This window comes from Lepidochelys olivacea (assembly GCF_965140295.1).
Source record: "Lepidochelys olivacea isolate rLepOli2 genome assembly, chromosome: 16".
Lineage (NCBI taxonomy): Eukaryota > Metazoa > Chordata > Testudines > Cheloniidae > Lepidochelys > Lepidochelys olivacea.
The window spans coordinates 8109527-8393433 of NC_140426.1; the positions used below are offsets into that span (position 1 = coordinate 8109527).

General features: G+C 47.8%; 8 protein-coding genes and 1 long non-coding RNA gene across 25 annotated transcripts; 6 read left to right on the forward strand and 3 right to left on the reverse strand.

The window, feature by feature from the left end:
* Positions 1-309: 309 nt before the first annotated feature.
* On the forward strand, positions 310-35274 carry UAP1L1 (UDP-N-acetylglucosamine pyrophosphorylase 1 like 1). The gene is made up of 9 exons (XM_084650266.1): positions 310-714; positions 18250-18454; positions 22186-22361; positions 23655-23827; positions 24724-24917; positions 27071-27211; positions 29255-29440; positions 30839-30905; positions 32153-35274. Exons 1-9 carry the CDS (start codon positions 426-428, stop codon positions 32237-32239), a joined length of 1518 nt encoding a protein of 505 aa, XP_084506392.1. The 5' UTR covers positions 310-425; the 3' UTR covers positions 32240-35274.
* An 11046-nt stretch (positions 35275-46320) lies between these two features.
* Positions 46321-75931, forward strand: MAN1B1 (mannosidase alpha class 1B member 1). The gene is made up of 13 exons (XM_084649784.1): positions 46321-46554; positions 49189-49297; positions 50386-50513; positions 51952-52112; positions 54783-54892; positions 57116-57301; positions 60863-61011; positions 62040-62228; positions 64767-64957; positions 66545-66665; positions 69318-69515; positions 70419-70550; positions 72924-75931. Exons 1-13 carry the CDS (start codon positions 46432-46434, stop codon positions 73125-73127), a joined length of 2001 nt encoding a protein of 666 aa, XP_084505910.1. The 5' UTR covers positions 46321-46431; the 3' UTR covers positions 73128-75931.
* Positions 75932-79138: 3207 nt separating this feature from the next.
* On the reverse strand, positions 79139-109946 carry DPP7 (dipeptidyl peptidase 7). 2 transcript variants are annotated; one of them, XM_084649787.1, is made up of 13 exons: positions 109754-109945; positions 109270-109383; positions 105877-106016; positions 104964-105127; positions 103413-103548; positions 98339-98420; positions 96732-96898; positions 93758-93818; positions 82401-82519; positions 82164-82320; positions 81374-81438; positions 80443-80513; positions 79139-79589 (listed from the first exon to the last, which is right to left on the reverse strand). In XM_084649787.1, the coding sequence occupies exons 1-13, from the start codon at positions 109866-109868 to the stop codon at positions 79457-79459; spliced, it is 1524 nt and encodes a 507-aa protein (XP_084505913.1). In that variant the 5' UTR covers positions 109869-109945; the 3' UTR covers positions 79139-79456. The 2 variants fall into 2 exon arrangements, with proteins under 2 accessions (XP_084505913.1, XP_084505914.1); XM_084649788.1 differs by lacking the exon at positions 80443-80513 and having other exon boundaries at positions 109754-109946.
* Positions 81445-92651, forward strand: LOC311531924 (kelch-like protein 13). 3 transcript variants are annotated; one of them, XM_084649786.1, is made up of 4 exons: positions 81445-81845; positions 86628-86880; positions 89628-89788; positions 92016-92651. In XM_084649786.1, the coding sequence occupies exons 1-4, from the start codon at positions 81657-81659 to the stop codon at positions 92406-92408; spliced, it is 996 nt and encodes a 331-aa protein (XP_084505912.1). In that variant the 5' UTR covers positions 81445-81656; the 3' UTR covers positions 92409-92651. The 3 variants fall into 3 exon arrangements, 2 of the variants coding, with proteins under 2 accessions (XP_084505912.1, XP_084505911.1); XM_084649785.1 differs by lacking the exon at positions 81445-81845 and adding an exon at positions 82526-84539; XR_014714309.1 differs by lacking the exons at positions 81445-81845; positions 92016-92651 and adding an exon at positions 82526-84539 and having other exon boundaries at positions 86628-89427; positions 89628-89702.
* LOC311531926 lies at positions 109390-119910 on the forward strand. The gene is made up of 2 exons (XR_014714310.1): positions 109390-109522; positions 119546-119910. It is a non-coding gene; the product is annotated as an uncharacterized lncRNA (long non-coding RNA).
* A 12988-nt stretch (positions 119911-132898) lies between these two features.
* On the forward strand, positions 132899-198935 carry LOC311532186 (dual specificity testis-specific protein kinase 1-like). Of its 5 annotated transcripts, none has more exons than XM_084650442.1 (9): positions 132899-132980; positions 171232-171428; positions 180282-180403; positions 180549-180597; positions 182123-182272; positions 187639-187812; positions 188985-189068; positions 190871-190957; positions 193320-198935. In XM_084650442.1, exons 2-9 carry the CDS (start codon positions 171240-171242, stop codon positions 193419-193421), a joined length of 957 nt encoding a protein of 318 aa, XP_084506568.1. In that variant the 5' UTR covers positions 132899-132980; positions 171232-171239; the 3' UTR covers positions 193422-198935. The 5 variants fall into 5 exon arrangements, with proteins under 5 accessions (XP_084506568.1, XP_084506566.1, XP_084506567.1 ...); XM_084650440.1 differs by lacking the exon at positions 132899-132980 and adding an exon at positions 133285-133598 and having other exon boundaries at positions 171229-171428; XM_084650441.1 differs by lacking the exon at positions 132899-132980 and adding an exon at positions 133286-133598.
* Positions 198936-237083: 38148 nt separating this feature from the next.
* Positions 237084-250524, reverse strand: LOC311532188 (ficolin-2-like). Of its 3 annotated transcripts, XM_084650445.1 has the most exons (10): positions 250100-250524; positions 248579-248692; positions 247426-247479; positions 245306-245341; positions 244313-244443; positions 243010-243139; positions 240582-240716; positions 239756-239940; positions 238547-238635; positions 237362-237454 (listed from the first exon to the last, which is right to left on the reverse strand). In XM_084650445.1, the coding sequence occupies exons 1-10, from the start codon at positions 250230-250232 to the stop codon at positions 237448-237450; spliced, it is 1014 nt and encodes a 337-aa protein (XP_084506571.1). In that variant the 5' UTR covers positions 250233-250524; the 3' UTR covers positions 237362-237447. The 3 variants fall into 3 exon arrangements, with proteins under 3 accessions (XP_084506570.1, XP_084506571.1, XP_084506572.1); XM_084650444.1 differs by lacking the exon at positions 238547-238635 and having other exon boundaries at positions 237084-237454; positions 250100-250519; XM_084650446.1 differs by lacking the exon at positions 237362-237454 and having other exon boundaries at positions 237464-239940; positions 250100-250519.
* Positions 250525-254743: 4219 nt separating this feature from the next.
* Positions 254744-259638, reverse strand: LOC311531987 (uncharacterized protein). 4 transcript variants are annotated; one of them, XM_084649930.1, is made up of 3 exons: positions 259433-259638; positions 257866-257971; positions 254744-257497 (listed from the first exon to the last, which is right to left on the reverse strand). In XM_084649930.1, the coding sequence occupies exons 2-3, from the start codon at positions 257903-257905 to the stop codon at positions 256530-256532; spliced, it is 1008 nt and encodes a 335-aa protein (XP_084506056.1). In that variant the 5' UTR covers positions 257906-257971; positions 259433-259638; the 3' UTR covers positions 254744-256529. The 4 variants fall into 4 exon arrangements, with proteins under 4 accessions (XP_084506056.1, XP_084506055.1, XP_084506057.1 ...); XM_084649929.1 differs by having other exon boundaries at positions 254744-257500; XM_084649931.1 differs by lacking the exon at positions 259433-259638 and having other exon boundaries at positions 254744-257500; positions 257891-257974.
* Positions 259639-263545: 3907 nt separating this feature from the next.
* LOC311532028 (uncharacterized protein) lies at positions 263546-272406 on the forward strand. 5 transcript variants are annotated; one of them, XM_084650049.1, is made up of 5 exons: positions 263546-263677; positions 264316-264356; positions 265023-265149; positions 267630-267746; positions 269034-272406. In XM_084650049.1, the coding sequence occupies exons 2-5, from the start codon at positions 264333-264335 to the stop codon at positions 269840-269842; spliced, it is 1077 nt and encodes a 358-aa protein (XP_084506175.1). In that variant the 5' UTR covers positions 263546-263677; positions 264316-264332; the 3' UTR covers positions 269843-272406. The 5 variants fall into 5 exon arrangements, with proteins under 5 accessions (XP_084506175.1, XP_084506174.1, XP_084506176.1 ...); XM_084650048.1 differs by having other exon boundaries at positions 263552-263732; XM_084650050.1 differs by having other exon boundaries at positions 263552-263732; positions 269037-272406.
* Positions 272407-283907: the final 11501 nt, after the last annotated feature.

Below are 283907 nucleotides of genomic sequence, written 5' to 3' on the forward strand. Positions count from 1 at the left end.
CTTGGGGGTCCGCAAGCCAGATCAGACTCCTGACAGGGGCACAGCAGTCTGGTAAGGCGGAGAACCTCTGGGCTACCCCCTGCCTTTAACAGCACAGCCCGGGGAGGGAGCGCTGAGATGGACCAGGCAGCCAGACGGAAGACACCTCTCCCCCCACATTTTTGGTAACTTTCACCCCCTCTGCCCCTCCTTCTCCTGCGGTCCCCCCACTCCTCTGGCCGTCCGTCTTCCCCTGTCCCAGCCCCATCTCCTGCAACCGGCCCCAGCTTTGCTTATCCCCCGTTCTCCCCCCTGCCCGCCCCCGTCCCCGCCCCGCCCGGATCAGGAAGCGGAGGCCGACGGCAAGGCCGGGCTGAGGCTGAGCCCGGGGCCGAGCGAAGGAGCAAGGGCTGGAGCCGGCTGCCGGGGCGCGTCCCGAGCCGGGCATGGCGCCGCCGGAGGAGACCCGAGCGCGGCTGGAGCGGGCCGGCCAGTCCCATCTGCTGCGCTTCTGGGCCGAGCTGGGGCCGGGCGAGCGCGCCGCGCTGCTGGCGGCCCTGGCGCTGCCGGGGGCGGCGGAGCTGGGCGAGCACTGCCGGCGGGCGGCGGAGGCTGGCGCTCGGGAGCCGGGGCCCCTGGAGCGCTCGGGCCGCAGGATGGAGCCCGTCCCGGCCGAGCTCCTGGGCAGCGTCCGCCGCAGCGAGCCGGCCACGCTGGCACGATGGGAAGCGGAAGGTGGGTGAGCCAGCCACCCCGGGGCGAGGGTCCTGCCTGCCGACGGTCTCCCCCGAGCTTTGCACGGGCCGGTTCGCCTGGGACCCTCATGCCTCCTCCCCGGGGCCCTGTTGCTCCCCATGGTGCTCCCCCGTGTCTCACCCTATTACCGTCCCCGAGGCTCAGCCGCGTGCCCAGCGCTCGGCTACTTCGTACCCTGCTGGGGCCGCTGCGGCTGCTGGACCTGGGTCCGTCCTTCCCCTCCGCTCCCCTCCCTCTGGCTCTGGTTACTCCCAGCCGCAGCTCCCCGGAATCCCGCTGGGTGTTAGGCAGGGGGGCCCAGCCACTGACCCCCCTTTTGCAGAGGGGCAGGTGAAATCTCTCCCTAACGGAAGGTTGGGCCCCATTGGGAAAGGGATAAAAAAATACGTCGCCTCTATATAAATCCAGGGTATGCCCGCACCTTGAGTACTGCCTGCAGATGTGATCGCCCCATCATTTGTAAAAAAAAGCTTCAGAAAAGGGCAACAAAAATGATGAGGGGGATGGGACGGCTTTTGTATGAGGGGAGATTAATAAGACTGGGACTTTTCAGCTTGGAAAAGGGGGAATATGTTTGAGGACTATAAAATCATGAGGGGTTCGGAGAAAGTATATAAAGAAGTGTGATTTACTCCTTCTCATAACACAAGAACTAGGGGTCCCCAGCAAAGGAAATTAATAAGCAACAGGTTTAAAATGAACAAAAGGAGCCCCAACCCCTCCTGCACCCCGCACCCCAACTCCCTGCCCTGAGCACCCTGCTGCACCCCTCCTGCACCCTAATCCCCTGCCCTGAGCCCCTGCTGCACCCTAATCCCCTGCCCTGAGCTCCCTGCTGCACCCCGCACCCCTCCTGCACCCCAATCCCCTGCCCTGAGCACCCTGCTGCACCCCTCCTGCACCCTAATCCACTGCCCTGAGCCCCTGCTGCACCCTAATCCCCTGAGTGCCCTGCTGCACCCTAATCCCCTGCCCTGAGCCCCCTGCTGCACCCTGTACCCCTCCTGCACCCCCACTCCCTGCCCTGAGCACCCTGCTGCACCCCTCCTGCACCCTAATCCACTGCCCTGAGCCCCTGCTGCACCCTAATCCCCTGAGTGCCCTGCTGCACCCCAATTCCCTGCCCTGAGCCCCCTGCTGCACCCTGTACCCCTCCTGCACCCCCACTCCCTGCCCTGAGCACCCTGCTGCACCCCTCCTACACCCCAGCCCCCTGCCCTGAGCCCCTGCTGCACCCTAATCCCCTGCCCTGAGCTCCCTGCTGCACCCTGCACCCCTCCTGCACCCCAATCCCCTGCCCTGAGCCCCCTGCTGCACCCCATACCCTTCCTGCACCCCCACTCCCTGCCCTGAGCACCCTGCCGCACCCCTCCTGCACCCTAATCGCCTGCCCTGAGTCCCTGCCGCACCCTAATCCCCTGAGCCCCCTGCTGCACCCCGTACCCCTCCTGCACCCCAATCCCCTGCCCTGAGCCCCCTGCTGCACCCCTTCACCCCTCCTGCACCCCAACCCCCTGCCCTGAGCCCCTCCTGCACCCCAAACCCCTGCCCTGAGTCCCCTGCTGCACCCCGCACCCCTCCTGCACCCCAACCCCCTGCCCTGAGCCCCTGCTGCACCCTAATCCCCTGCCCTGAGCTCCCTGCTGCACCCCGCACCCCTCCTGCACCCCAATCCCCTGCCCTGAGCCCCCTGCTGCACCCCATACCCCTCCTGCACCCCCACTCCCTGCCCTGAGCACCCTGCCACACCCCTCCTGCACCCTAATCCCCTGCCCTGAGTCCCTGCCGCACCCTAATCCCCTGAGCCCCCTGCCGCACCCCGTACCCCTCCTGCACCCCAATCCCCTGCCCTGAGCCCCCTGCTGCACCCCTTCATCCCTCCTGCACCCCAACCCCCTGCCCTGAGCCCCTCCTGCACCCCAACCCCCTGCCCTGAGCCCCCTGCTGCACCCCGCACCCCTCCTGCACCCCAACCCCCTGCCCTGAGCCCCTGCTGCACCCTAATCCCCTGCCCTGAGCTCCCTGCCGCACCCCTCCTGCACCCCAACCCCCTGCCCTGAGCCCCTTCCTGCACGCAATTTCCCCACTCAGGTATGGCCCTTGGGCCAAAAAGTTTGCCTCCCCCTGCCCTAGAGTAATTGTTTCAGGCTAAGTTTCCTCTAAGCGGCGCAGCTGCCTTTTAAGCCCCGCTCAGGGCTGCCTCGGGGAGAGATGTCTCTGCCCCAGGGCGGACCTGCCTCACTGGGGGAGAGGCACCCCTCCCTCAGCCCAGCCCAGCCCAGCCGGAGCTGCCGCAGCCTCTCCCCCAGCCCCGAGCTGCTGCGGCAAGAGAGGGCTGGCGGGAGTCCTCTCTCCCACCACAGTTCTGGGGCAGCCTGCACCCCAAGCCCTTCATCTTTGGCCTCACCCCAGAGCCTGAACCCCCCTGCACTCCAACCCTCTGCCCCAGCCCTGAGCCCCCTCCTGCACCCAAGAACAAGACCTCTCGTCCCCAGCTCCACCCCAGAGCCTTCACCCGTAGCCGGAGCCCTCACCTCCTGCACCCAACCCTCTGGCCCAATCCTGAGCCCCCTCCTGCACCCTGAACCCCTCATCCCCAGCTCCACCCCAGAGCCCACACCCCCAGCCAGAGCCCTCTGCCCCAACCCTGAGCCCGCTCCCACACTCCGAGCCCCTCGGCCCCGCCCCCACCACATGGCTTCTGTTATGTGCACCGATATGAAGATGGTGTGTCACACATCACCTCCATATTGGTGCACGTAATGAAATTCATTCCACACATGGACGTAAACATTTAGAGCAGTGCAGGCTATGTGCAGACTTGGGCAGACGCCAGTTACGCTTGGGTCACTCTGAGCAGGGCCGGATTCACCTTTTGTGGGCCTGACGCCAAACCTATTTGTGGGGCCCCACGGGGGCGTTGGGGCATGACGTGGCGCAGGCAGCCTCGCTCCACACAGCCCAGTGCGAGGGCATTGTTTATAAACCAGCCAGAGCAAGGCCTGGGCACTGGACTGCCCCGGGAAAGGAGCCAGACCCAGCTGTGTGGATGGGTTAGACAGGTCCACCATTGTAAACCTGGTACTGACAATGAGAAGGTTTGCTTTGAAACCAGAGGCTAAAAACTTAGTTAAAAAAACAGCCTAGAGTCTAACTGTGACCTGCTGCTTGCATAAATACGTGAAATGGACTGGCTTTGGCCATGGGCCTGGTATTTGACACCCCTGGTCTAGATCTAGCTCCTGTGATGGTCTGTCTCCTCTATTCATGAGCCTGCCCTTTTGGTTCACAGTTGTGTTGTTCTTGTGGGTTGCAGCTGGTGTGGAAGGTTGTGTTTGTGGAGAAAGAGACTCTCTCATGTAGCTAGGGAGAGCTCTGAGGATCGGCATAGAGCTCTGGACTCTGCTTTCAGTGGGGAGCTGTCAGGGTTCCCTCCCCACTCTGAACTCTAGGGTACAGACGTGGAGACCCGCATGAAAGACGCCCTAAGCTTATTTCTACCAGCTTAGGTTAAAAACTCCCCAGGCACAAATTCTCCCTTGTACCTTGGGTTTAAGTAATGCTGCCACCACCAAGTGATTTAACAAAGAACCAGGGAAAAGGACCACTTGGAGTTCCTCTTCCCCCAGCAATCCTCCCAAGCCCTTACACCCTCTTTTCTGGGGAGGCTTGAGAATAATATCCTAACCAATTGGTTACAAAATAATCAAAGACCCAAACCCCTGGGTCTTGGAACAATGGAAAAATCAGTCAGGTTCTTAAAAGAAGGATTTTATTTAAAGAAAAGGTAAAAGAATCCCCTCTGTACAATCAGGATGGTAAATACTTTACAGGGTGATCAGATTCAAAACACAGAGGATTCCCCTCTAGGCAAAACTTTTACCAAAAAAACAGGATAAACCTCCCTCTAGCAAAGGGAAAATTCACAAGATGAAAACAAAAGGTAATCTAACGCACCTTGCCTGATTTACTTACTCTTTTTGTAATATCGGAGACTTGTACAGGATGGTTTATAGGAGAAGGAGTTTTTTTTTTTTGACCTGATGCTTCTCTGCTTTCCCCAGAGAACACACCAACAAAGCCTTCCCCCCACCCCCATTTGAAAGTATCTTCTTTCCCCATTGGTCCCTTTGGTCAGGTGCCAACCAGGTTATTTGAGCTTCAGGTAAGGAGGAATTCTAGGCTACGCTTAGCTGTATGGTTATGACAGGAGCCGATGCAAAGAACAGGACCATGTCATGTGTTCAGGGTGGCTTATGTTGCCACCTAGGTGGGCTGCAATATTTTGTACCAGTGGGAGCTTTTTCAGGGCATTCAATGTCATGTCTAGCTATGAGACACAAAACTGAGCTTGGAGGTCACACGTGTGTGGAGCATTGTGGCAAGCCCTGTGTCTTGGAGGGTGGAGTGAAGTCTTCTGGTCATATGGAGGTGGGAGTGCGCCGTTTCTGCTGCTGTGACTCTCTGAGGGCTCAGTAGCATTGAGGAATCCCCAAATCCACCTCTCAAGGTTGCAGGGTAGCTCAATAATTTGAGGTCAGGTAGCTTTGGTAGCAGAGGATCTTATAGAACAGTTTTCCAAAGTGTGGGGTGTGCCACCCTGGGGGTGGTGATGAAGGACTAGCTACAGGGGGGCAGCACAGAGCAGCGGCTGTGCAATTTCCCCCATGGTGGGCGAGGAGGGGATTGTGATTGGTTTCATTCTCTTGAAAGTGCGGGGTGGAGGGATGGTTCAGCTTTCAAAACTTTGGGAAATGTTTCTCTAGAGGGAGGTGAGCTCTTCAGAGGGCTTTCTTCTTCCAGCCAGTATCCGAGCAGTCTTGCCTGGCCAGCTGCTCTTCATCTGGGAGCTGTTTTGCCAGATAACTGTGACAATCTCTGTGGGTGGTGAGATGGGAGAGGGCATGCTGGGTACATCTACACTGCAAAAAAAAACAACAAAAAACATGGCGTCAAGTCTCAGAGCCTCAGTCTAGAGACCTGGGCTCTTGGGGCTCTCACTACAACACTAAAAATAGTCATGTAGATGTTTCTGCTTGGGCTGGAGCTCGGGCTTTGAGAACCGGCGAGGGGGTGCATCTCAGAGCTTGAGCGGGAAGTTCTACACGACTACTTTTGTGCCCCCATAATGCATGACCCAAGAGTCCAGGTCTGTAGACTCCGGCTTTGAGAGTTGCTGCTGTGGTGGTTTGGTTTTTTTGCAGTGTAGATGTATCCTTTGGACCTAGCATATTGTCAGGGAGTCACTGCAGGGGTTGGCAAGTGCTTCCAGTCATTGTCTTCTGGATTGGGTAGAATCCTTTGTAAGTTAACTTGGGAATCTGGGGGGAGAGGGGGTATGAATTCTTGGGGGAAGATCATGGTGATAGTTTCCTTTAGCCTAGAGAGATAGGGATAGTCTTGATTTCCACCTGAAGTCAGGAGTGATCTGACCAGGGGAAGGTGGTGTGTTTCAAAGAATGACACGCCTCCTTCCCCCTCTTGTAAATTCTGGAAGATTTCTATTTGTCTCAGGCTTTTTAAACTCCTCTTCTGTCTTATTTTTACAAAATCTAAATGTTGGGCCTAAATTTATGGACGGGTTCTCTTTTGTTAAGGGGTCCAATCTGCTGCTCTGTAGGGCTTGTGTGAGTGTTGTGCCCCGCTGCTCAGCTCTGTTGTGCAGCATCTGGGGGTTTTGCTTTCTCCTTCCCGCACTGAGCACTGTTGTAATTGTGTCGGTGCAGATTGTTTGGCAGAAAGGATCAGTCCATCCTTCCTGCAGGATCTATTTCTGTGTTCACTTTATATGCAAAAAGAGGCTCACAGCAATATTTGGAGGGTAATTATGGACCAACACTGCCTCTTTGCTGGGCTTTTTGTATACTACAGAAAACAGATCAGACTGTTTTTCGGAGAACATTGCATATTTTTCAATTGCCTGCAGGAATCAGCATTCAAATTAATCATTTGTCATGAGCATTATTTACGTCGGGGATCAGTAACCTTTGGCACGCAGCCTAGCAGGGAAAGCCCCTGGCTGCTGGGGCCAGTTTCTTTACCTGCTGCATCGGCAGGTTCGGCTGATCGCAGCTTCCACTGGCTGCGGTTTGCTGTCCCAGGCCAATGGGGGTGGGAAGGGCGGCCAGCACATCCCTCGGCCCACGCCGCTTCCTGCAGCCCTGATCTATGTATTTGTAATCAAGAAGTGGGACCGGATCCATGATTTTGATCATTTTGCTTAAAACCCTAAAAGCACAAAGCTTAATTATTGCTAATTTGTATTCCAGTAGTTCCAGCTACTGTATATCCACTCACAGAGGACACCATAGTCCTTATTTTTACAAGCTTTCAATCCAAGAAGATTGCTGTTACACCCCAGTAATAAAGGCCACGTGTTGGTAGAGCACCTCTTACGCTGAAGGATCCAGAATGCTTTGCACACTGTTGGCCCAATCCTGCGCCTATTGAAGTCAATGGCAAAACTTCCAATGACTTCAAGGGGAGCAGGAAAACACCCTGTGCTGTTTCAATACACCTTGGAATGCAGCCACCTGGTTCATAGAACCATAGACTATCAGGGTTGGAAGAGACCTCAGGAGGTCGTCTCGTCCGACCCCCTGCTCAAAGCAGGACCAACCCCAACTAAATTATCCCAGCCAGGGCTTTGTCAAGCCGGGCCTTAAAAACCTCTAAGCAGTGATGAGCTGCCAAAATCTTAACCACTGGTTCCCTATAAAAAGTTCTGATTTAAGGGATGTGCCAAGAGGCAAAAGGGGCTCATTGCAGGGGGTGCGGTGGCAGGGAGGGAGTGGCACAAGGGAGAAGTGGGCAGGAGGGGGTTGTTGCAAGGGACTGGCAGGCAGGGGTGTGTATGTGCCCGGGGTTGTTGCAGGGGGGTGAAGGTGGCAGGGAGGGCTTTGCACAAGGGAGGAGTGGGCAGGAGGAGGAGATGGCAGGCGGGGGATGGGGGTGACCGTGGCTGGCTGGGGGAGGGTTGCCGGGTGGAGGTTGCCTAGAGGCAAAAGTGGCAGGACAGGGTGAGTTGTTGGGGCGGGGGGGTGTACAGGGGAGAAGGTAGCTGGTCGGTGGGTGTTGGAGGAGGTGGCACTGGCTGGGGGAGGGGTGCCCGGGTTGTCCCACATACACCATTCCCCAGGCCAGGGACTGGACCTGCCCACCCACCGGCAGTCCGCAGGCCCGTGCGGCTCCCTGCGGCCTGGCTAGGTACCTTGCTGGCAGAGTAGACACCCCAGCTTCTCCGCCCGAAGAGCAGAGCGCAGCTGCGCCTTCTTCCCCGTGCCGAGCTGGGCTCCCCGCCGCCCCCGGGGCTCTCAGCGGCGGTGCAGGCAGCCAGGCCCCCCCTGCCCGAGCCGGGCTCCCCGCCGCCCCCGGGGCTCTCAGCGGCGGTGCAGGCAGCCAGGCCCCCCCTGCCCGAGCCGGGCTCCCCGCCGCCCCCGGGGCTCTCAGCGGCGGTGCAGGCAGCCAGGCCCCCCGCGCCCGAGCCGGGCTCCCCGCCGCCTCCGGGGCTCTCAGCGGCGGTGCAGGCAGCCAGGCCCCCCGCCGCCCCCGGGGCTCTCAGCGGCGGTGCAGGCAGCCAGGCCCCCCCTGCCCGAGCCGGGCTCCCCGCCGCCCCCGGGGCTCTCAGCGGCGGTGCAGGCAGCCAGGCCCCCCGCCGCCCCCGGGGCTCTCAGCGGCGGTGCAGACAGCCAGGCCCCCCGTGCCCGAGCCGGCTCCCCGCCACCCCCGGGGCTCTCAGCGGCGGTGCAGGCAGCCAGGCCCCCCGCCGCCCGAGCCGGGCTCCCCGCCGCCCCCGGGGCTCTCAGCGGCGGTGCAGACAGCCAGGCCCCCCGTGCCCGAGCCGGGCTCCCCGCCGCCCCCGGGGCTCTCAGCGGCGGTGCAGGCAGCCAGGCCCCCCGCGCCCGAGCCGGACTCCCCGCCGTCCTTGGGTTCTCGGCGGCAGCAGCTGCCGCTGAGAGCCCCGGGGCGGCGGGGAGCTCGGCTCGGGCGCAGCTTCTCATGCTAGACCCTCCCCTTCCCCACTCCGCTGCTGGCTTCTCGCCGGGGGAGGGACTGGCCGCGCCGCAGCCGGCCGCTCTGGAGCCAGGAGGCCGGGAGCAGCGGCAGCCTTGTGTTCCGCTGTTCAAAAAAACTTTGTGGGGCACGGCTTTTGGGCGCCGCCAACCACTTGGCGCCCTAGGCGGCCGCCTAGTGGTTGCACCAGCCCTGCCCGACAGACCCCCCCCTGAACTCCCACACCTACCCAACCTCCCCCTCATCCCCCATCCCCTGACTGCCCCCCAGAACCTCTGCCCCCTGCAACCGCTCCCTGCCCCTTATCCATCCCCTCCTCCCAGCCCTGGCCAGGCCCCTTTACCATGCTGCTCAGGGCAGCGTGTGTGGATGCCGCGCGGCCCGCTGGAGCTCGCAGCCCCACCCCAAAGCGGCAGGAGCTGCCAAGCTGCCCAGGAGCGGTCTAGAGCGCCGGCAGCCCGGCACGCCGAGGCTCTGGGAGAGTGGGAAAGGCTGGGGAGGGGCCGGAGGAGCCTCCCTGGCCCGGAGCTCAGGGAGCCCTAACAATTTTTAACAACCGGTTCTAAAACTGGTTCAAAATTTAACAACTGGTTCGTGCGAACCGGCTCCAGCTTCCCACTGCCTCTAAGGAAGGAGATTCCATCACCTCCCTAGGTAACCCGTTCCAGTGCTTCACCACCCTCCTAGTGAAATAGTGTTTCCTAATATCCAACATAAACCTCCCCCACTGCAACTTGAGACCATTGCTCCTTGTTCTGTTATCTGCTACCACTGAGAACAGCCTAGATCCATCCTCTTTGGAACCCCCTTTCAGGTAGTTGAAGGCTGCTATCAAATCCCCCGTCACTCTTCTCTTCTGCAGACTAAATAAGCCCAGTTCCCTCAGCCTCTCCTCATAAGTTATGTGTCTCAAACCTAATAATTTTCATTGCCCTTCGCTGGACTCTCTCCAATTTGTCCACATCCTTTGTGTAGTGGGGGCCCCAAAACTGGACGCAGTACTCCAGATGTGGCCTTACCAGTGCCGAATAATCACTTCCCTCCATCTGCTGGCAATGCTCCTACTAATGCAGCCCAATATGCCATGAGCCTTCTTGGCAACAAGGGCTCACTGCTGACTCATATCCAGCTTCTCATCCACTGTCCATTATGTGTCAGCAACACCATTTTGCAGCGTTTCTAGGAGAGAAGCGAAGAATACCTTGGTTGTTATTTTTGGGTATTACTGTAGTGCCTGGAAGCCCTGGTCATGGAGCAGGACCCCACTGTGCTAGGTGCTGTACAGACCCAGAACAAGATGGTCCCTGCCCCAGTGAGCTGACAGTCTGAGTATAAGTCAAGAGATGGATAAGATGGGGGCGCACAAGGAAACAAAGAGACAATATTGATCGATGATGGAAGGAATTTGTGAAGGCAAAATGTAAATACCTGAGCTGGAATTGAACCTGCCGCTGGAGCTAAATGTGCTGCATCTCCGATGAAGTGAGCTGTAGCTCACGAAAGCTCATGCTCAAATAAACTGGTTAGTCTCTAAGGTGCCACAAGTCCTCCTTTTCTTTTTGCGAATACAGACTAACACGGCTGCTACTCTGAAACTTGGAGGTGCTATCTTAGGAACCTTCTTGCATAGAATAATCCCGCCTAGGTGTGCGAATGTACAGATCAGTTTTGCTAAAGGTTTAGATTAGCCGACGTTCAGTCCAAGGCACTATGGGAGCAGGAGCGGAACACTCCAGATACAGCCCTTTGCTACCTCCAATGCTCATTGAACTGGCCTAGTTTGATGCCAGCTCCCGAGTGAAAGGAGATATGCTTCTTTATGCGCTGCTGTTCCCTTAGTTCCTCTTCTCCCTCTGGGGTCGTTAAGATAGACCCATGCAGCAAGCTGTGCCAGCATATGTGCCAGACGCTCGCTCGCATCAAAAAGAGAGTAATCGCGTGTCGAGAGCCAATTAGATGTGCACAGGGAGTTTTCTACCTATATTTGATAAATATACGTCCATTTTATTTAACATCCCTGTTAGGCTATACCTGAGAGAGTTTCTTACACTCTTGTTTTATGGCATTTGTTCAGTCATTGCACGGACATCCCTTTAGCGTCTTGGCACTGACATTTGCAGCCCACCTTCGCCTTGCGCTGAGGCTCCAAGCCTGAGTCCATCTGCTATTGTTTTTTAAGTTGTCTGCAGATAATTAAGCTGACAAATCCAGCCAACTTCTTAAACACAAGAGTGCTAACAGACGGTGTGACAAATGTTAATCGCTACGGGTGCTCCCTGCTTGGGGACGTTACCATGCACCATTTATTTGTCTGCTGTAATCAAGCCTTATGCTTTATCTTGTTCCCTCTGGAAGAGTGATAGGCAAAACTCAATGAACTGGCCATTCTAGGGCCTTTGCCTTTCTGATCATCACTGCACCAGCTTTGCAAGGCCTTGTCCATGCACACACAAATTGTGGTGCTTTAACTATACTGGTACAGTTAAGTGGTACATACATACCCATCCCCCAGTGTGGATACAGCTATTCTGGTATAAAGATACTTATACCAGTATAGTTTATTCCTGTAAAGGAAGGAAGAAAAATTATACTGTTGTAAGGCATCTTTCCATGGGTATAACTGCATCCACACAAGGGCTTGTAGCAATTAATTATTTTGGCTAACTACCAAAATAGTTAAATTGGTATAAAATCTGAGTGTAGACCAGGCCTAAGAGTCTACCTCCAATTTCTGGGAATGATCTCCCTTCCCCCACAGACTCTGTTTTTGATGCTGACCTCTTTGTCCATTTTTAAGCCATCACAACACCCCACGTGGCCACACAGTATTTCATGATTTTTGCCTGCAACTGAACCTGATCCGCTTGCTTCTAGAACTGTGCTTAGCAGAGTCCAGTGTTGATTGTCATGCTGTCTGAAGTGGCTCATGACCATGAGTGCCTGCCTCAGGACAGACTATCAAAAGCAGGGCGGACACCCCACACTAGTGGTGTGTTTTATAATTAGATTTCACCACGCCAATACCAAATGTGAACTCCTGGATCACTAAACCAGTGTTACCATGCAGTCCCAGGCAGTCTCCGTAGACTCTCCAGTCTGTCTTGCCACCGTGACAAGTTGGACTCAGTGATACATGGTCACTTATACCAAAAATCACAAATATTCCAGGTTACTCCCAGTCCCAAGAGACCAATCACTCATCCAGGTAGAGCCGTATTCTAGATCTCCCACCAAAGATGATGCTGGCAGCCAATTTTATAGTAAACTAACTATAGGTTTATTAGCTAAGAAAAAGAAATGAGAGTTATTGAGAGGCTAAAGCAGGTAAAATATATGTACGGGTGAGTCACAGTCTATAATTCCAGTTCCCCAAAGGTCTTTTCAGGGTACCCAGATTGTCTCTGCTTTGCATCTGGTACCCACCTCTAAGAGTCCAAACAGTCCAGAGATACAGGATCTTTCCCTGAATCCATGCTTATAGCTCCTTCTCACAGAAAACAAGCTGGCAGGGTCACCAGCCAGATGGGCTCTTTCTTTGATTGGTGGAGAGAGAAGATTTCCGGTCATCACACAATGATCATTTGCCCTCAAATGTGCACGAATTAGCACTTCTCTGCTAAAGTTCTTCATCTGCATTACACAAGTCTTCTTTCTCATTTCATGGGTTATTTAGTTACAGAGGTATATAAAATGTAAATGTTTGCCATTACATTATAACAGGATACAGATAAGTGAGATCAATTCATGTAACAGCCCATTAGTTTTCATGAAGTTTAAACACCAAATACATTCTTATGCAATTAATAACCACTTTAATCGATACTAATACACAAGTGAATTGGCTTTGGGCTTTGGCATGAGCTGGCACCTGGTCTGCCAGCATCACAGTGGCTGCACAGTATTTCATGAGTTTTGCCCGCAATTAAAGCTGATCAGCTTGTGTCTAGAGTTTTGCACTAGTCAGTATCACATCCCTTCCTTTCTGAGAGGAACATAAGTTTAAGTAAAAAAGCCTCCAGTTCTAGAGGCGATTAGTGGAGAATGAACACATGCACGCTACTCCTGCACTCAGAGCTAAAAATCCCCAAAGTGGGAACCTTGTTGGCATAGCTCATCTGTTCTTTCACCTGGTTCCAGCCTTCGTTTTGCTGAGCTTAGCCTCGCGTGCCGTCGCACCGAGCACGCAGTCCGAAAGAGCATAGCTAGTAACACCTCAGCATGCAAGGGGCGGATGGGAGGCGTGCGTGTGAAAGAGAGAGGGCAGGCCCGCTGAGAGCAGAATAAGGACTTTTAATTTTAAGACCTGAGTGTTTCTTTGCATTTATGTCGGGCTCTAACAGCATCAATGAATTCTTATACACCCACCTCCACTCAGGTTGGAAACTCCTTTTTACACATGGGCAAACTGAGGCACTTGCCTAGTGAAAGTCAAGTGAGGATAAATAACCATTGGAATAACTTACCAAGGGTTGTGGTGGATTCTCCACCACTGGCAATTTTTAAACCAAGATGGGCTCTTTTCCTAAAAGATAAGCTGTAGTTCAAATAGGAGTTAATTCAGCAAAATCCTGTGGCCTGTGTTTCACAGACTGTATGAGCACAATGTCCCTTCCAGCTTTGAAATCTGGGAAAGTGGTTCACTGTGGCTCAGAGGAGTCCTTGTAGCACCTTAGAGACTAACAAATTTATTTGGGCATAAACTTTTGCAGGCTAGAACCCACTTCATCAGATGCATCATCAGGTTCTAGCCCATGAAAGCTTATGCCCAAATAAATTTGTTAGTCCCTAAGGCCTGGTCTACAGTACGTGGTTATTTCAGAATTAGCTGAGTTACCTTGAAATAAAACCGGTTCCGTCCACACGACCAAACCATTTTTTTTTATTTGAAGGGCTCTTTACTCCAATTTCTGTACTCCACCTCGGCAAGTGGAGTAACACTAAAATTGAGATCGCAGTTCAGGGTTTCAGGTACTGTGGACTCAATTCGAAGATATTGGCCTCCCGGAGCTATCCCAGAATGCTCCCTTGTGACCGCTCTGGACAACACTCTGAACTCTGATGCACTAGCCAGGTAGACAGTAAAAGCCCTGGGAACTTTTGAATTTCCTGTTTGCTCACCATCAGCACAGTCCACCATCACAGGCGACCATGCGAGTCCACCATCTCAAGAGACCATGCAGTCCCGGATTCGCAGAGGAGCTCCAGCATGGTCCAAACAGGAGGTACTGGATCTCACTGCATGTTGAGGAGACAAATCTATTATGGCAGAACTACATTCCAAAAAAGGAACGCAAATAAGTATGCTAAAGTCTCCAGGGCCATGACGGAAAGAGGCCACTCCAGGGACACAGAACAGTGTCGTACAAAAATCAAGGAGCTCAGGCAAGCATACGAAAAAGCCAGGGAGGCGAACGGGCTCTCTGGATCACAGCCCCATACATGCCACTTCTACCGTGAGCTGCATGCAATTATGGGGGGTGACGACACCACTACCCCACCACTGTCCATGGACACCTGCAAGGGGGGAGTAGCACGGAGCAAGGAGGATGAGTTTTTGGAGGACGAGGAGGAGAAGGAGGACAGTGCACAGGCGGTAAGTGGGGAATCTGTTTTCCCCCCTAGCCAGGAACTATTCTTAACGCTGGAGCCAATAGCCTCCCCCTACTCCCAAAGCATGCTCCCGGACCATGACCCTGGAGAAGGCACTTCTGGTGAGTGAGAGCTTGATCGGAGCCACACGGTGGGGGGTAGGGGGAAACCCAGCCGCGCTGGGCTGTTCGCGTTTAGTTTAAAAGGCTCATCCCTTCTTAGAGCCTCATCGGAGCCACGCTGGGCTGTTCGCGTTTAGTTTAAAGGGCTCATCCTGGCTCAGAGCCTCATCGGAGCCCCACAGTGTGTGTGTGTGTGGGGGGCAGGGAGGGTGTTGTGTGAAGCGATCATCCCAGAGAGCCTGCAGGCTGCCTGCAAGCTGAATTCTGTTGCCCGGCTGCGTGTGATGGCTTACTCACACCAAAAGTGGCAGGCACTTCAGTATAGGAGGCAAAATGTGACCTTGTACAGAAAGAATATGTGCTGTGTACTATGAATTGCCTGTTTCACTGAGAAATAGTGTCCCCTTTGTTCTCTCTTTAATATATATATAGGGGGTGGGTAACTTTAAGAGAAACAAACACAACTCTCACACCGTACCCTGGCCAGTCATGAAATTGGCTTTCAAAGCTTCTCTGATGTACAGCGCACCCTGCTTCACTCTTCAATCGCCCTGTTGTCTGGCTGTGCGAAACTGGCTGCCAGGCAAGTTTCCTCAACCTCCCACCCCGCCATAAACGTCTCCCCCTTACTCTCACAGATATTGTGGAGCACACAACAAGCAGCAATAACAATGGGAATATTGGTTGTGCTGAGATCTAACCGAGTCAGTAAACTGCGCCAGCGCACTTTCAAACGTCCAAACGCACATGCTACCACCATTCTGCACTTGCTCAGTCTATAGTTGAACTGCTTGCTCCTTACTACTGTCCAGGGTGCCTGTGCCTGGCTTCATGAGCCATGGCATTAAGGGGTAGGCTGGGTCCCCGAGGATAACTATAGGCATTTCAACATCCCCAACAGTAATTTTCTGGTCTGGGAAGTAAGTCCCTTCCTGCAACTGTTCAAACAGACCAGAGTTCCTGAAGATGCGAGCGTCATGCACCTTTCCCAGCCATCCCACACTGATGTCTGTGAAACGTCCTTTGTGATCCACCAGTGCTTGCAGCACCATGGAAAAGTACCCCTTGCGGTTTATGTACTGGCTGCCCCGGTTTTCCAGGGCCAAGATAGGGATATGCGTTCCGACTATTGCCCCGCCGCAATTAGGGAACCCCAGCACATTAAAGCCATCCACAATGGTCTGCACATTTCCCAAAGTCACTACCCTTGATAGCAGCTGGTCAATGATTGCATTGGCTACTTGCAGCACAGTAGCCCCCACAGTAGATTTCCCCACTCCAAACTGATTCCCGACTGACCAGTAGCTGTCAGGCATTGCAAGCTTCCACAGGGCTATTGCCACTCGCTTCTCAACTGTGAGGGCTGCTCTCATTTTGGTGTCTTTGTGCTTCAGGGCAGGGGACAGCAAGTCACAAAGTTCCATGAAAGTGGCCCTATTCATACGAAAGTTTCTCAGCCACTGGGAATCATCCCATACCTGCAACACTATGTGGTACCACCAGTCTGTGCTTGTTTCCCGGGCCCAGAATTGGCGTTCCACAGCATGAACCTGACCCAACACCACCAAGATCTCCCAATCGCCACATGCCATGCTTCTAGGAATGTCTGTGTCCATGTCCTCATCAGTATAGTAATCGCGCGGTCGTCGCTTCCTCGCCCAGTTTTGCAGATACTGCACATACTGCTGGATAATGCGCGAGGTATTTACAATGGTCAAAACTGCAGCGGAGATCTGATCAGGCTCCATGGCTATGGCGCCTGCACGGGTAATCCTGGAAAAAGGGCACGAAATGTAGGAGAGCAGAGTTGGCGGCGGAAGCTGTGCTGTTCGGTTCGCGGTAGCCGAACAACGGCTGAAAATGGTTGTCTTCTGTGGCTTTCACGGAGGTGGGAGCCCAGCACAGACAACATGGAGAAGCTTGGAAGCATGGCAATAGCGGGAGAGCAGAGTTGGCGGTGGAAGATGGGCTGCTCAGTTCACGATGGCCGGGCAGAGCTGAGTTGGAGAGGTGGATTCATAGTAGCAGGAGAGCAGCGGTGCACCATCTGCTGAAAGCAGTATGGCGTCTGCATGCCAAAAAGGCGCAAAACGATTGTCTGCCGTAGCTTTCTGACAACACACACCCAGAAACACCCACGAGAATGTTTTTGCTCCATCATGCACTGGGAGCTTAACCCAGAATTCCAGTGGGTGGCGGGAACTGCGAGAACTGTGGGATAGCTACCCACAGTGCACCACTCCGACAATCGATGCTAGCCTTGGTACTGTGGACGCAATCTGCCGAATTCACGCGCTTTAGTGGAGACACAGAGGATCGAATGTATAAAATAGCTTCCGAAAATTGGAATAGAATAATTTTGAAATAATTTTGTACTGTAGATGTACCCTTAGGTGCCACAAGGACTCCTCGTTGTGTTTGCTGATACAGACTAACACGGTTACCACTCTGAAACCTGTGGCTCAGAGTGGAAGTGGGGGAGAGAACTGCTCAGAGAGTGGCCTTGAAGGAAGAAGCTGCGAGAAGATGAAAGTGGGTAGCAGCAAGGAGGGATCCATAAGAGGGGGAGCAAATGCATTTGGAGGCCTGCTGAGCATTGTAAAAAGGCCCCATCATTCCCATTTTCCGCTCCAGTAGGGATATGGGTTTTCTTAACTTCAGTACTATCCCATTTGGAGTTTAACTTCTCGTAAATGCTCAAAGTGATTGGACCTTATTATGGGTTGTTGTAAAGTTTTTGCCTAATTGCGGGATGGAAAAGTGATCTGTGTGCCGAGATGTTTTCTCTCTTCCTTTAACTGCAGTGTGCTGAGCAGTGACACCATGGTATGCAATTACAGTGTTGTGTAATTAGCTTTCTTAAGTGCTATTGTTTTGCCATTAGTAGCTATTTTGGAAGTGATAATATCCCCCCTCTGCCTGAATATATCACCAGGGTGGATCTGAGCCTTCTAACATGGACAAACACAGAGCTGGCAGCAAACAAAGAACGGATGCTGACATCAAGCTCTTAGCCAATGGGCCCAGTGCATCTTTCATGTACAGTAATGCCACTGACACCAGTGAGGGGTTTGGTCCATTGCTTTTACTGTTGGAAGCCGAATCTTTGCTTTGTGTTGTGATGCTGGCCGAGGTGAGATCACGTCACGACAGCCACAGGCCTCTTCCTTCTGATCGCGAATTTGGAGAGCTGGTTGCTTTTCTTCAGGTTTAAAGTGGTCAGGAAAAAAATGGCTCCTTATTCAGTTTGTCTGTTCGCTGTGTGTTGGAGTCAAAAGCAAGATGTTACTCTTTGTAACCTTGCAGAGCTGATAGACCACAGCAATACACGGGGCTTTACCCCTTTCTCCTGCAGATTTCAGCGTTTGCCACAAGGGGGTACCTCACAATTGGTTCATAGTGGGTGTTGCCCATTTGTGGTAACTTGCAAACCGTACCCAGAGAAGAAAAGCGCTTTACCATCAACGTACCAATGTCAGCACTAATTAGAGGTTCATGCTTTAGGATCAGGAGGTCAAAGGTTCAATCCAGGCTGTTGGCGACCCACCAAGGGGTGTGGTGTTACACGTAACCTTTGAGAACTTGCTTAATTTCTCGGTGCCTCAATTTCCTGACCTAAAAAATGGGGAGAATGGTCCATCTCTATCACATGGAGAAGCTTCATTCTTGTCTATACAGCACTGAGCTCCTGTGCCCCTTCAGAGGTGCACAGAGCCCTCGTTCTTTTTGTTTGCTGATCTGTCCGTTTCCTTCCCCTTGTTTTCTCTCGTGGGGCCTCTGTCCCAAGCAGGTTTCCGTCAGATCTCACAGAACAAAGTAGCACTGCTGCTCCTGGCTGGAGGGCAAGGAACCCGCCTGGGTGTGGCCTATCCCAAGGGGATGTACAGCGTGGGGCTGCCCAGTGGTAAGACCCTGTATCAGATCCAGGCAGAAAGAATCCGCAAACTGGAGCAGCTTGCCAGCAAGAAATACAGCACAACGTGTACCATCCCATGGTAGGTAACATGATGTTGAGTCTACATGGTACAGGTGCTGTTAGAATACAGTAACTCCTAGAGCAGGGGTGGGCAAACTATGGCCTGCAGATCGCATGCTGCCTTCCAGACATTTTAATCCGGTCCTCGAGCTCCCTCTGGGGAGCAGGGTCCGGGGCTTGCCCTTCTCCGGTGCTCCTGGAAGCAGTGGCTTTTTCCTCCTCCGGCTCCTACATGTAGGAGCAGCCAGGGGACTCCGCATGCTGCTCCTGCCCCAAGCACCACCCCTGCAGTTCCCATTGGCCAGGAAGCGTGGCCAATGGGAGCTGCAGGGGCAGCTCCTGCGGACGGGCCAGCATGCAGAGCAGCCTGGTTGCACCTCCACGTAGGAGCTGGAGGGGGGACATGCTACTGCTTCTGGGAGCTGCTTGAGGTAAGTGCTGCCAGGAGCCTGCACCCCTGACCCCCTCCCATGCCCCAACCCCCTGCCCCAGCAATGATACCCCTCCTGCCCTCGAACCCCTCGGTGCCAGTCCAGAGAACCCTCCTGCACCCCCAACCCCTCACCCCCAGCCTCACCCCAGAGCCCGCACCCCCAGCTGGAGCCCTCACCCCCTCCCTCACCCCAACCCCCAATTTTGTGAGCGTTGATGGCCTTCCATACAATTTCCATACCCAGATGTGGCCCTCGGGCCAAAAAGTTTAGGGACAGTGCTTCCAATGTCTATAAACAAGACAGACAAAGGATGGGAGGGGGAATGGTGACACAGAGAAGGGAAGTGATTTTCCCAAGCTCACCTAGCAGGTCACTGCAGGGCTGGTGCCGTATCCACTGGACCATGCTGCCTTTTCAACCACAACCTGACTGTCTAGCTTCTTATATATTCCCCTTCACTGTAGTACCGAAGTGTCTATCTCAGACCCTTCATAGCCATACCCCAGGCATACTGAGAGCTGGTAGGACATGAATGCCTCTTGCCTTCCTTTGATGCCTGCTTATGGATGGGCAAATCCTATTGCACAGTTTTTGAGACATAGCACTCATCCTATTACTGTGTTGGTAAATGACACCTCCGCCTGTCCCAGGTTAAGTGCCCGTTGACCTCCGTTTCCACTTAGCTTCTTGCTGTCACTCCAACAAGGAAATCCTGAACAGCAATTCTTAAAATTGCTCTTCCATTTTTAGCTCCTCCTGGGGCTGTCCAGGTGCCAGGAGGAATCCAGCTGTGCCCCTGGGAGCAGAGGGCACATTGTACCATAATTCACCTCAGGCCTGACACATTTAATGCCCCAACTCACTGTTGTCATAATCATTATCTAAAAGGTGTCCTGTAAGGTATCCTACACAAATTTGGGACACGCTGGTCACTAATATTATTGTGTGATGTATGTACGGGTGGTCTATAAAGAATTATTACAGATGTGTGCTGGAAGTATGTTCTTAAAATATGTTTGGCAAACAGTATATAAACCCAGCCTGTCCTTGACAAAGGAATGCCGTTTCACCAGCTTGACTGTCTCTTCAATGTAAATTGATCAAGGCAAAGACAGAAACAATGGAAGTACATTTACATATAAGGTAAACCAAGCCATCAAACTCGCAAATGCGGGTAGATAACCACTTAACAATCACGAGGTGGGATGGAGGCCGCACCCCCACGAAGCCTGCCTGGCTCTTGAAACAGAGACAATGGCTTTTGGGAAATTTAAGCAGAAACAGAAAGCCATTTGAGCTTCCATCACCTGAGAGACACGAGGCCAGAGCACTTGAAATCTGAGAAAGGTGGCTCCTTCAGCCAATGAGATTGAGGTCTCTGGGAACTAACTATAGGTGAGACTGCTGCTTAACAAAGCTTGTAACTTGCTGAAGTTAAGTTTTAGTCTGTAGAAAGTGTGTTTGGCTTGTCACCTTTCATATCTCTTTCACTCGTACTTGAAATCACTGGCACCTATGGCCCTTGTTAGTAAACTTTATTCTTGTTTTATCACAAAACCATCTCAGTCCTGTTTTAGTGAAGTGCGGGTCTTCAGCTAACCTGCTCATGTGTGCCCTCTCCTTTCGGAGGTAGCAAACTTCTGTGAGTGTCTGGTGAGAGGGATTGACCGCTGCAGATGGACATATCGGGGGAGCTCGGGAATTGGGGTTCACTGATTGTTACTGCAAAGCCAGTTTGGTCTGGCAGAGTCCTGAAGGGTTTGCTGGCAAGACAGACACACTGGATGTGCTGGACAGGAGACATGGAGCTTAGCAGCAGCAAAGCTCACTCTTGCTGGAGCTGAGTGGCAATACGGCGGCTCCCAGTTTGGGGGGACCTGAGCAAATCGTCGCACAAACGTGAAAAGAGCAGCCCTAAATAGGACATTGCCAAAGATGGGAGCCCTGAAATGCCACCTACTTTAAAGGGGGTTTATTTACAACTGGACTTGTGATCCCATGGCTGCCACTGGCTTATTTCCTTTTCCAAAACCTCGAGGTTTCAAAACAGTCTAAATGTGCAACTCTCAAAAAGATAATTGTGTTGGTGGGAGCGTGTGGGAGAGAAAGAGAGAGAGCATGGACTGTGCAATTCTTGGAACAAGTTGTTGCTAGCAATTTGTCCTTAAAATAAAAGCAGGGTTCTTGTAAATGTCACCTCTCTGCCTGGTCACAGGCAAAGCAGAGGCACAAAAACATCCTTGAGCTGCAATCCAGGTGCTGCTTGTAAGTAGTTGCCTAAACACAGTGTTGTGGTCAGTTGCTCTGGTGTAGAGCTAATGCCCTGTTAGTGGAAGTATCTCTTACACGGCGTGTGTGTGACCGGATTTGTGAGCGCTTGCGGCTCCAGCACCTCTGGAAATCAGGCCCATTATTTTTAGACTGTAAAATCTAAGTTGATCGCATTTGGCGTTTGCCTGGTGCTCTGTCATTACGAAGGAGATCGTTGGAAAATGCAGCAGACCAAACCCGGAAGCCAGTTTATGCTGCGGTCAGGGAGAAGTAAGCCCCATGTACATATGGACATTGGGCTGACCAGTGCTGGGATGGCTCATCTGCTATGCAGGAAAGAGACCCCCTGTAGGCCTATAGTAATGGGAGTTGCAGAGCTGCTTAGGGGGGAACTCATGAAAATGAGCACTCAGCATCCTTGTATTAAGGAAGAAAAGAAAATTAAAGGGAGGGAGAGATAATGGAGCGGGAGGAGAAAGAAGGCGAGAGAGGAATAAAGAAACTGCGGGGGAAACCCACACACAGCTGTGAGGTTGGAAAATATTGCTGTATTTCTCTGGCAGAGAAGAGGCACTGGAAAACTTTGATTCAAGCTACTGAAAATTCATACAGGACCATAAGACCTGGCACAGATCAAAACTCACTTTGAACCCTTCTTCCTCTCTTTCATGATATCTGTTTGATAAGGCAAAGAGATTTTTTTGGTCCCTTACCTTGGTTGCTAACTGACCTCTAACGCACGGGTGTCCAGCTCATTTTTGGACAGGGGCATGTTTAACTGTAGTCAAAGTATAAATTCAGGCCTATACTATTCCTTGTAGATATCCTCTAGGATTGACCAGAAATGGAACCTCTCTGTAGAATTTGAAGATCAGTAGCAGAGAGATGATTCTTTATGAAATGCTGTAGGTTATTTAAAGTCTCTCTAGATTACATCTTTATTAAGTTTGGTCTATAGGGTTTTTCTGTAAGGGTATATTTTGCTCTCTGTGTGTGTGTATTAACTACATTTCATCCTGACTGTTCAGCTTCTGTTCTCCTGTAGGTACATCATGACAAGCGAGTTCACGCTGGGGCCAACAGAGAAGTTCTTCACAGAACACGATTACTTTAACCTGGATAAGACCAATGTGATCATGTTTGAACAGAGGATGCTGCCAGCTGTAACGTTTGATGGGAAAGCCATCTTGGAACAGAAGGGGAAAGTTGCCATGGCACCAGGTACCCTGCAGTTTGCCTGTGAGAGTCACAGGAGGGGAGTGTGTGTTGAAATTCAGCCCCTCTCTTAGGCACACAGGGGACTCCCTGCTGCCACATATATTAATGCTCCTGGTGAAAGCTCCTGATTAGCTTGGCCCTGGGGGTTCAGATAAATGCATGTGGCAAACGTTCCTGGAATGGCAAAGAGCGTGATGATCTCACCTCGCAGAACCTTTAGCACAGACTGGGAATATTGACCAGACTGGAAGAGCAGGGGCTTCTGCAAGTCAGGGATGAGGCAGAGCTGTGTGTGTGCAGGATGAGAATGGAAGTGGGGGCAGGATTATAGTAACAGAAATGCTGCATGTCAGGCCTGAAGTCCATGAGCAGAGCTACGTATGGGCTGCTGGGCCACCCCCGTCTATGCTGTGCCGCGCTCCAGTCAGTGCTGTCGATGCCGCTGCAAACCCCAGAGAAAAATGCTTTCAGGCTGGGGTGTGATCACATGGCTGGGATTGCCTGCAGAGGAAGTATAGAAACATGTGTGTTTTCTAGCAAAGGAAAATTCCGGCAAAGTCTAACTATCACCTTAAAAATCATTGGTCTCCTGCACCCAGCTTGGGTGTGATGAAAAGAAGGGGAAGTGATGCACTAAGCCTGTATTGCTGCAGGGGTATCTCCTCCAGTGCCGACTGTCGCGCTGGCTTCCCTGGGAGGTTGTTGGGGTGTTGTAAAGGCTGTAGCCACGTGAGGATGATCCACTCTATGTGCGTGTTGAATAAGTGTTCAAGGTGCCTCGTACAAAAAACAACACAGCTAAAGGGAAAATCCGACTGTTCTTTAACATTATGGTAAAAAGACAGCAGGCCGAAACCACACAGAATTTTTTTAAAGCTGTATTTTAAAGCTGAGTCTGAAGCTTTGGAAGACAAGGAGTGTGTCTGTCATTTCCCGCCTCTGTTTAATTCTTCTGTGGCACTTGCCCTCCAAAAATCTCAAAGCACTTTACAAATGACAATGAACAAAGCTCCAAAACCCCTCTTGTAGCATAGGTCCACGTCACTATCCCCATTTTACAGATGGGGAAACTGAGGCACTGTGGTGAACTGACTTGCCCAAGGTCATGCAGTTTGTCTGTGGCAAAGCCAGAAGTAAAATGCATCTGAGCTGACTCCCAGTTCTGTGCTTTAACCACTAGAAAAACCCTCCTTGTTATAGATTGTTCAGGGCATGTGGAGTCTGCATTCAGTCAACGCATGGTTTGAGTGGCTGGACATTAAGGAAATGGGGCCCCCTCTTTCTTTTGCATTCCAGATGGCAACGGAGGCTTATATCGTGCTCTAGTGGACAACAAGATCTTGGATGACATGAAGCGGCGTGATATCCAATATATCCATGTGTACTGTGTGGACAATATCCTCGTCAAAATGGCCGATCCCGTCTTCATCGGCTTCTGTGTGTCTAAAGGGGCAGACTGCGGTGCTAAGGTGAGCTGATGCTGACGTTGGACCGCTCGCCCAGCCTGTTCATGCGTACCGAGGCTCTGGTGCATGTACCACGGCTCAGGTGACACAGTGAGCCGGTCCATGCAGCTTTCATCTTGATCCTGCCGGGAGAGCTGCACCAGGGGTAAATCTTGCATCCTGTTTGTACCATTGTAGGTGCAAATATAAAGCAAATATAAATCTTTCCACATGGTACCATGGCAATCAGGTTCAGATTATTTTATGGGCTTCATCAAATTGCACAGGAAATTACAAACTGAAATTGTTTTTTTTCTAACTCCATGCTCTTTCTTCAGAGACCTAGAGACCGGGGGCTTGTCTACACTGGGGTGTCTTTTACAAATACATCAGACTAACTGCTCCCTTAGTGGGAAGTTATGGAGCAAAACTAGCATGTTTTTGTGACAATACAGCAGCAGGCCCTTGACGCTTATTGAAAGAGATTTGTGTAGCATCAATTAAAGGTGTTAACATAGATAAGGGTCTTAAAGGAAGTGACTAGAAACATTTTGCATTTCATGTTGGGTCAAATGAAAGGCCCTTGGTAGGAAAAATGTGTTTCAGAATACTTTGTTCTCGCTGAGCATTGCATTTTCTTCCAAATGGTTTGGCCTGTAAACTGGTTGAATTCTGTCTAATAAGCCAGATCCATGGGGGCAAAATGCACCATCAATGCTGCCTGGTGCACATGGCCCTATTCCCTTGGTTGTGCTGCTGTGGCATTTGAAGACCAGCGCTTAGCAGAACCTCACTGCGTGCAAGTTTTCCCACAGGGTTTGCGCCAGACCAGCAACACCAAAGGCTTTAAACCCCCCCACCCCCACAACAGAATCCCTGCCTCCTGGCTGCTCCCCATATCCACTGTCTTGTGGCTGCAGGTGGTGGAGAAGGCCTATCCCACAGAGCCTGTCGGGGTAGTGTGCCGTGTGGACGGGGTCTATCAGGTGGTGGAATACAGCGAGATCAGCCTAGAGACAGCACAGATGCGGAGGCCTGATGGGCAGCTGGTGTACAGTGCCGGCAATATCTGCAATCACTTCTTCACGCTTGGCTTCCTCGAGACAGTGGCACAGTAAGTTCCACTGCACCTGGCAGGTGGCTTTTCGGACTGAAAATATACATGGCAGAAACTATCCTGCCTGCTGTGGTTTCGAGGCTTCCCCCCGCCCCCTTCTGTGAAAACCAGGTGCATCCTCTGAAGTCCCCAGCACCTTCTTTATGCGGGCTGGTCTACTCACAGGTTGCTCACAGATCACCTTAGTTACAACCGTGCAAACCCCTAATATCGATGTGTTTAGCTCAATCTGGTAATTACTGAATTATGCTAAACGGGGGTAATTGCACCTTAAACCTGTTCAAGTGCACTTACCTTAGGGATTTGCTCAGGCGTGACTGAATCAAGATCAAGTCAGTTACACCGGTGCAGGTTTTCTAATATAGACAAGCCCTGAGTCTGTCTCTGACTCTATTCTCTTTGAGGTTTCCGCCCATTGTTAGGCTGTGGGGCTGCTCTACCCTACTGCTCTTCAGCTTGATTTGCGATCTCATTTGCCATCGCAGCTCTGGCAGGGATGCGCTGCAGAGTCAGCTCATACAGTCCCCAGGGAGGGAAGCCAGAGCTCTGCTGTGCTCAGCAGCAGTGCAGGCTGATTAAAGAGCAGCTCCGAAGGAGTCCGGTCATGTCAGTCATCTTCGACGGGAAGGGTTTTAATCCTGGTGTGGGATTTCAAGAGCAAGTGCTGGGGGAAACGGGTGAGGTCTGTGGGGCTCATACATGGATGAAGAGGCTCTCTTAGTAAGATGGGTGGGGGGAGCAAAGCTTCATCATTAGAGCATGGGAAACTTGGCTTCCAGAGGCATTGGTATAGGGGGTTGGAGTTGTGCTTTGTGATGCCCAGGAGAGAGGTAATTCAGAGAAAGCAGCTGTGAGTCGGCTTTGAACCATTTCCTACCCACTGAGTACGATCCAGCAATGGGAGTTAATCCTAATGATCTTGTGTTTCATTGGCTGAGTGTATTCACCCTGCTTCCAGAGAACTCCACCTCACAACTCTCCAGCAGGACAAGTTCTTCACACCATGTACAGTTCAGTCCAGCTCTTATTTAAACTTGGTGGTTGGTTGGTTTTATTTCCCGCTCCCCTTTTTGTCCCCGCCCCCTCTCTCTCTCTCTCTCTCTCTCTTTCCTGGTTATTGTTGTGAATTTGTGCTCTCTGATTCCATGTCAGATCTGGGCATTCCTGTTGCCTGGAGTTCCTGAACCTAAGCAGAATAACTGCCTGATTAGTTTCATACCAGACCCTGAGCAGAAAGCAGCCTTCACTTGATGATGGAATCACTGTGGTTACTTCATCTTCTTAAGAAAGTGAACCCACCTGGGTCGACAGGGATTAGGCATGTTTGGGGCTAGACAGGGAGAGAGAGATCTGCACAGGCCAGCAGTGACCTCTGGCAGATTAAGGAGTTGCACCCACAGATTCCAATGGTTGCGTCATAGAGTTAAGGGACTGGGCAAAATTACTGGGCTCTGGCAAGAGTGAGTGTTGCCCCTAGAGTTGGGGAGCGAGGTGTCCAAGGAACACCTGGGTGCCCCAAAGAGTGATGTTGGAGAGTCACTAAGGTGCACTCCTCCCTTGAAGTCAGAGCTGAACCAATGGCCCAGCACAGTGCTGGGGACACTACGCTGCCAGAGGGCCCCTCTCCTTGGGTGAGATGCAACACTCAGGTTGTTTAGTAGATGGAGCTTTATTTAGTTTCGGTTCAGTCTGGAGTCGGGCAGACCTTTAATGGAGCTCAGCGGTAGGTTTGTCTGAGTAAGGATCTTTGGCTTTGGCCTGGGATCCCAAAAGAGCCAGTGGAATTAAGGGTCCTGGTCAAATTCCAGCTCTGGTGGTTACTTTTTTTTTAAAACTCTTCCTGCCGTTTCAACTGGGCACAGGATTCTTCTTCACTTCCTGCCCTGTGCAGTTGCGTGGTGTTGGTGGCACAGAATGACTGCCACGTTTCCCCACAGAGGTGGCTGCATTTCTGTGGTCAGCGAAGTGATCCTTAGGCATAATTTATTGATCTGTTGGTAAAGAGCTTTGGAATGAATGGCACTCAGTAATCCCGAGATACGGCTAATAGTAGTAATAAGCTGTCTGCTTCTGAGACCTGAGATTTCCCCTGCCTGTGCTTTGGATATGAAGTAAATGAACCTGGTTTTCCTCCTTTTTCACCCTGGCAGGAAATTTGAGCCTCAGCTGAAGCAGCATGTAGCCATAAAGAAGGTGCCCTACGTCGACGAGGAGGGAAATCTGGTAAAGCCGTTAAAGCCAAACGGGATAAAGCTGGAGAAGTTTGTGTTTGATGTGTTCCAGTTCTCTAAGTTAGTGGCAGACGTCAATCTTTTCCTTCTCAGTATTCTCTTTGCAGCATGCCTTACGGGTAGCATGGACTTTGAAATTGACATTGGGGAGGCTGGCGAAAAGACTGCTGCCTCCCCTGGGGTCCCGTGATACTGTGATGGCCCCAGGCACGTGACCAGCTTCATTTTTCACATGCCCTGTTGGGTGCGCTGTGGTCTGGAGCGCATAGCCCCAGCACCTGTGAACCTTGCTTTGAAGGTCTGCAAATGAATGACTGCAAGCTCCACTGGTTGTTATCTGGTGGCGTGGGCCTTTGTCTTATACGTGAAACAAGGAAATTCCACGCAAAGCCTACATTTGCTAAATTCTCAACCCTAAGGTTGTAAGCCCACAGAAGTCAGGCCATCCAGAATTGCGCTCCCTATGGCAACTGTGATTCCGTTAGATTTTACATACATATTAAGCCCAGGTGTTCAATTAGCACCATATACAGCCGTAACCCACATTATTTAAGGATTGAATGGCCAAGTTACAATTGCTGATGGAACAATAAATGTGGCCTGACTTTTAATGCATGTACAAGATCAGTCTTAGTGTAGCATTAATCTGGGGGAAAAGGGAGTTGCACTTGATAGCTCAAGGATCTACCATCATTCTTATCCTAAACTCTGTTTTCCTGGGTCTAGAATTCAGCACTAAAGAGTCACTCCAGGCTAAGATATAAATATAAAGGAACCTCGGCCTGAGTGTGGTGGCTTCTTGTTTTTAGATTTTTAAATCCATTTAGAGTAAAGGGATTTAATTTTGGATTGAGCTCTCCAAAGTTTGATCCAGCAGTTTGGGCCTCACAGCTGCTTGCACAGTCCATGGAAATCCTGTGTTTTTTGGGAGCATTATTTTTTAATAAACAAGTATCCCTGAAGGGCTGCTGACACAAACAAGTCAGAGTGCATTGCCTAGCCCTACTGAGCAACTCTACAAAAATAAACCAGTGTACCATGATAGCAAAGTGATTCTGCTCCAAAAACAGATCTGAGTTTCAAGCTTTGAAAGGGCTAATTATAAGTAATTATTTTTAACTGTGGCAGAATGCATTGACAGATGCCTTCCACATTTGAAATGCAAAAGTATGCAGGTGTTGCTTTGGGGAGACTCTATTCGCCTTCCCCTGTATTGAAAAACAGCTCTTTGTAGGCTATGTCCACACAGCCCACCGCAGCGAGCCTCCCAGCCTGGCTCAACAGACTCAGGCTAGCAGGGCGTGGGCTAGCCAGCGATTTGATGGAGCTGGACTCTGAACCGTAGGGCAGGGGTGGGTTTTGGTGCCCGCCCTCCAGCCTGAGACGCAACATCAAAGCTCTGTCTACACAGCTGCTCTTAGAGCACTAGCGTGAGCCCCGACCCAGGCTGGGAGGTTCCTTCCACAGCTATGTAGACACACACTTAATATTCTGCTTGACTGCATTGTGCAGGTGGCTTGTTCATAACCGGGTTGCTGACCCCAGCCCCCTCCTAAGGAAAGAAACCTAATTTACTCTGTTTTAGAAAAACAGGGCTCTGAGATCAGCTGGACCTGTTTCTTCGTAACAGATTTTCATGTGCAGTGTAGCAGGGCTACCCAGCCTAGCTTCCGGCCTTACTGCTGCCTCTCAGTTCACCCCACTTGTTACCCACCCTCTGGGCTCACGCTCCCTTGCTTACCACTCTTCTAGCCGGGGCTTCCCAGCCAGCAGGCTGCTGTACCCTGAAGGTGTCTCTCTCCCCTAGCCTTCTGCCTGGGAGCTCTGTAGAATTGTCACCTGCCCTCTTCACAACAAACTTCCTATCCAAACTGCCCTTACTTTCCCCCTTACTCCTGTGTTCCCATCCCAGGACCTTTGTATTCATTCACTCTCCACCTGGGGAGGGGGGCTAAGCCTGGCTTAATTCTGCTAGGGCTACGCTATATCAGTGCTATCTTGGATAAGTCACCACCCTGTGAAAACTGTAAGTGTCTGTACCATCAAGAGAGGACCAATATTAAACTTCTTCTCTCTTTCCTCACCCCTCCTCTTCACTGATAGGAATTTTGTTGCATTTGAAGTTTTGAGGGAAGAGGAGTTCTCCCCGTTAAAAAATGCAGACACGGCTGACACAGACACTCCGACCACAGCTCGGCGGTCCCTCCTTTCTCAGCATTACCGCTGGGCTCTGAAGGCTGGAGCCAGATTCCTGGATGAAAATGGCAGCAGGATACCAGAGAAACTCAAGTGAGCCACTGGAGATCAATACTAATAACTGCTCAGAGATCATGTGTAAGGCTAAGATTTAGTCACAGGTATTTTTAGTAAAAGTCATGGACAAGTCACGGGCAATAAACCAAAATTCACTGCCCATGACCTGTCTATGACTTTTACTATAAACACCCCTGACTAAATCTTAGCTGCACCAGCCCTGCTGCACTGGGCGGGGGCCCGCAGCGCCGCTGCACTGGGGGTGTCTGGGTCCCGTCCCACCAGCTGCTGCTCTGGGGGACCCTGGGCAAGCTGCCCAGGGCGGCCAAGCAGTGGCTGGTGCAGCTGCCCCTGGGGCCACTCCAGCAGTGGCTGGTGTGGCTGACTGTGGGGCTGCGGGGTGGCTCCAGCTGTGGCCGGTGTGGCTGGCCCCAGGGCCAGTTGCTCTGACAGCCCTGGGGCCAGCCACACCGGCCGCTGCAGCGGCGGAATTTCACGGAATCCTTGACTTGCGCGACCTCCGTAACAAACACGCAGCCTTAATCGTGGGAGGTGGAATGTGTTCTGGGTGCAGGTCACAGGGCAGCCAGTGTGCAGATCCCCTTAATGGGGTCGAGACACCCATAGGCATAAACCTCTGGCAGAGGCTTCTGCTGACAGAAGATCCATCAAGGGCTGAGGTTGCCGCAGTGTAGAGTGGTCACAACCAGAGTTATGCCAAGGTTGTGTAGGGGCCCGTGCATCCGCAAATGTGAGTGATGCTGTATGGAGCGGGGGCATGGCCAAGGTGGTCAAGGAGACTACTGAGTCAGTATTTCACCTCCGCACACCCACGGAGCACTGGCAGGATTTAAAGCTGACCCCCAGGATAGAAATCCTGACACAGAGAACATTGGCAGAAATACTGCCTTTGTTGCAGTCAATCTTTCTTTCGGCATTAAGGGCTTAACCAGCACCACAGAGATGTGTTACCCCACGTGCACCAGCTGTTCTGAATACTTCTCATTGTATAGCAGTGTTTTTGTTCTGTTGGGTACTAACATCTTGTTGTCAGCTACTATATAACAATCCCCATTTCAGATGCTTCCTTTCTCACACTTAATTCACACAAACTTTACAATGGAGGGGTGGTGGGGCTGTTGTTTCATCATCTTCTAGTCCAGTAAACTCAGAAGCTGTTAATATTAGTTGAAAAGCACATCATCAAAATTTGCGTGCATTTGTTTCTTTTGATTTGAAGTAGCTAGGAAATGTTAACTCCTCCTATTTACCCATAATCCAGGTTTAAACTGTCACGGGACCCAGGCTTAATCTCTGAATGTAAACTGTGTTTTGACCCTTTGGTAGCCTGTTCTGTTCTGTGAGCTCTCTCAAGGATGCTATCATTGTACAGACATATAAAAAGAAAGATTAATCCTGTGTTTTATTCTTTAGTTTATCAGGAACTGAAGATCCTCCTGCTGTGTGTGAGATTTCTCCATTAGTGTCTTATTTTGGAGAGGTGAGTATAATTGTCTCTGCAGATATTTTTAATGGTGTGTGTATATGTGTGTGTGTGTGTGTATATATATATATATATATATATATATCCTGTTGAAAAAGCAGGTTTCTTCACCTTGCGGTTGCTTGGAAATAGGGTAATGGTTAGCCCAAGGGGCCGGAGATTCAGGACCTTCTGCCTTAGATTTCTGGCTGTGCCACTGACTAACTGTATGGCATTGGTTGAATCCCTTAATCTCCATGTGTCTCAATTTTACCCATCTATAAAATGAGATTTGTAATACCTACCTCCCTTGGGGCTGTGAAACTTTAAGATTTATAAATGCTTCGAGAGATCCTCTGACTAAAAGCTTTCTGGATGTGCAAAATATAACGATTAACAAATTCATCGGGCCAGATCCTTAGATGGGGTGGTTCTGCACACCAGTTTACATCAGATAAGGATCTCTCCCTTAGTGAGCAAATGATACTTAGCAACAAACCTGCTTGGTATATGCTCTGCCTCTCTGCGAGACTGGATTTCAGAAGAAATCTGTGGAGTCTTGCTCCTGAAACTGATTGTCTTTGTAGAACAACTTTTTTTTTTTTGGTTGTGGGGAGAGCTCCTCTTCCCCCCACTACTTACCGGATCGTGTGGGAGAGGCTTTCTTTCCGTGTTTCTAGCCAGGGGCAGGGTGTGGAAGAAAGGGGAAGCAGCCTAGAATAATATAGCAGCATGAAGGAGGCAGGCCATGCAGCACACAGCTTTATCTAGGATAGATAGGACAGGAAATAACAGCCCCACAAGAGCGACTGGGAATTACTTGTCTCAGCTGCTGTGTAGCCATAGCTAAAGACTATGAAGGAGCCTAGGGTTAAACTCTTCCTTCTAACACATGTTAACTACAAACTGCCTTGTGTTCACTAGGATTTTGCCTGGAGTTAGTTACCATGTGTTAACTAGCCTGGGTTAATAACACACCTTTCTTCCTCTTCGAGATCTGTTGCAAGGTGGTTCAGCTATGTCATTCCCACTGACTTTAATGGACACTTGGTGGCTAAGCCCCTTTGCATCTCTGTGGAAACACCGGGTGCAGCTTTGTAGCAGACTGCAGGGGAAGCTGGGCCTGTGCTTCTTTCTTTAGAAAATCTTTAGCCTCCCGAGCTGTGAGTCGCCCTTCCCCAGTACGACATGCACTGAAAATAACAAAGTTAACCAAGTCTGACTTGTTTACAACCTAATTGCATGTTGTTGTCGTATAATTTCAGGGTCTGGATACACACATGAAGAGCAAAGACTTCTATTCGCCCTTTATACTTGATGAAAGCAAAACAGAAATGGTAGAAGATGTTTGAATGAAGAAAAAAAATAAAAATCTGGCCATCAGCTCTATGCTGGGAACAGACACTGCTAAACTGTTGGCTTTGTTATTAATGATAGAGATAATTGATTGGGTAGCAATTATGCTGACAAATATATAGACACATACTCCAATTCTGTTTGCTAACTTTGAAGGCAGCATCTTTACCTCAGCATACTTGTAGGTTCAGGTATGAATGAAGTTATATTTGTGCTCCCAGTTACTAACCAGATTTTATTTTAGAAGAGCCATTGGGACCAAATCCATCTGCTTTGCAGTTTAACGGGTCTAATTCTCCTCTCACTAAGTCTTATTCCCACCGACATTATTGGAAGTTGTGTGTGAATATGAAGAAGCTTATTCTGATACCCAATTCTGTAAAGTGCTGACCACTCAAGTCCCATTCCACCTTGCAGGATTTGGGCTCTTTCTCCTGAATATCTGGTGGTTGTTTTTTTTTACCTAATCCTACAAAGATCCCAGTTCTGCAATCGTTGCTGATGAATGGTGCTCACTCAGGGAGCCCAAATGCATAGAATTGGGGCTTGCTTCATTGGGGCTCTTGGTGTGAAGAAGTGTTTCTTAACAGAAGGGTTGCAGAATTGGGAATACAAGGCTTGCATGTCCAGGTGTCACCTCACCAACAAAATATGAAGGAGATATCCAGGTTAGAGGTATTCTACTTGGCAAAGTGTGACATTTATAGGTTGTGACCTAGTCTTTAAAAATCAGTATAAAAATGTTTTTACAAGATCCTTCCACTTCTTCTGTGAACTTTTTTTCATTTTGCTTTATAGCATATCTCTAATGTTTGGACTTTATCTAAGTGCCTTAAAACAATAATTGGAAGAAATCCAGGTGGTAGAGAGAACTGTTAAATCCAAACGGCAAGAACTATTTACTCCCAGTATAAACTATGTAAGCAATAAAACAGCAATAATATGCCTTCACAACCTAGTGGAAGGATACATGTCCAGTACTCCTGCCTCCCTTGAAGTGTTGTATTACTCTTGTTGTGATTTCCTTCTTAAAGTTATCTTTAAATAATGTTTAGTGAGAAGTGCAAGATTGAGAATCTGGGTTATTAATTAACAGAGCATGTGTAGCAAACTGCACCTCAATCCTGACCTCGGAGAAGCACCTGTAAGGATGAGGTGGAAGCGCCATCTCCTTGGAGTCTTTGGCACTGTTGTGCTTTGTGATGTGGAATACGAATCCATTGAAATCTGCACCGCCATTGCCAAAGTCATTTCATAGTTATAAAAATATACTGAGTATATAGACCAAATCTGCATTTGCAGATGCAGTTCTACAGGTATCTTCACAGGCGGAAACGTTGTTACCCAGAGTCCTTCCCCCCCAGCCCCAATAACAGCCATTTTATAAAGCTAAAGAAGGCAATTGGGGACTATATTTCATTTGGATTCTGATATTTCAGCTGCCCCAACCAGGCAATTGCTGAATTTGTTATTTGTTATCTTTTTTATAAACTAAGAGTTAGTGATTTTTTTTAAACTCCTGCCTCTGAACTGTACCCAGAATTTTGGTGAAATATAAAAATAGCCTGTAGCATGATTGTAATTTATGCACTGGGTCCATAATTTCTTAAGAAAGAACTCATACATGCAAATCTGGCAGTCTAAATTTAGATTCTGTCTGCACATATGAGTTGCAAATGGCCATTTGCACATGCAGATCACTAACTGCATCCCTAATTACTTCATTAGCGTGTGTAATTGGTACCTTAAAGATTGATTGTAAATTAAGCACTTGCCTTTGACAGTTTGACAGTCGATAATCTAAATTGCAGGATTTTCCTGAGGTAATTCGATTTCAGTCAGTCAAGTTACTGAATGATGCTGAAGCCAAATCACATAGTATCTCTGTGACTGATGCTTGTTAAATCAGGCACAGGTTTATTTTAAACTACACTGTGCTCGAAGGATACCGTTTTCCTGCAGAGTGCCTCTGCCAAATGAATACATTTTCTTCAGAGCCTGAAGCATAGTTCAGCCCAACACACTTTCATCCCATGCACATGTAGCTGCTGGTACGGGTTTGTATACTGTGTTTTCAAAGAGGAGCTGAATGAGAATGCTGAATGTTCTTTTCCTGGCTCCTTGTGTCTTAAACTGGAACATTAAAACGGATTTGAAGGGAACTTCTTAAATACTAACTATGTGTATCTGTCATGTATTGGGTTAAAATAATTCTAGCATTTATGATGAATGACACTTTTTACAAAACAAAGGGAGATCACTCTTTTATGTCTCCCAAAGTTTTCTTGACTACAGCTATATAATGAAGATATCGCTATGACTTCTAGTAGGTTTTCATCTGTATTTCTTGCATGTGGGTCATACTCTGGTATTTTGTCCCTGGATATCATGGATGTTGCCACTGCTGCTGTGGAATACAAGCATAGTATTATTGAGGATCTGTTTTAAAGATACCGGCATCGCGCACTTTCTTCCAAGATTATGACAATAACCCAGAAATGGAGCACAATAGGCAAAGTCTGACATTATGGGGGATGTATTTTTCAGCAGAACGCTTTTTCATAGGTTCAATTTTTCAGACTTATCAGCTCTAATTTAAAGCAGGATAACAGGCTAAGTGGGATGGAGTTAAATTTGGGTCTAAAATAGGTGGTGTGCCTCTTGATAACATACAGTTGAGCTCTAAATTCAGCTTCACAGCTGTTCTTTATATAGAAATTTACACCAAGGTGATAAATGGAATAATACTTCTACTCTAACATCATACATTAGCAATCACTTTTAAAAGGGGTCCTATTTATGGAACAATCTACAGGAAAATCCTAGTGATTCTTCACAAATGGCAGATTGGTGATGTCTCTGCTGGTTTGCTGGGTTCTAGTATTTTAATAATCCAAGGGTGATCGTTGTACATCCTCCCATTCTCTCCTCCACCCATCAGGATGAGTTTTCTAAACAAGCTGAGTTTTTAAACTGTGTGAATTGATGATTTATTGCCAAAGGAAAATAAACACCTGGAAACTATACCAAATGCTTCAGGACTCTGTGAATTCATTGGTCTTTGTTTCTGTAGAGTTTTATAACTACCAAACTAGTTTTTTATATTTTTCTCTTTTTAAGCCTGAAAAACTAGACCGGGGTGGCCAATCTGAGCCTGAGAAGGAGCTAGAATCTACCAGTGCACATTGCCAAAGAGCCACAGTAATAAGTCAGCAGCTCCCACCACCTGCTCCCAGCGTCTCCCACCCACTAGCAGCCCTGCCAATCAGCGCCTTCCCCCTCCCTCCCCATCAGCTGTTTTGTGGCGTGCAGGAGGCTCTGGGGGGAAGGGGTGGAGGAGCGAGAGCATGGCCAGCTCAGGGGAGGGGGAGGGAAGGGGTGAAGTTGGGGCAGGGCCTGGGGCAGAGCCAGGGGTTGAGCAGTGAGCACCATCCGGCACGTTGGAAAGTTGGTGCCTGTAGATCCAGCCCCAGAGTCGGTGCCTAGACAAGGAGCCGCGTGTTAACTTCTGAAGAGCCGCACGTGGCTCCGGAGCCCCAGGCTGGCCACCCCTGCACTGGGACATTGCCAGCAGATCGAGGGACGTGATCGTCCCCCTCTATTCGACATTGGTGAGGCCTCATCTGGAGTACTGTGTCCAGTTTTGGGCCCCACACTACAAGAAGGATGTGGATAAATTGGAGAGAGTCCAGCAGAGGGCAACAAAAATGATTAGGGGTCTGGAACACATGACTTATGAGGAGAGGCTGCGGGAACTGGGATTGTTTAGTCTGCAGAAGAGAAGAATGAGGGGGGATTTGATAGCTGCTTTCAACTACCTGAAAGGGGGTTCCAAAGAGGATGGATCTAGACTGTTCTCAGTGGTAGCAGGTGACAGAACAAGGAGTAATGGTCTCAAGTTGCAGTGGGGGAGGTTTAGGTTGGATATCAGGAAAAACTTTTTCACTAGGAGGGTGGTGGTGAAGCATTGGAATGCATTACCTAGGGAGGTGGTGGAATCTCCTTCCTTAGAAGTTTTTAAGGTCAGGCTTGACAAAGCCCTGGCTGGGATGATATAGTTGGGGATTGGTCCTGCTTTGAGCAGGGGGTTGGACTAGATGACCTCCTGTAGCGGTGCATGGGATTCTTCCATCCTAAGTGCAGGACTCTGCTCTTGTCCTTGTTGAACCTCATCAGATTTCTTTTGGCCCAATCCTCTAATTTGTCTTGGTCCCTCTGTATCCTATCCCTACCCTCCAGCGTATCTACCACGCCTCCCAGTTTAGTGACATCTACAAACTTGCTGAGGGTGCAATCCATACCATCCTCCAGATCATTTATGAAGATATTGAACAAAACCGGCCCCAGGACCGACCCCTTGATACCGGCTGCCAACTAGACATGGAGCCATTGATCACTACCCGTTGAACCCGACAATCTAGCCAACTTTCTATTCACCTTATAGACCATTCATCCAGCCCATACTTCTTTAACTTGCTGGCAAGAATACTGTGGGAGACCATGTCAAAAGCCTTGCTAAAGTCAAGGAACAACACGTCCACTGCTTTTCCCTCATCCACAGAGCCAGTTATCTCATCATAGAAGGCAATTAGATTAGTCAGGCATGACTTGCCCTTGGTGAATCCATGCTGACTGTTCCTGATCACTTTCCTCTCCTCTAAGTGCTTCAGAATTGATTCCTTGAGGACCTGCTCCATGATTTTTCCAGGGACTGAGGTGAGGCTGACTGGCTTGTAGTTCCCAGGATCATCCTCCTTCCCTTTTTTAAAGATGGGCACTACATTAGCCTTTTTTAGCTTCTGAGATCAGACAAGTATTTTCTGTTAATTTAGTGCCAGTCTGATAGTGATGAGAAATGAAGTCCACTTGTAGAACTGACAGGACATGGGCAGCTGCAAACTCCCTGTTTCCCCATTGTGCTTCAGGCCTGACCTGGAGGGGGACCTACCTCTAGGGTGTAGAAGATAGGATTATTTTCTGAGGTTACAACATGGTCTACTGATTATGGTCAATGGTGATGGTAGGCTTTGTCCTGTTCGATTGGACCACTCAGAATAAAATAGTACTGAAAGCACCAACCCCTTTCACATAATCTGCCAAACAGCTGATAGTCGTTGATGGTTTTTGGTCACTGACCTTCAAAGCAGTGAGCTAGATCTGAAAGGTTCCATGTCTCTTTACCAATCTTTTGTGCCAACTTTTATTTAACTACTATGGTATAGTCTACAGTAATGGCCCAAAACACTATTCCTCACAATACCTATAATTCAGCGTTTTAGCATAGCTGCCAGCTGTTGACTGATAGAAGTTGGGACTGGACAATGGGGTGGATCACGCGATAAATTGCCCAGTTCTGTTCACTTTCTCTGAAGAGGCTGGCATTGGCCACTGTGAGAAGACAGGATACTGGGCTAGCTGGACCATTGGTCTGACCCAACATGGCCATTCTTATGTCCACATTTGGCTGCAATTGTTCTGGTTTTGGCAATTCTCTGATGAGTGTTCTTAAGTCTAGCCAGTGTTCTGAGGACCTGAGCAGCTACCGTCTTCTGTAAGGTTGTTCTCCTTATAGGGGTTGCTGGCTGATTACTCACCCAGGTCATGTGGACAGCTAGAATTTTGCAAAGTTGCTGGGCATAAACCAAACTCTGGTCCACATGGGTTTGTTAGAGATATTAGTGTATGCAGTGGTGGTGTAGCTGTGTTGGTCCCAGGCTATTAGAGACAGAAGGTGGATGAGGTAAAAAACGGTTACTCACCGTCTCGTAACTGTTCTTTGAAATGTGTTGCTCATATCAATTCCAATTAGGTAGGTGTGTGCTGTGTGCACAGTCGTCAGAAAGTTTTCCCTTAGTAGCTCCTGTCGGGTTGGCTGTGGAGCCCCCTGGAGTGGCGCCTTCATGGCGCTGAATATATGCCCCTGTCGACCCGGCTCCTCCTCAGTTCCTTCTTGCCAGCTACTTTGACAGAGGGTTAGGAGGGTGGGTATTTGTATGGGCATGAGCAACACATCTCAAAGAACAACAGTTACAAGAAGGTGAGTAAATGTTTTTTCTTCTTTGAGTCATTGCGCATATCGATTCCAATTAGGTGACTCCCAAGCCTTACCTATGCACTGGGGTCAGAGTTATAGAATTGCTGATTGGAGCACCACTCTGCCGAATGCTGCATCATCTCTGGTGTGCTGGATGATGGCATAATGACAGGTGAACAGATACACTGAGTACCAAGTTGCTGCCCTGCAGATTTCTTGTATCGGGACCTGGGCCAGGAATGCCGTCGATGAGGCCTGTGCCTTTGTGGAGTGTGCCGTAAGTGCTGGGGCTGCTCTTAGGACGTGCGGATGCATGACGTGATCCAGGAAGATATTCTTTGAGATGAGACTGGGAGTCCTTTCTTCCAGTCTGCCACTGCTATGAACAACTGCTTCAACTTCCTGAATGGTTTAGTGAGCTCGATGTAGAATGCTAGCACCCGCCCTACATCGAGAGAGTGCAGCAACTGCTCGTGGCTACCGGCATGAGGCTTAGGATAAAAAACAGGCAGGAATATGTCTTGGCTAGTATGGAAATGTGACACAACCTTAGAAAGAAAGGCTGGGTGAGGTCTGAGTTGCACCTGAAGTCTGAGGTAAAGGTCTTTAACTTGGACACACTCCTTGCTGATTTAATGGCGACCAGGAAGACTACCTTCCACGACAGGTAGAGAAGGGAGCAAGTTGCCAGTGGTTCAAAGGGGGGCCCCATTAGTCTGGAGAGGACCAAGTTAAGGTCCCATGCAGGAACAGGCTGTCTAATCTGGGGATGTAGCCATTCCAGACCCTTGAGGAACCGGCCAACCATGGGGTTGGCGAAGACGGAACATCCAGACACTCCCAGTTGGAAGGCCGAGATAGCAGCGAGGGGTACTTTTATGGATGACGCTGCCAGGCTTTGCTGTTTCAGGTGCAGAAGGTACTCTAGGATGAGAGATATAGGTGCCTGAAGTGGGGGTATATGACACTGGTCACACCAGCAGGTAAACCTTTTCCGCTTTGCCAGATATGTGGCCCTAGTGGAGACCTTTCTGCTGCCAAGTAAGATCTCCCTTACCTGTTCCAAGCATAGAAGCTCCATGGGGTTCAGCCATGAAGCTTCTAGGCTGTGAGGTGGAGGGACTGGAGGTCGGGATGATGAAGACGACCATGGTCCTGAGTGATCAGGTTGGGGAGGAGTGGCAACGGGATCGGGGCGTCCATCAACAGCCCCAGGAGCGTGGTGTACCAGTGTTGTCATGGCCACGCTGGTGCCACCAGAATTATCTCTGCTCCATCCCTGCGGACCTTGAGTAGAACCTTGTGCATGAGAGGGATCAGGGGAAAGGCATAGAGCAGGCGGCCTCCTCTGGGTAGCAGGAGTACGTCCATGACTGAGCCTGGGCTGTGCTTCTGGAAGGAGTAGAACATTGGGCACTGTGGCGAACAGATCGACTTGGGGAAACCCCCACCTTTGGAAGATGGAGTGTATGACATCTGGCCAGATGGACCACTCGTGATTGTGGAAGGATCTGCTGAGGTGGTCCACCAGCGCGTTCTGAGCTCCTGGTAGATAGGATGCTTCCAGGTGAATGGAGTGGGCTATGCAGAACTCCCATAGCTGGAGGGCTTCCCGACATAGGGGAGAGGAGAGGGCTCCACCCTGCTTGTTGATGTAAAACATGGCAGTAGCATTGTCTGTCATAACTGCCATGCACTGGCCTTCTAGTCAGGCCTGGAAGATTTGGCATGCTAGTTGCACCGCCCTCAGCTCCTTGATATTGATTTGAAGTGAGAGATCGTCCTGCGACCATAGACCCTGCTTTTGGAGGTCTCCCAAATGCGCACCCCATACCAGGGCTGATGCGTCCGTTACCAGGGACAAGGAGGGCTGGGGGCTGTTGAAGGGAACTCCTTCGCATGCTGTCCGAGGGTCGAGCCACCATTGGAGGGACTCGAGCACTTGCTCCAGCACAGTGACCACTGAGTTTAGGCTGTCGTGCCCTGGGCGATAGGCCAAAGCGAGACACACCTGGAGTGGCCTGAGCCTCAGCCTGGCGTGCTGGATCACATAAGTGCAGGCTGCCATGTGGCCAAGGAGATTCAGGCATCCCCTTGCTGTAGTGGTGGGGTACTGCCTAAGGCACTGAATGATGTCTGTCATGGCTTGGAATCGGGACTCCGGCAAAAGTGCTCTTGCCTGAACTGAGTCCGACACCGCCCCGATGAACGCTATTATTTGGGTCAGTGAGAAGGTTGACTTGTTCTCGTTGAGGAGGAGACCCAGTCTCTCAAAAGTGGATCTGACTAAATGGACTTGAGATTCCACCTGCTCCCTGGTGCGCCCCCTGAGCAGCCAGTTGTCGAGGCAGGGGTATACCCAGTGATGAGCTGCCAAAATCTGAAGATCCGGTTCCTTCAGTTGCTCCGGGTCTTTGGCGGCACATCCTTCACTTGCTCCTGGTCTTCCGCGGCACTGAAGTGCCTGCCGCTGAAGAGCCACTAAAGACCCAGAGCGAGTAAAGGGCCTGCTGTCAAAGTGCTGCCGAAGACCCGGAGTGCCGCCAGGTGAGTGAAAATTAAAAAGGGATTCTCAGCCAGGGGAGCCTCCTCAGGTGGGCCGGACAGGATGGTTCTGCGGGCCGGATGTGGCCTGCGTCCCGGAGTTTGCCCACCCCTTTAACAACCAGTTCTAAACCAGCTTCAAAATTTAACAACCGGTTCGCGTAAACCGGTGCAAACCGGCTCCACCTCATCACTGGGTATACCTGCACCTGCCTCCTTCAGAGGAAGGCTGCTATGATTGACATGCACTTGGTGAACACTCAGGGGGCTGTTGACAGGCCAAAGACAGTGAACTGATAATGTTTGTGGTTGATGACAAACAGTAGGAATCTTCTGTGTGCAGGCTGAATAGCTTTGTGAAAGTACTCATCTTTCATGTCAAGGGCAGCGTACCAGACTCCTGGATCCAGAGAAAGGATAATTGTACTGAGGGAGACCATGAGGAACTTCAACTTCACTAGGAACTTGTTGAGTCCTCGCAGGTCTAAAATAGGTCTGAGACCCCTCTTGGTTTTGGGGACTAGGAAGTATCAGGAATAGAATCCCTTTCCTCTGAGCTCCTGAGGAAACTCCTCCACCACTCCTATGGCGAGGAGCATCTGCGCCTCCTGGATAAGGAGTTGCTCATGAGAGAGGTCCCTGAAGAGGGATGGGGGGTGTAGGAGCAGAATTGGGGAGAATATCCCACTTCTACCATGCGAAGAACCCAGCAGTCCGAAGTTATTTGGGACCAAGCACTGTAGAAGTGGGATAGATGGTTCAAAAAACATGAGGAAGGATCCGGTGCTGAGACAGGTGCTCTGTACTCAGGTGGACCTTCAAAAGGCTTGCTTTGAGCCTGACGAAGGTTTGATTGGGCCCTGTCCCTGCCCAGGAGGAGGAGGATGGGAGGGTTTGTGTCTGCCATTCCTGCCCCTACATCTATAAAAATCCTGTTGTTGTGGTTGGGACTTGAAATGTTTTCGTTGGGTTGCCGGCGTGTGCATACCCAACGGCTTCATAGTCGCCCAGGAGTCCTTTAAGCTGTGCAGCCTGGAGTCTGTTTGCTCCGAGAATAACCCTACGTCTTCGAATGGTAGGTCCTGTGGCGTTTGCTGCACCTTAGGGGGCAGCCCGGCCGCTTGTAGCCATGAGCTCCTCCTCATGGCTATCCCGGAGGAAAGGGTGCAGGCAGCAGAGTCTAGCGAGGCCTGCAAGGAGATCCACACCACTGCCTTCCCTTTGTCAATAATTGCTGAGAACTCAGCTCTGGAGTCTGTTGGGATCAGCTCCTTAAACTTCCCCATGAAGGTCCACGAGTTGAAGTTATATCTGCTGAGGATAGTTTGCTAGTTCGCTATCCTCAGCTGCAGGCCCCCCAGAGAGTAGACCTTTCTTCCAAAAAGGTCCATCCTTTTCGACTCATTGGATTTAGGGGTTGGCCCCTGCTTCCCCTGCCTCTCCTTCTCATTAACCGTGGCCGCTACCAGAGAGCATGGCTGCGGGTGTGAGAACAAGTACTTGTACCCCTTAGAAAGGATGAGGTCCTTGCGCTCCACGCCTCTAGTGGTAGGTGGGATGGAGGCAGGGGTCTGCCACAGAGACTTAATGTTGCTCTGGATTGTTTTTATCAGGAGCAAAACTACCTTGGATAGGCCTTCTGGTGTGAGGATGGCAACCATGGAGTCCTCAGGTTCGACAACCTCCTCTGCCTGCAACCCCATGTTATGGGTGATCCTCTGCAGAAGGTCCTGGTAGGCCCAATGGTCAATCAGTGGAGGACCCGAAGTAGAAGCCCCTGCCACCGCCTTGTCCAGGGACAAAGATGAGGAGGCCACAGGTGGCATGGGGTCCTCCTGACCCTCCAGCTCTCTAATCTCCTCCTGGTCAGTGCTGGGAGCCTCTGAGGCAACCACTGTTGCAGTGGCAGTAGCCTAGCCCTGCAGTGTGACTTGCACTGGAGTTGACTTGGCGGCAACCTGGACAGGCGATGGGGCTTGTGCCAACATCATCTCGGATCCCCGAGTCATAGGCCTGTCATTAGATGGTTGAAGCGCTCGGGTCTTGGAGGCCACCAAGTAGGAGTCCCTGGTGAGGGAGCCCTGGGCCTGAGGGTAAACCCAGGAGGTCCAAAAGGGTCATTGCGCTGGGGGGCTGCCACTGGGGGTGCCATGCCGGTGGTGTCTCCCTCCGTTGCCGGTGTGCCTGCAGCAGCGAGAATAGAAGGAGTCGGACGAGACCGATCTCGACCGTGATGGCCACGGTGGCACCGAAGGGTATTGTGCTGGGGACCGCTGCCGAGATGCCCGTGTCAGGGATCGGTGCTAGGGACTGGTGCAGAGAGTATGGTGCTGGGGATCAGTGCTGCTCCCCTCTCGGTGCAGGGATTGGTGCCGCTCCTCTCGTGGTGCCAGGGAAGGGGAGCGTCTCCCTGCTGGTGCCGGGGAGCATGTCCAGAACCCGGTGCTTGAGAACAGTATCTCGGCGACAGTGATCAGGAGCGGTGCCGAGGTGACCGGTGCCGGACAGGTGATGGTAATCGCCTTATCATGGCTGGCTTGCCTCTAGATGGTGCCAGACGATACAGCACTGGAGGCTTGTCCCTGACCGCCGGGGGCTGGGGTACCATATCATGGCAATGAGATCTCTAGTGGCTTCAAAAATGTCCGGGGTGGAGGGCAGCTCTAGCTTCTCTACCTGGCACTGCTCCAGGGAGTCACTGGGCACTGGACTCAACGGTCCCCCCCAGGGAAACCGAAGTCGACTGCTCTGACTCTTGCTGTTTGGGTGCCAAGTGCTCCTTCGCGGGAAGCACTGGTGATGCGTATGCTGGTCCCGCTGTCTTCAGTACCGGGGAGCACCCCCTGTCGGTCTTTCTATAGTGCTCGTGCAGCACCGGCAAGTGGGAGCAGTGCTGGGCTGAAGCTTGCGGTGCCGAGGAGCACCAGTGCGGAGGGTCTCTTAGACTAGATCTTTCCTCGGCACTGTGTCATGTGCCGGGGCGCTCTGTATGGACACGCTCAGGGCCAGGTCCTGACGGCTCGTGGCAGGCTGGGGGCGAAGAGCAGATTCCGTGAGCAGTTGCTTCTGGCAGAAGTCTCACTCCTTTTTCGTCCTAGGGCGGAAAGCTATACAGATTTTGCACTTGTCAGTCTGTTGTGCCTCCCTTAGACACGAGTGATGGGGGTCACTCATTGGCATAGGTTTGCTGCAGACTCCGCAAGGTTTAAACCTTTGGCCTCGTGGCATGCCCCAGAGCCCAAGGGCGGGGGCGGAGGGGAGTTTAGGGATTGGGAAAAAAGCCCACTCCCAAACCTTATCTACCACTATATGCACCATATACACTAACTATTCAACTAACTAAGAGCTAAACTACAACTATCAGAAAGTACGCTAAGGGAAACATTTGCTAGACAAGCGACTGCAGTTCCAACAACCATCCCTGGCGGTAAGAAGGAACTGAGGAGGGGCCAGGTCGGCAGGGGCATATATTCAGCACCATGAAGGCGCCACTCCAGGAGGCTCCACAGCCGACCTGACGGGAGCTGCTAAGGAAAAACTTTCTCGTGAAAAGTTTGTAGCATGTGGCGTGCGCACACACCTAATCGGAATCAATATGAGCAATCACTAGAAGAAGAATATCTTTTACTGGAGCAACTTCTGTTGGTGAGAGAGAGAAGCTTTTGAGCTTATACAGAGTTCTTCTGCAGATCTGGGAAACTTAATCAGAGTGTCAGAGCTAAATACGAGGTGGAACAGATTGTTTAGCATAAGTAATATGTTAACATAAATTGAAATATGTTAGTTTAGCATTATTAATGATCTCTTCCACCTTGTATTTAACGGTGACATTCTGATTGTTTCCCAGACTTGAAGAAGATCTCTGTGTTGTAGCTTGAAAATTTGTCTCTCTGACCAATGGAAGTTTGTCCAATAAAAGCTATGACCTCACCTACCTTGTCTCTCTTACAGATATTGGGACAATTTAGCTAGCATATCCCAATTCACATAATTACATCTTATCCCCCTCCATTCTCCCTGCAGTTTCAATTAACTATGATTCTTCTTCACCATGTCCTGTGCTAAACTCTTACATAGCCTTGTGTGCAACTGTTAAACACAGTGCCAACGTTAGCAAATTTAACCTATGAGATTGTTCTCCCTAGCTGCATGAGCCATGATTTAGTGTGTGATCCTCCTTGCTCCAAATTCCTGTGCAATATCAGCCTTGTGGGAGGGGATTCACTAATGTGTTCAGGATGAGTGTGTTTGTGAAGGACATTCGAGAGAGTGCGTGGAGGTTTCCTGCTAAATACTGGTGAGAGTGGGAGAAATTTGCAATGTGCACAAGTCAGGGAGGTCATCAAAGGAGAGCACCCTACTTCCCCAATGGCCTCAAGAGTCAATGTGCTTTTCAAGAACTAGGTGTTCTTGCTGCAGAGCTTGCACGCAAGACCCCTCAAGGTGTGCCCTGAAGCATTTCACACTGGAGCTTGGTGGGGTCCCTGTGACCTAGGGGCTCCCTGTGGCTGCATGTTGAGCTGCATTTAGTGTTGCCAACCCTCCAGGATTGTCCGGGAGTCTGCAGGAATTAAAGGTTAACCTTTAATTAAAGATAATGGCATGCAATGAAACCTCCAGGAATTTGTCCAACCAAAGTTGGTAACCCTAGCTATGTTCGCTGAAGTGGCCTTGGTAAACCAGTTGCTGTGCCTCACCCACACTGTGGCTGCATTGTGATGACAGGTGAAATGATCCCTACCTGTAGCCAAAGGGTGATCAAATTCTGCACTAAGTGCCCTGCCTGGCTGGTGGATTTGGGGTACCACCTGACCAGTATTTGACTTGACTGGCCTGGCCAGTTATTTTTTTTTTAATGGCTTTGTCAGAAAAACCATTTAATTGGCTGGGTCTTTTTAAATTGGGTCTAAAGATCTGCATGATTATCACAATACTCTGGGATACCCAGTGTTAAAAGTTTCTGCGTCCAGCCGAAGATGCTGCAGTGTTCCCACCTCCACCGTTTAAGCAATAACAGATCAAAACTGTTGGAAATCCAGCAGCTGCCTGCCACCAACACGGAAGTGCGCGGCACGCGTGTGAGAGAGGGCTGGAGTCACACGAGAGTGAGGAGGCGTGCGATGTCACTGATCTCTTATCTCTATGCGTTATCTCGCTGGAGACTAGCAGTGGCTGTTGAAGGGGGGTTGCGGAGTTGCCTTGTGGTTGGGATTGTGGTAGGCTTGCCTTGCCGGGGAGGGTGCTGGGTTGTCCTGTTTTTTTGCATTTCATAGGCCCTACGCCTTGGTGGATGCCTGGGGCGGGGGAGCTGTTTCACAGTGAGGTTTGCTCCCCCTGGCAGCGGCGCAATGAGCGATAACGGGGAGCAAGGCATCTCTGGTGCCCGCATGGCAGCCAAGGCCGGGCGTTGCTAGGCACACAAGCGGGAGGCTGTTGCTAGGGCCGCCATAGAGTCCCGCCAGGGCGTGAGGCTAGAGAGGCACCCGGAAGCGGGCTCGTCTGGCGCGGCTCCGCGGCGGCCGGGAGGCAGGATAATGGCGGTTGCGGCGGACGGCGGCTGGCGGTTGGGAGCGGTGCGCGGGCCGGGCTCTGCTTCCTGAAGCCGCCGTTATGTTCTCGGCCTCGCCGCCGCCGAGACGGGACTTCATCTCGGTGACCCTGAGCCTCGGGGAGGCGGCGGGGGCAGGCGGCTACAACAACAGCAAGGCCTGGAGGAGGCGCTCCTGCTGGAGGGTGAGGGGAAGGGAGGGACCTGGCCCGGGTGGGGGGCCTGCTTCCTGCGGGAAGGGGAGGGGCCCAGGTGATGTGGCCGCCCCGCCCCCTCCCTGCTGAAGGGGGTCTCATGGACGGTGAGGGGGCCTGCCCCTCCGCTGGGTGAGGGAGACGCTGCCCCCTGCTGGAGGTTCGGGGGGGGCCTAGCAGCCCCGCCCCCCTCCCCCGCTGGAGAGGGCGGACGCTGGGGGAGGGGAGACCCTGCTGGGGGAGGGGGTGTTTTCCCCTACAGTCAAAGGAAGAGGGAAAGTCCCCCCACTGTTTGAAAGGTGGGGGGGGAGGGGCAGAGCCCTTATGGGAGTGGTGCTCCCCACTTGATGTGGAGGAGGGTTGGGGGTATTTCAGACGCTGAGGCAGGGGTGCGGAGGACAGGCAGTGGCAGTATCAGTGAGGGAGTGCCCATTTCCCCCCCCACCCCGAAAGGGCACCCTAGATAGTGAGGAAGAGGGCATAAGGCACCCCTGCATAGGGAAGGTGGGTGACGGAGGGCAACATCTCTCTCTTCCCAGTCTAAAGAAAAGAGGTAGGATATGCCTAGAGGGGCAGGTTGGACACTAGATGTCATCCGGTCCCGTCCGCCTCGCCTTTTATCCTACCCATCTCAAGGAAAAGAGGTAGGATGCTGGTGAACATGCTCATGGTGGGGGTGGTGGTCTGGGGTTACACACCTTCATCTTCCTCTTGAGACAGGAGAGAAATGAGGAGAAAGCATTACCAACTTTCATTCCCTTTCCATCCTGGTGAGCTGCCGCGTTTGTACTTGTCCTAGGGAACCACATTGGGGATAAGGATACAGGTAGCCCAGGAGGTAGTTGTGATAAAAGGTGACCTAGAAGATTGAGCAATATCAACATCTCACCCTTTTTATTGGGGGAGGGATGTACAAGATCACTGTACAGCAGTGGTCCCCAAACTTTTTACCTCAACCCCCCCCACCTCGTCTGTGATTCCCTGCCCCCGGAGCCAGGAGCAGGGAACATAAGCAGGAGTAAAGGGGACTGGGCCCAGGAACAGAGCTGGATGGATTTCCCTCTATGCCCCCCCACCAACTCCCCGGGCTGGCCTGGGCCTCGGCTGGCCTGGGCCCCAGCTGCCCCCTCCCCAAATGTTTCTCTGTTCCCTCCCTAGGGCAGTGTGCCCCACAGTTCGGGATCTCTGCTGTACAGTCAGCAGTTTAGGGAATAACAGGGAACATATGTCTATGCCGCTTGGCAGAGTGAAGTGTGTTGACATGTCAGTCTTCACTGAAATGTTTGTGGCCTGTGGTTGCTTGCAACAATGTGGATGCACCTGGTGTCTCAACCCTGGTAGGAGTAGAGTGCAAGGTTTGTGGGAAGTACCGTGGGGCAGAAGAGCTTCTGGGAAACTGAGGGATGTGCCCAAATGCTGCTTTGCCCAGTGTGGGAAGGGTTTCTTAGTGCAAAAAGTTAGCAGCAAGCTGTTACACTGGTTTAACAAAAAACAAAAAGAGTGAAATGGTATGTATGGTGTGAGGGCACTAAAATAGACAAGACCCAAAATGCTATCACTAAATGCAGTTTACTGAACATACGTAATAGAAGGCTGGTTTTTACTCTTCTCTGGCTGCTGATTTCATCGGATTGTCCTTAATTGTGAACAGTCTTTTGTTTTACTTTCTTGTTAATTATGCTGTTGGTTTACTGAACTTTCCCAAAGCTGAATGTGGATGGTTGTCTTTTTTTGGTGGCAGTCTCTAGTTTATATAAGTTTCACAAAGAGTGATTGTCCGAGGTGGAGTGTCTTGCTTTTCCTATCCAGCTTGAGATGCTTATTTTATTTTTAAGTTTCCTGCTTTGATGCACTAACATAATTTTTTCACAAAAAGTAAAGGAGTACTTGTGGCACCTTAGAGACTAACCAATTTATTTGAGCATAAGCTTTTGTGAGCTACAGCTCACTTCATTGAAGTGAGCTATAGCTCACGAAAGCTTATGCTCAAATCTCTCAAGTCTTATGCTCAAATCTCTCAAGTCTCTAAGGCTTATGCTCAAATCTCTCAAATCTCAAGTCTCTAAGGTGCCACAAGTACTTCTTTTCTTTTTGCGAATAGAGACTAACACGGCTGTTACTCTGAAACCTGTCATATTTTTTCATTCTCTCTCCCCCCTCCTCCTCACCCCTATTTTTCTTCTGCTTTGCACGTCCCTTATGTACACTTCGCTGGCCAGAAGGGAGGAGCCTCTGGGCTCTTTTCCAGAACCACATCCGGACAGATGCATAGATCAGCCAGTGAAAGGTTGCTGTAAAGATCTTTGTACTGTAGTTGATGTTCTGTCCAGGATATTTATCACAGTGCAATTTCTCTAGGCTCTACAGACTACGCCAGTGACTGGCCCTGATTTGTTCTCAGACCCAGCCTACCATATGCTAGCATGCTGCGTTGCTACTTTCCATATCATGACAAAGTAACTGATCGATTTTCAAAATAGGAAACAGTGTAAAACCTACACATAATCAATTTCATATTTATTACTCTAAAAGAACTTCCATGGGTTGGTTGGTTTGACAGCAATGGGCTGGCTTTCTACTTGTCATGCTAAAGAGTCTTTCTCTTATTTATTTTTTTTCTCAAAGAAATGGAAGCAGCTTTCTCGACTACAGCGGAGTGTAATTCTCTTCCTGTTTGCCTTCTTGGCAGTCTGTGGAGTCATTTCATACACAAACGTGGGGGAACAGTGGAAAAGTACGTCTTCCATACAGTTTAAGGTTGCCCTAATAAATGTCATAAGTGGTTAAAAGATTGCATGTTCTTAGTTTTTGTAATTACATTTTTGCAAGATGTGCTCAATGTCTGCCAGAAAAAAATATTTTATTCAGAAGTTTAGTTAATGTTACATACATTTTATTGCAAATGTTCAGGTAGAAATTACTCTATCCATCCCCTTTTTAAAAAATTTGAATAACAGTTAGTTCATTTTGGTTCTTTATCCTGAATATCTGAAGTGACATTTTGTTTTGGCTAATAGTGAGTTTAGAGGATGCAAACATCCTTAGTACTTAGTTTAAAAAATAAATAAAACAGCCCAAACCTAAAGATTTAGAGCAGTGGTCCTTAACCTGGGGTGCACGCAACCCCTGGGGGTGCGAGATGCCATTTCTGGGGGTGCGAGGCAGGCCAGATTTTTTTAGAAGGTACATCATCGAAAACACAAATTAAGCACAGGCACATAAGTACATCTACTTTGTTTCATCAAACTTATGTATTTATTAATATTATACATTTTTTAACGATTACTGTAATATACAAACAAAAAAATATATCTAGGTTTAAAGAACTGACCTACTTCAATGATTTTTGATAAGGGATGCGAGAACATATTTTGAGAACCAAAGGGGTGCAGGCTGCAGTAAAGGTTAAGAACCACTGACTTAGAGGATAAGAAAAACAATTCTCTCTCCATTGTGATTATGCAGAAGGGTTGAACTCTTTTTAAGCACTTTAGGGAAAGAGGTCCAAGTTTGCCTTCAACACTGTCTTCTTTCAGCATTGAAAAGTTGTTGTTTTGTTTTTAAAAAAATCAACAAAAAAACCCCAAATCTATTATTATGGAGGCTTGTAGTTTAACACTTTCAGTTAGACATGCAAGATCTGTAGCCTCCCCCCCCCCCCCCCCAAAAAAAAAGGTATCACTTGCATATAAAATACAGGTGACTACCTTTGTGCTTGTCTACATTTGGTGTGGGGAGAGTTAGTTTTCCAGCTAGCATCGAAAGTGTTAATTCCTTATGCCAGGTAGTTTGATATGTACTGAATGTATTTTATCCGTATAGGTCTAACGAACAAATCAGCAGAAGATCAGAAGACAGAACCAGAAATCCCTGGATTGAAACCAGCAAATCCAGCTGTTTTACCAGAACCACAGAAAGCAGATGCTAACTACCCAGAGCTTTCACTTCAGGTATTGCAAGGAAAAATGTTCTTCTTAACCCTAGTGTTTGTGAAAGCTGCAAATAGCATTTAATTCCAACAGCTGTAATGGAAAAAGAAACGAAGGCCTGTTATAAGAATTAATTTCCTATAGGTAGAGAAGTCAACTCTCAAGAAAGGCTTTGGTTCCAGTGTAGTATTTCTGGCTTTTGTATGTATCCATAGACTTAAAGAGAAGAGAATTGCTCTGATTTCTGAGAACTCTCTTCTTAGCTCAGTCTGAAGGAGCTAGTCAGCTGTCTAATAGGATCACTAATACTCAATGAAAGCATTTTGGGAGGTGGGGGTAGGATATTTCTGGAATTCTCAGTTGACATCATGTGGGCTTTATTTAATAGTGAACTTGTGTTCAGTATGTTTCCTAAACCACTGGTGTGCTTGTCAGTGCTGATACTTCAGGCTTTTGTGACCTGGTATTCTAGGCTCCATCTTACTATCTTGAGGAATCTGCTTGTGCTTGGCCTAGGCCCAGGCATACCCACCATTGCCTGCCTCTCATTCAGCAATATGTGCTCTGACCTGCTGTGGAGCTCTCCAAACCTCAGTCCTGGAAATTTGAGCAGCCCCCAGGCTCTGTGGCTGGCTAGAGTGTGCACAGTTGAATATGAGGCAGGGGATAGTCAACATCTCTGGTAAACTGCAACAGCTTCCCAGAAGAGGTGGAAATAATAATAAATCTAGTAGCTCTCTAACTCTGAGATGCTCTGCAGGTGTGTGAAAGTTATTTATTTTATGGATACACTCCTAACGAGTCATACAAACTGTCTGGTTTCCAATAAATTCATTGGGGGAGTGATAGGAAAAAGGAACTTTGTTTAAAGTGTGTGTGTGTGTGTGTTTGTGTTTCCACACACATTCTCCTGTTCGCACAATTAGTTCAGGGAATTTAGGATTCTTTGTTTTAAATGAAAATGATCTCTCATGTGGTGCTTTCTTCTAATTTGTATAATGTGCATCTATTACGAAAAATAATTCCTGATATTGGATCACTTCTGCATGTGTAAGCCCTTAGTAATGCATCTCTTTGTTATAACTAGTATCAATTATTGCACCTAGTTATATATATGTGTATAATAAGTTCACATTTTTGACAGTGCTCTGTGTTATGTATATACCTGGTAATGATACAAGTAGCCTAATATCTTCACCGATAACTGTTACCCAAGGAGCTATGTACAGTTTTACCAGAGGTAAAAAATTCAAACATGATTTCCCTCCTCCTCGGCCTGTCTGGTTGAGATGAAAGGTTGCATGCTGTGACCTGTAGTCCCCTGCACTACATCTCTATATTAAAAATGAGGGTGTTCTCAGATTGCATTGTACAACTCTGGGATGCTTTGGGACTGCGTATTGGCCACCCATGCAGTAGATCATATGCATCTTGATTTACTTTTGCCTTTCTTTCTTAGAAACGCTCAAAGCCGCTTCACGTCCGACGTGGTCCGCCTAATCTGCAGATCAGACCGCCACGGAGAGATGCAAGAATAAAGGCCCAAGATGTTGCTGGCAAGACTGAGGAAGAACCTGGCCAGGCTGATAAAGAAGAGAAAACAGAAAAGTCCATTATTAGGTAGGTAGAAATATTTCCAACAAGTTACGATTTGCTGGAGCAGTCTTCTAGTTTTATTTTTATTCTCTCAGAATCTATTGGGAATAAGATGAATGTACAAATTTGTGAGGGCTTTTCATTGTCTGCCTAGAATGTTATTTTACTTATATGCTCCACTCAAGATTTGAGGCCCTATTAAACTAAGCACTGTACCAATGCACAGGTAGACGCAGCCCTTGCCCTGAAAAATTTGCAGTCTGTAAGATTATTTCACTCTTATCAATTTGTTCTGTGTTAGATGCTAATACAATAGCACAATCATCATTATCTTAGTCCTGATGTACATTTGCAAATTGTATGGGTATAACTGTCTGTCGGGGTGTGTGTGTTTTTAGGATTTTTTAATCAGTGTAATTATGCATACTAACCTGTGGTATGGATGAACTTATACAAATATAAAGGTGCCTTATATTGGAATAGCTTATTCCCCTACCCATATGGGAATAGCAATATTTGTATAAAGCACCTTCATACTGATGTCACTGCATCCACTCTAAGGAGGCTGTGCTACTTTCACCATATTAACCAGTATTGTGAAAGCATTGCAACTTTCTGGTGTATTAATCATGGTGTTCACTTAATTTGGGAATAAGCAATAGCGTTTGACTTCATTGCTCAATATAGAGAGCATAGTAAAAGTTGACCACAGATACCTGTGGTATGTTTACACGAGATATAATTTCCTAACATTTTTCTCACCCTTGCTGCCACTGGTGCAGCTCAGTTGGTGCGGGCAGTGGCACCGAGTCTGCACTAGTGTTCTAGCCATCATTTCATCGAAACCCTCGCACGGTGGTTGTAGAATCTTATCTGCCCAAGCACTCCCGCCATTGCGACCACTGGTAGAGCGGCACTACTGACAACAATGATGGTAAATCTCGGAAAACAACTTCTGTGTAGGTCTGTAGTATGCTAGTAACAATGTCAGTATTAATGCAGTAGTAGTAACTGGATCTATAAGGTCTATCTTTTTTTAACATACAAGCTTTGTGAGTTCTATAAACCATGCTTCTCTGGGGGTAGCTAAAGTTCATATTGAAATTCAGTTAATGTACAGATACATAAAAGGATGTTGTTAAAACTGATAACCCTCAGCGTGAACCTTTCTTGGCTTTGGTCCTATTTAAAAGGTTTTACCTTCAGGAGTAATTCTTATGTAATTCTTTTCCAAACTGATTTATGATGCCACTTTGTTGAGGAAACCATGTAACAAAACAAGCACTTTACATTACTGCTATCCTGTGTCAGGGCCGCCCAGAGGATTCAGGGGGCCAGGGGTCCTTCCGCTCTGGGTCTTTGGGGCACTTCGCCGAAGACATGGAGTGGAAGGACCCCCGACGCCGAATTGCCGCCGAAGACCCGGAGCGGAAGAAACGGTGGCGGGTTCTTCACTCCGGGTGTGTTCAGCGGCACTGAAGGACGTGCCTGTGAAAACTCTCTTGGGGGCCTGGGGCAAATTGCCCCACTTGACACCCCCCCACTCCCCCTCCCGGGCAGCCCTGTCCTGTGTTCACAGTTGAATTGGTAATGCTCATTTGCATGAGACTGTTTTAATCAATTGGAAGTGATTCATGCAATAATTTCAGACCTGGAAGTCAACACCTGTAATATTTTCAAATGCAATGATCTTTCACACATTTTGAGTTTGTACATTTCTGATTCCTTTAAGAAATTCCATTACAGCAGCAATTGTTTCATGGAATCCTAAAAGCCTTCATATTTCTTAATTCAGTTCAATAAAAGGTTCATTACCATTTGCCTGGAAGAAATCACTGACTTCAAATCAATATTAATGAGCCAATAAGTGATCTTTTCCTATTTTGTGCCATGATCAAAATCTCATTTAGTTCCCTAAAATACAAGGAGTCTGGTGGCACCTTAGAGACTAACAGATTTATTAGGGCATAAGCTTTCGTGGGTAAAAAAAAACAAAAAACAAAACCAAAAACCCCACTTCTTCAGATGCATGGAGTGAAAATTACAGATGGAGGCTTAAATATACTGATGCATGAAAAGAAGGGAGTTATTTTACAAGTGGAGAACCAGTGTTAACAAGGCCAATTCAGTCAGGGTGGATGTGGTCCACTTGACACCTCCTCATCAATTACTGGGAGTGGACCACATCCACCCTGACTGAATTGGCCTTGTTAACACTGGTTCTCCACTTGTAAAATAACTCCCTTCTCTTAATACATCAGTATATTTATGCCTGCATTGGTAATTTTCACTCCATGCATCTGAAGAAGTGGGTTTTTTGGTTTTTTTTGTTTATTTTTACCCACGAAAGCTTATGCCCTAATAAATCTGTTAGTCTCTAAGGTGCCACCAGACTCCTCGTATTTTAGGGAACTAAATGAGATTTTGATCATGGCACAAAATAGGAAAAGATCACTTATTGGCTCATTAATATTGATTAAATCTGCTAGTCTTTAAGGTGCCACCAGACTCCTCGTTGTTTTTGTGGATATAGATTAACATGGCAACCCCTCTGATATTTAGTTCCCTGTTTATCAGTCTGTTGTGAAAATATGAAATGAACAATGTTTGACAGTAGAGATAAGGATAATTCATTTTAACTCTTGTCTCTATTTTAATCTAGTTAAATATTATTGAAATACCTTGTACTTGCAGTTGGAGAGGAGCAGTGATAGAACCTGACCAAATCACTGAATCTCCTTCCAGTAAAATAAAGGAACCAGAAAAACCATCGTCTGTGGAAGTGGAAGATCAGAAAGAGCCAGGTAATGGGCTACAGACCATCACCTTTCTCATTATTGACCATGAGATTTAGGTGTTTATATCTCCCTATTAGATTCATGGTCAAAGTTATGCCATCCCTTAAATCTGCTATTTTTACCTGAGAAAGAGTTGCTTCCTGTGGGAAGGGGAAGAACTGACTGAAAAGAGATTATGCATTGTTCATCTAGAACATCTAAATCCTGCAGCATACTTGATCTGCTGTGACAAAACAGGTGCATGTTTTTTCAAGGTTTCTGGTGATTCACAAATAATGCTGAGAACTGAGAATATGAAAATACTGATGCACGAATATTGCATTAGCTGTACTAGTTGTTACCATGGCACAGTATCATACATGGCTGTAATTGCCAGATCATGTATCAATAGACTGCGTGCTATACTTGCTGCCACTGTGCAGCTCACCTCTGCCTGCTTGCCGCTCCCAAATGAAGTGTGGTTTTTTTGCTTCTGATATATATTGGGCGCATGCATCTGTACCCTAACCTTGTCCTGGATATTGCATGCAAACATTGAATCTTCCATTTCATTACCAAAAACAAACCACAATAAACCATAAGCCCCAGAGTGATTTATTAAATTGAGTATATTTAAACTATACTTACTTATCCTTAAGGAAAGTGCTGTCTTTATTTCTGCAGCAGCAATACCTCCTATAAAAAGAAAAGGAGTACTTGTGGCACCTTAGAGACGAACCAATTTATTTGAGCATAAGCTTTCGTGAGCTACAGCTCACTTCATCGGATGCATATGCATCCAATGAACTGAGCTGTAGCTCACGAAAGCTTATGCTCAAATAAATTGGTTCGTCTCTAAGGTGCCACAAGTACTCCTTTTCTTTTTGCGAATACAGACTAACACGGCTGTTACTCTGAAACCTGTCATTTATATGGGAGGGACCAACAGCCGTGTTAGTCTGTATTCGCAAAAAGAAAAGGAGTACTTGTGGCACCTTAGAGACTTTTTCCCATATAAATATATCTTACTACCATTTTTTTCCTGGTTTCCCCGTATGTGCATGCCTTCATGCACAACCTTCCTCCCCTTGTTTAAATGGACATTTGCTCCTACCTTTGATCTCTCTTGCCTTTTTTCTCCCTCCCTGAAATTGAGAAATAGGAGTGGCACTGAAAATAGGCAGCATGGCCTGATTTTCTCTCTGCTCCACCTCCCAAAAGGAGAAGTGCCCTCCCCTTGGGAAAAATAGCTGTTTAGAGAGATGGCTTGAAAAGGACAACTTTTTCTCAACAGTGGTTTGCTGGTCCCTTGGAGACCAGTTGGGGGGAAGGAAGTGACTTCCTCCATTAATTCATCACACACTGCTTTTGAGGATTACCAGGAATAGGCAGCTGACTCTTCAGTTGCTCTCCCAGTGCAGCAAAGAATCTGGGAATCTGCTCTCTGATGAGCTAGTGGGAGAGAGTTCTTGTTTGTTGCAAAACCTAGGCTTTACTTGTAATAGCATGCAGTGCACTGGCAGCCTGATGTGTAAGTGCCCTTAATATAGGTGGGACTGGTCGCAACACCTATTATTAAGGTTGTCAGACACTCCCATAATAAGACCCTTTCTTCAGTTGCTCATAACTTTTTGCCAGATTTTAACCACTTGGGCTGAAATTTTTCATGCTGGCTGTCTGCCTCAGGCTGAATTGTTTTTCGAAAATTTCAGCCAAAACTGTTCAGCCATTTTTGAGATCAAGGCTAGGGAAAATAAGTTGTTTTGCTGATAAATTCTGGTGGTCTTTTCTTTGAAAAGCTCTAGCACCCCCATGTTTTGGAGCAGGGACTTGAAATTTGGCAGTAGAGGAAAGAGATAGGGATCTGAATTAAGTTTGTACAGGCAACCTTAGTTCTGGGATATTTTAAGTTAAAAATGCTTGACTTGGCAACCTTAATAATGTTCTTTTATCATTAACATAGCTTTTTGTGTATATTTCTCTAAATATTGTTTTTGGAGTTCAATGTTAATGAGATTTCCATTGCTGCCTCACTAAATCATTGGTTAAAAATATTGACCGCTTACTGCAGGTTGGAAAGACCCTATTAAAAAGGAATAACTTGAGGTAACTGAAGCTAGTGTAATGTAATCTTTAGTTGCAGAGATGAGGGCTCTTGATTTTGGGTAGGGTTTGTGGAGAAAAGTCTCATGTGGCTGCATAACTCTGAGCTTCAGCATTCTTCAACAAGGTGTTGATTTCCATTCACAGTGCCCGTAAATGAACGTCAGATGGCTGTGATAGAAGCATTCCACCATGCATGGAAAGGTTATAAAGAGTTTGCCTGGGGACATGATGAACTGAAACCTTTGTCCAAATCCTACAGCGAGTGGTTTGGACTTGGTCTTACGTTAATTGATGCTTTGGATACCATGTGGATTTTAGGTTTAAAAGAAGGTAATTTTCTTTTCTCTTCCTATGTTTCTCCCACCTCAGTATTTTTTTTGGTTCCAACAGTTGCCACTAAGGCCAACTGATCATTTTATGCTTGGTGTCTGAGAGGCAGAATGTTTTATTCCAGTAGCTTTTGGGGATTCTCTGTATCTATTGAACTAATACGTTCAGAGCTCCTTAACAAAGGCAATTGTTTACACTTTGGCTGAGCAAATTTCATTTAGTCCATAGGGAAAATCCAAAAACTTACTATTAAGGGACAAACTTCTTTGTTTTTAAGGTGTTCCTTCCAACTGCATCCTGTAGGTAAAAGCATTTGTGGAATAATTTTGGTGGCTGTATCTATTGATGAATTGGCATTCCTGCTAGAAATTGGGGACTGGATTATTAGGTCTGCCTGTTGTTGTTGTTTCCGTACTGAAACAACCAGTGCCCCAGGGTGGTGCCATGCTTACTAAGATGCTGGAGGGGCCTTTCTAAGTGCCAGTCTTGCAAAGTCAGTCTGGGATCTCTTAGCTTGTGTCTGATCACTGTTACTAAAGATATTCTACATATGAAATTTAGTCAACAATTCTGTATGTAAACCAGAAAATAATTCAGTGTTCTGTTGGATTTGCAATGCTTAAAGGAATAAAGCTAATAACTTAATTGTTTTGACTATAAGTATATAAGACACAGAATCCACACAAACAACAAGGAGTCCGGTGGCACCTTAAAGACTAACAGATTTATTTGGGCATAAGCTTTTGTGGGCTAGAACCCACTTCATCGGATACATGGAGAATCCACACAAATCTGTTGATTAAGGCAGTGGTTTTCAAACTGCAGGTTGCGACCCAGTGCTGGGTTGCAGAATGTAAGGCACTGGGTTGCGGCGACTCTGGTCAGCACTGCCGACCAGGCCATTAAAAGTCCTATTGGATGTGCTGCTCAGCTAAGGCAGGCTAGTCCCTACCTGTTCTGACACTGCACTGCACCCTGGAAGCAGCCAGCATCAGGTCTGGCTCCTAGGCAGGGGTGCCATGGGGCTCCACGCGCTGCCTCCTCTCCAAGCACCGGCTTCCCGGCCAATGGGAGCTGGGAGTGTCTGTGGGCAAGAGCCACGCAGAGCCGTTTGCGCACCTCTGCCTAGGAGCCAGACCTGCTGCTGGCCGCTTCCGGGACGCAGCGCAGTCCGCGGTGCCAGGACAGACAGGAAGCCTGCCTTAGCACCCCTGCTGACTGGGAGCCACCTGAGGTAACCCTGCGTCCCTATCCTCAGCCCTGAGCCTCCCCAAACCTGGAGCCCCTTCCTGCACCCCAAACAGCTCATCCCTTGCCCCACCCCAGAGCCTGCACCCCCAGCCCAACCCTGACCCCCTCCTGCAACACTGCGCCAGCCCAGAGCCCCCTCCCACACCCTGAACCCCTCATTCCCAGCTCCACTCCGCAGCTCTCACCATCACACCCCAACCCTCTGCCCCAGCCCTGAGCCCCTCCCACATCCCAAACCCCTCATCCCCAACTCCGTTGGGTTGAGGGCATCAACATTTTTCTTCAGCTGGGTCACTAGAAAAAAAGTTTGAAAACCACTGGATTAAGGATTTTATTCACTTTTCTGACTTTAACCACATTTTAATGCTGATATGCAAGCCACATTTTTACTTGCGTAATTACCTATTGTCTAGCAAAATTCCCTCCTAAATTCAATAGGATACAGTACTCATCACTTCCTGTCCCAAACTGTTGTATACTTTTTCTGTTCACTGTATGGTAGGTATCCTAATTCACTCCAGAAGTGTCTTGTGTTTTGGTACTGGGTTTTAAAACCTCAATTTGATTTTTTGTTTTTAAGCTACTGCCTTACATGACTACAGAAAAAAAAATCACTTATTCGGGACATGTAAGTTAAACAAGGAAACTACAAAGCAGTATTTACAAATACGTGAAAATGTCTCCATTGATGTGCTTTGACAACTGTGGGATCTGTGGAGACAGCCACCTTTATAATAATTCCACAACAAACACAGTTTGACATGTATCGAGACTGGAAGATCAGATCTGCAGCTAACGGCACAAGAAACTGCAGGAGTCTTCCATGATTCTATATTTTCCTTACTTGTTTGATTTAATACGTACATTTATGTACAATTTGAAATCAAACAAAAAACCCACTGTGGAAACATCTCGTTTGTGTCTCTCACTGCATGTCTGAGCTCTCTCTCGGTGTTTCATCAGGTTGACAGTGTGACTGCTTTCTTATAAAATATTTAAATATGATCTGCAGAGAGCTTTTAAAATTATTAGTGATTTAGACATGTTTAAAATGAACATCTGTTTGGAAACTTTTATATACTATTGCAATTCTCCTTTAAGTGATTGCTTCATAGTCTGTAAAGCTCTTTGGGATTCTTCAGGATAAAAAAACCTCTATAAATGAAAGTTGTGTTAGAGTGTGCAAATCTTTCTCTCATGAGTCTGTGAATATAAAAACTGCTTCTGTAAGAAAAGTCTGGATTTCTCTATTGCACTACCTATTGCTAGACAGTGATAACAAATCTGACAGCACAATTTACTGAAATGGAATGTAGAAAACCTATTTTGTCATCCTTTTTTAAGGCCTGTATAAAAGAATGTATTTGTAAACTGATTTTCTCATAAGGGAGACAGATCTGTGGGAGATAGATCTTGGTGAGCTATCCTAGTGATAGTGTAACATCCTAAGAAGCCTCAGTGGAGGGGTGTTAGTTTCTAACCTTTGCATTCTGTCTCCAGATAATTGGCAATATTTTAAAGAAGCAACTTTGTTTTCCCTAGTACTAGTTCCTGGTAGTCATAGATGCCTGGTGTCCTGAATACCGAGAGAGCTTGCGTTTAAAACATTAGCATGGGACTCAACAGACTTCGGTTCAATTCCCAGCTCTGCCACAAACTTCCTGTGTGACCGTGGGCTCGTCACTTAATCCCTCCTTATCTCAGCACCCAATCTGAAAAATGGGAAATATTTCCTACTTCATAAGGCTGTTGTGAGGATAGTCATTAATGATGGTGAAGTAATGCAAGATCATATATATATACATAAATAGTATGTTGGGAAGCTGACAGGCAGTAGCTTTGATTTAAGTAGCCTTAACTAAAATCTAAAAAGTCTTATGGTGAAAGTGTGACTGATCGTATGGCCAGTAAAGTAGGTGGTAATAGACTGCAGGCTTATATTGAGAGAGGTGGGTTATTGGGATACCAGGATAATTCCCGTTTGCGTTATTTTAATAAAGAAGGAATGTGCTTTTACAAGACCTGCTAAATGTGTAATTTCTCTGCCAAGTACTTGTCTCCTTGCATATCCCCACATTGTTGTATTGCATAGGAATTAAACTGATGCAAGGTCTAACTTCTCCCAGTGTGTATTCTTCAGTGTATTTGTAACCTCTTCAGCTTGCCCCTTAAAAATACAGGTTCCTTTTGATAGACTGAATAACAATCAAGGCAGTATGGCATACTAACTCTTTTAATCTGGTCATTTGAGTGTGCTATTATAATTACAGTTTGTTTCCTCCAACCGTTGTTCCCTTTTGTGCCTTGCAGAGTTTGAAGAAGCAAAGAAATGGGTGGCAACTGACTTACAGCTTGATAAGAATGTGGATGTGAACCTCTTTGAGAGCACCATTCGTATTCTGGGGGGTTTGCTGAGCACCTACCACTTATCTGGAGATAGCCTCTTCCTAGAAAAAGCTGTAAGTGATTGAGTCTCACAGTCCCAAATAGAATGTGTGTCTTGTGTTGCGTAAAGTGGCAGAAAGGTTCATCAGAAGGTAAATTCTGCCACGCTTTTCCTCTCTATTTCACCATTGCTGCCCTAGGCTTCTTGAATGTTTTCCTCATCTTCGCTTTCCTGGTGTCATCAGAGCTCTCATACCTTAGGGTTCCATTTTAATTAGAATTTCCCTTAATTCTTAATGTAAAGACTAAGATGATACATTTAAGGATCTTTATTGTATTTTTCCCCAGTTAATTTTTTTTTATGGGAAGAAAGTCCTAGTCAATGAATGGAGTGGTTACTCACAGGTTCCCTGTCTTGGGAAATACAGTGGTATTCTCCTGCCCCTCCCAAGTGCCGGGACTGTGGCGGTTCAATGACAAGACAGCACAGAGCTTTTAGCAAGCAAGCGGCTGGTCTGCTAACAGGCTTCTGCCTGTCAGCTTTCCACCTTCCCCTTTATTCTTTCTCTCCCCCCGTGCATTACATTCTCCAACAGATAAAAGGAATACACTGGCTTTGTTTAACATTCTTTTTTACCAGTTTCTATCTACCGCATTCCTTGCTCTCGGGCCTTGAGCACAGTCCTGGGAGGCTTCCCACGGTTCATGTCATCTGGGCGAGATTTCAAGGTTGATGCCCTTGAAAGGAGCTGTGTGTGCACAGGTCCAGCACAACACTCCGGGTGTGCCCTGAATGTTGCCAAGCGCATAAACCTTGTATGAATCCTACACCGGGACAAAGGTCCTGTGCTTGCATTAAGGATTATCCATAATCTCAGATTGAAACCCTGTGGGGATGTGCAAAATGAACTGTCGTGTACAGCAATGGGAACTAGGTAGAAGCTATATGCCAATTATTGTGAAGTAGTGATTCTTCTTAATATTTGCCTTTGTTCCTCATAGATGGGCTAAAACTAAGCTGCAGTTCTTTTTCCTCTTTTATGTTTGATTGCTGAGAGAAATAATAAAGAATTTTTGTGCCATGTTTTTGGGTTCTCTTTAGAAAGACATTGGGAGCAGGCTTATGCCAGCATTCAACACACCATCCAAGATACCATACTCAGATGTAAACATTGGCCGAGGCACTGCCCACCCACCTCGTTGGACGTCTGACAGCACCGTGGCAGAGGTGACCAGTATTCAACTGGAGTTTAGGGAGCTCTCTCGTCTCACTGGAGATGAGAAATTCCAGGTATGGGATAACCAGTTGTCATCTTTGCTGCCTCTCAACCTCCACCCCATTATTGGTGAGGCTCACTTATATTGCCTGTACTCTTTTCTCCTTCCATTCTTCTAACAGAGATCAAAAATATTTCTCACTGTGGCAGCTGGAGCAGATTTCATTGGTTGATGAAAGTAAATGCCATTACATTGCTGATCCACCTCCTACCAAACACCATCTCTAAAACATCTTATCTGGAGCAATTTTATGCCTAATCATGCCATACACATCGCTGTTTCTGAGTAGTTGCTCCACCTTTTAGTTTACTGGTGAATTCCTTGTTCTTTTAATCTCACAGCTAAAGAGAATTAAATGACCTATCCAAAGGGAAGCAGCTGTGGGGGGAAGAGTCCGTTACTTTTCCAGTTATTTTCTTTAAGTAAATACCACAAAGTTCATAGTAGAGGTGAATAATTGCTCCTTTCATCAGAAGGAACTTACAAGAAAAATCTTTGTTTTTGATATGCTTGTGGTATCTTTTGTGTTGTCTGTTTGAGACTAGATTACCTATAACTGGCTTTTCAAAACACCAGGCTAAAGATCAGGGGTGCCCGAGGGCCACGTTGGGGTTGTGAAATTGTATGGAGGGCTGGGTAGGGAAGGCTGTGCCTCCCCAAACAGCCTGCTGCCTATCCGCCCCCTCCCACTTTCCACCCCCCCCCTTCTCCTTGTCCCCTGACTGCCCCCTCCCGGGACCCCCCGCCTCTAACTCCACCCCCCCATCCAATCCCCCCTGTCCCCTGACTGCCCCGAACCCTATCCACACCCCCGCCCCCTGAAAGGCCCCCTGGGACTCCCATGCCTATCCAACCCCCCCCCCGACCACCACCCCCAGAACCTCCACCCCATCCAACCGCTCCCTGTCCCGCCCCCCGGAACCTCCTGCCCCTTACCCAACTCCCAGCTCCCCACCCCCTTACCATGCCGCTCAGAGCAGCAGGAGTGTGCAGCCCCGCTGCCCAGCCTGAGCCAGCCACGCTGCGGTGCTGCCCGGCAGGAGTGGCGGGCCAGAGTGCTGGTGGTGTGGCAAGCTGAGGCTGTGGGGAGGGGGGACAGTGGGGGAGGGACCAGGGGCTCAAAGGCTGGGCAGGACAGTCCCGCGTGGGCCATAGTTTGCCCACCTCTGGTATAGATAAACTATGTAGAGCTGTCCTCTTCGTATTTAAATTCTGTAGGAGGTGCTTAGATATCTACATTAATGCTAGTGTTGAAAATAACAGAACTCCCTTTCTAAGCTGCAGAGTGCTTATCAGCTGACTCAAATTCCAGCTGTGGGCATGGTGTGAAGGTTGTATCTGGGAGAAAATAAGCCCAAGTACTAACCATTTCAAAGGCAGTGGGAGGTGTATTCTTTTTGTTTGGAGGTGATTTTGTATAGTGCCCCAAATCAATTTATACATCAGGCCCTACTTCATTCCCAATATTGTGGATCCCACAAAAGTAGGTTTCCATTGCAATTTTGATTTTTTTTAATTGGCTTACTTTGCACAATCCAGAATTTTGCATCCGTTTTGAGTATGCGATTAGTATTGCACTAACATTCAATGCCTGTAAAATGTAAAAAGCTAAAGTGACTGGACTCGATTTCTATAGCTGATGTGTTAAGACTTTTAGTCTTTTGAATTGTATATTGTAGCAGTCGCTTTTTTTTTTTTTAATGACTGTAAGATAGTTGCAGCAAAATATCTGGTTATCAAAAAAATTAGCAGGCATAAGCTAATACTTGAGTGTTTATATCATTCTTGCAAATTTTTCTTAAACACATAGGTCTATTCTGGCTTTTCCACATCACTGCTGTTAATGAAGGTCCATTATAAGTTGGGGATTGGTCCTGCCTTGAGCAGGGGGTTGGACTAGATGACCTCCTGAGGTCCCTTCCAACCCTGATAGTCTATGATTATTACTTTTCTGCAATTTTTTTTTCCATGTCTTGTCCGCAACTCTTCTGCAATTATTTGAAGACCATCCAACGATTCAAGTAGGGCCTTATTTATACAGTTATTTGCAGGAACTATAGCTGTACATTGTGTATGTGCAGTGATCCTTAGCTATACTCATGTCATGAAAATCTCAGTTAAAAAAAAATTGGCATCATTACAACTTGAGTTGAGGTACAGTATTATTGAGAAATATTTCTGAGTTTCACTGATCTCCTCCAGAACAGACACTGTTGGAGGTGTTGCAGGCCACTTAACCTAACTTTAGTATTATCCTAATGTTCTGTCAGTTAGTGTTTGAATCTGACTTCTAAACTACTGAGGGACCTGGACTCACCACCATTGCTGATTCTAGCATGGGAGAGTTGTATTATTGAAAAGGAAAGCTGATAAAAAAATCTGCCCACCTCATATTTGCTGTAGTTTCTCTGAAGCCATAAGCAGCAACTGTATTGGAAAAGGGAAAAAATTCCACAACTGCTGACTGCTTCTAGCCATTTAAGTACCATTGAGCTGTGTAGTTGCATTGTCTCATTCAGTGTGTATTTTTTCAATTTATTTTTTTCTGTAGAAAGCAGTAGATGTGGTGATGAAGCACGTACACTCTCTCTCAGGGAAGAATGATGGACTAGTGCCCATGTTCATAAACACCAACAGCGGGCAGTTCACTCACCTGGGTGTCTACACTCTGGGAGCCAGAGCTGACAGCTACTATGAGTATTTGCTCAAGCAATGGATCCAGGGTGGGAAGAAGGAAAATGAGTAAGTTCTCCCCACTTCCTGTGTCAGTTTAAGAATGATGTAAGCTATAAGATTTACTATCCTAGTTGCCAGTTTAGAAGGAAGAGTATCTTATGTGGACTCTGATGTGAGCGATCCTGCCCAGCCCCTGAGCTCCTGACTGGGGAAGCTAGCCCCCAGCCCCTCCCCTGCTGTCCCCCCTCCCCTGGAGCCACGCTGATGTGCGGGCAGTGCGGCTTGCGCCCACCCACCTCCTAGGCTTTCCAATAAGCCTGTCCTGCCACTCTGAGCGGCCTGGTAAAGGGGGGGGAAGGGAGGGCGTGGGATAAGGGGTAGGAGGTCCCGGGGGCAGTCAGGGGACGGGGTGGTTGGATGGGGCGGAGGTTGGGGGTGGGGTGGGGTCAGGAGATAGGGGGTGGGGTCGGTGGGGGGGGGACAGGGAGCCGGGGGACTTGGATAGGGGGTGGGGTCCTGGGGGGGCAGTTAGAGATGGGGGTCCCAGGAGGGAGCAGTCAGGGGACACGGAGTGTGGGGGGGGGGGTGGATGGGTCGGGGGGCGTGTCAGGGGTGTGGATAGGGATCGGGGCAGTCAGGGCACAGGGAGCAGGGGGAGGTTGGATAGGGCAGGGGTCTCCAAACTTTTTAAATGGCGCACCCCCAGGGCCAGCTCTGGGGAAGCACAAAAAAAAAAAAAGAAAAAGAGCGTGCCTCCGAAGAGGGAGCGGGGAGAGCTGAGCGTGCCGCCGGCGTGCTGCCGAAGAATCAAAGGTCCAGCGGTGCTCTTCCTGCCGCGCACCCCCACGGATGGTCTTGCGCACCCCCCTTTGGAGACCACTGGGATAGGGGGTGGGGTTCCGGGGGGCGGGGGGTCCCAGGAGGGGGTGGTTAGGGGACAGTGAGCAGGCGGGTTGGATAGGTCGGGAGTTCTGAGGGGGGCAGTTGGGGCGGGAAGTGGGAGGGGGGCAGATAGGGGATGGGGGCCAGGCTGTTTGCGGAGGCACAGCCTTCGCTACCCGGCCCTCCGTACCGTTACAAAAGTTTGCCCACCCCTGTGCTGGATGCATTTTGTATAAGCATGGTTACTTGGATTTTTCTTAATGCTTTATATTTGACTAAATATCTTAAGTACTGCCTATTGAAATCAAATTGCAAGTTTCTACTCTACAAAAAGTGTGGCCTTTGAGATGCATGTACTATATCTAAAGCAGAGATCAGCAACCTTTGGCACGCGGCCCACCGGGGAAAGCCCCTGGCAGGCTGGGCCTGTTTGTTTACCTGCTGCGTCTGCAGGTTTGGCTGATTGCAGCTCCCACTGGCTGCAGTTCGCTGTCCCAGGCCAATAGGGGCAGGAAGGGCGGCCAGCACATCCCTCAGCCTGCGCCACTTCCCGCAGCCCCCATTGGCCTGGGACAGCGAACCATGGCCAGTGGGAGCTGTGATCGGCTGAACCTGCAGACGCAGCAGGTAAACAAACCGGCCCGGCCTGCCAGGGGCTTTCCTGGTGGGCTGCGTGCCAAAGGTTGCTGATCCCTGATCTAAAGTATGGTTGGATAAATCTACTTTAAAATGTGTATATTGGGGCCAACTGGGAATGGTTTTAATTCACAGATTGTTGGAAGATTACATGAGAGCTATGGAGGGGGTGAAAAAGCATCTACTTCGGACATCACAACCCAAGAAGCTTACTTTTGTGGGTGAACTTGCTCACGGCCATTTCAGTGCTAAGATGGTAAGCACTGTATCTGAATTTTTTCAGTGGCTCTTATGAACACTGTTGCATTTCCCCTGAGCCGTCTGCAGTTTCGTAGGGGAGAGATCTTGAGTGCGGTAGTTATAATAGATCTTTGATCAAATGTGTATTCTCTGTGTGTGTGAAGCAAAGGTTTTGATAGTGGCTGCTGGAAGATCCAAAAAATGATAAATTAAAAATGGCAGGGACCCTTGCAATCTGCAGATGCCTCATGCATTTAGATTACACTGTGATAACCTGTGAAGGGTGGTGGTTTTGTTTGTCTTTCTGTCTGTTTGTTCTGTGGGCAGGTGCGATCTTAGTTTAAAAGAATGCTGGGTTCAGGTCACTAGTGACAATATTGAGTAGCTAGGTTACAGGTAACAGTCCCTGCTGTGGACAGAGGCCCTTTCTTAGGTTTTTATTTGCTGATCTGAATCTCCCTGTGAGTTTCCACTTGTGCTTCTGCAGTAGTAAACACAGTGCAATCATTTGTTACATCATTTCAGCATTGGGAACACTGAGATAGTGCCTATTTTGTATATTATTCACTTTTTCTACAATGCAAAAATACAAGGAAGTAAATGATCTAGTTAGTAGTTAAGGCATGAGTGTGGAAATCAGGGTGATTTGGAAATTCTGGTATTGGCTCTGCCACAAACCTACTGTGTGGCCTTGGGCAAATGCCACCTAAAAGGCAGGAAATAAGAGATGGAGTAAAATATTTGATGCAGGAATTACTGAGTGAAATTCTGTGGCTGTTATATACCAGAAGTCAGATTAGATTATCATAATGGACCCTTTTGGCTTTAAAATCTATGAATTTAACACTCCTTTTGAAAAGTATTCAGAGTGCTTTTGGTGTAAGACAGTATGTAAATGAAAGTGACAAATATTTATAAGTGAGCAGTGCATTACTAATGTATGTGTAAATCTGCCCCCTCAACACTGCATGTATGAGTACATTTAATTCAGTCCCTGCAGGGCAGAGACTTTTACAGCATTTCATTTATCATCTCTGCTTGAAGGGTACGACTGGAACCTCACCATAACTGACTAGTTGAAAAGGTGTTAATGCTGTTACTTCAGTCTCTCTACACTGATATTACCATCAATATTGACCACTGCCTGTTGAATTGGACGGGGACCTTGAGAGCTTTGTACAGAGGTTCTCTATGAGCACTACGAGATTGGCAGTGGGTGTTTTATAACCCCTTTAGGATTTTGGAATGATAGAAATGAACAAAACTCCAAATGTAATCTGTAGTCCTGTTGTTCACAATATTAGTAGTGCATTAGCCTTACTGGAAGGGACTGTTAATCTTATTGTAAACTGAATTTCAGTGGAGGTGAGTCCTGAGAATTGTATGAGACATAGGTTCCCAACTTGTTGTATACTGATTGTGTTGACTGTTGAATTATTCATGTAACGTTTCACAGTGTTCTTGGAAAGATAACCACATGTAACTCAGTTGCTTGAGAGCGTTGCACAATCCTTGAGAGCGTTGCATCTACAAAAGTGCTATACTTCAGTTCCTTGAATAAATAACTGAATAATAAAGCTGTAGTGTGTAGAATTCATGAAAGGAAGATCCTTGTAACCCTTTTGCTCCTGCTGCTGCCTCTGTGCAGGAATAAAATCCAGTGTTGTTCTGTGGAATGTTTGCTATACCAAGGAGATGAGCCTGATATACCGAGGAACACTGAGGATGCCTGACTTAAAGTATCAGGTGTTTCTTACACTCAAATGGATAATAACAAAAAAATTAGAAGTTCTAGTGGTAGGAAGGATGTTCAGTTTTACCTCATGCTCTGTTATATTCAGATTAAGATTATCATATCAGTTATTGCTCAGAATAATCTACATTTAAACTTCAAATACTTCCCCAGACCCTGTTACCCTTGGTTTCTATGGCTAATTTCTATTTTGCCTTTTGTTTTACTTCAGTCTCTGCTTCAAAATATCAGAACTCATGAAATTTGCTTTCTGTTCATAGGTTTTATCTTAACCCTCATCCTTCTCTTCCCTATCATTTTCTTTTGTCTACTTTTTGTGTTTGAGTAGTTTTACTTTTAAGCTGTCTGGACCATTTAAAATATTTAAAATAATCTCTTTAAAGCACCATGAAAAATTAGGGTGCTATATAAATATTAGAGACGCTGTCAGCTTGAGGTTTTTTCAAATTTACACTTTCTGATAGAACCCTCTTGAAATCCTATGTCCTGAATTCTTTTAAAAGCTAATTTTATAAGGATTTTTTTGGTTCCCCTCTTGATTGATTTTACAGATCATTCAGTTTCTCCCTTGCTAATCAGCACTACAGGGTAACAAATAAACTGACTTTACACAAAGTGTTACAAAATGCATCAGGCTGGTAAACTGAACAAGATGAGATTTTTTTTCCACCAGCTTCTTTTGGTTTTAGTAATTTAAGGTGTTACAAGAATCAATAGTAGCTACAAAATCTTGTGACTTTGAGTTGACAGTGAGTCTCCTTTAGTAATGGCACCAGCCTCGTGTCATGTTACATTTCTGCTTAACAAATAATTGTGGTCTTTAAGCACTCTATATCCTTATTGCACTGCTATAGGGTAAGTCAAAGTCTTGTTTGTTTTAATACTTCTCACACCAGATGGTGCTTTGTCTTGCAGGATCATCTAGTTTGCTTCTTGCCTGGGACGCTGGCTCTTGGAGCTCATAATGGTCTGACTGCTGATCACATGGAGCTGGCCAAAGCCCTCATAGAAACTTGTTACCAGATGTATGTTCAGGTAGAGACAGGCCTGAGCCCAGAGATTGTACACTTCAATCTCCATGCACAAAAGGACCGCAAGGATGTGGAGATCAAGGTAAATAACTTTACACGTATCACTACAAATTGACATCTGTGTATCTCTTGCTTTGGATAGCTCTGTGCACATATCACATTGTTTCTATGAAATTCCCTATAGAATGTCTACACTTGGGGAAGAATGTTCTTTGTTTTGATGGGTAAACTTCCTCTCTGTCTCTCCTCACTCAAACACTCCCTAGGCTTGAAATTTTTGAATGATCTCTTAACATTCACAAGCTGACTTGCATATAATCCCATGATGGGGATTCCATAGCCTCCCTTGGAAACCTATTCCAGAGCTTAACTACCCTTATAGTTAAAAAGTTTCTCCTAATATCTAGCCTAAATATCCCTTGCTGCAGATTAAAGCCCATTATTTCTTATCCTACCTTGAGTGGACATGGAGAGCAGTTGATCACAGGTCTCTTTATGACAGCCCTTAATGTATTTGAAGACAGCCATTTCGTTCTGCCTCAGTCATCTTTTCTCAAGACTAAACATGCCCAGTTTTTTTAACCTTTCCTCAGAGGTCACATTTTTTAAACCTTTTATTGTTTTTGTTGCTCTACTCTGGACTCTCTCCCCCCCCCCCTTCAGTTTACCCACTCTTTCCTAAAGTGTGGTGCTGAGAACTGGACACAATACTCTAGCTGAGGCCTCACCAATGCTGAGTAGAGTGGGACAGTTACCTCCTGTCTCTTATATAAGACACTCCTTTTTTGCAACTGCATTACAATGCTGACTGATATTCAATATGTGATCCATTATAACTCCTGGATCCTTTTCAGCAATATTACTACCTACCCAGTTGTTCTCCCATTTTGTAAGAGTTACCAAAGAAGCTACAGGGTACACTCAAATTGCTCTCTGCTAATGTATCCTGCTCCCTGACTGAATTGTGATCTTTACTTCTTTGCAGCCTGCAGATAGGCACAACCTGCTGCGACCTGAAACTGTGGAAAGCCTGTTCTACCTGTACAGATTCACGGGGGATAAGAAATACCAAGACTGGGGCTGGGAGATCTTGCAGAACTTCAATAAATATACACGGGTAAGGCCAACATGCTGAGCAGTAATGATCTCAAGAGTGTATCTAGGCAAACTGTTCTGTGTATAGGGACCTTCAAAGTAAAGCTGAAATTGCTTATCTTCCAAGGATCATAAAAATATCTAATAGGTAAAACAAAGCATTAAGAGCTTGACAGAGTATTACAATATGTACTGTGCCTTGAAGCCTATGTACTTAGGCTTTTGCATTTAGTACTTAGCACATTAAGGAAAAAGACTTTTCATCCTATTGATAAAAGCTATGTATTAAGAGAATTATGAGGAACGAAGACCTTCTAAATTGCTGGGATAGAATTGTCAGCAGGACAAAAATGCTGACCTATATCCAAACAAGTTTTGTTTTGTTTGTTTTCAAGTGGGTCTCAGCATTACCTTCAGCAATTTCAGATATAGTTTCTAAGGGGCTAGGATTTTCTAGTGCAAAATACCAATACAGAGTACCTTCATGGTAACTCACTGACTCCAAAGCATCATTTGCTTTAATTGCCAAGATACATGAATAGATACCTGTGGGTATATAGCCATTGTCCGTTAAACCAAGGGTTCTCAACCTTTTTCTTTCTGAGACCTCCCCCACCCAACATGCTGTAAAACTCCAGGGCCCAGTGGGATGTGGGGAAAGTGGGGCTCTGGCCGCCAGGCATGGGCATATTTTAACTTCCATTTTTTTTGGGGGGTGGGGCAGTGGGGCTCTGGCCAGCTCCACACAGAAGGGCCCAAGGATGGAGTGCTCCATCCACCCCCTTACTCACCTCAGCAGGCCACCCAGCCTGTCTGGGTTGCAGCCGGGGCGGGGGAGCGCATGGGGCTCAACCACAAATTACAACTCAAAGAGGGGTAGGGGGCTCAGCTCTAAAAGTTTGAAAACTGCTCAGGGTGCAGGGAGAGGAGTAGCAAGAGGCTGTGTGCAGACGGGGGGGTAGCTCAGAATGCAGGGAAGGGAGTAGCAAGGGGCTGTGTGCAGACGGGGGGGTAGCTCAGAATGCGGGGAGAGGAGTAGCTAGGGGTTGTGTGCAGGCAGGGGGGTAGCTCAGGGTGCAGGTAGCTAGGGGCTGTGTGCGGGGAAGGCCCCCCATCCATGGTTGATGCTCCCTGAGGGCTCTGCTGGCCCTAGAGCTGGGTCCCCCTGCTGAGGTGGCTCCCAGCCTCAAAGGGGGCTGGAAGCTGAGGAGCAGCTGCAAACCCGGGCACCAGCAGTAGGAGATGGGGGAATGCTGTGGCTGTCCTCTCTATGGCACCAGCCAGAGCAGTAACTGCCCCACTCTGCTTGGCTCCAGCCTCTGACCTGGCCACGGGGCAGGGCTTCATGGAAGTTGAGGGAGTAGAAGTGGGTAAGGGGTGGAGCTGTCCCTGGGACTGCCCCACTCTGGGTAAGGAACTACAGTTTGTTTGCGGGGGGGCAGAGCCTCTTGTGCTCCCCCATTCTGCCCCTGGGCTCGGGGCTTCAGCCCCACGGCGAGGTGTTGGGGTTCGGGGCTTCAGCTGTGGGCCCCACAGCCCCATGGGGGCTGCAGACCCCCCTGTTTAAAACCACTGTGTTAAATAATTAGATTGAATAACGGAGTTGTGATGTTGATGAAGAATGTGTCATAGATGGGATGTTACTCCCATGTAATTTACCTTTTAACAAAGATAATTTGATAGATGAATTTTAGTCCAGCAAAGTTTTACTGATCCTTCCTTGAAACCATCCAGTTTCTGCTGTGATTGTGTCGGATCTCCCAAACGCTTAAGCAAGATCTGGCTGGGATGGTACAACAGTTGGGTGGAAGCTTTCAAAGGAGAAAAGAGAGTGCTGCAGGAAGTAATGTTAATGTCTCAGTAGGGGGCACTCTTCCCTTTGTGTTTGTATTGAGCCAATGCTCCAGCATAACCTGAGAGGAGCACTGTGTTTCTAGAAGTATCTCTTGGATGAGCTATAAAATTATGTCCAGGCTGCTTAGGGTCATGGGATCTTTCATGACCATTTCTCAAGAGTATGGGTATTTAAACCTGTTGTCCTGACCAATTTCAACCTGGTAATTACAGTAATTGCCTCAAATTTCTTCTGCAGTTTTGACTGGACATTGTCCTCTTTACTTTTCTTGTAGCATTTCTTTCTGCTGTTAAACATGCAACATTTCACAGTGATGTGGCTTCATTTTACTGTATGTAGTTTGTGTATCAGTTTGCAAAGTGTTTTGGAATGCTTCAGAATTGAAATTCTTTATGTAAGTTGCAAAATATTACTTTGAAAGCTCTGCCTGCTTTTCTAATGCTTATTTTCTTTTTTTTTAATCAAAATTGAGAATTTGTAGGTAACACAAGTTTTTTCGCTTATAGAAATATATAAAATTGTTACTTATCTTTTTCACAGGTTCCTTCAGGTGGTTATACTTCCATTAACAACGTCCAGAACCCCAGTAACCCAGAGCCAAGAGATAAGATGGAAAGCTTCTTTCTTGGAGAAACACTCAAGTATATGTTTCTGCTGTTTTCGGATGACGTAGACCTAATCAACCTTGACAAATATGTATTTAACACAGAAGCTCATCCCCTTCCTATCTGGGCACCAGCATAGAAGTACTGTAGGCTCCTTCGGCAGTGGGATGTTACTTTGAGTCACTTTACTGTGCAGGGTTTGAACTGGGATAGCAGAGAATTGTTCTATTTACCCTTTCTTGTTTTTTTAAAAAGTTGGAAAAGCATCTCTGATTTAGAGAAATCTGTCAGTCTTAAATCTAACTCTGTGCTTTAGCTCGGGGATGGACAACTTTTGCACACTGTACTGCTTTGCCTGGATTTGATGCAGACATCAAGGTTGGGAAAGCAATTGCAGTGTGGACCCTGAGGTTAATAGGTTTCTGAGCAACTAGTGACTCACTCATGCCATTCTCTGTAGATTTTGGTTAGATTTCAGGACAGCGATAAGTTGTCTTATAGCACAGGATTGTCTCTGGAGAGAAGGATGTACTGAAAAGCTTGACTCCAGCTCATTCCATGGTATGAGCCTGTAATATCTCCATATGGTATGTGGGGTAGACGGAGAACTGTACCATTGTCCCAGTAAAAATGGAGATGTCAGTAATATTGATAACACTTTGATCTCATTCCAAATCCATGAGCTGTGCAACATTGTGTTTGAAGAAAGAAGTTGTATTACAAAAACATCTGTAGTACAGTATCTGAATTTTATTGAGCACTTTGAACGATGTCTTAGAGCTGTGGCTAAAATGAATGAATGGTGGCAAATTGAGTACAGAACTTGCTGCTGATTTAGCTCAAAGTGGTATACAATTTTGTAGATGTATTGCAATTTTTTTTAACTTATCTGCAGGAATGCAGGAGACAATGTGAAAAGCAAACAATATACATACATGCATTTATATATATATATTTGCATCAGTTAGACTCAGGTATTCTGACTGAAAGCTGCTTTGCGAGGTTGAGCTATAGAAAAGCTGGTGAGCACATTAGGTGTAATTCAAACTCACCTTTCTCAGATCTTGGATTTTAAAAATGTTATGTTGGATCAGTGAGGCTTATTGTTGTACAGAGTAATTCCTACTATTTGTCTTACTATGGATTAAGAAGGAGGGATTTTTAATTCTTTTTTTCTTCTTTGAAGTATCTTGTTTGAAAGTGTTACGTTCACCTATAGAATTAAATGCATGGATTCAGAATGTGGTCCTACTGAAAGGGTATTCTTCCCCCTCGCTAATACTGCCAGTAGACTTGCTGTAGAGAGCTGTTTGCGTGCTTTGAGGAGAAAATAGACCTAGTGTTTATGGATAAAAGTATCTTCTGTGAGTCTAGGGGTCTTGCATTTTTATTTCTGGAAATGAGTTTCAAAACATGAATTTTGAAAGTAAAACACTTTTCCTTTTGGTTCTGTAGCTAACTTACGCAGTCCTGTGGACACTAATAAGTTGTGGGAGAAAAGCGCTAGTTCACTTGTATTTTAGGGTCTCTTTTCCTGTCATAGTTTCCATTCCCACGGGTCTCATGAATGAGAAGGGAGGTTACAGGTACATGTATAGGCACAATCCGCTCTAAATTTGGGGCTGAGAAATCGTGGTAATGTAAAGCTGACCCATAGCAATTCACTTTCACTTATACTTATGGATTTAACAGTAAATGTAACTTTCTGTTTTGTAAAGTAACCAGTGTCTTTATAACTTGTCTTGCCAGACCTGGTCTTGCTGGAGTAGGACATTACTATTTGGACCACTTTTTAAATCTATAGGCAGTACTTATCATTCCTTGTACTGATGATGGCACATGGAAGTGAAGAAACAATTACTGCAAATTATATTTCTATATATGTGTGTAATATATATAATATATATATATATAGGTACCATTTTTTTAAGTTTGTTGATGCTGGGAGTTGGGGATTTGCTGATATGACAGGTTTATGCAGAATGACGTGGTCCACAAATTCAAGAAGTTTAGTAATCTTGCAATTCCCAAGGTCTCCCCCTTAAGTGCACATTGGAATTTAGAAGCCATACCCTAAAGCCTGAACAGTTGTTTTGTTGCTCGATTTTTACATGGTTCATAAGAATTCCGGAGTATCTTGGTTATATTTAAGGGGGGGTTAAGAGTTAATTTTCAGGAGGTGAATATACACCCTAGTGCAGAGAACATATGCAAGGTTCCATGTATCACTTAAGCCCTGTGTTGAGGTTATAAAGTGCAGTTGCACTCTTAGAAGCATTTGACTCTGCAAAAATGGCATTGTAGGGTTCCGTGTGTGTTGTGGTGGTGTTGCGATTCCTTCCATATCGCATGAGCTCAGTATACAAGTAAAAGGATATGGGATGAATTTCACTCTGAATGAATAAAGTGGAGGGAGGAGTAAACATTATCCCCTTCCCCCCCATCCTAAATTTCTATTCCAAAGCTATTGGTCTGACTTATTTCTTCTCTGGCTTCATGCTGTCTTAGGAAACTAACTTACCCTAACTGGTAGTTTTTGTCAAATCTTACCTTTTTGTTAATGTTTTGTTTAATATTGGTCAACATTCTGCTCAGGGTAGAACAGAAACCTAATGTCAGTTTGAAACTATCATTTATTATGCCTGAAACATGTAGGCCCTAAATAGTCTGACAACTGGCGATCTGATTGCTCCCTTTCTGACTGCTGAAGAGAAAACTTTAATTGCTTATGTCATGACCTGCTTTTGTGCCCCCTCAAAGATACTTTCTTGCCTCTGATTGGTCTGTGAAGTTTAAAGGCGCAATACTCCACCTTGATGGCACAGCACATCCTCTTACTTTCCAGGCATGCTAGGACCAGTGCTCATTCTTGGTTGTAAAGTTTCCATTCGGGTACTGTATGGTCCTTTGAACCAAAGCCTTAATTGCAGTGAATATAATCCATCTACTTGGCATCTCCATTTATTGAATCACTTCCCATACTCAAATAATGGATTGTTGTGGAAAGGCCATAATTTAATCCAGTGATGTTAAAAACTCTTTTGCCGCGAGCTGCCTTGGTTACTTTCCAAGAGCTTGAGTGCCTTGCCTAATTCTAACAAAACAAAACAAAGTGCACCCCCTCAGACTATTCATTCGTACTTGTGACTGCCTCCACGGAGGAATAAATACTGCTTGGTTTGTTGCTTATGGCCACAGCCATGAAGTACTGTATACTTACAGGTGAGGCTAGTAGCGGGGTCTCATTTAGGTACCAGAGTTTAAACCAGGGCTTGGAAGAATATTTCTATTAACGCAGAGTAGATCTGAAAGATAGATATGGGGCAAAAGTGAAACCCCCTTTTGAGAAGCCCAACCCCACTGCCACCCCTTAAGTATGGGGATTTCTACCAAGGTGCTGTGCCTGGAATCTGTTGGGCCTCCTCCATATTTTATATCGTCCTGTTAAGAGTCTGATTAAATCTGAAGCTCCACTCATCCTCTCCAACTGCTGGGAGGGAAAGAAGCTTTGCCTTCCATTCTCCTAGTGCATCTGTCGTGAGGGGTTGAGGAGAAGGCAAGTTTCTGCTGCTGGAGGCTTTCCTAGCCTTTTTTTTTTTTTTTTTTTTGGTTCTTCACCTGGGAAACTACAGTACTTCTGCTGCTGGGAGCTTTTTCAAGCAGCAGCCTGAAAGTGAAAGGAAGATAAGTTTCCTTGCTGCTCTCAGGATTCTGAACAGCAGCAATGAAACTGATAAGTCTAGTTGTTTTCACGTTGCTGCTTGGCAGTCTCATAGCTGCAGTAGAAACACTGCATCTGTGTAGCTGCAGCCTCAAAGAAATACTGCACTTATTCACTGTTGGAAGGTTATTGGCACAATGCGAAAGACTAAAAACTTCAGTTTTTTAAATGAAATCTTAAATACTATTGGAAGAGATGACGCAAACTTTCATGCTGCCCAGGGAAAGTTTTTGACTTGTGTGTGGATTTTTCAAGCCCTGAGTTAAGCTATTATATTCTGTAACCAGAGGCAGCATTTCTTACTGTTTCTGGAACTTGCCCCTACCCTCCATATGGTTGTATGTGATGATACAGTGGAATGGTGAGCCTTTTGGTAACAAAGCCACTGCTGTAGGTCTTAATCCAGCTGGGCAATTCATGTCTTGTGAAAACATTCCTAGTTCTTTCCGTTTCTCTAAGCCAGTTACTCTGAAACTTTTTCCAGGTAATGGTGTATGTCCTTGCAATAGCTGTGACTCTCCCAGTTGCCTCTTTGTAGGATGTACTCGATAACTAGGTTTTCACTGTATACCCTTTCCTCTTACCCAAGGTTTAAAATCCATCAAGGAAATCTGTACTGAACTGAGGTCAGATTTGTCTGCCACAGAAATCTGCAGCAGATTTTGAAGCATGACACTCCCCCTGGCTCCTCCATTTGATGGAGTTACTTCTGACAAGATGAAAAGTGAATTATGGCTGTAAGTCTTGCTATATATCTAATTTATCCCCACACTATATCATCTAAAAGCCATTACTATTTGATTTCTTCTATACTTCACCGACTTTCCTTTTTTAGCCACTTTCAGCCCCCTTTAGCCCCTAAAGAGGAACAAATCGAATCTGCAGAACTACTTTCCTTGTTAAATTTCATATTTTAGAATCTTTCAAAAGGTGCAAGAGGGTTAAAAAGAACTCTTGCCTCCTCTTGAAGTGGAAAGTTGGAAGTCACCCAAAGGGCAGAGAGCAGACCACTGGCCACCACTTGTTCAAAGATTCTAGCTCGGAGAGTACTTTCTAGGTGACTCACTCCTGGCCTAGCTGCTTTGTTAATGCATCATGTGGCAAAGACAGAGCCTAAGCACGGCCCTGGTCTCAGTGTGGTTCCTGCTTTCCAGGAGCTAGGAATGCTAGCAAGGCAATGTAATCAAGAAGCAACTCCTATAGCAGAGCAAGGATAAAAGGTTGCCAAGAGAAACATCCACCTGGCCTTGGTTTATCTTGGGAGCTAGAGGTGGGGATTCCATTGGGGGAGAGTTTACTTTACTCCTTTCCAGTCTCTCCTCTCATCTTTATAGAGACATTCAGCACGCCTCTCATGGGGCACTATGAACCCTGCTAACTGCTGAATGCTTCAGCTTTAACCTGTGTGAATCTACGTACTACTCCTTGCTCTATGTGGGAAACTTACTCCCAGTGCCTGGAGGGTCTGCTTTGAATCATGTGAAAAAGTATCAAGGACTGGCCCTAGTATCTATCTGAACCAGTTGGGGCATGATGGAAGCAGAGATTCACCAGTGTAAATTTAACCAACATAGCATTGGGTTGAGCAATGGTAAGAAGCTGAACAAGTGCTGTACTTTGCCCACCTAAGTAACAGGAGCCTGGGATGATCTCTTGTTGGAGGCTTTCCAAATCCCCCCGCGCCCCCCACCTGCCCCTGTGTAATCATTGTAAGGTGATACATTTCACTTTAAGGCATATAATTAATTACTAAGATGTAATATTTTTTCAGTCTTGCTAGTATTTATTGGTACACAGTATTTGCAGTAGGTAAGAGTCTACTTGTTAATGTGCAAAGATGAATTTATTTCACCTCTCAGGGTGAGAGAAAAATATCCTTTTTGTATCCACTTTGATTATATTCAAAAGCCAGCCCCTGGAATTCTATCACATACTTTAATAAACTTGTAATTTATTTTAAAATAAATGTAGGTGTCATAATTGGAAATGTGACGACTTATTCACTAGGAATGCTGTTTCCTGTACAATAGCTGTTCACATGAGGATTACCTTAGCCAAGGCACTTGCTCTCCAAACTTTAGTCTCTACTCCACAGCTGACTGACCCAGAGATTTTTTTTTAAAAGTAACTATAATCTTTCTGGAGAAACTGTTCTCTTCAGCTGAATCCTACAACTCACTCATCATGACAGCTAGTACCCTCACTTGACTTCTTCACAAATCACCCAAGAGAACTTTCTCCTTTTAAGCATTTCTTTGAAGACAGACTGTTCCTAGCTGAACATAAGCTACACATATCCTATAGTTCTGTGTAACACTGGAGATTGCTGTGGGCTGTGAATAATCATCCCTCATTCTCCTAGCAGGGCCCCATTCTTTCCTCTACCATTCTGGAAAGCATGTACATGAAGCATGACCCAGTTCCTGAGGAATGGTCTAACACAGGCAAGCTTTTATTCTCTCCTCCTCCCATTACAATCACATCTTTAGTACAGTGCAGGTAAGCATGTGACCAGTGGAAAGTGCTATTGCCTTTAGTCAATGGATTTGGCCGACTCGTTTTCTTTTGACAGACTTGACTGACTCACAATTTAGACAGGTGAATTTTTATCACCTCCATACAGCCACTTGAACTGACATTTTCATCAGATGGTCCGCGCACACTTAGTTCCGATGGCTCCCACCCTTGTGCTTTCTGGTACACACCCCAGCAGCACAACATTCCTGCTCGTGGCTGGATGGATATCTTCACGGTGATAGACCCGCAGACATCTTCTCCCAGGCTCTCTCAATCCTAGCAGACTTCACCCAGTTATGGATAATCCTTGCTTCTAGGTTGCGTGCATCTGTGACAGATGGAGGATCAGCTGGATTATATCCTCTGCGGGGAATGCCAAGCATATACAATAGTTAGTTGTCCATATCCCAACATGAGCCTACAGTTACTCAGAGGCCAGAGCAGCCATTCTCAAGCATCACAGTGGGATTTCATTTATAACGAGTCTAGCTAGTGGAGGTGCAAAGGATCTAGTTTCCTTACATAAAACATTTGTCATAGGAGGGCTTCCCCTCTTGTGTGTAGAATAGCTCCAGCCACAGGGAACAAGGCTGCAGACAGACCACCTGCTTACCATTCTACTATGCACCTTTAAACCATTCTAGTAGCGTGTAACCCTGAGAAATAAGTTACAGTACAAACCAAAATAATGGTGGGGAGGTGGTCACTATGCCTACAGGAAAGGGAGTAATGGGCCCTCCCTGAGTTTGGGTAGTTCAGGACAGAAGACACACTACTGTCCTCTGCTCAGTGCTCAAGCATCTGATTAAGGAAGAAAAGCTCGAGTGGTGGGATGTTGCTGTGTGAACTGCATCCAGGTTGTCGGGGCAGAGTGCTGGCCCTACTGGGGGAGAAAGAAAGCACTTTTCTGTAAAGGAGCTTGCACTGAGAACAACTTGGCACGAGCCCTGCTCAAGAGGGCCCTTCCTCAGCGATGAGACCAAGTGAACATGGTGAGAAAGCGGCTACGAACCAACCAAATACCATTTCCATGCTCAAGGAAAGGCAGAGTGAAGAGCGCAGAGTTGGGTAAGGAGAAGGCTCTTCTTCCAAAGCAGTGTTTCAGCAGTGTTTGGTGGACTGTCTCCTGCTGAGGTTACTATTGTTTTTCATTGCTGGGATCACCCAGGCCAAGGGGGAGGCAGTAAGCAAAGGCTTATGGTTACCGGCTACATACCGGAGATCCAGATGATGAGCGCCTCCCTTAATGGTTATCGCAATTAGTGAGGAACTGAGGTTACTATTTATCTGGAACAATAAAATGTGCAAGTCAAACTCCTTATACCAGACAAGTGTGTTTGAATATGGGCTTTAAAAATTAAAGACAGAGCCAGGAAGGGCAACAGGACGCTGCCCTGGTCAGTAGCAGGACAGGTACAGGTGTGTCAGGATCATCATAAGCCCTTGTCTTCCTCCCACTCCCAATAAGTCAAATGTGTTTTCTCAACTGAAATTGACATTTCCCCCATTACAGGTAAAAAGTGTTAATGTTTGTGGCCAGGCTTATTTCCCCAATAAAACCGATCTTTCCAGAACCATGAGCCTTTCAGGTGTTACCCTGGCTGCATCAGGTTGTTGGGGAGAATGAATTCATTTTTAGTTTGCACAAATCTGATCTTCAGCAGCTCGAAGTTAGGGTGTTAGGGCAGCTGTAGCTCAGAACTGGGAAGAAGTTGGCTTTCCAACAGCAACCGGAGCTGGAGGGAGGGGTGCAAAAGAAGTAGAACTAGCTGTGGGTATTTCCCCAAATTCTGAACCAGCAGAAGCTAGTGCAAAGAGCGGTTATGTCTAAAATGAAGTGGTCTTTGCTGCAGCAAAGCCAAAAAATCAAATCCCCTCTTTGGCAGAAAGAAGCAGCCTCCCTGATAGACGAACTTACCATTTGCCACAAGTGTTCTGGGGCTGCCAAATAGTTTAGCAGAGCAAAAATACCCCTTTAACAGGAGGGACATGAGCAACTGCTGCCTGCTCTGTAGCCATTCAGCATTTCCATGGAGCAGCCTAAGGTGGTCTGTTAACACTAGACAGAAAGGGTGAGGTCAGCCAGGCTAACAACTGGGGTATCTATCTCACACCTGTGGTCAGCCCATAGCGATGCAGATACTTACACCACCGCCTGCCCATGGATCCAAGTCTCCATTTGAAAATATGATGTTGCTTGCAGCTTTCAGGTCTGAAATTCACACAGATCATATCTGAGGGGCCTCTTTACGCTCCTGTTTAGCTGCTTCAGAGTGTGCAAATGACAGTGGAAAATTTAAAAAATTCTTGGCAGTCACTTTGGTTTTCCACTTGTTTAAGTGAACTACAGTGTGGGCTGATTACAGAAAGCCAGGCTTCTCCTGGACTTTGCCACCACCTCCCCTCTAACAACATGTGCATGACGAGCAGATGCTCAGAGCGGGAGGTGGAAAGGAAGCTGTGCCAGGAGGAGATTGCTGCTCACTCTTCCAGAAAGAAGCCATGCCATTCCTGTCCAGCTCCAGCTCCACCCCAAGCATGACCTGCCTCTATGCTTTACTGGTGCTAGTCTGCTTTTTTGGTGCAAGAATCAACAGGGAGGGAGGAGGCAGAGTCAAGGTAGGAGCTGGGAAAAGACAGCAAAATGTTGGGGCAGGAGAGAGGGTAGGGCACAGTTATGGCCCTAGAGGGGAGTTGCAGTGGGGGAGCGTTAGGGAAACGGGAGGAGAGGCTAGTTGATTTGACTGCAGTCCTTAAATAAATAAGAACAGCTGCAACTGTACGAATCACTTGCCACCTGTAATCTGTGTGTATATTCATTATAATTGAGCAAGCCCTTCCCCTTAATGGTATCAAGGTATCCAGACCAGAATGCAGGGACCGTGGTGGGGAAATACACAAATGATGCAAAGGAATAAACAGCAACATGCAGCTTACCGCTGCCCCAAAACATTGTTTGCAACCAGTCCCTTTGCGGGTGCACGAGCCATTTGTTGAAGCAGTACTGCTGTCTCATGGCCTCGGTGAACGGGAGTTCGGGGAAAAAGTCGGTCACGTTGTTGCTGCTGCAGGTTAAGTTGATCTCAGTACAAGCCTGTGATGGAAACGGGAACCGTCAAGATGGAAAGCGGGAGGATCTGTATTAAAGTCCACTGATTCCTCTGAGCCGCGTACCTGATAGTCCCACGCCTCGGCATCTGGGCCAAGGCCACAGCCAGTCGGGTCAGAACATTTTCTGAACTGTTCGTATATGTCATAACACGGCACCATCTTAGTTGAGTTGTAGAACACTCCTGCCAAGCAGAAAGACAGAGTTAAGCGGGGCTGTCAACAGCTCAATGGCTGCGCTACCCAGAGCAACCCCCAAGAACTCAAGCTGGGAGACCAGCCAGAGAAGACATAAGGAGATCAGGGGGTGTGGACAGGGTAATAGATCTAGAAGGCTGTGTGCCATTCTGAGCTAGGCTGTAGTAAAGATCACAGCTCTCCATCTGCCTAGTCGTTAGGTCAGCAAAACCATCACCATCTCTTTGCTGGCTGTGAGAGAGCCTTCCACTCTGCAACACCCAGCATCTGGAACAGGCCCCCTGGGTCTTTTTGCCTCGTTGGCTCTCCCATCTCATTCCAAATCTGGTCTCTGCCCTGCGTGAGTCTCAGACTAACGCACTTCAGCTGTAGTAGAGTCTCACACAAACTATCCTGAACCAAATTCTCAAACTGCACAAGGCTAGTGGCTGTCCACCCCCCAGGGTGAATGTACTGCAGCTTCAAGACAGCAACTTAAGCAAACTGGCCAATGCCAGCCCTGCAAAGAAAGAATTTTGTTTGATCATGGATGGAAAAAGGGAGGGTGACGTGCCCAGACTTGCCCAGATGAAAAACAAGTACCTGGCCAATACAAGCCAATCAGGCGTAGCATGGGAGCTGGAGGAGACTGGGCGCCTTTGTGTGGATGAATAATTAGCAGATAGAGAAGAGAAGGAAGGACTGTTCGCTGCCTGCCACTCAAATGACCGGCTCAGAGAGTAGCCCAAAAGGAACACACTACAGACCAATACCAGCTATAGTACTGCTAGCCGTGGCTTGGTCTCCTCTGCCGACTGTTAGACTGGATTCTGGAGAGTCCGACAGACACAGCTCCCCCAGAAGTAGGACTGAAGGCTCCACTGAAAACCCCTACATGGGGGGCAGGAGTCACTCCCTATAGACACCTGCAGAGAATTCCTCACCCCTCCTGCTCACAAGGCAGCTTTCAGAGGGATGTCACTCAGCACTCAGAGCCTCTCTCTCACATCGGACACGTACCTGGCTAAACTCCTGGCCGGAGCATGCAGCCTCCGCTCACAGAACGCGCTGTGTGATGTAACGCTGGAGGCAGGTGGGGTTCGCTTTCCAGCGCACAAGATCATTTTGGCTTCAGCGAGCAATTATTGCAAGATCCTGTTTGTTGGAAACACGACACGTGCCGGGAGCCCCGATGCGAATGTGCAGCTGAAAGCCATCAGTGCTGGGGGACTGAGGAATGTTCTCAACTTCATTTACTCCAACAAACTGGACCTCTCCCTACAGAACGTCGAAGAGACGTTCAAGGCGGCAGAAACCTTGCTCATCCGGGAAGTGATCAAGCTGTGCTTTCAGTTTCTGGAGGACGGCCTGAATCACAAGAACTGCCTGGACACACTCAACATCGCTCGGAGGCTTGGGCCAGAAGAGTTGAGACAGAAAGCCATGAACTACGTAGGGCAGCACTACAAACAGATACTGACTGATCCTCAGTGCATGAAGCAGCTGGACAGAGAGACCCTGTGTGAAATCTTAGACAAGACAGACATGGCTGGGTGCACTGAGCTGGAGCTGTTCAACGCGGCCATAAGCTGGCTGCTGCATGACAGCGTGAGGCTGAAAGGAGCGGCAGATATTTTAAAGCGAATCCGGTTTCCTCTCATTCCTCTACGGGATCTGCAGAGATATGTGCAGGAAACCCCCATTATGAGGACAGACTCGGAATGCCATAGGTACCTCCAGGAGGCTCTAAGCTACCACTCCCAGCTGTATGCTCAGCCAGCCCTGCAGACCCAACACACAAGCATCCGCTCCAGCTCCTCTATGCTGCTCGTTCTTGGTGGCAGAACCACGGACAACAGAATCTGCAGAGACATGTGGGTTGTGGATGAGAGCTGCAGTGCATGGAGAAAGATAGGTGAACTCGCTACACCTGTCTACAACCACTGTGTAGCTGTGATCAATAACTTCCTCTTTGTCATCGGCGGTCAATCCAGATTTGATCCTGCAGGGAAACAGCCTTCAAACGAGGTACGGTGCTTAAGGAGCTTTAGGTTAGAGGGAATCAAGTAGTCAAAGGGAATACTGGGACTGGAGTTCTGTACATATAAAGGCTCAGGTGAGGTAAGGCTAATTTCCCTACTAGGTACCTAAAGTCAATGTTCAGAGGCGCTGAGCTTTCACAACTCCCACTGAAGTCAGCGGGTGTTTCAGGTGTCCTGCGTAACTGGAAAAAAAAATCAGACCCTTTATTTAGCTGCCTAATGTTCATTGGAAAGCGCTGGCTTTGAACACGGCAGAGACAAATGGCCCTGTAGAGAGATTTTCATTTAAAAAGAGCTGCCTGGCACGAGAATGTCTCCCTCCGGTTCACAGCACTGCTCAGGATGGCTGTAGAGTAATGACCGTGTTGAATCACTCATCACTCTCCTGGAGAGGTACAAGAGGAGTAGTGTTTGAGAGCGGAACGGAGTCATCTCCTCCAGGCTGGCCAGGGCAGGACTGCTCCTACACGCTATTTCCTAGTGCTCTGCCCCGTTTTAAAATCCCTCTAGCGACAGGGCTCCCACCATGTCCTTTAGGAGACAAGTTAGCCCAGTCAAACTCTCCCACTCTGTTTAGCATATTCCACTTCCGTGGATCGCATCAGAAACCCTTGTACGCCAGCCCCAAACCAGGCCAACCTCAAATACCTGAAGTAGAACACCGGCCCACATCCATCAAGCCTCATGGCCTTTGACCTCAGCTGCCTGACCCAGTGCCACTGAAACGGGATCGTATTCAGACCCTCCCCCGGCCAGAAGAATTGCACTAGCAATGGCAAGAGTTACAGTTTGACTCCTTTAAAAACAAAAAAAACCTGTTTCTCTTGCCCATGTAGGGCAAATACCCCTCCCCCCACCACGTGCCTCAGCTCCAATGTCTTCCCCCTGCCTAGGGAGTAAGACACCATTGTTTGGGGGGGGTTAGCTAGAGAAAGTTAGCCCAGGTGAGCACCCCACTTGCTGTCACTTTGTGCTTAGAGCCCAAACTGGTTGCCCCCCCCCCCGCAAGGTTTCTAGCAAACTCTGTCCCCCCAAGCAGAGTTAACAGGAAGGAGTTAGGGAGGCTGCAGGAAGCAGCAGAGTGCTACCAGCACTGAGCCAGCGTGCCGGGATCTCTTCTGGTCTAGTCCCTTCAACACCACCAAAAAGGGTCACCTCTGCCCAGGAGATGGGAAGCCTCAGACCAGGCTGGGATGCAGCGCTGGTCAGTTGGTAGCAAGAGGACAGAGGGTGATGATAACTCTCTGCTGAAGCCACTCTCTGCTAACAGCTAGATGCGAATTAACATGCCAGCCTGGCTGCTGTATAACTTTACCCAAGATCAAGCCAAATTCTGTCCAGTAAGGCGGATAACACGGGTTTCCAGCTGGAAGCCTTGTTCTGACAGCCCTCGCTGTGGTAGTTTCCCCAGGGGTCAGGTGGAATTCCCTAGACAGCTCATCTCTGTCATGCTACAGCACAGAGCCTTGTACCAGGTTCCTATCACTTGCCCTGTTTAAATGAATGGCTCAAGAAACACACGTGGCTTTCGCTGTGGCCTGAGATGTAACTTTGTGGAGGGGGCATTGCACAGATCTTAGCAAAGCTTTATAGCATTTCATCCCTATGCGCAGACAAAGCCGTGCAGGTGTGTTTAGATGTGGGGCACACGAAGTGCCATTTAAAGGAACCACTCAGGCTGGAATGTATTAGCCCTCGCAGCTGACGGGGGGCTACCCTGGAACCTCGGGCTGTGACTGCAGCACATGTAGACGTTCTGTGCTCCTTCTAATCTAGCCAGCTTGAGTGTGGGAGCCGTGAAGCTGTGGCAACACAGGCTTAGGCATGGGGCAGCTCCCCCTGTAATTAGCCAGGGCTCTAGGCAGTCTTGTACAACCCACACTAAAGCCCATGAAGCTGCAGCTTCACTGCTCTGGTACCCAGGCTAGGCCGATTAAAGCTAGATCAGGTACGTCTACACAGTTGCAGACACACCCCGTGACTGCAGGGCATAACAGTTCTTAAAGCCATGCCTGTTGGAGGATCTCAGTGACCACTTGCTCAGTGACCACTATTCCCTCTACTGTGATCCTAGGTGTTCCGCTTTGATCCCCGCGACAAGTCGTGGCTCCAGGTCTCCAGCATGCTGGAGAGGCGAACACGCTTCCACGCGGATGTGCTGTCCGATCGCATCCTGGCTGTGGGTGGTGGGACACTGCTGGGGAAGCTCACCAACACCATGGAAACATACCAGCCTGCAGAGAACAAGTGGGAGCACGCTGCTCCCTTTCCAGTGCCAGTGGCCGATCACGCAGGTACCACCCACAAGGGAATCCTCTACATTTCAGGTAACACTGCTCTTCTAACTCATGTAGCTACTTTGCTTTTACCGGTAGCCTTAGAGGTCACGTTAGACTGGATCAGGACAGTGCTTGGATGGGCGATTGACCAGGGAAATCCGTAGTGGTGTAGGGGGTACTGTTGGTGAATCAGTAAGTGGTGCTCCTCCTCCCGAACGAATGCCCGCCGTTACATCAGAGGGCATCGTCTTGCAGAGAAGACTTACAATAAGATCTTGGCCGGCTGCAGTCAAACATCCCATTGCACGTTTTGTCAGAACAGGAATTTTGATTATGGTGTCTTGGCCAAATTCCAGCTGCTTTCCTTTAAGAAAGCAAGCTAGGGAGAGATTTCCAAAGAACTGCCGCATGTTTAGCCACATATGTGACATGCATTTTAATGGAAGATGTGGGACTAAATCCCCTGCACTGTTCTGGAATGCTCATCCTAGGGAGTGAGGCACAAAAAGTAATTGACATGTAAGCTCTGCAGGGCAAGGGCTAGCTGATGTTTCTGTACAGCGCCTAGCACGAGGCCCCAAGCCTTATAGGGACCATTGGCACTACTGCAATATAATTTACTAATTGCATATCGCATGCTCCATGCACTTGGTAAAAGAATGTTACCAAGGTTGCAAAGTCAAACACTCAAAAGTTAGAAAATGCCAAAATTAAGGTTTCCTGGGCAACCCTAATTCAGTCCCTTTGTGCGTAAGCACTTTCATTAATTACATGATCACAAAGTATTTCTTCCACAGGACCTCTTGCCCCATTCATCCCCTGCCCCAAAGCATGGGGACACTAGAATTTGTCAAAGAAAAAGCTGCCAGAATTTTTTTAACATAGCAAAACAATGTATTTTCCCTTAGCCTCAATCTTGGAAACAGCGACACTGTTCTGGTTGGAATTTTCCAAACAAGGTTCAGCCTGAAGCAGACACCCATCATGGAAAATTTCAGTTTAACCACTTAAAGTTTGGCAAAGTTATAAGGAACTGAAAACAGAGTCTTATAAACGGGAAGTGTTGGGCACCCACAATAATAGGCAGTGCTACCAGCCCCGCCTATGACACAACTACCTAATGCAATGTATTAAACACATCTGGAAATACACGAAGTAAGGGGTTCCTTCAGCAATCGTTCACTTGGACATGTAGTATAATGTACAGTCATCGCTAGTCCTGTCTCATGTCAAAAGAAAGCACATCATCAATACAATGACACTTATGTTATTGCTTGTGTGCTAGAAGATGATTTGACATTAAAGTAGGAACCTTTGGTTTTTGACTTCCATAGATTTTAAGGCTAGAAATGATCATTAGGATCGAGTCAGACCTCTTTGGTTTGATTTTAACTGTGCAACCTGAATGTTGCATTTAATATGTCGTTATACTGTGGTATTTTAGGAAAAGGACACTGAAGCGTAAGACTCTGAGATCAGTTCTATTTTAGTGTCCAAATAAGCATAAAAGCCCGTCTGAAATGACATCTTAACCAACCCTGGATCCAGTGCGACATTCTTGCATCAGCCAGAGTGACCATCCGACATAGGTTGGAAGGATGGCCCAGTGGTTCGGGCACTAGCGTTGGGCTTGGGAGACTGGGATTCAATTCTTTGCTCCACCACAGACTTCCTGCATGGCCTTGGGCAAGTCATTTAGCCTCTGTGTCGGTTTCCCATCTGTACAATGAGGATAAAGATGCTCCCCTACCTCCCAGGATGTCATGAGAATGAATGCATTAAAAACATTGAAGTGCTGACATACCATAGTAATGTCTCATTGAAGTTAGATAGGAACACAGGACTGGAAGGGAACTCCTGGGTCACTGAATCTAGTCCCCTGCTATCATAGGCAGCTCCATCACATGATCCCATTCATAGTACTAGCCCAGGAGGTCTTATCCACAGCTCTGTCCAATCATAGTGAACAATTACACATGCAATGCTAGTATGAGAGCTTAAAACGTGCTGTACCCAAGCAGACAGCGTGGGGGTGGAGCGTGTTTACACACAGCCTGGAAAACCCGGAGGTAAGTGTTGTGTCAGCCACATTTGACCTCCTGTCCTCCCTTTTCTTTGTCTCAAAGACTCTGACATGGTCTGCATTCTTCAGTTCAGCGAGCATGAAGGGGTGTGCCCTGTCAAATAGTAGCCTCCTGCCTCAAAGAGAGGAAGCTGGACTCCTGCAGCCCTGAGAGACCCACGTGATGGGTGTCTTAGAGCCAGGGAATGGTTAGAGAACAGGAACTGGCTCAGATTCAAGAATCAGGGAAAACTTGAAAACTGAAAGAAGTTTGCACAGATTTCTTTTTAAATAGTCACTTTTATGCATCTTTGCACATCCTGGTGCCTGGTGGAAGCAGATCCCCCAAGAGAGGCTGTTCCTGCTTCCTGGTTGGGTTGGAAATTACCTCACGTGCCACCATAAAATCTTGTGGGGGGAAAACCTGTTTGCAGGAGACACTTTTCATATCCAAGAGGTTTGATTTTAAAACCTCCAGACTTCTGGATGCTCATCTGGCACACACCACTTGTAACAACGTCCTGCCCTTCCTGGTGAGTAGGAGAGACAGCTGGGTCTTCAGGGTACAGCACCTTGGAAAGGCTGCATATGGAGCTGGAACGCTCTCCTTTCACCATGACAGGCAGAGATGGCTGGCAAGGCCCCCTAACACCTGTTTGCAGAGTGCCATGAGCCTCTGATGAAAACAGCTTTAGCAGGGCAGAGGGATTCTAGCCACACTTCTCTCCTCCAGGGGGCTTTTCTGCTGGCAAGACCTTGAGGGACACATACAGCTACCTCCCTCGCCTGCGGCGCTGGATCACTAACCGTGCCATGACCTTTGCCCGGTGCGACCATGGAATGGCTGCCATCAGAGACCGGATCTTCTGTATTGGAGGCAGGACTTTAAGTGCTGTAAGTTGGGATTTGTTCTTATAAACAGCCATATTGGGCCCCAGATGCAGGCTTTCTACCTACAGGTCCTCCTCTACAGCACTGTATTATTCCAGTTTGATGACTGTAAATGTCATTAATTTCAATGGATTTCAGTCTTGCCGTGTACTAATGCAGTGGTGAATCAGGCCCATAAGCCTGTAGAAATGCCTAGGTCTATAAAATTGTTTTCATGAGTTGCAGCCCTGTGATAATCAGATCCTAGTTACTACCAATATCAAGAATATTTACAGCATCGATGGAAATGTTTTAAAAGCCAAATCATCATTCCTCTGCAGTTACATCCTAATGCAGGAGTGAAACTGATGAGCTGATTCTCCTCACACATGCCAAGAGAAATGCAGAAAGCAAGCAGAACAGAGAGGAGGATGGTCCAGGGAGTAGGGAGCTAGCTTAGAGCTTGGGAGGCCTGCATTCAAGTCCCTGCTCTGTCAGACTGCCTTGGGCAAGTGACTTAGCACCTGTTTACGCTACAGCAGCACAACTAGGGGGCTGCCGTGGTGTAGATGCTTCCTACATCGAAGGAAGGGGTTTGGCCATCTCTATACGTAATCCATCTCTGAGAGGCAGTACCTATGTCGACGGAAGAATTCTTCTGTCACCTAGCCATGTTAACAGTAGAGGTCAGACTGGCCTAACTGCATCACACAGGGCACAAAGTTTTTACAGCCCTGAGCGATGAAGCTAGCTCAATCTAATATTTAGGTGTAGATCAGGCCTAAGTCTCTCTGTGCCTCAGTTCCCCATCTGTACAATGGGGAGAATAGCACTGCCCTGCCTCCCAGGGATGTTGTGAGGATAAATACACGAATGATTGTGCTGTACTCAGATACTATGGTAATGAGGGCCATAAGAGAGAGAACTATCAAGTAAATCAGGTTTCTAAAAGCTTTTTCAGTTTTATTCATTGCAGGGGGTTAACATAGGTGAGGGTTTTTCTTTTAGAATAGGCTGTCCTGTGGCAGCCTGCCTTTCCAAAGGATTCTCTGAGTGTCTCCATACCCTTTAAATGCTGTGGTGGAGACTCCTCCAGGAGGGAATAGAATTCAAAGGGTAACAAGCAACCCTGCTCCGGGCCGTGCACCACACTGCAACCACAGCTCCTGTGGTGTCCCCAAGCCCTCTGCCTCCAGCCTCTTGCTCCATAGGCAGAGGCTCAATGCATAAGGATACACATGGTTTATGTTATTACTGACATCAAGGATGACTCAGTGGTGGGGCAGGTTTTCAGGCCTGCCTTTAACTGGATCCCTCTGGTTTTGTGCCTGCAGTTTTGGCCACCTGCCTATCCCAGCATGGTGCCCTAATCTGCAGATTCAGACAGGTATTTAAGTGGGTTAAATCAGTGGGTGCAAAAACACCAGCCCTTGGAGCCTTCAATGTAGAGGGTGCACTGATGTAGATGGAGCTGCGGATGACACCTCCTCTCCCCCAAGCTTCATCTTGGCTGCTGTTCATGACACAACACAACCCAACCCACCGTTCGGGGCTCCCCCTGGTGCCTTTAATCAAAAGGGGACAGACCAGAACTTGGGCTGTTTCAGCTCCTAGGTGCACTTGCTTTTCCTTCTCCATTTTCCAGAAAGGAACAACCCGTCTTCAGAGCCATTTTCTGATACCACTTCGGTGTTCCAGTTGGGTTTCTTAGGATACCTTCAATTTGACTAAAAGAAAAGGAGGACTAGTGGCACCTTAGACTAACCAATTTATTTGAGCATAAGCTTTCGTGAGCTACAGCTCACTTCATCGGATGCATTCAGTTTTTTTTTTTTCCACTGAATGCATCTGATGAAGTGGGCTGTAGCTCACGAAAGCTTATGCTCAAATAAATTGGTTAGTCTCTAAGGTGCCACTAGTGCTCCTTTTCTTTTTGCGAATACAGACTAATACGACTGCTACAATGAAACCTTTAATTTGACTAGTTTCAGCGTGGTAGCTGTGTTAGTCTGTATCAGCAAAAACAATGAGTACTCTCCTCGTTTTTAATTTGACTGCCACATTTCAACTCTGAAGGAGGCATCCTGAGGCCCCTGGTGGGCAAATAGTTTAAGAACACAATTTGCCTTTAACCATGTCTTAAGACCCTGGCATCACTCATTGGGTGGGGAATCGTTAGACTGAAAGAGTCCAGTGTTACAGTACCATCCACCCAAACTGTCATGTGGCAAATCAGTGTTGATCTTTGCAGGCAGAGGAATGGATTCAAGTGAACGAGACAGAAAATTACTGTCCAATGACTGACCAGTGGACCACACTAACGCTATCCCCCTTTGACTGCTGCCAGTTCAGTATCGCTGCGCTCCACTCCAGACTCTATATCACAGGAGGTGGATCTCTGCGACGCATGAGTAAAGAAGATGGCGTGTTCATCTATGATCCTGATGGGAGGCTATGGAAGAAAGCTGGCTCCCTGCCTAATGCTTTGGTAGACCACGCCTCCTGCATGATTAAACTGTCCTGTGAGATGGCAGCTGACCAGCAGGAGAGAGGAGTGAAGTGCTCACCCGGTGGCAACAGCAGGAAGAGATCCACTCTCAGCTTGTTCATCACCAACAAACAAGAGCCCCACTCGGCTTTTTAAAGGGAGCAGGAACTGGATCCGTGAAGGAGCTGCTCTGACAGAGCACGTGGCAAATGCCCGTAGCATTTTAACCACTCTCCTCAATTCCTAGCCAAACGCTGCAGCTTGTGATTTAGGAGCAGCACGTTAGCATGTTGCTGGTGTGCACTGCTGAGGTGGCAGTGCGGGAAAAATGAAAGAGGAAGTGGAGGCATGTCCTAGCCGCAATGCGCTGGGTTGGATACTTCTCTTTTTAAAAATAAAGAATATTTTCCCTTCTAAATCTTTAACATATGCAAACCTTATTTGAAATGAATGAAGAGGAAGTTCAGTTATTTTTTTAAAAATAGAGCACTTCTAAAGAAGTGTTTTACTCTGCAAATTGCACTCAAAGGTTTTAAAATGTCAAAGATCTCCTTACAAGTCCCCTTAGGCAGGTATGTTAGATACCCTTCTCTCTCACCCGTGCAGTGAGAAGCCCAATATAAAACACAGAAATGCATAGATTTTTAAGGCCAGAAGGGACCTTTAGGATAATCTAGACCAGTGGTTCTCAACCCATGGCCCGCAGGCCACTTGAGGCCCAATCAGCACACAGCTGTGGCCCATGTGACGTCCTTAAGGCCATGTGGGTAGTATATATCTTGTGTGGATGTGGCTCACATAACACAGAGCTGCATGTGTGGCCCACAATGGTAAATAGGTTGAGAATCACTGATCTAGTCTGACCTCCTGCAGACACAGGCTAGACAACCTCCAGCAGGGACTGCTGAATCGAGCCTGTAACTTTTGGTTGAGCTGGAGTATAGGTAAAATTTTCCAAAGGGCCTAAATGACACAGGAGCCTAAGTCTCACTGAAAGTTCATGGGGCTGAGGCTCCAAAGAGTATAGGGGTATGTCTACAAGATCTGATTGCAGCATATGTAGGCATGCCCATTCTAGCTATTATCTAACTAACATGGGTAACAACAGTAATGAAGACGTGGCAGCCCAGGCTAGCAACCCAAGTACGTATTTGGGGTCCCCAGCAGGCTTGTACTGTGGTTGCTAGCCCATGTCACCACATCTTCCCTACTACTGTTCCCCTTGCTAGCTAGGTTAAAGCTAGCCCTGTGCTAGGGTCACGCCTTCCCTGGCGGTGTAGAAATACCCTAAAAGTCACTTTTGAAAAAATGGGCAAGATCCAAGCTAATAGTTACGTCATGTGGGAGGTGAAAGGTTAATTCATTGTCTGTGAAGTGTTAAGGTTCCTGGGCCACTGCAGTGCAAAGTGTTCCATAGCCCCTAAAACAATATGGGATAACTCCGCATTCGCAAGTGCTTCTGAGGGAGAGTTTCAAATATGACAAAGCTGATAAAACTAACTCACCGATAAGAGCTGCCAGTCCTTTAATATAGTCCTGGTGTGCAAGAATCTGGTCACAGCCAACCTGGATAAGGGACACACACACACTTTGGTCAGTTTCCAGATAGATGTTTTAAATGACAAGCAATTAGAAGTTAGTTTGGAGGTCTCAGTTTCACAAAGATTATCCTGGAAGCTTCCAAAAAAAAAAAAAAAGGAAAGAGGAAAGACTCTCCACTCAGACTTTAAGGCCAGAAGGGACCATCGTGATCATCTAGTCTGACCTCCTGCACATCGCAGGCCACAGAACCTCACTCACCCGCTTCAGCAATAAACAGTAACTCAGCCAGACATTAGGGGACTTAAAGATCTCAAGTTATAGAGATGCCACCATTTACTCTAGTTTAAACCAACAAGTGACCTGTGCCCTCACTGCAGAGGAAGGTGAAAACCCCCCAGGGTCTCTGCCAATCTCATCTGGGTGAAAGTTCCTTCCCAACCCAAAATATGGTGATCAGTTGACCCTGAGCATGTTGGCAAGACCCCCAGCCAGACACCTGGGAAAGAATTCTGTGAATAACTCAGAGCCCTTCCCATCTAGTGCCCCATCTCCAGCAGTTGGACATATTTGCTACTAGCAGTCACAGGTGGACCACATGCCATTGTAGGCAATCTCATCAGACCTTCTCCTCCATCAACTTATTTAGCTCAGTCTTGAACCCAGTTAGGTTTTTTGCCCCACTGCTCCCCTTGGGAGGTTGTTCCAGAACTTTACTTCTCTGATGGTTAGAACCTTTGTCTAATTTCAAGCCTGAACTTGTTGATGGCCAGTTTATATGTTCTGTGTCTACACTGGCCCTTAATTTAAATAACTCCTTTCCCTCCCTTGGATTTCTCTCTCTGATGTATTTATAGAGAGCAATTATATCTCCTCTCAATCTTCATTTGGTTAGGCTAAAGAAACCAAGCTCCTTGAGTCTCCTTTTGTAAGGAAGGTTTTCCATTCTTCCGATCATCCTCTGTTCCTGTTCCGGTTTGAATTCATCCTTCTTAAACATAGGAGACCAGAACTGCACACAGTATTCCACATGAGGTCTCACCAGTGCCTTGTATAATGGCAATAACACTTCCCTATCTCTACTGGAAATACCTTGCCTGATGCATCCTGGGATTGCATTAACCTTTTTCATGGCTACATCCCACAGGCAGCTAATAGTCATCCTGTGATCAACCAATACACCCAGATCTTTCTCCTCCTCTGTTGCTTCCAACAGATATGTCCCCAGCTGATAGCAAAAATTCTTTTATTCCCTCAGTGCACAACTTTGCACTATTAAATTTCATCCCATTTCTATTTCTCCAGTTTTCAAGGTCCTCTAGATCTTCTTTCTCTCAGGCATTTTAGCTGTTTAGCTGCTTTGTAAGGGGACAATGGAACAGTTTTGTCCTCTAATTATAGAGTGGGTTGGAGGAACTGGTCAGGAAATAAGCAGTTCACCCTGGAGCCACTATGCTGAAGGGCTGCAGTAGGTTCTGACAGCAGAAAAAGTTACAGGGGAATCAATGTCAGTTACAGCCCTTTCGTATGCCAGTGGTTAGCAGAGTTTGGATCACAGAAGATGCTAGGCCAATAGCCTAGAGGAGGAGGCCAAGATTTTCAAGAATGACTATTGATTCTAGGGGCCCAACTTGAGACACCTTCAAAGGAGCTGATGGTCAGAGGGCCAACCACTCGGCCTCTGAAAACCAGACTTCTCTAAGGAGTCTCAAATTGGGCCCCCCCAAAATCACTAGTTGCTTGTGAAAAATCTTGGCCTAGGGTTTTATCAGTCGTCGCCCTAAGTCCAACATGGGCCCCAGCAACACATGCTTCTCCACACCTTCCGGCATGGTGCCTCACCTGCCTGAGGAGGACCCCCTAGTGGAGAGGATGGCGAAGGTCAGTCTTCGTGGCTCATTCATGAGCTCCTTAGCAAAACAGCCAAGTGGAGCAGTTAGGAACTTGGGTGAAGTTCTGTACTGTAGCATCGTGGCCCAAGAGCACTACAAGCCACACACCAGAAACTGAATGAAGACCATCAATACTATTTGCCCTAGGCCACCTAAAAACCACCAGGACGCTACTGGATTGGGAGGGGTGACTGGAGAGCTCCGTACCGTGGTCCCAATCCGTTGGGCTATTTAGTGAGACGGTGTGGATCAGGCACTGGACTGGACCTTAGGATACCTGTGTTCAGTTCCTGGCTCTGCTACTGGGTGACCTTGGACAAGTTACTTCCCCTCTGTGCCTCAGTTTTCCCATCTGTATAATGGGGATGCTGATACTGACCTCCTTTGTAAACTGCTTGAAGCTCTAACGATGAAAAGCGCTAGGTATTCTATTATATTCTTATTCTAGTGTCAACAAAACAGTGTATTATGCTAGAAGGGATATCCGCAAGTCACAGCCTGGCTCTCCAGAGCACGTTTTCCCTGGGCGAATGGAGAGAGGAAGAATTACCACAGGACAAAGGTCAAAAGAATTAGTTGTCAGGAAATGTTCAAAAATATAAACTCTGGGGAACAAATCCTGTTCTTGCTTCCACTGTGCCACCCTATATAGTCTATGACCTGGCAACAAGTGATTCTGGGTTCCTCAAGGTGGTGGGGCTGAGGGCTGACCTGAGACATCTTAAATGGAGCTTGATTGTTAGGAAGTCCAAGTCACTTGCCCTCTGAGAATCAGAACCCTTTAAAGGTATCTCGAGTTGGACAATCAAAAAACAGAGGTTCCTAAAGTGATGAGATACTTTTGAAAGTTTAGGTCAATGTGCTTGTATTGTGTGTAATTTGAGTGAAAGCAGTTTGGCTGAGGCTGACCGCAGCCATCCATTTCAGAGCAATTGGTTTCAGATATATTTAGTGGCAGGACAAAAAGAAAAGAACACACAAGATGATATTCATGGTCTCAAGAAGGTGTAAAAGCTCTTCTTGATCCCTCCAGCACCCTGGCACTCACCTTGACTGGGTAAGCAGGGAAGTGACCCATGAAGTCTGTTTTGTAAGGATAGTCCATCATAGCCATCATGGTGAAGGCACTTCGAGCAAACTCAAACAGCTGGTAGACATCTTCCTTGCTAGAAACCCTCTTGCAAGTGGACATTTCACTGCTGATTATATCGTAAGCTGCAGAGGCAAAGAAACATGATACATACGCGCCAAAGAGTGTAAACTGATATCATAGAGCCGTGCCACGTTTCATTAATTCCGCGTGGCTGGCTAGTCAGGAGTAATATGAAGCTATGAAAACAAGAACAGGGTTTGTAATACTACATATTAACTTACACAAGCTTGGGTATTCAGGTGCAAATATCCCCCACTGTGTAATAACCCTGCATTCTTCCGCTGACCTAGCTACTTCGGGCTGGGGGGCGGAGGGGTGCTGATCCATGCCGCCGGGAGAATCCCTCCTATTAGCATAGGTAGGGTCAACACTGAAGCACTCCAGTAACGTCGCTGTGCCACTGTAGCGTTTTAAGTGTAGACAAGCCGCTACTCCTTTCCACTCCTGGAGCCTAGTCTCTCCCCAGCAGGATACAACTCCCACTGGAAGCTAATGAGGATTACGGATTCCCTGCAGCAGGAGGGGCGGACTCGTTAGTTTGCTCCCAGAGTTGTTTTCACTCCCATTAGCTCTGCAAAGCCAGCATAGCCCTGGGGGAATGCGGCTTGGTGCTGCCTCTGCTGAGAAGCAGAGGCAGAAAAAGCCCAGCTGTATGGTCAGATCTGGGGTTGAATTTGATAGTTAGTGGGGAAAAGCATCTTTTTCCATTTGGGAGCTGTGAGAGTCACTGAGTGAGAATAAATCTGGGGCCCACAGCGTCACTACAGCTCAGATACACCTTAAAACGCAAAGATCATCTAGAGAGGCCTGCTAAAGTCAGGAGAGCTGGCTCTGAATAGGATCCCTGTTGCAGACACCCTAGGTTAGCTGCGACGAGGCAAGCTGGAGACTGCATCACACAGTGCCCTCTCTGGCTGGGCCACAATTAGCAGCAATGGTTGCATTAGTGGTCCCAGCACATGCCGTCTTTACGTCAGAGGAAAGGAGTTAGAATAGCGACCAAGCAAACAAGAAATGAGGGAGTGAGAAGTAAGAAGGAAGGATGAGAAAAACAATGTTTGATAAGGTTCCACCAGGAGGCTGCTTGGGATCATCAGACAGTTGTTGACATCACCATCAGCTTGCACACAATGCACCTCATTGGCTTGTGCATCACATGAATATACATAAAACAAAAAACCCTGAGGCCTTGTCTCCATGAGGAAGTTACACCCATCTAACCAAAGGTGTGATTTTAAATTGGTTTGGTTAAACCAGTGCAAACGTCTGTGAGGACATGTTTATTTCAGTTTAAGAGGGTCTCATTTCAATCTAGCTGAAGTCTTTTACTGTAAACCAAAATAAGCCGCTCTTAACCCTAAATAAGGGTCTGCACAGGGGTTTGCACTGGTTTAACTAAATCGGCTTAAAAACTGCAACTCTCTCAATCAGAGAGGACCTTGGAGATGGCTCCTGCCTGCTGTTCGGAAGCACTATGCCGTGGGCAGTCAAGCTCATCTTACCTCCACGCAAGTAGAGGTCACTGATTTCCTGGAAGGCTTTGCTCACGGCCTTGACACAAGCTGGGCTATAGCTCTGAAAATCCTAAAATGATGAAAGCGAGAGAGAAATTACAGCAGCCAAATCAGGATGTTACACAAACATGGATAGATAACAGCTCTGAGGTCTGTATCCAAGGGGAGCAGCCCCTGTCTTCTTGAGCAGCCAGCCATGGCAGAAGGCACTATGAGCCACCAACAGGGCTAACAGACTGCAAGCCACTTCGGCAAGTCATATGTACACTCTTATAGATGGTGCTGATACAACCTCTGTCCTCTCTTCCAAAGGATCCCCCGCCCATTCCCCCAGGTGCAGTAAGCTGCAATTCCATCTTATCCAAACAGAATGGCAGCCAGTTTGTTTTCTGCCATCTCTCTGCTAGAAAAAGTCAGATATAACTTCTCCTCTCAGTGTTAAGTGACAGGAGGAGACACACTCAGCAGCTAGGGAACGGGTCACGGTCACAGAGCTCAAAGGCCTTGATTCTAATTTACACTAAGGCCACTTGGAAGCATTCTGCCAGTGCAAAGGGGCCTTAAAAGTAAGAGTAAATTATGTTTTGGGAGGCAGCATTGGCTATTGGATAGAGTACTAGATTGGGACTCAGAAAACCTGGCTTCTATTCCTGGCTCTGCCAGTGATCTGCTGGATAACTTTGGGCAACTCACTTCCCTTCTCTGTGCCTCAGTTTCCCTTTATCATTTGTAAAATGAAAATAATGATACTTAATTTATTTGTAAAGTGCTTTGAGATCTACTGATGAAGAAGATATAAGAGCTAGGGATTATTGTTACTAACAACACATTTTAAGACTCTTTTATCCTACCAGAATGGTAGGAAGTAGCCACAGATGATGTCTACACTAGGAAAAAAGTAAGCAAGAATCAGGGCCCTAGTTTCTATTATCACCTCTCCAGGTCACCTGATAAGCTTGGTACTAAATGACTTGTGCAAGGCTATTGGAAGTGTGCACTTGGGTATACCTGAATTGCACACACAAAAGCCCACAGGTATAAGACAGGCAGTTTGCACATTTAACTCAGCCTTGTGAAAAAAATACACATGCATTTAAAAACACGGCCACTACCTTCGGTGCTACACTCAGCCCATCTTTAAAATGGATCTGACTTGCCCCATCTCCTCCGTGTGTTATGAGGCTTAGTGTTTAGAAAGTGCTTTGGAGAGCCTTCAACAGAAGGCATTTCACTCCAAGTAAACGCAGTCTAACTCATGCAAAATGAATGAGAGGAAGAAAACTACTGTGAATGAATCATGAAATGTTTGCCTTTAGGAATATTAGCAACACAGGTGCATTCTCTCACCAAGGTCAGCAACTGAACCATGAATTGCCTTCCGTGCACACACTGCTGCTATGAAGATTCCTTAAAGGTGAAAGGAAGCACTTTAAAAAAAAATACACAAAGGGACTGCTTAGGATCTTAACACACAGTCTTAACACTACAGAGGCACACATTTTGGGAGTCAATGGAAAGAGGTTTTTTTTAAATGTAAAAGACCCAGCAAAAATTCAGTTTCAGGTTTGTGCAATAATTAATGGTATCATTAATACCTAAAGCAGAGCAGGGAGCTACGTGTCTTACACTGCATTAGGGAAGAATTAACTTCAAACACAGAAGAATTCTCAGAGCTGGGCCAGGCTGGTGATTAAGAAGAAATGGTTTCAAATATTTTGTTTTCAAAAGCATATTTTTAAGGCATAACATCCTGTATTCCCTTAACAATTTAGGATCTTAAATGAGACTTTTTATTTGTTCACCTAAAGAGCATTTCAGTTCATCTTCACACAAGACATTCCCTTTCCTTAAGATTTTCCACAGATCTCTCTGAGCTCTAAGCCACCAAATCTAAATAAAGTTTTCAGAACAAGAGTGTGCAAGCTCAAAAGGCACTATTGTTTAGATTAACAAGCAGTTAATTTAGGGCCAAGATGTGGAAATGTTCATTCACATCAGCCTGTGGAACTCCATGCTGCAGCAGGTCACCAAGTCAAACACAGTGATATTTCCAAGCAGCGCTGGACAGTTAATCCTCACAAGTATTATCTGTTGCTTTGCAAGCTAAGATTGACAGAATCCAGTCTCCTACCTTGGGACATAAGAGAACAGCCTGCAAGTTCCCTCCTATCTTTCTAAGAGTATTGGGGAAATAAGCAGGCTCTTTTTAGCTTCCTTTGATGGCAAAGACAGAGGCAGGATACCAGATTGGAAGGAGCAATGACATGGTAAATGTGTCAGGATTTCAGGGAGAGCTTTGCTGCTCAGTGGCCAAGAGGAATGAATTTCCCTCCTCTACTTCAGAAGCAAATTCATTTTAAGTTGCATCAAAGAGGAGGGAGGAGTTCTGCAGGCTGCCCTTCTGAGACTTTATTAATCACAGTCACATGGGACTGGAATTAGGATACGAACAGTGACAGGTGTACCAGGTAGAGCCCTGCGCGGGACTATTTTTTTTAAATCGTGCTCCTGTCCCGCCCTGCAATATCCACTCCCACCTGCTCCTGCGTTGTTTCTTGCATTTTTATCCCACTCCCACCCACAAAAACCTTCAATCCTGCAAATCCTGCAAGAGACAGACTCCCTCATGCTACAAAAAACAAAAAAAGTCAGTTAATATGAGTGTGTGTGAGACACTTGGGATACTATTTTTACCACTAAAAGAATAAAACAAATCTTGCTTGAACCATGTCAAAAATACTTTAACTCCTGTTAGAACAGACATCAAATCTCTTTCTGTCTCTTAAATTTAAGTATTAAAACCTTTATTTTTTAAAAAAAGAAAAACTTGCTTTACATTGCTGAAGTTCTATTTATGACAAGCCGATGAGAGATGTAGTTGTTTTCCTGCAAATTACCACCGTCTGGTTTTTTTTTGCCCACCCGATCCCACCTACAACAAAATACATTTTACCTGCTCCAGCTATTATGGCAGTGGGTCATGTGGGATCCACAGGATCCCAGTCCTGCTGCAGGGCTCTGGTATCAGGCCCTTTGAGGCCCCATGCTGCAGGCAGTCCTACCACCCCCTCCCCCCAGGAAAGGAGCAGTAAAGGTGGGTCCTCCAGGCCTGCCTAGAATGGCTGCTTCCCTATAACCTATCAGAGCTCATCAAGCTCAGATAAAAAGAGCTGCAGGACCCCAGAGCAGGTCAGTTCCTGGCTGGGGCTATAAGAGATAAGACAGAGGGACTCTCCAGCCACGGTGGCTTGGGGAGACCCTGCTCAAGCAGGGAACAGACGCAAGCAACCCAAGGACTATAACTCGAAGGCAACAGGTGAACGTGACCAACTGGGAAGCAGCTCAGGGAATGCAGCAGCAACTATTAAGGGAAGCAGTAGGTTTCTGGTGTTTATAGGGTCCCTGGGCTGTAGGGTGACCATATGTCCCATTTTGGCTGGGACAATCCCTTTTTTAGGCCCTGTCCTGATTTTTTTGACAAAACCGGGCATTTATCCCACTTGCTCTTGCCAATTGATCATCAGTTGGCAAGAGCAAACTGGACAAATGCATAGTTTTGCAAAAAAAGTGGAGTGGGACCCCTAGCAGGGTGCGGAGGAATGGATGGGGGCTAGTGGCAACCGATGCACTTTTGGTTACCACCCCCTGGAAGGGGACTGAACTTAAGGAGTGACTTGGCTGGAGAGCTGAGGCACTGAGAATTGCTGTGGATAAAGTCTCCAGGGAGAAAGCCCTGGGAGCAGTGCTCTACAACAGGGCAGGGCAGGTCTTAAAGCTAGCCCAGAAGGAGCTGAGAACTGAGCCCAGAGACAGGTCTAAAGACACCAACAAGGGCACAACAACAGTCCTTGTTGGACCTTTGTTACGTTCATGCATATTGACTGTGTGTGACTTGGACAGAGGGCTGAGCCACTGAAGGACCTGCCTGACAAGGGTAACCACCTACTGAAGATGACAGGAAAAGGGAGAGTGCAGGATCACAGTCAGCCAACAGGAGGTGCTCACGACAGGTGAGTGCACCCCATCCACAGGAACCTTCACCTGCAGCACTGGCTCATATCCTACCCTGCATGTGACCACCTCTTGCTCAACGGCTTATGTGAACCAAGCTACTGGCCACTGTTGAGTTCTTGGTGTATGAGCATCAGCACTGCTCCTTGTGTGCATTCTCCTCAGAGAAGCCATCAGTTGGACAGATCTGGAGACTGAACACCTCCTCTGCCCTTGTAGCAGCAAGGTGGGCCTGAGGCAGATGGCCAGGCCAGCTGCTGCTTGTGCTATAGCTGTTCTGTGGATTCACTCAGGATTTCAGCCTTCAGTCATCAGCCTGGGACTTTTCACGAGCACAGTGTTCCATGTTCTCAGATTATCAGCTGGCAAGTCACCCCTAGCCCTAACCTGCAGCCCAAGGGGACCTTATAACATAATTCCAATGACGTTAAAATAGTTCCAAATAATAATTCAAAAGTCTCTTTATCACCCTGCAAGTGTGTAAGCAATAGTCATCTTGTGTTTACAGGGCCTTTCACTCAAATTGATCCAAAGTGCTTTACAAACTTTTCCAGTGCACTGGGAGTCACTTTGCCCACTACTGAAATGCAGCTACCTCTGGGGTTAAGCAGATGCCATGCAGTATTGCATGCACAGTGAAACAACAGTTTAGGACAGGAAATGAAGAATAGCTATTGTGATTACAAGGGGTATTTAGCCAGGCATATCCAGTTGTGATTACAAGGGGGATTTACCAGGGTGGAATTTGGCCAGAACACTAATATTGGGATAATGTATCTTTAATGACAATGGGGGGGGGGTCAGAGCTCAGTTTTGCTACCCATCCAGGAGATCTCCATTTACACAGCATCCTCTACCCCATGCTGGCCTGCTGGTTCAGTACTGACACAGGGAAGGGCGTGACATCCTGCAGCAGCTGGTTTTCCTTAGAGGTCCCCATTCCAGCTACTCACTCAGCCCAACACTCTGTCACGAGGAGATGGCAGTTTGGAAAGATACTGTCACTTGGAGACAAGCCAGCTTCTGTTCCTTCAATGGAGCTTCCACTTACTGCAGTGACAGCTTGAAAGAACTGGTTGGGGTCTCCAATCCCAGCCACAGCCAACAGAGGAGCACTGGCAGCTAGTGCTCCAGCCACAATGTTAGGATATTTCATTCTCATGTAAGCACTCAACACTCCTCCGTAACTGAGGGGGGGGAGGGGAGGGGAGGAGAGAGAGAGAGAGAAGGGTTACTTCACTCAACACATGTGATTTAAAGCAAAACTTGTTCAGTAATTTGGGCACTGTGGAGCCTGCAGTTCTGGCCTCGCCCAACCCAGTGAGCCTGGACTCTAAATGAGAATCTCATCTTACATTTTAAAAAAGCAGCTATCTGGTCCTCTCCTTTCCAAAAAGCATTAACACAAATCTAAACTCATCACTGAGGTTGAGAGGAGCAGGCAGCTTGGGTGTGAGGGCATCTAAAAGATATCACACACACACACACACTTAAAACGGGTCAATTATGTTTGGGGTGTATCCCCAGCATGTACTTGCTGACCTTTCCCAAATCCGCAGGCAGCTCCGTTCATACCCTGGAGACTGAAGTCCTCTCTTTACCCACAGAACAGCAGCAGCACAAGATTCCCGCATGTGGCCCAGCCAAAGTGCATCATCAAGATCCCCTCCAAAGTCAAGTGGAGAATTCAGTCTCCATAATGCCATCAGTCCTTCGCCTCTCTACTGAGCCTACCAACCACTGTGATGTGTTTGCAGTACGGAAACTAACTCACACCAATGATTCCCTTCACACATGCTACTGAAGTGCAACACATTAATAAAATCTTTCCAGTCACCAGGTGCCTGGGCTGAATGTGAACTGGAGACTTACTGGTCAAAAGCTCTTTATCTCATTACCAGTTTCCTGCCTTCCCAGTATAAAATGTTTTATTACAGTTTACATTAAGCATCCCTGTCTCCTGAAGTTCTTGGGGCGGGGTGGTCCAGCGCTCTTGGTCAGCTCAGGGACAGGCACAGAACCTGGAACTAGTTCATTCACTGACACTGCTTAGAGATTGCCAGTTCATGGTGCCTATTTAAAGTGACTAGAAGCCAGGACTGACTGTGACAAGCTGCCTTTTGGAGTTGCAGCCCTAAATACCTGAGATGAATTACCTATTCCATTAAAGCAGGCATCAACATTGTCTGAATGATCTCCTTATCTTAAGCAGCCTTGTTGGGAAGAGATCAGGAACTGATTGCTCAGCATGGTCTCCTATTTTAGACCTCATGTCCTGGGAGGGGACTGAAGGCTGCTGGGTTGAGACTTTATGGCCCTCATCCAGACAGCACACATTTTAAACAGAGAGCAAATATCAGGAATCAGTGCTAGGAAACAAACTGAAGCAACTAGGGGAAGGAGTAGCATCCAGAGTTATATCCTACCACATGCAAGTACCCATCATGCTTCAGTGCAAAGAAAATTGAAGTGAGAGAGCAAGGAATCCTGGGAAAGCGTACATTTCTACTGGAAGGGGAAGCCTATAAGGACAGCACCACACCAATTACGGAACAATGTAGAGAAGGAAGATAAGTACCTGGAGAGACCTGAGAGCATTTACCTGCCTCCGAAGGCAATGACTGGGCAGTCCCTGGCACCATACTGCTTTTTAAGCTCTGTAATGAGCACCGCATAGTCAGCAAGGGCTTGTTCCACAGTGAGCAGGCCAATATTTTCCCGCTGCATTGACAGTTTCCCAAATGGAAGAGATGTCCCATAATACCTCTGAAAGAAAACGAGGCATAAAGAGGTGTTGGACCCGCCACATCATATCTCCTCTCCTCCTAGGTCATCATGTTCAAGCCTGCCTGGGTCAGCAGAAGCTGAAAGTCAATGCCATCCTACAGCTGTTTGGTGGCCAATTTAAAATTCCCCGGTGGTCTGTTCTCTTCGTAACAGACAGGCAGTCACATGACAACCTAAAACAGCAGGTATTAGCTGGCCCCCTTGTTGGCCATCTTAGCAGAGAGGCCAACAACTCAAAACACCAAGGGTTGAATGAGTGATGAACGTTGAACCCTTACCTCATTCATAGACCTTTGACTTCACACAGCTCCCCAGACTACAGAGAGCTTACGTGGGTGGTAAATCAGGGCAGAATGTGACTCAACAGTCCTCAAGTTCGGCACAATAATGCAGACCCCCCACCACACACCCTTCTCCAGCTGTGAATTTATTGATGTTTAGAGCTAGAGAAAATCGATTACAAAAGCACCATTCTAAAGCACAATACAGCCTAGGTTTTGCGGAGTGAACTATTATTTATACTGCACCGCTGATGGGCATAATAAATAATTTAGAGTACGTGGCTCCGTAGGGGAGAGTCACTACTATGTCTAGACTGTCCCTGGGAGGTGCACAGCAATTTCAGAGTAAGGGATTTGCACCTAATTATCCGGGGACTGTAGGGGGTTGCTGCTGGTAATACCCGATGGAGATAAAAATATGGGGAAAAAAGTTAATAAAATACTCACATGCTCAGCAAAAATTACTAGCGCATTCTGCTGTTCTGCCAGCTCAAGGATGAAGCCGGAATTCTGAGCAAATTCCCAAACGTCTCCTTCATTCCCAGTATAAAAGAAGATGGGCCCAACTCCCTTCTTCCAGAATTTAGCTATAAAAGACAGTCATTAGAAGCACATTGGAGAAAACAAAAAGTGCCTGGTAAAGTATTATAGGATTGTCCCTCAGCGAAGTTAATGGGGAGTTTTGTATGAGTGAGGACTGTATAATAGGGCTGAATTGTTCTTTGAAAGGAGACTAACTCATGATGATATGACACACTGAGAAATACAGACATGCTTTTTGTGTTATATGAAGGAGTAAATAACATTTCCTTATTCACTTTCTCTACACCATTCATGATTTTATATTCCTCTATGGTATCTCCCCTTAGTAGTTTCTTTTGCAAGCTGAAAAGTCAAAATCTTTTAAATCTCTCCTAATACGGATGCTGTTCTATATCCTTCAATATTTTTGTTGCCTTTCTCTGTACCTTTTCCAATTCAAGTATACCCTTTTTGAGATGGGGAGACCAGAACTGCATGCAGTATTCCAGGTGTGGGCGTTCCATGGACATATAGAGTCTTATTATCTATCCCTCTCCTAATGGTTCCTAACATTTTGTTATTTTTTTTGACTGCTGCTGCATTTGAGCACGTTTTCAGAGAACTATCCACGACGATGTCAAGATCTCTTTCTTGAGTGGTAACAAATCATTTAGATCCCATCATTTTGTATGGATGGTTGGGGTTATGTTTTCTAATGTGCACTGCTTTGCGTTTATCAACACTGAATTTCATCTACCATTTTGTTGACCAGTCATCCAGTTTTGTGAGATCCCTGGGTAACTCTTCACAGTCTGCTTTGGACTTAACCATTTTAAGTAATTTTGTATCATCTGCAAATTTTGCAACCTCACTGTTCGCTCCCTTTTTCCAGATCATTTATGAATATGTTGAACAGCACTGGTCCTGGTACAGATCCCTGGGAGACACCACTATTTATAATAGTGAGGTTTGTATTTATAAACCAGATAACAATAAAGTATTTATAAATTGGTTGTGAAATCACTGACTCAGGTATGGGGTACTGGTCCATTTGCAAAGGGGTATCTTCTGTTTTCATGACATGCATGGGTAATCAGCAGGGAAATAGAGAAGAGATAAATTACCACGAAGTGGAACTATAATCAAATATGCCATACTGGAAAGATCACTAAAAGTGACTAGCAATTCTCTGAAGAACCAGAATGATTTGGTCTCATAGCCAATCTAAGTGTGGGGTTTTTTTTAAATGTTTATTTTTAAACTGAAACTTTGGACAACTCCCAGCTAATCTCATGAGAGTCAGCTGACTTACTTGTGAAATAAGTTCTGGCAGCCAGTTGTCATTAGTTGTTTCAAATCCTTACTATCACAAAAGGCCCACAATGCACAAAAGGAAAGTGTGTGGGTGGGAATGGGGGGAGACACCCAAAACCACTCCCCCCAGCCCCCCGATATTTTGCAACTAACAGAACCACAATGCTGATGTTTCATTTGTTTTACAAATATGATTTAGTTCCAGTTTACAGGGTTTGGCCTGACATGACACTAGGATCAAATAAGTGTAACAATTAATTTAAAATAAGTGTTTCATTCAGTGATTTAAACAACCAACCATGCAACAAACTAGATGAGTCCAAGGGAGCGTAGGATACAAAACTGTTGCAGCAGGCATTTCATGGGGGAGAAGAGGGAAGCAGAAACTATGGGTGGTCTCAACCTCCCTCTCCCCCCCCCCCCCCACAGTAAGATTATAAATGGGAGCTGTTGACTGTTTGATCATAGCTTCCCCTCTCCCCCCCAAAAAAAACCAACCAAAAAAAAAAACCCCAAACACCTGGATCTCCACACACCTTCAAATTCCTCCTAACAGGCCTTCATTCCTTCTCCTATAAAGAGATCTTTTCCCCCTACAAAACTTGTTTTGCATTAAAATTCAAAGCAGTGTTTTCTATGATTATTCAAATCTTTCAATTTATTTAATCATTCAGTACTTGAAGAGCACCTTGTTTCTCTGAAGGACTCACAGAAGAGGACTCACCTCTAGCTGAGTCACAACATATACTGTTGAGTATCAATCTGAGACAAGAGACAAGTTTGCTGGCTTTTTTCACTGCACTACGCAGTTCAAAATGTTTGAAACTTTAAAGCTCTGAACAGCTTGGAAAACAGTTACTTGAAGCATCATCTCCGTTCTTTACCTGATCTTGGTGGTTAAGATGAACTGCGAGACAGTAAAGTTTGAATACACAAGAACAGATTCTGCTGTCAGTTATACCTAGTGTAAAATACAGCAGAACTCCGGGGGTTTGATTACGGATTTACATAAGGAGAACAGAGCACAGTTTGGCCCTACATGTTTGGCAGCAGGGCTTTTTCAGTCAAAGAAACCCCCCCCCCACACACACACACAAACACCTTTGGAACTTAACCCCCTCAGCAGTGCAGACTTTGAGCCTCCTGACTTTCCAGGACATGTTTAACCATTTGTTTTCTCTACTGTATTCAAAGCACCAAGCTGCACCTGCAATAGGTGCCTTAGAAGTTATCAAAAATAGTAATACAGCAGCAAAGCAACAAAGGCCAGTTCATGCCTCACATAGCTGGTCACTCCATGGCTCTGGGGCGGCCACATTTTGGCCACTGCATTCAGCTCTGCACACCTCATTAACAGAACAAATGACAAATTGGAGGAATACAGAGAGGAGATTGTGAAGGAACTCCAAACTGATTTGTTAGGAAAGATTAGAAGAGCTAAATCTGTATTGCTTGATTAAATTAACTGCTAACTATCATAGCCCTAATTGTCGACAAGTATTTGATGGATGTAAACCTTGAGGAAAAAAGGAAATGATTTACAGGGATCCAGAAGCATCCCCCAAGTTTCAAAAAAATGAAAACAACAACACAGTAGTGAGATTTATTTAACTGTGGAATAATCTTTCAAGGGAAGTAATAATAGAAGCCAGATCACTTAAGATATTTGAAACTGGGACTCAGGGGATGAACTAGTAGGTCTCTTCCATCTTTAATTTAATTCCATTAAATGGTTTACTATGCTGAGGAACAGTAGAGCCAATGTGGAATACCACTCCCTGTATTCCTACTACAGGGAAATTTGGAAGTATATTTAATGCATCATTCCGGAAAAGCAACAGGCCAATGAAATTTCTCTGAAAGTTTCACCATATTTCCAAAAATCACTTACAGACGGGCCCACACGTGCCCGGATCTGCAAACTCTTTTAGAATCGGTTAACAGTAAACACGTTCTGGAGATGAAACATGGCTCTGTCTGAGCCCCGGTTTGTAAGGGGCGTACCTGTTGTGAGGTATCTCTGTAGGAAGGTCTTATTGCCATACGATTCGAAGTTGAAGTGATCCAATACCTGCTCAAAGTACTGCTCCTTGTAAACAGGCTCCTGTGTTCTGTAAACTAAAGAATGCCTAGCTGGGTTACACTGGGGTTTGCAGGCAGGGTTTAAAGGGGCGCAGGCAGGCTGTGTAAACGGGCGTCTACAGAGCTGAACGGAAGCAGGAACGTTTCCATGACCCTTTCGAAGCATTCAAAGCAGGTAGGTTATTCTGAATGGAACAGACCCCCCCGCTCCCGCCCCCCGCGATGCGCTTGGAGCGCGGGGCTGGTTCTGCTCCGGAGTCACTCCACAGGCCAGGCGAGGCGAAGCGAAGCGACTTCACCGCGCCCCGCCAGGCCGGGCAGGGCTGTCCCCGCGGGCCGCTACCGCGGCCGGGCTGTCCCCAGAGGGCAGTAGGGGCCATGGCTAGCGGGGGCCGGGGGCACCTACCCCGTGCGGGCCGCGGGTCCCCTCCCTGCCCCCGGGTCCCCAGGCCCCGCACCAGCGGCAGCACGAGGACGAGCAGCAGGAGCAGGCGCGGGTGAGCTCCGGGCGGCGTTCCCATGGTAACCAGCCGCTGGCACCCCGGGCCAACAAGGCGCCCGCTTCGCGCTCTCCGCGGCGATGGAGAAGTCACATGACTCCAGGAAGGCTGAGCACATGACCTCGGGGGGGGGTGGAGCCGGGAGATCACGTGGGGAGGACGCCATTTCTACCGAGGCGCCGCCATGTTGTTTAATGGGGTCCTGCCCTGGAGGAGACTAGTTAGGCCCCGTCCCCGCTACCCCCGGGTAACCCAAGGGGCGGGGTGGGGAGAATTGGGCCAGATGGATGCAGCCCGCTGTAGGGGGAAACAGGCCCCAGCGCATGGAGCAGCCCCCAGCTGGGTCCCTCTGCAGGCGCAGTCCCAGCAAGGGGATGCGATGTGGCTTCGGGCAGGGTGCGGCTCGGGGCCAGGGTTACCATCTTCGAAGTGCAGAAACCCGGCAGCCCCACGCAAGGCAGGCCCACCGCAACCCCAACCACAAGGCAGCTTCACAGCCCCACCCTTTCAACAGCCATGCAGAGAATCGGGAGAGAGAACACCTATAGATCGGAGTCATAACATCATTTCCTTACGTAAACTGCGGAAGTGGGAACACGGCAGCATCTTTAGCGAGACACACAAACTTTTACCATTAGCTATCCCAGTGCATTGTGATAATCATACAAATCTTTAGAACCATGTAAAAAATCCTGGCAGATTAAATTATTTTTATGGCAACTGACAAATCCATTTAAAAAAAACCAAACAAACAGACCAGGCCAGTCAAATACTGGCCAAGAAGTAACCCTAAGTGAAGCCCCTGGAGGCTGGAGCATAGGAATATGGTGGGATGGGGCTAGGATGATGGGGCCTGGGCTGTGGTACGGCTTTGAGGGAGATGGGGGTTTGCCTTGGACCTGCGTGAAGCAGCTTCTAGGGAAGGAAATAAGGTGATCCTGTATGCTGAAATCTATGCCCAGTGTGAACAGCCCGGGACTGAAATGTGCACAGCCCCAGCCACCCGCATGCAGCATGACGAAAGCCTCTGTTGGACCATAGATTAGAATCCAAACCTGAGAAATGTTCAGCACCTGTCAGGACAAGGCCATTACTGAATCAAGATACTGTCCAGACTTCCTATTTCTTACCATTCACATATTGACATGACTGCTTTCTGGGGCAATGGGTGTGCATGCAAACAAAGCAAAGAGAAATACCGATAGAAGGCGCTTTCATATACTGTGGTGATGGATGCTACAGTAAACCCAACAAAAGATAGGAAGCTCCTTGTTTCAAGTCACAGTTGTCACATTCAGAAATAATTTCCAACCCCAACAACTTCTTCAGAACTCCTTGGACTTAAAATGGCATTGGAAGGGTAGAGAAAGATCAGAGACTGACAATGTTTTTGAGAGTGAACCATCGGTTCTAGGGCAAAAAGAACTGGACAGTGGAAGCTGAAGTGCTGTGGGAAAGGAGTTTTACAATGGAGCAACTTTGCTTCTCTAATGCTAACTCTTCCCCTGAACCACCCACTCTGTCCCTTGCCAGCTTTCTCCCCTCCATGGGTTCTAGAGTTGGTACTGGCGTAGGCGACTGGTAGCTGCTGATAGTGGGGGCACAGTGGCAGGCCCTCACTTGCCACCACAGCCATAGTCAACATCCTGGTGACTGCCAACGCATTCTCCAGCAACACCCCCCTGACCAAGGCACACTGGGCCTTAAGGAAAATGGCACCCTGGGCAAACTTGTATTTTGGTGCCCTGGCCCCTGTTGCCTTCCCCAGTCCCCCAACCCCCTCTGCTCCCCAATGCCCCCACCCATCATGCAATCACCCTTGCCCCCCCCCCACTGCCTCCCAGGCTCTCCCCACTCACTCCTAGCCCCCCACTGCTTCCCCGGGATCCCCTGCATCGCTCCTGGACCCCACTGCCTCCCCCACGACCACCCCCTTGCCCCAGCCCCAGCTACCTCCCTGGGCTCCCCACCTCTAGCTCCCCTGGGTCCCGCTGCTTCTCCCCCCACATTGCCCCAGCTGACTCCCAGAGCTCCAGGCAGGCTAGTCCAGACACGTACTTGAGGGCCTGCGAGGAAGGGATGGGACTCAGCCGGCTTCCCCGCACCCCTTGGCAGAGCTGTGCTGCCAGTTCCTTCTGGCTTCCCTGCTCTGGGCACCATCTAGTGGGACTCGGCGGGAGCACTCGCTGCTGGTGCCTTTCCCAAGCACCTCTTCAGCCGCACGCAGCCTGATTCCCACCCTGACAGAAAGCTGGGGGGCATGGGACCCTATGTGCAGCCCCCACACCCCCACGTCACCTATGGATACTGGTGTGGCTATTCCAATCCTGCCTCTTCAGGAATCAGTATATCCATTTTTACTAACACAGGGTGCTTTATAAATAGCATCTAGTTTTTCAAAATGTTTCACAGAATGTTTGATTTCCTTAGCAGCCTCCCCTCCCTGTCCCACATGGCCTCTACCCTGTGCTCCTGCCCCTTGCTCACCCTCTCCCCTCACTGCCCCATCAGGACTCAACCCTCTGCACCTGCTCCTTGCTCACCCCTCCCTGCTCCATCAGGACTCTACCTCCCCCCCCTTAACCTGCTATCTAGGTGAGTATTTTCGCTTTCGTTCTTTTCCAAAATAACCAGGTTAGGTATGTTAGTGTGTAATTAAAACCTCTCTAAGACATCGTTTTAATTTACCATTTAAAATTATTGTGATTATGTTGATGTTTCACAAGGTAAGTTATTTACTGCTGCCCTCTTGTAACGCATCTTTTAGGCAATGCAATTTAAAGTCATCTAGCTTAGAAATGGTAAAATTAAATTTTGGTAATTTATTTTTATTAAATTGACCAATAATTCTGGGTAAATACAGATTTAAACAAGTCAGCATAAATCAGCACAATCTACCATTTCAAAGCGGCAATTGTGCAAGTAAACTTCAACCAGAATTTACCATGTAAAACTGCAATCTAGATGTACTTATTTAAATATCATCTTTGGCTGATCCTCTGTGGAAAGAGACCCGGTGGAGCAATCCGTCTTAAGTTATAGGAGGAGGGAAATAAAAGAGAAAAAACGGAGGGACCCAGAGAACCTCTCTGCTCAAACAAAATGCTTGATATTCCTGTATTTCTAAAGACCTGCATTTATACAGATATTTATTTTGAGGTTGCATAAATCTCTCCCCCTAGAATAACTCATTCCCAAACTCCCATTCTGAGTCACTTGCACAGGCGCTAGGGGATTCCAGTTACACGGGGTTACTCCATTATCTGCCTTTCAAAGTTGGTGCATCACGGCTGGTTTGCTCACAAACTCCTAGGTGATGATAAGGAAGCTATTTGAATAGAACAGAATGTATCATCGTATTTCTAAGAGAAACTGCTTGCAGCAATGGGCTGACATTCCTGGGACCTGCTTCTATTGTTCAGATGAGCAACAATACTGCTCAGTGTAAAGAGCTTTTTTATTAGCTGTGGTAATTCACATTCCTTGACCCTAGATTAGAAATATGAAAACAGAATGTTGGAAGCCCGTTTAAGATGACAAGAAGGATCAAGTGTGTAATCATACAAATCCTATACATAGCTTGCTCCTGTCTCACTTAAACCAGGGAAGTAGGATCAATGTATCCTTGTTTCTGAAACACCCACAGTTAATTTAAGATCCAAGTGGTACCTTTTATATTAGATGCTGAAGAACTTCATTAGCAGTTGGAAGGAGATGTGGGATTGAATTTAAAGCCACACAGGAAAGTGACAAAAGTGCTTAGTTAACTCTGCAATGTGGGAACATTTCTTCCTTAGCCCCACAGATGTCCAGTTTATGCCTTGAAGCATGAAGGTTGGTAACATTTGAAATGTAGAATTCTGACAATTCCAGACTGGCCACCAAATGAATGTCCACCGCCTCTAAATGGTTAACCTCATCAAAGTAATCACAAGTACTATTCCTGCTCCTATAAATATCAGATCCTTTTTGGTGAACCTTCTTAGTTTATTTGCCTCAATGACTTTCTGGGCTAGGGGTAAACTTTGTTTTTAAAAAAGGGTGTATTCCCCCTGGCGCCTGAAGTCCTGATTTCTCAGCATTACTACTTAACACAAATGTGGGGAGAAAACAGACTTTCTCTTGGGGCTGACTCAGAGCCTTAATGACAGTGACTGTGGCAGAAGCCACTGCTGCTGCTGGGCAGTGCAGTGCAAGATTTCTGGAGGGTCATACTAATTCCAGACTTAGTTCCTTTCCCTGTACATGTTGTGTATATTGGTGACAGCAGGAAACAGCATCAATGCTGACATGAAATAGCATTACTGAGGGGAGTAAATTGCCTACTCAAGTGATTGCTACCCTTCCTCCTAGAAGACGCTAGTCTATCTGAATTCTGGGAGGGTGAGTCTAAACCTACATAGGACAACAGGCCTGACCCCTCAGACAAATGATTCCTTGGGATGACACATGATAAAACGGGAACAGGAGTGGGGGTCAAAGATTCAAACCAAGAGTACCCAGTGGGGACACCAAGCAGAGAACCCTGGACAGTGACCACTGCTTCAGAGAGTAATCCAAGGAGTCCGTGGATGCTCCCCAGAGGATCTCTCCCCAGATGCATGAAACAGGGTGTTGAAGTGTCCATAGCCACAGAGAACCTCTCCATTGAGCTGCCTCTTCCTGGATTGGAGATGGCCATCTTGGCCAGTACCAGGAGGAGGTTAACGGGGAGATCTCACAACTAATACTTTGTCCTGCCATGAGTGCAGGGGACTGGACCAGGTGACCTCTCGAGGTCCCTTCCAGTTCTACGATTCTATGATCTGAACTTTGTGATGCCACAGATAGGGTGTGCAGGGAGGAGTAGGCGTGGGGAAAGGTCCAGCCAGAATCCCAGCAGGAGGTTCTGGAGGAGCTGGAAGACACTAGCTTGACAGCCCTACAGTCCGAAGGCCTCTCTTTATCCACAGAGAGGGTACAGCATGGGAATTAGAAGTGAAAGCTTCCTTTACACTGCTTCCTGCCAGTGTGCCTCTCCAGACTACTCAGGCCTGTGGTGCTCATCCTTTTCCATACTCTGCCCCGTTTTTCCATGCCAGGATCACCCTCCCACCCCAGAATCCCCTCCCAGCCAGTTGCCTATTCTCCCATTTACCACTGTGGGAAGGGTAGGGTGCTCATGCCTGCCTAACATTTGTTCCCAACCCCCAGGTTGAGAACCCCTGACCTAGACTGTTGGGCATCCTATCTCTGTAGCCCTTTCAACCCTTGGTTTCAATCCACAGGGCCCAAGCAGTGGTGGTAATGGAGACACCTGTCCACCAGAACTTGGATTGAGCCTGCCAGCTCCTCTCATTTAGGCCAAACAGCTGTCCTTTGGTGGAGACTTTAGCTACTGACCTCGCCTGACTTAGAACTGGTCACCGGGGGTGAAAGGCTCTTTCTCTCCCCTTGCTAATCTCTCGCTAAGCACCCACACCTGCTCCCTTGGCAAATCCCATAGTGGGAGCAGGAGCAGCTTTAAATGCCCATGTTTTCAGCAGCTGATTCTGGGCCTCCAGCATCTTAACCTTGAACATCCTTGACAATTGACAACATCTGCCTACTAGCAGGAGTGGATGTGCTTTCATTTGGCATTTTTCCAAGCTGTAACATCAGCCCTGGGAAAGCAACCTACTGTGTCTTGTTCGTGCAGAGTCTAAAGGTCTGGTTTCCAGGGCGTAAGTGACTCTTGACTTCTCTTTTGTTATGCCTGCTTAACATCACATACATCTATAGCACAGCGCGACAACACCACAATGACAGAGATGGACTTAATCAACCACTGCTCCAAACTCCCCTGAACTTTGGGAATGTTCCCATATCGATCAGATGTTTGTGGCTTAGGCAGCTCTCTACTGGTATCTGCTTTCACTGTCACATTGCGGGTTCCTCCACTGGGGCCCAAGCCTTAAAAGGACAGTCAATCCACTGGTGAAATGTGCTGAATATATGCACTGCACTCCTTAACGAGCTGTCTGAGTTGCTGCAGCCAGCAATGTCTAATAGCAAAGCAGGCCTTTCCATATCGGAGTTCAGAACAAGTTCCATACGTTTGTCAATTCCCATAAGAATCAAACCCTGTGTTTTGAGCAAGAAACCTAACTTTAGGCATTTTAGATAGGGCTAATTTTTCTACCTGCTCAGGCAAGCAAACTGTATCTGGCACCTCAAAATTGAGCTGTGGATCTGCTTTTGCACATGCCCTGAGTGTCACCAGCAAAGACCATATGTGGCAGTGGAAGTTGAAATGCAGCCCGTGATTTTGTTAATGGTCTACTGAAAATGGATTAAGGCCTGAAAGGATCATGGACTAACTTAATACATGGGAGAACAAGGCAGACAAACCTTATGTGGTAGGGCCCCTTACAATTGCAAGGATTTGGGGACAAATCTCAGAGCTTGCAACCAAAGAGGGGTTTAAAGAGGGCTGCTCAGTGATGGAGTACACCAAACCACTAAGGTGCCAGTCATGGGCCACGGCTCAGTGGCAAGCACTTCAGCAGTGAGGCCTTTTAGGGGCTAGCCGTGGTAGGTCCCAATAGTTACTCAGAAACGTGGGAAAGGGTATTTTACTAGGGCAGGCAGAAAAGATAAAGGTGACAAATACCCTCAGTACAGAAGCTTAAACACTTACAGTTCAAGTAAGCGACAGCCATGAATGTCTGGGTCCTTGGGGAAGCCCAGTTGAGAGTAGGGGTTCTTCAGGCCTAGTGCCTGGGACAGTGTATCAGATGACCTATGGAATGACTTCAGTCCTTTTCAGGGACACAAACACCCTGGTCAGCCTTTCCATAGTTCAGGGACAAGCGTGCATCAGCCTGCCGGGCTCAGATTCTAGTCGGGCAATCTCCCCTTGAATCTCAGTTCCCCTTTGGGTTGCTCCTCTAGGCTCTGCAGGGATACCTAGATATCACTCATCAGAAGGTTGAAAGCAAAATGTCTCTCCTTGGGATTGATGTGCTGGAGGAAAAGGCATGCAAGTCTCTGCCATTTCAGTGGGGACGGAACCACAGTTGATCTCTGTTTTGTCCCATCTGTTCGGTTTTAGCATGTTCTTGATGGATTTGGTTTATGATGAATCCTTTCTATGAAGCATTTTGTGACACTGGCTATGTCAGTTGTGAATTTTCAGGTTTCACATTGGGACCAAATTTTTCACAATGGCAACATTATCTACATCCAAGTGGCTTAATGGCCTTGCACATGATGTGGTGACACAACAGTTGTCACAGCCAGACACAAAGCCCAACCAGGGACCTCTAAATGTCCACCCATGAAAACTACAAAATTCAAGACAGATTGCAACTCTCACTATACGTTAAGTGTATATCTACACTATGAAATTAGGTCGAATTTATAGAAATCGATTTTTTATAAAGCGATTTTATACAGTTGATTGTGTGTGTCCCCACACTAATGCACGAAGTGCATTAAGTCGTCAGAGTGCATCCACAGTACCGAGGCTAGCGTCAACTTTCCGAGAGTTGCACTGTGGGTAGCTATCCCATAGTTCCTGCAGTCTCCACTGCCCATTGGAATTCTGGGTTAAGCTCCCAAAGCCTGATGGGGCAAAAACATTGTCGCGGGTGGTTTTGGGTACATGTTGTCAGTTGCCCCTCCCTCCGTGAAAGCAACAGCAGACAATCGTTTTGTGCCTTTTTTCCATGTGGGCACCATACTGCTTTCAGCAGACAGTGCAGTAGGACTGCTAACTATCGTCATCATCCACCACTTCTGCTGCCACTCTGCTCTCCTGATGCTATGAATCCACCTCACAGGTCCTCTATGACCGTCGTCATCCACTCTCCTGGTGGTCTCACAGGGCCGCTTCCGCTGCAACTCTGCTTGACTGCTCTTGTCTTGCCATACCATGGCAAGCGTGCAGCCCGCTCAGCTGTTGTGTTGTGTTGAGCTGCTGCTATCAAGGGTAGTGACTCTGGGAAATGTGCAGGCCATAGTGGATGGCTTTGCTGCAATGGGATTCCCTAACTGTGGTGGGGCGATAGACGAAAAGCATATCCCTATCTTGGGACCGGACCGCCAAGGCAGCCAGTACATAAACCAAAAGGGGTATTTTCAATGGTGCTACAAGCACTGGTGGATCACAAGGGACGTTTCACCAACATTCACGTGGGACGGCTGGGAAAGGTACGCTCGCATCTTCAGGAACTCTGGTCTGTATGAACAGCTGCAGCAAGGGGCTTACTTTCCAGACCAGAAAATAACTGTTGGGGATGTTGAAATGCCTATAGTTATCCTTGGAGACCCAGCTTACCCCTTAATGCCATGGCTCATGAAGCCATACACAGGGACCTTGGACAGTAGTCAGGAGCTGTTCAACTATAGACTGAGCAAGTGCAGAATGGTGGTAGACTGTGCATTTAGATGTTTAAAAGCATGCTGGCGCAGTTTACTGACTCGGTTAGACCACAGCGAAACCAATATTCCTGTTCTTATTACTGCTTGCTGTGTGCTCCACAATCTCTGTGACAGTAAGGGGGAGATGTTTATGGCGGGGTGGGAAGTTGAGCCAAATCACCTGGCTGCTGATTCCACGCAGCCAGACACCAGGGCTGTTAGAAGAGCACAGCAGGGTGCGCTGCACATCAGAGAAGCTTTGAAAACCAGTTTCATGGCTGACCAGGCTACGGTGTGACAGTTTTGTTTGTTTCTCCTTGATGAAAACCCACCCCCTTGGTTCACTCTACTTCCCTGTAAGCCAACCACCCACCCCTCCCCCCTTTGATCACCGCTTGCAGAGTCAGTAAAGTCATTGTTGTTTAAAATTCATGCATTCTTTATTAATTCGTCACACAAATAGGGGAATAACTGCCAAGGTAGCCTGGGAGGGGTGCGGGAGGAGGGAAGGACAAGACCACACTGCACTTCAAAACTTATTGAATGCCGGCCTTCTGTTGCTTGGGCAGTCCTCTGGGGTGGAGTGGTTGGGTGCCTGGAGCCCCACCCCCGCATTCTTGGGCATCTGGGTGAGGAGGCTATAGAACTTGGGGAGGAGGGCGGTTGGTTACACAGGGGCTGCAGTGGCGGTCTATGCCTTTCCTGCACCGCAACCATATGACAGAGCATATCAGTTTGATCCTCCAGTAGCTTCAGCATTGTATCCTGCCTCCTCTCATCATGCTGCCGCCACCTTTCCTCTTGATCCCGCCACCTCTCCTGTTGCTCCAGCCACCTGTCCTCTCACATGTCCCTCCTGTCCTCACATTCATTTTGTGCTTCCCTGGACTCTGCCATTGTCTGCCTCCATGCATTCTGCTGGGCTCTTTCAGTTTGGGTGGACTGCATGAGCTCAGAGAACATTTCATCACAAGTGCGTTTTTTTCACCTTCTTATCTGTGCTAGCCTCTGGGACGGAGATGCTAGTGGCAGGGTTGAAACATTTGCAGCTGTGGGAGGAAAAAAAGGGAGAGTAAAATTGAAAAAGACACACTGGCCATTTAAAAGGAGGGGCTGATGTTTTCGGGTTAACGTGCAGCACAAACCCAACTAAACCCCCCGCCCCGCTACCCAATTCTCTGGGATAATCACTTCACCCCTCCCCCCCACCACGTGGCTAACAGCAGGGATGATTTCTTTTCAGCCACAGGCAAACAGCCCAGCAGGAACAGCCACCTCTGAATGTCCCCTTAATAAAATTCCCCTATTTCAACCAGGTGACCATGAATGATATCACTCTCCTGAAGATAACACAGAGAGGTAAAGAACGGATGTTGCTTGAATGCCAGGAAACACCGGGACCACACGCTGCCATGTTTTCTTATGCAATGATTCCAGACTACGTGCTACTGGCCTGCAGTGGTAAAGTGTCCTACCATGGAGGATGCAATAAGGCTGCCCTCTCCAGAAACCTTTTGCAAAGGCTTTGGGAGTACCTCCAGGAGAGCTTCGTTGAGATGTCCCTGGAGGATTTCCGCTCCATCCCCAGGCACGTTAACAGACTTTTCTAGTAGCTGGACTGGCCGTGAATGCATCCCAAGTCTTTAGTGCAAATTAATCATTAAACACGCTTGCTTTTAAACTGTGTATTATATTTACAAAGGTACACTCACCAGAGGTGGCTTCTCCACCTTCAAGGTCTGGGAGCCCAGGTTGGGAGGGTACTGTCTCCAGGGTGATAAACAGTTCCTGGTTGTCGGAGAGAACGGTTTCTCCGCTTGCCTCGTGTGTGCTATCTTCAACCTCCCCCTCCTCCTCATCTTCCTGGTCCCCAAAATCCTCATCCCTGTTGTGTGAGACTCCCTTGCAGGAGTCCATGTACAGGTGTGGGGTAGTTGTAGGGGCACCCCCTAGAATTGCATGCAGCTCATCATAGAAGTGGCATGTCTGGGGCTCTGACCCCGAGTGGGCATTTGCCTCGTGGGTTTTTTGGTAGGCTTGCCTGAGCTCCTTAAGTTTCATGCAGCACTGCTGCAGGTCCCTGTTATTAGCTTCAGTCCTTCATGCCCTTGGAGATTTTTTCAAATATTTTGGCATTTCGTCTTTTGGAACGGAGTTCTGATAGCATGGATTCGTCTCCCCATACAGCGATTAGATCCAGTACCTCCCATTCGGTCCATGCTGGAGCTCTTTTGCGATTCTGGGACACCATGGTCACTTCTGCTGATGAGATCTGCATGGTCACCTGTCCTGATCAGCTTGCCATGCTGGCCAAACAGGAAATGAAATTCAAAAGTTTGCCGGGCTTTTCCTGTCTACTTCGCCAGTGCATCTAAGTTGAGACTGCTGTCCAGAGCGGTCACAATGGAGCATTCTGGGATAGCTCCCAGAGGCCAATACCATCGACTTTCATCCACACTAACCCAAATTCGACCCGGCAATGTCGATTTCAGAGCTAATCCCCTCGTCGGGGAGGAGTACAGAAATTGATTTTAAGAGCCCATTAAGTTGACAAAAATGGCTTCCTTGTGTGGACGGGTGCAGGGTTAAATTAATCTAACGCTGCTAAATTTGACCTAAACTCGTAGTGTAGACCAGGGCTAAATCATGTGTATTGCTTGGGTTGTAGGGTGCTGCGGCAGCTGGCTTCTTGAAAATATAGAAGGAACCACTAGAGGGCTCCTTAGCTAAAGGACCTGGATTCATTAGGCCTTTGTTTCAGAAGAGGAGCTGGGAGTAGATAGCTCAGGCTTCTCCAGTGAGACTTGTTAATCTTAGAAGTTCAGCATGTGTCTAATTATTTGAATGACAACAAAACACAGGGATTGTGGCATCCTTCACAACAATCCCAAGTCACTTTATAACCTTAAACTGACTGAAAGCAGTGGTAAGAAAGTACATCTAAAACCTCAATTTAAAAACCAGACCAGATACAGCTGTCTGATTTTGAGTGGGGAGTGGATTCCAGAGCCGCTGATGCATGGCTGCTCAAAGGCTCTAGTCACAGCATTTCAGGTTAGCATTTGGCATGTGCCCAATAATCATCCAATTCAGAAATGAGTGAGCAGGTGGGGGCAAGAGGACCGGAGAGAAGCACTAGGATGATGAAGTTATTATTAAGAGTCTGGTAAGTGAAGGAAAGGACTTTGACAAGGGTATGAAATTTGATTGGTGCCAAATAAAGGGTTTAATACAGGGGAGATGTGCTGGTGCTTGGGACATCGTAGTGCCAATAAGAATTTGAGCTGTGGCATCTTGCATTAATTCAGGAGATCTGGCTACAAGCAGCAGACAGAAGAGTCTGATTTGCAAACTATTGATAGAGCCTCATTCCAGTGTGTAACACCAGGGACTATGTTTTGACACTAGGACCTCTACGAAAGTTCCAGGGGGAGGGGACAGGAAGGTTTATATATATATGGATGAGAGTGGGAGTATAAAGCGCATTATACAACAAGGTGAGTTGGATTCAAGATCAGTTTAACCCTGGGAATTACGTTCTGGAACATTTTGCATTGCTGCATTGTAAGGAATGTGGCCATTTACTGTATGTATAGGTCAATTGCCAGTTAACTGCATGTCTGTGACAAAGACAATAGCCGTCCTAAGTTTAGGTTCCTAAAGCACAACCTCTCAGAGGACTAACTCCACTATCACACATGGCAGGGAAACACCATGTACAGCAAACGTGGACAGGTCCGCCATATCCCAGGAGATGGCACTCGTACAAATGCAGAAGCTATTACATTACAGAGCCCAGTTTTCACACTTGGGTTCCTTAAGCAATATTTGAACACCTAAAATTTCATTTTAGGCACCTAAGATGGGTATTTAGCTGCCTATACTGTATATATGTTTAGGCACCTACATTTGAAAATTGCGCCTTGTGTGATGCCTAGCTGGAGAGATTGAAGTAGAAGAGGCTGTTCTGTCATAAAGTAGTGGATAATTAATTCACTGGGATACGCCATGTTCTACGTAACTTCTTGATCAGACCCTGGACACAACACATTTTACAGAACTGTAGTTGTATGACATCGAATCATAGACTATCAGGGTTGGAAGGGACCTCAGGAGGTCATCTAGTCCCACCCCCTGCTCAAAGTAGAACCAATCCCCAACTAAATCATCCCAGCCAGGGCTCTGTCAAGCCTGACCTTAAAAACCTCAAAGGATGGAGATTCCACCACCTCCCTAGGGAACCCATTCCAGTGCTTCACCACCCTCCTAGTGAAATAGTGTTTCCTAATATCCAACCTAGACTCCCGCACTGCAACTTGAGAACATTACTCCTTGTTCTGTCATCTTGTTCTGTTACACTGTGATGTGATGTGATTATATTACATGTGTAACAGACTATTAACCTTTTCAGCTTTAGCCCTGGTCGAAAATGACCAAAATGTATTCCCATCTGACAACCAGACTCAGCGGGGGGTGTGTGTGTTCAGTTCCTAGTCCACACCCCCAAACTAGCCCTATAATTTGCCCCCCATCTTGGCAGTAGAGGCCAAGCATTGAGTGGGTCTTGGAAACTGAACTCCAGAGGGCAGCCTGGGGGAGCTTGCATTGCTGCTCCCCATGCTTTCCCCGATTCTACAGATAGATTGAGGATTTTGGCTGTCAGTCAATTTACAAGCAATAAACTCCCTACACATTCTAAAGGAAAACCCTATAAATCAGGGGTGGCCAACCTGGGGCTCCGGAGCCACATGCGGCTCCTGGTACGGGCACTGACACCAGGGCTGGAGCTGCAGGTGCCAACTTCCCAATGTGCCCGGGGGGTGCTCCCTGCTCAACCCTCTTTAAGGTTCAAACCACCCAGGGCAAGTTCAGAGGTGATTCTAGGTGAGCGTGAAAGGAGTCTGTTAGGTGTAACTCACATCTACCTGCTGTCGTTATTACAGTATACAGTGCATCAATTTACTCTTACCGGTTGGGAAGTGTGGTGAGTGTTAGGGAGTCTAAATTAGTGTAAGGGAATCTAATTTATCACACCTTACACACCAGCTCTGACTTTGGCTCTGTCATTTATCATAGCAATACTGAAGTGTGTGGGCACTTACTGCTGACTATTTCAGTATTTTCCTTAGTATTTTTTAATAAGGACATTTTATCCCTAATTTTTTCCCATCAGTACAATATGATTATTCTCCATATACTATTGCCTTGAAAGTGATGTTATGAGTTTTGTTTACAATGGTCTCTTTCAGGACTTAGTACTTGTTTAGGTCCTATTCAAACAAAAACCAGAAGCATATACTTAATTTTAAGTAGGCACATAGTTCCATTGAAGTCAATGGGATTATGCACATGCTTAAAGATAAGCACAGGCTGAAGTGCTATGCTGGATCAGGGCCTTAGCACAGAGGTAGCTACTATCTGATCAGCAATGACACCTGCCAATAATTGCTTATTTAGTCTCAACTTCCCTTCTAGTTCTAAAAATAGACAATATAATCAATACCAGAGGGCCTGTGACTATCACTGCTTATATAGGCCAGGAAAAGTGATTATTATCCCCTCCAAAATCAGGGTGACTATCTGGCAGGATGCTTTATCTAAGCAATCGCAATATAATTATGAAGAATTATTAGCTCTCCGGCTGCAATGTGCTTAGCGCTGTACATTGCACAAAAACAGAGTCCCTCCCCCAAGGAGTTTACAGTCTGAAAGATGAGTACATAGAAGATAGTGCACACTGGGCAAGACAGAGCTGGGGGTGACTTTGGGGTTCTTTCCCCAACATAAAATAAATTCCCTTCTAATGGGCATCGAAGAAGAAGTGAGTTACAAGGAGGGAATCGGTACCTAGTCTTGCAAATTGGGAGGTCTGGGACTCATTGCTTCCAAAAAGAAAAAATGCAAGGAGATGGGGAAATAAACGAATGGGGAATTAAGGCTGTTGTTGCTGACACCTGGCTGTTTGCAGCACAAGCCTTTGGTCTATATTCAGGGCCTGACCCTGCAATCCTAGATGTTGGATCATATTAAAGAAGTTCTGTATTAAAATCACAAATGAGTTTGATTCCCCAGAGTTTAAATTCCAGAGTATTACTAATTAAGAGGTCTCTTGGTTTTTGGTGCTGTTTCTCTCCCTCTATGTGTGAAACTTGCAAGCTGCTAACTGTGTTAGTACATTCTAAGACAGAGTCTGTTCTCAAAGCAATTCACAAGAGAGAGAGACTCAAAGCAATACTCTAACAACAGAAACAGCACCCAGAGACTCCCCACCCTTTTGTTGTATTAACAATTGTGATTAAAATAGAGATAGAGGATGTATGTGGATGGATGCTTGGTGTGGATAATAACTGAATGATCAGGGAGGTGCCAGCCTAAGAATCCAGTGTCCATCGGCTGAAGAAGGTGTCAAGTGGAAATAACCAGAGGACCCCACCCGGAGGGCAGACTGGAATCCACCCAACAGCCTCAAGAATGGGAGAACCAAAGAACAAGATAACATCTTGGAGCCGTCAGGAATGTGCTATCTGCTGATTGATTCAGCAACAGCATGATGAAGCAATTCCCATAGACTGGCATAGGAAGAAATTCCTATAAAAATAGACTCTAAAAAGTGAGAACTTTGGGGTCTGATTCTGCAAACCAACTTCCAGGAGCATCAGATGAGCATCTGACAAGGCCCTGCTCCCTCCTCATGTCCAGGCCACCTGGCCAGTGGCTTGGCATGAGCAACTCTAAGGCTGGTAACTATGATAACAACCTTGCAGAACCTGTGTGTGTGTGTGTGTGTGTATGTTTGTATGAATGAATGTGAGAATAAATTTGAGACTGAATGGAATGTTATAACTATAACTAACTGCTTACTATGATTCTTTCTGTATTCACAATAAATGTGGTATTTTGCCTTTTTCCCTTTAATAAGATCCTGCTGGTTTTTATTTTATTGGTACAACATTTTGGTGGAGAATTGCGAAAGGGGGAATATTGGTAAAAAACCTCAGTTATTGTAAATATTGGTGTGCACACCGCCAGCTCTAGTGAGCTAGGCATTTCTATTAGGTTAACCAGACCTGCTGGCCTCCGAGAAGGTAGCAGGGGACCTGCTGGCCTCCGAGAAGGTAGCAGGAAAAACAGATTAAACCAGACCTGCTGGCCTCCGAGAAGGTAGCAGGGGACCTGCTGGCCTCCGAGAAGGTAGCAGGAAAAACAGATTAAACCAGACCTGCTGGCCTCCGAGAAGGTAGCAGGAGACCTGCTGGCCTCCGAGAAGGTAGTAGGGAAAACAGATTAAACCAGACCTGCTGGCCTCCGAGAAGGTAGCAGGGGACCTGCTGGCCTCCGAGAAGGTAGCAGGAAAAACAGATTAAACCAGACCTGCTGGCCTCCGAGAAGGTAGCAGGGGACCTGCTGGCCTCCGAGAAGGTAGTAGGGAAAACAGATTAACCGGACCTGCTGGCCTCCGAGAAGGTAGCAGGGAGAAACAGGTTAACCAGACCTGCTGGCCTCCGAGAAGGTAGCAGGGAGAAATAGATTAACTGGACCTGCTGGCCTCTGGGAAGGTAGCAGGGGACCTGCTGGCCTCCGGGAAGGTAGCAGGGGAAAAACGCATAGATTAAGCTATGATTTCAGAATCTAGGCTGTGTCACTTGCTAAGTAATACCAGCAGTGACAAAGACATTGAAATATCCATGTTAAGATGTTTAAAAGAAAACAGGGTAAGCCAGTACTAGAGGGAGGAATGGAGTCAGAAGGAACTCCAACCTCACCTTTTGTTAAAGAAATTACACCTTTTAAACAAATCCTTCAAAAATTTGGGCACAGTCCTTGGACTAAACAAGGCCTAGCTGATGTCTGCACTATTTCGGACCTAGAGGATAGATTGGCTCAGTATATCCTCATATACGAACCTTCTAGTGCTGCCAAAAGAGATGCAGCAGCAATTTGGTTGTTGTGGGAGGCATGTAAGGATTCTTCCCTCCGCTTGTCTTCATGTAAAGAGGAAAAGGCACAAATGGAAAAGGGAGCAGACAATTGGAAGGTGCTGGCTACAAATATCCAAAGCCAGCTGAAAATAGTGAAAGAGGCACTCCAGGAATACAAAAAGAGTGAAAAAGTTAACTCTGCAGAGGCTGGAGGGAGTCAGGTAAAGGGGGAGAAGGTCCTATGTACGGCACCCCCAGGCATAATTACAAAGAGAAAAGAGAGTAAAAAAAAAAAAGTTAACTCTGCAGAGGCTGGAGGGAATTAAGCAGTTAAACTTTGTATTTCACCCAAACAACTTTTAACCGAAAATGTTAAAAAGGAAAAGTGTTAGAGCATTCTTGGTTTCTTTGCAGCCATTCTGAAAGAAAAATGGGCCCTTTTCCAAAGGAATGTCTGTAAATTAGCCAGGCAAAAATAAACTATCTGATTAAAATCATTTGACTGGACAATTTAGTCAAATTTGCTAAAAGAACATAAGAGGGTTCTATTGGAACTTAACTGCCTCAAATGTATAAAGGGAATGTAAAGATGTAAAAAACAGAGCAGTGTGGAAGGGATGTTAAGAAAAAGAAAATGTGTATGTATCTGTCTGTGTGTGTGTAAATATGTAAAGTTCTAAGGACCAGTTAGTTTTGTTTTTGTTTTAAATAATGCCACTCAAAATCCATTTGACTCTTTAATTCAAAGTTGCAAAACTGACAGACCTTTTTGCTAGACACAGGTAATTAGTGTTGTTTGGCTTTGGGATTTGGCATTTAACCCTTAAAAGGTAACTCAATGCTTTACAAAATTTAAAATGTTTTTAAGTTGTGGCTGCAGCAGGGCAGTCAAAATCAGGAGAATATAAAAAAAAAATTTTGGATTCTTTTTGTTTGTTTTTTGTTTGTTTGTTTTTGTAACAAAATAGCAGATGAGAGTTGTAGTAAAAAAAAAAATTAAAAAAAGACAATGCCTCTCTGAAGCAACAGCAGGGGTGAGGTGCACAAAACAAAAAGAAGCAATGTTAGAAACACTGAGTCTTAAAATGGCTCTGAGTAATCAGACTGTCACTTTGATAAAGGTACATGAAAACTCTGTAAGCAAAAAAAGAAATAGTGACACCTTATGTAAAAATGGATCTGGATAATGTTATAGAAGTTAAACTATGGAAGGAATGTGCATTTGCCCCAGAACATGTGCAGGGTATATTGTAGAAGGGGCAAAAGAAATGCAAACATACCATGCTACTTAATTAAAATGCTATTAGGGCTCCAAAGGGAGCCACAATAGGTTGGGTTTTCTTTTTCAGATTGCTGTGTGTTTTGGAAGCAGAAGTTAAAAGTAATCAAAACTCTGTGAAAGTTGATTGTGTCCCTTTTAAGATAGACTCTCTGAGCTGCTGATGGCTTTAAATCCAAAAGCAGGAAGTTTCTGTGAAAATGCAAATTACCTAAATGATGAAGGAAGGAAAGAACTAGCAGCACAAAGGAGCTGCAGATAAAGGACATACCTGGTCAGCAAACAAATTGTCTAAATAAAAGGCATGGGATAACAAGATAATTTTAATAAATTTAATGATAATAAGTATCCCTGTAACAACGTATAGTGTGTATGATTTTTGGAAAAATCCTTTAAGGTCGTATGGTAATGATGCTTCTCAGTTATTACCTGTAAATAAAACTTAAAGCTTAACACAGCAGGAAAAACATTATAAACTTGGTCTGCTGTATAAGAAGGAAAACTCAGGGATTTAATGACTAAACAGTGGGATAATTTCCCCATAACCCTTAAAAGATAAAAGCCTTTGAAACCTGGCCTGCCTATAGAACAAAAACAGGAAAATATGGGGGCAATTTCTCTGTTTTGCCTGCAATCAGCAAGGGTATTTGTAAAAGAAATATTTTAAGCAATAATCTGCCACCCCAAAAGGGGTAGAAACATGTTCTTTTTGTCTTTCAGAAAATCAGGAAAAGCTGATGCCAGCTGAAAAGCAACCCAATACCATGAATCTACTGTCACAATAGAAATTGTGTTCTGTGTTCTGTGTTCTATGTTTTGTCTTGTGTTTTGTGTTGTTGCTAGCACTGTTGTGTGTTTAAAAAAAAAAATACTGAAGACCTGCAGGAACTTAAAAATAAATTAAGCTTTCTGTCCCAGCTACAGGACAGCCTGATACAAAAACAAGTACATGCCAATGTAGACTTGGTCCAAATTGGTCTGGGTAACCTAAAAGGCCAATGGAATCTTTAGTAATGGCTTAATACTACCACATGGCTTATCCATAAGAAAAAAAAATATTAGAAATAGGAAACTACACAGCCATAGCTATGGGATGCACTGAAATGCAGATACTTGCACTAGCTACTTTGGAACACAAAATGTTCTGGGTCATATTGGGAAATATTAAGGGTTTGATGCATTTGTTAAAAAAGAAAGAGATCATTGTTTGACACTTATCAATATGAATGGATGCAATATGTTTCCAGTATTGTAAACCAGACTTGTTAATGGGAGAAATTGTTGTCAAAATTGCACACCAACAAGGTGGGCTGGGGAGGGAGGGAAGCTATTGGACACTAGAGGTTGTACTGAATGGACTCCTCAAAAGTGGGTGTGCCTCACCTTGCCTGTTGCCCCAGAACCTTGTAGTAAAGATACATCACTAGGATCATGTATGTGGCATGAATTGGAATCACAAATGAGTTTGATTCCCCAGAGTTTAAATTCCAGAGTATTACTAATTAAGAGGTCTCTTGGTTTTTGGTGCTGTTTCTCTCCCTCTATGTGTGAAACTTGCAAGCTGCTAACTGTGTTAGTACATTCTAAGACAGAGTCTGTTCTCAAAGCAATTCACAAGAGAGAGAGACTCAAAGCAATACTCTAACAACAGAAACAGCACCCAGAGACTCCCCACCCTTTTGTTGTATTAACAATTGTGATTAAAATAGAGATAGAGGATGTATGTGGATGGATGCTTGGTGTGGATAATAACTGAATGATCAGGGAGGTGCCAGCCTAAGAATCCAGTGTCCATCGGCTGAAGAAGGTGTCAAGTGGAAATAACCAGAGGACCCCACCCGGAGGGCAGACTGGAATCCACCCAACAGCCTCAAGAATGGGAGAACCAAAGAACAAGATAACATCTTGGAGCCGTCAGGAATGTGCTATCTGCTGATTGATTCAGCAACAGCATGATGAAGCAATTCCCATAGACTGGCATAGGAAGAAATTCCTATAAAAATAGACTCTAAAAAGTGAGAACTTTGGGGTCTGATTCTGCAAACCAACTTCCAGGAGCATCAGATGAGCATCTGACAAGGCCCTGCTCCCTCCTCATGTCCAGGCCACCTGGCCAGTGGCTTGGCATGAGCAACTCTAAGGCTGGTAACTATGATAACAACCTTGCAGAACCTGTGTGTGTGTGTGTGTGTGTGTGTTTGTATGAATGAATGTGAGAATAAATTTGAGACTGAATGGAATGTTATAACTATAACTAACTGCTTACTATGATTCTTTCTGTATTCACAATAAATGTGGTATTTTGCCTTTTTCCCTTTAATAAGATCCTGCTGGTTTTTATTTTATTGGTACAACATAGACTCCCCTGAAATCAACGAGACTAGTCTCATGACTTAGGCACTGCTCAGTTGTGGGCTTTGTAGGCTGGGGTCTCAGGCCCAGATTTGCAAAGGTATTTGAATGATTTCAATGGGAGTTAGGTGCCTATATACCTTTGAGAATCTGGGCCTCTGATCATAACTGCATCTATGCTCGGCTATTCCCACCCGCCGCAGACATCCCTCAATGCCAAACAAAGATCATGAAAGGTGGTAACTGTGGAGCCCATTGTGCTTTCCAGTTTTACCCCTTCCAGGAAAGGAGACTTACACAAATGGTTTCTCATCATTAGCCAGCTGCATCGCAGCACCAGTGTTTAGACGAGAGAAGTGAACGGGCAGTAAACAGCTTTAAGGTCAGGTACTTTGTAGCCATTAAGCACTTCATCTACTACTCACTTCTAAATGCTGCATTAACTGTCTTGTGAGGCTGCTTTGAAATCCACTTTCTGCATTAGTAGCTGGCCCAGCTTTTTTTTGTCTGGTAGCTCTTCCCCCTGCAGAATTTACACTCATAGTTACTACAGAGAATTCTTTCCTGGGTATCTGGCTGGTGAATCTTGCCCACATGCTCAGGGTTCAGCTGATCGCCATATTTGGGGTCAGGAAGGAATTTTCCTCCAGGGCAGATTGAAGAGGTGCTGGGGGGTTTTCGCCTTCCACTGCAGCATGGGGCACGGGTCACTTGCTGGAGGATTCTCTGCACCTTGAAGTCTTTAAACCATGATTTGAGGACTTCAAAAGCTCAGACATAGGTGAGAGGTTTATCGCAAGAGTGGGTGGGTGAGATTCAGTGGCCTGCATTGTGCAGGAGGTCAGACTGGATGATCATAATGGTCCCTTCTGACCTTAATATCTGTGATTCTATGAGTCTTTTTTTGTTTTGAGGTGCTGCAGCATCCTCACATGAATCGACTTCCTCCCTAGCCCTGAATGAATTTGTCCACATTGATGATTTAACAAATGTTGTCCCGTTGTATTCTGGAGATTCACTTCCTGGACATAAATGATTCTGTCGAAGACACTTGATGTTTTATAACCTGGATGCATTTTCTACATGCATCCAGGAAACCAACTGGGCTATAAAGTAGAGAGAATGGCAGAGGGCCAGATTTCGATCTCACTTACACCTGTGTAACCTCACTGAAGTCAATGGTGTTGCCTGGGTGTGAATGAAGGTGTGAACACTAGACTCAAAGGACGAGTGAACATATGGAAATCTATGACCATCACACAGATCATTGGCACAGATGTGTTTGGTCTCATGGATACAGGTAGCGACTGGAAATCTCATACCATTTCCTCTGCTCAGCAGAGATGTTCCTTGTGCCAGATACAATACATCTAAGTTCATACTTCTTAACCCTATTTTATATATTTTCCCCACCGTGCCCTTTGCAAGAAGACTAATCTAGTCCACTAACAGACCTACTGAATGGCTTGGCACTCCTTCCTTGAATGTAGCAACTAATATTAAATAAATATAAATCAATGAAATTAAAATAATAGCTCCATACATTATTATTTGCATTAAAGTAGCACTTAGAGGCCTCTGCTGAGACCAGGACCCCATGGTGCTAGACACTGGACAATTAGCTCCTCATAGCAGACAGTGCTTGCCTCTCAGATTACAAACTGAATAGCCAAGGAGGCCAACAAAATGTGGGAGGAGAAATAGAGGCACAGACAGGTGAAATGACTGGCCGGAACAGAGGCCAGAGCTAGCAGACCCAAGTATAGAACGCAGGTTGGCTAAGTCCCTAACCCTTGACCACACAAGCTCTTCTGCCTCCATACAAGGAAAGGGAGGTGCAAAGACAAGATTTTAGTCATTGGCACCCTAGGAAAATCTGTTGGAGTTTGGCTATCTAGCTGTTTGGGAATAGGTGCGTTAGACCGACACAAGAACTGAAGGCATGTCTTTGATTTCAACTCTGTCCCCAGCACTCTCCGCTGCACTCTCTATTAGCAGCATGCAGGTATTCACACCTGCTGACACTGATTTATTAGTGATATTCTTGGAGGGAGGGGAATGCTACACAAAGGTCTCCATGCTGCAGACCAAAGTAAAAAAAGGCTCGTTCCCTCATATTCAGCAAACTGGAATGAAATCCCCAGGGGAAATACAGAGAGAGGAGGAAGTTCCTGGACACAGCAGAGCCCAGGAACAGTCGTGGGGTTTAGTACATAGAGAACCAGAGCATAGTTAGTGGGGAGAGAGGGGGTGGAGGGTTTTAATTGCCTTGGCTTTCTCTGCTCAGGAAAGGTAGACCAGGGCGGGGTGGGGGGAAAGGGCAGGATGGAAAGTAGCAGCACCTCTGTCTCCTGAGAGAGGCAGTGTGACCCAAATACACCAAGGTGCAGTGCTCTGGACTACTGGGTGCATTGTATTCGGGGTGGGGGGGAATGGAGGATTGCATACATTGCATGGGGGAATGGGTACAGTGCACTGGTTGATGATGAAGAGCTAAGTTCCCGGTAAGCTGCGTGGCCGCGGAGCAGGCTTAGGGCTGCGCAGGTGGGGAGAGGCACCCCTCCCCTTGCCCGGCCCGGCCCAGCCCCTCCGGAGCTGCCAGGGAGAAGAGTCCTTCCCCCGGCCTAGCCCAGGCCTGCTGGAACTGCTTTGGCTAGGGAGAGGCGCCTCTCACCCGGCCCCAAGCTGCTATGGCAAGGGGGCTGGAGGGAGTCCTCTCTCTTCCTGCCACAGCCCTGGGTCAAACTGCACGCCCAAACCACTCAGCCCTGAGCCCCCTCCCACACTCCGAACCCCTCATCCCCAGCCCAGAGCCCACCCCCGCAGCCAGAGCTCTCATCCCACCACACCCCAACCCTCTGCCCCAGCCCTGAGCCCCCTCCCACACCCCAAACCCCTCATCCCCAACTCAGAGCCCACCCCCGCAGCCAGAGCCCTCATCCCACCACACCCCAACCCTCTGTCCCAGCCCTGAGCCCCCTCCCACACCCCAAACCCCTCATCCCCAGCCCACCACACCCCAACCCTCTGCCCCAGCCCTGAGCCCCCTCCCACACTCCGAACCCCTTGGCCCCACCCCCAGCACACATCACCCCCATATTAGTGCACATAACAGAATTAATTCCCCACATGGTCGTAAAAAATTAGAGGGAACGCTGGTGGAGAGTGGGTACATTGCATTAGGAGTGGGTGCACTGCCAGGTGGGTATATTGCTCCCCCGGGGGTGGCTGCGTTGCAGTGGCATTGCCCAGTGGAGGCGCACTGGAGGGCGGGTATATCGCACTGGCAGTGAGTATATTGCTCTGGGGATGGGTGCATTGTCGTGGCAGGGGGCTGGGTTGCATTGGGGGGCTGTATATCGCACTGGGGATGGGTGCCTTGCACCTGCAGGGGAATGCATGATTGGAGGGTGGGTGCCTTGCTCTGGGTCTGGGGGCGGGTGACTAGGGGGTGGGTGCCTTGCACCGGCAGGGGGTGCCCGGTGGGGGGCTGCCTTGCGCTGGGCCGGGCCGTGTGATGCGGAGCGGCCGCTCGGTGTGGCCGCTGGCGGGGGAAGTGCGGCGCTCAGCCCCTCGCAGCTTGCCCGGGAGCGGGGAGACAGGCAGGCGCCGAGCTCAGCCCCGCGCGCCTCCCCCGGCTCCGCTCCCAGCGCCGGCGGGCTCGGCTGCCGCTCGCCTGCTGCGGCCGGGCGCGGAGCTCCCCGGGGAGCGGAGCAGGGCGCCCCCGCAGCGCACCGGGGACGGAGCCGGGCTCGGGGGGAAGGAGCCGGGAGCCCGCACCTGGAGCGCGGCAGCCGCCGCTGGCCGAGCCGGCAGCAGGTGAGAGCGCGCCGCGGAGCCGCGTCCGCCGGGCGGGAGCGGGGCTGAGCCGGCCGGGACGGGCTGGGGCAGGCGGGGAAGGGGATGGAGCTCGGTGGCAAGGCGGTGGGCTCAGCGCTTCCCGAGGGGAGACAGCCCCGCCCGCCTAGACCTCCCCGCCCCGCGGCTCAGCAACTTGGGGGACCCACCCCCGCCTTGGGGTCCCTCCCTTGCCCGGGCCCCTCCGTGCAAGCTCCGCCTGCCATCCCTAGCCCTGCCCAGAGCCCCACAAGATGGTTGTTGTCTCTCTGTGTGGCAGCAGGTAGGATCTGGGCCGCGGTTGCACTGGGTGCGCTGCTCACTCACGCTGGCTCCCGGCCCCGAAGAGCTTGCACCGCTCCTGGTTGCAGCGTGGTAGGTGCTTTACAGGCCGGGCGTGCTCATTTAGGTGCCTTCTCCGAAGGCTCCACAGAGCATTATTTTCACGTCTGATCATTTTAGCAGAAACACCTAATCAACCAGTTTTCTTAGTGGTCATTCTTAGGTTTCAGAGTCAACACCCAGTATCTGACTATGGATGGTTCACACCTCTCTGCGCTAATGGGTCAAATTGAGTCCTGAGGCAACAAGGGTGCAACTTCCATTGACTTCAGAGGGGGCTGCAGCCCCTGGTGCCAACCCTAGATTTGGTCCATTGTTGCTGACTGACACTGACTGCAGACAGCAACCCTATCAGGTCACATTGGGAAGGTGCTTTAGAACCCTGAGGGTAGGAAATTTTCTTTTCTCAAATAAAAGTTTAAACTCTGCGGAAACTGATGGGGCTGCCAGAGAAATGCCAGTATGGCTGAGGCTGGTTTGGACAGACCCCCAGGAACTAGAGTTCAACATACTAATGACTATAGTAGCTGTAAATGCTAATCAGTTGCCCATGTGCTGGTAAGCAGTTGTCCTGCAGAGGGATCTGAATTTCAGTGCTGGATGAAGTGGTCCCTGTGTATCTGAGATGCACCTCGCAGGTGTGCTGTATGGCTAAATTAATTAATGTTTAAAAAGAACTTTAAGATTTTTGACTGGAAGAGGTTATAGAATGGTAAAATAATTATTTGGATTAGTTAAATGCTGCAGGCGAGTTAGTTCTTCTGCAAAAGGGCTTTTGGTCCCATGGGCCTACTTTGCGCTTTCCTACGAAGCCTTCTGAATTGAAGAGAAACCCTGCCAGGGCGAGGATCAGGGCTATCGCTGTGCTCCAAAGCTGTCCTTTTTGGGGAGTGGAAACGAAGCATGTTTAGAAATTAAGGGGCCTGATCCTGCAGTTCCACCATAGGCAATATTCTCATTGCATTCAGTGGGAGTTGAGCTTGATGAGGACTGTAGGGGAGGAACATCAGGGATACTGTCCTGGATCAGCCCAATGGTCCACCTAGTTCAGTATCTCGTCTTCAACAGTGGCCAGTAACTGCTGCTTCAGGGGAAGGGCCCTGGGTGTTTTAAATGCTGCAAAGAAGGAGCAGATACCCGGAGAAAAAATGTGGATATGACTCAGTGTGAGGTTTTCTCTCTTAACGGGATGTCTTTTTTTTTTTTTGTTTAAACAATTCCTATAACTCTAAGTAACTAAAATAATTTGCTGTTAATGTTGACCACAGATCACATGTATCCTGTCAATGCACATTTTAGCACTGAAGAGAAAAGGAGGTTCCAGCTCAGTTTATTTTTTTGTGGAAAGTTTTCCCTTTCCCAGCTTGTTTGTGATGGGCTACTCACCACAGACGTGGCTCACGGCCATCATTCTACCAATGAGGAAGTCAGGGACAAGTGCCCAGTTCATTGTGGTTCAAGTTCAAATTAGTAGGGCAAGAAATTCCAAAATAGGTTTGTGAGTATTCACCCAAGACTGAAATTTACTTTCTCAAATTCAGCATTTCCGATGTGCAGAAGATCCAAGAACAAGACACTGGGGAAAGCAGATACTGAGTGTAAGGGATGGAAGGAACGAGAGGACTTTACCTCTTTATTACTCTTGTTTAATATCTGTATTACGGTAATGTGCAAAGGCCGCAATCAAAACAGGGCCCCATTGTGGTGGGTACTGAACAAACCCATGGGATGTCATGGCCCCTGCCCAAAGAGCTTGCAGTCTAATTTCAGACAAGATGCAACAAGCAAATAATAGGAGTGAATGGGGGAAGGGGAGTCTGATGGTGCTAAGACCAAGTGATTGCATAAGGTCACTGTTGCACAACTTGATTGGGTTACCCTCCCCTCGGGTATGTAACTTGCTCCACTTCCCCCTCCCCCAGTGTTACCCCATCTCCTCCTGGTGTGTTGCTCTCCTTTTCCCCACCTCTTGGGTGTGATTCAAGCCTGGGTGTGTCTCGCCGTCATCTCTCCCAGAAGTATCATCCCTCTCACACCCATGTGGGGTGTGATAACTTGGGAGCGCTATCCCCCCCATGCTGCCTGGCAGCCACATTCTTCCCTGCTCCCAAGGCAGTTATTTTCTAACTGGCTTGTTACCTCATCTCCTCCCTGGGAACCCCCTCTCTGATCTCTCTCCACCTGGAGGTGTGCCATCTCCTCCTCTGTTTATTGAGCTGCTGCTCTGTCTCCTGCTCCCATCTCCCTGTCTGTCCATTACCCCCAGATAATAGAGGGGCCTCTGGAAATGTAGGGCTGGAAAGTTCTGTTAAAGGGACAGTGTCAACTTCATAGGCATCCAGTTTAAATCAATGAGTTGGAAGTTGTTTTGGTTCCTACATCTGCCCCTAAGGCTGCTGCCCCAGCCTGTTTTTGTGGTTTGACAACTATGCTTTCAGATTTATAAATGTGTTTTTTCTCCCCAGCTACTATATGAAAGACTCCTACAAACAACAGGAGAAAGTGACCCTACAAGAGAAGCAGGGAATGCAAAGTGGTGACAATGGGACAGAGTAAATACACTGAAAAAAGCAAATCTTGAATGATAACAAAGAATAGGAATACTGTACCAGCCGATAGCAGTGTGGCCTTAAAAGGGGCTGAGCTGAAGCCAGTGGAAGCTGGGGGTGCTTGGCACCCTCAGCAGCATCAGATCCTTTTTGAAGAGCGAGTTAAAGATTGGAAATAGAGAGCCGTTGGTTTAAGCCAATTTTATCACAACATTTCCCCCAAATCCTGTAGAGTCAGGAGATTCAGAGCCGAGATTAAAAAAGATCATGTGGTTTAATGGGAGAAATATTAGATCATTGTAGTTCAAAAAACCTCAGTGTTAGAAAGATTTGGAAGTCATCAGGCCTCAGTCCAACAAAGTTCTTAAACCCATGACGGATTAGAAGCACCTAGTTCCGCTGTCTTCAGGGAGATTGCTTACATGCAGAACGGTAGGCACGTGTTGCTGTATTGGGGCTTTTGGGCCTCATTCTATCTATGACAGGTCTCAGAGTAGCAGCCGTGTTAGTCTGTATCCGCAAAAAGAACAGGAGGACTTGTGGCACCTTAGAGATTAACACATTTATTAGAGCATAAGCTTTCGTGAGCTGCAGCCCACTTCACTGGGTGCATAGAATGGAACCTATAGTAAGATATATCTGTATACACACACATACAGAGAAGGTGGAAGTTGCCATACAAACTGTAAGAGGCTAATTAATTAAGATGAGCTATTATCAGCAGGAGAAAAAAACGTTTGTAGTGATAATCAAGATGGCCCATTTAGACAGTTGACAAGAAGGTGTGAGGATACTTAACTTAAGGAAATAGATATGTAATGACCCAGCCACTCCCAGTCTCTATTCAAACCCACGTTCATGGTATCTAGTTTGCATATTAATTCAAGCTCAGCAGTTTCTTGTTGGAGTCTGTTTTTGAAGCTTTTCTGTTGCAAAATTGCCACCCTTTCTATCAATCCACTCTATCTATGGAAATCAGGGAAGCTGAGATCAGGGACCTGTCGGCCGCACCGCCTTCATTTTTCCATCAAACCTTAACACTGACCCGCTCAGCTGAAAGCTTGCTCTCGCACATAACATCACTGCTGTCATCGCTCAGGGCATTGTGCATTGATGGCCAGATGAAGCTGTTTGTGCAATACCACACAGGCTATGGTCACACAACACCCTGCCTGTCTGGATAAATTCCACACTTCAGCACTAAAAAGTAAAAATCAGCAGCAAGAAACTCTGTGATAACAAGGCTTGGTCTTTCTCTAGTTTCTGTCTTTACAAAGGGTCCCAAAGCACCTTACAAATGTATGGACTGACACCTAATGTCCTAAAGCAGGCAAAACTCCCTGAAAGCCAGTCAGCAAGGCCTTCGGGATTTGGTTCTGTGTTTACACAGCACTACTTAAATGCACCCACCTGTGTGGGGGGACAGTCGTGTGGAGAGCACACTGAACAACAGGATAAGGAAGAGGGGACGTTTTGCCCGCATAGGAAATTAATGTGCTTGTACTCTTTTCCCCACCTTTATGATATAGATAGAAGGCTGCTTGGTTTTTACCTTAAAATTGTCAGGTGCGGTCTTCCTTGTTTCTGCTGAAGGTCATCGTAGAGGGCTCCGGGAGGTTTGTCAGCCAGTATTTGAAGGAGCAGAGTTGTTAGATCTTTAAAGAGGTCATTTCAGGGTCTCTCCTACCTGATGCTAAGACATCAAAATCAGCGTAATCTCTTTTCCCCCTTCCCTTCAACGTTAATATTTGCAAGGGAAATGTTACGTAAAGTAGCGTGGCTTGGTTCACATTAAAAAGTTCTGTTAAAGGGACAAGTGACAGTGACTGGTTTATGTGGCAAGAGCCCATGCCTTGGCTCTTCTCGAGGCACTGAGTACTGATGGCAAATGCGTTGACTACTATTTCTCAAGTCTTTAATCTGAGCTTTCGGGGCCAGAGGTTTAACTCTGTCTCCCGTGAATCCTGAGTGTCGCAGCCATATGATGAATGTTTGGAATTAGTCCTTTTCCATTTGATAGTTGTAGGGATCAGTGACACCAATATTTCTAACAGGGCTGGTTGCAATAGGACAGATGAGAGGTGCTGCGTTTAAAAACAAACTCTGTGGGTCACATTCATCCCTGTGTAACTTCATCAAAGCCAGTTATGCCGGGGATCAATCGGGTCCTATATGGTTTGTGATATATAGCTAATTAATGAACTCTATCATAATTACACTGAGGCTACGGCTACTGGGATAAGAATAGTATATTCTTACTCCTAGTGACTTAGCCATAAGTAAGTAGTGCAAATATACTTCTCAATAATCATTCATGATTCCACTCTGAAAAGTGACTTTATAAACCCAGCATTGTGGGGCTCTGGGTTCATTTTCTCTCAGTAACTCCAGATCAAGTCTGCTTGGTTTATAATTAGGAAGGCTGTTTGCCCTGCAATCGCCCCCTGTGATCTGAGAGCCAAGCTGGGTACTTCCGGGCTCATGTGCCAAGAGCACCAAAGAGTCTGCATTAAGAACTCAGTGTTGATGGTGCACGAGGCACAATTGATCCAGCTCACTTTCCCAGAGCTGCCTTGGCTCTCAGGGACTCACTGGAATATGATATAGTAAAAATGTAGGGCCAGATTCGTGGGTGCACTAAGGTCATTCTGCTGGTGTAAATATGCTTTGTAGCTTGACTGAGCCCCCTGACATTGGATAACGCGTGCTGGCCTGATTCTGTGCCTACATAGATCACCAGTAGTGCAGCACAGTTGAGAAAAGGGGCATGGCTGGATGGAAAGAGGGCATGGTGTAGGCATTTCTCCAGGTGCAGTATCTGGGTATATTCCTTGGTGATCCACATGTAAATCACATGGAAAACTCTAATGTATATTAGAGCTTCTGAAAGGTTGTTCCACATGGCTGTGGTTTTGGGGACACCTGTGCAGTATGGGGTATGGAGGGAACAATTCAGTTCACCACCACTCCCGAGTTCTAATAGTCTCTTACACTGACTCATTGTATGTCCTTGGGTTAGTTGCCTAGCCTCTCTTTTGTTCAGCTTTAGTTTTCCAATCTGTAAAATGAGGATAAAAATGCATGCCTGCTTCACAGGGCGAAACGTGGTTTTTGATGACTTATTGTCTGTCTGTACAGCACTTTAATTATGTTAAGCGCTAAGTATCCTTATTCTGTATGACCACGAGGGGTCTATTTCAGGTGTTAGCCCAATCTCTCATCTTGCCTAGGGCTGTTACGATCTGCCGTGTGCCTCCCTGCCGGTTGCGTGCTCGTTGAGATGGACACTCATGGAAGGCATTGTGTTTGATGTGTCCAACATTAGCAAGAGATGGTGACTGTGGCATTGCATGTGAGGTTTCTGGAAACAGCCTGGTTGCCTTGAGAAACTTGGGCTAAAACAAGTTCCTGAGCAAATATTGTCTGTTTATACTGTGCTGTGTGTGGAAAGGCATTGAGTCCAGGAAGGGCAGCCGGTCTTTCAGGGAAAGTGTATCGCAGAGATGGATAGGTCACTGACAAGCCATGGGAAAGTTTTAATGCCTTGCAGCTGTGTCTATGCTACGGAGCCTATACTGGCATAGCTATGTCCTATATATCATAACCCTGTAGTGTAGAAGCAACCTGCGCCAATGGAAGGGGTTTTTCCATTGATGTAGCTATGTTGACCTACTTTGTAAGTGTAGACCAGGCCTAAGAACTCAGCAGACAGCTGCAAAAGGGCAGGGCGCAGGGAGGAGGAAACGCTCAGCAGCAGAGAAAGAGAGGTCAGCAAGGTATGAGCTGATCCTTAATAAATGTGCTGTATCAAGTAACACCCTTACTAAATCGGTTCTCATTTCTGGGGCTTGGCTCATCCCTGGTGTGACTTCACTGATGTCAGGCATGACGTCTCAACGTCAAAGAGATAATGTCTTGGATTCATGCCTGGTATAAGCAGGTGTGATTCAGAGGAGTTGGACATACTTACATGCGGCCTGGATTTGACCCCACACATCTGTTTGAGTAGCCTGCTTTATGGGTATCTGCTGATAAAAGCAAGGAACTGACTCTTCCTTATTGAGTCAACAATAAAATCCTCATCAGCCAGGAGAGCTCAAGATATCACTCTGTGTCTGAATGGCTCTGTACAGGGGTACAACTATACCATATTCCCCAAGCACCCTACTACATGGCTAGTTAGGAACATCAAGAATGGCCCTACTCTGCAGATTGCTCCTTGCATGTGTCCCTCTCGCATCTGTTCACCCCCAGCCAAAGAATCAAAGGATACAGTCATTAAATACCTCAGATGGCGGGGCCGGGATAGCCTGAGACGTGCCTGCATAAGTCGGCAGAGAGGGCGAATGCAAGAGGAGGCTGGTGGGTAAGACATTGGACTAGCCCTTGGGAGATGTAGGTTCAGTTTCCAACTCCGCCATGCACTCTTTGTGTGAGTTTGGGCAAGTCTCTTGACAGGAGCATTGTAGAAGCACAAGAGCCATAGTAAGACTAAGGGATTTGTGCTCCAGTCCCTTAATCTCGCCATGCCTCAGTTCCACAGCTGTGGAATGTTTTCCTTTCTCCAACCTTGTGTATTTATATTGGAAACTTTTCGGGGCAGGGGCTGCCTCCTACTGTGTATCTGCACAACACCTAGCCCAATGGTGCCCTGATCTCAGCAGGGGCCTCTATAAACTTGAGTTTGTGGGACCCGGGCTTGTAGACTTGAGTGTCCCTACTGAATTGTAAACCTGGACTTACAGTTGCGCGACACGGGTCTCACAGCCATGCTAATGCGTCCACACTGCACTGTGCAGACCTTCTGACTCGGGTCTGTGGCTTCCCCTGCATTCACACTGGGAAATGACAGGGCTTGGACCTGAGTCACAGTGGGATTCAGGGTCTGGCACACCCTGCAGCAGAGTCCAAGGACCCAGATCCTGAGTAGAGTCAGTCTGATTTGTGTGTGGACAGGAGTGGGGCTTTGGCTGAAACCTGACTCCACAGTCTGGACTGAGAGTGTGGTGTAGACATACCCTAAGTACTAGTATTATGTGTATTATGTGGCAATGTGTATTATGTGTATGTTATTATTATTATAATATTATTATGTGTATGTGGCAATGAGGGAATGCGTCCTGCTCCCTCTATGTCAGCGGTTCTCAAACTGGGGGTTGGGACCTCTCAGGGAGTCGCAAGGTTATTACATGGGGGGGTCGCGAGCTGTCAGCCTCCATCCCAAACCCCGCTTTGCCTCCAGCATTTATAATGGTGCTAAATATATAAAAAAGCGTTTTTAATGTATAAGGGGGGTTGCACTCAGAGACTTGCTATGTGAAAGGGGTCACCAGTGCAAAAGTCTGAGAACCCCTGCTCTAGATAGCTATGGTATAGCCCCAGTTACCCTAGGGCAGTGATACTCAGACCTCAGTGGTTCAGGAGTCAAATTAGTGATCGACGTTACCCAATAGAGCCCCAGGAGTGTGAATTCAGTGTTGCATTTACTGTAGTTCTCTCTCTCTCTCCATATATTATTCTCACAGCAAATAAGTTAATAACTTACTTAATTAGTTAATAACATAGTATAAGCATCCCCATTGGTTAATTATTAAACCACCCAGTGTTTTAATATAATGAGCTGGAAAGAGCCGCAAGAGGCACGTTAAAGAGCCGCTTGCGAGCCTCAGTCTGAGTATCGCTGCCCTCGTGTCTGAGCACCTCGCAGTCTTTAATGTTTTTATCCTCACAGCACCCCTGTGAGGCAGGGCTGTGCAATTATCTCCAGTGTACGGATGGGGAACTGAGGCACAGAGAGACTACAAGTGACTTGCCCAAGGTCAGCCAGGGTGCCTGTGGCAGAGCAGAGAAAGAGCTGACTCCACCTCTCCCAAGTTCTAGGCTAGTGCACCCTAACCACTGCCCCCTCTCTCAGCAGTTCATGTGCCTACATACATTGCTTTTGTGAGCAGCTGCAAAAGGGCAGGGCTTCTCTGACCCAGCGTGGGCTTCCAGCTGTCAGTTAAAGTGCGGTGCTAATAACTACATTTCTCTCCCATTGCGTGGCCCCACCACCACTTAGCTGCTTCTTAGGGTGTGAAGGAACAAAATATGGACACCATGTAGAATCAAGCACGTGGGTTTATTACGCACAGCGCTGGCGGAGTGTCACCTTGCTTATTAGGCTCAGAGACACTGCCAAACAATTGATTACAATGGATTATATGGATTTTCCATGGGCGGAGGGAAATGACGGGGTAGGCAGTCCCAAACCCCTGGATAGGTCTAGCAGCAAGACAAGATAAGCACAAAAAGAAAAGGAGGACATGTGGCACCTTAGGGACTAACCAATTTATTTGAGCATAAGCTTTCGTGAGCTACAGCTCACTTCGTCGGATGCAAGATAAGCACAGTAGCCAATGGTCGTCAAAAGGTTACATAATGTCTCCGCCCATGGTTCCAGGTTAACATGACACTTAACTAGTACACAGGTGTTTTCCTTTGAACAATATATAGAGTAGTATATATAGTAGTATAAAATATATATGTTGAATTCTGATTTGGGATCCATAGGAATGAAGTAGCTCCCCTGATTGTCCAACAGGTACACACCTAGGAGTTAAAGCAAAAGGACAAATGAAAAGTATATAGCAATAAAGATTGTCTTTTAGTTGTTCATTTGTGTTTCTAAGGCAGGCACTGGCAAGGGCTTGGAGGAGAGGTGCACATCTGTGAGAGGGAGGATAATCATATCTCATACTGACATGTTTGAACCTCTTCCACAAACTCAAGGCTGATGTGTAGGAGGGCACCTCTTCTACAGAAGAAACAGGGCCCCTTTCATTCCTTAGGTCTGTTTGCAACGTTGAGATAAAGCCCTCAATTATAATTTCCACCTAGATTCTTGCTGACCTTATCTTAGCAAAAAGCAAGGTGTCCTTTGTTTGTTCTGCTTCTTAGCTAATATTGTTCGCTATTTGCTAGGCCTCTGTCTTCTTGACCAAACTCTGGATTTTGGGCCTGTAAAAAGAGCTGACACAGTCTATGTAATCAGGTTGTAACATAAACAGCATATGGATTATAGCCCTTCAGGGTGGCACAAAGTCATATTTTGTTTTTTGAAGGAGAGTAAATCTTGTTGCATAAAAAAGCCAAAACACATTCTTAGAATTCAGAAACTGGACTAAGGTTGAGATCTGGTGTTGGAATTCCCTCCGAGACCTTTTCCAGTTGACTGATCAGGATCCCCTTATCCAGTTCTGGGAGAACACTTTTTATCCAGGTCTCTGGAATCCAGACTCATCACTGAGGTTTCTTTATTATCACTTCATAAAGCGACACATGAGGTTCTGGTGCAGGGGGGTTGGGCTAGGGTGCACCACAACGGCAAAATCAGATGCTATGCAGAAGACTAATGCCCACTCATTGCATTTTTATATTGCATCACACTTCATAATTGGTTTACTGATTTTTATAACCAATCCCTGTATAGATCCTAAACTGTCTACACGTTACAAAATATACAAGTAAGCAAAGCTGCAGCTGCAAACTTATCCCACTTACTCTGCTTACTATTTCTTTATTCACGAACTACATGTTATTTTCAAGGTCACTTGTGAATTCATGCTCTGTCCATTAATTAATCTGTTTCCTGACTTCTGTTTTCTTTCATTGTTCATGCAAGGCCTACACCTAGAATCTTGGACTCTCTCCTTTATTAGAATCCAGATTTTTGAAGTTGCGTTGCTGACCCAGCGCTGTTGTCAGAGAAACAAGCATAAGATGGATGTGCACTTGGCTATCGTGTCAGAGAATAACTAGGAGTGTTTGTATGATGAAGTCCTAAAGATAGGTGCTAGCTGTACTGAACACTCCTTAATCATGTTGAATTTAACAGAATTCATTAAGTTCCAACCCCGTCATTGTATTGCAAGAGCGGGCATTTTGCTTGTGAGGATGAGTTGCATAATTCAATAAAAGGGGCTTTGAAAATGTGCCTTCTAGGATTGAAAAACATCCAAAACACAACAGCCTCTGGGAGATCTGTTAGAACAATTCTGCACTGTAGCCTTTTTAGGGGAAGTGCTAAGTTGCGGAGTGCTTTCCTTCTCTCACCCCTATGTAGTAGCAGAGAAATTTGCCTAAAAAAACAAATCCTTTGTCCTTATTGAATTTGTGCCTTTGAGCAGCATCTAAACTGAAATCATTTAACTGTCCAGGAGCCGTAGTTTCAGCTTGGGAAGTGAGAATCAATGAGAATTGATGGAACTATTGTGATTCATTTTCCAATTTTCTTTATAAATATTTTGAAGTGTTCTAGATGGCGATTAACTTTCTTTGCTTAGAGTTTATCACCATTCCACTGGGGTTGCAAAAGAAACCGCATATGCCTTGATAAATGGGCTGACAGATCGTAGGGTTCCATCAAGTAAGCTTCCTCCCTGGTGTAAGCCATCTGAAGCCAATGGTTACAATGAGAATGGCTTCAGCCCTTAAAGTCCCCCCGTGCTCTTAGCAGAATGCTGGTTTGTGGCAGTGATGCTCCTGAGCAGAGATTCATTTGCAGCAGGATTTTTTTCTGGGGAACTATTTTTTCCTCTTTTCTCAGTGATGGAAGAATACCCTGTCACAAAGATGCGCTAAATATTGCAACATCTCAATCCAAATGGGGGCTCCTGGGAAGCCATTTGATTGGAGCTCTCCATTTACAAGGCCCAAAGTTCAGGGTAGAACCTTGCACCCCACGGCAGTTTGGGGCAGGCGTATTGTTTAATTTGTGCCAGGGCTTGCTAGTGCTGAGCCCCGCGCCTCTGGGCTTGCCGCATCAGTTATGAAAGTGGGGGGGAAAAAAACCAAAAAACTTGAGCTCCAGCTTCTCTTTCATTACAAATTAAGTAGCTGTGGGGTGGGGTCACAGGAGAGAGCATCAGTTTGTAGAGAGGGTTAGGGGCTCCGGGGTGAAGGTTTCCTGCTAAACAGAGGATGGAGCTGGCAGCGTGTCCCCAGAAATGTGGAAAGGAGAGGCCCTGATTCCCCAGGTAGTTTCAAGGCATCATCATCATCACAGGGCTCTGTCAGCACAAAGCCTCATGAGCTGGTTCAGAATGATGAATGGTAAAGATCCTGGTACCATTTCAGCCGTCCTGGGAAGGACGGGGTCTCTCTGCAGCTGCAGGTTAGGTAGTGTGGTGTGAATGGTCCGTAGCTCTGTTAGGCCAGAAACACTGTCCCTATCCGCTCTGACTGCTGTCGGCCCAACACTTAGTGTCGGAGTCCGGGGATAACCTTACACAGCCCGGAGAGCCTGGTGGAATCTGCAAGAAGCAGGAGAGAGAGCCTCTGAGTCAGATTGCGAAACCACCCCCACAGATGGCACCAACCAGGCCCCTTGTTGGCAGCCTCAGCAGAGAGGCCAAGCACTGAATGGGCCATTGACCGAACTCCCTTTGTGCCCTCAGAGCCGTCTGTGCAGGCCGGGGTGAGGTGCATCAGCAGGGTGGTGGGAGGGAAGCCAGCTGCCCAGGCTGTGCCAGTTCTGTGAATGCACAGAACTGGATTCCCTGGGGCTGTTGACCCAGCGCCATTCACCACCACAAAATCCACTTCATTCTGTTGAGGTTTTTCCTTCTCTCGGGCATGTTTTACTTGCCGTGGCCCTGGCCTGCATCTCTCCTTGCTGTTGGCAGCAGGGCTGTTGCTCCTCTGCCAGCATGCTGCACGGGGTCTAGTTTAGGGGGAAGCATTCACTTGCCCAGGAACCAGCTGGGCCACAGCTTCTAGGGTCAGCCTGGTCTGATTCTGCCTTGGTAGATTTAGACAGGGGGTAGCTCAGTTCTGGGACTGAGGGCACAGAGCAGCCCCCCATAGCACCTTTCCCTTGGAAAGGCTCTGATCCTGGAGACAGTGATAGCGATATCGGACTCCTCTCTGCCCATCTTCTCCAGGCTTTTCTCCCCCCTCTTCCTGGCACTGTGCTTCCTTTGCTGCTGCTGGTGGCTTCTCTTGCAGGTCTAAAGATCCCTGTAGTTTGAGAGGGTCCAGTTTGACTTGTCTGCTTATTAATAAACGACTCATCCTCTGCTCTTTCCACGGCCTCTGTTCAGGCCTTACTTAGGCATAACTCCCACTGACAACAGTGGGGACTGAAGCTCCCCGTTGGACCCCAGGAATATAGGGGGTCAATGGGGATATTGGTGATGTGATCCACACCCCAGCTTTCCACTACTGGAGATAGGGTTCGAATCCTAATTTGTACCACAAGAGGGAATCCGCATTGCGGTCTCGCTGCCTTCTGCATTTGTGCCTGTCACAGATCCACAGCATGGCGTGGAGCTTCTGCTAAGCCGAGACCTGGGATTGGAACAACAGAGGATGTGGGGCACAGCAGAGGTGCATTAGCAGCCTGGTATGGGGGGTGCAGGAAAGGAATAGTTGGCGGGGGAGGGCTGTGGGTCAGGATTGAGATGCATCAGCTGAGCTGTCTGGAATCCAGGGGTGGAATAGCTGGAGGAGTTGCAGGATTGAGGTGCCCTGGCAGAGCCCAGGAGTGGAATGGCAGTGAAGCTGCAGGACCAGACTGAGGTTCATGGCACAGATCTATGCGGGAAGTTAGCACAGCTCCTCCCCACGCTGTTCCTTTATCAGAACAGCACAATTAATGCTTCGTTTTCGTGAGAACTAAATTCACTCCTGGGTCTGAAAATGGCTTTAAGAATAACACAAATTGCCTTGACAGACACTTTTGCATTTTTATGAGTTGCCACTTAGTGTCAGCCAGATTCTCGGGGGTGGGAGGGTGAGGAATGGATCTGAGATACTTGGAACCGGCAGCGTGGCTGGGGCACGGAGTGTGTCACTTTGGCACTCACCTAGAGCCAATGGGCAGATTTGCCAGACTGCAATGCAGAGCTCTGTCCTGCAGGCTGGCTTGTCCTTCCCCAGACTCCCCACATTGCAACTCTCACCTCCGGGTATTGTTATGACAAGGCTGTAGAGAGGGTTGAAATTGGAGATGGAAAGACCTGCTAGGACCCATCAAGTTCATCCTTGTAGGGGACTGTAACAGGGTGGCTTGTTGCTGGAGGCCTGGGGCTAGCCAACCCTGATCGCAGAATGAGGCACACCTGAGCTGAATCAGGTACTTCCCTACAAAGGGCAGCGGGTGGCTGCAGTGAAGGGGGAAGCCTCTGTGGAGAGTGAGGAAAGGCTCCTGCAGGGAAGACCCTGAACCAGGGGAGTTGTCCCAGGCAGGGAGGTCTGGGAGAGACCCTGTCCAAGCAGGAGACAGACTGCAAAAGCCCCAGGCAGGAAAGCCTTGTGTTGGGTGAATTTAGGAATGGCCTTTGTTTGAGGATTTTGAGTTTTGTTTGAAGTTTCGTTTCTGTGAATGAGCCCGGTCCCCAGGGAGGGGTACTTTTGACCAAGAAAAAGCCTGAAGGGAAGTTTTATTTGAACAGTCCGAGAGGGGAAACTTAAGGAGGCTGCCCATAGTGTAACCCTTAGGCCACGAGAGGCATCCAGTCTGGTTACAGGGGCCAGGGTTGTTCCTACAGCCAATTCTCTGATGCATGGTCCAGCTTAGAGTTGGTGTGGTTTTTTTTTTGTTTGTTTGTTTTTTTAAGTACAAACTATGGGATTTCTATCCTTTCCCTCGGACTATTCCAGCGCTTCATAGGTCTCACCACTGGGAAATGTTTCCTGCTATTCAACCCTCACGGCCAGAAGGACGCATCTAGTTCAGGGATGGGCAAACTTTTTGGTTCGAGGGCCACATCGGGGAATAGAAATTGTATGGTGGGCCATGAATGCCAATGAAATTGAGGTGAGGCTGGGGATGAGGAGTTTGGGATCTAGGAGGGTGCTCTGGACTGGGACCGAGGGGTTTGGAGAGCGGGAGGGGAATCAGGGCTCAGACAGAGGTGCGGGAAGGGGTGCAGGCTCTGGGATGGGGCTGGGGATGAGAGGTTTGGGGTGCAGCAGGGTGTTTCGGTCTGGGATCAAGGGGTTTGGAGAGTGGGAAGGGGATCAGGGCTGGGGCAGGGGGTTGAGGCGTGGGGAGAGGCTCAGGGAGTGCAGGCTCCGAGTGGCGCTTACCTCAAGTGGCTCCTGAAAGCAGCGGCATGTCCCCACACAGGCACCACCCCTACAGCTCCCATTGGAGCGCCCCCGGTGTGGTGCGGCCCCGAGCCAGGGCCCCGGCCGGAGCGGGGCTGAGCCACGTGGTGCGGCCCCGAGCCAGGGCCCCGGCCGGAGCGGGGCTGAGCCACGTGGTGCGGCCCCGAGCCAGGGCCAGCTTAAAACGGCTCGTGGCCTGGATCTGGCCCGTGGGCCATAGTTTGCCCACCCCTGATTTAGTTTGACCTCCTGTGTATCACGGGAACCTCACTCAGTTACCCCTGCACTGAGCTCAGTAACTGGTATTTGGCTAAAGCGTATCTTCCAGAAAGGCATCTGGGCTTTATTTGAAGAAACCAAGAGATGGAGAATCCCCCCTTCCGTTGATAATCTGTTCCAGTGGTTAAACACCAAACTCCATAAAAATCTTCGTTCTGTCTGTACCCTTCCTTTGTTCGGTGACTTACAGCTATCTGAAAAAAAATCTCCTTTGGCTGTGAAAGTTCATGTTTTCTCAAAGAGCTTGTCTGCCTGGGAACATTTTATTTAAACAGAGCCAGTTCCTCCAATGTGGACATCTCTAAAGTATTTTTATGGCCCCCATCTCAGTAGTATCAGCCCCTCACAATCTTTAATGTTTTTAGCCTCACAACGCCCTTGGGAGGCAGGGCAGTGCTAGAATCCCCATTGGACAGATGGGGGACTGAGGCACAGATAGACGAAGGGCTTGTCTGCACAGCAGGTTACTGCGTGGCACTCCAGGGCTTTCACAGCGGACGTGGCCAGATGGTGCACTGCAGATTCACCCCCTGGCTTACTGAGCGCTAATGCACCATGTAGACAAGGCCCTCGTGGCTTGTCCGAGGTCACATACGAAGTCTGGGGCAGGACAGGGAAGTGAACCCAGTCTCCCACGTCCGAACTAGTGTCCGGACCACCTGACCATTTTCCTCTCTGGTTTTGGTTCTGGCTTATTTCGCGTGATTGGAAGTTGAGTAGAAACAGGTTTAAGCAAACGGAAACAAGCTACTCAGGCTGAAATACGAGTGTCCATGCAGGGGCTTGCGTTGCTTGAACTACATTGGCTTAAAAAGTTAAAGCACCTCAACCTTCTTGTGTGGACAAGGCTGTAGTGCAGCGGAGAAAGTGTTTGGCAGCGAGGGTAAAATCCATCCAGCCATTGCTGAGTTACTCGGGTTTTAAATTTCAGTCAGTCAGCTGCTGCTGCTCCATGCCGTTCTTTATCTTTGTGCAGAAGGGAGAAGTAGATTTTGTAGGTTCTTTGTGCAGCCCTTCTACGTACAAATATTTCCCTGTTCCAGGAGACATGGGAAGGGGGGAAGAATTTGGGTTCGTGCCATTGAGCCTGGAGAACTGTATAATGGCAGGAAACCTGTGAAACTACGAAACCATAAGAAACAAGAGAATGAAGAGGGAAAAAAAACGAGGAGTCCTTGTGGCACCTTAGAGACTAACCCATTTATTTGGGCATAAGCTTTCGTGGGCTAAAACCCACTTCATCAGATGCATGCAAGTGGGTTTTAGCCCACAAAAGCTTATACCCAGATACATTCGTTAGTCTCTGAGGTTCCACAGGTACCCCTCGTGTTTTTTTTTTTTTTTGCTGATACAGACTAACACGGCTACCACTCTGAAAAGAGAATGAAGCCTTAGCAACTGAGTGGAGAACAGGTTTCAGAGTAACAGCCGTGTTAGTCTGTATTCGCAAAAAGAAAAGGAGGACTTGTGGCACCTTAGAGACTAACCAATTTATTTGAGCATAAGCTTTCGTGAGCTACAGCTCACTTCATCGGATGCATAAAAGTGGAAAATGCAGTGAGCATATTTTTATACACACAAACCATGAAAAAATGGGTGTTTATCACTACAAAAGGTTTTCTCTCCCCCCACCCTACTCTCCTGCTGGTAATAGCTTATCTAAAGTGATCACTCTCCTTACAATGTGTATGATAATCAAGGTGGGCCATTTCCAGCACAAGAGTGATCACTTTAGATAAGCTATTACCAGCAGGAGAGTAGGGTGGGGGGAGAGAAAACCTTTTGTAGTGATAAACACCCATTTTTTCATGGTTTGTGTGTATAAAAACATCTTCTGTATTTTCCACAGTATGCAGCCGATGAAGTGAGCTGTAGCTCACGAAAGCTTATGCTCAAATAAATTGGTTAGTCTCTAAGATGCCACAAGTAGTCCTTTTCTTTTTGAGTGGAGAACGGATATTTAGACTGTTTGTAACTCTGTATTAACATCTTTCTAACTCCAATATCTAATCAACAATTGAGAAAAGGGCTTCTTTGTTACAGTGTCAAACCCACCCCCTCCCATTTAAGTGTGAGAGCTCACCATAGACAACCCTACAGCAAAACCAGAGAAGGTGTCACAGGGTCCGCCCACGTTCCCGCCTTCTCATCCCTGTGCTCTTTGCTTAGGCTGGTCAAAAAAGGGGTCCCAACACTTCTTCCAGGTGTTTCACCCATGTCTCTTTATTTACAGTGCTTAGTGCAGCCCCAATTCCCGCAACACCAATCCCCATACTGACCCTTCTCTGCGACTTCTGGTCCCTGGGGCTTCCTGCAGTCAGTACAGACAGAGCTGCAGTCCCCCTGTCTTCTCCCCTTGCTAGCCCCTCCCCCCCCCGAGCCTTTCTCTGGGCTTATATCTCCTCCCAGGCACCAGCCCAGCTGGCTCCACTTGGCTCAGCTGATTCCCCTGAGCTGCCCTTGTTAGGGTCTGCCATTGAGCTCCTTGCTGAGTGTCGGACCCCTGCACCCAGCTGCTCTGCCGGGAAGCCAGGGAGTAGCCACCCCTTTAGCAGGGCATCCAAGGGGTTTATACCCCTGCCCTGCCACAGAAGGCCAGACTGGATATTCCTAATACTTTTTTCAATTAAAAAAACAACCAAATTTTGTTACTCTTTTCAACTCTTCATCATAAAGAAGCGAAAAAGGCCACAAGACCAGTTAGAAACAATCCTTTGCAGATCATCTTTGAAATAATTCCCCCAGTTGGCTCAGAGCACACTCAGATGATTGCTATGTCCCGATTTTCAAAATGGCTGTAGTGGCTAGTGCAGAAGACTAAGGGTGTGTCTATACTGCACTCAGGAAGAGTGATTGCAGCATGTGTGGACGTACCCAAACTAATTTGCCCAAAAATTACAGTGAAGCCATGGGAGCCAGGCTAATTGCCCTTTACAAGCCCATCCCAGGCCCCGGGCATGTAGTAGGTGGTTAATCCATGCTGCCTTGCCTTTGCTGCTATTTTTAGAGCTAACTCAGTCAAAGCTAACTTGGGTTTGTGTGTACATGTGCTGCAGTCACCCCTCCTGATTGCAGTGTAGACAGACCCCGAGAGTCAGAGCTTCAGGAGTTGATTGACCAGTGTGACCCTTAGCAAGACACTTCACCGCTGTCTACTCCAGTTTCCCTTCCTGTCTGGGATAACCTGAGTGGGTGTGAGGCTTAATTGGCATAAACCACTTTGAGATTATCAGATAGCAAAGGACAAAGTACTGGCACTGATTTCCATTCTCATGTGACGCTTGCCATTTTGCACTTGGGCATGGACAAACCTTGTGCTTCTGCCTGGATTGCTGATACTTCTTGCCAGCAGCCCAGAACACCTGTGCCCTTCAGTGCTGGACTAGAATCAATGTTATGTCTGCCTGGATCCATACTTGTGAGCTGATCCATGCACACTGATTGATTGATCTCCCTCTCCTGTGTCAGGCCCACGGTCTCATCGCGTCTGTTCTTTGTTGCCCAGGGGGTGGCTGTGTAGATGACGCTTCATATACCATTCTCGCTTTCTGGTTAGGCATGGAACTGTGCTACAGAGAACGCCCAACACCAGCTAAGGTGTGCCGATAAGGGAGGCAGTACAGTGCAATTAACACTCCAATCAAGCAGGGCGTTTTAAAAAATCCTTTGCCCTTCGTGTTTTTTGGTGCGAGTGGGAATGATCAGGCCTCTAGTGAATTATTCTGGCGTATTATAGACCTCTTGTGCTCTCATTAATCATTTTAAACCTCGTGGTAGTCTGCTGCACTGCGTCCCAAATGGATTGTAGTTTATTCCAAATGCAGCACAATTGCTCTCTGCTTTGGGGTAGCTGGTGCAATTGTCCCTTATGTGTTCATTTGGAGAGTGAACCCTGCACTCGGCATTTTAGATGCTCACAAATTAAATGCTGTGGGAGTGGTTGGAGAGAGCCCATATGATTTCAATTTATATCCCACTAAAAAGAGAGGGAACAATAGCGGCATGTTAAGCTGTTCCTTGATACAATGGGGTGAAAACTTGGCCTGTAAGGAGCTGCTTTTTAACGTGGGTGCTTTGCATCTAACCTCAGGTTTTGGGAAGCATGAGATAGGGAAGTAGAGTTTGCATTGCTTGGGATGATGAATGGAAAATGCAGACAATGAAAAGAGGGACTGGTTGCTAGACAAAGCAAAGGGCCAGATTTAGAGCTGGTGTAAGCGGGAGCCACTCTAGAGATGCTGTGGTATGTCACCTGGTTGACACTAGGTCTGAATGTAGTGGAAGGGGCTCTGTTCTGTTACAGGCTGATGTAAATCTGGAGTAACTCCACTGAAGACAAGGACGTTCCTTCTGATTTACACTGTGGTAGCTGAGATCAAGCTGTTTCATTCTGATGTCTGCCTGCCCAGTGTGCCTGCGCTACGTGGAGGAATTACACAGCCCAGCCAGGCATCAGCAGCCTCCCCTTGTAAGGGTCTCTCCTAATTCTGAATATGGTGCTGGGAAAGCCCTGCTTTGCTAGTGAGTTGTCACCACGGTTTCCATCAGCTGAGAGAGCGAGATCAGGCTCCTTTTGGCCTTGCTAGCAGCCTTCCTCGTCCCCTGAGCAAGAGTAGAAAGTGTCTGTTCTCTGGTCATCTTGTGAACGCTGGTGGCCTGTGTGCCAGGAGCGCATGGAGATGCCACAGCAGCGCTCTCCAAGACCCCACTGGCTTTTCTCATGTGGTCACCCCGAACATGGAGTCACTACCATTAGAGATGGGCTTAAAATGAAACCCAGATCCAGCGCTGTGTGGATCTGGAGCCTTGTGTGTCTGTAATGGGCTGACCCAAACCCCCTGCAGCCTTCGGGGTGGGTTGAACCTAAATCCCAGCCTTGCAGCTCCAATTCAAGCCAAAGTAGCAGAAAGTGCTTGTCACGTCAGATCAAGAGGTGCTTAATTCTCTCTCCCCTAATCAGATCAAGCTGCGGAGAAGCCAGTCACTGTGGTTCATGCTGTCAGGCCATCTCTGATCTGCTGGGATATGCCCCCTTCCCTCTGCTCGCTGTGTCCTGGGGTGGAAGGAGCAGTTGGGTCAGAAGGGGAGGTGGGGTAAACGCCTATGATGTGGAGCCTTGCTTTGCCCGAGCAAAGGAGAAGTCGGTTGCTTGTTTCCCCTCTGGGTGCAACTGACCCAATGATCGCTGGATCTCCGCTCTGCAGCAGCATCTGCTGACACACACGAGTGCGACACCCCAGGCTCTTGGCACCACATCAGCGCCAAGAAATGGAAGAGTGTGGGGTTTTCCCTTTGTAAGCCAAAGTCAGCAAATATATCACTCAGCAAAAACCATCCTGCAAGGCTGCTCCTTCCAGTCCCTCCCTCCCAGCAAGCTGCGTGCAGGCCTGTCTTCCTGACGCGTTGGGTCAATCCAATGCCAGCCTCCCTGTCTGCTGCGTAAGGGGCTCCTTTCCTCACACTCTGCCATCTCGAGGGAAAGGCCGTTTCATCAAGCACTGTGGATGGTTTATTATCTCAAGCTCTGGATGTTTTTCGCTTGCCACTGATCAGCATGGGGTGAAGCTTGGAAGGGCTCAGCCTGATAGAATGTGTGGGATACAGGCTGCAGACCAAAGTCTGCTCAGAGAACATAAAAACGGCCATAATGGGTCAGACCAAAGGTCCATCTAGCTCAGTATCGAGAGGATAAGGAATGCAGAGGAGTTAACCCTTAACTTGCTCCAAAATTAAAGCCCCTTTTATGTTTTGGACTTCTTGATGTCCGCTCTTAAAGGGCCAATACCCAGATCTAGCACAGCTTTGTTATTGTTATCAACTCTTTGGATGCAGAAGCACCTAGAGGTCCCAACCAAGATCAAGACCCTGTTATGCTAGACACATGCATAATAAGAGCTTACAGTCTAAATAGTTCAGGCAAAGGAAACCAAGGCCCAGAGACCCAGCAGGTCAGAATTGAACCCAGGTGTCCTGACTTTCCGGCCAGTGCCTTATCCACTGGGCCATGGTGCCTCACCTCTAGTGGTCTCCCATGCCTGGAGAGAGAACACAAGTAATCCCATGGGTAGACTAATCCAACCATACAGTTTGCACTGCTCTGGTATCTTCCTTCTGAAGATCTCAATGGATTTTATCCACACTTAGTTTATGAAGCCTCCCAGCCTCCTGTGGGCAGGTCTGTATCATTTTAGGAAGTGGCAGAGTGGATGAGACCACTAGTGGTCCATCTAGTTCAGTGTCCTGGCTCTGAAAGTAGGCAAGAGGCCCTGCAGCAAGCAGTGACGGGAAAGTTTCATCCTGTTCTTCGTGTCCCCACTTTACAGATATGAATCAATAGGAGACGGATTCTGTCAACCTTATTCTCCTTCACCTGCCCACCGCTGTGTGATTGTGGAGAAAGAGCTGGAGTGGCCATTGGCACTCAGGACTCCTGGGTTCTCTCCCTATCTGCCTCTGACGTTTTGGGTGACCTTAAACAAATCACCTAAGTTTTCCACTTGTAAAATGAGGCGAATAGCACTTATCTATTTGTGCAGAGTAGTTTGTGGAGCTTTGTTCACTATAAAGCAGTTTGAGAGTGTCACATCGGAGGTGGGCACTTCATGCTGAGAGTGGGGGTTGGGTGAAATCTCATTGAAGCCGGTGGGCATAACTACCACCCTTCATTCAGGATAAAGAAACAATCAAGCCCCTTTATGGACCAGGTCGCTGAAACAATAGAAACCACCACCCAAAACACAGGCACATGGCAAAGCTTGGATAGAAGCTGACCCAAGGGGCTTTCGAGGGACTGACTGCAAACACGGGCTGGGGTGTTGGTTGGTGAAGGAGTGTGCATGTGTCTGTGTGAGAGAAGCAAGCAGCAGAAACACAGAAGGACTCAGAGAAGGTGCAAAAAAGCCCCAGACACAGCCAGAGAGAAGCCCTCTTAGTGTCGGTGCCCTGAGGGAAAAAAAGCAGAGGGCGAGTGAGTTTTTGGGTGAGGTGCTGGCTGAAAGAGGCTTGGATCTGTGTACAAAGGAACTGTCTGCAGCTGTTTGATTCCTACTGTGTCCAGGGAAACAGGACTTTGTGCATCCTTTGTAGATTAACAGGATTGCATCAGAGAAATACTTGACTCCACGGTCAATTTCTCCTCCTAATAGAAACAATCAGTGGTTTTCAAACTGGGGTGCGCCAGCTCCTAATGGTGGACAATGCACGGTATTAAGACTTCGCAATCTAATTAGGGTTGCCACCCATCTGGTTTTTTTTTACCCAGACAGTCTGGTTTTTGGCTTCTGTGTCAGGGTGCCATTTTACGGTTGCTAGTTGCCTGGTTTTCGGGGACCTGGCAACCCTAAATGGTGTATCAACCAAAAGTCTCGTTACAGCAGGGCAGGGTGTGGTGCAGGGTCATTAACCCATGCCAGCCCTTGCTCAGCTGGGGCCGCTTCCTTCCTGCAGGCAGGCTCCTTGAGACAATCCAGCGAGCAATGGAGGGAGGGGGTGAGTGGAGCAAGCGATGGGGTGTAGGCCTTGGGGGAAGAGGCGGAGTAGGAGGTGGGGCCTGGGGGAAGAGGTGGAGCAAGGGCCCGGGCCTCAGGGGCCTGGTTACCAGCATTTAGAAAGGTGGCAACCCTAAATTTAATCATAGCTTTATTATGTTCTTATCTCAGAGGGGGGTACGTGGTAGACTAAACTATGTGGAAAGTGATACACAGTTTGAAAACCACTGTGCTAGGCCCTGGAAAATTGGCTAACCCCTTTTTGATCCAAGTGGTAACATTATTATTTCCATCCCGTGTCTCATCACTTGGTGTTTAACATTCTAGTTACTCGTTAAGAGAACCACAGCTTTCCGGATGGTTTGGGGATGAAATAAACCCAGTTTGAGATGGAAATGACTGTTCAAGAAGCGTTATGGTGCCTGAGTATAGAATTCAGAGGGATCTCGTTCCATTCTCTCATAAACAGCCAGTACGTGAAGTGCGTTACTTTCCTATGGCTCACTGAAAATGTAAAGCGCTCGATGGGTGCTGCTGGGCCACCCGTTTACCCTGCAGCACAACCGCACGTGGCTGTTTCTAATCAGATCAGTTCTCAAGGGCAACTAGTAAAATGCCTGAAGAAATCAATGGCACACGCTGGGGTTAACCAGCTGATAGAATTAAACCTGAAAAAATGCCCGTCCTGACAAGAAACAGAAACAATGGCATCAATATTTAGCACTTTTCATGCCTGGATTTCAGAGCCCTTTTGTAAAGGGTATTGTTATTCCCATTTGATGGATGGGGAAACAGAGTAGGGAAGCGACTGATCCTGCAGCAGACCTGGGGTTGGAACCCAAGTCTCTTGATTTTGAGTCTAGTGCTCTAGCCACCGGACCAGGCTGTTTCTCCAGCTGGGCTGACACACTGACCATAGGCTCCGACTTCTAGTTTTCCCGGGGGGTGCTCCGTCCCAAGGCTCTCCCCCCACTCTGCCCCTTCCCCCAAGGCTCTGCCCTCATTCCGTCTCTTCCTGCTCCCACTCTGCACCCTCCCCCCGAGGCCCTGCCCTCGCTCTGCCTCTGCCTCGCCCTGCTCCAGCCCCGCTCCACCCCCTCCCTGAGGTCCCCGCCCTCCCACTGTTTGCTGCTCTCTGCCCTCCTCCAAACCTCTCCCCGAGCCTCCAAACAGCTGTGGCTGGTGGGTTGAGCACCCACTATTTATTTTCCATGAGTGCTCCAGGGCTGGAGCACTCATGGAGTTGGCGCCTATGACATGTTCTGTGTTAAAATGAGGTCTGGTGGCCTCTAGGAAACATATTGAGTGAGTGTTGTCTACACAATGCCCAGAGATGTGGGGCCAGGTTTTCAAATGCTCAGCACCTGGAATAGGGGTTGGAATTTCAGAAGAGCTCAGCACGCAACACCCTCCCAAAGCACTGAGGTCATTTGACAATCTGGCCCCAATTGTGGGTGCTGAGGCCTTTTGCAAATTCTGGGCCTAATCACTGCCCATAATGATAGGCAAGTTACTGTAATCACACCCTGAGCTGCATTATCTACAGTGGTTCATAGAATATCAGGGTTGGAAGGGACCTCCAGAGGTCATCTAGTCCAACCCCCTGCTCAACGCAGGACCAATCCTCAACTAAATCATCCCAGCCAGGGCTTTGTCAAGCCTGACCTTAAAAACTTCTAAGGAAGGAGATTCCACCACATCCCTAGGTAACGCATTCCAGTGTTTCACCACCCTCCTAGTGAAAAAGTTTTTCCTAATATCCAACCGAAACCTTCCCCACTGCAACTTGAGACCATTACTCCTTGTTCTGTCATCTTGTACCACTGCGAACAGTCTAGATCCATCCTCTTTGGAACCCCCTTTCAGGTAGTTGAAAGCAGCTATCAAATCCCCCCTCATTCTTCTCTTCCACAGACTAAACAATCCCAGTTCCCTCAGCCTCTCCTCATAAGTCATGTGTTCCAGTCCCCTAATCATTTTTGTTGCCTTCCGCTGGATGTTTTCCAATTTTTCCACATCCTTCTTGTAGTGTGGGGCCCAAAACTGAACACAATACTCCAGATGAGGCCTCACCATTGTCGAATAGAGGGGAGTGATCACGTCCCTCGATCTGCTGGCAATGCCCCTACTTATATATCCCAAAATGTCATTGGCCTTCTTGGCAACAAGGGCACACTGCTGACTCATATCCAGCTTCTCGTCCACTGTAACTGCTAAGTCCTTTTCTGCAGAACTGCTGCCTAGCCATTCGGTCCCTAGTCTGTAGCGGTGCATGGGATTCTTCCATCTTAAGTGCAGGACTCTGCTCTTGTCCTTGTTGAACCTCATCAGATTTCTTTTGGCCCAATCCTCTAACTTGTCTAGGGCCCTCTGTATCCTATCCCTACCCTCCAGCATATCTACCTCTCCTTCCAGTTTAGTGTCATCTGCAAACTCGCTGAGGGTGCAATCCACACCATGCTCCAGATCATTTATGAAGATAGTGAACAAAACCGGCCCCAGGGCCAACCCTTGGGGCACTCCACTTGATACTGGCTGCCAACTAGACATGGAGCCATTGATCACTACCCCTTGAGCCCGACAATCTAGCCAACTTTCTATCCACCTTATAGTCCATTCGTCCAGCCCATGCTTCTTTAACTTGCTGGCAAGAGTACTGTGGGAGACCGTGTCAAAAGCTTTGCTAAAGTCAAGGAACAACACGTCCACCGCTTTCCCCTCATCCACAGAGCCAGCTATCTCATCATAGAAGGCAATTAGATTAAGTTGGGCATGACTTTCCCTCGGTGAATCCATGCTGACTGTTCCTGATCACTTTCCTTTCCTCTAAGTGCTTCAGAAATGATTCCTTGAGGACCTGCTCCATGATTTTTCCAGAGACTGAGGAGAGGCTGACTGGCCTGTAGTTCCCAGGATCCTCCTTCTTCCCTTTTTAAAGATGGGCACTACATTAACCTTTTTCCAGTCGTCCGGGACTTCCCTGGATCGCCATGAGTTTTCAAAGATAATGGCCAATGGCTCTGCAATGACATCCGCCAACTCCTTTAGCACTCTTGGATGCAGCATATCTGGCCCCATGGACTTGTGCTCGTCCAGCTTTTCTAAATAGTCCCGAACCACTTCTTTCTCCACAGAGGGCTGGTCACCTCCTCCCCATGCTGTGCTGCCCAGTGCAGTAGTCTGGGAGCTGACCTTGTTCGTGAAGACAGAGGCAAAAAAAGCATTGAGTACATTAGCTTTTTCCACATCCTCTGTCGCTAGGTTGCCTCCCTCATTCAGTAAGGGGCCCACACTTTCCTTGGCTTTCTTCTTGTTGCTAACATACCTGAAGAAACCCTTCTTGTTTCTCTTAACATCTCTTGCTAGCTGCAACTCCAGGTGTGATTTGGCCTTCCTGATTTCACTCCTGCATGCCCGAGCAATATTTTTATACTCTTCCCTGGTCATTTGTCCAATCTTCCACTTCTTGTAAGCTTCTTTTTTGTGTTTAAGATCATCAAGGATTTCACTGTTAAGCCAAACTGGACACACATGCAGCTCCATCATTTTAGTATTAAGGTGACAATGCATTTTTCATAATAATTGATATTTCTGGATTGAGGGGGTGGGATAAGGATATTCTTGCTATCTCAGATCCTTGATAATTCCTACCCCTTTAGCCTCCTACTCCTTTTTAACACCCACTTGGCTTTGCTTCTGCATTTGTATAGCATATTTAATATAGGAGCAAAACAAGTTTTATATATACTAGTGAAATAAATGCCTTATGACATCAATTAAAAGCCTTGTACAGAGAGAATCTAATCATTCCAAAAGCTCATATGAGGGGAACAAAGAGTACAGTATGAGTGAAGATAGACAAGTAATTGTGTGACAAGGTGTGTGGAAGGGGCTTGTTGGGGGGGTTCTGGGTGCAATGGTAATGGGACTCTGCAGGGGGGTCCAGGTGAAGGTGCTTGAGGCTCAGGGGGGTGAGGGGGAGTGTCTGCGTGTGCCGGGGGGGGATAGAGCTTGGCAGAGGGATCTGGGTGTGGAGGACTCAGTGTGGGATCCTGATGGTGGGGGAGTGAGATTCAGTGGGGTGGGGATACAGGTGCAACTGATTGGGGCTCGGTGGGATGGGGATCTGGGTATAGGTGGCTCATCGGGGTGGTCCAGGTGCACGGGAAGTGGGGCTTATTGGGGGGTTCTGAGTGCAGGGCAGTGAGGCTCGGCAGGAGGGTCTGGGTATGAGGGGGTCTGGATACACGGGGGGTTGGGCGGATGGGGGAGCAGTTCCCTGTACAGGGATCCTTCCCCCTGTAGGTGAGGAGTGATGGGTGCAGGGTGGGGAGAGTTTGCAGATTTTCTTGTAGCCAGGGGAGAAATCGAGGGGTGGGTCTGACCTGGCCCCAGATGCCATGCAGGGGAAGAGGAAGTCCTGTCCTCCCCAGCCCGGACTAGCAGTTGAGCCCGGCACAGGGTAGAAGCCACCAGCCGGGTCTTCCCCAGTTCCGCCTCCTTCCCCACAGTGATTTACCTCTGCTGGCTGCCCTGGGCACCCGAAACATACTGTCAAGGAGGGTTGCATGACTGCTCTTGTGACTTCCCTTTGCTTCCCCATCAGAAAGTCATTTTTCTGTAGGGAAGCAAAGAAATCTGCAGGGGACATAAATTCTGCACATACAGAGTGGCGCAGAATTCCCCCGGGGTGATCAGATTTATTGAGTACAGAAAGATAGATTTTAAATGATTATAAATGGTAGGCATAAAGGTCAGAAATAGTTACCTTAAGAAATAAAAATAGAAACATGCATTTTAAATCCTAAACTTTTAGTGTAAGCAAGAGTTGAATCATACAGGTTTTCTCATCCTGACAGATGATACAAGCAGGTTACAGTTCTCCAGTACATAGGCTGGGGCTACCTTCCAGCCTGGATCCAATCTTTCCCAGTTCAAAGTCTTTGCTTTCCAGATGTTCTTTGAGGTGTTGAGTTGGGGGGGGGGAGGTGGGAGAAGGAGAGAGAGGCCAAGAAATGATCTCACTGTCGCTCTTTTATATTTTTTTTCCAGCTTGCTGGAAAGATCTTTTCTGCGAGATGGGTTAGTCCACCCCCATGTTGTGTGTGCCTCCTCCGAGAAGTCTCTATGATAGTGGATTGTGAGTTGATGAATGTTGATGGGTCATTAACGCTGTCTTGCTATTGATGGATGCTCCTTTGTTGTAACTGGAAAGGCTAGTTGTGGGTGTTCCCAACCTCACAACGTATTTCAGTAACAAATATAGTAATGCTCCATAACTTCATATACAGCACATGATACTAACATTCAACAGATCAAGACTTTTAAAATGATCTCTCATGAAGTATACTTTGTACAAAACATATAATCATATCACCATGGTGAATATGGGGGTTCCAGGGTGCTACTGTGAGGTGCAGAGTGCCACACCCTCCCAGCAAGCATTCACATGTCTGGTTTTTCCCCCCAAAATACTCTTACTATATTTCCTCAAAATACAGTTGCCACTCATGACTCACAAATTGTAGCAACATGCAGCCACACAGTCCAAAACTTCTTTTGTCTTAAGTGGGGGTTTGTGATTAACTTATCCTTAGTTATGTTAACTGAAGGGTGAGTTCACACCCATCAATCTTAGTGGGGCCTGTGATTCATCCAGTCACGAGCACCTCTCAGCATAAAAGTAAAAAAGCAACAGAAGGAAACTGGGCGGGGGGCAGAAGCTGTAATTTGGGAACCCTTTGATCAAATTACCCCAAATTTGGACACCTACCTTTCTCCTGTGCCCTCATGAGTCTAACTTTAAAGCATGTACAATGGCAGGAATGGAAACTTTCCAGCTGGTTTACTGGGTTGGCGTGTGCACACTAAAAAATATACATGCTATGTACTACCTTGGGTAAAACTCGACAGATTGAGTCTATTTTGAGCTAAAAGAACAGGAGGACTTGTGGCACCTTAAAGACTAAGAAATTTATTTGAGCATAAGCTTTCGTGGACTACAGCTCACTTCATCGGATTTTGAGCTGTATCACATCAATAGTTTGATCTCTAGCTCTGTGCACACGCGTGTGTGCACACACACAAAACCCCACTAGAAACTGTTTTTGCAGGGTGGTGTATCTCTCCAGAACCCCTAGCAGAAATGGCCCCAAATGTATGTCACCAACCCTATCCTGCACCCTCCCGGGGCACACCAACTGTCAGAGGAATCTGACCTGAGCATGTTGATTTTAGAGGGCTTAGAAAGGTCGACCTTTAAACGGAAGTCATGATGCAACCATCACTGAAGTGGTACTGCCACACCACTATAATGTGGCCCTAAGCCTCTTAATCACTTTTGAAAATGGAACTTACAATGCCAAGTCATTGAGACCCTTTGTGAAATTTTACCCTTTAACACCAGACGGGACCATTATTTAGGTTCTTGTCTGAATTTCTGCTGAACACAGGCCATGGAATTTCACCCAGTGATTGCTGTATCAAGCCTATAACTTCTGGTTATAGCATCTTTCTCAGAAAGGCATCTAATCTTGACTTCAAATGATGGAGAATCCACCATATTCCCTGGTAAATTGATCTTGTGGTTAATTACCCTGATTTAAAAATTACCCTCATTAAAATTAGTTAATTACCTTGACTGTTAAATGTTCAGCTTATTTTATTTAAATTTATCTAGTTTCAATTTCCAGCCTTTGGAACTTTATTATAATTTATCTGATGGATTGAAGGACCTGTAGTGTAAGAAATGTTCTCCCTGTGTAGGTACTCTCTGTGAGCAGATTATCGCGTAACCTTCCATCGATAAGGTAAATAAATTGAGCATTTTAAGTTTCTTGTTGTAAGGCAAATTTTCCAGACCTCAAATCATTCTTGGGGCTCTTTTCTGATTGTGACTAAAGATGGGCCTAAATCAGAACCCTTAGATCTTAACTTCCACATACATGGGAAGAATTTGGTTTTGGATCTGGGTCACAATCCAAGGTGAAATCCTGGCTCCATTGAAGTCAGCAGTTTTGCAGTTGACTTCATTGGAGCCAGGATTTCATCCCAGGCTCTATGGCTCAGAGTTATGTCTGTTTAGGACATTGTGGTAAACACATGATCAGAGTGGGTGTATCATGTCAATATATAACTTGGAGGTGTTTCAGCCATATTTACCATTTTTCCTGTTTGTGTTTTATATGTTTGAAGGCTATTTGCTTCACTTTAACAATGAAAAATATATTTGTATTAAAATCAGATGCAAAATTGCTCTCTGTGCTATAGCATAACTTGCTTTTAATTTATCTTTCTGTGTGCATAAGGCTGATGTTGGTTGTTAGAGGTGGAAACATTTTTTTTTTTACGTGACTGAAGAAATCGATCCTACATAACGGAGTTAGCTTTGAAAAAATACAAGCTTAGAATAAAAATTTTACTGTGATTTCAAGACATTTAAGAGAAGCGAATTGTCCACGGGTGTAATTGCAAGATCTATGGAAACTCAGCCAATCATCATGCATATATTTGTATACTATAATCCTATTGGTTCAAATGCTGTAGGGATTGTCTTGGGATTTCCTCGCACTTGGTAAAAAGCCTGGTTTCATGAAGTATAACTTTATCCAAGGGAGAGTGTTCTTTTCACTGCACAGTACATGGAGTTCTGTTATACGTGTACCCTTTTTTACAGCATTTTGCTTACCTGTTTGGAGCAGATTTTTTTTTTTTGACAGGAGAACAAAATAAGATATGTATTTTTAATAGTCAGCAATATAAGTATGGGTGGGCAAGTACAATTTGTGCCTAGTCTGGTAAATTTCTATTCTGATTTTACAAGGCTTACTGGCATCTTTGTATCAAAAAGCCAACATGGGCCAAAAGTTGCTCCCATTTACAAATCGAGTGTAAATCAAGAGTAACTACTGAAGCCTCTGTATCCATCCATCCCACACTCATCACCATGGTATCTGAGCATCCTCTGCATTTACACTGGTGGAACTGAGCAACACCTTTGTCCCAACATCTGTCAGTCTCTTTCTGTCCTTCCCCCCAACTGACTGCAATCTTATTGGTTAAAATGATTAGTATGCAAATTAACTATTGATGATCTCAAGGGAGGAAGTGGAGGAGTAGAAAAGTGGTGGAGGGTTGGATTGATTTACCCCTCATGTCACAATTAGCCACTCAAGAATATATTGTTCATAAGGTAGCAGCAGAGTGAGACAAGGGGAGAGGAGAGGCATAGGATTTCAGGGGCTTGGAGACGGGCAGTTTGGCTAGCGATTAGAGCATGGAACTGGGATTTAGGAATCCAGGGTTCTGCTTCTAATCCCAACTCTGCAACTGGCCTCTGTGTGAGATCTGTAGCCTGTATTATGCAGGAGTCGGACTAGATCAGTGGCTCTCAACCAGGGGTCCGAGGCCTCCTGGGGGGCCATGAGCAGGCTTCAGGGGGGCCGCCAAACAGGGCTAGCATTAGGCTGGGGCTCAGGGCAGAAAGCTGAAGCCCTGCTGCATGGAGTTGAAGCCCAGGCCCAGAGCCCTGCCACCCGGGACTGAAGCCAAAGTGTGAGCAATGTAGCTTCGTGTGGACCCTGTGGCATGAGGCCCCAGGCAGTTGCCCTGCTGGCTACCCCCTAACTCCAGCTCTGGCTTTTATATGCAGAAAACCAGTTATTGTAGCACAGGAGGGCTGTGGAGTTTTTATAGCATGTTCGGGGGGTCTGAGATAGAAGAAGGTTGAGAACCTCTGGACTAGATGATCATAGTGGTCTCTTCCCACTTTACAATCTGTGACTCTATGAAAGGAGGAAAAAGAAGAAGCAGGAGAGATGGAGAAGGGAGATCAGATGAATATCAGAGCAAATCCATCGATCAAACCCTGCTCATACATGAATACTCCCTTGTTTTCTTTGCTGCAGCGTACTGCTTTACCTTGGCACTGTTGCAAATGTAAAATGCCTAGAAACACACAAGTGGTTTCCAAAGGCTAATGGGTCTGTGGCTTCTGGCCTCGCCCCGGATTTCTGCGTCCATTGCCAGAGTTGGACGGCTGATTATAGGTTACGAAAACAACCACACATGCTAAGAGCTGTGGCCACGCAGCTGGGCTGGGTTCAATTAAATAGGGCTAGGGCTGATGGCATCATGGAAGCGGCTTCTGTTCTGTGTAGATGGGGTAGTGTGTGAAACGCGGAATCCCGTGCTCCATCCATCTAGGAAGGTGGCTAGGTGAGGAGAAGGAAGTGTTTACACCCTGCGGCTGGCACGTGCAATTAAAACCTTCCTCTCCTGGGGCTCCTTCGGAGAGGCCTGGAGGGGATGCAGAGTGAGCCGGAGATGCAGATGGTGACTGGGTTAGGCTGAGGCATGAACTGCTGGAGTCTCTCCCGCTGGGAGGCTGTGTGGAACAGTGAGGAGGAGCGTTTGCTGGGGGAGAACAGGCAGCTGCCCTTGGCTGCGCTGACTGTACTTGCCTCCTCTTTGTCAGAGAGAGGAGAATCCTGTCTGAAATGATAGGGATGGGGCAGAACTAAATCAAAGTAGTAAGAGATGGGGAAGACCATGTGGTCCATCTCTCAAGAGGGAGGTGTAAGGACAATGGACCTTGCTCCCCTCTAGAAAGTGTCCTGGTTACAAACGTGGCTTTTAGCCCTCAGAAGTAGTGATGGAAGAACTCTCTGTCTGGCAGGAAAGGTGCCACCCTGAAGTCCTCTCTTTATCTGCAGAACCAGCACATGCTGCCCTGCCACTGTCCCTCTCTGCTGGGTGTGTCAGCTAGTACTAATCACATTGGTGGATTTTGCCGGGGGGACGGGGGGGACAGACACACATGATCACTAGGAAATGCACCAGCACCAACAGCTCCTGTCTGTAAATAGGCTTCAGATGGTGATGATTTTTGCTCTCTGCTGACCTGAGCTAGGCTTGAACCATCAACTGGAGGCTTTATAGCCCCTGAGCCGTCCACCCACCCATGACCTTTTTTCATAACTTCTCAAATATCATATTAATCCACCTCCCCGTGAGTGGCAAAAGAGTCTTGGCTGTGAAGAAGCTCACAACTAGTTAAGTCCTGTCCTAATGCAGTGAAAATCCTGATAGCAGTGATACGGGGTGGGGAGGTGGGGTGGGTGGCAGTTTTCCCCATTCCTACCCGCTGCTAGCAGGATTCTCGGCACAGAATGGGGCAGGAGCCCTGAGTTTGGCAGGAAGGGAGCTCAGGGCTGAGGCAGCTTTGAGTTTTTAATGTGCGAAGGATATTTGCTTCTAGTGTCAGAAAAGGAGGGCCACAGATCAGTGGTGCCTGATTCTCCCTTGAGGCCAAGCGCATATGCACTGTGAAGAGCAGGATGAATCAGTGGAGAGGAGAGGGAGGGATGCAGGTGAGGGATGATTGCTCTGGAGCTGTGAAAACCTGGTTACTACGTTTAGGGAATAAACCACAGCTGGTGCCTGTCGGGAAACGGAAGTAATTGAATAAGTGGCAATAACAGAGAGAGCAAAAGGCGGGCAGCAAGATTTGGCTTGTCGTATCCATCTAGTTTTTTTTAATCACTCAAAGGTCTTGTCAGGCCTGGTTTTGATTCCCAGAGCTGACGAGTGTCTTTGGAGTATGGCTGTTTCAGGGGCTGGGTGGGTGATGGCTGCACGGGTAAGTATTACACAAAGGGGCTTCCAAGCACCTCCGCTCTCACTCCAGAGCTGAGCACCCCGTTCCTGTCGTCTCTCTCTTTTGACTAGGAAACTGCCTCCGCAACTCTTCTCTCAGCCTTCTCTGAGAGCTTTAGCTATGTGGAAAGGCATTTGGAGTCTCTCTCCCTTGACATCAGTGCTGGGGTGATCTTTCCCCTCTGGTTTACTACCCTACTTCCCTTTCTGCACTGACGCCTTTGGTGGTAAGATTTCCTGTCAGACTCTGTCATGTTTGTTAGCAGTTCTTTCTTTCACAAGACTGTGTGGGAGCTGCTGGCCAGGCCTGGCTCTTGGCTGGGCTGTCACAGAGCTTGTACTTCCTCAGGAAAGCTCCCCATAGTGGGAGCTATTAGAAACTCCAGAGTTGTAGGGCTTGTCTACATGGGGAAGTAGCCGGGAATCGCTATCTCGATTGCTACCTTCCTGTGGGAAGTAGGTTAAGCGAAACCACCCAAAGGCACTCTCTAGTGCAGAATAAGAGTGTCCACATGGGGAATTAGTGTAGAATAGTTATTGCGCTTTAAATTCACACCCTTGCCTGTTTTGCAATAGCCTCCCCATGTAGACAAGCCCACAGAGAGTGAACACAAAACTGGAACCATTTGGAAATAGGAGGGAGGGGTCTGAATGTTGCATTCTAGGATATGTCTGGGGGAAGGGGGTAGTGCTTGGCTGTGAGGTGGGATGCTGAGAAATGTAGGGGGGGAACATATTTTAACATGCTGTAACAAATACAAAATATCCAGCTTTGCAGACAAGGCTGCTGTTCTGTCTGGGTGACTGTGGCAAGAAGGGTTCTGCCAACGTGGGTCTCATTTTAAGTCAAGTCACTCACAATGCTTGACAAGATAATTGCTGTGGATTATTGTGCCATATGCATTGGGTGCGAGAGGAATATACGTGACCCCTGTTTGGGTAGCAAGAGGTTTTCTGTGGAAAGTTTGAGTGCCTGACAGGCCTGGGAACTTCCTGAGAAGACATTTGTGGTGATCTCTGAGCATCTCAGACATTTACATATTACATGAATTGCTGCTTTAAAACAGAAGTTGAATGTTCAGAGCAAAGGGTATTGTTCATCTGAGCCACACCCCAGGAGCAGATGCAGTGCCAGGCCCCTGTTTCAGAAGCTGGCCCATTACATGAAAAGCCTTTCAGTCAAGTGTCTTGGATTAGGAACATTCTGCTTATTATGGTTGAGAATGCATCATGATGTCAGAGAGGGCTAACCGTGTCATGGGATGTTCAGGAAGAATATGGGGAAGAAGGAGACTGAATACCAGTTGCTGGTCTAACGTAGGTTGTTCGTGTTGGGTAGTGCCTACATGATGGTAGACCCATGATAAAGAACCCATTGTGTTGCATGATGCACTGACATATAATGAGAGACGAAGCGTTTACAATCTCAGTAGACGGGTCATGGAAAGGGGAGGGAATAGGGTTAGAACAGACAAGCAGAGTGAGGGTCAGCAAATGGCAAGGTAGGTCCACCGTTTTAAAAAATTCATTGCATGGTCCTAGATGAGAAGGGTTCGTGTGGTGAACAAATGTGGAATTTCCCTGGGGAAGTTGCTTCCTAACCTCTATCACTTAGCGGCTGCTTTATGCCCTGAAGCGTGAGTGTTTATGCAGCCCTTCTTTAAAAAAACAACGATGTGACCCAACTAATGTAACTCTGGACGTCCCTGTTATCTGTATACATTTCTTATCCATTTTGTGATCCTGCTAAGGTCTTGGCTCCAGTGGTAAATTAATTCCATGTGTGAATAATGCATTGTGTTAAAAACAGAATTTCCTTCTATCAACTTTAAATGCTCTGCCTTTCTGTTTCCCTGAATGTCACCTTGTTCTTGTAGTATGAGAGAGTAAAGGGGAGTGGCCATCTACTGTGTCTGTCCCGTTCATTTTTTCTCATGCCTCTGTTATGCTCAGCTGAGCTCCAGTTGCCAGTGATGGTGCCAAGGTCAGAAGGGACTGAACTGGTGGGACAAGTGTGACACAATGCTGATGTCTTCTAATTAATTATTTTAAGTTCCTAAAGGGGGCGAGATCCGCAGCTGGTGTAAATCGGCATGGCTCCCTGGAGGTTGATGGCGTGGTGGTGAATTACGCCCACTGAGAATCTGGCCCCAAATCAACTTGTTTTCCTGATGATGTGTCTGGTCCTGTGGCTCCTGGTACAGAAATGAATTCCGGATGGAATGAATTGTATGTTCTGGGAGCATCAAGGGTACAGGGGAAGGTGCAGAGCCCTTTAATCTGCTCACACAACAGCACAACTGTGTATACTACAAACTTGCATTGGGATGCAATGATGTGTTCTCCTCCCCCCCCAACCCCCCAGCTGCGGGGGCTGCTCCATTGCCCAATCTTCCTACAGAAACTGCTCCAAGCACTCCCAGGTTCCTAGGAGGCCTTCAAATAAATCTTGACATTTTAAAAGGCCATTTCCCTCCACCCTACATGTCGGCAGTAATCCGAGGACAAACGGCCTCATTTATATAAAAAGGGAAAAAATCCGCCCCAGTCTGCAGAATAATGCAGGGGGCCCTTTCCAGCCCCCTGAGGATGCTGCTGGAATCCTCCTGCATACAAAGAGGTGATTGATGAACTAAGTCAGCCCGGGAGGAGATGATACGTGGGAAAAAGCTGAGTGGAGAGGCTCTGAAAGGGAAGCCTTTCCCGTAAAAGAGCCACCTCCTGGGAGGTCAGTTGTCCCTTAAACTATTGTGCCTGGTGCACCCAAAGAACGGGACAAAGTCTGACTAGGCTGGGAGAGGAAAAGGGGAATCCTCTGCTGTGTTGCTTGCATAGCAACACATGACCCCAAAGGTCACAGTAGTAGCACCAAGAAGGCATTAAAACCCCACTGGGTGCGAGGGTTTTTGTGTGGCCGGCTGGCTAGAGCAGTAGTTTGGGAGTCACAACTCCTGGGTTACGTACCCAGCTCACCCAGAATCACACAGTAAGTCAGTGGTAAAGTCAGTTCATTGCTTTGGGGCTGTTTCCCCATGTGCATAATAGAGGTAATGAGGCTGACGTGCTTTGCACAGAGCTGGACAGTCCTGTAGAGTGTGGTTCACGCAGGGCAGGACACATGAGCCTGATCCACTGGCAGTTAGTCCACTGGGCTTACCCATCCTGTATCGCCTGGAGGTTTTGGTTGTACAGACCCTTCTGTCCAGGGCACTCCCCCGCTCCCAGGCACTAGTCCCCTTTTGGAAAGTGCTTGGAGATTCCCAGCTCGAAGGTGCTACAGTAGAGCAGATGACAGGTTTCAGAGTAGCAGCCGTGTTAGTCTGTATTTGCAAAAAGAACAGAAGTACTTGTGGCACCTTAGAGACGAACCAATTTATTTGAGCATAAGCTTTCGTGAGCTGTAGATAAATTTGTTAGTCTCTAAGGTGCCACAAGTACTCCTTTCCTTTTTTAGTAGAGCAGATGGTTACTATTCCATCAGGCAGGCTGTGTCCCTTCCCCCTCACCTGAGCCAGCTCTGTGCCTGCCTGCTGTTTGGATCTGTATATTGCAGGAGAAGGAAGAGCCTTGTAATTTCCCTGGCTGGGTGGGGAGTGGAGTCCCAGTGTGGGGAGACTTCAGGCTTTGCACTTTGTGTGTTGGCATGATGCCTACTTGCTCAGCTCTCTCCAGGCTGCTCCCAGTGGCAATCTTCCTGCAACCTGCCGTCCAAGTGCTGGGCCGGAGCAATTAGTTTTCCTCCAGGAAAAGCCAGAGCCAGGAACTGATGAGGCTTTAATAACAACAACAGGAAGTCTCCTCCCCACACTCCCACCTCAAGTGCAAAGACTTGGGAGGAGAAAAGCCATTTCAGGAGAGAGCCTAAAAGGATGTGATGCTTGAACCCATTGCAGCTTCTTGTTTTGCCTGTACTAGCCACAGCTGTTGTCCCCCTTAGCTCAAGGCCAGAAGGGACCATTGTGATCATCTTAATCTGGTCACCTGCATAACACAGGCCACAGAACATCCCTAAAATCATGCCAAGGGCAGATCTTTTAGAAAACCATCCAATCTTGATTTAAAAATTGTCAGTGATTAAAGAATCCACCAGGCCCCTTGGTAAATTGTTCCGGTGGTTCATTACTCTCACTGTTAGAAAATTACGCTTTGTTTGCCGTCTGAATTTGTCTCGCTTCAACTTCCATAGTGCAGTGTGATTTGTTTCAGCAGCCGTCCCCATGATGTGTGAGACGGGACTGATCTCCCCGGAGCCCTCCAGCCCGATGCAGTACTACGGAGAGTCCTCCGACACCTACTACCATGTTGACCGCTGGCAGAAACTCCGGACGGCCGTCAGGAAGCTGGAGTTCTGGGAAAACTTCAATGCTGAGCTGATAGGCAGCGGCTTCTTCTCCAAGGTTTACAAGGTAAAGCAACGGGTGGCTTGACATAACATGAGAGGAGCTGCCCTGGGACGTGGAGCAGCTGTCAGCATGCAGGTGTGGGATAAATGTGTCCATGTGGAGAACTCCTCCTCCTAACGTCTTTCTTGGCAGGACTCTGCTCTGCTGTCTTACTTGCCAGACTTTCTCCCTCCGACCTCCCCCTGCGAGACTGCTTGAAGTTGGGGAGGAGAGGAACCTCCCCCCACATTGACCCTATTTTCCCCCTTCACAGAAGCTCTGAGGGGTCGCTGTGGTTTATGGTGAGGGGGAAGACGGTCTTGTGTCTGACGCATGGAACTGGAAGCCAAGAGTTCTGTCCCTGACTGTGCCACAGACTTACTGGGCATAGGCCCTGAGTTTTCTTTTTCCCCAGGAGTGCTCCACCCCCTCCCTTGCCCCGCCCCCCTTTGCCCCTCCTTGAGGCCTTGCCCCACCTCTTCCCAGCCTGCTTGAGGCCCCGCCCGCTGCTCTCCACCCTCCCCCGAACAGCTGACCAGCAGCGGCTGCTGCCTGAACAGCTGGGCTGGTGGGTGCTGAGCACCCACTTGTTTTTCCCCATGGGTGTTTCAGCCCCAGAGCACCCACGGAGTCATGCCACTGAGTGACCCTGGGCGAGTCGCTGCCTCTCTTTCTCAGATTCCCCCTGGAGGAGCCTAGTTTGTCAGTTGTTGCCACGTGCTCTGAGATCCTCAGATAAAAGGGGAGCCGTAGAGGAGATAAGGGTTGTGACTGTGTGCTGGCCTGTGCAAGTCTGGAAGATATTTACGCTGTGTGCAGATTTGCTGTTGAAAACAAAACCGAAGTGCACAGTGAAAAAGAATCTAAAATTAAATCCCACACACTTCCCAAAGTAGCAGCCTCCCACTCCCTTTGGAAGCTCCAGCCCACGCGCTTGTCTCTTGATGCATCGTCACAGTGCGTTAGGCTAGCTGTCGTGGTGTTATGGGCCGGTGGGTCATACAGAGCAGTCAGATTGGGATGGGTTATTTCCCTCTCCCAGCCTCAGGGCAGGAATCCCATAGATCACCACAGGCTGGTCTTTGATGCCTCGTGAGGTACAAGCGGGTGACGCCAAGTGACGTACCAGCGGGTTACTGCTGTGTTCTGAACGTAGGAGCTTCTAATTCACTTCCTGCATCAGGCACAGCTGAAGTGGGAGGGTGTTGAAACCCCTCTCTGTGCCAATTCCTGGGTGCTGCGTTCCGTATATCACCTATCCACCTTCTCCCATGACAAAGTGCGTGGAGCGTCTCGTGCAGGGGGTGTGGCACGCACATGACAGTGGATCATGTGTAAATAATGCTTAGTTTGGGGGTGGATCATCCTCCCCCCCCTTTGCCTAGTTAGCCTCCATATCCATTGCCTTGTGGCACCCATGCGAACAGCCCCGGGGGAGGGCAGGGGTGTAGTTTCTTTAAGGGAATGGGGCTCAGACCTTCAACTCCAGGAGAGGCTGCCGTTTCCTTTCCTCTGCTTCTTTCGGAGTGCCATCTTCCAGCCAAATTTGCTTCTCTACCACTTTATTTTACAGTAGCCTTCCAGCATGCTGCAGCTCCTAGTAGTCCTGTGAATGGGGACGTGACACCTACATTGGATGGAAACAAATTGCCAATGGGTCCAACAGTTTGGTCAGAGTCATTCTGGTGTGACTCTTTTCCTTGGGAGTCTATAGAATGGCTAGTCCTGGGAACAAGACAGCAACCTCTGATCTTCTCCATGCAAGCGCAAGATGCTACCACCAGATCAATGGGTTGACCTATATAGACACTTTGGGCCAGATCCTCAGCTGGTGTACGTCAACGTTGCTCCATTGAAGATAACGGTGGCATGCTGGTCTACACCAGCGGGGGATCTGTCCCTCAAAGTGTGGAAAATGTAGCAGTTAATTGGAAGTATAACTGCGTGTTGACTTTTCAAGGTGCTAACTTATCTTACATCCATCACCGTGGTATCTGGGCACAGTGTCTGTATAAAGTTTTGGTGGATTTCTGGTTGAAAGAGAGAGGGAGGGAGGACAGATTGAGACTTGTTTTAAAGGGTATCTCCAGCCCAAATGGTACAGTAGCTCTTTTCAAGCCTATGCAATGCCCCTCCCCACTTCCCACAAGAGCCTTGGTTGAGTAATCACTCATTCCCACTTCCACTGAGTGCCTACTGCCTCTTCTCTCTCTCTCCTGCCTTTCTTTAGCAAATTGCCGTAGTAACAGTTGCTGTTTCTATTGTGTGTGACATTTCCAGTCTGTCCTGCTGCTGAATGGGATTCCAGCAGTAGGCAGGTTGGAGACACACAGCTTGAATGAAGATAAAACAACTTTTGTTAAGCAAAAATATCAAAAAATAAAGGTTGAATGAGATGTTTGGCTCAGAGACTCGGAATGCAGAGGAGGACGGGCTCGGCTATTGTCCTACAGTGGGACTTGACATTTGATTGGAGACTCGAGTTGTTACGGTTACTAAGCATGTGGATTATTTGCATTCCCAATTCCCTGTCTTCCTTGTAGGTCTAGTTGTGTCCTGTAACTGTGGCATGTTTGTTGCTCCTGGTTTTAAGTACCCTTGAAGATGACACTTTGAAGTTCTTTACTGGTGGTCGCTCTCCTCCAAAGAGCTTTACACACATGAATGCAACCTCACAACATAAAAAACCCCACATTTCTGATGTGGGCACTGAATCATAGAATCATAGAATATCAGGGTTGGAAAGGACCTCAGGAGGTCATCTAGTCCAACCCCCTACTCAAAGCAGGACCAATCCCCAATTTTTGCCCCAATCCCTAAATGGCCCCCTCAAGGATTGAACTCACAACCCTGGGTTTAGCAGGCCAATGCTCAAACCACTGAGCTATCCCTCCCCCCTGAAATGTTGCCTGTAGCATCTGTACTGCTGTCATTTATCTCTCACCTGTGCGCACAAGCAGGTAACTGTGTAAGCAAGGTGGCTAGAGAGAAAGGCTCGACTTGGATTTCATCACGAGACAGACTTGAGAGATCTGGGTTCAGTGCCCAGCTCTGACCTTGACTCGCTTTGTGACCTTGGAACAGGTCCCTTTCCCGCTGGGTGCCTCAGTTTCACCATTTGTGACATGTGGTATTCAGGCTCAGGGTGAATTGATTCATGAATAGTTATTGAGTACTTTAAAATTCCATGATGATGACACTAGTTAAAGGCAAAGCCATGGATGGATTTTTGCTGGTCCGGTGTTTAGATACATTGGAGATAAGACTTTGAACTTCTACAGCTCCTTTTGTCGATGGACCTTAAATTAAGTAAGCCTCACAACTCCCTCCTCTTTTTTGATGAGCAGAGTTTAAACTTAATCTCTCTGTCCTCTGACTTAGGCCCAGCACAAGCCCCTTTATCACTTTTCATCTTGTGTTCAGTGGCGGGAAAGCCCTGGAGATACCTTTCCGTCCCTCTGATCCTCAGGCTGACCCAGGGCAGAACTGGACCCCAGCATAAATTAGCAGCCAAAGGGCTGCTGTAAGATATGGTGGGTAGGGACTGCTCTGCTGGCAGGGGATTGGGGAGCACTGTGTGCTCCAGCCACGCCCTCAATCCACCTAGGAATGTCCCCTCTGTCAGGTGGTGGAGAGCAGTTGGCACAGATCTGCCTATGCTGACTGTATACCACCTGGGGATTCCCCTTATGTCAGGGGAATCCCTGAAAGCTGGTTAAGGCAACTCCCCATGTGCTTTGGGATCGGGCCCATAGAAAGGCAAAGGATTATTGATGTCCCAGTCTTCTGAGTCTCGGGGACCTGGGTTCAGATTCAGGGCTAGGTCTACATCTAAAGCAGGTCAGGTGGTCTCATGCTAGTCGTTGTCTCCTGCATTTCCACCTCAATAGCTCCTACACTTCAGCATAAACTAATACTGTGTGTAACAGGAGAAGCAGACAGAAGGAAAGGGGAAGAGGAGTCATGTTATTGAGCAGTAAAGCGGCTGGGAAAGAGCCAGGTGTGACCGAAGTGAGGTGTGCTGTGCCAAGCTCTCCTTTACCTTCCTTATGGTGCCAGCACTGATTCAGCTTTGGAGAAGGAGAGATGGGGAGGAGCAAAGGAATTAAAAATGAATGACAGTGGAAATGGTACCAGCTTATTAAGCACTACGTTGCAGTCCTAACAGCAAAATCTGTGTAATAAAGGATGTTACCAAGTGTCAAGGTTCCTTCCCCACTTTGAACTCTAGGGTACAGATGTGGGGACCTGCATGAAAACCCCCTAAGCTTATTTTTACCAGCTTAAGTTAAAACTTCTCCAAGGTACAAACTATTTTACCTTTTGCCCTTGGACTTTATTGCTGCCACCACCAAGCATCTAACAAATATATAACAGGGAAAGAGCCCTCTTGGAAAAGTCTTTCCCCCCAAAATCCTCCCAAACCCTACACCCCCTTTCCTGGGGAAGGCTTGATAAAAATCCTCCCCAATTTGCACAGGTGAACACAGACCCAAACCCTTGGATCTTAAGAACAATGAAAAAACAATTAGGTTCTTAAAAGAAGAATTTTAATTGAAGTAAAAGAATCACCTCTGTAAAATCAGGATGGTAAATACCTCACAGGGTAATCAGATTCAAAACATAGAGAATCCCTCTAGGCAAAACCTTAAGTTACAAAAAGACACAGAAACAGGAATCTACATTCCATTCAGCACAGCTTATTTTATCAGCCATTTAAACAAAACAGAATCTAAGGCATATCTAGCTAGATTACTTACTAAGTTCTAAGACTCCATTCCTTTTCTGTTCCTGGCAAAAGCATCACACAGACAGAGAGAACGTTTGTTTCTCCCCCCCCTCCAGCTTTGAAAGTATCTTGTCTTCTCATTGGTCATTTTGGTCAGGTGCCAGCGAGGTTATCCTAGCTTCTTAACCCTTTACAGGTGAAAGGGTTTTTCCTCTGGCCAGGAGGGATTTTAAAGGTGTTTACCCTTCCCTTTATATTTATGACAGCAAGAAACCCAGTCCCTGGTGACTCACCCCGTGCCAGCAGGTTTGAAAGGCTGCTCTGCAATTCTGCATCAGATTGAAGTGGTGTAATGTGTGTCTAGAGGACTTGAACAGCTTGGCCACCACAATGCATCTGTTTAGGACAGAGGAGGGTCAGGAGGAACATGGGGCTGCTCAGAAGCCCGGGTGAGTGTGCTGTGGCATGTCTCCAGAAGTGCTGCACAGGCATGGAAGATAATTGGCACCATTGTCAGTTTTGCACAGAAAATAAGGGTGGAATTTGCATAATGGGTCCACATGTTTCTGTTCAGCTGCCGTTTCTCAGCACTCTAATGAGCTAATAACCCTCCCCAGAACTATATGGTAGCTCTTCTTAAAGCTTTTTAGAACTTGCAGCTTGTGAGTCTAAGAACCCCTCCGTGCCAGCTGACAAAGGGTTTGCTGTACTGTCAGGCCTGACAAACCCATTACACCGAACACTGTCTTTCATAGTGTTTATCCAGAAAATGTCTTGTGAGGTATTAAGTGAAAGCCAGTAACACCTGGGTCATTAATATAATCATAAAATACATGTATTAACCCTATATGAGGAATTATCTATACCTACTGATATTATGCTTTTAAGTCAACAAGGCAGAGTGGACAAACAGGTCTTCTGCCAGACAGAAGTATGTCTATGCAGCTATACCCGTCTCCATGTAAACGAAGCATTGTGAACTAAATACAATGGGAGTTACATTTGGAAGCAAAATGGGAAAAACAAACTAACATGGTGATGTGAAGGCAGCCTGGTGCCAGCACACCAGAGAGCCAGCAACTGGAGAGAAGAGTTCTGCCTCGGGGTGCACTTCAAAAGGATATATTTCAAAGGTTCCTGGACTATAAGAAGAAGAAAAAAGAACCCCCATGTTATCGAATTACCGACGAAACCCCTTGAAGGGTGTAGGGGACTCATGAAAATCTAGATCTGTAAACCCGCAAACTCTGCAGAAAAGGTTTTAGGTGAGAAATTGCTTTAGATAATACTAGCTTGCTAGAGTGAAGTTCTAGGCTTGGGGAAGTGGGTTATCTTTATGTTTTATTTATAAACCTTGCCTTTTCCGTTATTCTTATTCCACAGGCACTGGAATCAGTGGATCTCTGTTCTTTGTTAACAAACTTATGTTTGTTTTCACCGTAAATAGTTTACAGCCCTGTGTTGTTATAAAGGACCTGATCCTGACTTGCAGCCTTCCAGCTTTTGTACACTGTCTCTTTGGGGACAGCTTATCTGGTGATTACTGTGGGTGTCCCGGTGACAGGGGCTGGACACTGCAGGGGGATGTTTCTGGAGCGTTCAGTGACTGGGGTGCACCTAATGTTAACCTGCAAAGCAGAGTAGGGCTGGCAGAGTCCTGAGAAGAGGGCAAGAATCCTGAAAGGCAGGTGTTGTCCAGGAGCCAAGGTAAACTCTCTCACTCAGGTGGCAGGGGTGTAAACAAGGTCACCCACAATCCTGGGTGCCCCGAGAAGGTGTCACGCAGCTGTGGACCTCTTAAATGCTCTCTATGCCTTTTGCACAGCCACAGATTTCAGGAAGCCCACAGCCTCTGGAGTAAAATGTCATTCACTCTGTATGTCAGGGCGGTGTGTGTGCACTGGTCAGTTACCAAGTGCAGTAAGGAGATGAGTAGCGGGGTCGGGGTCGAGCCGGGTTAGGACACCAGGAAGTCAGGGTCAGGTACCAGGTAAGGTTATAGACAAGTAGCAGAGTCGGGGTCAAGCTGGGGTCAGGAGCCAGAGTTTAGGGTCTGCAGCAAAGCATGATCAGGAGTGGAAGCAAGCAGATGGTCTGCATCATTGCTCAGACAGCTCCCCAAGATGGCTCCTGGTTTATACACCAGGATGAGCCAATCAGTGGGCTGTGAGGGCCCTGCTGTGCGGTACTTCCTGCGGTGCCTAGCTTTACAGGGTCCTCTAGCAGAAACCCAGCCTAACCTTCCAGTGGTGATGTGGAAGTGTTGGCAGCCCAGAACCCCATGGTCCTAGGTACTTACAGTGCATCTCTAGCCATATACTGTAATGACGGTGCATGTAATAATAATGCACATTGTAAAGTTTGGTTATAGATTAGTAAATCCCACGGTTGGGTAATGCCTGATCCAAAACTTCTTTGCAATCCATTTAAACACAGAGGCAGGGTTATTCCTGTCATGGGCACTGGGTTTTTGATTGCATTATTCTTGGAAGGGAGCAGCACCAGAGTTAACATTGCCCCAAGACTTATTTATCTTGCAGCCCTAGTTATAATTAGCATTCCTCTCTCAATCCAAACTGGATTGACGTTAGTCTCTTTGTTCAGTCCACCTGCTATGGAGTGGTAAGGTAACCTTATCTGTAAGGTAGCTTGCGCAGGTAGCCGTATCACACATGACGTTTTGGGGCATTGAATGGTGTCATGGTGCCAGCTCGTTCTGTGTTTAAACGGTTTTGACCTTTGAACAAATGACAAAAAGGGCAGAAAAGTTAAACAGCGCGCCTGGGGTCACCCTGATAGCCCCAGCAGAAGTGTCAAGAGACGGATCAAGGCTGTACCAGCTGATTTCCTCCACCTAACAATTACCTTGGTTAAAAATAAAACATTAAAGGGACAGTTGGCCAGAGGTGGAGTTGGGCAAGAAATAGTTTTCCCATCCTGCAAATATTCTAGAGAGTTCTGAATTTGTCTTGTCTTGAATTGTGATGAAAGGTTCCAAGCTTGAAAATATTTGCAAACTGAAACACTGGTTTGTTGGTTTGTTTGTTTTGGTTCACTTGAAACATTTTGTTTCAACAATTTTTAAATATTTTGTTTCAATTTTGACTTTTTTTCTTTTATTAAACCTTTAAAAAGGTCAGAATTAGCTTAGATGTTGAAATGAAAAGTCATCTGGAACTGGAAAACCAGGGTACTTTGTTTAAAAAATGTCAAAACAAAACATTTGGATGATTTAGAAACTTTTTTCCTGCAAATTTTTTTGAGTTGGTAAATGTGTGGCACCTGGCCCTGTTGAATGAACGGTTTCAGTTTTGACAAATCAGCATTTCTTGAAAAAAATCAGTTTGTTAAAAAATTCCCAACCAGCTCTAGTCAGCAGTTCACTCTGTGACTTGTGGGTCTGGCCCAGGATTTAGGCAGACCCCTTGTAGTGACACTAGACAGCACAGTCTCTGTTATCAACCTGGGACCGACAGAGCCTCAGAGAACCACAGGGTCTGTCAGTGTCCAGCAGCCTCAATGAACTGTGTTCATCACAGTCAAGCCCTGTTTCTACCACCGGGGGCAATAGAGGTCCCTGCTAAAAATGCCTTATTTTATCTGTTACGCTTTTAAGGGTAAGTTAATGTACTATTTTTGTGTCTGAATTTGAGAAATGGCTGCTGGTGGGAAGCCCTGGAAACCAGTTTCTCTAGCTATTTACTGAGGAGGTGCGTGGTAAAGTAACCTTGCCTTGAACCACCTGCTAACATGCATCTCTGAGGGTGGCGGAGAGTGGGAAGCGCAGATTCCATGGTTCATTCAGTAACTCTGTGGTGCATTGTGATGTAGGCCCTGATCAAGCAAAGCTTGTGAGCACATGCTTAACTTTAAGTGCAGAGTAGTCCCGTTTGGGTCTGCTGGATCTGGGTGCTCTGGAGCTTGGACCGGATACTTGACAGCTCTGCGCCTTGTGTAGTAATTTACACCTGTGCAAAGCGGGTATAATCTGTGTGGTAGCATTTTAGCCCTCATGTCGCACAAGGTGTAAGGCAAGCGGGGCACCAGGCCTTGTGTGATCTTGGGAAGGATTTCCTTTCCTTGTGGGGGCTGGCGTACGTTACTGGGATAAAATGCATCTCACTGTGTCGTTTTTCACATTGCTCCAGGTGACTCAGAGTGCGACCTGTAAAGTGATGGTGGTGAAAATCTACAAGAATGACGTGGACCAGGAGGTGATAGTGCGTGAGATTAGCTTGCTGCAGAAGCTCTCCCACCCGAACATTGTCAGGTGGGTGGTGCCATAGGAGAGGCAGTGGCTAGGGAAGAGGGCCTGGTAGAGAGATGTGCCAGGCCTGGGTTTTTAAGTCAAGAGTCAGAGTTGGAATCTTTGTATGAGAAGAAACCTAAACCTGAGTTTTTGTCCTGTCTTGTAGGTATCTTGGGATCTGCGTGAAGGACGAGAAGCTGTACCCAATTCTAGAGGTAAAGGCTTGTTGCTGGGACGCTTCTTGCTTTTAATTGTGAGGGCAGTCAGGGTCATAGGGGATGAACTCTTGCAGTCTTGCTTTCCAGAGGAAACATGTGTAAAGCACAGGTAACCCACATGGTCGCTCTTTGTCTCCAGTGGCTGGGTCACACAGAGATGTTCCCGAATCTCCTACTGCCATTGAGCTAATAGAACTGGTCTTTAGTTCTGGTAGTAGGAACTCTCACTTTTAGATCCAGAGATCCTGGGTCCTGCCCTGGCACACGGGTGGTGTTGCTCACAGATTGCATAAGGCACTTTCACTGCAGGGAAGGAGACAGCAGAATTGCACTATAAATGCAGCCAGTACGTTTTCTATAACACAATGATAGGGCCCAATCCTGCATGGCGTTCTTGGACAGAATTCACATTTACAGCATTGGGTGTCTTGTCTGACTAAAGAGGGCAGGATCAGGCCTACACTCTGAATAGTGTCTTCCAGAGAAAACAGTGTCTCAGACTCGACTCACACAAATGACGCTGAAAGGGGGTAGGCTGGGGAAACCAGAGCTGTTTGGAGTGGGCTGAAGAGTTGAGAGTGAGGAGGAGCTGCAGAGAAGAAGCCTCTTGCACCGATAATGTTGAGGGGCAGAGAGGAGACCGTTGCCAGATGAGTAAGGAGGGGAGGTGACCCGGTAGAGCAAGAAACTGAAGGCAGTAGAAACACTGCAGCATTCGACAGCACTGACCTCAAACACTATGGACAGGCTGTTTGGGAAAAGCCCCCGGGTGCTGTCGCTCATGATCCAGCTGCATCAGCAGAGGTTGGAGGGGGAATATTGCATGGCCCCACCCACGCACCAGTCAGAGCGCCGAGCCCCACGCTGAAATTCACTCACTCAGGGTTAAACGACAAAGGCAAAAGGGCTCCTGCCCAGCATGTGTGTCTTTGCAGTTCCCTACAGCACTGCAAAGCGAGAGGCCCTTGAGTGGGTGTGGAGTGCTGGGGCTCCCGGGGGTAATCTGGTGCTGCATGCTAGTACTTTCCCGGTGTGCTGTTGCAATCTTGCACTGTACAGTAATCATCGAATATCAGGGCTGGAAGGGACCTGAGGAGGTCATCTAGTCCACCCCCTGCTCAAAGCAGGACCAATCCCCAATTTTTGCCCCGATCCCTAAATGGCCCCCTCAAGGATTTAACTCACAACCCTGGGTTTAGCAGGCCAATGCTCAAACCAAAAACCCCCTGATTTGCTTAAACTGCAATAGTCCTAGTGGTGGAAAACTCTCGGATACTGCCACAATCAATTACTCTCTTTTAATGGGAGTGGTTGTACAGCACCCAGCACATTGCTGCCCTGATCTTGGTTGGGGCCACTGGGCGCTGCTGCAGTACTCACCCGCATCACGCGAGAGGGGCTGATGAGATCAAGCAATTCCCAAACAGAGATGAACGGAGTGTTTGCAGAGGCGTATTTGCAGAGCCTCCATTCCAGCAGAGCCTGGCCTCCACAGACTCCCTGTTTTGTCTCATTTTTGCAGTACGTTAACGGTGGGTGCCTGGAAGAGCTCCTGGCCAGCAAGGAGATCACCCTCAGTTGGAAGGAGAAGGTGGACTTGGCTTCAGACATCACCAGGGGGATGATCTACTTGCACTCCAAGAACATCTACCACCGGGATCTCAACTCCAAGGTGGGCTGTGCTCAGAGGTTGACATTCACCATCCCCGGGCAAAGGGCTGGGCCTGTGTACCACTTACTCGCACGGCCGAGGCACCACGTAAATCCCACTTGAGCCCACAGGGCTCAAGTGGGACTTATGTGGTGTCTTGGCCACGTGCTGATCCTCTGCACCAAGGGTGAGTTGTGAAAGCTTCCTTGACACAGCCTGTCATTATGGCATATTAGTTACGTACCAGGCAGGAGATCCTGGAAGAGCTAAAAATAGACTCCTCAAAGCACGGTTATGGTCAGAAAAGCAACTCGGGTAGAAATGGACGTGCCGGGATTTCCACACTTGTTCTCCCGCCATGGTTGTGAGATGTCCCCTGTCCAACTTGCGAATCAAACCCAGGGTTCTGTCTCTAATCACGAGCTCCGCAAGGGAAAAGAAAAGCGACCCATCAATAACAGGGAGGGACAAGATGCAGTGAGTTAGTTCGCCCTGCCACCAGAACTCTTTCTGTTTTATATGTGTAGCTGTGACAGTTCCCACTTGGGGAGCGTGGCCTACTGGTCACGCCTGCAACTCCTGGCTGCCAAGGGGGTTGTGGGGAGGGGAGCTTGGCCCCTCCCACTCCACCGGACTCCGACCCAGGGCCCTTTGGGCTACCAGTAGTCTGGCAACCAAGGCTGCTTAAGGCTGTCCTCCCCATGCTTCTTCCTCTCATCCCTTACATCCCCTGGGTCAATTTAGTCCAAGGCTTTCCCCTAGTGGGGAAACCCAAACCACAGTAGGTAAGAGGGGGTTAGCACTGTCCAAGGTCCACAGGGTACTTCCCTCTCTAGTTGTCTCCGGGGTGGGTCCCCCCCTTCCCTCAGGGAGGGCCCCTTTGGGCAGCTGTATCAGAGTCTTACGCTTCCTTCTGCTCTGCTGGAGCTGTGGGCTGCAGGTCTGCTCACCTCTGGCTCTGCCACCCAAAGGAGCTAATTCCCGGCCTTTTAATTCTTCCAGCAGATGGAGCAGCTCCCGGCCCTGCGCTTGTCCCTGTCCCATGGCTCCACACCTGGCTGTGGGTTGGGCTGCCAGCCTCCACTGCAGCCTGCTTGTGACACCGCTCCTGACCCCTGCCTTGGTCAATGGCCGAAGCTCCACTCCTGGCCTGGGGCCGAGGCTGGGGGCAGGTCCGGGAGTGGAGTCGCTCCCAGCCGCGGGTCTGGCTGCTGGCCCTCGTCGCGGCCCGGCTGCAGCTCTGCTCCCACCCCCAGCCTTGGCCCCTGGCCATGGCTCCGCTCCCAGCCCTGGCCCTGCTCCCAGCCCCAGCTGCAATCCCCTTACCTGTGTCTGCGTCCCTGAGCCACGTCTCCCACTGGGCAGGGGCGCGGACAGGGGTGAGGGGGGGACACAACCCTGAAAAGGTTTGGGGACCCCTGCAGTGGGGGCTCGTGCTTTCAGATCCAGAGGTCCCAGGTTTGATTTCGCTCCATGCTGATGACCTCCACAGGGGCATCGCATTGCAGCCGTCACCAACGAAATAACCAAGCCTCTGGTGTCGGGAACTGGTGGAACAGAATCTCTGCCTTGTGCTGCAGCTGTCTTGCCCCTGCAGTACTGGGCGTGGAGAGCAGTTCTGGGCTGTGCCATCCTTTGCTGTTTTTCTGCTCGTCATCCACACTTCTCATTAGACATGGTTTCTGCCTGCGGCTGCGTGGGGTGATTGTGACGCTCGAGGGGCCTGTTTCTCCATTGCATTATTATGGGCCGTGTGGCTCTAACCCTGGCAGATTGATCTGCAGGGAGATTCCTCCAGTTAGGGCCAAATCCACCCCTGGTATAAATCCATTTACATCAGTGGAGCTTTGCTTAGGATGACTTTGGCTCTATTGGTCCCCTTGTTGGGAGGCTGAGCAGAGACTGAGAGACCTGCAGGCTGAATTCCCTGCTGGGCCCTAGAGATGGCCCTTGTGGGTCAGGGTGAGAGATTGGTTCTCACGTGGCTAAGCACAGCAGTGGGATTCAGCAGACATGGGGTCTGTTCCCCATTCCTCTGCTCCCCCCCTGGGTGAGTCACTTCCCCTCTGTTCCTTTCCTCCTCTCTAGAATGGGGATAATGATGCTAAGTGGATTCAGGGGCAGGAGGGTCTCTGGCTGCATTGACTAATGGGTGCAAAGTGCTTTGAGAGCCCCTGGCAGAGGCTTGAGAGAAGACGCCAGCTCCCAGCATTATCGTCAGACACTCTGGCAAGGGCTGGGTGCTGCCTGTGTGTCAGTAATAATAATAATATCTAGTGCTATAAAATGATTTACAAAGGAGGGTCAGTGTCATCATGCCCATTTTACAGGTGGGGAAACTGAGGCATGGGGAGAGGCCATGATTGGCCCAAGGTCACCCAGCTGGCCAATGGCAGAGCCAGGAATAGAATCCAGCTCTACCGAGTCCCAGTCCAGGGCTCTAGTCACTGGATCGCAGTGCCTCTCATAGAGGGCTCCATTCTCCAGGGCTGTCAAGCCAGCCTCTCTCACCTCTGCAGGTGGTCTTACAAAATGGTGAGCCTGGGGATGAGCCATCAAATTCATCCGCTTTGCCTATCAGCCCAAGTTCCCTTAGAGCAGCAGTTCTCAACTAGGGGTCCGAGGCCCCCTCGGGGGCCGTGAGCGGGTTTCAGGGGGTCTGCCAAACAGGGCTGGCAATGGATTCACTGTGGCTCAGGGCAAAAAGCTAAAGCTCAGCTGTCCCGAGCCCCACCACACAGGCCTGAAGGTGAAGCCTGAGCAGCTTAGCTTCGTGGGATCCCCTGTGGCGTGGGGCCCTGGGCAATTGCCCTGCTTGCTATCCCCTAACGCCGGCCCTGGCTTTTATATGCACAAAAACAGCTGTTGTGGCAGAGGTAGGCTGTGGATTTTTTATAGCATGTTAGGGGGTCCTCAGACAGAAAAAGGTTGAGGACCCCTGCCTTGGAGGGGAGGGAGGATGGCAGCTTTATAGAAACACAGTGATGCCACCAAGACAGTGATCAGATCTCCCATTGACTTCAGCGGAGCAACACTGATTTACACCAGCTGAGTGTCTGACCTAGAACCCGGATCTGACCAGAGTCCACTGATCTTTTACTGAAGCAATTCCCATGATCCTTTGCAGTCGAAGCTAGGCACGTAGGGATCTGTTTGCTGGTACTGTGTCGTGACTCCTCCATTGATGTTCCCCGAGCGTCTCAGCGGAACCTTGAAATATGGATGGATGTGGCCAGCCACGCATTACAAGACTGAGGAATATCAATACAGGATGCTAGGTTGGCTTCATTATCCCCACAGCTGTTTGCCCAGCTTAATCACCAGCCATCAAAACACAAACTCCAGTGGGAAACAGCCTGGCAAACAGGTTCAATCTGCCTGTGGCTTTCCTTGCTGATGTCCTATAAAATCCATTGAAATGTATTTTCCCGTAAATGTATCTGCATGTTGCATTAATTCATTGTAAAATCAGAGCCACCCCGGTCCTGCTCAGAACGCCAGTGCACGTTTCAGAATGTCACTGCACATCATGTGTGTCTCTCTGCAGTTGTTTGGCCCTGATAGGAATTTCTCCGTTTCCCTGCAGTGCTGACAGCCTAGGATATGGGAGGGTGGGGAGGGGATGCAGGCATTAAATCCACTCGATAGTGACATCCAGCCATCTGAAGCAGCTGTTTGTTTTTTCCAAACCTGCCTTACTCTGACCAGACCGTCCTACAGAATTTGACAGAGATGAAACCAATAGGTTTCTGTAGAAATTGAACAGGATTCTATAGGAATTACTCTCCAAAGCCTACTGGCATAGGGTTTAATAGAAAATGATCTGCTTTCTAGAGGTTGCATGAACCATTCTATAGCAGGGATTTATTTCTCTGCTCAATGTGTAGCATAGTCCAAAAAGTCCTATAGAAATGTTCTTGTTTTCTGTCCAATTCGATAGGACTTTGCCACAAGATGAGGGGGGTGTGTGTGTACATACATGTATGCACACTGTGCAGTTTGAAAAACCCAAACCAGGTCCGATTCTATCAACCCCCTCACAAAGTTTAGTTGTGGGGGGAGCTGTCCTGATTTTAGACCGTCTCCTCTATTTACGGAAACTGAACAAGGCTTCCATTTAGATGCCTAATTCTCATTAATATTTAAGGGATTTGCGCTTGCATCTCCCTTAGGTGGCCTTGAAAATCTCAGCCCAAACCTCTCATGTTCCCAGGGTCACTGCTAAAAATGAGTCCTTCTTTTAAAAGCAGCAAATTCTAGGCAAATTCCTTTCCCTGTGTGGGGTGGGAGGAGAGATTTGGAGAAAGTGCTTCTTTCCACTGAATAAATTCTCTTCCACCCCTTTCATCCACCTCCTTCTTTACCCGTCTTTTCCATCCCACAGCGTCCTCTGTGCTTTGAAAAGGCTCCATGTGAGGGGAGTGGGGAAGGATGGAGATGCAAGGAAGGTCCTTACAACTCTGGAAACCATGCTGGTTTCCCGTCACTCCTGGACGGACGGACACACACACACACACACACTTTGAAGTTGACAGGCCAAGCAGCTCTGGATCATAGAATCATAGAATATCAGGGTTGGAAGGGACCCCAGAAGGTCATCTAGTCCAACCCCCGATGTGGGGCGTGGCTCATGGGTGTGACACGTGGGTGTTGAGAACATGCCCCCACTCGTGTTGTTCTCCTGCAGCAGGAAATGTTCTGCAGAATGGCTCCTTTCCTGCTGGGTTAAGATAAAGAGAAACACAAAAGCCATGTGCAAAGAGGGGTGGCAGAACAGGACCTGAGCCTAGCATACTGGCCATGGTATGGCTGTCTCTGCAACCCCTTGCCAGGGAACTCAGAACTGGTTTTAGGAAGATACCCTGCTGTGGGGGATCAGAGCCCGTCTCTTCGGAAGGGGTAAGCACTGAACAAAGAGCATTATGACAGGAGAGGCAGTCTGGGCTAGTGGTTTGTACAGGAAGTGGGAGGCAGGAGCTCCTGCGACCTAGTCCTCGCTCTGCCATCGACTCGCTGTGCAGCCTTGGACAAGTCACTCAAAACACTCTTGGTGCAGTTTTTCATTGGGCGAGCACAGCCCCTCTGCGGGTGGTGAGGGTCAGTTCAGGTCTGTCTAGGGCTGTGTACATGGTGCTGCAAGCTATGGCTGGGACCGCTCATCCGAAAGGCTCCATCCTGCATGAGCATCCCGAAAACATTCTGTCCCCTCCGCCCCGTTGATGCTAATGGGCACTCTGTGCCTCCCCAGCGCAGCCGAAAGCTGGTCTAGTGCATGAGGTGGGTGCATTGCAAGAGGGGCGGTGGGGGTGGGCGGGATGGGGAGAAAAAGGCCCAGGTGCTCTATAAGTGGGAATCTCAGACGAGCAGCCCTGGGGGACTTGTTTCAGAACTGCCTCATTCGCGTGACCCAGCGGGGCCGGGAAGCCTTGGTGACGGATTTCGGTCTGGCCAGAGAGGTGGTGGAGCTGCCCATGAAGAACCCGGAGAGGAAGCTGTCCCTGGTGGGCTCCGCCTTCTGGATGGCCCCTGAAATGCTGCGGGGGGAGCCGTACGACAGGAAGGTACAGTTCTGCCTCCCTGCCCCTCGTGTGTCCACAAGGCCCAGGTCAGGTCCCCCCGTCGCTCTCCAGAGCCTCCCGCACAATCAGTAGTGTTAGCTTCTCTTCCAGATGGTGGCTCTGTGATGTTGACTTGGTTATGAGTTTATGGGTCCCTGGCAGGATCAGCTCCACACCAGTGTGGTCCGAGGCCTGGCTGAGTGTCGCCAGGCATGGAGAGGTTTCTGGTCAGACCCTTCAGAGTGAGGGCACAAGTGCTGTGCTGGAGAATCTTTCTCCCTGGGATAGGTGGGAGAGGACAGGAAAGCTCCACTTCCCATAATGGGTATTGCTCTCCCTTCTTTCATCCCAACTCTGCTCTCTCCAGCTCTCCAATGAGTTAGGGAGCCATGCAAGCTTGCCTAGGAAAGTTCCTTTGGAGACAAGAGGTTCTGATGCTTGACTGGCCTGGGTCAATTACGGCTGCTTGTGGGACCTGTTCTCCTTACTTTGGAGAAAGAGCTGGTGAAGCCTCTGTTAAAGAAAACACTTGAGCAGGCTGTTTGGTAACTACACATCTATGTAACTATTGTGATCGTTCTGTCCTCCATTGAAATGCAGCCAGTTCTGGGGTGGTAATGTGGCTGCCACTATAAAGGTGCCAGCAACATTGAACGAAGCTTTAGGGACAGGAAGGGAAGAAGAATATCATATGCAGTTATCCACATCTGAATTAGCTGAGGACACTGGGGTTAACACCCCTCCCTTTTGCAGTGTTTTGGGTGTTTATCTTATAGATCTGCTCTAGGAATTATTTTGAGGCAGTTCTATGGCCTGTCTATACAGGAGGTCAGACTAGATGATCACAATGATCCCTTAGGCCTTAATCTGTGAAAGAGGTGTCACTGGGTGTTTGGCCATGTGCAGTGAGTCCCTCTGTTTTATGTCTCAGCTGAAAGACAGCACCTCCTGCAGTTCTCTGCGCTGTATGTTGAAAGGAACAGAGCAGCTTGGTGAAGGCAGGCAGAGAATGAAAGGCAAGGGATTGTTCTCTTGTTACACGTTTCCCTGCTCACACCCTTGCTTTTGGGTGACCTCAAAGCAGGGTCAGTCGGTCTGCCGTCCTCTTTCTGACCCTTTGCTTCTATACACACTAGAGCCCCCCCCTCACTCTGTGTTTCTGCCCCCTCTTGCAGGTTGATGTGTTCTCATTTGGCATAGTCCTGTGTGAAATACTGGGCAGAATCCCCGCTGACCCCGAAGTGCTTCCCAGAACGCAGGTAGTTATTACTGCAGCTCAGGTCTGACCGGAGTATCCTGCATGCGCTGAAGTTAACAGATTGGGTGCCTTTGGTTTCTTAGACACACACACACACGTTAAAAGTTTTCCAATAACCAGTTTGTTGTGGTGGGTTTTGTTTACATGTCGTTTAGTTGCCACCTACATTTTCGGTGGGAAAAGCATCAGCTTTGATCAAATGTAATCATTTTTTCTGAAGTGCCAATTTGGTTCCCTATGTTTTCATCTCAAACCTCTCTTCCAGACATAGGGTTTTGAATTGACGTTTCAAGCTTTTAAGTGGAACGGTCAATTCAAAGCACAAATAGTCGTTCCATATCGATGTTCTGAACTGGAACGCTGCGGCCTTTTGCGTGGAAAGGGTGAAATATTGTTTCCATTTTTAAAATGGCACAGTCGTTGGTTCGGTTCAACGTCGCCGAGTCAGAAATGCTCAGGCGCGACTTCCCTTTCCACGAAGTTCTTTTCTATTTCAATGGCTTTGTCCAAACCGACGTGGCGCTGTTGGAACTTCCCCTGGGATGGAAATGCCCTTTCTCGAGCCGCCCTGCTTAGGAGGGAAAGAAGGAAGGAAAGAACTCAAAATAACCTGAGACTGGGGAGAGACTAAACTCTCCGTCGGTGTGCAGGAGAGGAAGGGACTTCTATGTCAGAAAGTGGTGGCTCAGAGGATGATGCTACAGACACAGAAACAGTGAGGTGCTGCGAAGGGCTGAGCTCCCGCTGAAAGCCTGGATTTCACGTTGACAGTGAGTGCTCATCACCTCCCAGGATGGAGCTCACTGACTGGCTGCTACTTACTCATCTTCAGCTCAGGTGCTGACATGGTGGCCCCCGTCACCACGGTGCCTAAACACCTCATAATCTTGAATGTATTTGTCCTCACCCCTGCGCAACAGGGCAGCGCTGTCATCTCCATTTACAGATAGGGAGCTAAGGCACCCAGAGATTAAGGGCCAGATTTTAAAGGTATGTCGGTGCCTAAAGATGCAGATAGGTACCCAGTGGAATTTTCAAAAGTGCCTGCTTGGGAATTAGGCACCTAAAAGGGCATTTAAAACCCCCACGAGAAGCCTATCTGGATAGGGAAGTGAAAATCTGGCCCCAAGTGACACAGGAAGTTTGGGGCAGAGCAGGGATTTGAACCTGGGTCACCTGAGTCCAGGTCTAGTGTCCTAACCACTGGACCATGCTTCCTTGTAATTTCTGAATCCATTTCAAATCATTTAGGCTAGAGGAACAGCGTTGCCTAAGGGTGAGCGCACATGGCTAGGAACTGGGGGAGTCTGAGTCTTTTCCTGGCTCCGCTACTTATCAATAAATTGATAGTTTTTCTAAAGTGCCTGTTACTTTGGTACGTGTGTGTGCTTAGCCATTAACGTAATGGCTATGGTAGAGGGGTTGTGAATCTTAATCCATGGATCAGTGCTTTGAGATCCTTTGATGCGAGGTGCGAAGGAAGGGCATAGGGGTTGGTTTGTGATCCGACTCTTCCATACCATGTCTCCTGCTTCTCACTGAGGTTTACGTGGCCACTGGTGGGGTCGAGCTTCAGGGACTGGGAAGTGCCTCCAGAGGGAGGGTAAAACATCCGTCAGGTAAGGAACCTGGCCAGCCACCTGGAAAGAGCCATTTCCTGAGCCTTGCAATTGTTCTGAGGCGTCACAATCCCGTTCCTCGGTGCAAAGCGCTTTCCCACAGCCCACGCCCCGCCCAGTCAGACCATCTCCTCCCCCTCGCCTGTCATTGACCCAGAATCTCGTTGTCTTTCTTCTCCACCAGGATTATGGCCTTGATGTTGCAGCTTTCCAAGGAATGATCAGTGAATGTCCCAAGCGGGTTTTGGACCTAGCCGCTAGTTGCTGTCGGGTAGGTTTCTCCCTCGGTTTCCTTTCTCTGTCTTTCAGTTTTACCATCTCACTTGCTGTGTGTGAGAACTCAAACTGCCCTTCAACCCCAGTGGGGACTGAGCCCTTCCCCTTCGTCACAGCCCTCTGCCACTTGAGGGAAAGGAGTGACTCGGGGACCTGGCAGCAGAGGGGAGGTTTTATCCTCTATGTAGACTAACCACTACAAGAGGACACTTAGCCAGTGTGTGACAATGGCAGAGTAATGAGAAAACTTGAGGGAATCTGGCAACACAGGGGCAGGTTTTGAATCCGGGTGTCATTGTCAAACTTCCCCGCTGCACCAAATGGTTTTTGCACTGGCAGTAATGGAGGAAATGGCATGTATTTTCCCAGGAGTCTCTCTCAAAATCCCCTCCCTTCTCTGTGCGGTGACTTGGTCCCACAGCAAAAAAAGGTTAGATGTCTGATATACAAATGGCAAGGATGCAGATGGAGAGACAGGACCTAGAGGATGTGGTCGGCCTGCATTGCTGACTTTACAAATTTGTTCTCCGGGGCCCACCGGTCACACCACATCATCTTTTGCTTTTTCATTTTCCTATAACTTCTGGTTTTTAAAATAAAATGTCACAGAAATAGCAAAGATGCCTCACTGTGCTGGCTGGAGCAGCTCTGTTGCCAGGCCGTACGGGGCAGGCTGGAAATGAGGCAAAAACTCACCACATTACTCGCAAGGAGGAAGAAACAAAGGCAGTTTCTCACCCAGGCAGACAGCAGAGAGTTCTGTGACTATATTCCAACTAATTACTTTGGAACTCAACGGCAACAAATTAAAAGAAGCTGCAGCAACAATCCTCAAGATGTGTCATTAGTTTATTCTAGAATCAAAATGGTGAATCAGAGTTGGTAGCTGGCTTCAATTCACGTGTCTTCAGCTCCTGCGTCTCTAAGGCTGACACGAGGAGAAGTGGCTGGGGATGATTCAGGTGGCTTGCAGAGAGCTGGTCTGTGTCATACAAGGTGGAGGACCTTCCCGCAGGCCTCGTGCTGCACAGCACTTCAAAGGGAAAGTCAAGAACTTGACGATGCAAAACGCCTGCCATGGCCAGGCCTGCTCAGGATGAGATGTGTCGGGAGGGATTCAGGGGGAGCTTATCAAAGACACAAAGGGTGGCCAGACACTCGACTCCCACTGGAAGGCAATGGGAACTGGGCACTTGCCTGCTTTGTGGCTTTGAAAACCTCCCCCTCAAATCCCCTGGCCCTGCACATTTTGGGTTGGATTCTGGTCCAAATCGTCAAAGGCACTAGGCACCTAATTCCCATCGATTTCAATGAGAATTAGGTGCCTAAATATCTGTGAGGCTCTGGGCTTCTGTGCATGAATAGTTTCAAGGCCCAGTCTGAGAAACACGACTGGCCTTATTCTTCTCCGTGCAGAGGAGAGGCAGCTTGCAGATCCCCCGCTCAGGTGCCTCTAGGGCCCCATTCAGCCACTCAGCCCTGGTGAGTGCAGTGCCTTGGGCAGCTTCACTGGCACCTCTGCTGCCATGGCAGGGGCACGGCGTTACCAGCATGCATGACCTCTCCTGACCCCAGACCTGGAACATCCTAGGGCTTTTCCAGCTCGGTGGCTCCGAAGCCTGATGGCCCTTTTGCAGGTCCTTTGCACTGGGTTAGTGGTGCAAAGGGCTGCCATATGGGGTGAGTTTCCCTGAGAGAGCCAGAGTCTCCCCTCACACTGGAGTAACACCAGATGCAGGAGAGCGGAGAACCAGGAGGGTCTTAAGCTTCAGTGTCCTTGATGTTGTTAGACCCCTATGCAAATGCTGTGCCAAAGTCAGCTGTAACCAGGGGCTTGATTCTCCATAGAGCATCTGCGACACATCATGCAAACAAGTTCAAGGCAAAATGGATGAGCAGGTGGGCTTGGTTCTGTGTTAACGTGATAAAGCTGCTAAGAAGTTACTTCTGACAAGAGGCAAAGAGGGGACAGCATAGCTGGGAGGGAGGGTCGTGCTGATGTCCACATCTCAGACACCCTCACACCTTACTCCTTTTGGACACTGCTGCCTTGCAAATCAGGGTGCAGAGGGTCTCGGGACTTCCCACCACTCAGCGTCCAGGGCTGTGCCTTGTGCCTCTCCTTACTTGTGCCCACAAGTTGCTTCCATGCACCCTCACCCTGGAGCACAGCGCCCCTTTGCTCCTTGCTGTGTGCACCATGGGAGGACTTGCAAGGTCGAGACCCCAGTCAGGTCTGCAGCTTTGATGTCCCACTAGCCTAGCTTGCAGCCCCTGGGAGAGTCAGCCCTATTTTCCCCATGTCCCCTCCCAGCAGAAAATTCCCTTCAGCCTCTTGTTTCTCCTCCCCCTTTCAGGTGGAAGCATTTAAGAGGCCCTCTTTCTGTGAGCTGCTGGATGAACTGGAAGACGTAGCAGAGAGTTTGGAGGCTCTAAAGGATAATCAGCTGTCTGGATGATTGCCCAGGCTCTTCTGAGCCCTGATGGAGTCAGACTCAAACTGTAAATTACATGTACATCAGAAAAGGCGAGAGGAGAAAGAGCGCAAGGGTGAAAAAGCAAAGTAATGCTCTGGTATTTATTTAATTGTATTCTCTTTCTCACATAGAAAGTGTGGCTTGAAAAATACAAAGGTGGACTTTCCAAGGGTTTTTTTCTAGCTGAAGTTTTTAACAGAAATAATTCCAACACTGAGCAGTCTTTGCTTGGTTGTTTTTGTTTTTTAAAGAAGAAGATACTAATTTCTGATGTAAATATAGAAGGTGAGAGATTCTGGAGGGGACGCTTGATAATTGAATCTCAGCTGGGGATGCTCTCTGAAGCCCAGGATAGAAGTGTGGCTCTCCCCACCCCCCCCCATAGTCCTACCTGTGTCTCAGCCCTCCAGCCTTCATCGGAGCCATCTCTGGAGGCTGTGGATTTGGCGTTGTGTAAAGGGGAAGGGGAGGCATGGCAGATTGTGAGCTAGTAAAGTCGCCTTATAATACATAGCCTTAAAACCGTCCTCCAGTAGCCTTGAGAGGAGAGTACGTTCTGTAATGTCTCTGGTCATGTGACCTTCCTAGAAACCGGCCAGCGTCCAAGCACGCTTGTTGTGCTCAGAGCATTTTGGGGGGCTCGTGTAGACAGAGGGTGATGGTTTGGGAATCCTGATTGGCCGCTGAGGAAGTTAAAATTGCCTGTTTGTGGAACATTCCACTGAGACGGGGGTATTTGCTTGAAAAAATATAAACGAATGAACCAATATATACCTTTGGAAAAGCTGCATCAGGGATGCTTGCCGTGTCACAGGCGTGTCCGTGCCAACAGAGAAGTGCTTGCCGTGTTACAAGCGTGCCCATACCAACAGAGGTGCTCACCATGTTATAGGTGTGTCCATACCATCAGAGGGTCTTTGTGTGGTACAGGTGTGTCCTAGCTTTCTTACAGCAGATGCTAGACTGTCTGGGTTTATTCCCATGGCTCCCACACCCCCAAGACTCCTGTGACAGGGTCGCACACCATACAAAAACATCCCAACAAGCTCTGAGGCAGGTCTGTCAGGGGATTGCTAGTCACTGGTGAGGGGCCATGATTGGCAAGCAGACAGGATAACGCCGACCGCCTCCACACTGGGGAGATCCCTGTGAGTTCCTGGCTGTGTTCACGTCTTGATGCCCCTTGTCGTGGTGGGCACTGGGGCGTGCACTCCGTGATGCAGGCAGTCGGGACAGGGTGTATTGGGGTTGGCAGCCCTGGCCTTCGCTGATTTGGGATATGCTTCAGATCATATTCTACTGCATCACTGTTCTGGGTCCATCCCCAGCTGCCCTCTCCAGGGGCGGATGCGCTCCCCGACAGGCAGGTTCAGACTCTGGTACCGTAATACCCACCTTATGATTCCGCCTTATCCTATTAAAGACTAACCACTCCCTGAAAGTAAACCCTAGTTTATCAGTGCACCTAAGTAAGTGGCTTGAACGTTGCTAATGGGACCCCATCATCAGGTTCATGCAGGCCCAGCACTTCGGGCTCTCTCTCACCTCTGCAAAGCACCCTCCCATAGCAGTTTCTGAACTAACGCTGCCGGGCAGATGTGTTGTCCGGGGGACAGACAGTGCAGCGCAAGGCTGGAGACAGAGGCGCGCTTTGCAGAGCTGCAGGACAAGAGCCGTCTTTGTTGGACCCCATTGATTTGTTAGTTGGGGATGGGGAGGCTTTGGTTAGAGAAGTCAGGCCACAGCAAAACAGCTTATTCCCACCCGACGCGAAGGAGGAATTTGCGGAGGCTCAAGTCCTGAGGCATTGTGGGGATGCATGAGCATCTGATTTATGGGCTCAGGAGGAGAAATGAAGAATGTGCCAGTCATCTACCCCCTGTGCAAAGCCATTTCCTCGTGTGTGGGTGTTTGTGTGTGATGACACTGACCCACCTCGCAGGGTGTGGTGTCCTTGAATCAAAGGGCTAATGTGCTTTGCGGATGCTAAGGTCCAAGTGTTATATTTTCTTCTGGGATCGGATCCAGCAGAAAGAGGTTAAATACAGTTAGGGAAATAGTTGGAGGAGATGGGGTAGGCTGAGATGGGAGGGATTCCAAATTAGGGGCAGGAAGGGGAGGGGTTAATTAGAGTTAACTAGCAGTAGCAGAAACCCTTTTCTAGTGCAAACTTAAAAAAAAAAAAAAAGGCAAGTGATAAATCCAGCATCTGACTAGTTCTGGGCTTCTCCTAACACATGGTAGGGTCTTGTATACGAATGATTTCTCAGCAGCAGGGCCAGCTCCACCACTGGTTTAAAGTGGTGTCCTTCGGTTGAATTTCACGGAGTTGCACCAGGTTACTCTGACTGAAGCTCCTGCCCCTAAGTTGTAGCTCTTCGGGGCAGGGCCTGTCCGGACAGTAAGGCTGAACACAAGAGGACCTCAGTCCTGCATGGAGCCCGTAGGCGCTGCTGTCACACAAATGATGAAGCATAAGTGGGGACCAATTCACACACTGCGGTGATGTGCTGTAACCTGACGCACAGCCACTTCTTATTGTATATTTCACACTTGGTAAATGTCCTGACCAGTGTTTTCAGATGTTCCTTGGTTCTGGCTGCTCCCTGAAGCCTGTAACAATGCAGCAGCTCAAAGATAGAGACTTTGAATGCTGGTGGAGTCTGTGTCCTGCGAAATACAAACAACTGTGTGGGGAAATGGCACTGACATCTGTGCAAGTGAATGTCTGCAGTAATAAGGGACAGCGTTGTAATGGTTTTGCATTCTCTCAAGGGACTGCAAGGATTTGGAAGTCTGCAAGAAATATACTCAATGCAGCAAAGATGCATCTTACAGTGAGAGATTTACTAGTTCAAACATGTTTCTGGAAGATTATTTGTTGCTCCATTTTCCTCTGTATCGCTGCTATGCTTTTTGTCATTTGCTGATGAGTTTATACACAAGGATCTTCTTGCTTAAGAGTTACAATATGCTCAGCAAATATGGATTTCTGTGCAGCGGGCTCCGAGGAGCAGAGTCTTAAGGAGCAGCAGGGTGAGATTCCCTAATTATTCTGCCGAGGAAGGAGACCGTGGCTATTTGACTTGCTTCCCAATTTGGAGTCTCTGTACCATCTGAGTGGAAGTTACAGGAGCTTGTGTTTTACTGCCTGGCAGTACAAACACCATTGATATGCACTGTGTATCTTCAGTGTGAGCCAAGCACCACCTGCGTCATGGCAAAGTGCAGGGTGGTAGAAGGCAAATAGCTAGGTTTGCATTGAACTATTAAAAGGTGATGCATGGTGGGAAAGGAGGAGACCTGCTGAGGAATCCCACTGCCCTCTTCAAAGGAGCCAGGCTGTACAATCAGCTGTTGTGGGTGGCAGGGGATGTACCTCTTAATCTTTTGAGGGCCAAGTACGGTGACGTGGAGCAAGACCCACAGCCCAATCCAGCATCCATGTGTAACTCCCATTGGCTCAGCGGGAGCTGGAGTGGACCCTAAATGAGGGACATAAGGGTATATCATAACGTGGAGAGCCCTGAATGACATAGGGCCTGATCCAAAGCCAGTGAAGTCATTGGATCAGAATCCCTTGGAACATAGGACGGGAAGAGACCTCTTGGGTCATGGCGTCCAGTCCCCTGCTTTGTAGGCCACCCCACCGTATCATCCCCATTAGGAACTTATCCAGCTCCATCTAAAACCAGTTAGGTTGTTTGCCCCACACTGCTTCTGTGGGAGATGAGCCACAGCCTCCCTCCTCTGATGGGCAGAAGCCTTCTTCTGTTCTCCAGCCTAAATATGCTCCTGGATCGTCCACCGTCATTTGTTCTTGAGCCAAAATTGTCCTGTAGCTTCGGTAGCTCTTCTCCCTCCCTGGGATTTCCCCCTCTCCTCTCCCCATGTATTTATTGACTTCAGTGGGCTGTGGTTAAGGCCCTCTATTGCTTTAATTACATTAGCAGAGACCTTCCCCCTTTGCCTCCTCTCCACAGCATCTGGAATGCCAGCTGCGTGAGCCCACTCCTCTGTTGCAAATACTGAACAATAACAGAGGAATCCAATTTGGAATGGAAGGCAGGCACTTTTGGGGCTAAAACAAGGTAGGGCCCTGCTAATAGGGAGTGCTGCAGGGCATGGGCACTGGCCTGCTTCTGAAGGTACAAGTTGCAGTTTTCAAAGGCCGTTGTGGGATTCAGTGCCCAAGTTTCATTGAATTCCAGACAGGATGGAGTTCGGAGGCCCAGCTCCATAGATTGGACAGATCTGGAGCAGAGCGGGATGTGGGTTGCTTTGTATTATTTGGCTTGGCTTGGCTGAATGGGCAATGCTAGTGATGAGTGGTCTCTGCAGAAGAGCTAGCTGGATTCTCACGCCTCTAACCTCATCTCCCAGGACAACCTCCTTGGTGCATGAAGAATGATCCTCTAGCAATAGGTGTGTCCCATCTAAGACAGTCTACTCCTTCAGTCCTTCCAAGTGCCCGCTTGCCATGTGACTGGCTGCTCTGTAGAGCGCTGGAGCAGTCGTTTGTGAGGTGAGCCCGCTCTCCAGTTATTTACTGCAACCCCAACCAATCCCAGCAACCCCTCACCCAAGGCTCCGGTCACAGTGAAAGTTACAAAGTAGAACATAATTGCAGAGTGAATAGAAACTTTGTTGAAGGTCTAGTAAAGTATTGTCGACTGCTTTTAATTGTATTGTTCTGAACAGTAGCATCTTTTCATGGATGCCTGGAAAGGAAGTACATTGGTTAAAGGGATATGTTTGGTACACACTGAGGCTGTACGAAGCAGAGGCGTCCAGCTGGTGTCATTGGGAGCGTGAACCGGACAGATGTGTAGCTGAGTGCAGTAGGCTAGGCCTGTCTGTGGCTAGGAGCTGATAATGGTACTCATTTAGTTCTGGAGAGCTGAATGAGGGAGAGGTTGATGCCAGTCAGGTCCTTTCTAGACAGCAGGGGTGAAATTGTGGTTCCACTGAAGTCAGTGGGAGTTTTGCCATTGCCTTCAACAGGGCCAGGGTTTCTCCCCAGACGTATAAAGAGTTAAAGTTTGAGATGAGCCAAAGCAAACACCCTGGGGAATTTCCACCCCAGATGTGAAGAGCATTGCTGGGATCTGTCTCGAGGAAGCTGGCTTTGATCCCTCATCCTGCTCTTTGGGAACGTCCAGCTCAATATTTGAACTTCCCAACTCGGAGCCCTGCCCCTGAAATCAGGGAGTCACGACGCTGGGGATCTGTGTAGCTCTGCCGTTGTCCTCCAGGTTGCATTACTCACCTCCCAGTCACAGTGAATCACAGGCTCAGCACATCTGTTCCCCAGCAGGAGCCCACTCCTCCAGCTCCCTTTCTCTCTCCTCTGACAGACTCTCCACTCCACAGAAGCGAGCGAGGGTACAGACCATGGTGTATGTACGGTATCCAACAGGAGAGTGTTTCTATCACATAATGTCTTTTTAAAAAATGCCACTTTGGAATAAAGTCCAGTGCTTCTTTCCCACACAATCCTAGGCTCTTGTGTGTGTTTTGTTCTCCTGGGTCGATTGAGTAGTGTCACAGAAAGTCTGTGTGTTTCCACTCGCAGTCAGCTATGGCATCTAAACAGATGGTTCATGCTCTGTTTATCTGTGTAATTGATGCTGTAAATCTTTACTTAAATTGCACTTGCAAAACAGCTTTAACTGTGAGATGACCAGATCTTCCACTGTTCATCCTTCTGTAATGGGGCCAGCTGATCGGCACTAAATCAGACCCTTCGCTTTAGTTTAGGAGATAGAAGATCAAGAAAACAACACATGTGATGTGCTAAGACAATCAAATTGACACTTGCATCCTGGCAACCCGGGCTAATCCAAACAGACCCAGCGACAGTAAAATGATTTTCCTTCCTGATCACATTTATATTTCATACTTTCTGACTCATACATTGCAAACAGCAGCATTAATTGCTTTTTCAGATGCAGCCCACTCACAAGAACACCCTGTAAAATGAGGGAGGATGTATTTTGTTTTGAAACAAGGTTATGGACTCGCAGGGTTCTCCTGTGTCCAGCCAAAACAGGTGGAGTGGAGGTATAGCAGCCCCCTGGACCAACTTCTCCAGCCCCACTTCATGAGAACTCTCATTTGTGCTAAGTGGAAAAGACCATGATTTTAAAGCACCCAATTCTCATTTACCGCTCATGCAGTAAGGTGAAGTAGTAGTGAAAGGAGTTTACACCCTGCCAGTTGCCAGAACTGTGTAAAGGAGCCCTAGTCTAAATGAGCATCAAGCCCTCAAAAATGGAAGCCTAAAATTAGGTTCTTAAATCCATATTTAGGCGCCTAAGTGCAGCAAAGGAGGAACCAAGAACCAAGGGAAGAAAAACCCTTTGATGTTTCTGCAGCCATTTTCTAAATGCAAATGATGATCACACAGCTGATCTCACTTGATTGTTTCCCTGCCATTGCAGTGGCCTCGGGTGTTGGTGCATCTTGGTTCTTCCTATTCTCTGCCTGTGGCACATATTAGTCTATTTAGTCTACATATCTAGTAATATGTCTGGTGGGCTGTAATCAGGGCTTAAATTCTCAGAGCGTATTTCCTGGGACTTGGCGCTTCAGCCCTGCGGGAGGCCCTGGTGCTTGTGCCCTGCAGGTTTGAAAATACTTACCAGAGCTCTGCTCCAGACAGCTCTGGCCTGTCTGTAATACTTCGGACTAATATCAGTGGTTAGCTTTGATGCGTGAGTACTGGGTATGGTTGGTGGCCTTTTCAAAACCACCAAGCACCCAGTAGCTCCCATCAGGCTCTTGTTTTGGAAAAATCTTGGCCTAAACCTTTAGATTGGAATGCTGGTCCCATTGAAGTCATTGACTTCCAGAGAGGCCCAGCATTGGGCCCTGGCAATGGAGAATCATGCAGACCAGGAATGCTCAGTGTTTGAGTGAGCGAAACCCTCTTGAGTTAATACTGGTGAAAATCACTGAGTCCGTCCATGAAAGCTGCCCCCATACAGCCTGTTTCAGAGTAGCAGCCGTGTTCGTCTGTATTCGCAAAAAGAACAGGAGTACTTGTGGCACCTTAGAGACTAACCAATTTATTTGAGCATAAGCTTTCGTGGGCTACAGCTCACTTCATCGGATGCATAAAGTGGAAAATGCAGTGAGGATGTTTTATACACACAGACCATGAAAAAACACCCATATTTTCATGGTCTGTGTGTATAAAACATCCTCACTGCATTTTCCACTTTATGCATCCGATGAAGTGAGCTGTAGCCCACGAAAGCTTATGCTCAAATAAATTGGTTAGTCTCTAAGGTGCCCCAAGTACTCCTTTTCTTCATACAGCCTGCGTGCAGAGTGGGCCAAACTGAACTCCAAGGATGAGTCTCTTAGGTGCAGTGGCTTTGCTGCGTAAGCCGAAAAGTGCTGGGGCTAGAGACCTGGCACGGCATTCATTACCTGTATTTTACTTATGCATACAGCTCTGTCTGACGTGACAACTCCTGCTTCATCCCAGGGGGCCTGGGGATCTGACTTGAGCAAAAGGAAATTCAGGCTGAATGTAAAGCAGCTTTCCTATCCCTGGACACGTTGGACCATCTCCCAGGGGCCATGGTGGAAGTCCGTCTTGAGTCACTTAGAATAGACAGGACAAAGGACAAGAGTAGTGACTGTAGGGAATAATCTTGCCTTGGCCCTCGGGCTGTGGACTACGGGAGACCTATTAGGTCTTTTTCACCACTGTCTTCTATGGCAGGGAGGATGTGCAGTAACAAGGACTGAGTCTGCACCAATGGCCTGCCCTGGACAGGGATTTGCTACATCACGAGAGTAACCCACTCATCGTCCTGCAGCTGGAAAGCGGTGGAGATGTTACCCACTAGTCCGCTACGTGCCCGAGGTACTCAGGACAGTCTGACTGCCCTCAGCTGGAGAGCCTTGTCTTTTTATCACGCTGTAACAGACTCAGCCGCTGTGGGTGCGGCATGTAACATACACTGAACGGGGTTACATGCTTCTGGGCATAGGAATCTTATTCCAAGCATCTGAGGCTCACGGGAGTCTGAATCCCAGCCTAGCCCAGCCCCCGTTTATGTGATGGCTGTTATCTTGGCCAGAGCCAAGGAGCTCTGGAGTTACAGGCATAGTGGGTCTCTACAGCTCAATCTAAAGAGCCAGGCTCTGTCACGGGGCCTGTAGCAGACCCATATCCTTCACTGGTCAGGCACACAGGCAATGCAAACACAGTGGGTCACACCAGCCAGCATTTTCCAGTGGCCTGTTTTTGGGGCCGGGAGAAGATTGTGATCAGCTCACGGCTTCCCGGGGGTGGACGCAGCAATTGTCCAAGCACAGCGGGAATGCCCATGTGAGCCCGCAACCCTTGGACTCAGCTTCAGGGAGCCATCAGAGGTGTTCTTCCCCACGGGTGTCTCCCACAGCCTAATTGCATTCAGAGCCTGGCTGCAGATGCTTCAAAGGGTTTTTCTCCCCTCGCCTCTTGCTTGCTTCTCCCCAGCACCTTCACAAGGAAGAGGGGGTTCAACATTGCAGATGCTGGAGAGGAGGGAGGAGGGGGGTGGCCAGGCTGCAGGGCTGCCGTGCTAATTGAGGAAATGGCTGGGATTATTTATTGTTCTCTTCCGGGCTGGTGCTTTTCCCAGCAGAGCTATGGCAGGAGCGAAATGGTTGCTTGGGACTGAAATTGATCCTTAGAGGAAGGGATCCTCCTGGATCACAGAACCAAAGTGGGGGCAAAGCCACATGCTGGTCCCTAGAGAGCTAGAATTAAAACCAGCTGCATGATTATGGGGAACGCTCCTTTTAAAGGGGATGTGAGGGCAACCTTGGGTTGCGATGTTCACTATCTGGACCGGAGGATTACATGCCACAGTGTTAAGTACTGCTTAGTGTTTATGGGCGTGTCACAGGCAGGCTGGAGGTTGAAGGGGAGTCAGGTTCAGACTTGCCTGTGACCTAGCAATTAACTGCCAGCTGATCCTGATTAAGTGGCTTAATTACCATGAGTGACCCCAGCTGTGAAAGGGTCAGGCCTACACAGAGACGAGAACCGGGAGAGAGGTTCCCTTCTCTCTAGGGAGGGTCTAGTGCAGTGGTTCTCAAAACTTTTTTTTACTGGTGACCCTTTTCACACAGCAAGCCTCTTGAATGCGACCCCCCCCCCCATATAAATTAAAAACACATTTTTATATATTTAACACCATTATAAATGCTGGAGGCAAAGCCGGGTTTGGGGTGGAGGCTGACAGCTCACAATCCCCCATGTAATAGCCTTGTGACCCCTTGAGGGGTCCTGACCCCCAGTGTGAGAACCCCTGGTCTAGTGAATGCAGGCTGAAGAGGGCCCAAGGCTGTAGTTAATCTGTCGTGGGCCCTGGAAAAGGGTCAAGGCTCAGGGGGGCAGTGCTGTGGATCAGCATACCCGAGGAGGGACAAGGCCTCGGAGCCAGAGGAGCGACTATATCAACCACAGGCTTCTGGGAAGTCGCACGAGAGGCGTGGAGGTAGGAAGCGGCCCAGGGATGCAGCAGCACAACTGAAGAGAGAGGGACTGACGCGTGCGCGTCCCTGAAGTGGGGCATGAGAGCTGAAGTCTGCCACCCTGATGTACGTGGAGCAAACACCACTCGGTCTGAGCCAGGGCTGCAGACTTGGCTCCTATGACGTGTTTGCGCTGTGTAGCCTGCCTTTTGCAACCTTCCTCGGCCCATCCTCCTCTTTTCCCTTGTGTCATTTCTACCCTGGGACTGCAATAGGGTGACCAGACAGCAAGTGTGAAACATCAGGACGGGGATAACAGGCGCCTATATAAAAAAAAGACCCCAAAATCGGGACTGTCCCTGTAAAATCGGGACTTCTGGTCACCCTGGACTGCAAAGTCTTTGGCGCGGGAGCTGTGTCTTCCATGTTTGTCTGTGCAGCACCTCGCCCATCTCTGGCGCTACTGTAATAGAAACATAATTAAGCACAAACTCAGCTTTGGGAAGTGGTCACTCCTTTTAAATTAAGTGGACCATCCTTGTCATCCCTAACTCTCAACCTAACTGGGTTTAGATGGATCGTTCTACATTTTCATCTTGCGTATACTGCAAATAAATAAAGGAATAAAAAACCTGCTGGAAAGTGATCTCTGCACTGCCCCCCTGCTGGATTTGCCTTGATTTACTACTAGCTGTATTTGTGTCAAGGTGTAAGAAGGGACTTAGGACCAGCAGTGGTGATGAGTGGGAGAGATGGATCAGGCAGGTAGAATATCTTAAACTGAGAGCGTTGTTGCATCTGTCTTCCATCTCTTCTAACCTGTATCTCTGCCCGCTGGTGGGTGATGCAGGTAGCAGAAGCTGCAGTATTTCAGGGGTAAGTGAGGCAAATTTTAAGTTAACTGATCTAACTAACAAGAAGAAATAACATAAAACGAATCCAGCAGCTGTGCTCTAGTCTGGCTGGATTCTAATCTCATCACCAACTGGTCTTTGTCGGTGAATGGCAGGATGAACCCTGGCCGTGCCCTGGCCTGTGTGGCAACTTTACACTTCCCGGGGAAACTTAATTCTGTAGAGTCCAGGAGCCTTCCTGGTATGGGAGGTTGCTAGGGAAGAAACAGCTAGGAATGCTGGTTCCAGTCCAATATACAGTGGTCAGCTGCCCTTGAATCCCGTATGGTCTTTAGGTGGCTTTCACAGTTCCTGAAGGTCAATAGGTTTGTAATAACCTGCCTGTTCCAGACAGGCCAGGGCCGCCCCCAACCTTCACTGTCTTTCAGTGCATCAAATGCTGCACGTAGTGCCTTCTGGGATTTATCAGCTCTTGGGGTAGGAGTTCACTGCCCACCCCCCCTGCAAAGCAGCCGTCAGTACCTCCCTGGGGCCCTCAGGTCCTGCAGAATCAGGTTCCCGAGTACTGGTGTGTTATTACTTGTAGTGCAAAGGAGGCCTAGACATGGTCCAGGACCAGTGCTAGGCACTGACAAACACAGAACAAAAAGATGGTCCCCACTCTGAAAGAATTTACAATCTGAGTTTAAGACCAGAGATAACAGGTGGAGACAAACAGAAGGGGGAGCACAAAGAAATAATGAGACCATCGTCATCAGCAATATGACCAACCATCTCAGCACTCATAGAGCATCAAGGTTGGAAGGGACCTCATCTAGTCCAACCCCCTGCTCAAAGCAGGGCCAAATCCCCAATTTTTTTTGCCCCAGATCCCTAAATGGCCCCCTCAAGGATTGAACTCACAACCCCAGATTTAGCAGGCCAATGCTCAAACCACTGAGCTATCCCTCCTAGACTGCAATACTAGTCCACATAATTCTTATTCTTAATAAATAACTGTGTGGGTTCTATACACATATATAATGAAATTTCAGTCCCTGCCCCGAGGGGCTCGTGATCTAAGTATATGCCAAGAGATAGATGGGGCGACAGAGTGGGTGAGCACAAGGTAGCAATAGGCCAGTTATGATTTGCTTAGTAAGCAGCAGCCAGACACCTGAAAAATCACTGCTCTCTGCTCCCAGTGTAGGTGAATCAAGTCATGTTATCGGATTAGAGACATCTAATATTAATCATATGAGTGTCAATGGCGCTTCACCCAGTTTACACCAGTGTCAGATCTGGCCCCCATCTTTGCTACTTTCCAGTGATTTCAGAGCGTCACCACCCCGGTGTTCAGTATGATCTACCCAAGGCCTGATCCTACCCTGCTGGAGAAAAGGCGGATTTTGCTAGTGCGTTGAACGAGGTGGGGATTGGAAGCCAACAGCAGAACACCCAAATGTCACTGAAGGAGCTACAGTGACATCTGCTGGCCACGTGTGGTAATTACAGTTCCGAGGTCCCACATACTGGGAGAGGGGCATAGGTGGGTTTTCCAGCACAGTTACCTCTTAAGAATTTTGCAAAGACCTTTTGTGAAAAGTTTTGCAATGGCAAAACTCCCGTTGACTTCAATGGGGCTGGGATTTCACCCTCAGTTCCTGGGGATGCTCCATTTCTCCAAGTTTACTAGGACATTTATCTGCACAAAGAACTCCAGCTCCAACCTTACAACTTGTCATCTCCTGTGTGACTAATCCTCTGGTCCTCCCTGAGTGCCAGCTACTTGAGGAGCTTGCAACATTTTAAAGGAGGTAGTGGACCAAATTTTGCTCTTAACTACATGGGTGCAGCCTCTTTGGCACTGCGCAGCTGCTGTTGCAGAACTCCGGAGTGCCACGAGTAGCTTTTCCTGCAGCAAACCTCATGCCATGGAAAAACTCCCCCCTGTGTAACTCCACTGCTCCACAAGGCTGCCACATTGAAGTTGCACATTGAAACTAAAAAAAGGAGTGTAGCGGGATGGTCACCCGCTTCGGCCTTAAAGGGCTTAAAACATCCCAGGAGAGGGCTGTGGCTGGGAGCAAGCAGTTCCTGGGCTGATTGGGGGAAGAAGGCTCAGCTGGCCCTTATAAGAGGGCAGTGTGCCAGGGGCAGACGGAGTCTTCTCTAGCTGTGGAGGGAGATGGGCCTGGCTGCTGGGGAGCATACCTGGGTACCTAAGGTGAAGCAGGGCTGGGGAAGGCCAGAGGAGCTGGGAGGCTCCAGACTGGAAAAGCCCCAGGCTGCAGGCCTGGCAGATGGCCTAAGACAGGGTAGTGGGGTTGCAGGGGGCAGCCCACGGGTAGGCAGAGGCAGCCGGTCCAAATCCCCCTTGCCTGTGATGATTGGCTTATACCCTACAGTCCGCCCCAGTGTGTGGGGGCTCAATGGTGACTGGCAGTAGCCAAAGACTGAGGCGAGGTGGGGATAGTGGGTGGGGGTTCCCTGGGGAGGGGAGACCCAAAGACTGTGGGGGTACTGCCAGGGGGCAGCACCCTGGGGAAAAGGGGCACTGGGGTCCTGGAAAGACACGGGGGCCAGCAGCAAGCAGGACACCGGCCTGCAGGGGGCGCTCTGGAGGCTGGAAGAGCTAATTCCCTGAGAGACCAGAAGGAGGCGCCGCAGGGGTGAGTTGCTGCACCGTGACCAGGAGAAAATGCAAAAGTGACAGTTCTCAGGCTAATGTTATTTCTCTTTGCATTTTACTCTGGATTTGCAGGGGTAAATGAGAGCAAAACTTGACCCAGGTACTTAGGCTGTAGACCAGTGGTCCTCAAACTTTTGAGGGTTATGCCCCCCCCCCGTTGGCCGTGCCCCTCTTGCCCCCCCTGGGATTGCGAGTGGGGCTGGATGGTTCTCTCTGCCCCCCGTGGGGGCTGGTCTGGGCCTGCCAGGCCCTCTGAATGTTCCTCTGCACCCCCCTAGGGGGCATGCCCCACAGTTTCGGGACCTCTGCTGTAGACGGGATACAATTTTCAACAGCACCTAAATGACTTCACGAGCTCCAGCTGGCCGCAAATGAGGTCAGTGCCACTGGGAGCAACAGAGGATCCTGGGGCCGGGTCCCTTCTTTTCCAGCTAGTCTCTTCTCCCTCCCTCCAGCAGGGAAGCAGCAGCAGCAGTCCAAAACAAGACACTTCACTGCCCCTGTTCCTCCCTCTGAGGAGAGGATGAGAGAACAAGCGGCACAAGACAGTGTGCTAAACAGCCTGACTGGTTACTACACCGATGAGCACACTTTAAGAATCTACACAGAATAAACGAATTGTGAAAATTTTGCTCAGAATCCATATCATGCATATGAATTAACACAAAAGCATCTTAATCTTTGCCTTTCTTGCTGCCTCTCTTTGCATTAATGGAGGTCCCTGAATTGAAATGCATTTCGTGCTCGGAAGAGTATGTTGTGAATACTGAACACCGCTTAAAATTCTCTTTGGTAAACACTCCTCTGTGATCCAGTAACTCACCAGCATTACCATGAAGAAAATCTCCCAGAATCAGCTTGTATTTTCTCAGATGCTCCTGAAATTTTGATGGAATCATACTTGGCAAAATAGTCTATGTTTCCAAAGTCACTGAGCAGTTCGTAGGGTCCTACAGGAAAAATATAAGCAGAGTTACTGCATAGGCTGATGATAATCTGCAAACCACTCTCTTTCCAGCAGGCTTCATAATGGAGAGCACTGAGCCCATGCAGAGATTGTGTGAGATTCCTCTATCCCAGCAACAAGGGATTGTTTCAGATTTCCAGGAGCCCTGCAGAATCTCAAGTCTTCAGAAGTCAGTTTTCTAGCTCATCTGAACGCCTGCTTCTGACCCTGCCCTTGTCTCAGTGCTGGATGTTATGAGATAAGGGCTTTAGGAGCAGGGCCCGCCCTAGGTGCTTTTTGTTGCCCAAGGTGGGAAACTTATTTGACACCCCTACCCCCAAAAGGTGCAAGCAACCCCCACGCCCCCTAAATGGGCATTTTGGCACCTCTGAATGCTGGCACTGAGAGCAGCTGCCCGATTGCCCACCCCAAAGGCCAGGCTGGCCCTATTTAGGAGTCCGAGAATGCAGCCATGCCTTTTAATGTTGAATGTGGACCTACCAAACCAGTTGTATCAGAAAGAGCGTTGCTGCACAGATGTGCTAACCCAGTGGTTTTCAAACTGCGGGTCGTGACCCAGCACTGGGTTGCGGAATGTAAGGCGCTGGGTTGCGGCGGCTCCGGTCAGCACCGCCCACCGGGCCGTTAAATGTCCCAGCAGCAGCGCTGCCCGGCTAAGGCAGGCTAGTCCCTTCCTGTTCTGACACCACGCTGCGCCCCGCAAGTGGCAGGCAGCAAGTCTGGCTCCTGGAGGGCACGGGGCTCCACTCACTGCCCCCGCCCCAAGCACTGGCTCCACCGTCCCATTGGCCAGTTTCTGGCCAATGGGAGCTGGGGATGGGGGCGGTGCCTGCAGGTGAGAGCCACATGGAGCTGCTTACGTGCCTCTGCCTAGGAGCTGGACCTGCTGCTGGCTGCTTCCAGGGCGCAGAGCAGTCTGCAGTGCCAGGACAGGCAGGAAGCCTGCCTTAGCACCCCTGCTGCACCGCTGACCAGGAGCTGTCTGAGTTAACCCTGTGCCCCAATCCCCTGCCCCAGCCCCCCCAAACCCAGAGCTCCTTCCCGCACCCCAAACCCCTCATCCCTGGCCCCACCCCAGAGCCTGCACCCCCAGCCCAGAGCCCTGACCCCCTCCTGCACCCCAGCCCAGAGCCCCCTCCCACACCCTGAACCCCTCATTCCCGGCCCTACCCCACAGACCTCACCCCCGCACCCGAACCCTCTGCCCCAGCCCTGACCCCTCCCACACCCCCAAACCCATCATCCCCAGCTCCGTTGGGTCGCGGGCATCAACAATTTTCTTCAACTGGGTCACCAGAAAAAAAGTTTGAAAACCACTGTGCTAACCCATTGCAAAGACAAACAACACAACCAGCCATTTCATGTAGCCTGTGTCCCTATGACTGGGTTTCCTCCCTTAGGGTGGACTTCATCCTGGTGCAGTAGGCATAAGCCCTATTTAACGTGTATTTTGAAGGTTCAGGTGGTGCATGGCCCTTTTGCTGATCTTAGCAGCCGTGAGAACTCAGTTTCTCTGCTCCCATGTCCTGACTCTTGTTTTCTTTGCCTCAAGGGCTGTGTCTTTGTGTGTGTGTGTTTGTTTTCCTTAGAACTTTGCCCCCTCCCCATCCCTTTCTCATTCTCTCTGCTGCTGCATTTCTTACATCTTCAAAGCAAGATTTCCAATCTGTTTCTATTGTTTCTAGCAATCCCGTTTTGCAGAGGTGTATATACATCACTGAGATGTTATACCTGAATTGTTAAGGGTGAAACGAACAGTATAGAGATTCTCACCTATTGTTCCAGGAAAACCAGGGTCTCCTTTATCTCCTGTTGAAAAGACACAACATCTGTTTCTCCCACTATCCATACATGATCATACCCTCCTCTGTCAATTCACATTACTCCATTCAACATTTTCTCCTCTGGCAAAAATGGGACCTGTAATTCACTTCTGGTGCAGCCCTACTGGTGGAAGCTAGCACAGGTGTTTTTGGAGCACTGTGTCACTTCGCCTTCAGCATTAGACAATACAGTGGTAAAAATGCCCCGAGCCTGATCTACCCTAAAGCTACTGTAACCCACACACCTCCTGGGTGTGCTGGTGTGTCCCATCTAGTGGCACTGAGACCACTTAGAGAGATAAAATGAGTCTGCTCTTCAGCCTTAGCTAACAGCCAGGTGGCTTTTAGTTCATGTGGTAGAGACTCATGCACTAAGCTCCAGAGGTCCCCGGTTTGGTCCTACCTGCCGCCAGCCAGGTTCTGTTGGAGTTATACCGGTGGACCTAAAGGCTCCATTTTCACTAGAGTAGGTGCAGACTCTATTCCCTTCTCTGTAGCTTTTACTTTAAAGATCCAACATGAGAAGATCTGTCCTCAAATGGCCAACCCCATCCCACAGTGGGGATTTTTTAATCACTCCCGTTGACTGAATTTTCCGATCACAGCACAGAATTCTTCCATCTGTTTCCCAGATACAGACAGAAACGTCAGCCGTCGTCTCAGGATGGACTGCTGACCCATTCTTACCCTTCCACAGTTTTGCAGGGAGCTGTAACCATAATCGGTAGCTAGTACCAGATTCAATACAGAGAATTATCCAAAGAATCCTACTGCTAGGTCCTGGGAAGCCTGGATCTCTGGTTGCTCCTATGGAAATATAAGGAGAAGGCGCTCGTCATAATTGATTCATGTTACTTAATTATTTAGATTTCTCAAGCCACTTCTCCAGGCTCTAGCTGTTCCACACTATTTAAAAAACACACAGCGGGCCAGATTCTCTGCTGGTGTAATTTGGTGTATTGATAGAAGTCAATGGAGCTGTGCCAGTTTTCCCCAGCAGAGAATATGGCTCATTGACTTCAATTCGATATCTAAAAACCTCATGCAATTCATTTACTCAATGGCCTGTCTCCTAATAATAGCAGAAAGCAGCAGAGCTAGTGGAGAGAAAATTGCTTCTCCATCTGGGGTGTCACTGGGGCGTGTTGCTCCTTTGTAGATTTTTGGTGTGCTTGTTCTTTGTTTTTGTTCGGGGGCCTGGAGGCCTCTGGGCAACAGCTGCTGAAGAGGGTGAATAATTATTATTTCAACTTTTACTAATAGAGGACTAAATTTTTCAGGCCTCAAACATTTTCAGCACAGAAATGGATGCAAAGGCCACGGGATTCTGAGCCGGTACCCTTGCGAGCCCCTCCATAGGTGCCGAATCTGCTGATGGAGACTATTTGTGCCAGGAGCATCACGCGTCTCTCACAGGCTAGCTGGTCCCTGCGGATAGACTAGGCCCAGCATTCTTGGACCAGAGTGGGTGGGTCCAATCCAGCCAATGAAAGGGGGCGGGGCTACACCTGGGCCTATAAAGGGCCGGTAGCGGGCAGGTGAAAGTGGGATGGATTGAGACAGGCTGTTCCTGGGAGGGTCCCCTGGAGCAAGGGCCAGGAGCTCATGGAGACCACTCTGAGGCTGCTGCCCCAGAGAGGGAGCAGAACTGGGAGGTGGCCAGAGGCCCCTACAAGGGGTGGAGCTGAAACCTGAAGGTAACGACTGAGTTAAGACTGGTTTTCTCTTTGTGGGCTTGCTTCTGTTAAGAAAATAAGCCTCCCTGAAAGAGACTGGGCATGGCAGCACATACACTGGAGCTAGGGAGCAGCTGTGCTTGCTGATAACATCCCAAGGGGGGCGAGTGCCTACAGAATTCGGGTGATACCTCCGGGACCCCAGGAAATGCCCCTCGACAGCTTTCTGGGAGTGCGCCACAGTTTCATCCCATGAGCCCCACTCCTAGCCCTGGCTTCTTGGGTGGGAGTCTAGGCACAGCCTGATCCTGGCCCGCAGTCTTAGATAAAGGGAATCCATTTTTTCTTGAATTTATTCATTCAGGAAGGATTGGGGTGGGGGGGTTAAGTAGGCTGGGAGGGTCACGGCTTGTGGACACACTAGGCATGTGCGTCCACACAAGCTGTATTTGTCAGTCTGGGAGCTGGATGGACTGAGAGAACCCTGGAACCAGTGTGTCCAGCAGCTGGAATAAAGAATCCTCTTTGTAGTCGTCATGGCCTGTCTTCTCTCTACCTGCAGCGACCCCCCCACCCCCCCGAGGGCCATGGGAGATGATTGTTGCAAAAGCTGTCTGAACTCCAGATTCTAAGGCATTCACCAACCCAAACTGGCAAGTCTGTGCTTTACCTTTGGCACCTGGCAGTCCTGCCTTTCTGGTAATGCCCTGCATGCCTATTTTGCCCCCAAAATTAGCAAAATGGAGGTTGTGTGTAAGAAATCAGTAGGGCTGCTTTCCAGCAAAACCATGAGCTGCCCTGCCAGAGAGGGTGGAACAGCTGCCACCGAGGGTACAGAGCTGGTGTGGAAGCCCTGACCTCCCACTTATCTCCTGGGATCCACTGGCTCCTAGAGGATCTGTGAGGCTCAATGATTGGAGAGAAATCTGCATGATTAAAACCCTCTGGAGTTTTTGTCCCCTTTAGCCCCCTCCCATGGGTCCTCTCACAGGAGGAGGTGAGTGGGGCTATATACAGGCTTTAAAATTTGGCCCAATGTTTATTTGTACTTGGAGAGAGGTATTCTAGGTATTGGAGGTCTATAGCAGAATACAACAATAGTTCCAACGCTATATGCACCCACCCACGCACCACGGTTCATTCTCATTCTCACGCCGCTGTTGCCCCACAGCGGTAGAGACAATTCCTTTCTGACCAGGAGCTTTCAACAATTGGAAAGCTCGTAATCTCTTGAAAGAACTCCAAGGGCTGGAATCCTTTAGTCTTGTAAGTGAGTTCACTCCACCAGGAGGTCATTGAAAACAGATACTGTGGCAGCAAAAAGAAATGGACATTTTTGTGACTACTCAGAACAGTTGTAGCTAGGCAGGTTATCGCATCTTATGCTTCAGGGCATCTTCTGATCCCCTGCTGGAGGCAGGAAGGAGTCACCATCACCACCACCACCATGGATAGCATGGCATCATTATCTAGGTGTATTATATTTTCTTTTCCCCGTATGTTCCTCTGAAGCATTATTTTGGCATTGTTTATATTCTACCTACACCATAAATGACTTTTTTTAAAAAAAAAATCAGACCCTGTGATTTATTGACTGATGGTGAGAAAATGCCATTGACATATGCCTGGTAAATATGGATTCTGTCAGCATTCCCAAATGCCACACTAATTCCAACCCCCTGACAACTTCCTCCCTGCGGACTTTTTGTTAAATTCAGAGATGGGCCTGACCTGAAAAACAGAGATCTGGTGAAGGACCCTCACATACTTGTTGTGGATCAGGCCAAGGGCCTGTCCTACCCTTCAGGACCTGCCCATCCTGCTGACTGAAGCAAGAAGAGTTTTCACTTGGCAGGTATTTAAACCGGAGCAGGAAGTGGTCTGGAGGGTGTCAGAGGAAAGGTAGAAGGACTTTCTCCTCCAGCTCCTAGTTCTATCATGAGAAGCTGGAACTTTAAAGGGACAGAGTTAGTAGCTGAAGCCAGAGCTTTAGTGAGACAATGTTATAATTTAACATAGGGTCATCTTTTTGCTTAATTTTCTGAGTTTGATGCTGCAGCCCTGGGCCAGCCTTGCATTGCGCAGGGTTTGTTTTGCTTCTGCTTCAGGATGTCCTACGTCTCCACCAATGTTCCCTCTAATTTTTGACAGGCCCTGTGTACAAAAAATTTCTTCTGTGCAAAGTTTCGAAGCAGAGTTCAAATTTGTGCACCATGAGGCAAATATGCCCAAGCAAGTAAAATGCTTATACATTTAAAGTTTTAATTTGCAATTTGTGATAGTTTTACACCATGTTATTTTATAAATTAATAAATTTGTGATAATAGTTTTACACCATGTCATTTTTAAATACTTAGAAAAAGGAAATTTAACCATTCTTCATGAAGCAGAAGTTAGTTTTAAGCATTATGCTTTATGATCTTTTTTTATAGACAATCATGAGCATATATCAAGCACATATTAATCATGATCATTATCAGTCCATAGGCTTCTGCCTGTTGGTGTCCACTTTCACCTTTCATTCTATACACGTCTGAAAAGATTTTGATAAATATATAATAAAGACAATTTAATAAGTATGCCATTATGTCAATTTACATGGGTTTTCAAATAGAGACATCATAAGTAAAAAAAGAAAAACAAGAGTTTGTGTTTTAAATTTAAAATTTTCCTAAAAAATATCAATAAATGATCATCACCCAAGAATAAGATATGTAAGTACAAATGCATTTTAATTTCCTTATTGGTCAAAATGTCAAAGACTGCTAAACTAACCTCACTGTTTTTCCCTGCGATCTTTTTCATTTGCCCATTGAGTATAAACTCTGTCTAGATCTATCAGTCTGCCATCCAGCTGGTAACTCTCAATACACATCAGCATGTCCAAATGATCTATTTGTAAATGATTCCAGTTTGTTTTTTAGAGTGTTCTTTAAGCTAAAGCCACGCTAACAGTCTGCACTTGATGCTAGGAATGTTCCTCCAATATCCATCAACTTTGCAAGATCCTGAAACCGTTCGTTCTGGTGAGCAAATGTCACCATATCCGGGAAACTTAAAACCAGTTGGCTTTTGATTCTTTCAGCTACTGCAAACTTGAAGTCATTGTACTGACTGACTATAACAATCTCTTCAGCAAGAAAGTCTTTGTATTTTGAACCTAGGGATCTGACCTGATATATTCCAAAATTGAAGTCACACTTAACTATTGCTGCACTATCAAAAGCGGACCACTCCTGGACTTCATCTCTGGAAACCAGTCTGCCAAATGTGCACACAAGATGTGTATGAAAGTTATTATGGAACTGGTATCAATTTCATTATTTTCTCGAGAGCTCATATCTAAGAGAGCCTTAACTTTGTCACTCCATAAGACTGAATCTCCAAGGTACTGTCTTCTGATCTTGTTCAGTTTACCTCGGGCAAGGTGAAATGCTTCAAGAGGTGTAAGGCCCTGTTTCTGGAGCAGCGTGGATAGTGAAGTCAGCGCCGACAAAACATCATTCACAACTTCTAATGTTATTCGGTAGTCCATGGTATTCAGCTTTTTGTGGCAGTATTTAGAACCTGGATCAGTATCTTTGTCTTGCTCAAAATATTCCAGAAGAGGATTATAGTTGTGAATAATTGTTCGAAGTGCAAAGTGCCTAGATAACCAGCGCACCTCATTGAGTGGCCTGAAAGCCACTGACACACATTCAGAAGCATCCACTATTTCCTGAAATTTGCATTTTCTCCTGGATGACTGACAGACCACCGTGTAGACAGTTCTCATTAAGGTTTCGATGTCTCTTGTCCACTTGACCTCTTTCCATGCATCGGAAATCCCCAAGTCTTCCCAGTGTGCAACTCAATGTTGCTAGACTAAGTGTGGAATATCACGTTTCAGCTGAGCCGCCACGCCATTGAGTTTGCTCAACATCATGGAGGCACCATCAGATGTGAACATCACCATTTTCATTACATCAAGTTGGTGTTTTTTATAAAACTCTTTGATTGCAGACACTATTGAAACAGCATCACATTCTTGCAATCGTAACAGTTCACCAAACAAAGTTTTTATAGTCTGCAGAATTTATGGATCTATATTTAAAGTAGAGTATCAAGTATCTGTTAATGGATATATCAGTGCTTTCATCAACAGCTAGAGTATGAAACCTTGCCAATGCTATTTCATGCATGAGGTCATTTTGGACAACGCAGTTGATAATTTCAAGAAATTCAAAAACATAATTTTTACTTCTCCAGCTCGCTGGTATGCACACATACTTTTCCGTATGGTCATTAATATCCTGAACAGAAAGCACTGAGCCGTTCATTTTAATAGCCAACAACGAACAGTCAATAAGTACCTTGATTTCTTGTGTTCAAGATTAATTTGCCTCCTCTGCTTTTCAGCTGCACTTTCAAGAATCATGCTAAGCAATCCACTCTGTAAGGAAGGGTTTTTGTTACACCATCTATATGAGACTTACTTGACAGATGACGCTTTAAGAAATCCAGCTTCCATACATTGTTCCACATTCTTCCTGTTGAAAATTCTCCCAAAACTCTGGCATCTCGACAACATACACAAACCACTCCATTGTCCTCATCATATGTCGAAGTTTAACAAGCATTACACTATGTGACTTTGGTGTAACTGTCTCTATAGTCTCATCCAGGCATCCAGATTTAAATGAAGTCGCTGTTCTTTTACCCTTTAGGCGATTAGACAGTAACATTTTGGGATTGATTTTTTTTACCAGATTGATTTATTTAAAATTAATGCTTTTATTATATGGCTACTATTTCAATGCGCTTAACAGCATGACTCGACAAAAGGGCAAACGGGAGATCATTCAGATCAGGATACTGGCAGTTTGTGCATAGCTCCGATCACATCCATGCATCTGCGGCAAAAAAATGTGGGAAAATGGTAAAACATCACAAGTAAATGTGCGAAGTCCAACGCCTTTGAAAGATTTCAATCACGAAAACAACAGTTACCTTTGTTCATTTCTGGGAAATCTTTGCAGTTCCTTAGCAACTACGGCCAGGCTTTTTGACTTACTCACACATACTTGAGTTTGTACACAGCCAAATGAACAGACTACAAGGAGATGTGTGGGTCCCGGCCATCCCAACGTGATCAACGTTCCACGTTTGAAATGCTGGTGGGGAAGGGTACGATTCATTGCCCTCCTTTTCCTTTCCGCCCCGGCCAGCTAGTAGAATCTGGCTGTGTTGATAGATGGCGGGCAAACAATGTCAAAAGTCGCCCGTAAATGATATTTTGGCCTGGCTCCGATGTAGTATTTCATTTTTTGTGCGTGTGGTGTTTCACCGTGTGCATAGAGTTTAGGATCTGTGTGTGCACGCACACGTGCAGAGCTTAGATGGATCAGTGGTCTCCACTGGATGTGCATGTTTGTCCTCTGCAATGAACACATCTAGCACCTACCTGGGTCGCCCTCCACCATGTTCCCTAGAATCAGTTTGTATTGCTCAATTTCTCCTCAAATGTTGAATGACTCGTACTTGACAAAATAGGTCTTGTTTTCAACATCTTGTCCGAGGTCAGGCAGCAGGTTGTTCTTTCCTGGTGAACACAGGAGCAATGTGAAATATTCACTACGTGCCATTAACACTTTGCCCGATGCTAGGGTTTATTTGTGGCGACACTTGCCCACCTGGGCACCAGCCTGTCACCTGTGTGCTCACTCTGCCTTTACTAGTCCAGGTTCAGCCCCCCAATCTCACATTCCCCTTCAGTGAAAAATCTTTGTTCCCCCACTAAAGAGATCTGAATCTGTAGCATCCATCCTGCTTTGGCCTCCTCCAGCACCACTCTTTGGTAAACCAGCAAGAGGCAAAGGCAGCTCCTGGCCTGGCTCTCCTGGGACTTCCCGTCACAGTGATTAGGCTGGAGTTCTGGATCTGAAGTCTAAGGGAGGCAGGAGGGAGCCATCAGGAACAAGGGGAAGGGCAGGGGGAAGGAACGGAACCAGAGACAGAGCTGAGCTGTCCGGGAACGCTGGGTGCCCAAGTGTGTTTGGAATCTCACAGCTGGGTTAGGGATATCGCTGCCGGCTGACTCTCTTGCCCATTGAGGGTCTGATGAGCTTTTCTCTCATTCCCAGAACTAGAACCCATGGAGAGGTGTCATAAATAAATATAAAGGGAAGGGTAACCACCTTTTTGTATACAGTGCTGTACAATCCCTCCTGGCCAGAGGCAACATCCTGTTACCTGTAAAGGGTTAAGAAGCTCAACTAACCTGGCTGGCACCTGACACAAAGGACCAATAAGGGAACAAGATACTTTCAAATCTGGGGGGGGGGGGGCTTTTTGTTTGTTTACGTGGTTGTTCTCTCTTGGGACTGAGAGAGGCCAGACAGAAAGTAGAACAGTCTCTGCATCTGTTCTTTCACTGTGACAACTCTGCTGCAATAGTGGCAAAAGTAGTTTTTAAAAATTATTAGTATTGCATGATCTTGGGCCATGTCTACACTTGCAAGCTTACAGTGGCACAGCTCTACCAATGCTGCTGTAAAGTTGCTCATGTAGCTGCTCTGTGCTGATGAGAGAGAGCTCTCCCATTGACATAATAAAATCCCATAAATGAGTGGCGGTAGCATCCGCCATCAACACAATTCTGTGCTTTGAGCGCTTATGCCAGCGAAACTTTTATGTTGCTCGGGGAGGTTTCCACTGCTGTGGAAGTGAAGATCAGCAGGGCACTTTTGGTGGGAGGAGGGTGTGTATTTTCTGGGCAAGTATACATAAACCATGTTTAAACTTTTTGAACAACTGATCATTTTTAAAACTGTCCTCTTGAAACTGATATGGCATGTTTGAATTATTTCATTTGTTTTGTTTTGAGACAGATTATCAGGCAACACATGTAGGCCCTTGAGCCTGGGAAGATACACATGCTCAACTTGCGGGGAGGGATAGTTCAGTGGTTTGAGCATTGGCCTGCTAAACCCAGGGTTGTGAGTTCAATCTTTGATGGGGCCATTTAGGGATCTGGGGCAAAAATTGGAGATTGGCCCTGCTTTGAGCAGGGGGTTGGACTAGATGACCTCCTGAGGTCCCTTCCAACCCTGATATTCTATGAAATCCATCTTCTCCAACCCATCCTAATCCAAGTCTCCAATATTGCAACCAGTAGAGGTAAGCCAGGCAAGGCGGATTAGTTTATCTTTTGTTTTATGTGAATTTTCCCTGTGTTAAGAGGGAGGTTTATTCCTGTTTTCTGTAACTTTAAGGTTTTTGCCTAGAGGGATGCTCTGTGTTTTGAATCTGAAATACCCTGTAAAGTATTTTCCATCCTGATTTTACAGAGATGATTTTTACTTTTCTTTTAAGAACCTGACTGATTTTTCCATTGTTCCAAGATCCAGGGGTTTGGGTCTTTGATGATTTTGTAACCAATTGGTTAGGATATTATTCTCAAGCCTCCCCAGGAAAGGGGGTGTAGGGCTTGGGGGGATATTTTGGGGGAGGACGTCTCCAAGTGGGCTCTTTCCCTGTTCTTTGTTTAAAACGCTTGGTGATGGCAGCATACGGTTCAAGGACAAGGCAAAGTTTGTACCTTGGGGAAGTTTTTAACCTAAGCTGGTAAGAATAAGCTTGGGGGGGGGTCTTTCATGTGGGTCTCCACATCTGTACCCTAGAGTTCAGAGTGGGGAAGGAACCCTGACAAGAGGGATAATGATTTCAGGGAGTGATTGGCATTTTGGAGGGGTTATTTCCATGAATGATGTGACATTGCCCAGTTCAGGAATACCCAGGGACAGTTTTGGGGGAAATCCAAATGCTGGATATTTGCTCTTCAGGCACGTTAAGCCCATCTTTACATTGAACCCATCTTGATTTGAGCCAGGAGAGAGACAGATTTATCTGTCACCAAGGGCAGGGAGACAGCTTCGCAGAGACTGTGGAACCAAAACTGCATCAGAGTGGTTTCCTTACCATGGGCTGTTCACACATGAATATTGTTCCCTAGCCAGAATCCAGAGAGCCAGCTGCCAAAACTTTTCTAGGAATTCCAGTCATGCAAAAAACCCACCCACACATCCTCCTGTCTCTGGAATTGGAAACCTGCAGTCACATTTTTGTGTTAGCTTTGTAGCAAAGCAGTTAACTGAATATTATGGGTTGGGGAGCCATGCTCCACTCCTCCCCCACTGCCCCTTTAGTTAGTGGGAGTTTCCCTGTATTGTTACTTAGCTGAACAAAGCAGCACATTCCCAGCCTGCTGGGCTGTAAGTAGAGTGTTGTGGTGGTCTTGTGCATTGAGTGGTCCCTTTCCACAAAGTTTTAAATGGAAAAACTCCTCCCAGGGCAAGTTTTCAATGTAGGACCCCTGAGGAGGGGAGAAGAAAATCCCTGAGGTTTTTATCCCCGCACTTTCAAGAGGGGGAGAGAAATCAGGCAACATCCACAAGCCACCATCAAGGGAGACATATGTCAGCCGTGCCTTGGCCTCCTGGGAAGGGCAAGCTTGGGGAAGAACCCACAACATGTCACTAGCAGCAGGCCGGCCTGCAGAATGATGCCCACCCACGTTCCTAGTGTCCGCAGCAGTGAACTCCATCTGAGTTCCATCTAAACTGAGAGCCTCTTCTATAAACTGGCTGGAAAAGTAGCATTGTGGCGTTCCCACAGCCATTGTCTCTGGGACTCCAGATTACAGCAGGGCAGGAAACGATTTTCCGGTCCCATGAATATTTGAGAGTTTTGGACATTTTTTCCCTTTTCGCATTAGGATGAAGCTGAAGCCGCGAATGCTTTCAGTTTTGACAGAGAGGTTTTCGTCAGAAAATGCCAGTTTGTCAAAAAATTCCCAACCAGCTGTGCTTCAGCTCAGCGCTGCTCAGTCTGCAAGTAAAATCCGGGACTGCCAGCCCAGTACCCTTGGGCTGGGATGTGAGGGGTTCTTTGCTGCTCACCCATCATCTGCAATAATAAAGATTTTGCAGCAGGCTCAATTCTCTCTTCATTTGGAGAGGAGTAACTGAGGGCAGAATGGGGCACTGGACCTTGCTTAGAAGTTTTGCTGATGATGTATGAGAGAAGAGCAGTTTGCGTTTCTCTCTCCCATGGGTGCCTTGGCTCTGAACTGCTAAGAGTGCTCGCACTTGGTAGTAATTATTTTGGGCAATAAATCCATCAGATCTGACTGCGAATGCACAAAGGGAGGACCTGTGCTTGAAAAGAAGAGCCGGTTTTTAGTGTTACTCTTCAGAGCGTAACCTACCTAAGAACTAGGTTCAAGCTATGGATTTGCTTGTATTTTACTTTCCTGCTGGAGCTGTAAGTTCTGTACATAAACCCACTGACCAGGGGCCTGCACCGCTTCTGGAACAGGAATGTGTGCTGACTAAAGATGGTGCATGATGGTTGTTCATACCTATAGGTCTTCCCCCATCATCTGTCTGCATGTCACCAAATACAGCCATGGTAGCACAGCCCTGGGGTAGACCATGTACCACTCAGGCCATTCCTTCTGGCTAAACGCTACTGGCAGCTTCTAGCTCCTGGATAGAACAAACCCACAGATGATACTGTGGCTGAATGGCTTTGAATCCATGACAAAATGTGTAGAATTTATTATTTTGACACTTGTGCCCTTGTTGCAGAAGGAGAAGAAGAGATGAGCTGGATGAGGGGAGATGTATATCATGGCTGAGATTTCCAAACGAGATTATGAGCATTCAATAAGACACATAGGCCCAGACCTTTAAAGGTAGTTAGGTGCCTAAATACCCTTGAGTATCCCAACCGACATCCATAGAATTTTAACTAAGGGTATGTCTACACTACGAAATTAGGTCGAATTTATAGAAGTCGGTTTTTTTTAAATCGGTTTTATATATTCGAGTGTGTGTGTCCCCACAGAAAATGCTCTAAGTGCATTAAGTGCATTAACTCGGCGGAGCGCTTCCACAGTACCGAGGCAAGCGTCGACTTCCGGAGCGTTGCACTGTGGGTAGCTATCCCACAGTTCCTGCAGTCTCCGCTGCCCATTGGAATTCTGGGTTGATATCCCAATGCCTGATGGGGCTAAAACATTGTCGCGGGTGGTTCTGGGTACATATCGTCAGGACCCCATTCCCACCCTCCCTCCCCCCGTGAAAGCAAGGGCAGACAATCATTTCGCGCCTTTTTTCCTGAGTTACCTGTGCAGACGCCATACCACGGCAAGCATGGAGCCCGCTCAGGTAACCGTCACCCTATGTCTCCTGGGTGCTGGCAGACGCGGTACGGCTTTGCTGCACAGTAGCAGCAACCCATTGCCTTCTGACAGCAGACGGTGCAATACGACTGGTAGTCGTCCTCGTCGTGTCCGAGGTGCTCCTGGCCACGTCGGCTGGGAGCGCCTGGGCAGACATGGGCGCAGGGACTAAATTTGGAGTGACTTGACCAGGTCATTCTCTTTAGTCCTGCAGTCCTATTGAACCGTCTTATGGTGAGCGGGCAGGCGATACGGACTGCTAGCAGTCGTACTGTACCATCTTCTGCCAGGCAGGCAAGAGATGAGGATTGCTAGCAGTCGTATTGTACCATCTTATGCCAGGCAGGCAAGAGATGAAGATGGCTAGCAGTCGTACTGTACCATCTTCTGCCAAGCAGCCATGAGATGTGGATGGCATGCAGTCCTTCTGCACCGTCTGCTGCCAGCCAAAGATGTAAAGGATAGATGGAGTGGGTCAGAACAAGAAATAGACCAGATTTGTTTTGTACTCATTTTCCTCCTCCCCTGTCTAGATCACACTGCAGTCAGTCACAGAGAAGGCGCAGCGAGGTTAATCTAGCCATGTATCAATCAGAGGCCAGGCTAACCTCCTTGTTCCAATAACAACGATAACTTTGGTGCACCATTTCTTATTGGAACCCTCCGTGCAGTCCTGCCTGAAATACTCCTTGATGTACAGGCACACCCTTTGTTGATTTTAGCTCCTGAAGCCAACCCTGTAAGCCGTGTCATCAGTCGCCCCTCCCTCCGTCAGAGCAACGGCAGACAATCGTTCCGCGCCTTTTTTCTGTGCGGACGCCATACCAAGGCAAGCATGGAGGCCGCTGAGCTCATTTTGGCAATTAGGAGCACATCAACCACCACACGCATTATCCAGCAGTATATGCAGCACCAGAACATGGCAACGTGATACCGGGCGAGGAGGCGATGTCAGCGCGGTCCCGTGAGTGATCAGGACATGGACACAGATTTCTCTGAAAGCATGGGCCCTGCCAATGCATGCATCATGGTGCTAATGGGGCAGGTTCATGCTGTGGAACGCTGATTCTGGGCTCGGGAAACAAGCACAGACTGGTGGGACCGCATAGTGTTGCAGGTCTGGGACGATTCCCAGTGGCTGCGAAACTTTCGCATGCGTAAGGGCACTTTCATGGAACTTTGTGACTTGCTTTCCCCTGCCCTGAAGCGCATGAATACCAGGATGAGAGCAGCCCTCACAGTTGAGAAGCGAGTGGCGATAGCCCTGTGGAAGCTTGCAATGCCAGACAGCTACCGGTCAGTTGGGAATCAATTTGGAGTGGGCAAATCTACTGTGGGGGCTGCTGTGATGCAAGTAGCTCACGCAATCAAAGATCTGCTGATATCAAGGGTAGTGACCCTGGGAAATGTGCAGGTCATAGTGGATGGCTTTGCTGCAATGGGATTCCCTAACTGTGGTGGGGCTATAGACGGAACCCATATCCCTATCTTGGCACCGGAGCACCAAGCCGCCGAGTACATAAACCGCAAGGGGTACTTTTCGATAGTGCTGCAAGCTCTGGTGGATCACAAGGGACGTTTCACCAACATCAACGTGGGATGGCCGGGAAAGGTGCATGACGCTCGCATCTTCAGGAACTCTGGTCTGTTTCAAAAGCTGCAGGAAGGGACTTTCTTCCCAGACCAGAAAATAACTGTTGGGGATGTTGAAATGCCTATGTGTATCCTTGGGGACCCAGCCTACCCCTTAATGCCATGGCTCATGAAGCCGTACACAGGCAGCCTGGACAGTGGTCAGGAGCTGTTCAACTACAGGCTGAGCAAGTGCAGAATGGTGGTAGAATGTGCATTTGGACGTTTAAAGGCGCGCTGGCGCAGTTTACTGACTCGCTTAGACCTCAGCGAAACCAATATTCCCACTGTTATTACTGCTTGCTGTGTGCTCCACAATATCTGTGAGAGTAAGGGGGAGACGTTTATGGCGGGGTGGGAGGCTGAGGCAAATCGCCTAGCTGCTGGTTACGCGCAGCCAGACACCAGGGCGGTTAGAAGAGCACAGGAGGGCGCGGTACGCATCAGAGAAGCTTTGAAAACCAGTTTCATGACTGGCCAGGCTACAGTGTGAAAGTTCTGTTTGTTTCTCCTTGATGAAACCCACCGCCTCTTGGTTCACTCTACTTCCCTGTAAGCTAACCACCCTCCCCTCCTCCCTTTAATCACCGCTTGCAGAGGCAATAAAGTCATTGCTGCTTCACAGTCATGCATTCGTTATTCATTCATCACACAAATAGGGAGATGACTACCAAGGTATCCCAGGAGGGGTGGTGGAGGAGGGAAGGAAAATGCCACACAGCACTTTAAGCACAGCACTTTAAAAGTTTACAACTTTAAAATTTATTGAATGACAGCCTTCTTTTTTTTGGGCAATCCTCTGTGGTGGAGTGGCTGGTTGGCCGGAGGCCCCCCCACCGCGTTCTTGGGCGTCTGGGTGTGGAGGCTATGGAACTTGGGGAGGAGGGCGGTTGGTTACAGAGGGGCAGCAGTGGCAGTCTGTGCTCCAGCTGCCTTTGCTGCAGCTCAACCATACACTGGAGCATTCTGGTTTGGTCCTGCAGCAGCCTCAGCATTGAATCCTGCCTCCTCTCATCACGCTGCCGCCACATTTGAGCTTCAGCCCTCTCTTCAGCCCGCCACTTACTCTCTTCAGCCCGCCACTTACTCTCTTCAGCCCTCCACCTCTCCTCCCGGTCATTTTGTGCTTTCCTGCACTCTGACATTATTTGCCTCCATGCATTCGTCTGTGCTCTGTCAGTGTGGGAGGACAGCATGAGCTCGGAGAACATTTCATCGCGAGTGCGTTTTTTTTTCTTTCTAAGCTTCACTAGCCTCTGGGAAGGAGAAGATCCTGTGATCATTGAAACACATGCAGCTGGTGGAGAAAAAAAAAGGGACAGCGGTATTTAAAAAGACACATTTTATAAAACAGTCGCTACACTCTTTCAGGGTAAACCTTGCTGTTAACATTACATACATAGCACATGTGCTTTCGTTACAAGGTCGCATTTTGCCTCGTCCCACCGCGTGACTACCCCCTCAACCTTCCCCCCTCCCTGTGGCTAACAGCGGCGAACATTTCTGTTCAGCCACAGGCAAACAGCCCAGCAGGAATGGGCTATACTGAGTGTCCCTGAAGAAAAGCACCCTCTTTCAACCAGGTGACCATGAATTATATCTCACTCTCCTGAGGATAACACAGAGAGATAAAGAACGGATTTTGGTTGAATGCCAGCAAACATACACTGCAATGCTTTGTTCTACAGTGATTCCCGAGTATGTGTTACTGGCCTGGAGTGATAAAGTGTCCTACCATGAAGGACGAAATAAGGCTGCCCTCCCCAGAAACCTTTTGCAAAGGCTTCAGGACTACATCTAGGAGAACCGCAAATGCCAGGGCAAAGTAATCCTTTCACATGCTTGCTTTTAAACCATGTATAGCATTTTAAAAGATACACTCACCAGAGGTCCCTTCTCCGCCTGCTGGGTTCAGGAGGCAGCCTTGGGTGGGTTCGGGGGGTACTGGCTCCAGGTCTAGGGTGAGAAACAGTTCCTGGCTGTCGGGAAAACCCGTTTCTCCGCTTGCTTGCTGTGAGCTATCTACAACCTCCTCCTCCTCATCATCTTCTTCGTCCCCAAAACCTGCTTCCGTATTGCCTCCATCTCCATTGAAGGAGTCAAACAACACGGCTGGGGTAGTGGTGGCTGAACCCCCTAAAATGGCATGCAGCTCATCATAGAAGCGGCATGTTTGGGGCTCTGACCCAGAGCGGCTGTTCGCCTCTCTGGTTTTCTGGTAGGCTTGCCTCAGCTCCTTCAGTTTCACGCGGCACTGCTTCGGGTCCCTGTTATGGCCTCTGTCCTTCATGCCCTGGGAGATTTTCACAAAGGTTTTGGCATTTTGAAAACTGGAACGGAGTTCTGATAGCACGGATTCCTCTCCCCAAACAGCGATCAGATCCCGTACCTCCCGTTCGGTCCATGCTGGAGCTCTTTTGCGATTCTGGGACTCCATCATGGTCACCTGTGCTGATGAGCTCTGCATGGTCACCTGCAGCTTGCCACGCTGGCCAAACAGGAAATGAGATTCAAAAGTTTGCGGTTCTTTTCCTGTCTACCTGGCCAGTGCATCTGAGTTGAGAGTGCTGTCCAGAGCGGTCAGAATGGAGCACTCTGGGATAGCTCCCGGAGGCCAATACCATCGAATTGTGTCCACAGTACCCCAAATTCGAGCTGGGAACGTCTATTTAAGTGCTAATCCACTTGTCAGGGGTGGAGTAAGGAAATCGATTTTAAGAGCCCTTTAAGTCGAAATAAAGGGCTTCACTGTGTGGACGGGTGCAGGTTTAAATCGATTTAACGTTGCTAAATTCGACCTAAAGTCCTAGTGTAGATCAGGGCTAAGTGTATGGCTCTAACAAAACGGTACCATCCATGCTGAAGTGAATTGTTCTCTGTCGGACTGAAAATGTACTGAACTCCTGTTGCTTCTGCCCATGAGCCTGCTCTCTAGCGGGAACTTGCAGTCTGCTGCTCTCCTTCAGAGTAGCTCTGAATGTCACGTGTAAGACGGTTCTGCCAATGAGTCAGAAACCCAGTTAGCTACACTAGGTCTGTGCTTACAAAGGTTCAGGTGAAACGCACACACCTATGGCATGCACGCGTGCTGGGAATGATTGGCTGAATTCAGTAACCGCTGGGCAATTAAAGGAAACACTCCCCTTCCTTCCAACTCCAACTCCTCCGTGCATAAAAAGAAGTACAAGCGAGCTGGATTGGAGCCATGAAAGGCTCCCATGCAAATTATTGCTGCAAAAGGCAAGAGTAATATGAGTGAGCCATGGGCTGGAGGTGAGTGTGTGTATACTAAACTGGGCAGACCATACCCTATGACCCCAAGCCCTGTCCCAGAAGACCCTTCCTGTAGGGTTGCCAACTTTCTGTTGGCACAAAACCAAACAGCCTAGCCCTGCGCTGATGCCCAGCCCCCCCCACTACATTCCCCCTCCCTTGGTGGGTCGCTCTCCCCCCACCCTCACTCACTTTCACTGGGCTGGGGTTTGGGGTGCGGGAGAGGGTGAGGGCTCCAGGGTGGGGTCAGAAATGAGGGGCTCAGGGTGTGGGAGTGGGCCCTGGGCTGGGGCAGGGAGTTGGGGTGTGGGAGGGAGTGAGGGCTCTGGCGATGAGGGGTTTGGGGTACAAGAGGGGGCTTGAGGCTGGGGAGTGGGGCCGACGGATTTGGGGTGCGGGAGGGGGCTGCGCGTTGAGGCAGGGGGTTGGCATGCAGGAAGGGGTGAGGAATCTGGGGTGGGGCTGGGAATGAGGGGTTTGGGGTGCAGGAGCGGGCTCTGGGTTTGGGTGGGGCTCAGGGTTGGGGCACGGGCTTACCTTGGACGGCTCCTGGTCAGAAGTGTCGTGGGGCTAAGGCAGGCTAGTTTCAACCTGTCATGGGGCACTGTGCTGTGCCCCGGAAGCAGCCAGCAGGTCCAGCGAGGCTGGGGGGCAGGAGGTACAGCGTGATGCCCCAGGACAGGTAGGGACTAGCCTGCTTGAGCTCCGCAGCACCGCCGACCGGACTTTCAACAGCCCAGTCAGCGGTGCTGACCGGAGCCACCAGGGTCCCTAACTTCCTGCCCCACTGAACACAAGCCAAATGAGAACTTACCTGTGTATTTTCTGTAGCGTATGTTGTATCGGTAACAAAGTCCTAGCAGTGTGAGAACTCAATACCACAATCAGCTACTGAGGGTCAAATGCTGCTCCTAGTTACACTGCTACAAATGTGGGCTAATTCCACTGGCTTCAGCAGAATAATTCCAGCTTTACACTAATGTAAATGCCAGCAGAGATTGCTTCTGTACCTTCTCTGAGCAACAGGGAGAGACCACGTGTGATGGAGTGAATTTAATTTGGACAAATTAGAGGGGCTCTATGGTCTATATTTGTGTCTTGAAGGAACGGGGCTGAGTTTGCCTGAAGAACTGTTACTTTGCATTTCTTTCATTGTGATTGGGGCTGATACATTCACACTACTTAAGTAATTTTGTTAAGCAAAAGAAACTAGATTAAACAAGACAAGACACTTCCCCTTTGCCAGTGGCCTGGGGCCCATCTGCTCTGTGCTGCAGCTGATGGGGGTGCAGATGCTCCCTATCTAGCTGGGCTATCATTGGGGATTAGCAGGCTCAGCGGGAGCAGATGTAACAAGGAGACCTGGGGGAAGCGGGGCAAACCTGCAAAGCCAGAGAGACCTAGGTAGGAGAGAGGATGGAAAAGGCATCCAGTCTACAAGAGATGATGAGCAATTTTTCTGGTTCAGGAAGACTAACCTGACCAGATTCAGAGGCTTTGATTGGGAGCCCTGAACTAGGATCTTCAAGAACAGTTTGTAGTAATTGCTCCTTCCCTGAAATCTTATTAAAGGAAGAAATCTTATTACTTTGGGTTTTTTTGGCTTCTACTGGCTTGGATCCTTTATAGAGAATATTTTAATGCCCCAATTGGGGCAAAGTAAGGCAGGGCTCACCTGCAGAGCCAGAGCTGGCGTGCAGGGATGGCTCATACCCTTTTAAAACGTGCTAGAAGAGAGATATTTAGGCCACCCCACAACTTGCATGTTTAAAGCCAGGCACCCTAAAGTGTATTTGGACTGCAAAAGAGAAATGGAGAGGATTTTGCAAGTGCTCAATTCACACAATGCCCTTTCATTGCAGCAGGAGTTGTAGGTGCTCAGGACCTCTGAGAATCAGGTTGCTTGGCCTTAACATTAAATTAAAAAAAAGTCAAGTAAAGATCAGTTACAGATAGAAAAATAATCAAGTCAGGAAAAAACTTCCCCTAGGATTGCATAGACAATCCAGGAAGTTTTTGGAAAGCGTAGGGGACAATTTCCTGGTGCAAGTGCTAGAGGAGCCAACTATGGGGGGAGCTTTTCTTGACCTGCTGCTCACAAACTGGGAAGAATTAGTAGGGGAAGCAAAAGTGGATGGGAATCTGGGAGGCAGTGACCATGAGTTGGTTGAGTTCAGGATCCTGACACAGGGAAGAAAGGTAAGCAGCAGGATACGGACCCTGGACTTCAGGAAAGCAGACTTCGACTCCCTCAGGGAACGGATGGGTAGGATCCCCTAGGGGACTAACGTGAAGGGGAAAGGAGTCCAGGAGAGCTGGCTGTATTTCAAGGAATCCCTGTTTAGGTTACAGGGACAAACCATCCCGATGTGTCAAAAGAATAGTAAATATGGCAGGCAACCAGCTTGGCTTAATGGTGAAATCCTAGCGGATCTTAAATATAAAAAAGCAGCTTACAAGAAGTGGAAGGTTGGACATATGACCAGGGAGGAGTATAAAAATATCGCTCAGGCATGTAGGAATGAAATCAGGAGGGCCAAATCGCACCTGGAGCTGCAGCTAGCGAGAGATGTCAAGAGTAACAAGAAGGGTTTCTTCAGGTATGTTGGCAACAAGAAGAAAGCCAAGGAAAGTGTGGGCCCCTTACTGAATGAGGGAGGCAACCTAGTGACAGAGGATGTGGAAAAAGCTAATGTACTCAATGCTTTTTTTGCCTCTGTCTTCACGAACAAGGTCAGCTCCCAGACTGCTGCGCTGGGCATCACAACATGGGGAATAGTTGGCCAGCCCTCTGTGGAGAAAAAGGTGGTTAGGGACTATTTAGAAAAGCTGGACGTGCACAAGTCCATGGGGCCGGACAAGTTGCATCCGAGAGTGCTAAAGGAATTGGTGGCTGTGATTGCAGAGCCATTGGCCATTATCTTTGAAAACTCGTGGCGAACGGGGGAAGTCCCGGATGACTGGAAAAAGGCTAATGTAGTGCCAATCTTTAAAAAAGGGAAGAAGGAGGATCCTGGGAACTACAGGCCAGTCAGCCTCACCTCAGTCCCTGGAAAAATCATGGAGCAGGTCCTCAAAGAATCTGTCCTGAAGCACTTACATGAGAGGAAAGTGATCAGGAACAGTCAGCATGGATTCACCAAGGGAAGGTCATGCCTGACTAATCTAATCGCCTTCTATGATGAGATTACTGGTTCTGTGGATGAAGGGAAAGCAGTGGATGTATTGGTTCTTGACTTTAGCAAAGCTTTTGACACGGTCTCCCACAGTATTCTTGTCAGCAAGTTAAAGAAGTATGGGCTGGATGAATGCACTATAAGGTGGGTAGAAAGTTGGCTAGATTGTCGGGCTCAACGGGTAGTGATCAATGGCTCCATGTCTAGTTGGCAGCCGGTGTCAAGTGGATAGCCCCAGGGGTTGGTCCTGGGGCCGGTTTTGTTCAATATCTTCATAAATGATCTGGAGGATGGTGTGGATTGCACTCTCAGCAAATTTGCGGATGATACTAAACTGGGAGGAGTGGTAGATACGCTGGAGGGCAGGGATAGGATACAGAGGGACCTAGACAAATTGGAGGATTGGGCCAAAAGAAATCTGATGAGGTTCAATAAGGATAAGTTAGGACGGAAGAACCCAATGCACAGCTACAGACTAGGGACCGAATGGCTAGGCAGCAGTTCTGCGGAAAAGGACCTAGGGGTGACAGTGGACGAGAAGCTGGATATGAGTCAGCAGTGTGCCCTTGTTGCCAAGAAGGCCAATGGCATTTTGGGATGTATAAGTAGGGGCATAGCCAGCAGATCGAGGGACGTGATCGTCCCCCTCTATTCGACATTGGTGAGGCCTCATCTGGAGTACTGTGTCCAGTTTTGGGCCCCACACTACAAGAAGGATGTGGAAAAATTGGAGAGAGTCCAGCGAAGGGCAACAAAAATGATTAGGGGTCTGGAACACATGAGTTATGAGGAGAGGCTGAGGGAACTGGGATTGTTTAGTCTGCAGAAGAGAAGAATGAGGGGGGATTTGATAGCTGCTTTCAACTACCTCAGAGGTGGTTCCAGAGAGGATGGTTCTAGACTATTCTCAGTGGTAGAAGAGGACAGGACAAGGAGTAATGGTCTCAAGTTGCAGTGGGGGAGGTTTAGGTTGGATATTAGGAAAAACTTTTTCACTAGGAGGGTGGTGAAACACTGGAATGCGTTACCTAGGGAGGTGGTAGAATCTCCTTCCTTAGAAGTTTTCAAGGTCAGGCTTGACAAAGCCCTGGCTAGAATGATTTAATTGGGGATTGGTCCTGCTTTGAGCAGGGGGTTGGACTAGATGACCTCCTGAGGTCCCTTCCAACCCTGATATTCTATGATTCCTAGCCCCCCACATGGGAACTGTAGACTAGAGGGTTAAATTGATTTTAAATGGGTTAGAAATAGAGTTCTCTGTTTACTTTTTACACTATAATTAGGCTTGGCAGAATTCAATTTTTATTTTCTTATAATTTTGACATGTATTTATTTGGTGTTTGTTTTAAGCATTTTATTTTCAATTGTGGGAGATTTTGGGGAGGGTTAGACAATTAATTATTTAATGACAATGGATGTTGAGAGTCAAAAAGTTAAAGCTTTATAAAGGCTAAAACACAAACTGTCATAATATATACAGTAAATATCCTTAAAGCAAACTGGTAAGTTCTTAAGCAACACTTTTCATACTTTGCCTATCTGTACATTTTGATGATTAGTGATCAGAATATTTGTCAGTTTGTGTGTACAGTGAAATTGATATTTGTTGACATTTACTGATAAAAATCTAACCCTGTTCAAACCCTAATTATAACTATTAGGCCAGATTAATTCCTAAACAAGGAAATGTCTGTTGTCAAAATGTTATGTCTGCTATTATTCCAGATGCTGCAACATTTGTTACTCCATACCAGTCCCGTACTGAATTCATAGTGGCATAGGTACACGTCACAGTCATCTGCTGGAGGCACCAGACACAAAACACAAGACGGATGTCTGCACAAGTACTTGAGATAAGGGAAAATAGGCTTACTGGTTAGCAGTGGAAAAGCTTTTATCTTCCGTCGGCCTTGAGCCACGAGAGGGCAGAGGTACACATGCACATTAGCCAGATTCTTGCAGCACAGTTAGATAATTTCAGTTTTAAGAGACAGAATTAATTACAGACATAGAGCATTCAATATTGCAGGCAAATTTGGCGCAGGTTTATTGTGTATACTACGTAGTAATGATTCAAAAAGGAAACAAATTCCAGCTTATGCGAAATGGGCTGGTGGGTCTCAGTGCGGTTCCTAGGGGACAGGTACATTGCAAAACAACCATCATAACTTGCACTCTTACGGCCAGTCTCAGCAGCCAGGGAAAGGACTGAATAGGTTATGGAGACTGGTGCATGTAGCTTTGTAACTGATGCATCCGATGAAGTGAGCTGTAGCTCACAAAAGCTGATGCTCTAATAAATTTGTTAGTCTCTAAGGTGCCACAAGTCCTCCTGTTCTTCTTTTTACGGATAGCCTCATAGCAAGAGTCCAAGGGTCAATTTACCTTGCAGTTATAGTTCAGGGGAGTGTCAGCCACTGGTGAGAGGATGTTAGGAAACTAGCCCCCAGCTTCAGAGGCCGCCTAACATCCCCAGCCTGTGAGCCACTCAAGCACTCTCCTCTGAGCTTTGCCAGCCCTTAATTTGCCTTCCAGATTAACAGTAGGTGAACCCTAGTCCCTGAGTCCCTTTGAAGAGTTCCCCTGTAGTGTCCAGCCCTTTGTGATCTAAACACTGAAAGAAATACCAGCTCTCTGCTGTCTCCAAAGGAACAGTGTACACACCAACTTGTAAGCTTCAGCTCTGGACCAGCACTTTTCTTGATATCACAGCACTGAGATATAGTTATAGTGAAAACAAAAATATGTTTATTATCAAAGATTCAAGTGATAGTAAGAACATTGGAAATAAAAGATTACACAAAACCAAAATCATAACACACTTTCTAGAGACTAAATGTAACTACTAGGATAGTTTACTGTCTACAGAAGTTTTATTTCACCCAAAGTATTTGCAGCATTTTCAGCGAATGTTGGCTGAGATCCTATTTTCATGAATGTAAATGAACTGTCCTCTACTTCCCAGATGCAAGATGAGGGGGTGTCTTCTCTTCCTCCTTTGTACACCCACAAAGTTCATTGACTTGGCCTCAGAGACAGGGTAACCACCCATGGCTTGTTTTTCCTGTGTGGTGCATTCCTGTTGACTTCACATCTCTTCATTAACATCTGACTTTGTATGTAAATAGGCATCCATTGTCTTAGTATACAATACTCAATTTATATCCCAACAGAGAGATACATTACTTACCTTCTGTCTGGAAGAAAATCTGTTCTCCACCTCTGCTAGTGACTAATGCCTTGATACAGACTTTAAAAACATATTTTCAGTATATATACCTAACTCCTTACATAGTATCTGCACATATCTTTCACAATGATATTAATGACCAGTGTGATCCTGGCTTTCCTTGAAGACCTCACATGCCATTCTCTGGCATACCAGAATGAACATACTAGAATCAAGATATTTTTGTAATGCCCTTGCCAGTTGGCATTAGGGAGTTCTTGGGTCATACTACCTGTTGGATTTTCCATACAAAATGGATCATTAAAGGCTCTCTTAGGCTTGTTACCCAAGCATGCTAACTGCCTGATGAACAGCAGTGTGAAGGTAATGCCAAATAAATTGGAAGGGATGGACTGTCAAAGGAAATTAGTGAAAGGGCAAATGGGGATAGTCTAGTCAAAAGTCACGATGGCCAAAGAGAAGATGCACTTAAAGAGGCTGAGGGGCTTTCTGGTTGAATCATTGTCTCCTCATTTATTGGACTGAGGCTGTGAGGGGCTAGAATCTGAGAATCTCAGGGTGCCAAGTATCAGCCATGTTAGTCTGTATCCACAAAAAGAGCAAAGAGTCTGGTGGCACCTTAAAGACTAACAGATTTATTTGCACATAAGCTTTCGTGGATAAAAAAACCCCTCATTTCTTCAGATGCATGGAGTGAAAATTACAGATACAGGCATAAATATATAAAAGTATATTTATGTATCTGTAATTTTCACTCCATGCATCTGAAGGAGTGAGAATCTCAGGGATTGCAATTGGCTCTGACTGAGGGAGGGATTAACCATTTGTGTTACTCACTGTTGGAATTCATAATGTTGTCCCCTGGCCTGCTCATCCTAAAAGCAGGAAGTAAAAAACTTGTCCCCGTGGGGCTGCCAGGACGGCTGTGTCTGGCTGCAATGTTCAAAGGAGCAACAGGGCTCCCTGTATGGGATCTTTTTTATTGTCGCCACCCAGTCCCTAGGCAAATTACCGCACTGAACTCAGCTGGGGGGCTGTTGAACTTCTGCACAATGACACGGAGAACAATTCTCCTCTGCTGGAGGATTGGAAAGGTGGATAGTTAAGGAACTTTAACCATAGCGATGGGATATGTAACTGATTGGTGCAGAGAGATGGGAGGTGGGAAATAAATACATATCTCATGAACGTAACTTGGAGAATGAGGCTTCCACTGCAAGTGTGAAGGCTGCAATCCAGGCCAACACACCAGGGACTGAAACAGGGACTTCCAGCGCTAACAGCACGAGCTGCTATAGCTTGAACTAATGAGCCAAGGCTCCCCAGACTCCTGTCCTCTGTGGGTTGGGCACTGAGACGGACCTGTTTCACACACGCACCAGTAGGTTACACAAGTATACATTGTGAAGTGGTTTTCAGTGAATATTCACTCACAGTCCCGTTCTGAATATTCCTGAGAGTAAACTCATTCAGTATGATATTTAGGGAAAGCTAAAGCAAGAGAAATGAATTCCCTTCTAAATGCAATAAATGTCTGTGAACATTTTTTTTCTCATTTTCTTAATTTCCTTATTTTTGAAGAGTTTCCGCTTTTTAGCAGACGGTGGTGCTGAGCTCACTTTGCTTACCCAGGCACTGCAGGGAATGTGTCAATGATTCTCAAATGTATCAGAGTTTAACAAAACAAAGAACAAAGCCAATAATACAGAGTGGACAAAAGATACAATCGCGGTTACTTTTCCATATCACCGCTTCCTCCTGTATGTTGACGTCTACTCACAACCTTACATAATCTTCCATAAACAATGCCTGTCAGCATATTTGTAGTTCTTTTTTATTATTAAAGTAGGGCTGTCAAGCGATTAAAAAATTAATCGCGATTAATCGCAAGATTAAAAAAATTAAGTGCGATTAATGGTGTGATTAATTGCACTGTTAATAATAGAATACCATTTATTTAAATATTTTTGGGTGTTTTCTACATTTTCAAATATATTGATTTAAATTACAAAACAAAACACAAAGAGTACAGTGCTCGCTTTATTTTTGATTACAAATATTGGTGCTATTAAAAAACAAAAAAAAGTATTTTTCAGTTCACCTCATACAAGTATGGTAGTGCAATCTCTTAATCATGAAAGTTGAACTTACAAATGTAGAATTATGTACAAAAAATAACTGCATTCAAAAATGAAACAATGTAAAACTTTAGAGCAGAGGTTCTCAAACTGTGGTCTGTGGACCACCAGTGGTCCGCAAGCTCCATTCAGGTGGTCTGCGGATAGTTCCCTCTAAGGTGTGCGCTTGAGTGGCTGCACACGAGAGAATGAAGGGCCACCCACCTAATTAGTGGAGCCGCGCAGGTGTGGCTCCTCTAATTAGGTGCTTGGACCCTGGAGAAGACGCACATGTAAAGTGAGGTGGTGGCCTTGGGAATAGGGGGTAGGTGGGAAGGGGCAGTGGGGTGAGAAGAGGGGGTGGGGAGAATTTAGGATGTGCAGGGTTGCAGCTGCCAGAGAAAGAGGCGACTTTCCCCAGCTCCAGGGCTGTGGCTGCCAGGGAGAGATGGCCCTCCTTCCCAGCCTCTGCTCTGTGGCTGCTGTGGCGGGGGAGAGACCCCCTCCTTCCCAGCCCCAGCTCGGGGGCTGCCGCGGCAGGGGAGAGAGGGCACATCCATCACATTAGAAAGGTAAGACTACTGATATTAAAATATGAGTTGTGTGCTTTTATTTGTAGAACAAAAATGTTTATTATTATTAAGGGTTTTTTTTATATAGCGCTTTCATCCCAAGTACTTTACAATACTTAGTTAACAGTACAAACAACATTTGGAAAGATCATTAAGTGGTCCGCCGAGACCCTCACCAATTTTCAAGTGGTCCACGAAAAAATAAGTTTGAGAATCACTGCTTTAGAGCCTACAAGTCCACTCAGTTCTATTTCTTGTTCAGCCAATCATTCAGGCAAACAAGTTTGTTTACATTCACAGGAGATAATGCTGCCCGCCCACTCGTAGTTTACTATGTCACCTGAAAGTGAGAACAGGAGTTTGCATGGCATTGATGTAGCTGGTGTCACAAGATATTTACGTGCTAGATGCGCTAAAGATTCATATGTCCCTTCATGCTTCAACCGTCATTCCAGATGACATGCATCCATGCTGATGAGGGGTTCTGCTCGATAATGATCCAAAGCAGAGTGGACCGATGCATGTTCATTTTCATTATCTGAGTCAGATGCCACCAGCAGAAGGTTGATTTTCTTTTTTGATGGTTCAGGTTCTGTAGTTTCTGCATCAGAATGTTGCTGTTTTAAGACTTCTGAAAGCATGTTCCACACCTGGTCACTCTCATATTTTGGAAGGCACTTCAGATTCTTAAATCTTGGGTCGAGTGCTGTAGATTTCTTTCGAAACTTCACATTGGTACCTTCTTTGTGTTTTGTCAAATCTGCAGTGAAAATGTTCTTAAAATGAACAACAAGTGCTGGGTCATCATCTGAGACTGCTGTAACATGAAATATATGGCAGAATGCGGGTAAAACATAGCAGGGTACATACTATTCTTCCCCCAAGGAGCTCAGTCAAAATTTAATTAATACATTATTTTTTTAATGAGCGTCATCAGCATGGAAGCATGTCCTCTGGAATGGTGGCTGAAGCATGAAGGGGCATATGAATGTTTAGCATATCTGGTATGTAAATACCTTGCAATGCCAGTTACAAAAGTGCCATGTGAACGCCTGTTCTCACTTTCTGGTGACATTGTAAATAAGAAGCGGGCAGCATTATCTCCCTTACAAGTAAACAAACTTGTTTGTCTGAGCGATTGGCTGAACAAGAAGTAGGACTGAGTGGACTTGTAGGCTCTGACGTTTTACATTGTTTTGTTTTTGAGTGCAGTTATGTAACAAAAAAAATCTACATTTATAGGTTGCACTTTCATGATCAAGAGATTGCACTACAGTACTTGTTTGAGGTGAATTGAAAAATACTATTTCTTTTGTTTATCCTTTTTACAGTGCAAATATTTGTAATAAAAATGATAATATAAAGTGAGCGGTGTACACTTCGTATTCTGTGTTGTAATTGAAATCAATATATTTGAAAATGTAGAAAAACATCCAAAATATTTAATAAATTTCAATTGGTATTCTATTGTTTAACAGTGTGATTAAAACTGTGATGAATCGCGATTAATTTTTTAAATCATGATGAATGTTTTTGAGTTAATTGCGTGAGTTAACTGCGACTAATTGACAGCCCTATAGTATAGTCAATAAAGTGCAGCTGCTTTCCTGAGAATTTCTTCTGCTCTTTGGATCTTGAGCACAGACGGCAACCTTTGTGAGGCAGACAGTTGTGGCTAGGGGCTGGATCACAGAGCTACAAACCAGTGTCTACCCATGACTCTTTTTGATTCAATTCATATAAATTTGGACAAATCATCTAAACTACATCACTATATCAATTTCTCTGTCTGTAAAACAGGGATAATGATACTCACCTGCCTTTGTCAAGCCCTTTGAGATCTTCTGATGAAAAGAACCCAGTATTTATTTTCATTTGTTTTATGTTACTAATATAATAATCCCCGCAAATGACCGTGAGGGCCATGGTGCATAAACCAGTAAGAAAACTAGAGCAAGGCAAAAGATGTAATCATACCACACAAAATGTACTTTACATGCCTCGTTAAACATACTTTATTAATTTATTGTGACATATGCAGTTTTCTTTTAACCAGTGAGGATTATGCTTCATAGTATAGCATAGCACTACTGTAGAGATAAAGGGGTCTTAGTAATTTAAGACTTAACTCTAAAGCTCTGGGTGCCATCCTGGCCCCACTGAAATCAATGGCAAAACCTCCATTGACTTCATTGGTGCCTGGATTTCACTCCTGGTGTTCAGTCTTTGTTGGGAAGTGGGGCGAGCTTAATATCCTTCGTGTAAATGGTAAACGGTGTAAATATCCTTGGTGTAAATATCCTTGGTGTAAATGCAAATTAGCATGGGACAAATATCTTGCTTTCTCCAGGCTCATGATCTTAAAAAAAAAAAAAACTGGTTAAAAATTTTTGATCTTCTGCAATTAACTGCAGATGCATCATCATGCTATGAGCTCTGATGCAATGATGAATTTCATCACCAAGTGCCAAATCTTAAAACCTTCACTCAGCTCTTACTATGGCAAAACTGTCACTGAAATCAGAGGGATTTTCCTTTAATTTAGCAGGAATGAAAAAAGGGATGTCAGGATGTGGCTCAATAATTGTGACAAATGCGCAGCAGCAGCTCACAGCTTGGCCGCTGCCCTGCCGGCAGCACTGGCTCTGCCTTGGTTCTAACAGAAGTAGAATGGAACGGGCTGGGCATTCACACTTGAACAGAGAGCTCCTGACAACATGGTTTTACAAAAGGTAGATCGTGCCAAACCAACCTGATCTCCTTCTTTGAGAAAGTAAAAGATTTTTTAGACAAAGGAAACACAGTGGATCTAATTTACCTAGATTTCAGTAAGGCGTTTGATACCGTGCCACATAGGGAATTATTAGTTAAATTGGAAAAGATGGGGATCAATATGAAAATTGAAAGGTGGATAAGAAATTGGTTAACAGGGAGACTACAGCGGGTCCTACTGAAAGGTGAACTGTCAGGCTGGAGGGAGGTTACCAGTGGAGTTCCTCAGGGATCAGTTTTGGGACCAATCTTATTTAATCTTTTTATTACTGACCTCGGCACAAAAAGTGGGAGTGTGCTAATAAAGTTTGCAGATGATACAAAGCTGGGAGGTATTGCCAATTTAGAGAAGGACCGGGAAATCATAAAGGAAGATTTGTATGACCTTGTAAAATGGAGTAATAGTAATAGGATGAAATTTAATAGTGAGAAGTGTAAAGTTATTCATTTAGGGATTAATAACAAGAATTTTAGTTATAAGCTGGGGACGCATCAATTAGAAGTAACGGAGGAGGAGAAGGACCTTGGAGTATTGGTTGATCACAGGATGACTATGAGCTGCCAATGTGATATGGCCGTGAAAAAAGCTAATGCGGTCTTGGGGTGCATCAGGCGAGGTATTTCCAGTAGAGATAAGGAGGTGTTAGTACCGTTATACAAGGCACTGGTGAGACCTCACCTGGAATACTGTGTGCAGTTCTGGTCTCCCATGTTTAAGAAGGACGAATTCAAACTGGAACAGGTACAGAGAAGGGCTACTAGGATGATCTGAGGAATGGAAAACCTGTCTTATGAAAGGAGACTCAAGGAGCTTGGCTTGTTTAGCCTAACTAAAAGGAGGTTGAGGGGAGATATGATTGCTCTCTATAAATATATCAGAGGGATAAATACCAGAGAGGGAGAGGAATTATTTAATTCCTCAGTACCAATGTGGACACAAGAACAAATGGATATAAACTGGTCATTGGGAAATTTAGACTTGAAATTAGATGAAGGTTTCTAACCATCAGAGGAGTGAACTTTTGGAATAGCCTTCCAAGGGAAGCAGTGGGGCAAAAGACCTATCTGACTTTAAGATTAAACTCGATAAGTTTATGGAGGAGATGGTATGATAGGATAACATGATTTTGGTAATTAATTGATCTTTAAATATTCATGGTAAATAGGCCCAATGGCCTGTGATGGGATGTTAGATGGGGTGGGATCTGAGTTACTATAGAGAATTCTTTCCTGGGTGTCTGGCTGGTGAATCTTGCCCATATGCTCAGGGTTTAACTAATCGCCATATATGGGGTCGGGAAGGAATTTTCCTCCGGGGCAGATTGGCAGAGGTCCTGGAGGTTTTTCGCCTTCCTCTGTAGCATGGGGCATGGGTCACTTGCTGGAGGATTCTCTGCTCCTTGAAGTTTTTAAACCACGATTTGAGGACTTCAATAGCTCAGACATAGGTGAGAGGTTTATCGCAAGAGTGGGTGGGTGAGATTCTGTGGCCTGTGTTGTGCAGGAGGTCGGACTAGATGATCATAATGGGCTCTTCTGACCTTAGGATCTATGAAACTCAACGTGACCAGGAAAAGGAAAAGGTTGGTATTAAACATCAGTGTGTTTGCTTGGGTGCTTCCAGCTATGGGCCTCATCCGCACACACTGATGTCAATGGAAAGACTCCCATTGACTTCACTGGGCTTCAGATCAGGCTCTAAGGCCCAGATCCGGCAGGCACCTAACTTCCGTGGAAATCAATGGGCTTAAGGCATCTAACTACCTGGGAGGGTCCATTCCCACACATTGCTGGGAGAGCGACCTCCCGCTGCACTCTCCTTGTGCTAAACCGGCCTGAACTTCATCTCTGAGACTTTGTAGGAATAGTGAGCCCCTTTGCCTGTTACCCAGATGACACTGTCAGCGTAGCTCTTGTGGGGCCCCAGCAGGTACAGCCCATTCAGATTGGAACCGTGACACTTGTTGTACCACCAGCCGCCCTTGTACAGCAGAGCACAGTTCGCCGAATGCATATCATTGTCACTGTCTTTGGTTGTAAACGTCATATTTCTATGGCCAGACAAGGAATCACCTGTTAAAACATCAGAAGCAAGAACATGGTTGTGTGTGTACAAAGCACTTTCAGGCTCTGAGAGATGTCCTGGTCCCCTGCATTTGACTATTAATCAAGTCACAGGGATTCTCTATTCCACACTTTGGCTGTACAGCTATGGTTCCTTTTGTTTAATATGTAGCATGCCTCTAATAGCTCCTTTCCCTTCCCAAACAATATTTAAAAATAGGAGGCTAGCTGTGGGGGAAAAGACCCAGCAGGGCCTCACTTTAGTAAGTTCCCCCAACCAAACATCCTCTTTCTGGACGCTGGAGGGCTTGACAAAGCCCTGGCTGGGATGATTTAACTGGGAATTGGTCCTGCTTTGAGCAGGGGGTTGGACTAGATGACCTTCTGGGGTCCCTTCCAACCCTGATATTCTATGATTCTGTGATTCTATGGAGGACCAAGAATTCTGAGTTCAACTCCAGTTAACATTCACAAGTGTGGTGAAAACATCATGCTGATGGCCTGCACTGGAATGTCGCATGGACTTTCTTCCCACCTCCCCTTTCAGGTAATCTCTGAGTTGGTAGAACTGCCAGAGATACTCTGTGCTTTTGATGGTTGTTCATGATACCTCCCTTGTACAGAAAGTGCAGAATGGGCCCCAAACTTACCTGCAGTGCCTGTAAGAAACTTTCCTAGGTTCAGTCTGTATTTGTCAGATTGTCCTGAAATGCTGAAGGTCTCATAGTGGGCAAAGGATTTATTGTTTTCCGTGTCACTCAGATCGACACGAAGTTCACAAGTTTCTAGAGACAAAACGGAAACAAAAATGTCAATCGCGTTCCATGAACGTTCTGCCTGATCTTTGTAAGGAGGGGTTGAGACATGTCTGTCCAACCCCAGGAATACAAGCAGATGAATCACTTTATGTGTCCTGTATCAGAGGGGTAGCCATGTTAGTCTGGATCTTTAAAAGGGGCAAAGAGTCCTGTGGCACCTTATAGACTAACAGACGTATTGGAGCATAAGCTTTCGTGGGTGAACACCCACTTCGTGAAATGCATGTAGTGGAAATTTCCAGAGGCAGGTATAAATATGCAAGCAAGAATCAGGCTAGGGATAATGAGGTTAGTTCAATCAGGGAGGCTAAGGCCCTCTTCTAGCAGTTGAGGTGTGAACAGCAAGGGAGGAGAAACTGCTTTTGTCATTGGCGACCCATTCACAGTCTGTGTTTAATCCTGAGCTGATGGGGTCAAATTTGCAAATGACCGAAGCTCAGCAGTTTCTCGTTGAAGTCTGGTCCTGAAGTTTTTTTGCTGTAGGATGGCCACTTTTACATCTACTATTGTGTGTCCAGGAAGGTTGAAGTGTTCCCCTACAGGTTTTTGTATACTGCCATTCCTAATATCTGATTTGCGTCCATTTATCCTTTTACGTAGGGACTGTCCAGTTTGGCCGATGTACATGGCAGAGGGACATTGCTGGCTCATGATGGCATATATTACATTGGCGGACGTGCAGGTGAATGAACCTGTGATGGTGATGGTGTGGCTGATCTGGTTAGGTCCTGTGATGGTGTCGCTGGTGTAGATATGTGGGCAGAGTTGGCATCAAGGTTTGTTGCATGGATTGGTTCCTGAGTTAGAGTTACTATGGTGCGGTGTGTCGTTGCTGGTGAGAATATGCTTCAGGCTGGCGGGTTGTCTGTGAGCGAGGACTGGCCTGCCTACCAAGGCCTGTGAAAGTGAGGGATCATTGTCCAGGATGGTTTGTAGAGTTCTGTTGGTTTCTTTCTTGGGCTTGTCTTGCAGCAGGAGGCTTCTGGGTACACATCTAGCTCTGTTGATCTGTTTCCTTATTTCCTCATGCAGTCATGTTAACACCACCCTATACCGAAAACCCACCGACCGCTACGCCTACCTTCATGCCTCCAGCTTCCATCCTGGACACACCACATGATCCATTGTTTACAGCCAAGCTCTGAGGTACAACCGCATTTGCTCCAACTCCTCAGACAGAGACCAACACCTACAAGATCTTCACCAAGCATTCTCAAACCTACGATACCCGCACAAGGAAATAAGGAAACAGATCAACACAGCCAGACGTGTACCCAGAAGCCTCCTGCTGCGAGACAAGCCCAAGAAAGAAACAAACAGAACTCCACTGGCCATCACAAACAGTCTTCAGCTAAAACCTCTCCAATGCATCGTCAGTGATCTACAACCCATCCTGGACAACGATCCCTCACTTTCACAGGCCTTGGGAGGCAGGCCAGTCCTCGCTCACAGACAACCTGCCAGCCTGAAGCATATTCTCACCAGCAACGACACACCGCACCATAGTAACTCTAACTCAGGAACCAATCCATGCAACAAACCTTGATGCCAACTCTGCCCACATATCTACACCAGCGACACCATCACAGGACCTAACCAGATCAGCCACACCATCACCATCACTGGTTCATTCACCTGCGCTTCCACCAATGTAATATACGCCATCATGTGCCAGCAATGACCCTCTACTATGTACATCGGCCAAACTGGACAGTCCCTACGTAAAAGGATAAATGGACACAAATCAGATATTAGGAATGGCAATATACAAAAACCTGTAGGGGAACACTTCAATCTCGCTGGACACACAATAGCAGATGTAAAGGTGGCCATCCTGCAGCAAAAAAACTTCAGGACCAGACTTCAACGAGAAACTGCTGAGCTTCAGTTCACTTGCAAATTTGACCCCATCAGCTCAGGATTAAACACCGACTGTGAATGGGTCGCCAACGACAAAAGCAGTTTCTCCTCCCTTGCTGTTCACACCTCAACTGCTAGAAGAGGGCCTCAGCCTCCCTGATTGAACTAACCTTGTTATCCCTAGCCTGATTCTTGCTTGCATATTTATACCTGCCTCTGGAAATTTCCACCACATGCATTTCACGAAGTGGGTGTTCACCCATGAAAGCTTATGCTCCAATACGTCTCTTAGTCTATAAGGTTGCACAGGGCTCTTTGCTGCTTTTATGTATCCTGTCTCCAAGGAGATGGTCTGGCGGAGAACAAAAACCAGAAAAGAATCCATCAGTGATTTTGTTACCAAGGGATGTTAACAGGTGGATATTGTCATTCCCCAGCCAGAATTCCGTCAGCTGGTTCCCAAAACCCTTCTTGTATGAATCCCAGTCACGGAAAAAATCCACTGAACCATCTGCGCGTCTCTGGAAAACCTGCAAGGAAATGAGAGGGTGAGAGGTGGAAGACTGCATCATGGTTTCTATCCATCATAAAGCAGCTGCCTGACATACCATTACTTCATACCTGCACATGAACCCACTATACTTCGCATTCACGTAATGCTTTCCAATATATCTCCCTGCAACAGATCAGTCCTGCTCTACAAAAATGGGTACCACTACCTTCATCTGTAGAGAAGGAGGAGGCTCAGAGATGGGATGTGACCTGGCCAAGTTCAAAGAGTGACTCTGGCTCCCATCAGCTCATTTATCTGGGCAAATCCATGTCTATCTACTTCTTTTAACTACACGTTAGACTGATGGAGCTAACTCTTCAGGCCAGGAAGTGTTGAAAACCCCCTCTTAGCTGGTAACCTCTCTGCTCCATGCCCCATGTCTCTTTCACTCTGTGGCTTGAAGAACATAAAAACCCTTCAGTAGTTGGGATACGACATAGTTACGGCCTTGCAATCTTTTGCCATCACATAAAGGTCTTTCACGCCTTGGCCAGACTGTCAGGTGCTGAGAATGCTGTGTAGGCAACGTGCTTAACCTCTGGGGTGTGTCTGCATGGCTCCAGTGACGACTCAAGCTAGCCATCCGAGCTCAGACCTTGGGGTCCAAGCTGCCACCTGAGCCGCTACGTCCACACTGCTGGTTTTAGTGTGCTGGGAGCTGTTCCCAGCTACAGTGTAAACATACCCTGGGAGTGCCCACGCCTCCTGGGCTGATGTAAGGAACGACCAGCTCCAAAGGAAGCCCGGTCAGCAGATAAAGAAAGCCAGATGTAGCCCTCCCAGCCACTAGAGGGAGACATGGTCACATGCACTAGGCAGGTTATTACACCTGAAGTCACCTGTAGAGTCTTCCAGGCTAGACAAGACCTAAAAAGCAAATGTGAATAAACCAAAACCTAACAAATACAGAAACTTCCAGGTTTCCACAAACTCAGTTTCTCCTTTTTGAACTGATGGGCTGGCCTGGATATGAAATCTGTGATGACATATTTGGGGCATAACTGGATGAATTATTTCAGCTCTGTCTCAACATTTCCTCAATTTAGGACAGATTTACAGCTGCCAGCAAGTGGCAATCCTCACACCTCTGATTAAAATCAAACGTGTTCTCTATAACACCCTCGTCCCCGCCACACTCCCTCTCACTTACAGTCCAGCCTCCACCGTCTGTATCCATGTCACAGAAGACAGTGATGGAATCATCAGCAACTCCTGGGTAGATGGCGTACCAGCCGCTCAGCGTTCTCCCTTTGGCTAACAGCTCCTTGCAGTTTCTGGGTCCTAGACAAAATGGAAAATTAACCATGCATTGATTGAAAGCGCGGGACTGGATCTGATTGTGCAAGGGGTGGGTGAAGAGTCAATGTGATCTTGACTGCTATACTGGGGCCTTCAGAACTAAAAACAGGCACTGCTATGCTTTGAGCTAAATGGTCAAGGCCCCTGACACCAGACCCCTACTCCTATCCTGTGTGGATCGGTCACAGAGGGGGACCTGTAAGACACACTCACCAGGGGGTTAACTCAGCAGAGTTTAGACAGCTGATTTGTTTCATCTTTTTTCACTAGGGAGAGGCTGTGCCTGGCCCTGGCAGGTGCGTAAGGGCAGGGGAAGGCACCTGGACCTTCATGCCCTACTCCTAAGCCCTGTCTCTGCCCCCCTGTTCCCTGAGCAAAAGGGCTGCTCAAAGCTAATGCCAACAATGTCCACAAAAGGCGTGGAGAAGAGTGGGGTTAGGGCCCTGGCTCTGCACCTTGTACCCTGCCACCCATCAGTGGGAACGGGCTGGCACGCCCATACAGGCTGGAGGAGGGTCCAGGAGGCACCTTTCACGAGGGCATCAGGGACTGCTCCGGCCACCTTAAATAATATTATGAGTTAGTGGGTCTTTCTGAAATAAGACTCAATATTACTCATTCTGTGCCTTGGGTAGGGGAGGCGGTGTGGGAGCAGTAGTTCCTACACTGAAGCGGGAGAAGGAAGTGTTGTGGTAATAGGTTGTTTTGTTTTGAAATGGCGGCTATTTGAGACGTTAACCATCCTCCTGAGGGATTGGAGACAGACTGCAGCTCAGGGCGGACACAGCTGCTACTGTCAGTTAAATCATTCTTTTGCTATATGGGAGAGTGCAGAGGTTCTTACCTGTTGTTTCTGGTTCTCCGGACTCTCCTTTCTCTCCTAGAATGGAGCACAGGTTTAAATACTTGCAAGAGTTGGAGATCACACTGTAACCTCAGAACTCATGGGGCGTCAGCCTGACTTGCTGCAGGAAAATACACTAATGCCATGCATCTGAAGAAGTGGGTTTTTTTACCCACGAAAGCCTATGCCCAAATAGATCTGTTAGTCTTTAAGGTGCCACTGGACTCCTCATTGTTAATGCCCTTCCAACATCTCCAGAGCTGCATGAATTTGGCATAGATGGTACAATACAGAAAAAGAGGGCAGAAGAGGAGCATTACATTTAGAAGCGTGTGAAGTACGTAGACACTTTTTTTAAAAAAAAAAGTTAATATTTGGGGGTTTATTCTCCATTTGTAAAAATTTGATTCACTTGGGTAAACAAGATGAAAGTAGCTTGATGCAGAATTGCTCCTGGCTGACTGTTCAGAGACTTCAGGCAGCCAGATGCAATGGGTAACATTTTCAAAAGCACATAGAAACCTTACGAGCCTACGGCCCGTTAAAAAGCAGAGCTGGCCGGAGCATGACAATTCCATTTAGCGGCAACTCTGGAGGTTTTGAACTTTGTTTTCATTCCACACTGGCATGAAAACAAAACCTTTTTTGTGGAAAATGAAATTGTGTTGAGATGTCCATGTTCCGATCGAAACCTGGGCTCTTCTATTCGAGAAGGTTTTTGGGTACAGGGCTCTCTGGTTACTTCTGACAAGAGAGACTCTCTCCCATACTTTATAGCCTGGTGGTTAAGACACTGGAATGTGGGAGAAGGGAGTTCAAGTCCCTGTTCTTTTTGAGACAGGATGATCTGGGATGAAAAACTCTGCTCTGAATCAGCCAGAGGAGAGACTTGATCCTGGCTCCCCTACATCAGGGTTTAAATTCACCCGGAGCTATTCAGAGCTCTGCTCTGGTAAATATTTCTGGGCCCCTGTGCACCTCACGGGGCTGAAGCCCCGAGGCCCTGTGCCCCCCCACCCCTGTGGGGCTAAGCCCCGAGACCCCCCCGTCCTCTCAGCTGAAGCCCAGAGCCCTGCCACCAGGTCAGAAGTCCTGAGCTCCCCACACCACCAGCCCAGCAGCTGAAGCCATCCTCTCCCCAGGGCCTGGAGGTTTTTATAGCCTGTTGGGAGAGGGCACATGGGGGGCTCTGGGAAATAATCTACGAGAATTTGAGTTCTGTTCCACATCACAGGCCAGTGTGCTGATCACCAGCCTCTGAGAGTCTTGCTCTCTAGAGAGCCGTGGCCCGTTACTAAAACTTCATTTTGGTGAAAATATTCCAACCGATTCTACTCCTTAGGTGCTTTTGAAAATTGTACCTGATGTTCCTTCAAAACCCAGAGCAAGTTCTAGATGCAGTAGCTGGTTGCAAAGAAAGATGAGGGTGAAATGGTATTTGTCACAAGCCTCAGTCACTGTCTCCCTCATGTACAGTATTGGATTAGCTGAGCATGAATTCCTGTAAGTGCTAAGAAATATTTGTAAGTACCTGGAGGCCTCTTTGAACTAGCAGGCACTACAGATCTATTGCACCTTACATGCCTGTCACTGTGGGTATGTCTACACTGATGTGATTTGCAGCTCCTGAAGACGTATTCGTGCTAGATTTCACCGAGCAGCTTGCTGACAATAGCCGTGAGGACGTAGTGGCACAAGATTCAGCATATGCTGCACAAGTTTGCCTGACCGCTCTGGCTACCCACATTTGTAGCTTAGACCGTGCTACCATGTGTTCACTTCTGTTGCTAGCAAGCTAGCTAGATTAATGCTAATGTGAGTACAGCGACATGAACTGCAAATCACGCCCCCGGCTGCACTGTAGCCATCCCTGCATGTCATTAAAGTACAGAAGGGCCACAGCTTTGCAGTGAGAAGAATTATTTGAATTGATCAATCACCTTTCAGTCCAAGGAGGTTAAACAGTGGAAAGATTTATCTGAAGTGCAACAATTTCAATGGGGGGCTCAGAACTGAGGTTCTATTGGGGTAAAAGTTTTCCCAAATGTAACCTGAAGACAAGCATGTTCAGAAGCTGTTACTGTGATGGAATCCAAGTGACTAGTTCTTTCTTTCTTTACCTTTCTCCCCTGCTGGTCCCATCTTTCCAGGGATCCCTGGAGCTCCCCGTTCCCCTACGAACACAAGAGGGTAAATATTTGACAGCGCAAGCCCTGACCAATTCAAACATACCAGCTAGAAGTGAACTGAATCCCCACATCTGCCATTTCTGATTTGAGTCATGAGGCTGCAACTTAGAGTCCAGAGAGAGGATCCTTCCGCTGGATTTTCACATCACATCAGTGTCCGGTTGGGGTATCCATCCCAGAGAATGTATCAGACCCTGCTTCCACTAAGCCATTGTCATGGGTGCAACTCAGATAGCAGCTAGCTCTTAGTTTTAACAAATCTCTCTGTATCAGCGTTTCTCAAACTGTGGTCCGTGAGAGTACTCCAGGGGGTCCATCGGCCCTGCTGATCAACTCCTCCCACTCCCTCCCTCAACTTCTCCCCCTCCCTTCCAGAGCCTTCTGCACTCCGTACAGGAGGCGCTGGGGAGAAGGGGGAGGAGTGGGGTTGGGGTGCGCTCAGGGGAGGGAGCGTAAAGAGGCGGAGAAGAGGAGGGGCAGGGCTGAAGCGGGGGAGGGAAGAGATGGGGTGGGGCCTTGGGGGAAGGGGTGGAGTAGGGATGGGGCGTTGGGGCTGAGCGGGGAGCTTGAGGGGGTCCGTGAAAAATTTTATATCAAAATGGGGTCCTCGGGTTTCTAAAGTTTGAGACCACTGCTCTATATGGTCAAATCGTTTATTGGTATATATGAGTCCTGGCAGATAGATCTGTAACCAGCGGTGAGGGAGGATGTCAGTCTGTTACAGCAGCAGAAAGCAGCACTTGGCCCTTTGGCTCCTGCTTTACCAGCTCACACTCTGGAGATCCCTGGTGTGCTAGCCAAGGTGGTGGCCATCAAAGATACGCAGCTGGCCTCCCTTCCACAGCCCACAGGCTACCATTGTTCTGGTCAGAGGAAAAAGAAATTGACAATGTTTCAGAGCCAGCTTGTTAGTTCTGGCCCCTCCATGTGGAGTTATAGACTGGCATAGTGACCAGCCTGTTTGAGGCACCTTTTCCTCATGTTGGCGACTCATAAGGATCTCCACGGGCTGAACTATTTTAACATCACTCATTCACTTTTCTGCCATCCAAGGCAGAGTCTCCCTCAGCCCCTGGACACATACCTCTCATTCCTGCACGTCCAGGGTCACCTTTGGGCCCCATGGCACCAGGAATCCCAGGGCAGCCCTGGAGAACAGCGAGCTTCTCTGAACCGCTGAGACCCACTATTTTCACATCTGGAGAAAGAAATGACATGTGAGAAGGTCCATAGGGCTGAAACTTTCTGCAGAACCCTGAGAGAAATAAATCCTGCAAATGAGAATCTCCACAAGCTAGCTTTCTTTTCTTTTCTTTCCTTTTCTTTTCTTAAATACAAAAACCACAGCCTCAATTTAAATAGCCTCTTAATTCCTCAAAACTTTCATGAATTTGCATGTATTAAATTAACCACCAGAACAGACCGTACAGCAGACACTGGAGAACCTCAAAAAGGATTTTCAAGTGACACTAAAACTGGTGGATTAGAGAGGGTCTGGGTGAAAACTAATCACACTGCCATGTGATCTGGATAGATGAGAGCAGTGGGGACTGCAAGCAACAAGAGACGATTCAAAGCTTGTAAATGTGAAGTCAGTGGGAGTTTTGTCATTGGCTTCATCAGGAACAGGATTGTACCCCGACATCTGGGAAGAGGAAATCAAGAAAGCTACACAAGATGTGACCAAGCAGCCTCACCTACTGCGTTAAACACAAACCACAGTCATTGCTTTCACCTTGTTTTATTAATATGATCCCAGGGACTTTTTCCTACAACCATGTACTGCTGCCAGAAAGATAGGTAACCAGGGTTCACGACGCTGGGAGGAAAGTGTCTTTGAGCAGCTCTTAAGAAGTGTGAAATAAAGGAACATTTGAGAAATGCCAGAGTATTGTGCATGTGTGAATTTCTATAAACTTTAGAGATTTTCTGACTTTCACATTAATTCCAAAGATCTGACTAACATCTCCCTAGGAGCAAACCAAAAGTAGCTATGGGTAGAGGTATCTATTCCCATTCTAGTTTACTTCTTATATCAGACTTATTCTGTTCTAGTCCTTACATCAGATCTGTTCCATTCTACTTTATATCATGTGCATCATATTCTGTTCCTTTTATGAGGTCTATTCTATTCCTGATATCATCTCCATCACTGTAGTACCTGAGCTCACTGGACAGAATCAGTAGAGAATGGAACATGGCAAGATTTTCATTTAATCAGATTATTCGTTAACTGGAGAATGTTGCTGTTCGAGGACTGCCAAAGAGTAAAATCAGGGCTGATGTAATAAAAAGCATCTCATCTTGTGAATGCCATTCTTCTCCAATCTAGTAGCTGGGGGTTTCACAGCCCCTTTGCTCCGTCTCATACTATGCCATGGAACAGCCCAACAGCAATGGAAAGGCATTAGTTATACAGTGCATATGTGAGCCATCTTGTTTCTTGATTAAAAGTGATTTAATTAAGGAAGAAAATAAGAAGGGCTAATATTAAACTTCATATTCTAACTGATGAGGAATTTTGTGCATTCTAAATTCTGCATCTTAAAGTGGGGACTAGTCAGATCCATGTTATGAAAAGGTAACAGGTTTGTCTGTGACTCACCTGGGCAGGTGTCCTGAGCCTCACAAACCGCTGCTGCTAGGCAGAGTACGGCGAGGAGGGTTTGCTGGGCAGCTCTCCTCATGGCTGGTGCTGGTCTCGGCAACGGCAGCTTCGCTCGTCTCCTCATCTTCATGCTCTGTTAGCATCTCAGCCCTGGGAGCCTTTCATATCATATGAAAATACAATAAGTAAACTCCACCTCGGAACTGTAATCTCCCTTACATCCCAGTTTCCACGTTACAGCTGTAAAATGGTTTCCCCTTGGCTTGTTGTGTGGACAGTTTCCCAACTTCAAGAATCTGATACGAAAGTTTCCTGTCACATTGTTCCTCCTGTGTGACTCAGTAAATATTTTGGTGCCAACGGGTCTGCTTCCCATTAATTTTACTTGCTTTCCTTTAAGTGTTGGTGTCAGCAATTCTTCATTTAACTCCTTTATACCAAAGGGTTGAGATTATTTTCCAGCTAGAACTTCATTCCACTGATGTCAGGGTGAAAGATCAATCTGGCCAAGAAGGATATGCAATTATTGTAAGCATTGCAAAACCTCGGAAAGTATGGTTTACACCTGCCCCAAGACAGCAGAGTGATTAGATCATTAAATCCTGAGAGAGGATTTCACAGGGTTGAACACATGTTCACATCCTGGTTTTTATTTGCTACCTAGTGCTTTACACAGTGAAGAACTGCAGGTTTGATATTGTTGTACTCTTCAGATTGGTCTCCATTCTAACTACTTGTTTGTTGTTAAATTGTTCCATGATACTGCCTCTAGACCAGAGGAGGTTTTGATTTTATGAAGTTATCAGTGATACATAGTGCATGACATCAGAAGCCTATTCTATTCTGTTCTATTCTTATACCCAGTAGTGCATTATGTGGCATGACTGACATCTCTCATGTGTGGTTTGTTCTCTTTTATCCCTTCCCCAGGGGAGACTGTGTGCAGTGGAGTGGTTTGGCAGTGTGTGGGGTGTTGTGGGTTGTTTATTAATGTTCATGGTATTCCAGATTTATATTAGAACAGGCAGGTTGAAGAAATGTACCTTTTATTTGGAGTGGAGGCTGATGATGATCACGACGATTTTTAGTGGGGGTGGGGTGGGGATTTAACCAGTCTCGGACTGCCCCCAGGGAAGGTTTTGTCTTCCACATAGAGGAACTTTACTGCTGTCAGTCTGAGAGGCTTGTAATGTACACCTCAGTGTGTGTGTGTGTGTTTAAACTCAAGTAGCTTCCTCTTAATTGTTGTATGAGGGGACAGAGTTGAACTGAATCTCAAATAATGCTCACCAGTTGTTGCTGGTGCCCCAGCATTTCCTTTATCTCCTAAAGAAAGAAGTTTCAGATCTTGTGTTACCTGGAGGTCACATCCTGATCTGAGTGTGCAACCCAGCATTGGTATTAAACCCAGGCTAGGGCACATGAATGCTGATGTTTCCTTTCACTACTCTATTAAAAACATATAAATAACGTTTCCAGGGTGGCACATTTGCCCAGAAGGCACAGGCTGTAAGGTACGCTTGCCTTTTAACCCAAGAGCTATATTAAAATGCCAGTTATGTGAAGCATATTGGGAATACATGTCAGAAAAGCAAGATTTCAGAAGTTCCTTCCTTGGACCACGTGAAATGACAAGTACTGTTATTACAGCCCAAACCCTGAAGAATCTCTTGGTGCATCCCAGTGAAACTGATACTATGGCATCCCACTCAAGGATACAGCCTTGGGATGCTGTGTGACCCATTGGATGGATCCAAATGAGATGATAAGAAGAGATGGGGAATAAGGAGTATTCAGGGAATAACTAAAGCAGCAGATGACTCACACAGGACACAGAGCAAAACTGTCAGCAGCTCCCCCCAGCACTGCATCATCAACAGGAAGAGGTCGCAGGGGAGCAGACAGAGCACAAGAAGCAGGGTATGGAGGTATTTGGAAAGCAGCTACCAATCCCATGACACTGAGTTCAGAGGCTCCTGCGCATTTCAAGTGCGGTCTCAATTAACGGAACATTCAGTGCCATCTTTTGAAAATTCTAATGAGCCATTCTCAGTCTCACAGATGCTCCCTGGGGTTTGTGACAGCTTGTCTTCTCTCTGTCCCTCTAGCCTAGTGCAGATGGCCAGTGCAGGTCATCTTCTCCTAGGACGTGCATTTGCATATGGGGGCCAGGAAGTGGAACATCTCTTCCACGCCTTGCTGATCTGCCTGGTTCCTCCTTTGCTGCTCTGTTTGTGCCTCCTTTGTGGCTCCTGTCCTCTGGGAACAACCCTCAGGTAATACAACCGCTAGGTAACCATTGCCTTGCCACACCTATCCTGTGCTGCCATGCTCCCTGTCTGGCCTCAGCTCAGCAAAGCACTTGAGTACGTGATTAGCTTTAACCAGGTGCTTACTGATGTCAGTGGAACATAAACATGCTTAAAGTTAAGCAAGTGCTTCTGCAGGTTTGCTGAATCAAGGACTCTCAGTGCGAGTAACATCAGAAAAGCAGGTGCACCCTCCCATGACAGCGCTAACCTGTATGTCCAGGGAGGCCAGCAGCACCTCTTTCTCCTGGTGAAAACCGGGAACTATTTAGCCGAGGTGCCGTGGCAGAGCTCTGAACCCACTCACCTGTGTGGGAACAGGAGGGGCCTGGATAACGTCTGGTAGCTGGCTACAGATGCAGGGCTGTTGCTGGGAAAGGCTGTAGTCGCTCCCTGAGTGGAGGGAGTTGGAAAGCTGGCAAACCTGACTGGGGGAAAGCCAGATATGTAGGAAGAAGCCCAGGGAAACAGCAGCAAAAGGTAGGATTGTATTGGACTGTGGCTGCTTGTTATTGGGTCTCTGGGCTGGAACCCAGTGTAGAGGGCAGGCCTGGGTTCTCCTACCAGCTGCCGGGAAGCAGTACAGGGTGTTGGAGGTGCCAGCCAGCCAGTGGGTTTGGAAAGATGGTGAATTCCCCAGAAGGGGAGGACATTAGTGACCTGGCCGGAGGGCCAAGCCACGAAGAGGAGACTGCAGTCCCTGGAGTGAGAGGGGCAGCAGGGCAAGACTGCATAGGAGAAGACATCACCAGAGTGGGAGCACTAATACACAGAAGACAGCCAGCAGGAGGTGCCATGAGCAGTGAATAGACCCTGTGACATCAGCGTAAAAAAAAATCACAAGAATGTTGTGATTATTCCAATCCCAAATCTGACAAGCCCCAAAAATTCAGTGTTACAGTGTCATAGATTCCAAGGCCAGAAGGGACCATTGTTATTGACTGTTCTGACTTCTTGTATAACACAGGCCAGAGAACTGCCCCACACTAATTCCTAGAGCAGAGCTTTTAGAAAAAATCCAGTGCTGATTTAAAAATGGTCAGTGATGGAGGATCCACCACAACCCTTGGGAAATTGCCCCAATGGTTAATAATGCTCACTGTCAAATATGTAGGCTTAACTTCCTGTCTGAATTTGTCCAGCTTCAACCTCCAGTCATTGTATCGTGTTACACCTTTCTCTGCTAGATTGAAGAGCCCCTTATTAAATATTTGTTCCTCATGTAGGTACTTATACTGTGATCAAGTCAACCCACAACCTTCTCTTTAAGCTAAATAGATCGAGCTCCTTGAGTCTATCACTATAAGGCAGGGTTTCTACTCCTTTAATCATTCTTGTAGCTCTTCTCTGAACCCTCTCCAATTTATTAACATCCTTCACGAATTGGGGGCACCAGAACTGGACACAGGATTCCAGCAGCAGTCGCACCAGCACCAAATACAGAGGTATAATAACCTCTCTACTGCTACTCAAGATTCCCAGGTTTAGACATCCCAGGATTGCATGAGCTTTTTTGGCCACAGCTTCACACTGGGAACTCATGTTTAGTTGATTATCAACCATGAGCCCCAAATCTTTTTCAGAGTCACTGCTTCCCAGGATAGAGTCCCCCATCCTGTAAGTATGGCCTACATTGTTTGTTAAATTAACCGAGTGCAAAGCTGTGATTATCCCAAGGGCATCACTTAGAGGTGGTTAAGAATTTTCAGTCAAAGCCATTTTTCAGAAGAAAACTGGGTTTTCAACAAAATAATTTTTTTGCAAAAATGTGTCTGCTTTCAGTGGAAAATCTTGAATTTTCATTAAAAAAAGGAACATCCCCAGCGGTGCCCCTGTCATGATGCACTGCTCCCCTCACCAAGACAGGAGATTGTGAGGCCTCATGAGAAATGTAGTCTGACCAGCGAGTCCAGCCAATAGAGGACAGTGGGAGTAAGAAACATCTGAACCACAACTCCCAGGAGGCACCGCAGTGGCATTTCAGAATTGAACTACTGTATATCATTTTTTTGGCAGAAATATTTCAGTTTTTAATTTTTTTGGTAAGAAAATATTTCAGTTTTTGATTTTTTTGTCTTCTCTCAATACTCAAATACTCAATGAGTGAATACTCAAAATTTTCTGTGGAAGAAAAGCCATGTTCCAACCAGCTTTAGTATCCATTGCAAACAGCACTGTCTAGACATTTGTATATGCTAATGGCATAATTGTCCTTGCCTTTGAAACCCAGTCTCACTGCATCTTTTCCATCACTAACTAGTATAAGTGTACATTTTAGGTCCAGTGTGTCCAGGCTCTGGGTATGGCTAAAGCAGCAAATAAGAGGAGACAGTTGTAAAGAGAATCGGAGACACCTTATACTTGTTATTTAATATGGAAACAAACTTAAAAGAACCACCCCCTCGGTTCTTCATCATCCAACTAGTCTTGACCTGATAAATTCTCAGTTCTGTGTTTGCTCGGTAGGGTCTAGCCAGAAGGTCCCTACATATTTTAAAGCCCGCTTCCCCTTTCTAATGTGTCTTTTCATCCCATTCTGTTTCCTTGCTTGTTTTACCTTCTCGCTAATTAGTTCCAAACAGGGTCAGTGTGGAGATTAACTCAGCTTTATTGTACCAGCCCTGGAGCAGGCTCAGGAAAGCTCTGGCAACTCCTTTGGAAAGTGCGGCAGAACCTGGGGGAGAGAGCATGCTGTTTTCTTTAGCGACCAAAGTGAAGGCCCAGACGCCAGCAGCATCACAGAGCCATGGGCTTCTTTTTCTTCAGTGTGCTGCATACAGTTGGTTCAGTTCCTGATTGGTAAAAGGTGCACAATTCACAGATGTCCTTATTCCTGTTCTGGGAATGTCCAAATTTACTCAATTTTCAGAGCCGAATCTACAGTCACAGGATATGAACCACCCAACCTTTCACTCCCACCTTGATACATATCACCACTATACGGTACAATTGATTGATGTTGCGTTTTCAATGGTCAAACATATTATTAACTTTTGGAAATCAGAGCAAACGCTTCTACATGAAACCGGATGGAGAACACGCATTCTGTACAGGCACAAGGGAAACTCATACCAAATAAGGGCCCAGTCATGCCAATGCTTATCAAGCATAGTACCTACTAATGTCTGCAGTCACACTGAAGTCAGTGGGACTACGTAGGTTAGTACGCAGGCTGCATGGTACTAACTGTGTGCAACAGTGACCCCAAGAGAGAAATGGGAGGGTTTTTATTTAATTTGGCCATTTTAACTTGGCATCGCTATATAGCCAAACTCCGGTTGAAAATGCCTATATGGCCATGTCCTCCATCCAAGACCCCACCGCAGCTGAACCTAAATCTTACAGCAAAGTCTCTGGATTCTACAGTGCTCTGTTGCAGCAGACTAGAAATTTGGTGGCAGTTTCATTAAATTAAGAATGGAGGCTTTTCATGATTTTGGTATGAAAATGAACGCAACGATCAATACAGCTGCCCTGTTGTTAGTTTTGACTTTTTCTTTCCCCCTTGCAAAAGCAGTTTGTTGGTTTTCAACAAACTCTGCCATTTAGATTACCTGGTTTCACATGCATTTAGCCTCTGATGTGTTTACTTGTCCCAAGAAGCTTGGCTGGGTTTTAACACTCCAAACTTTCCTTAATTGGAGGGCATCTCAGAACACCCTTCTTTGACCAGCTCACTCCCTGCCCCAGGCCAAGACATGCACGGCTCAGGATTCCCCAGGCAACCCAAATGAAAAAAAAGTTTTGCCAGCTAATAAAAAGGAAAAAAGAGAATGTAAGTATGCAAATTCACTGATCCCCAAACAGGCCCAGAGTTACCTGGGAACCCTGCTCCGTTCCCTCACCCATCTCAAACCACTCATGACTCAGCAACAACACCCACTTCTGCCTCCTTTCCTGGTCCCCATCACCTTGCATCCCGAACCCCAAACTTTCCCTTCCCACAGCATCTCCTCATTGTCTCCTCACCCCACCGCATTCCCAAGAGCAGCACACGAGTGGGAAAGAGCTCCACATTCCCCAAAAGGAGCGGATGCCCTGGATTCCATGCCAGGCCGCGTCTTGGATGGGATGTGGCCTGTAGCTGTTGGTCCATGGTCTTCACAGGTGCTGGGCTCTTAGCCTGTGTGGATCCTCTGGTGTGTAATAAGGTTCGAGCTCCGGCTGAAGCTCCGCCCACAGTGGGCACAGGCGTAGGGCCTCTCGCCTGCGTGGGTCCGCTGATGCTGGAGGAGATTGGACCTTGCGCTGAAGCTCTTCCCGCACTGGGCGCACTCGTGCTGCCGCTCCCCCGTGTGGATCTTCTGGTGCTCGCTCAGCTCCGAGCCGCGGCTGAAGCTTTTCCCGCACTGGGCGCACTGGCGGGGTGCGTCGGCTGCGTGGAGCCTCTGGTGCCTGATGAGGGCGGAGCTCATGGAGAAGCTCCGCCCACACTGGGCGCACTGGTAGGGCCGCTCGCCCGTGTGGATGGTCCAGTGCTGCAGGAGGTGGGAGCTCAGGCTGAAGCTCTTCCCGCACGCGCAGCGGTAGGGCCGCTCGCCCGTGTGCGTCCGCTGGTGCTGCACCAGGTGGGAGCTGACGCTGAAGCTCCGCCCACACTCGGCGCACACGTAGGGCCGCTCCCCTGTGTGGATCCGCTGGTGTCGGACCAGGTGGGAGCTGACCCGGAAGCTCTTTCCGCACTCGGCGCAGTCATAGGGCCGCTCGCCAGTATGGATCCGTTGGTGCCGCAGGAAGGTGGAGCTCTGGGTGAAGCGTTTCCCGCACTCGGGGCAGGCATAGGGCCGCTCCCCTGTGTGGGTTCTCTGATGGACAGTCAGAGACGAGCTCTTGTTGAAGCTCTTCCCACAGTCCGCGCACGTGTTTGGTCTGTCCTGGTGGGCGAGGCCATCGCCCACCTGAGCAGATTTACCCCAGCTCTGCGCCAGTGGGTTCCTCCGCCGCCTTTCTGGCCTGCACCGAGTCTCACGGGCTCCTCCCCACTCAGGGCTCTGGGATCTCGTGGGTAAAGTCACAGGAGGCTTCACCATCTCAGGGGCTTCATGCAGGGGCTTCTGCTCCTCATTCTCTCTCGGCATCCCATCACCTGCTGGAATGAAAAATAATTTGCTCCCTGCACTGGGGACAAAGAGAACCTCAGGAGCAGGAAGGGCAGTGGGGCTTGTCCTGAATATTAAAAGTCACCAGAACTAAACTCCACAAAACCCTTTCTCTGGGAGGGGGACTTATGGTGCCTCAAAATCCCACCTGAGCCATAGATAAAGGATGGGCCGGGGAAGGACCCCTGTTTCATATCAGTTTGGATGGGTGGGAAGCCCTGAATGTCTAGGATATGGTTACTGCAGTGAAGGAGGCGGGATGACAGAATGGCGAGGTCTTACAACAGCTTGGATGGAATTCCACGATTCTTCTCCGTTCATTGAGTTTTGGGATTGGTGCAAGCTTACTCCTCACCTGTGTGGGCACAGCTCACAATCACCTCATGGCCTTGCATATCTGGGACCCACAGCTCTTCTCCTTGTTCTGTCTGGGATCACAGCCGGTTTTGGAACGGGCAGTCCTGTTCAGGGGAAAGGAAGTGTGTGAGATCAGGGTTTGTCACACGTTTGCAGAGCGTTTGTTACAAAAATGGTGCATGGTTTTTAAATGATGCTTCCTTTCTGACGGCAGGTATAGCTCATCTCAACAGAGGGGAAAATGTTCTTGGAGGCTGGTGGTGTAGCTAGGAATGGAAAGGTGAGTGGGCAGGCAATGACCGACTCACGCTAGCTCATTTAAGATGACATTGTGACATGGGCTAGCTGCCCGAGTCTAAGCCGACCCCTTGGGGCTGAGTTAGGGAAGAAGCAAGAGAAACTAAACTGGCTGAAGGCAGTATCTAGTATTTAGTTGGGGATTGGTCCTGCTTTGAACAGCAGGTTGGACTAGATGACCTCCTGAGGTCCCTTCCAACCCTGATAGTCTATGATTCTATGATTTACCCCCGATGCACACACCGCTCTGGGAGTGAAATGTGGGGGGAGATGCAGCTTGTCTCCCTTGAGGCTGAGGAGCTGCCCTGACACCTGCACAGGGAGCAGGAGTCAGCGCTGGGAGGGCTCTGCTTCCAGGGGTGGCTCTCTATCAGTGGGGGGGAGGGGGGGAGTGACCAGGCTCCCAGCTCTGTGGGGAAGGGTGCTCTAGGGGCATGGGTAGGGCAAGTCCCCACGGACAGGCCGAGTGTGGAGAGGACACGGGAATGCTGTACATCTGAGTGACTGCTCAAGCACGACACTCCTGTCCTCACGGAAAGCTCTGAGGGCAGGGAAATTACCCTCCTATTTTATTGATCAAGTTCTGGCAGTGTCCTCAGCCTGATGCAAAACGTAGAAGTGAAGTTAAAGAGCTCACAAAGAGGCAGACACAAAGAACGCAAAACCGGGACTTGTCAGACCAAAGGTGCAGCTGGTCAGACAGCCTTCCCGGATGGTGGCCAAACCAGTTGATTCAGGGAAAAAAACAGAAAAATCAGGGGGAAATCCTTGAAGTCATGGGGGCAGGATTTTGTCCTGTCTGTAGAAATATTAAATCCTGGCCATCGATGAACAAAACGCCATACAACAACAGAATAAAATGAGCCACTGCGGTGACATTGCTCCCCAGGGCAGCATATTCCCTCAGAAGTGTGTTTACTATGAAGAGGAAGGGAACTGGCTTTGATTTTTGTTCCCCCCTCTGGTTAAAAGGAAAGCAAACTGGCCCAAGGATGATGCAGTTGCGAGATCTGGGAGCTCATATCTCGGAGCTCTTATTTCGCCTTCTGCCCCTTTCAGTCTCTCTCCTTTCCCAGTGGCACTCGCCCTCCAGCTGGCAGGTTGATCCCTGTTACATTTCCAATGTGATCTCTCTGCCCAGGCTAGGACAATAACAGTGAGTCTGTGCAGTGAGTGGATCTGGGGTTCAGGCACACAGGGGGCAGCAGTGGGGTAGGGGGGAAGGAGAAGGCAGTTACAGATACTTTCCTGCCTTCTCTTTCAATTACCTGCAGTTCCTGGCTCAGAAGGTGACTGTAGAATCTGTTTGCTTCCCTGAGACAGTAGTTACAGCCAGGGACGGGGCCCATTTTTGGTTTGCAGGGGCACTTTAAATCATGCCTCTCAGCAGCCCAGGGCCCCCTGGACATGGGAGATCAGCAGCTCCTTGCTCTGGGCTTCTGGACAGAAGGGAGCTGGAAAAGGGCCTTTCTCACCCGGGAAGCTCATCCTTAAAATCCCGAGGACAGGCAATGCAGAGGCAGAAAGAGAAGCAGCCTCCTGTCTTTTCCCAACAGCCATCACCCTCTAGTGGCAACAGCTAGGGGAACGCTTGTGAATTTTGCACAGGTGGTGAGCAGAGGCTGTGAGCAGTTCAGCGGAACCCGCTCCCACGGAGCGTATGCCGGGGTAATCAATTATTTGTTGGCAAGGTCCAAATTTCTTGGCCAAGGTATAGTCAAGAGCCAGACTCCAGAGAAAATAATACAAAAATAATAACTAATGATAAGAAGTAAATAAAAAGATTTTGAAAGCGTCTGGCAGGTAGAGTTGCCAACTTTCTAATTGCACAAAACCAAACACCCTGGCCCCGCCTCCTTCCCTGCCCCTTCCCCAAGGCCCTGCCCCCATTCACACCATCCCCCCTCTCTCCGTCGCTCACTTTTCCCCACCCTCACTCACTTTCACTGGGCTGGGAGAAAGGGTTGGGGTGCGGGCTCCGGGATGGGGCTGGGGATGAGGGGTTTGGGGTGCGGGAGGGGGCTCCCGGCAGGGGATTGGGATGCAGGAGCGGGTGCAGGGTGCGGGCTCTGGGAGGGAGTTAGGGTACAGGAGGTGGCTCAGGGCTGGGGCAGGGGATGAGGGGTTTGGGGTGTGGGAGGGGGTGCAGGCTCCAGCTGGGGATATGGGCTGTGGGGTGGGGATGAGGAGTTTGGGGTGCAGGAGTGGTCTCAGAGCTGGGGCAGAGGGTTGGAGTGCAGAAGGGGTGTGGGATCCAGGAGGGAGTCTGGGTGCAGGAGGGGGCTCAGGATTGGGGTTGGGGGGTTTGGGATGCGGGCTGGCTCCTAGGTGATGCTGACCTCAGGCAGCTCCCGGGAAGCAGTGGCATGTCTGTCTCCTAGGTGGGTGGAGCTTACCTCAGGTGGCTCCCGGTTGGTAGTGCAGCGGGGCTAAGGCAGGCTCCCTGCCCGCCCTGGCTCTGCGTGGCTCCCAGAAGTGGCTGGCATGTCTGGCTCCTAGGCAGAGGAACCAGGGAGCTCTGTGTGATGCCCGTGCCCGCAGGTGCTATCCCCACAGCTCCTATTGGCTGCGGTTCCTGGCCAATGGGAGCTGAGGAGCCAGCGCTCGGGGTGGGGGCAGTGTGTGGAGCTCCCTGGCAGCCCCTGTGCCTAGGAGCCACAGGATATGCTGCCGCTTCTGGGTGCCATGCGGAGCCAGGGCAGGCAGGGAGCCTGCCTTAGCCCTGCTTTGCCACTAAGGAATGGCCCTGCCAGGGTCCCTTTTTGACCAGGCATTCTGGTTGAAAACTGCCCTACTGGCAGTCTGAATTTGGCCCATGGTCTGCCTATTGATTCCCCCAGCATATGCTATGCTCATAGGTACTGAAGCATGCGTGTCTGTCTGGAGGACAGAGCGGAGAACCCAGGGGAAATTCCTCCTAACTCCCAATAGTTAGAGGTTGGCTTATGCCAGGGTTAGCCAAACTTACTGACCCTCTGAGCTGCATACAATAATCTTCAGAAATTCGAGAGCCAGGTGTGCCTGCCAGGCTCGCGGCTTCTCCATGCTGCAGGGTGGTGGGGCTAAGGACTTCTGCCCTGTGGGGTGGGGAGGTCTTGGGGTTTCAGCCCTGCAGGAGGTGCCTGCAGGGACTCGGGGCTCCTGCTGAAGGAGAAGCCCTGAGCTCCTTCCCCACCCCAGTCTGGTAAGCGGAGAACTGGGGAGAGGGGTGTGGAGGGCTCCGCGAGCCAAACTTTAACTGTAAAAGAGCTGAGATTTTGCCACCCCTGACTTATGTCCTGAAGCATGAGGGTTTGTATCATTGCCAAGACTCCTGGTTTTAGGGGTTATTATTTTGTTACTACATCACAAGATATTCTTGTTACACATATAACAATCCTTCTCTAAATTCCGCAGAGCTATCTATTTTTACACCCCCACTAACATGGTATCTGAGTGCCTCACAACCTTTAAAGTATTTATACTCTTTGAGGTAGGGGAGTGCTACTATTCCCATTTCACATGTGGGGAGCTGAGGCGCAGGGAGATTATGACCTGCCCCAGGTCACACAAGAAGTTTGTGGCAGAGCAGGGAACTGGGAATTGAATCCAGATCTTCCAAGTCCCAGGCTAGAGCCTTAGCCACTGGCCATCCTTCCTTCTCTAGTTTTTTTAAAACTTCTATAACATGTTGTGGCAATGAGTTCCACAGGCTAATTACTCATTCTCTATAAAAGTAGTTCCTTTTGTCAGTTTTGAACTGACCACCTGTCAATTTCCTTGATTGTCCCCATGTTCTTGTATTATTGTGTACCTTCTCTAGAACATTCATTACTTTTTATATAGTGTTTTCTCTTGGTTTCTCATGTCCTTGTTTAGAAGATGGGGCTCAGCTTCCATTGTTAGGCACTAGCCATTGTTTGTTTCTCTTCCTTTTGCTGCTGGGTCAGGGTGTTGCTGCTCTTGAAATTCAGGATGTGGAGATGTTTGGAGACTTTACAATCTAGTTTAAATAAAAAAACTCATTAAAAAACTTTTGAAATCTAGCTTGTTACTCTGTTTCCTTGCCCCCCCAACCTCCGTTCTCTAGCTCCAGGAGAGAGGATGGCTTATTTGTCCCTTATTCAGTCCCCCTGAGGGGCAGGCTACAAGAAAACAATTCCTAATGATGAGGAGACTTTGGCCATGTGGAATAGTCTCCCCCTCAAGAGAAGGAGCAGTCGCCTCCATCACTAGGGACATTGAAAATCTAGGTAAAATTGGATAAAGCCTTGGAAAATAGGCTATTGACAATTCTACACAGCCCCCCCAGGAGATGGGAGAGAGGGCCTGAGAGATTCAGAGGGGAACTGCCGCGGGATATACCTGGGATCGGGGGAGGCTGAGAGACAGAGAGAAGCTTGGCAGAATTCTTTTTTTTTTTTTCTACAGTTTTAATGGATAATATTGATTTTTATTTTTAAGCATTGTCTTCGATTTTTATCCATCTACATTTTCACACTTGTAGGGAAAATATACGTGGCGGGGACCAGACACGAATTGTTTAGTGACAGCAGACACTGAAATTCATAAAGTTAAAGGTTTGTAACCACTGAAACACAAACAGTCAACATCAAGTGTCAAGATACACGACGTAAATATCCTTAAATCAAAGTTCTCAAGTAGCATTTTTTGTACTTTGCCTTTCTCTACATTTTGATTATTGACGGAAATATTTTCACATCGGTCTGTGTCCGGTGAAATCGATGTTTATTGACGCTTGTGGTGTCGTAGCTGTGTTGGCCCCAGGATATGAGAGGGACAAGATTTTCTTCAGGACTGTGGTGCTCCAAAGCTTGTGTCTTTCACCAACGGAAGATGTTACCTCACCCTCCTTGTCTCTCATTTACTGACATTTACTGAAAAAAATCGAATCCTTCTAAGCCTAGCTATAAAGAACCGAGACTTTGTGGGAGACAGAGAGAGGGTCAATTCAGAACAAAGCAACCCCATTTAAAACCATCAAGAAGGGCTCAACAGGAGAGATATTGACAGGAATCCCCACTGATTGTTACCTCCTGACCCCCTCAGACATAGCAGCCTCTAACAGAAGCGAGGAGGGGATTTGGCCGGGAGATCCAGCACTGTTTCACGGGGATCCTGAACTAAAAAGGACACTGGGCTCATGGGAACCTGATCTGATGAGGCTGCACAGCCCTGGAGAACAGAGCTATCCCTGCCCCATGCTGTTATTTCCCCTCTGATTTTCTATTCGTTAAACAATGAGGAAAGGATCCTGGACTGCTCTGTGGGGGAGGCTGTGTGTCCAGGTTGCTGTGGTGATGACCACTAGAGGGTGATGGTTATTGTGGCAGGAGAAGCTGTGCCTGTCTCTCCTCTTGCTAGGCCTGTGCTTTGGATAGCAGGGGCTGAGCTTCCTGAGATGTAGCTGCTGCCGCCTGTAATTTGCAATTGCAACAGCCCCTGCTGTGCCCAGAGGCCCGCCTGAGCTGCTCTGGGAGAGATCTCACAGCAAGGTCCTGTTCCTAGCCAAGGTGGGGACTGTCTCTGGCTGTCACTAGTCTCCTAGGGAGACACAGGACTCTGCAGGTAATTGGGAGAGAGAACTCAAGCACTGACTGGCGATGGGCAGGAAGGGGACTATGTAAAAATGGCCGTGGCCTCTGCTGACACACACAGGCTCTCAGTTCTGTTAGCACTTGCTGGCACTGATGCAGGTCCGAGAGTCCAGCGCTTCCAGGGGTGGAACAATAACCCCGGCTCCCAGCCAGAGGCGGTGGACAGGGGAGGAGAAATGAGGCTGAATTGCTCCCTCACCTTTCCCTACCTCAGGCTCCTGCTTCTGTCTAGTAAACATGCTGATGGAACAGGTTGCCTGCCTGGCAGGGGAACATCACCAAAAAAGCTTTTTATTCTGCCTTTTCATGGGCTGGTAAAGGGAGGGTTTAAAATATTTTGCTGTTCTTAGCCCAGGCGAAAGGTACCAGATCTGCACTATCATCAAGTGATCAAGCATTTTACCAGCCCCTCACATCCTGCAACTTTTGCATGCAGACAAGACTGTAGAGAGGACTGGGCTTTAAAATGTTCAGGAGCCCATCCTGATCTCTCCCCATTTGCCCTCAGTGCCCTGACAAGCTGAGGAATAACACCCACCTTTTGATCGTTTCAGGGGGACAGAAAAGAGAAATGGCTGCGTTGGAGCCAGCTCAGGTAAGGCATTTTCATGAGGCTGGGGGGCTTGTTATGCAGGGAGAGGACTAAATACACAGGAAGGTGGAGGAGGGGAGAGAGTGCAAGCTGCCTGCCAGGATGTGTTCAGAACAGGGGCTGACTTGTAGGATCAAGGAGATGATTAGGGGAAAGGAGAAATCCCTGAGCTACAGCATTTGGATCAAGTCTTAGCACTTTCCTCTCTGTGCTGGGCAAGGGCTGCTGGGAATTGTTTCTGGCAGGATGAGTGAATAATAGAGCATCATTAAGAAGTTTCTGATTGAATCTCCCAGTCTTGCCAAGACCCAAACGTGAAGCCACAGATCCCAAGATGGGGGCAAATTAATGGAAAAGTGCCCGGAGCTCAGGACACAGCCACAAAGAGTGTTTTCTGCCTCTGGGCTTCCCAGTGTTGGCATGTTGGAGTTCAGTGACGTCTGAGGCTGGGTATGTGAGTGCGAAGTGGGCTTACACCTGGGGGAAAGCAGGCCTGCATTGAGGGTCCCGTGAGAACGTGGTGCCAGGTGAGTCTAACCTGAGCTTTAGGTGAGCTATTGCCATGCCGTGCCACAGAGCATAAGGTATGGGACACTGGGGCACATGGCTTGAGCGGCGGGATTGTTCATGAACCAGCAGGTACTGAGTGAGCAATGCTTGTGATTTCAGGTCCTGGTGACATTTGAGGACGTGGCTGTGTATTTCTCTCGGGAGCAATGGGGCCTTTTGGATGATATGCAGAGGGCCCTCTACAGGGATGTCATGCAGGAGAATTACCAGACTCTGGTCTCACTGTGTAAGGATTCAGCTCTTCTCGGTTATTTGAAGCTCTGTGGTCGCTGACGTGCCAGGGGAGGCTTTGGCTCAGGCCCCAGGCCCTTTAGAGTACGTCTACACTGCAAAGAAAAACCTATGGCGCCAAGTCTGAGAGCTTGGGTCAACTGACTCAGGCCCGTGGGGCTAAAAGGAGCAGTGTTTGTGGCCTTGGTGTTTCCAAGCTCATGCTTGAGTGTCCACACTGCATTGTAACCTAGACTTACAATTGCAAAACCCAGGTCTCACAGCCATACCAACGCATCCATACTGCACCATGCAGACCTTCTGACTCGGGTCTGTGGCTTGGCCTGCGTTCAGAATAACAGGGCTTGGACCTGAGCCACAGCAGGACTTGAGCTCTGACCCACCCCACTAGCAGGGTCTAGGACTCAGGTGCTGAGTGCTTGCTGATGTGAGTCAGACTGATTTGTGTGTGGATGGAAGCAGGGCTTGGGCTGAAACCAGAGTCAGAGTTTGGGCTTAGTGTGCAGTGTAGACGTACCTGTAGATGTCTGGGGATCCAGCCAGGCCTGGAGTGGCAGAGAGAGACCCCAGACAATACCTTTCAAGTAGCCCATAAATGAGCGATCAGTTTGCAGGGTGGGGAGGGATTGAGCCCTTGTGGGTATTCCTCCCCGCCCCCTTATACGCAAATGTTATCCATAGAGATTTAATTGTTACATTCTCACTGGCCTTTCTGTTACAAAACATGTTTAAAACATGACCCACTCTCTCCCCTTTGGGGTTTTCTTCCTTCTTTCCTTTTTGCCAGCCTACTCTCAAGGGGACGTTAACAAAATGAAAAAGGTGTGATATTCAAAATGAGGTATAATTAGGCTAGGAAATCATTAAGGCCAAGGACTTAGGATAGGACATTTATATGCATAATAAGAATAAAAACATAAAACTATTACTGATAAAATTTTCAGGGGACACAAAGATTGGGGAAGTTGTAAATAATGAAGAGGACACGTCATTGATACAGAGCAATCTGAATCCCTTGGTAAGCTGGGTGCAAGAAAACAAGACTTGTTTTAATGAGGCCAAATGTAAAATTATACATCTAGGGACAAAGAATTTAGGTCACACTTACAAGATGGGGAGACTCCGTACTGGGTAGGAGTGACTCTAAGAAAGACTTGGGGATCATGGTGGATAACCAGCAGAACATGAGTTCTTGGTGCACTCCTGTGGGGAAAAGGGTTAATGCGGTCCTAGGCTGTATAAATTGGAATATCAAGTAAGCACAGGGAGGTTATATTATTTCCCTGTTTGGCACTGGTGTGATCATTACTGGAATACTGTGTCTAGTTGTGGCATCCATAATTCAAGAAGGACGTTGATAAATTGGAGAAGAGCCAGGAGAATGATTAAATGATTGTAACACTTGCCTAATGGTTATGGAAGTCGTATGGCCTGTGTTATACAGGAGGTCAGATTAGATGATCACAGTGGTCTTGTCTGGCCTTATACGACTCTCATGCTTCAGAGTTTAAACTAGGGATGAGGGCAAGACCTAACATGGGGAGCAGATTATCCCACATTTGTCTAATGCGAAATTTCTTGTTCCTTCCTCTGAAACAGCCAGTTCAGGTGCCTGAGACTGGACACTGGATTAGATGGACCTTGAGTCTGATCCAGTCTGGCAGTTTCTATGTTCTTCTCTTCTTTGTATTTCACTACATCTCGTCTCCCTATTTCTTCCTCTTTCTCTCTGGATCCCCCTTTCCCACCCTTTGCGGTGCTCTTTGCCTCCTCTTCCACTGTTCTCCCCTTGCGTCTCCTCCCTCCTCCCAGAATCCCTTCTTTTCAATCTTCTCCAGATCTCCCCTCCGCCTCCCCTCGGTCCAGTGTCTCCCTCAGGGCTCTGAAATCACAGCTCTCCAGTCACAGCCACACACCCTCAATCTAACCCACACACAACCCAGTCACTCACTGTCCCTCGACAAGCATATACAGTACCAGTCGCACACAGAGTCAGAGAGACGCCCACCAGTCACTGGCTTCTCTGTCCAAGTCACCTTCACCAGACACCCCTACCCCTGGTAACACCGTTGCAAAAGCCTCTTGAGGTGGCACAGGGTTTGCTCCCAGTCACAATGCTCCCCGCCCTGCAGAGACGCTGGAGTAAGCAGTGCAGAGAAGTCAGAGTCCCTTCTTGAAGACAGGGGTGGCTGTGCAGGATGCACGAAGGGCAGCAGATGTGTTGGCTGCCACCTTGGCCAACACGCCAAGCTGCGGGAGAGGTGTGTGTGCAGGTGCCTGAATCAGCTGTAAGGGGCACAACACCTCTCCCAGCAACTGTCCGCCTTTCCCAAGGGCCTCGGGGAACATCCCCCATCCATTGAGGTAAAACGTCTCCTCCCAGCAAAAAGAGGAGCTGGGTTTAAATCAGGGGCCATTCTTCCTAACAAATAGTCGAGGAATAGTTGACAGACGCTGATTTCCTTTCTCCCTCAGCAGGATCTTCCATTCCCAAACCTGATGTGATTTCCCAGATGGAACGAGGGGAAGAGCCATGGGTCCCAGACCTCCAGAGCTCCCAGGAAAGGGAGATCCCAAGAGGTGCTCGAACAGGTGAGGAATAGGCTAAACCACCTCAGGAGCTGTCAGTGGAATGAAGATCTGGGAATCCAACAGCACCTTCATGTCCTCTCATCTCCCTCTTATCTTTCACTATCATAGCTGGTGTGGGTGATGCCCACATGGCGGATGTCAGTCAGGGCTGTCTACCCATCCTAACTCACATCTGGCAGGGGTCTGTCCCCTCACCCATCCTTTCTGTATATATTCAGGAGGGGTGTGGCATCAGAATTGTTCTTCCCTCTGTCTTCTGGGGACAGTTCAGGGATTCGATTCCAGATTTTCAGTCCCATTGCAACAAACCTTGACTAATTAAAAAAAACAACAACAGTTTTCTGATATAGCCTTCTAGCAGTATGTCCTAAAATGTACCTTAAAATTGAAATATGGGGTTTCCTGCTCCCCTGGTTATATTGTGAAGGGTTTTTGGATGGGCCTCCAAGCAAAACAGCCAAAGAGTCCCAGGCCCCCTCGCTCCTCTCTGGGCACACCCTTGCCTTCTGCTGGCAGCCTGTTCAGTGTCATGTCTGCTGCTGCTGTTTCTGGGAAACAATCTCTGGCAGAGATGTCAGACTCTCCCCTTCTCATCTCTTTCTGTTCTGATGTATGATTTGGACTGCAATAGCACCAAAGAATCCCTGGCCTGGGCCAAGACCCCTGTGTGCAAGGTGCTGTACGAACATAACGAAAAGAGCTGACCATCTAAGTATCAGACAAGAGACAACACATGGATACAGACAGATGAGGGGAGCACAAGGAAACAATCAGACGATCGGGTTACTTGTAGCAACAGTAGGAACAAAAGGGACACATGGCTTTGCAAGTTCAGTTCCCTTTTCGCAGGTTTCCTTCCTGCCCACCCCTTGCAGGGAATCACAGGTGCCGGCTTCCTCCTTTCCCTAGGGCTGCTTGACCCCCATTCAGCCCCAGGTCCTGCCCCCACACCACCCATTTCCCCAAGGCCCCACCCCTGCCCCACCTCTTCCTGCCCCCACTCTGCCCCTGCCCTGCCTCTTCCCACCCAGTTCCGCCTCCGAGTGTGCCCCGCTCCTCCCCACCAGTGCCACCTGCATGCTGCGGAACAGCTGATTGCAGCAGGCGAGAGGCGCTGGGAAAGAGGGGGAGGAGTGGATCAGCGTGTGGGGCTGCTGGTGGGTGGGAGGCCCTGGGGGGGGAGGGGAACTGGCTGCCGGTGAGAGCTAAGCACCCACTAATTTGGAGCACCCATGGAGTCAGCACCTATGCAGGAAATGACTCCTGTCTGGATTCTTTTTATTCCAGCAGGGGATGACGTCATCGCCCGGAGGAATCCCGCAGGCGATAGGCCGACCATATGCAATGAGTGCGGGAAGAGCTTCAGGGGGAGCTCAAACCTCGTTCAGCATCAGAGGATCCACACGGGGGAGAGACCTTACGAATGCACAGCCTGTGGGAAGAGCTTCCGCCAGCGTTCGCACCTCCGCCAGCACTGGAAGAGCCACACGGGGGAGAGACCCTTTGAATGCCCTGACTGTGGGAAGAGCTTCAGCGTGAGCTCCGCCCTCATTAGGCACCAGAAAACTCACACGGGCGAGAGACCCTATGCATGCGCTGAGTGCGGGAAGAGCTTCAGCGTGAGCTCCGCCCTTACGAGGCACCAGCGGATCCACACGGGGGAGCGGCCCCACGTCTGTGCCGAGTGCGGGAAGAACTTCAGTGTGAGCTCCCACCTCGTGCAGCACCAGCGGATCCACACGGGGGAACGGCCCTACGTGTGTGCTGGGTGTGGGCGGAGCTTCAGCCAGAGCTCCCACCTCCTCCAGCATCAGAGGGTCCACTCGGGTGAGCGGCCCTACGAATGCACCGAGTGCGGGAAGAACTTCAGCCAGAGCTCGGACCTCATCAAACACCAGAGAACCCACTCGGGAGAGCGACCCTACGAATGCTCTTGCTGCTTTAAAAGCTTCACCTGGAACTCAGCGCTCATTAAACACCAGAGAGCGCACACGGGACAGAGACCCTGTGAGCGTGGCCAGTGCGTGGAAAGCTTCGGCCAGAGCTCAGCCCTCATCATCCCTCAGAGAAACCACATGTGGCAGAAACCCCACTGATGAAGCATCAGGACACCAGCCAGTGTAATGCACTTGCTCTTATGAGCAAGTCACTTCAACTCTCTGTGCTGCGTCTTCCACCTCTGTCTTAAGGAAAATGAGAACAATGGGATTCTCTGATCCTTGTTCTGCTCACCCATCACCAGCTGGGACTTTCCCGGAATTATAGGGTTTGGGAGGTTTCTTTTCCTTTTACTATAGAGTAGATTGAGTGCTGTTTCTGGAAAGCCAGGTTTAGGAGGTTTTCCAGTGAGTTTGGTTCCAGTTTCAGTAAAGTCTTTATTTGTTGCTGTGGGTCCTTGGAATTTGGGTTTGAAATGTTAAAAATTCTCAATCAAGTTTGCATTATGGTACCACTGTCTTGGAAATTTTCTTAGTGCTCAGAGTGCCAGAGGCTAATTTCCCCAGATTGAATTATTCCCACTCAGTTTTCGGTATGCAGCCCATTTACGAATAGTGTCTGTGAACGTCCAGGAGACAGGTATGTGAGACCCCCAACGTGGTGACGCAGAGCCAGAGGACTGGTTCACTGACAAGTTGGAAATATAGACTCTTTCAGCAGCAGATTCACTTCTGCTGCCTGGTAACAACTTGAACCTTTGTCTCTCCTCTCTGGATCATATTTAACTTCTTTAGATCCCATTTCAACAAAGCACTTAAAATGCTTATGTCCCATTGACATCAGTGAGACTTTAGCAAGTGTTTAAAGTTAGTAAGTGGTTTGTTGAGTAGAGCGTGCGTTTTAGGGCTTTGCTGAATCAGAGTTTAATTCCCTAAATTCCAGGACTGTCAGTTCAGCAGTGGGATTGTTCATTTCAGGGTGGGTTTTCAAAAGCACCAGAAGGAGTCATTGGATTTCTGTGGGAGCTGGGCACATAAATCACATCTTAATAAGGGTAGTCGGAGCAAGGTGGTAGCGAGGTTGGGGCTTCCTTCACAGAAGAGAGATGGATCGGAGCTAGATTTTTAAACCACTGCACAAAGAATTACATCCTCTTACTCGTTAATACTGGTTGTTATGCTTGTAAATTTGGAGATCATTGTGTTGAGTCACAGAATTCCTATTAATTGATTAAACAAGCCAAACCAATTAAAAAACCAAAACTAAAAACAAATCAATGCCCCCAGAAAATAACCCTTCACTACCCCAGTGGGATGCAATCTGGGGGATTGTGCTTGTGTGACTCCCCAGTAGGCAAGGTAACACAATTAGCCCATGTTTTGATGTCAATAAATAGACTAAGCCTTGGACACTCCGCACTTCCTGGGACAGTGCTTCTGAGAATTGTTATGTTGTATCAATACAATGTTGTTATAGTGGGTGTACCTGAGGCTCTAGCCCAGAGCAGGTATTAATTTTGTATCCTATCTCATAGAATCATAGAATATCAGGGTTGGAAGGGACCTCAGGAGGTCATCTAGTCCAACCCCCTGCTCAAAGCAGGACCAATCCCCAACTAAATCATCTCAGCCAGGGCTTTATCAAGCCTGACCTTAAAAACTTCTAAGGAAGGAGATTCCACCACCTCCCTAGGTAACGCATTCCAGTGTTTCACCACCCTCCTAGTGAAAGTTTTTCCTAATATCCAACCTAAACCTCCCCCACTGCAACTTGAGACCATTACTCCTCGTTCTGTCATCTGCTACCATTGAGAACAGTCTAGATCCATCCTTTTTGGAACCCCCTTTCAGGTAGTTGAAAGCAGTTATCAAATCCCCCCTCATTCTTCTCTTCCGCAGACTAAACAATCCCAGTTCCCTCAGCCTCTCCTCATAAGTCATGTGTTCCAGACCCCTAATCATTTTTGTTCCCCTCTGCTGGACTCTTTCCAATTTTTCCACATCCTTCTTGTAGTGTGGGGCCCAAAACTGGACACAGTACTCCAGATGAGGCCTCACCATTGTCGAATAGAGGGGAACGATCACGTCCCTCGATCTGCTGGCAATGCCCCTACATATACATCCCAAAATGCCATTGGCCTTCTTGGCAACAAGGGCACACTGTTGACTCATATCCAGCTTCTCGTTCACTGTAACCCCTAGGTCCTTTTCTGCAGAACTGCTGCCGAGCCATTCGGTCGCTAGTCTGTAGCGGTGCATGGGATTCTTCCGTCCTAAGTGCAGGACTCTGCACTTGTCCTTGTTGAACCTCATCAGATTTCTTTTGGCCCAATCCTCTAACCCTCTCCAGAGCTCATAAAGTAACAATACATCAGTAAACTAGATTCACAGCTAGTGGAGATCAGTGTAACTATGTTGATATACACCAGCTGAGAATCTGGCCCCAAACTTTTAGTAGCAACCTGGTGGAATTTCAAACTAGGTTCAGAAATCCTGAAAATGCTTTTGAAATGTCCCTTGTGGAAACAATCTAGTGAGATTTGGAGGCAAGCTATCAAAGCAAAAGGTATAAGCTTTTAATCCCTCAGGGGTTCAGGTGGGATTTTCCAGCACAGTGCATAGAGCTCAGTCTCTAGATGTTGTAATTCAAACTGATTTCATGGTTTACCTGCACATTTTCCCTAACAGATTAAACGCAGCTGTTGCAGATGAGGAGAAATATATTTTGCTTCTATCACAGGATGTTGTACATCTTTCTTTGCTTTGGATTTTTTTCTTCTTTTATGAAAGGGGCAGAATATGTATCACCACTAAGAAAGCCTCCAAGAATCAGCATGCATTTGAATGACTTGTAATTGACAAAGTATTTGTTGTTTTCCAAATATCTGTGATTGATTGTGTTCATTATTTCCTGGTGGAAATTAAAAATTCAGCATGTCCCAGTAACTATTTGCACAATCTTTGTTTTCCTTTCTGGTGGATCTTGAACACCTGAGTATGGGGAATCTTTCAGCTACTCTGTACGGATTCCTTTAGCAGTCCAATTTCCACCCCTAAAAATTCACCTGCCCATTAGCACCTTTCCCCAGCTAGAAAGAGAGACTTTACAGCCTGATTTTTAAGTACCTCTAGACACCACTGACTTCAAAGGAAGATGAGGTGCTTAAGTTCTCTGAAAAATCTTTTCACCTCAAGTTGTGTCATTCTTCACAAAGGTATAGGTGGAACAAATGGACATTAAAGGAGTTTGCAGATATTCTCACCTCTCATTCCAGTTGGTGAGGCCAGAGCATAGGCGTGCGCATGGGGTGTCCTGGGTGTGCCCAGGCACACCCTGATCAGGGCCGCCCCAAGTGCAAAAAAAAACCAACAAAAAACCCAAAAAGGGCAGCGGGACTGCCGGAGATGGGGGGCGGGGGACCCCGTGGGCGGGGGACCCTGGTCCGGCCTCTCTTCTCCGCCCCCGTTCTCCCCTGCGGGGGCAGAAGCTTGGTGGGGCTGCGCGCCCCGGATTCGGTCCTGCTGCTCCACGGCAACCAAGCCCTGGCCTTGTCCCCCAGTGCGCTGAGGACTCGGCCCGCCTCTGGTTCCTGCCCCCTGCCCCCAGGGCGCGGTCCACCGGGCAGAGAGAGGGGGACATGGAGAAGAGGTGGAGGCAGGGCCTGGGAAAGGGGGTGGAATCGGGGTGTACCCCCTCCAGCCCCCTGCCCTGAGCGGTTCACAGCAGGGGACTGGGAGCACCCCCACGACCCCAGTCCACCTCCCCAGCCATGACTCCTGCACCCCCTTCCCACACCCTGCCCTGACCCCTGTACCCCCTTCACACCTCTCCCAGCCCTCTGCCCTGACCCCTGCACCCCCTCACACCCCCCAACCCTCTGCCCTGACCTCTGCACCCCCCACACACCCAGCCCTCTGCCTTGACCCCTGCACCCCCCTCACACACACCCAGCCCCCTGCCCTGACCCCTGCACCCTCCCACACACACCCAGCCCTCTGCCCTGACCCCTGCACCCCCCCCACACACTCCCAGCCCTCTGCCCTGACCCCTGCACCCCCCTCACACACCCCAGCCCCCTGCCCTGACCCCTGCAGCCCCCCCACACACCCCAGCCCTCTGCTCTGAATCCTGCAGCCCCCAACCCCAGCCCTGGCTCCTGCACGCTCCCCGCACACCCTGTCCTGACTCCTGCACCCACCCATGACCCCAGCCCTGACTCCTGCACCTCCACACATCCCCAGGCCCCCCCTCACCCCATGCCCTGACTCCGGCACCCCCCCACATCCCCACCCCTACCCTGAGCACCAAACAGGAAGCACCTGCACCCTCCCGCCCACATATCCACCTGCACCCCTCGCACCAAATGGGAGCTGCCCCAAGTAAGTGCTCCACACCCCAACCTCCTGCCCCAACCCTGAGCCCCCTCCCTCATTCTAGCTCTTGGCCAGACCCTGCACCCCAACCCCCAGCCTGCTCCTGCACCCTAACTCCCTCCCAGACCCTGCAACCCCAGCCCTGTACTCAGTGTACCCCCACCCTCAGCTCGGTGTGGAGAGAGACAAAGAGAATGGGCTAGAACCAGGGAGAAGGTAGGTACCCGCTCTATGTGGACAGGAGTTGGGGGGATCTTGTTTACCCTCCCCAGCCCGGCTGCCTTGTAGTTTACCCCCAGCCCCTCCCTTGCTCTAGGGACCAACTCTAGCTCCCGTCCCTCTGTGCTTTTGTCCCTGGTCCCTGACTTGCTCCAGTCAGCAGGGACTAATCCTCCCCGAATGCCCCACTGTGCTCCTCTGGCTCCTCCAGCTGGTGACCAATCCCCCCATGCCCCGCTGTGCTCTTGCCCCGGCCCCTGCCTCTCTCCAGCTGGGGACCAATCCTTCCCCCTGTCCCCACCATGCCTAGCTGTTAAGGTGGATAAAAATCAATGACTTTAAAAAAAAATCAAAAATATCGGATTTTTTTTTATTTAAATTGAATTTTTGAGGAAAAAACATATCGAGAGATAGTCTTAATTAAGATACATTATATCTCATCATGGAATAGGGATTATAAATTCTAATTGTATAGTGTGAGACAATATATTCATGTGATGTTTAAGAAAAGTTTTGTAAATGAGTTCTAATAGTTCATGGATTAGGGACCCAATTTTATGGGGTTCCAGGGGCTTCTGTCTAGATTATTTAGGTTAATCTTTCTATCTATCCAATGGGACTCAGTGCTCATTCTAGAAGATACCATCAGAAATGCTTAGTTTTGCAGTTGTATTTTGTTGGATTATGCAATAAGCGCCAAATTGCGTAATCTAGATGTTGTAGACATGTATAGAAAGCCCGCGTTCGCTCGCAGCATGCGTCCCCACGACTGCGGCACCGCATTCCCATTGGTCCTCCCCTCCCCCTCCGACTACTATTCTAGAACATTCTTTGACCTGTATAAGCAGCCGCGTCAGGCGTGCCCAGCGCAGTGTCTACAGTGTTTGCAATCTTTGTCGCGTGTACTCTGCTGAAATAGCACAACAAACCCGTGGCTTTACGTTTTAATTCAATCGTATGATACCCCCTTTTAATTTTAAAATATGGATGGGTTCGTTGTTAAGATAAGAAAAGGAGCAGACAAACTGAGTGATAATGAACGTGCTGATCGTAGTGCAAATACCTCGGACTCCTGGGTTAAAAACTTCCATGAAGAGAATGCTGCCACCAGTTCCAGTGCGTGCACTAAACTGAGTAATAACCAATGGAAACAGACTTTGTCTCTTAGTTCAGGTCAGTATAGTTCCTATTCAAAGCCATCAAACATTCCATCTGATGACCCGGTTTGTGATTTCCAAAAAATAGAACGCCAGTCTCGATTATCTAGAGGTCCTTATGAGCCTAGATTGAGCATGTTTCTGAGAAGTAAAATAGGGAATAAACAAAGACGTTTTCAGTCCGATTGGTATGAAAAGTCTAGGTGGTTAGAATACAGCCCATCAAAGGACTCAGCATTTTGCTTTTACTGCCATTTCGTCTCCTCTAATGATGCAGCAAACAAAGGTCACACTGATCCAGCATTTATTGATAAGGGATTCAGAAACTGGCATAGGGCTAACGAATGTTTTAAAAACCACCAGCTGTCAAAATCTCATGTGTTGAGCTGTTTTTCATGGTCTAGTTTTAATGAAGGGAAACCTGTTGATGTATTATTGGATGAGGACAAGCAGACTTATCTGTCTAAACAAGAAGAAGAACGGTGCTGTAACCGAAGTGTAGTGGAGCGACTGATTGACATTGTTCTGTGTTTGGCGAAAGGTGGGAGACCATTCCGGGGTCACAATGAAAAAGCTGACAGTTTTGAGAGAGGTTTATTTCTAAATCTTGTCAATACACTCCAAAAATATCATCCCGAAATGGCAAAGCATGTGCACTAATCTCCTCGAAACGCTACCTACCGGAGTAACCGCATCCCAAATGATCGAATTGTGGCCTTGCACAATGTTGCGCAACAAAAGATTGTGTCTTCACTAAATGGAAAAATGGTCTCAATAATTGCCAGCGACACTACTGACTGTGGACACCATGAGCAGATGTCCATTGTGGTGCGGTATTTTGACAATGAAAAACATAGTCCAGCTGAACATTTTGTGTCTGTTCGGAGACTATTAACGGTTAATGCTCAGTCTATTTTTGACCAGTTAAATGACGTCCTTGGCATTCTTAAAATTGACGGGTCATCAGTGACGTCTGTCTGTTTTGATGGTGCATCTACTATGTCTGGATGTACTGCGGGAGTTCAAATGAAATGTAAAGAAAGAAACAGTGAAATACTCTATGTACACTGCTATGTGCAGTTTGAACCTCATCCTAGAAGATGCATGAACTGCAAATAAAGAAAACAGAACAGTCTGATTTTTTGGTGTTATTCAGACTCTTTATGCCTTCATGGAGGGGAGTCCTGTGCGACATGCAGTAATGGAGAAGATTTCACAAGAAGTAGGATCCCAGTTGAAGACTTTGAAGTCCCTGTCAAACATAAGATGGGCATGCAGAGCAGAAGCAATGGCTGCTGTAAAAAAAAAAAACTACTCCATCATTTTACAAGCTTTACAAGAGATTATCAAAACAACTGGCCTTGCTGATGCTAAAATAAAAGCCAGAGGCCTTATCCATGAACTAAAGTCATTCAAGTTCATCTTTGCCCTTCACATGATGCACCCTATTCTCCAGATGGCAGTAAAAGTGAGTAAGGCTCTTCAAGCTCCAAATCTCAATTTACTTACTGCAACGACACAGGTGAAAAGCTTGTGTAACACTTTGGCTCTGATGAGAAGTGGCCCAGAATATTTTCAATCTATTTTCAATGACAGGGTGAAAATGTGTGTAGAGAGTGATATATCTATCCCTCCAGTTAAGATGAGAAAAACGTCCACTCGTACTGATGACGCGTTTGAGTCCCAGCATCACTTTGATACCAAAGAGGAGCAGGAGAGAATAACTTCATTTTCCCCACTCCTAGACTCAACGATTACCGGCATTGACCAGCAATTTGAAAAGGAGACTTGTAAAATTGTGACTGCAATGGGAAAACTGCTGAGCTTAGACTTTGGCAGGGATGATATGAGAATCATTGCCAACAAATGTAAAGTGTCCTTGGATGAGTTGGAAGCTAAAGTGGAATTGCGTCGGGGTGATGACGGATCTGTTCCTCAAGGTAGCACTACGAACACCACCAGAGAATGGCTTGATTGACTAAAGGAGTTGGATCCGTCTTCCACTTTCCAGGCCTTTTACAAATCTCCTCAATGCTTTGCAGTCTTACCTGTTACAAGCTGTTCATGTGAACAAGCCTTTTCTAAACTAGCACATGTAAAAAACAAACTAAGAAGTACAGTGTCCCAACAGCGTCTCGCCTCACTCATGATTTTGTACATTGAACAAGAATTGGCTTCATCAGTTAATTACAATGATGTGATTGAGGAATTTAAGTCCATAACACCTGGTGAGTGACGTCTCATTCTCTAGGACAGGAAGATGAAGAAACCTTAATCTGTTTTGGTCAGTCTGGGTTAGCTTATTATCTGGTTAAAGATCATGAAAATTGACTGTATCTTTGTATACGCCTGGTTATCACTACAGCAAAAATTTGGTATTTTGTGTGTCATTTTTTAAGTAAAGTTTAGTTGTTAATTTAAAAAATATTAAGTTTAGTTAAGATTTAGTTTCTTTAGTTTCATGAATAAAAATAATGTCCTTTATGATTGAGTATTCAATAAATGTTCGCCTTTAAAAATAAAATAAAATTCCCCGGGTGCACACCCTAATGAAATGTGCTGCGCACGCCTATGGTCCAGAGTCTCCTGTATCTCTTAAAGGGAGAACACGAGTATATATTACTTGAACATCCTACTCTGATCTGAGTGTTTGCCTCAGCAAATCCTGCCCCTTTCTTCAAGGGCAGAGAGGGTACTTACTGCAGTGAAACTGATGTCAGGACTTATTTTTTGCAGTGTAGACGCACCCTAACTTCCTTGCTGGTTTAGGCTTTCAAAGCAGAGTAGAGTCCTGATCCAGCCCCCATAGAAGCCAGTAGAAAGACTTCTCTATTGACTTCAAGGGGAGTTGAATCAGGCCATAGGAAATCTAGCCTCACAACTTCTATCCAAACCAATAGCTGTTGCATGGCTAAATGCCCTAGTTGCTTTTGAAAAATTCAACCTTCTACACCTCTTACCAGAGCTTTCCCCACCCCTCCAAATGAATTATTTTCCTTCCTTCCTTCCTGCAGGAACAAACTGTCACAGGATGGCTGGCCCTTGTAACTGAAGCAGGTCCAGTGCTCCTGGGCCAAAACAGGTGTTCCCACTTGCCCCAATTAAGGGGGCAGGGCTGCACCTGGGGCTATAAAGGGTTAAAGAGACAGCAATGAGTGAGAGCTGGCTGAGATAGAGTGAGTGAGCCAGGAAGCTGCAAGAGGCAGGACTGACATAGTCCCCTAGGAGATAAAGTAGCGAGAGAGCCTAAAATGTAAAGGGTGATTTGAAGACCTGTGTTTTGTTTGTTAAGATTGTGGATATGCTTTAAAGAGACCATCGGTGTGGCAATGAGGCCTTAGCAAGCTGGGGAGATGCCCTGCCTTGTTGCAAAGACATTAGCTGTATATGAATGATAAGGATCATCTTGTGGTTTTCTTTTGGAAGGGTTAGCAAGGGCCTGGTTATAGTTGGGAACATTCAGCATGGTATGAAACAGCTCCCACCAAGCCAACATTGGCTTACTGACTTGGCCTCATTTCACTGGCTGTGGGCATTTTCCTACAGGGGGACTGCTGCTTGATATTTGCTTGCTAGAGTGTTTGTGGGGCCTTCCAACCAGGGGCAGAGATTTTAAAGCTGAATAAAAATTGTAGAAATTCAAGAAGACGAGGACCCTTCTCTATTGCTATGATCAGAGGGGTGTGATTGACTTGTGGGATTCAATCAACCTGTCAAAAGAAAGACCTAAGCAAATGCTGCTGTTGGAGAAAAGGAATATTTTACAGAACTAGGAAGGGATGACACAGGGCTTGATTCAGCAAATCCAGAATATCTGGCTTTTTCTAAAAATCACTGATTCTGTTAGGTCTGTCTCTGTAATGTCTTGCTCTGAGCCTTCTCATCTAGTGATCCAGGCCAAGAGGTCTCTGTTCTTAACTCCCTGTTTGTAGGATCATTGCTTGGCATGTAGAATACAAAGTTTGGCTTGCCATCAAAGCTATATATTTTGGTATTCTCTATCACATCTCTTCTACGTGCTAAGGCTCACTGAGCTGTGGGCACAGCAAGTGATCATATTTAGTATCAACAGGATGTGGGGCAGGCAGGAAGATATCCAGGGACAAGCAGTGGCCCCATCTTGTAGGTATAGAGACTTTCCACTCTCAGACCCCAGCACCATCCACAAAAAAAAGATGATATGAACTGGCCCAGTAGCATGATTGGAGATGAATATACCCTTCAGCACAGTCAGTCTTCTTGCTCATCTAAGCAGGCGTACATTTCATCTCTGACAGCTGGTAAGAATATATGTGCCCTTTGCCTGTCTTCCAGCATCTGCATTGGTCTCATTGGCTTTCAGGCAGTACTTCCTGTTCAGGCTGGTGAAATGACAAGAATTGTACCACCAGGCTTCCTTATAGACTCAATTGCGTGAATGTTTATCATTGTTGCAGTCTATGATTGAAAGCAGTGTGTTCTTTAAAAAGAACAGGAGGACTTGTGGCACCTTAGAGACTAACAAATTTATTAGAGCGTAAGCTTTTGTGGGCTACAGTCCACTTCATTGGATGCATAGAATGGAACCTATAGTAAGAAGATATATATATATATATATATATATACACACACACATACAGAGAAGGTGGAAGTTGCCATACAAACTGTAAGAGGCTAATTAATTAAGATGAGCTATTATCAGCAGGAGAAAAAAACTTTTGTCAATCTGTTTTTTCACGTCAGCAGGTGGGTATTGTAGTTTTAAGAATGCTTGATAGAGATCTTGTAGGTGTTTGCCTCTGTCTGAGGGGTTGGAGCAAATGCGGTTGTATCGTAGAGCATGTGGTGTGTCCTGGATGGAAGCTGGAGGCATGTAGGTAAGTATAGCGGTCAGTAGGTTTCCGGTATAGGGTGGTGTTTATGTGACCATCACTTATTAGCACAGTAGTGTCCAGGAAATGGACCACTTGTGTGGATTGGTCTAGGCTGAGGTTGATGGTGGGATGGAAATTGTTGAAATCATGGTGGAATTCCTCAAGGGCTTCTTTTCCCTGGGTCCAGATGATGAAGCTGTCATCAATGTAGTGCAAATAGAGTACAGGCGTTAGGGGACGAGAGCTAAGGAAGCGTTGTTCTAAGTCAGCCATAAAAATGTTGCCATACTGTGGGGCCACAGATCTTGGGAGACAGGCCAGTCCTTGCTTACAGACAGCCCCCAACCTGAAGCAAATACTCTCCAGCAACCACACACCACACGACAAAAATACTAACCCAGGAACCTATCCTTGCAACAAAGCCCGATGCCAACTCTGTCCACATATTTGTTCAAGTGACACCATCATAGGACCTAATCACATTAGCCACGCCATCAGGGGTTCGTTCACTTGCACATCTACCAATGTGATATATGCCATCATGTGCCAGCAATGCCCCTCTGCCATGTACATTGGCCAAACCGGACAGTCTACGCTCCCACGTCTGCTATCCCTAGTTCCCTGGCTTCATTGTGGTCTCCTTTACCCAGTGTAACTCCACTGTAAAACCGTGTAAATCACTATGTGAGCTAAGGATGAGCCCCTTTAGCTGGGAGTCCTACAGACTAACTGCTATGAGAGTCTCTAGCAGACCGATGAAATTTCAGTACGTTCCAGTGCTACGAATAAAGGCACATGAGGAGAAGAGCAGGGATGTATTTATAAGACTGAAATACAGTAGACTTGGGGAAGAGCCCCTTTTAAAAGCGCAGGTTGGAAAATGGTAAATAACTACGTAGGGAATGTTCTTCTCAAAAGGCACAGCTGTTAGCACGTTTGTGCAACTAACTTCCTGTTTTGTCTAGTCTTCTGCCTGATAACTTGTAGGCAGGAATCGTCGAATTCCATAGGTTGCTCTGAAAAGCCTAGCCATAGTGTCCTGGCATCAGATATGCAAGTAGCCAGCCTCTAAGCCGCACCCCTCAGGCTTCTATTGTTCTGTGGCATGATAAAGGAAAGGAAACAGACAGTGTTTCAGAGCAGGGTCACTGTGCTGTTTGTGTCCTTCGCTGCAGGGCGAGAGAGGGTTGTGCTGTGATCAGGATGTTTTTTAGCATTCCCTGCATATCTTATTTCCAGGGTCCTTGTGAGGTTCTCTGGATAACTGATGTTAAATGGAGTTCCATGACAGGAGAACTTGACATCAGCATTCCAGGATTTGGCCTGGCTTCTGGTTGGAATTCAAAGTGTGTGTGTGTGTGTGTGTGAACCCATTAAGTCCAGAGAGTTCTGGAACCTGGTTCCCTGAGAGACTGTCCCTCCACTGTGTCCTACTGCCATAGCAGAGATGAGCCTCCTCCCCAGGAGAAGGAAGGAGCTTTGGGCAGGCTATTAGAATCCCTCAATTAGGGGATTCATCCCCTGCCTTGGATTTGTTAAGCTCTCAGGCATGCTGCAAAACCCGTTTCCCCCAGGCTACTTGGGAGGGAGTGGGCTGTGGAATGGGGGCATTGTTGTTTACTGATGTAAGCAGAGTTCAGGATGAGCTCTATCCTCACATCTGGTGCTGAGTTGTGGCAGGTTGTGGAAAAGAACTTCAGGGGCTGATCTCATTTGCATAGGCACACCCACCCTGCCTAGATGGTCACTTTGGCTGCTGTGGGATCCCCAGTTTCTCTGTTATTGGGGCAGGAACAATAAATTGTTATCTTGATTATGTGAATCAAGGACAGTGGAACTGTACTTGGCCTTTTGTTATGATGGAGGGACTTGCCATCAGCTAACTAGCACTCACTAGGCAAGGCACATGGATTCCAAAACTCAGTAAATGGGTAGTGATAGACATTTTTACTTTGTGGTATGGGTCTCTTCTAAGGGTCCTAGATGCTAACTGCATCACTGTCTTCTCTCTACTGTGTAATAGCAGAGCTAATTTTAATTCTGTTATGAGTCTGGTTGCAGATTGCAGAGCTGACTTCACTTTGTGCCAATAGTGCATCAGCACTAGGGCTCCTCTACAATGAGCTGAAATCACTCAGTACTGTGTTAAGTAATAGGGACCCTGAAGATGTATTGGTGAGTGGCTTGCAGGATGGTTGCTGGAGAGGAGCACCTGGCGGAGTGGCTCGCAGGATGGCTACCGGGGGGAGCAGCTGGCAGTGCAGTTTGCAGGATGGCTACTGGAGAGGAGTAGCTGGTGGAGAGGAGCGGCTGGCAATGAAACCCATGGAGAGGCAGGGCAGTTGGCCATCGGAGCATGTAAGGTGCCCCTTTACACACACACCCATTTCCACACAGGCTGAGATTGGGGGGAGGGGTTAAAACTCTGCAGATGAACTTTTGAACTCTGGACTCACCAAGGACAGAGACTTTGGGATTGGTGGACTTTGGGGTTGTTGAACTTTTGGGACTTTGGGTGACTTTTGGGTTGCTGGACTCAAGAACCAAAGGGAAAGGACACGGCCCAATTTGCTTGGGGTGGGTTTTTGCTCATGGTTTGTGTTATGAATCCTGTTGGTGGTGTTTCCCCAACATAATCCCACATTGTTTCTCTCTGTTATTAAAAGGCTTTTGCTACACTCAGACTCGGTGCTTGTGAGAGGGGAAGTATCGCCTCTTAGAGGCGTCCGGGGGCATGGTGGTGGTATATATTTGTCCCAGGTCACTGGGTGGGGGCTCAAGCCGGTTTTGCATTGTGTTATTGGAACGGAACCCCTAGATACTGAACCTGGCCCTTGTTGCTGCCAACTCTGATGGGCAGAAGGGTTACACTTCAATTCTCCTCCTCTCAGAGTGTTTGTCAGGATGAGCCTGATTTGGAGTAGGGACTTGAGCTCACATCCCAGCTGGACGTCTTCATCAGCAGGCTATTGGCTATTCTGGGGTTGGCCTCTCTCAACCTCTCCTGTTGGAGCTGTCCCACTTTGTATAAATAATTACATATTAATTGGAGCAGGGACTTAAACCTGACTGTCTCCTATCCTGGCTGAGGACCCTAACCATTGTTCTGTAGAGTCATTCTTGCTCTTTGGCCGAATACATATTTATTTGATACATAGTGGACCAGCTCCAACAAGTGAGATTGAGACCCACTGTAGTAAAGCCGGGTGATTAGGATGCTCACTTGGGATATAGGAGTCTCTGCTCCAAATCAGGTCTCTGCTCCAAATCAGGCAGGGAAGGGATTTGAACTTAGATCTCCTCCACCCTAACCACTAGGCAAAGGAATGGATGGGAGCACTGATACCCCAGTGTTCTGTGTAGGTGAGGTGTACTCTGACCATGCCTATATGATTGGGCCCCACGGGTGAGCTAGGTGGGGGAACTTCTAGTGTGAGAACCTGGAGTGTTCCCTTGTTAGCTGTGGGGAGGCATCAATATTTAGGTGGCTTTGCATGTGATTACTGGTGGCAACTTAGGCATCTTGAGGGTTAGGCAGCCGCTGAGCGGTGGTTTTAAGAATGTCAGTGGCACCTACATGGTGGATTCAGGTGCCTTAAAAGGCAGTTAGGCACCTAAGTA

Excerpts from the sequence above, each read along its gene's own strand:
- UAP1L1 (XM_084650266.1), top strand. The coding sequence starts at position 426 with ATGGCGCCGCCGGAGGAGACCCGAGCGCGGCTGGAGCGGGCCGGCCAG. Across the intron at positions 27,212-29,254 it reads GATGTGTTCCAGTTCTCTAA|GAATTTTGTTGCATTTGAAG; the intron begins GTTAGTGGCAGA and ends CTTCACTGATAG. Across the intron at positions 29,441-30,838 it reads AGGATACCAGAGAAACTCAA|TTTATCAGGAACTGAAGATC; the intron begins GTGAGCCACTGG and ends TTTATTCTTTAG.
- MAN1B1 (XM_084649784.1), top strand. The coding sequence starts at position 46,432 with ATGTTCTCGGCCTCGCCGCCGCCGAGACGGGACTTCATCTCGGTGACC. Across the intron at positions 49,298-50,385 it reads CGTGGGGGAACAGTGGAAAA|GTCTAACGAACAAATCAGCA; the intron begins GTACGTCTTCCA and ends TTATCCGTATAG. Across the intron at positions 70,551-72,923 it reads ACTTCAATAAATATACACGG|GTTCCTTCAGGTGGTTATAC; the intron begins GTAAGGCCAACA and ends TCTTTTTCACAG.
- LOC311531924 (XM_084649785.1), top strand. The coding sequence starts at position 83,487 with ATGTCACTCAGCACTCAGAGCCTCTCTCTCACATCGGACACGTACCTG. Across the intron at positions 84,540-86,627 it reads GGAAACAGCCTTCAAACGAG|GTGTTCCGCTTTGATCCCCG; the intron begins GTACGGTGCTTA and ends CTGTGATCCTAG. Across the intron at positions 89,789-92,015 it reads GAGGCAGGACTTTAAGTGCT|GCAGAGGAATGGATTCAAGT; the intron begins GTAAGTTGGGAT and ends TGATCTTTGCAG.
- DPP7 (XM_084649787.1), bottom strand. The coding sequence starts at position 109,868 with ATGGGAACGCCGCCCGGAGCTCACCCGCGCCTGCTCCTGCTGCTCGTC. Across the intron at positions 98,421-103,412 it reads TCTTTCAAGCTGTCACTGCA|GATTTTCAGAGCTATAGCCC; the intron begins GTAAGTGGAAGC and ends TCATCATTTTAG. Across the intron at positions 82,321-82,400 it reads CCGAGGCGTGGGACTATCAG|GCTTGTACTGAGATCAACTT; the intron begins GTACGCGGCTCA and ends TTTCCATCACAG.
- LOC311532186 (XM_084650438.1), top strand. The coding sequence starts at position 169,582 with ATGCAGGGGGCCCTTTCCAGCCCCCTGAGGATGCTGCTGGAATCCTCC. Across the intron at positions 180,404-180,548 it reads TCCCACCCGAACATTGTCAG|GTATCTTGGGATCTGCGTGA; the intron begins GTGGGTGGTGCC and ends CCTGTCTTGTAG. Across the intron at positions 190,958-193,319 it reads TAGCCGCTAGTTGCTGTCGG|GTGGAAGCATTTAAGAGGCC; the intron begins GTAGGTTTCTCC and ends TCCCCCTTTCAG.
- LOC311532188 (XM_084650444.1), bottom strand. The coding sequence starts at position 250,232 with ATGAAGATGAGGAGACGAGCGAAGCTGCCGTTGCCGAGACCAGCACCA. Across the intron at positions 248,693-250,099 it reads GGCTCAGGACACCTGCCCAG|ATGTGAAAATAGTGGGTCTC; the intron begins GTGAGTCACAGA and ends TTCTTTCTCCAG. Across the intron at positions 247,480-248,578 it reads TGGACGTGCAGGAATGAGAG|GGGAACGGGGAGCTCCAGGG; the intron begins GTATGTGTCCAG and ends TTGTGTTCGTAG.
- LOC311531987 (XM_084649929.1), bottom strand. The coding sequence starts at position 257,905 with ATGCAAGGCCATGAGGTGATTGTGAGCTGTGCCCACACAG. Across the intron at positions 257,501-257,865 it reads TGTGAGCTGTGCCCACACAG|CAGGTGATGGGATGCCGAGA; the intron begins GTGAGGAGTAAG and ends TTTTCATTCCAG.
- LOC311532028 (XM_084650049.1), top strand. The coding sequence starts at position 264,333 with ATGGCTGCGTTGGAGCCAGCTCAG. Across the intron at positions 265,150-267,629 it reads CCAGACTCTGGTCTCACTGT|CAGGATCTTCCATTCCCAAA; the intron begins GTAAGGATTCAG and ends TTTCTCCCTCAG. Across the intron at positions 267,747-269,033 it reads CCCAAGAGGTGCTCGAACAG|CAGGGGATGACGTCATCGCC; the intron begins GTGAGGAATAGG and ends TTTTTATTCCAG.